Source organism: Coffea arabica, chromosome 5c (assembly GCF_036785885.1).
Source record: "Coffea arabica cultivar ET-39 chromosome 5c, Coffea Arabica ET-39 HiFi, whole genome shotgun sequence".
Classification (NCBI taxonomy): Eukaryota; Viridiplantae; Streptophyta; class Magnoliopsida; order Gentianales; family Rubiaceae; genus Coffea; species Coffea arabica.
This window is the reverse complement of record NC_092319.1, coordinates 44,933,054-45,190,025: the sequence shown is the minus strand read 5'-3', so window position 1 is coordinate 45,190,025 and position 256,972 is coordinate 44,933,054. Positions and strand designations below refer to the sequence as shown.

Below are 256,972 nucleotides of genomic sequence, written 5' to 3'. Positions count from 1 at the left end.
TTTTTTTCATATACACTGTTATAGTAAAATTTTTCAAAAACACTTCAAAAAATAGCTAATATGAAACATTCGAAATGATTCCTTGAACCACAGCTATTCCAATTGCAATAGAAGTAATGTCATCGATTGACTAGATTCAACCACTTGTTTGTTGGCTCCACCACAAATTGATTGATTTTTCGTGTTAAAAGATTTTATTATGCCAGTTGCCAGCTGAATACATTTACAAGTTTTACAGCATTGCTTTAAGTTATCCTCGTGACCCTTGTAATAAACAGGGAAACAAAATAACTGAAAATGGATCTTGCAAATAAATTCACATTTATCATCTAGATGTATTCCCATCAAGAGGGAGAAGAAAGATGCGTCCTATGGAAGACCCAAAAACCTGATAGTAAGAGTTAAAGCAGAAAAACTTTTACATCTTTCATAAACATATTTTCTAATTATTTTTCTACGTCGTATACATTAAATTGTTATGACATATCTTTTTGTCTTTTTTGCGAGAACTCCTAAAAGAGGAATTCAAATGGACTCGTGGCTTCTTTTTTTTTTTTTTTGTCGACACAGGGATGTCCGGGTCAATCCTTACGGGCCCGACTAATCCCCTATGACTCGGGCCAGGCGTTGGAACCCGACCCAAACGCGATAAGTGCGCGAAGGAACCCAAGTCTCCGAACTTGAAACCTTAAGAGTCACCGATAAGAAGCGCTACTGTTGGATCATTCACGCGGGGCCAAACTGTTGGACCATTCACGCGGGGCCAAACGGACTCGTGGCTTGTGACAGCTAAATAGTGAATACTTTGTTGGAAAATGTATACCCCAAAGTAATGCGGGACGTAAGGTCTAGGCTTTGTTAAACTTTTCTAGGCCTGAGACATGGTCTAGTCTAATCTATTTCCCCAACCAGCAAAGTGATTGTTACCACAACAATTTTGAAGCCCAAAGCAAAGATTGGGTCAATGCAATCCAATCACTTCTCCACCAATCCGCTAGCCTCGAAAATCATTGGGGATCAGAGAATTTGATCAGGTAGTGGATAAATGAACCAACCACGTATTTCTTGGATTACTGAATCTCATCATGCTGAATTTTGTTGACTTGGTTTACGCGTGCGTAGCTAATGCCAAACCAAATCATAAATTTTTTTTTTTCGAAGGAAGCCTACTTGATGGTGCCTCAACGATTTTGTTGGACTCACCGTCGACGTAATACCAATTATCGTGTCATTTTTTGGTGATAGGAAACAATTCGAACACTATTATTATTTTCGGTGATTTATTCACATGAATGGATATGACATTTTCTTGACAAACTACAGCAATTACTTGAGCAGATGATTACAGCTTTTATTCCGTAAAGGCCTTCTATTACAGTATCTTCTACTTTGTCTTGTAAATGGAAAGCTAGCCTCTTGGGCTAACTTGACAGGCCTGAGAAAGATTGTCAGGCTTGAAGTCATGGAATGGAGCTTGGATATTTGTGCACATATTGGGCCTTACAACACGGACGACACAAAGTCTGAGATGGGAATAATAAGGAGCCACCCCATTTACCTTTCCTTTGCAAGCAATGCCGCCTTAAAGTTGCCACCCTATTTTTCTAGTGAAGTGTACCACTCACCTGTGATAAAGTTGCCTTTTTGATTTGATCACATGACAGCTGATATTTTGTTCCAACTTTTAATAGTCATGCATGCAACCTCATGTAGAAATGCGATGACAATGAATTATTCTTTGAAGATAGGAAGAGCAACTGAGTATGATTTCTTGAGCAAGGTGTTCAAAAGGAAGAGTGGATCGCTACTATATTTTAAGATGGTTTTCATCATAAAATCCCCTTAAAAATATATGCAATGTTGTTTTCTTGAGAAGTTTTTCTCTCGTGTCCTACTTCAATGAATCCTCACTCGCTGTGATAGCACATCAATATGATTTTGCTGTGAGAAAGAAACTAGCTATAATTTTTTTGAGCTAGTGGGGTGGATAGTCTATACACCTACCGATTTAACCTCAATGCAATATTTCTTTGTTGTCCTTTAGGCCAATATCATCATCGTCATCTTAAGTAAAGTGTCAATTTGGCGTTTCAAGAAGGCACATTCGTAAGCGTTACTCCCTCCGTCAGCATTGTTTGGATTGGAGTTTTTCGAGAAAAGTTTTTACGTTTTTCGTATTTATATTTTTCAATCATCTTTTCACTTTACATGTATCGAATTGTTATAATATATTTTTTCATAGAAATTTTTTTTAAAAAAAAAAAGCAGTCCAAATGGAACCACATGATTAAAATGCATCTCCTTTGAAATCTGGTGCCTAGGAATTTGTGCATGTCCGTCATTAAAAATCAAGTGCAAATTTCCTCCAAAAAAAAAAAAAGAGAAAAGAAAAGAAAGAATAGAGAAGGTGCATGATTAAGGGGCTTGATCCAAATGGAATGGAATTCAAGCTTTTGCTTTTCGGCTTAATTTTCAACACGAAAAAGCAAAAGATCCAATCAAATGCGGTCGGCTTTGAATCAATCTGAATCTACTAACCATACGAAAAGAAAGATTTCGTTCGACCGTTAGCTTTAGGCGGGTGTCGGTTAACTGGGCTCCCAGAAACGCGGCGAAGGACACGTGTCGGTCGTCTGGACGGTGATGGTCAATTTACCACGTTTTAATCAAGTGGACGACAAGGGCACCCCTTTATGGAAAGTAGATTCTACCTGTAAACGTGGCCCGAATTGAAGGGCTGATTTCAATAAGGCAGTTTTTAGCCGTTGAACAGTTTATTTTGATTTGACGTATTGGGGGCATTAGCCTTAGCTATTAAATTCATTTTCCGTCGTTCTTTTGTATGATTCCTTGGTTAGTCGATTCCTCGTGTCTCCCTCAAGTATTTGGACAGCCCTTTATATTTATAGGATGAGATTGACGAGTCAAATAAGTGTCTCCCTTGCTTTTGTAGTACCCACTTTTTTAATTAAAGACCTGCATGATTGGATGGCTTGTTTTCTTTCAGTCGGATGAGGATTGAATCCAAAGTTGAACAAAATCTTCTTTCTTTAAATTGTTTTTTTTTTTTTGGGCGGTTATGTTTATTTTAATGTGACATCGGAATATATCTTTGAATCCTTTATCTTTGATTGAATTAACTCCATTAAAGCAAGAAAGGGATTGAACCGCCAACTTATTGCTTTTACTCCCTCGAACAGCAAAGCGATTGGATAACGAGCAATATCCCTGTATCACATACTGCTTGAGTGGTAAATATATTATTAAGTTATAAAGTAGTAATTCCAAGGAGTCACGACTTAATGTTTAGTTATGTTAGAAGTCAATAATAGGGTTATGGAAGTAGTAATAGGAATTATATATATATATATATATCTATATATATGGGATAATTGCAGAAACTTCCTCTGAGGTTTCTAGTAATTTCAAACAGTTCCCCTCACGTTTTGAAAATTACACATACCTCCCCTAAAATATAGGTTTGGATTTCACTTTGATAATGCAAGACCAAAAAAGTATATGAATGCCCAAAATTGCCCTCATCTAAATTTCCTTAATATGCATGACCAGTAAATTTTTTTAAAAATCAAGAATACACTTGTATGCTACCAAAATTATGAGTTTTATTGTTTAGCCAATGTTCGGATATTTTTCATCCCCATGATTTTTTGCATCTACCCAAACTTTTAAAAACTCTTTTCATTTCTTTTTCTTTCCGACAAACTCTTTATCTTAGGTGCCAAAATCTATCGTTGTAATTCTTACCTTCACAATCTTTACCTCTCTATAGATTTCTTCCATATATTGCCTATCAAACCATTTGTTATAAAACTCACAATTCTTACCTTTTCCCCACTCAAATGGCCAAACCCTCAGTTACCAAAATTCTTCTGACCTTTGCTCTCAACATTTGGGTTGGTTATCCTATATCAGCTTATATTTTTTTCTCTGAATTGACACAATTTTATTGAGAACAAGTTTGATGTCTATTCAGAAGAATCAGACAAAACATCAACAAAGTGTAAGTTTGGGGTAGTAGTTTTAGTACAATCTATCAAATTATACTTTCTTATTATCAAGTAGTTTTTTTGTGTTCAATGATATAAATAATTGGGTTGTTGGTAATGATGATTGCTTCCATCATAATCAATATCAGTAGCATATCTGAGTGATAGAAGGAAGGAGATGTCTCCATTGATTAGCATATTTGATTGAAGGTTACAATTTAATGGTCATAACTGAAATAGTTTGGCCACAATATATGGCTTGGTCAAGAAAAATTGTTTTTTTTTTCTGTTATCTTTTCCCTTTTTTTTTTTTTTATCAATGGCTAATCTTTTAAAAAATTATGAAGGTTATTATAGTTATTATCTATCATCAAGGGAGGTAAATGCAATATTGAAAATCTCAAGGAAGTTTAGTGAAATTGTCAGAATCTCAGGGGAGATTTCTGAAATTATCCCTATATATATAATTTTACCGCGCTTGTGTGTGTGTGTGTGTATATATATAACCTACCTTTTGATTTGAGAGAAACTCTAAAATTTAGAACTGAATAAGAGAAAAGAAAATGGTATAACAATTCAATTAAGGTCTTAAGAGTCATGACTTCTCTAGCTAATATGGTTCTTTAGAAAAAGATAATTACTTGATTAAGAAAATATAATGTTCCTGTTTTTACGAATTAAGATCTCATGATTTTCCCAGCTATGTTGAGTTTTGGGAATAAAAAATTTATTAGTTAAGAAAACCTACCAGTCATGTTTTCATGTCTAAGTGCCTTTGCCTTCAGGGCACTGCAGCATTATCCCATACACTATAACAGTTGACTATCTTTAAATTCTCTTGCTCAAAAAAAAAAAAAATCTAAATGATTTGAATGAATGAATGTATGAATATATCAGTGATCTTTTCTTCCCTAACAAAAAAAAAAAAAAAAGAAAAAAAAAAAGGTTTCTTGGGGGAACCTTTTGGGTCTGACACACATGGGGTTTGGTCAAAAAGGGTTATATCATACTTGAGTTTTAGTGGAACACGGTTTGTGTTGATTTGTAAGAGCAAGTGTACCCACGTTAATTTTTCCAATTTATAATAAATAAAAGAGTTCTTTTTTTTTTTGACAAATATAATTATATAGTTAATATAAGCTGTTTGGAGAGCTAATTATGTTTCAAAAAAAAAAACGTAATAAATATAACAGCTATCAACTGAAAGCGAAGCGAGTTAACTCGCAGTTTACGGTACTTACAGTGACAAAAATTGCCAGAATTATCCCTACAACTTTGTTCCTTTTTTGAAAAGATGAATGTGCAACTTTATATATATATTAACCGTGTTTGTAACTAGGAATTTACGTGAAAACCAACTAAATTTCTAGGCACAGTTGGACACGATGAATACTAAAATTGGAGGGGGTGTAATCAGGAAAAACATCTACTAATTTTGGAGAATCTGAAAAGAAAGAGGCAAATGGGATTCATTTTCTTAATTTTGGGCAGATTGAAAGACAACTAACTAAGTAGCGTATAAGAAAAGAAGTATTGATTCGCCAAATGGAAAGAATCATATATTTCCTGTTATATATATAAATATATATATATATCTTCCAATTCAATGAAAGTTGCCAGTCTCAGGAGATCGAGGAAGAGATAACTTAAAAGCTAGAAACACTTTCTAGTATACAATTGGGTCAAATCATTTTAGGCTGAGGTGCATTAAGTTCCAAAAGATGGCAAGATTAATAGAATTCCAGACAATTTCGTGTGGGATTAGATATTACAAATCGAAGGAAAAGTTTTGGATTGCTTCACTTTGTTGGACAAGACGTGACTTATTTAATTATGGACAAAAGGGTCATCACATCGCCACAATATTCCTGGGCTCATCAAGAAAATCTCGACCTATTACTGGTTCTCAACTGTGACAGAATTGAAACTGTGTAAGGTCTAATTCATTAACCTTTTTTGCTTATTCTTTGGTAGCTTAGCTTGCTCCTAATTATTTTGTCTGATGAAGGATCTGATATGTATAACTCACTGACTTACGATCTTGATTTTCCTTGTTTTACATCTCACTCACTGTCTTCCTGATCCCCTTAATTAATTTCCCCTTCCCGCTTTAAGTTTTCTTCCTAGCTGCAACTCCACTTCATTTTTTCTTTTCTTTTTTTTTTTTTGGGTTTTCTAATAAAGAATAACCATCTCATGGCTATTAATAAGAACCGTTAATTAACTAAAATGAGAGCAATATTGATGCACAAGAAACAAGTAAAATGATGCCATGTGTCAATAATCAATTGCTTTTGTTGCTACTTTTGACAAATCTAATAAAAGGTTTGATGTTTTTATCGATATATATATATATATCATTGGCAGCAGGATTGTGAAATCCAGATACCTGTCAAAACTCAAAAGAACCTTTCTTGCATGCCTGGGAATTCTTCTCCCGTAGCTTCATCAGCTAACTAAATTGACTAACTTGCTCAAGTCACTTCACAAACATACATGAGAACTAATCAAACCTAGTCCTGAAAATGAAATGTCCTACACGGATACTACTAGAAGTTATAGTTCAAGCCACCTTTTCAAACAACTCCACTGGATTTGTCCAAGCCATCGAGGCCAAAGAAAGAAGATCAGAGAGAATGCATGCGGACGATAACTTAGTGGAACCAAATACCTGGCTTCGTGAATTCCTTAGTGGCAATCACACGTTAACTTAAAAGACAATGTAAGTAAGTTCCAACCACATTCTCTTTAGTTCCTATCACCATCAATAGTGTAAGCAAATCACTAAACCTAAAGCCTGATAACATAATCCCGTATCATATGGTCTGTGCATGATTAAGAATGAGTACTAGCTAGTTAGTTCATAGGTTGGAGTGCATTAAATTATCTTGACTAATTAAGGAAAAACCTATGCTGAACATGACTCATATTGCTGCTGTACGATGCTGAGGTCTTTAAGTTTGTATTAAAAATTTAGCTAGCTACTTTTTATCTGGTTCTACAGAGTTGGAATTAAGGGTCTATAATCTATATGTTATTTAACTTATGCCGCAACATAGATCCTCATAAGACTTCCAACTACGTATATATTTATATGTTCTAGGCTAGTATTCTGAGTTATTCTTGAATTTAAGCGAGCCTGTACAAGCGATGGTTTATGCAGTTAGGGAAAAGATGATTTGATTAGTCCTTTCATACGTGTTTAACTTATTCATTGTCATTGACTAGAATTTTATCACCGAAGACCAACCAAAAAAAAAAAATAAATAAACAAGAAAAGAACCGACTTGAATTTAGTACATTGAAGAATTCGCTGAATAATGCCGTGTGTTGGCGAAAAGTTTTTGAGCAAAGCAAGGTGGTAGAAAAAGGAGTGTAATCTACCACTAATCTGACTTCAATTAGTCATTACTTAACGTAAAGTGCATAAATATTAGTAGTAGATTAAAAATTAGGTCAAGTGATGTTCATATCCATTTGAAGAATAGTTTGACGACGGGATTATATATGCATATGACCTAAGGCGTTAGGTAAGCATGTGCGATGCCTCAAGTTTCCAATGTTAGGTGCATAAAGTTTTGTCTGATGATATTTTGACAAATCCAATGAACCATGCAATATTCTTGTTAGAAAGAAGTATTGGTAAGCAAAATAAAGTGCTCCATCAACTTTAGATGATTTCCAATCGGCACAAAAATCTGATGGAATCGTCTCTGTGCACATACCTGCATGCTGACCTTATCTATTTGTTTCATGAATGTCGAGACAGAGGTGGTGAAGCTTATCTTCGAAATCTTCTCTACTTCTTTGAAATCAGAATTTGGAATGATCTTTCTTTTCTTTTTTTTTTGAAGGTCAATTTGTGCGAGGCAGCCTAACATCATGCACAATAAATAAATTTTTTGTTCTTAGATTCATGAAACAATAATTGAATGTGTTTGGTTAATAAATTATTTGTACAAATTTATCTGATTACATTATAAACGCACATTTTCAATTGTCTCTTTATCTTACAGAGAGATAGATATCGTATAAAAAAAAAGTGTTACGGTATTATTTGCTCCACAACTAGCTATATATCCCATTGGAACTGGTCTTTTTGTTTCTTTCTTTTTTTCCTTCGCATTTGGGTTAAAAAGTACTGGCATGGTAGTCAGATTTCTTATCCAATGTTTTGCAGTTAGCTTGTTGTACATAGTCCATTTCGTACAAAAAGGAGAAGTGATCGATCGTTCACATAAAGGCTCTGGTTCATTGGAAGTAAAGCACATCCGAACAAATGTTACAAGCAGCAGCGACCAAGTGTCCTATTTTGTACTCATCCCCATTGGAATGGCATCCAAAGGATATTCTCTACAACCCCCCAATTATTACAGCTTCTCAAGCAGAGCTCAATGGATTGTGCAGAATTACCATAATTCCTTCGAGAACAGCGCCAACTTCGCAGCAATGATTGTACATACGTGCATCTGTTACATGTTGCGATAGCAACACAGAGTTTAAAAAATCACAACCCACAAAATCAAGTCTCTATGAGAGTCTCCTAAACTTTTTAGGTACACAAACATTGCTAAGTCACAGCCCAAAAAATCAAGTTTCCTAAGCATACGCATGATGGGAGCGGACGGGATATCTTAATAAGTCAACACCTAAATTTGGCAAGTAAACGGGTGGAAAACATGGTAAAAAGATGGAAAACATGAGTTGGATTAGGAACTTGTCCGAGTCTTGTCAACCCTACCTTTTTTTTTTTTTTTTAATTTTGAAAGAGAAAAAAAAAGTTTAAATGAGTTCAATAATTAAGATATATTGCCGAGATAAAATCGTTTACAAAGGTTCTTACAGATTGCTCAGTATCATCATCCTCATCATGTCAATTCGAATACACAAACTTTTACTGAAAAATTGGTCGGACCTTACCAATTGAATTAAGCCAACTTACCTCGGCTTTGTTTGTTCACCTCAATATTTAATTTGATTTTGTCGCATGAAAGAAAAAAGATTCCGACTTCGAAATTGGGTATTCATTCACACTTCATTCAGGAAAGTACAAGCATTCGGTGGTTTTTGCTTTCACTTGTACACTTTGTTATTAAATAAATAAATAAGATAAAGGGAACTTTGGTGCTGCATTATTTGCATGCTTTTTTTTTTTTTTTTATCAAATGATAATAATTAATCTAACCTTCTCCTGCTCTTACTCCTAATCCTATCCTCTAAATGTGACTCTTATCAGACGGCATGCTTTTCATTTTCAGAGCTAAAAACAATGGCGGTCAATAAATAGCTCTGTATACTGAGGTAGTGTGTAAGTTGCAAGTGGGAAAGACTGCTAGTCAGCTTTGTCTTATCAAATGTCAGCTCCACCCAACAAATGTGGGTCAAACAAAAGTGAGTGGGCCCCCAGACAGATAACCGACAAAGCAGCAGACTGTCTTCTATGCCCAATTATCCTCAAGAAACTATTGCCTTCAGTCTTTCTCTTACTTCCCTTTCCTTTTTTTTTTTTTTTTCCTTTTTACTTCCCTTTCCTATTTTACAGTTTCCACCCCCCAATTATATGGACTCTCCAATCCAATAGGAAAATTTTCTCTGTTTTTTGTTTTCTCTTGCACATTACTTTTGTACATTATGATGGGAATTATCTTTTCACTGTATTTCTTTTTTTTTTTTGTTCCTGGCTTTGGGTACAATTATTATAGTTTTGTCAGAAGTGACCTTTTGTCACTTCTTCTTCCCGATGCAAGTGTGCGTTTGCATGCATATCAAGTTCTACAATGGATATCAAAACAACAATTGGTAAGATGTTACAGGGAAAGCTTCTCAATTTGCATTGAAAATGTCTAGCTCAATTGGTATGAGGGTTTTGTGCTTACTTGTGGCGCTTTAAATGTTCAACATGCTTGACAACTACTTATGTAAGACTGAATTGAAAGAGTGTGACTAGTCATCAAGTAATTATTCGACAACAACTGTTTTTCATGCAAGTAGATGAAAAATAATCTCCAGATGAGACTACTATTTGAGCAAAAGGGATGCAATTTGACAAAGACTCATTTTCTTTTAAATATTTCTCACAAGGGAAACTACAGCCGTTGTTATTCGAGAGTGTGCATTGAATAAATCTCGCTCCATACAATAGTCCGTCAATCACACGGAGGTATAAACGCACTAGACAATTTGACAAAGTCTTGTTAAGAGGAACATATTATTGATTTCACCCTGCTCACTTGTCACAGGGTAATTTTCATTGTTTGGTTAGAAAAATTGAACAAATCTAGAGTAAAATTATATGTTACCATGCACCTATATTTTAAGTTAAGGTATGGAATCGACCTTTGTAGAAATAATTATTCAGCTTTTTAAGACAATAATGTTAGCACTGTAAAAAAAAAAAAAAAACCCTTTTTTGCTTTACAAAAGAAGATGGAGTGCGCTGAACTTTTCTGGGAATGCTAATTAGGGTCATTTTTTTTTTTTTTTTTAAATGGATGCCCTCACTTAACTTTTAGATATTAGAAAGACATGAGGATAGCATACAACTCATATCCAAGTTTAAACTTGCAAATAATGCCAATAATGTACATTTGAATCCCATTTCCTTATATCGTTATCTCAAACCAACCAAACAACGTGTACATATTACATACTATCCACCATCTAGACGTCTGGATTGCTGAATGGGAATGATAATGGATGAATTGTTTGCATGATTATTATTGAAGGGAAGTAGGGACGTTCTCTCCAATATGTGCTTTCAAATGGTACGATTAGTTTGGGTGGCAATTTAATTGGAGCTCCAAGTGGCTCCTAGTGGGCTTTTTGACCTCGTCTTCTCTTCTCCTTTCTGTCTAGTCACAAGTCAGGACTCCCCGTTATATGGGTTTCCACGTAGTTTTGAGCTTTGCCATGACCTGGCTGGGCCAAATGATAGCTAGCTATTGGCTGCGTTGCCGACTTTCCGGTGGCTTCTACTCAAAATTTGTCAAATCTCATGCAGGAGCTGTAAGTTGCCTTGAATGGGATTCGTTCTTTCAATCGCAGTAATCATTCTGCATTTGCATAATGACTTTCATCCGGTCCTCCGAACCATTTTCTTTCTACACGTCGCATCCAGCTATGTACAAGAAAATGGAACCCATTATTTGCCATTTGTCCTTGGATTGTACACACAAATTTCGATTCTAAAGCACATCAATTTTTTCTTTTTTTTTTCTTTTCCCCTCAATTAATGGAACCGCGTAGAGTTAAGAACCTTCATTTTAGATGCTACGTATGCCATTGGCTAAGGATTGCTAGGAGGATAGACAATAATATTGAAGATTATGGGGGCTATATAGCTCTTAAGTATAAAATTTGCGCTAAAAAGTGTGATTAAAACTTGACTCCATATCACACACACACATATATATGAACAATTTTCATGTTGTATATATATACATTAAAAAATATATGTAGAAATATATATATATATATATATATTGTTGCCCGAAATTATAATGGAAAACCCCACCGTCTTGCTCAAGTGTGTATCCACCTGCCTCACATTGGCTCTTGTTGCTGTTGCTAATGCATCCATGTGACACCCCCTGATCATTCCCTTACAAATGGGACCATGGAGCTCTCAAAAGATTGAAGGCTCTCGACAGAGATAAAAAGTTTGAAAGGAATTGTCAATTTGTCATCCTTGAATTGTGCACATTGAGTTGGTATCGGAATCATGTTAAACAACAAATTTTCATCTTTGTTCCTCGACAATGCATGAACATATCATCTGGGATAGTCCGAGATTTATGGGCACCCATTGTTTTCTTTCTTGAACCTTGTAGCCAGCCAGCCAGCCAGCCAGCCACCCAACCAACCTTTTACTCATTAAATCGACTTCCAACGGTAACGGACGGTTACTAATTTAATGCTATGTCTCAGAGAGAGGGGGGGGGGGCTCTTGCTGTCTTTTGCAGTTGGTAGGTTTTTCAGGTAAAGTCAGTTGATGATGATGGATGGATTCTGAGGCTATATACATAGTATTCGACATGCATATTTATCATTAAAATACTACTGATTTGCTCAGATGACCGCAGCGGAGACATGGGAAAGGGAAACCCGGCCCATATGCATAGAAGAAGAAAAAGCTTAATCGCACTTGCTCCTTGTTTAACAACAATTGCGCTGTTACTAATTAATATCATGCATCGACCCAAGTTTAATTACAGCTTAGCACGTATGATAGATTAATTACTACCCTACGCCTACATTAATTCTGTTCAATATGCATGCATTAAAGTGTTAATCACATCGAAAACTTCGCATGATTTTCGAGTCTTCCCAGAAGCATTCTACTTAGAATGCCTGATCCACCCACTGGATAATCCGAAGAAAATAAATGCAGCATGAAGAAGAAGAGTACGTTAATGGAATACATCCTACTAGCTACTGATTAAATAAATTCGTCCTGAGAAGGGAAGGGAAGGCAAGGCAAGAAGAACTAATACTACTCAATTAATAATACAAGGTAAGGGTCCAATCAAATCAGCATATCCTTGATTGTTTCAATAAATGGTCGTAGATATATAGTTCATCAGACCTCATTAAAGGGGCCCCAAACACGCCGCTTCTTGGGTATCAAATTTTTCTACGATGTTCTTTAATTTCTTTTTTTCTGAAGTCTCCTGCTACCAGCCGTAGATGGAACATGAATCAGACGGACAAAGAATTAAACAGGGGTTTAATTTGTGTAATTTGCATGTGCTAACATGTGTTTGTAACATGCACAGCTTGCACGGAAGATCTCAAAGCAGCAACTGGGTCGATCTTGTCATAATTGCCAATGATCATCAGCCAAGAACACTTTTTTTTTTTTTTTAAGGAAAGAAAGAAAAAAAAAAGCATCTTGATTTTGTTTGCTTAGTATTTGTGCTCCAATCGTACATTGGTCTGAATACCGGAAAGGGTTTTACGGCAGCCAACTTGCATCAGATATTCTTGCGAACATGCCATTATTCAAAATCACATCCTTGACTAGCTACTCCTTAATATTTGTAGATCTTCTCGTTGAAAATGTCCTTTGTTTGTATATGCCGAACAATATCTCACTAACCATGATTCTTTTCTTTTTCTATTCTTGTTGTTTAGTTCTTAGCAGTCTTAACACAGGCATTTAACAAAGTTTTTTTTTTTTCCTCCGTTGCCAATACCCTGAAACTCATATACTACAACTTTTATTTATTTATTTCATGATATGATCAGTGACCAACTTCTCTTGCCGCTAGTCTAATTGCAAATTGGGTTTTTAATGGTTGAATTTTTACTCGCACTCTCATACTATTCGATATTAATTAAGCTCCAGTACTACGTTATGTAAGGTAGATAGGATCGGAAGGGTTGCATTGAGTGATAAGACGGGAGAAATGAAGATTCAAAATCTCCCACTTTTTTTTTTTAAAAAAAAAAAAAGAAGAAGAAGAAAGATGGTAGACTGAATGAACAACAATTATAAAGTGAAACATTGCATTAGCTTATCTCATTATCCTCTATTCTGCCACTAAATCACAGTCCAATTAGTCTATCTAACAGTAAAAGTATGGGCACACACATATGTGAACGTATTGAAGTTTCTTTAGATTTAGAGAAATATTAAATTGCTTTTTTTTTTTTTTCTTCTTCGTTGATATGACCAAATCACGCGTTCCAATCACCATCCCCATGATCGAGGCCTAATTAGACCTATAAACAAGGTTGTTCAAAGAAGAAAGCAATCAAGGTCATAATTAATGAGGTATGGCATGGTTGTTATTTGTCCCCATAATACAAAGCTGTATGAGTGGTCCAATTGTATTGCTCGCAGTCGAATGAAAACTTGTCACTAACAAGTGGTGGTTTCGATCCACAGAAATATATATATATATAGTAATAACATTTCTCTTTTTGGGTTTTCAAGCGAATTAACAATTAAGCTGATCTAATCCAATGTTTTATTGGGAACTTAATGGCCTAGCAAAAGTTTATGATATAATCTAAAAGTTACATTACAAACAACATGCCAATGAGAGTTTAATTTAAGTATATTTTACACGACGGTTAATCCCTCTTTTTCTACTATTAGACTAATTAAGGTCTCATTCAAAAGTTGTCCAACTTTCGAATATGATACAAAGTACAAGACTAGGAGAGGAAAGCAGAAACGCTTGGTTTTTCCCATTTTTTTTTTGGTTTTTGTAGGGCCTGCCGACTTCCATTCAACAAAATTTGTATAGGAAAATAATAATGCTAGGGATCAAGGAGGTATGTATAATTTAAATATATATTGATCAGATGGTTACGCTGTTTCCATAAAGAGCATACTTTAATTAGAGACATAGTTTAACAAAATCCTAAGGATTAGTACATGAAGATGAAAGAATTATTAAAAAATAAGGATTAATTAGTACATGAAGATGCAATAATTATTATTAAAAAAATAAAGTGCAATGGCTGGTCCAACTTGAACTTGATGTAACGTAAATTGAGGAAATGCTATGAAAAACTTAATGGAGATCTGATCGCTAAGCGCATTGTATTGCTGTCACGAATGAACACGTAGAAAGCTTTAGAATGTTAAATCATATTTTATATGACATCTGACGGCAGATGACAAAAAGGATCATCTCTATCAAATCAAATGATTTACTAATTTTCTCCCTTTTATTTTGTGTTATTAATTGGGTATAAAATAAGAACCCTTTTTCTGTGGGTTGGAGTCATCCATGACATTAGGGGGGACTAATTAAGTCCTGCTGTTGGACAATTTAGTATTATAAAAAAGTCTGCCAGGCAATGGTTGTTGGCTTATTATTGGAAGTTAAAAACTCCTTTTGGTGATAAAAACTGTTGGCTTTTTTTTTTTTTTTTTTTTTGCTCTTTCCTCTTCTTTACTTCCACGGCATAAATTGAGCATTTTACAGAGGAGGATCGGAGCACCGCCGCTAGCTAGTCACAACACATAACAGTACATGTACACAAATCAATCAACTCGATCTTTTTGCTTAATTAACTAACGATGTAGCAGTTCATGAACTTAACAGTTTTTTAGTGCGAAAATTTTTCGATTTTGAGAAGTTAATTTCTTTTGGTTAATTAGTACATGCATGGTCGTTGTATCTATATAGGTGGAAAGGGAAGCGTATTTTAAATGGATTCAGGACTAATGAGAAGAACTTAACTGGCACATCAGAAACTTTTTTAACCTAGGACTGCATTTGTTAATTTAGTCCATACACTGACTAATTTACCCGCTGGTTTGGACTGTCTGGGGTGAATGGTTATTAAAAAAAAAAAAGGGAAAAAACCCTTAATGGAAAACATCGTAACTGAGTATCCAATGTCAGAAACCAGCAGCATAATCATCCGACCACCACTTATACACTTGCTACAGATAAAATATGGAAGAAAGGGATATATACAAAAGCACATTTGGAGAAGTCAACCCTTTGATGAAACAGCAGATGATGATGCATAATAGTAGTATATGTTAAAAAGGGAGATATCAGATATGTGCCATTAACAGTTGACGCCCTCCCTCCATACATACACGAGCAATGCTATGAAATAGGAAGCTCCATTAATCAGGATATAGTCAGCCAATTTTATAAAGGGATTTTTGCAAGGTTCACTGGAGATATTGATATCTTACTCAGGAGTAGCCACTGAAATTAATGATTAATCTTGCTTTCTATGGAAGATTGCACCAGTCTTTTCTTTTCTTTTCTTTTTCAATCATGTTCTAGCTAGTTAGCCACCCAAACTTATCGGTAGGGCCGAAAAGTCCAATTTCTTGAATTATTTGCCCACTGCCAACTTCTAGATCGGCTTGCGAGATGAAATTGTAGTTAGAAAAGTTCCTTGCCCTCAAGTTGGAAACCCACTATCTTTGCATGTCAACACTCAACACAACCTTTAAACTTTTGAGCCCCTGTTTGTTTGGGATTGCATCTTTAAAGTTTTACCCTTTTGATTCGTGAATTCCACCAAATTTTTGTCGCAGAAAAAGTCGGAAAATGGGAAGGCAAAACTTAGGTCGTGCTGAACAAAGAATGCCATCCGATTCTGTAGCTACGTACATAATCTTTGACACAGCACATTTCCCTGAGTGAGGAGTACATGAATATTGCCAACATTTCATCTCAGAAAACCGTATGATGGATGAGTTTTTTCTTTTTGCCCACCCCCCCCCCTCTTTTTTTGGCTACTCACAAAATATTGCCACACTTATTTAAGTAACATCAATAATTGGCACTATGAAAATTCAAAAGCGACGTGGTTTTTAGACGTTAAGCACTTGGAATAGCCTCTGCAATTTTTTAACTTCATAATGGCCTATCCAATACTCCTCCTATAAGTTCATCACCTCAAAATCCCACCACAAAAATCTTGTGTGTGTGTTTTGGGGGGGGAGGGGGGGAAGGGAAGGGAAGGAAATTATACATACATAAAGCAGTGTGAACATTTTAATATATAGAGAGAAACAAAACAAGATTGAAATTGACTTTCCCTTGTTAGTATTTGTGCAGTGTCATTCTCTACAAGAAGAAAAGACTTTGAAGTCCCACATGTTCATGGTTTTTAGTCACATATCCATAGTGAGTCATAGGGCAGCATGGATTGATTTCCGAAGAAAACAACTTTAAGTTTAGGATCAAAATTAAAGGGGAAATTGGACAATTGCTATTGGGGCTGCTTGTCTGGGGGCAAGCGTGTGGGACATTGTGATGTGACCAATATTTAGGTTCGCCAAACCAAATTAACGCCACGTGTACGGGGGAATAGACCCTAATAGACCCTTAACTTTTTTTTTTTTTTTGGTTTTTTTTGGTGAAAGGAATAGACCCTTATAACTTGAAGAGGGTTGAACGCGGGGTTTTAACTTTTATACGACGAGTACAATGCACCAATAATCTCCCACCAACAAACAAGCCTTAGGATTTTCTTATATGGTTGTCCCCAAAAAAAAAAAAAACCAAGAAGACTTGGGGAAAAGAAATGATAAAGAGCAGCTTTTTACTGTAGCACTTTTTGTGATGTGATGTATGTGAGATAAAAAGGTAATTGGGAAGATAAAAAGGTGTGTTAGAAATTGCAATGATGATGTAAGCAAATATATTTTGACAAATAAACAGCAATCCAAACAAACCTATATATAGGCGGTGAGACTAAGACTAAAGGATTTGAAACTTTAGAAATTCATACATTAATATCTATTCTGTAGCTTGAACATCAATTTAGGGGCTAATTTTGTATTAGTTCATTGAATATGATGATCTAATTATATATATATATATATGGAAACATAAAAAAAAAAAAGAAAGAAAGAGAAATATTCGTGCATCCAAGAGAGGGTGGTGGCTTTTGATATGTTTAAAGTAATAGATGAGATAATTAGAAAGTACAGAGGAATAATTCTTCATCTGGTCTACAAGTACAAGTTTTTGGATAACTGTCTTATCTATTATATCTTGGCATGTATGCCTATGCTCGTCCCTAATACTTTGTGGTATTAGTATTAGTTAGGGGGGGGGGGGGTTCAAATATTAAATACACATCACAATGTGGACCATTGACAAAAGGCTCACTTGCGTGCCTAAAGTAAAATTAAGAAAATTAAGCCAAAGGGCGATCCTAGTTAACTTAACTACCTTAGTAGCCTCACTTTTTCATCCATAACATATTTTTTTTTTTTTTTTTTATAATTCCTCCCTTGCACGATACTCAACTCAACTCAACCCAACTCAACATTTTGCTGAGTTTTAATTAAGTATTTGAAAGAACAAAGGCAAAAAATTCATCGGAAATAATTTTGGTCAGGTGTGTGTGTGATTGTTGAGTAGAATGAATCCCGCGTCCAATTGGCTGATGGGGTTTGGGCATTATATTATTATTATTATTATTATCTAAAGCACGCTATATTATAGGCTGGGGAAAGAGAGAGAGGTCGTTGGAGGATGATTCGTGTCAAAGGTTGAAGAAACCATGTCCCCCGCCCCCTACCCCCACAAGGTCAATGCTAATTGGCAAATCCTCCCTTCGAGCTTCTCTCTTCCTCTTCCCCCAAATTTTCCATTTATCAAACACGTGGGCTTCACCTACACGTTAGAGGTGGCCTCCATCCCCACACTTCCCTCTATATATACTCTCTCTCTCACTCCCTTCTTTCCCCCCCTCAAGGCACACACACACTCAAATCCTCTACTACTCTTATAACCCTCTCTCTCTCAAATCTCTCTCTCTCTCAAAAACTAAAACAATTCAAAAAAAAAAAAAAAAAAAAAAACTCCCTACTACTGCCACTGGACGACGACGACTTCTACTACACTGGTAGTCCATATTGGAAAATCAATCAATCGCACCAACGCGATAAAGATAGCGAAAAACTCCCCCCCCCAAAAAAAAAAAAAAAAAAGCCAGTATGATCTCTGCTTCCACTCCTACAAATTCATATTCATGGGTTAATCCAAAATCCCCCATGCCCATGACCATGATTTTGCCTCCTTCGTCAAGAGAGATGATGGGCTTGGGTTTGGGTTGCTCTCCGAGCTCAAAAACGCTAGCATTCAGACATCCCAATACACTGCCTAACTACATTAACTGCTCCTTGCAGACAACACCGTCCATACTCCATTTCCCAAAGCAATCATCAGCAACTACCTCTTCTCCTCCTTCTTCTTCTTCTGCCAAAACTGCATATCCAGCTCTTTTTCTTCCTGGTAGCAGTGCTGCTATTGCCACCCCATCTAAAACTCCCACTGGTACTGCTACCGTGCCAACTCCGTCTCCATCAATATCGGCGTCGCCATCACCATCGCGGTCGCCATCAACCACCCCACAATGGAACGTACTACAAAGGGCAGCCGCAATGGCCTTAGATGCGGTGGAGACTGCCTTGACTGCGCGGGAATTGGAGCAGCCCCTGCCAAAAACTGCAGACCCCAGAATCCAAATTTCTGGAAACTTTGCTCCGGTACCGGAACAGCCCGTCCGGCATGCACTTCCGGTCACTGGAAAAATTCCCAATTCCATTCAGGGCGTCTACGTCCGAAACGGTGCTAATCCACTCTTTGAACCTGCCGCCGGCCACCACTTCTTCGACGGCGACGGCATGATCCACGCCCTCCAATTCCAGAACGGCTCAGCCAGCTATGCCTGCAGGTTTACGGAGACTCAGAGGCTTGCCCAGGAAAGGTCTTTAGGCCGTCCTGTTTTCCCCAAAGCCATTGGCGAGCTCCATGGCCACTCCGGCATAGCCAGGCTCATGCTTTTCTATGCTCGTGGAGTGTTTGGGCTTCTTGATCATAGCCAAGGAACGGGGGTGGCCAACGCCGGCTTGGTTTATTTCAACAACCGATTGCTCGCCATGTCTGAAGATGACTTGCCGTATCATGTTCGAATCACCCCTTCGGGGGACTTGAAAACTGTTGAGAGATACAGTTTCAATGGACAGCTCAAGTCCACCATGATAGCTCATCCAAAGCTGGACCCTGTTACTGGGGAGCTCTTTGCTCTGAGCTACGATGTAATTCAGAAGCCTTATCTGAAATACTTCAGGTTTTCGAAAGCAGGGGAGAAGTCGAAAGACATTGAAATCCCAGTTCCTGAACCAACCATGATGCACGATTTCGCCATCACTGACAACTTTGTGGTGATCCCTGATCAACAAGTCGTCTTCAAGATGTCTGAAATGATTCGTGGGGGCTCCCCGGTGGTGTATGACAAGGAGAAGGTGTCAAGATTCGGTGTACTGGATAAGTATGCTGAGGATAGTTCAGCGATCAAGTGGGTAGAAGTCCCTGACTGCTTCTGCTTTCATCTGTGGAATGCCTGGGAAGAGCCTGAAACTGATGAAATTGTGGTGATTGGATCATGTATGACTCCTCCTGACTCGATTTTCAATGAATGTGACGAGGGGTTGAAGAGTGTTTTATCTGAAATTCGGCTAAATTTGAAGACGGGCAAGTCTACCAGGAGGGCAATCATATCCAATCCTGAGGATCAAGTTAATCTGGAGGCAGGAATGGTGAACAGAAACAAGCTTGGGAGGAAGACAAGGTATGCATATCTGGCTATAGCTGAGCCATGGCCTAAAGTTTCTGGTTTTGCAAAGGTGGACCTTTTCACCGGTGAAGTGAGAAAGTTCATTTACGGAGATGAAAAATATGGTGGTGAGCCTCTGTTCCTCCCAAGAGATCCCAATTGTGAAGCTGAAGATGATGGTTACATTCTGGCATTTGTTCATGACGAGAAGGAATGGAAATCGGAGCTTAGAATTGTCAACGCCATGACATTGGAATTAGAGGCATCAGTGCAGCTGCCATCAAGAGTTCCATATGGTTTCCATGGCACTTTTATCAGTGCCAAGGACTTGGCAAGCCAGGCCTAGTTTTGGTGCAGATAGCCTGGAACTGAAAGAAACTTGTGACCTGTGTTTCCAAGTTTTAGTTCATGTAGTACGTCAAATACGAGGGAGATTTACCAGAGGGATGGCTGCAGATACGTCCCCGGAGTCTCCCTTGAGGAATCCCTTCCAGGGGGTTGTCTAATTTTGTTCTTTTATTTTTCATTTCTTTTCTTTCTTTCTCTTTCCCCTTTTCGGGGAGAGATTTAAGTTCTTGTGAGAGGTTTTGGAGGACCAGCTTGTAGCTTTTGATGTAGTTAGGGATCGAGCTCAGCTGGTTTCTGCTTTTTCTTCCACATAAAATTAGCATATGAGGGAGTATATAGTATTGTACATGCCTCATCATATATATCTATATATATCCTTCTCTGTTTACACTCTGTTTTCTTGGCTGATGTAATTAATGGACTACAGTCACTACACTATTTCCATTTTCCACCATATCTTCACCGTTAATGTTCCGCTGACATTTAAAAAAAAAAAAAAAAAAGGAATTGTGAAGTTCATCATTGCTTGTCTGAAATGTGCAAGTTTTACTTCCCAGGATCAATTCCAGGCAAATCAAATCTAGGATGTACATTGAATGAGCCAATCAGTTTTGTGCACACGAAATCAAAGAAAAGTGTATTTTGTAGGCTGCAATGATGTGCTAGTTTAAACCTTTATTCAGCAAAATAAATAAATAAATAAAAGGAAAAAAAAATGAAAGAAAGATATGGATACACGACAATTGGTCCGTTTTCCTTTCAAGATATCCCGACAAGAGGTCAACTTTCAATAGCTCTTGCAAAGTTGGAATGAAAGGAAAATTTGTTGGTTGAAACACTCACATAACGCTTCTATAAATTGATGAAAGCACCATTACCTCAAAGTGATTGAAAGTTAATCTAGTGATGCAAACGTTTGTCTTTTTTAGACTAATTGTTGTATTTTTCTTTTCTTTTCTTTTCCCTCTTTTTTTTTTTGGTGCAGATCATCTAATTTGCTTTGTGGCAACTGATGATTTGCAAATCGGCTAACCATTGGTGTGTTTAGTTAGCCAGATAACTAAAGAAGACCAACATATACCTTGCACCAATTGTTGGTTGCATTAACCATGTGTCTGCATAGAGGAAAATTGTAAGGGTGGTGTACTGTTTCGTAGATGCTCAATTTCCATATTTGAGAACTGTCATCTATCAATCTAGGGATTTGGGGCTAAAGAGAGAGGAAGCAACCGTTTGGGAGAGAGTTTTTTTTTTTGAAGGATAGTAATTGGCTGTCTATCCAATTTCTCTAATGATGTAACTTCTTTTTCTCCATGAGCTCTATTATTCATTTTTTTTTTGCCGACACCATAGCTTTCCTATTTTAGGAATATTCCTACTCTATGCTAAGGAAGAGGGGTGGGCTCAAATGGGTCAAGAAAGAATTCGGGGGGACCGAACTACCATCGGACCAAATGGAAGTTTTTGCACTCGCTGATAAAACTGAAGGAAACTGAACCACTGCAAGGCCAAACTGATGCATTTATACCCGCTAGCAAAACTTTAAAAAAATTCTGAAGAAGAATGCAGGTCAAGGGATTCAATCCCTTAGCAGGCTATCTCTAGTGGCCAACTACTCTAAAAGTAGTTGGTTATGAGCTCTATTATTCGTTTGATGGATTTGTTGGTGATGTATTGTTGGTCTGTTGAATTACTAGTGTTAACTTTTGGACAAAGGAGGACCTCGATGGTTGAATCAATCTACATCTATTGACATTAGTGACGAGTTAGTTAATACACATCTTCTCAAGATACATGACACATTTTCGAAGACCATCTCAGAACAAAATTAGACAAATGCAATTTACTTTATATATATATATATATATCAAAACATCCAGAATTCCTCTTTTTTCGGACTTCCCAACATCATTTGGAATCTACAGCCTATTTTATCTTGCTACATTGGTCTCGAGAAGACTTTCAAATATAGAAGCAATTATGCAAGAATTGCAGTGCGTGAAGTCTTGTCATTGGCTTAAGGACATTTTTTTCAATTTCGTGGTATGAACTTTAGGCAATAAGTTGCATATGCGAAATCGGAAGCAGTCAATTATACAGGCAGTCATGTGCATCAACAACAATTAGACCGTGATATTAATGTCCACTATTTAAAATATGTGCCTGAAACAATTGTCTTACGTCCGAGTCAATGCTTCACATTCATTTTTAAAGTGTACTTTTGGCCAGCAAAACATCAATCTATCCTATTTTAATCCTCCCTTCAAGAAAAGCTCCTAAAAATGTATGTGGTGAATTGGTCAGTAGCTCTCATAGATACTCGAAAAATCGAAATATGGGGGTGCTTATCTGTCTAGAATTGAGATCCTTATGGATCTTTTATTAGGTTGCTGTTTCCTTTGACGAATAGCCAATCCATTTTAAGACCATATAAGACCATATAGCAGCGGCGGAGCCAAAAAAATTATCAGTGGGGATAAAAGGGACTCTAAAAATTTTTATCCACTCTTTTTCTAGCTCTTTAAACAAAAAAATATTCATCAAAAAGTACAAATGATGCATATATTCCATGAAAAACATAAAAAGACAAACTCAAAATTATTAATGTAACAATAATTTTATCTCAAAAAGCAAACTAAATCATTTACAATTACTCACGACGAGATTTCATATTTGAATAACGGTTTACAACCTTCTCATTTTGAACTTCATGTAGTATATTTTTCTCAATGTAAGTAACTAAACATTCATTTATCCAACTGTCTTCCATTCTATTTTGTAACTGATTCTTCACTATATTCACAACTGAAAAAAAATCCTTTCTATGGTAGTTGTAGCAATAGGCAAAATAAAAACCAACTTTAGGAGCATATAAACCAATGTATACACAAAACTTCAAGGAGCACACTTGAAATTATATTAAAATTCTATGAGTACTATAGAAATTTAAGGGAGCAATGGTAGCCCGTGCCCCCAACGTAGATCCGCCCCTGCATTGCAGTTCTACAAGTTTTGTTACATGCCTTGGATATAATCACATTGGGTTTATGCATGAATTGACAAGTTTATGTTACTACTAGATTTGAAACCACTATTTTATGCATCCCTGTCTAAACGTCTTTATTGAATCTCTTGTGATGCCATAAAGGATGGAGATTGGCTCCTATAATTCTTCTCAATCATGCAAATTCTATGGTTGGGAGGCTCATGTTACATGATTAAGAATTGAAACAGGTATTGTTAGGTAAGAGTTGGAGGATTCTGGGGCCAAACTTTCTTGACTTGTATTCGCCTTTTGAAAATGAGAGACATTGGATTCTTTTAGTTTTATGGAATTTTTTTACTTGGACGAAAGCAAAGACAATTAGCAAATACTAGCCCATATTTGCAACCAATATGTATATATATGAATGAAAGTTGTCCTTCCTTTTCTTTCTTTTGATAGAAAAAAGTTTTGAGAGAATTCGATTTCAATTACCATCACGGATCAGAATATACTTTTGAGACCGTCAATCACTTATGGAGATTCTTACAAATTATCTATTAATACAATCCTCACATCAGTAATGAAATTTGAAAACGTGACCTTTTCTGAGGAAATAATAGCCGTTTTTTCATCAAATTAACCTCTTTTCCTTTTCTGGAAAGAGGGAGGATATAAAATAATGAGTTTGGAGTTTGGACTCCCAAATTTTTTCTTTGTGATTTTCAAATTGTTGGCTATTATCAGTTTCAAATTCTTTTGCCAGTTCGAACCCTTTGTTAGGCTGTCTTTTTTTTTTTTTTTTCTGAAACGATATAAATATATTGATCAAAATCATAACTATACAGTTGTAGAGCAACGGCTCCGAGAAACTTTACAAAGGTGTTAGACACCTTGAAGATTGTTCCATTCCTCATCAACACAAATGCCTACAACATAAGTACTCACAGATTTACTTATAACACCTCATCAAAGGTGTTAGGCTGTCATTTATCTATTTATTAATTATCTTATTGACATTTCATGCTCAAAATGCAAACGATCGAGGCTCAATCCCCCCCCTCCCCCACCTTGTGCTACTACTCTTTTCACGTCCTGAAATAGCGGAATAAAAAAAATGACGTTTATAGGTTAATGCTAACTTCTTCATAATTTTGTTTTTAATTGTGGAGAAGTGCCATGAATTACTAATTTTTTTTTTATATTTATACTCCAAAAACAAAATTTTGTTTTGCTATTTTAATTAGTGCCCTGACCTAAAAGGTGGGCGGCACAAATTGTAAAGTGGTTTCAATATGTTTTTCGGAAAGTGAAAAGTTTGTTGACATGAAATTCAGGAGGGACTGCAAGGACAACAAATTGAGAGACGGCCATGGGAAAGAAACAAAGCGATAGCTGCCTTTTGACAACATCATGTGCCCTAGTTTTCTTCTGGTCATCCTCGCTCCTATAAAAATGTTGGCTGATACTTTTATGTCTCATTGTCTCATTGTAGACTGTGTTCTAAAAACGTTTACTAACGTGAAACAGATAAAAGGGTATCCTAATTTTTCATCTCAAATAAAATGAAGTGGTTGTAAATACACTGATGATCCTCCATTTCTAATTTTGTTTAATTTACAACACATTGGCGGAGCCAAGAATATAATTCATGAAAGGGGAGCGACTCGTAAATGTCGAACATAAATATTTTTAAGTTTCAAAGAGAGTAGATATTGAATTTTTGTGCAAGGCAAAAGTGAAAGGAGGACAATATATAATACTAGTAGATCAAGATTTTCAAAGGATGAGAAAACCAAGAACAATTCCCCAAATTGGTTTTTCGTGTTCACACACACACACATATATATATATATATATATATATATATATATATATTTATATATATTTAATTTGCTCAAGAAATTAACAAGATGCCTTTTTTTCAACTTTATAGTTTTGTTGTGTTTGAGAAAATCCAGTATGAACAAAATTTGGCTTAGAAATTCGTGGTTCGCGTTTTGCACCGACCATCTGGAAAACTCTGCATCGCTTTCTATTCTTGCTATGGACAGTATCAGTTGCGATTATTGACACTGAATCTTTGCTTTTGAATACTATGATCAAGGCCTTCACTTCTAAGATGCGAAACAGACAAAGCCCTTTTGATTATCACTTATGTGTCACAAGTCTCATTGGTCATATGAACCACTTTAGCCGTCAAATGTTGGAAATTTCATGGAAACTATGAAATTTCCAGCCACTTTATGTTGTCCAATGCCATACCAAATACTTGTCAAGGAAGCTTCATTGGTGGCTACTTTGTTTGCACATTAAATCAAGACTCAAAATTGGAAATTTTCATATTATTATTTAATAGTATTTTAGTCAAATTAGAATTTTGTAATTTTATTAGAGTTAATTTATGATAAATTATTATTTAAGAATTAGTATCTTATCAGGAAAATTTTCTTATAGTTGTAAGACTTGTTTATCAAGTTATTTAGTCTAGAAATAGGGAGTCATATTATTATATTTAGTTGAGAAATTATTGTGTTTAGTTGAGAAGAGTAAAAGAATTGAGAGTTTTGTGATTAATGATATATTGTTGGTATTATTCCTCTTCTCCTATACATATTTTTATGTGTATAAATTTCATCCCTTTATACATTGTTTCTATGAAATATATCTCCTATAACCAGGGGCGGAGCCAGAAAAAAATTTTAGTGGGAGCAAAAATAACACTAAAATTTTTTATTTATTATTTTTCTAATTTTTTAAGCAAAAAAAAAAAAAAAGTCTCATGCATAAAATCACCATTTCACAAGTTAAAATATTTATCAAATAACCCATTTATTAGTTATTACATTAACTAATCAATTTTTAAATTTCTTTAAAACAGTAATAGTCTCGTGCTCTAGAAATATATTTGCAAACAAATTTAAAATAATAATAATAAGAAGTAATTGTTTAGAACCTGATTTTGATGGTCTCCTAAAGTTGGTGAAAAGAGCTGCAAAATGTGACGGATCCAAGTCCTAGAAAATCAATTGATTCTGGTGCAATCTCTAAATAGGATGAAGTGATCAAAAGAAAGAGTAACAAGCTTTGGTTGTGGAAAAAAAATGGCTCTCCTATATATGTTGGGAGTGGGGACAACCGAGAGCCAAATGAAAAAAGGGAAATTGGAGAGTGAGGACAAAGGAAGTAAATGATAATTGGATGAAGTGATAAAAATAAAAAGTAGTTGGCTTGGGTGTGGAAGAAGAAGAGCCGGTTATGAAAAGAAATGGGGGACCACAGGAGTAAAGGGAACTTGGGGAGTGAGAACCAAAAGGAATGATTGATATAATTGGTACTTGGCCCTATTGATGGGAAAATGGGAACTAAAGGAGGAAAGTGAATGATATAAATTTTGTGACCCATTCTTTCATATTTTTTCTAAAACAAATTTTGAGGGCACTTTTAAAATTATGTCAAAATTATAGATATATTATAGGAATTTGAGGGAGGCAGTGGGGGCCCGTGCCCCCACTTTAAATCCGCCCCTGCCTATAACTTATATATGTTTTGGTGAATTTTTGGGGTTCTACATCTGGTATCAGAGTCCTAGATTTAAAAAATTAATCTTGATATCAAATCCCTATATTCAAGAAATTAATCCTGGAGTGCCTGTAAACATTAAAGGATTGACCTGATTACGAGGGTTAATTGTGGATATTTTCTGCTATTGGAATTAGAGCATAAAAATTGTTGTAAAAAAATTAGTTGATCGAGTTACACTACAAGATTGGTCGTGGAGTGTCTAATTTATGAGTATTGGACCATAAGATTAGTTCGAAAATTGTCAGATTGATTGTGGATGTTACGACAGAAATCGGTGAAGAATCATTGAATTGTGATTATGAAAACTACAAAGTGAATTGCCAATAAATTGACATCAAATTGGGCAACAAAAAACAGTCTATGCAAGATAAATCTGTCCAGGTGCATGGAATATTGTAGTAGCAAAAATTAAGGGAGTCTGATCCAAGAGAGAATTTGATGTAAAGGAGCAATGTTGACATATTAAATCAAGATTCAAAATTAGAAATTTTCATATTATTATTTAGTAGTGTTTTAGTCAAGTTAGGGTTTTAATAAGTTTATTAGAGTCTAAATTATGGTAATTTTATCGTTTAGAAATTAGTATCTTATCAAGAAATTTCTTGTGGTTGTAGGACTTGTTTAAGGAATCATCTAGCTAGTTTGTAAGTAGGGAGTAATATTATTGTGTTTAACTGAGAAGAGTGAAAGATTGAGAGTCCTGTGATTACGCGTGATTAATGATATATTATTGGTATTATTTCTTTCTCCACACATATTTTTATGTGTGCAAATTGCTTCCCTATATAGTTTTATGGGGTTTGTTTGGATAGTAAATTATCCTAAATAATATTTCACTTGCATCATAAACACATTTTTCAACAAATTTTTTTTATATTTTCAACCACCTTTTTATCTCACATACATCACGTCACAAAAAGTGTTATAGTAATTATTCCAAATAATACTCTATCCAAACAAAATTGTTTCTATAAATATATCTCCTATACCTTATATATTTTTTGGTGAATTTTTGGGTTCTACATACTTTGAAGTATATCGACTGATAAACTTTTTTTTTTTTGGTTGCACCTACAACCTAAAACTAGGTCAAAGCTTGTCCAAAAGTGTTAGAATTGCAGATAGTAATTATTTTTTTTAAAAAAAAAAAGCAGTATTGAGAAATATTTGCTTTTAGGAGAGAAATAGGACGGCTCATAACCTTTAATTCCTACGAATATCAATTACCACTGCAAATATTAAAGAGTAGTATATGCACTGAAATAAATAAGGACAGACTCACTAAAGGGAGGAAAAGCGCAGAGCAAAATTGGAAATTGGGTTTTGCATTAATCATTTCTAGGCTTTATCGGGCGCTTGCCGCAATTTGACCAAAGACTGTGGTCAGGGTCAGCCAGGTCCCAAATTCCATTTTTTTTTAATCCATTTTTTTAATTCTTTCAATTTTTGTTTGAACAGGATCATATCCAATCACAATCATTCCCAGACAAAACTTGTCATGGCCTACAAGTCACTCCACCGACCATTTGTACCGCAATAGACCTACCGAAGCTTCACTCACGCAACGTTGTGGTACGAGTTAGGAAATTTCTGACTATTGCTCTTCTTTTTCCCTTTTCCTTTTTTTTTTATTTGAATTTTACTTATGAATAATACATCTATTTCATTTGCCCCTCGTTTCCTCTCCATCATTGATGAAGCATTCAAGAAACCGATTACCCTATGTGCTAAGGCCTTCAATTTGCAAACACGAGTAGAAAACACACTACTAAATAGGGAAAATATATAATTAAAGTGTGTCTGGATAGAAGCTTGTTTGGGATAAATTTTTTTTTATATAAAAAAATATTATAATATTTTTTCGATTTGATATATTTATGAAACAGACAGGTACATAATTTGACATCCTAACACGCTCTCTGTTAGTTATTTAGTTAGTTAGATGCTAGGATTGAGCTGAAAACTCTAATTAATTATCATCAATAATTTGTTTTCCATTCTTTTGATAAATATGCATTAAAGAATGGACGGCAATTGACGGCAATTGACACTAGAAAAAGAAAAACTTCACAGAATTAGTGATGTGACTGTGATCAATGATGATTTTGATTTGATTCTGTGTAGAGAAAAGTCCCTCCCTCCATCTTTTTTTTTTTTTGTTAATTTAAAAGGTTGATGTTTGTGCCATTGCAGACAGGCAACCCCTCTTGGGCTGCCACATGTATTGCAGCATCTGGTCAAAGCCTTAAATGCAAGCGTAGGCGGCCGCATGCCTTTATCCCCACAAGAACGATGATGTTAGAAGGAAAAGAAATTGAATAGTTCCGCGAGATTAACCGCCTGCCTAAGGGTTTTTTTTTTTTTTAAGTATTGACTCCTCAAAACAGTAGTGAGATTGGATGTATAAATGTCTGCAAAATCCAAGGAAAACTAAATAGGTGAAAGTTGAGGCCATCATATTCATATCTGTGGAGAACGAGAGAGGCACTGGAAGAAGAAGAAAAAGTAATTTATAGTACATCACTAATTAAAATAGAAAGCCTGGGAAGGAAAGGAAAGATGGCGTCCTTTTGGCATCAGTAGAAGATTAATAGTACTATATGGCAACCCTATTCAGGCAGGACCATGACACACAACCGTTTCCCCATATGGTAAATCCATTTTTTCTTCTTGAAAAGTAGAGTGTTAGGTTAGATACTTGGATCGCTACTCGAACGAAGTCTGCTACGGCAATGCAGTAGGACTTATTTTATGTTTGAATCTTGATATCCGATCAACTTGCCGACATCACAAGCCAATTCCTACATTAGCTTCTTCTTCTTCTAAGAGCTTCCAATCAAAAGTGTCGAATGATTGATCGACAATATGGAAGATTAAGAGCTGGCCAACTTATAATTCTTGTGGTTTCTGTGGAGTCAAAGCACACGCAGCTGACTAGAAAAATTGCATGGATCCTGTCAGGACTCAAACATTACCTCATCAAGTTTCAACTTTTCAAAAAGTTCTTTCTTTTCAAGTTTCCCTGGCCTTCCTTGGCAATCACCAATTGGATTTGGAATATCTATCTACTCACAATCTTGTGTTGATTGGTCCTAATCAACGAACGCGTCTTTCATTCATTCATTCTTTTTTTTTTTTTTTTTTTTTTTGGCCTTCTCCACTTAAAAGATACTGTAGTACATAAGCTATAATTAATAAGCTCTTCTAAGGATGCCCTCCAAGGTTAATACATCTAATGGCATTATAACAGTTGAAGATTGAATAATGCATATATATTATATAGTTAGAGGGAAAAAATATATATATTATAACCCCCATTCTATTTACTATATGTGGATGGTACTGCAGAGGCAGGTGTCAATAGATCCCTGCTAGATGCCCAAATGCCTGGAGACTTCATCGTATGATTGCTTTAAAGGCCACGCGTCATTGCTCCTATATATATATACATATATTTGATGGTGTACATTAAACAAATAAAATACAAAAAAAAAAAAAGAGGAATAGAATATTCCATCCCACATTATCACCTGGCTTCTAGAACCTATGGAGAATGACGAATAACATGATGCATACTTTCCATATATGAAAAAGAAATAGACATGCATTTAGCTTAACATGATCTAGGGAAACTAACCCCATAATTCTTAAGTCTTAGTTCATAACTACACGTACGATCTGCAGATTTCTTCCTTCCTTCAATAAACCAAACACACATGGGATCACTTGTGACTGCCGATCCTGTGAGGTTACTGAGGACTATAAATTAGTAGTAGTTCTTTGTTGGTGATGTGGTGATGATATATATCTAGTACCAAACTAGCTAGCTTGTTCAGTCCTCAAAGAAATGCTGTTGTTATGATGTTTAGTACCAAACGTGTCGAGTTTTTTTTTTTTTTTTTTCAGTTGAATTTTGTGTGGCTAATGAATTGGCCACAACTCATTGCCTTTTTCGAGGTTTTTAGCTTCATTAATTAAGTGGATTCCTTGTAGGTGTGCATTAATTGGGGGAAGCTAGTGAAACCATTAGCAACCTGCTTGACAGTCGAATCAAACATTGGTCAGAAGGGTTCAATCATGGTTAATTATTTAATTATAAGCTCGTCAAAAGATAATTAAACATATCAGGACAGCACTCAACTGCAGTTGATTTTAGCTAGCTAGTTGCATCCCAAACTTCAGCAGGGTCTTTGTATAATCTTAGTCTTAGTTGTTCATGTGTATATAACTAGCTAATATGTTAATCTATCTGAGCTCTCTCTCTCTCTCTCTCTGTTTTTTTTTTTAAAGTTCTTTACAGGGATTAATCCCTATTGGTCCAATGATTAGCAGAGAACAAGGATTAAATTAGAGCAGGAAATAAACACTTGGTCTAGCTCGAGCCACCTTATTGAAAGTTGTAACCAGCAACTCCATACACAGGCAAAAAGAAAAAATAAAATAAAAGGTTGCAATCAATGAGCCCCTTTCGATCGATGTCTCAAAAAGTCATGAATCAAACATTAACCGCATATATGCAAGGCAGAAATGTGTGCTGCTGCTCCATACTAGTCAACTGATGAGGTTCAAATTTCAGGGATTTTGTCACAGAAATATCTGCCTCTAGAATCCGTGGAATAGCATAAATCATGCGAAACCAGGAGAACATGGCCATAGCAAAACATACAGATATAATATATAGAATGATGTGATGTGAGCATTTAGGAACAATAGCAATTTTGAGAAACATCTCCATGTTCCTACTCTTCTTAGCTGTTAACCAATAAACAAGAGAAATGGTGACAGTAACATAATTAAGCTAGGGTACGTACAGGAAACGTGTGTCTATATTGGTGATAGCGCATGGAAAACCCTCCTGTGCTGAAACACGGAAAGTTTCTTTCCATGGAATTTCGGACCATATATATATATGTATATTACTAATTATTAAGATCATTCTCATCGTTCTTTGTCAAAGTCCCTCGAGAGTTCTCTGTTGGAAACTAGCAGGGTAGGGGTCAAGAAGAAAATCTCGAGTACATCGTCTTTGGCTTTTAAATCTCGAGTACAAGGGCTGGCTATTGCTAGTAGCATGGACATTCGCATAGATGATAGAAACATCTACTGCGTGAACAAACCTCATATGGCTGTCTATTTTCTCTTGCACTTTATTGTTTGTTAAGAAGATAAGAGTGCTGCTAATGTGTGTGGGGTTGTGATGTCTATTTTCTCTCGATCACATTCTCATTATTTAGGGGAAAAAGATGTTCTTGACAGATATTTATAAGCCCTTAATTATTGAATTCTTCAAGCAGAATCCATGGAGGGTACCCTCCACTTTAAGAAGAAGAAGAAGAGGAGAAAAAGAAACACTAGTGTTGATTGGGCGATGCCGAGGATGGACGGGTGGAAAGTGTAATGTTGATGCTCTAACTAAAAAATCCACAATTATAGAATCTAAAATGGACCACAATCCAGCTTTTGTTTTCGGTGAAAAGCACTGAGAAATCGAATAGTTTAAAGGGGGTTAGAAAAAAAAAAAAAAAAAAAAACCACCCAATATTGTAAAATGGACCAGCTACGTTGTTGATCCATCCAATTTCATCTTCAGCCGAAACAATTGAGAGAACTTTATTTTGTCGACGCAGAAGAAAGAAAGAAAGAAAGAAAGAAAACGTGGCCATGGGATAGGAACCGGTCCCCATGAAACAAATGGTGACGTGGAATTTCAACCAGAAGTTTCCATCACATCTGCTCGTCTTTTTTCTTTGCAATCATTATTATTCAGCTTCACCAATCACAAACAGATCAATTTCGCCAACAAATGTTACATTTAGGCCATTTGATCTCTCAATTATCTTTTTTGTACATTCAGGCCACGTTTAGATTCCCATATAAATTCAACAGAGAATAGATGGTGGTGAAATTGCTGGCAAAGAAATGTCATTATTTGTTCTTTTCATGTCATTTTTTCCCTGTAAATTTTTGGGGAGATGGAGACGAATCTAGTCCAAAGCATGAACCATGATAGGGAAATTATTATTATGTGAAATTTGTTCCTCATAGACTCTGTTGACATCAGTGTATGCCTCACCCACATGATCTTGCCCACATTACATTAGATTTGACCACCAACATTCAAGTCATTCACAGCCCCCAAAGGACCAAAACCCCACCCCCCCCCCCCCCCCCCCCAAAAAATCATCTACCTTAACTAACATAAAATAAATAGGGAGCACTGGTTGCAGAATGAATCAATCTCAACGACAATATCAAAATTATGGGAGGGATGGTGTTTGGCATGCAAAATTATTGCTTGCTGTAACGTGGCATCTCACAGGGCCAGAAATATGGATGTGTCTGGTAATATATCGTACCAGTGATGAATAGCTGCAAAAAAAAAAAAAAGAATTGGTAGGATACAACAAGACTGAATGAAGATTAGCCACAAAAAAAAAAAAAAAGAGAGAGAAGAGGACAATTCTACCTTGCTTCTTATTAGTTGTTGTACCTAAAAGTTCAATCTTAGATTCTAGCACAACAGTCCACGTCTCAAGCATATATTTCCAGCCTAGCAAAATCAGTCAATAGAGACATTTTTGTACGTTCCACATGGGAAGATATGAGGCCAACTTGACCAGGGAAAGGTAAATGTTTGAGAACCTTTTTGCTGTCTAAAACGTCTGATTAGCCAAATCGACAGTGCGTATGTAACAAGCTCTTGCTGAATGTAATCACAATGATTAATGGAGGGGCACCGATTGTGAGGATCAGATTTTCAAGCTGATCTCTTGATGGCAACCATATACTGAAAAAGAAAGTGACATTTTATCAAACAGTACCCTTCGGTTGTTCAAAGGTCATATGTAGTGAGTACCATCTCATTGAAATTATTCTGGTGAGGGGAATTTTCAGCTTGCTTTCTTTCAACTTGCTGACAAATGATGAAGATTTTTCACTTTTCTCCTTCGAATTGAGATGCCGGAGAAGGGAAATTAAGGAAAGAAATTTTGTGATTTCAATTGCAGACAAGTATGTACAGAAAACACTAATGTCTGACATTACATATGTTCCTTACATGTATTTCCATACATAATCGGAAGAAGAGAATAACATTTTCAGCAAGAAACTTGCAGCAGAACATTATTGAATTGGATAACTCATCTCAAGCATGAAAATTATCACAACGAATTCTGCACTAGATTTTAATCAGAGCTACTACAAATCACAAAATTCAACAAACTGTTCTTTTAAAAAGTAAGGATTTTTTTTTTTTTTGGAAAAAAAAGGTGGTGGAAAAGGCCAACCTGAAATAAGAGTAACCACCACAGGGCCTGGGTCCATTCTTGTGCATATCCTGGCTTCCTCATTGTTTCGAGTGACATCGTGTGTGGCTAAGGTTTATTTTACAAACGAAAGCAGGAGGTGAGGCTAACACTAACTAGAAACATTATTGTGTCAAAGAACAGTGCAACAATCTTCCAGAAATTGCTTGACATCAAAGAAAAGGCACAATCATCATGCAATGACAACTTATCTACAGTCATTAACTTCAGACGAATAAAGCCAGGCATCAAATTTCAACTACTAGAAATGGTAAACTTTGCAAAAAATCTAAAGCTCTTATTATCTGATGACCAAGTGCCAATTTTCTGTTCAACAATTTGTTATAGAAACAGAAATCCTATATAACTACGGTTACATTTCTTTAAGTGACCAGGACAGAAGGAGAAAATTATGAGCGAGAGGGTGCCATTAGGCTGATGATTTCGGGCCACTAAATGTACAACCTTCCTATATTATCACAATCAAATTCAAGCTCCGTCATAAATGGTGTTATGAACTGAGCTCTGTTTCTTAAGAACGAACGTTAAACCAACAACAAGCACTCACCAAGCGTTCAAGAGCATAAAGCATAAAACTCAATCAGAACATATGCAGGTTACTTTCTGGTTGAACATGCTTGAGTGAAAAATTTGTCTGAGAACAGATGTCATCACAATACTCACTTTCTTTGCAATTTTGATACCCAACAAAAAGCCACTAGCCCAAAACTGGAACTGACTAAAACAGTAAAAAGAAAATAATATTCAGTTACAAAGTAAATAAAGAAATCAATGCCATCAAGGACTGGATATTTTGTATGAAGGAAGACCTTAGTTGCAACTAATCCCGCCATTGCTGTGGCAGATGCTACTGGCAGAGCTGCTCAACAGCAGCCACAATCTGTGGCGGTTGAACCACGGTCCATTCCTCCAATGTACCGGCATAAGGAGTTGGAACATCCTGGGAGGACAGGCAAATAATTTGTGCATCCAAATAATCATGGAAATTCTCATTTATTGCAGCTGTCAAGCTGGCTCCAATACCACCTGTCCGCATGCATTCCTCAACTATAAGCACGCGATGAGTTTTCTTCACAGAGTTTCCAATGGTGTAAAGATCAAATGGTTTCAAGGATCTAATATCAATGACCTCAGGATCATATCCTTTGTTGACCAGTGTTTTAACAGCTTGCATTACATGGTACCTCATCCGCGAATAGGTTAGTATTGTTACATGCTCACCAGGCCTTACCATCTCTGCCTCTTCCAGATTGAGTACATATTCTTCATCAGGAATTCTTTCCTTGAGGTTGTAGAGAAGCACATGCTCGAACAGAACCACCGGATTCTCACTACGAATGGCAGCCTTCATAAGCCCCTTTGCATTGTAAGGGGTTGAGCAAGCAACCAGCTGGATTCCAGGAATTGACTGAAAGTAAGACTCAAGCCTTTGAGAGTGCTCTGCCCCAAGTTGGCGCCCTACGCCTCCGGGCCCCCGTATCACAGCTGGAATGGTGAATTGACCACCAGATGTGTAGTGAAGCATGCCACAATTGTCAGATATCTGGTTGAAAGCCAACAGTAGAAATCCCATATTCATGCCCTCTATGACTGGTCTTAGGCCAGTCATTGCAGCCCCAATACCCATGCCTGTGAAAGAGTTTTCAGCTATGGGTGTGTCAAGCACCCTTAAATCTCCAAATTTAGGTGCAAGACCTTTAGTGACCTTGTATGAGCCACCATAGTGACCTACATCTTCACCAATGACACAAACTCGAGGATCTCTTTCCATTTCTTCCTCCAGTCCTTCTCTAAGGGCTTCAAATAGCAGCAATTCATGCCTAATATTATTTGTGGAAGGGGGAGTTTATTATCACATATGACAAAAAGAATAGCTTAAAGAAACTAATTTAACATTAGATACAATGGTAAAGGAACTACTTTAACATCACTTCACTTATAACAAAGTAGATGCAATGTTAGATCTCGCCAAACAATTCATCTGATGGTGCACAAATGAATTGCTTGATCTCAAGTCCTTGCAATACAAGTCACTATAAAAAAGTGACTCCCTCAAAGAAGCCTCCCAAAAACAAAGTTAATTTGACCTGTTCTGACACATGAAATCAGTAAAAGTTTTACTTTCTTCAATTTCTATGGTGTACGATTGTATAAATAGTAAAACACGATGGTCTCAGCTCAAGAATGCATGTCTAATAGATTGACTGCATTAGACATATTTGAAATAGAAAGGAAATTTAACTGCATTCACTATTGCCATTTTCCAGTGAACACATCTACAACACATCTCTTATTTTGGTATAGGTTCATCCTCAATTTGTGACTTGTACATGTAAAACACCTCCTTTCTGAAATTCCACAATTTTTAGTACACTTCACCCTCTTCTACGTAAAACGATAAACAACAAAGAAACAATCTAATCCTAATCTCCCTGATATTCAAGATTATAAGGCTTAACAATTTCATACACAAGCTATCCTTGTAATTGTCCTTTTAATAAAAGTCATGTGCTTTAGCTTGTGAGTTCGTTACGTTTTCAGACTAATTTCATAACATAAAAACACAAAGACTCCAAAGGCAGAAACCTAGGGATAAAGGACCACTGGTCGGCTTTAAACTTGGGAGATACTTTATTCTACACAAGTGATGAAATAAATGTTACAATTTAAATTGGTACAAAAAAAAAATCATATCACAGTTTGCTGAAAAGGGAAAAGAAAGGTGAACATCCGCACACCCTCCCCCTGCACAAATGCACCCACACATACTAGCGAAATCCATGTCAAACAAATATCAACACTCTTGAAAGTTCGTCAAAAGAACAGAAAGCTTTCCTATAAGTTGTATGTTATTGTAAATTCAAAAGCATGCACCTCTTTACTGTCCCTCGAATAATAAGTTGAAAATGTATATTTCCGGAATTTATGAATGTAGCTGCAGCTGCAGCAGTAAGAAAAGATATTACGTATATTCTCGTTTGGAGGCAGGTGAGATTTTAAGGTCCATCACTGACAGTTACCAGAAAGGAATGCTGTGATAAAAGTCCCCCAAGGTCCCAAATACAGCTATATTTGTAAGAAACCGAGATATTTTATGCCATAAGTGGGATTTTCTTTTAAACAAAAAAAAAAGGAACAAAAGAATTCCGAATTCAAGGCAAACTTTATAAGGAAACGTAGATAACTCAATTGATGGATTAACCAGTAGAAATAGGCTACAGAGATAGAGCAAGAGTCAACCACAACAACAATTGCAACACTCAATTTCTGTAGAATAGAAGTTCAGAACCATGTCAAAACGAACTAAACAAGTGGGAAAACAACAAATATAATGGTTGAACTAGAAAATATGAACATTCAATGAATAAACATAAAAAAGAAAAAAGAAAATACCCAGGTTTCGAAGCACCCGAAGCAGCAGCATTCTCACCCTTTGTCTGATCACATAGCAATAAAAGATAAATATGTATGTCTAGTATTAAAATTAACAGGAATAAGCAGTTGATATTCTACAAGGTAATGGTGCACTCACTGCAACTGCTTTAGCAATTAATTTTCCTGCTCTGTAGCTTTCATGTAATGAGCTCAAATTCGACCTGGCCTCAGATCTAATCACTGCAGAACAGCGCAAAATTAATAAAAAACAAAGAGGAAACAGCTCAACAATTAATGCTCGTTCGAAACCCGTTTTCACATTGATAAAAAATGCAACCTTGAAACAATGGATCATGGACTCAACTCATGACCTAAACTGAAAAGGCTAAAATTTGCGACATTGGCCTAATTAGGTTACCAACCCATTACTCAAAATCCAATCTTGTTAACATTTTTCCAATTCCCTTCTCATTTCATCATTTTTCTGAAGAAAAGAGACTAAAGAAAAAAAAAAACTAATAAAGAACAAAGAATAAAAGGAAAGAAACAAACTTGGGAGTGAATGCAGCGAGGAAACAGCAAATTTATTAGATTGATGGTCAGGGAAGACCCCTCCTGAAGCTACTGGTGATGCAACTCCAATTGTGTGCAACATGGCCGCCATTGTCCACTTTTATTCGTCTCTGTCTGCAGAGATTTTAATCAATTGGAAAGGAAATGCCAATAACGATGGGTGGGCAGATAGAAAAAACGGTGGGGAGTAGATGAGAAAATTTATACAAGTAAAAATAAAAAATGAGGCAGAGAGCCGGGGCGGAGATACTGAGAAAAGGGCGGCGATCCAATTGAGGTGAATTAAAGAGAATGAAAAGAAAAGGTGGCAATATGGGGGCGATGAAAACAAGGAATGTAGCTGTCTCTGACTGCGCCTCCAGTTAAACTTTGGTTCTATTTGTATGAAAACGTGATGCATCGACTTTCCTCTATTTGTATGAAAGCGTGATCTATCTGTTTGGACAGGGGACTTTCTGCATTGCCATGCCAACCAACTCTACCCAAATTAATGGCCAAGGGAGTTTTCTTCAAAATCTCCAATATGGAAATTGCATTTTCCCTTTTTTTTTTTTCTACTTTTTTCTTGATCTTTAGTTATTTTGTGGTTGAGGGCCCTGAGGCTTGGAGTCCATCCAAGGGAGTTTAGAAGGTTTAAATGCTCCTTTGGTCTTTGTTAGGCAAGGAAATTGAAGGTTTTCGCAACATGTTTTTGTTGGTATAGGTTCTTCAATTTTGTTACTCTCTACATAGCTTTTGGCGAAAAAGTATTGCATTTTAGGGAAAGGTTGTAATTTTTTATTTTTTATGTATACTCCATGTCCATTTTGATGTTTAAACTTCTGCTAAGACACTAGAACATGGAAAAACTCTTATGTTATTTATTGGTGTTGAGTGAATTAATCTATTTTAATTAAAAAAAATTGATCCATTGTGAGTGAAGTATATTACTTTTCCATGCAGCATGTTTGTTTCTACAGAAAATGGTTAGAGATTATTACAAGAAGTTATCCAAATTGTATCTCCAAATAGCCCTACATTTTCAATTGGGCTTCTCATTTAGAGACCATATTTTCTCCTTTCTCATTCTGGCATGCAGTTTAACGTCCAGCCAGTTAGAGCAACACAATTCTTCCCCTCCCTATTAGGATACCATCTAACAATAGCCCATGGCAGATTATATTCATTCCACCGAGTACAAGAAATGATCTTTACCAAAACATAATGATATTTTTGCCCACGACTATCAATTAGGTCCAAGAAGCAAAATACAAGTTTTAATATCTCTACCAGACTAAAATATACCATAACATTCGATGCACTTGGCAAGCTCTCCTACAAGAACAACACCCTTTGTCTGTGTCTTGAAGAGTAAAATCTGACTGGATAATTTTTAATTACAAGCCTCTTCCCCCTCCGAATCCCAAAACTGGAACCACCTGCATTATGAGGTTAGAAACTTCAAATCAGTTGCTAGTAATGAATATCAAGCATGAGAAGATTCCAATAAGACATAATTGTAAACAGAAGGGATACCTGGTAATCCAAAAATTAGTCGCCGTAGAAATAATTAATCTTCTTCCATGGGAACTTCAGGAATATCAAACCTATCTTCTTCAATTGCTTTATTTATAACAGAAACTGGGGCTGGTATTGGGAAGTCAAGGAAATAAAGCTCAATCCGAACTGAAGATCACAATCATTTTAAAAGAAAATACTCCAAATACTTGTCAACTGAAGTAAGCAAAACACACATCTATTAATAATTAAACCCAAAAAGAAACAAAATAAGCAAGAATGTAGTCCAGCAGAAATCAGTATTCCACAACAAGACATTTAAAAAATTTCTTAAAGTACCGGTTATTATCAACTATTAGTGAAATTACCTGCAAAGCCATAGTTACACACTGTAAGTTCAAGTCTATACTAGAGAAACAGTGATACAAAATTAACAAAAAGCAGAAAAGCAGAACGTAAATATTGAAACTGCCAATAAATGCATGCCTAAAGCCATTCCAATCACCTGACGCAATCATGGCAAAAATAAATGAACAGAACGCATACCAACATTCTGAGGCAGAAGCTCCATATATATTTAACTTCCATCCCTGTACACTGTAAATTTTTTTTTCTAGGAGTAAGCGATCATACATGTCATTGATATGGTAAGCTCATTCTTAGAGTAAACAAGGACCTAAAATCTCAAGACATCCTGAAGAGAAAAGGATATAGATAGACATAAGATCATCCTCCTTCTCCCCACGGTTACGGCTATTATTCAACTCTCTCAATATTTCAGGTGTAACCTGCATTTAAGAAGATGAATTAGATTAAAAAAACATTGTGTCCAACAGGAAAAGCGATTGCAATTATTAGGTTAATTAGCATACCAAATAATGTCTCTGCTTTTCAACAAGTGTACTGAGATTAGCTTTATCCTCCTTCGTCAACTCATTTTTGTACCTATGCATTTCCACACAATTGTTATACATGAGAAATTTACAAAGGAGAAAAAAAAAGGAGAGTTCATGTGCATACATCGATAATTGCAAATCAGAGAAGACACCTAGATGACTACTATGGAGCTCTGGAACTGGATCAAAAAAAAAAAAAAATAGAGCATCCAAATTAATGCACATTAACGCTGCCTCTATTAGCTAAAGGAATTGTTCAACTAGGTCCGGCAACAAATTAATGTTTACTTCAAATCTAAAGACCAGGATGCCAAACATTTCCACCTAAAGTAGTCAAAGAAACTTTAAATCCCACAAACCCAAAAATCAATACCACCACCACCACCACAAAAACAGTTAAAAAGGAGAAGAATCAGACAAGTATTAAAGGCAAATTAGTTGTCAGATAACCATCAGCGATTAAGCTACAAACCTCTGCACAAAAGCAAGAAGTGACTGATGCCAGATCACAGGCATTGTCCTTGAATCTTCACAGAATTTCATAAAATGAGCAACCATTGCATCAAGCACTCGATATGGCAAAGCATATTTCTTCTCGATTAGTAACTTTATAAAGTAACTGCAAGAAAACATTCACTAACAGCTATCAGATGAACTGAAGACATAATTGAAAGAAGAGTGTGGAATGTTGTTAAGATCAGGAACGTAAATTGGGCTGATACCTTGTCGTTCCACAATACTCCATCTCTGCCAGCTTCAATAATGCTACACTGCAAAGCCCATATTAAAACTGTTTATGCCCTTGCGGAAAAATTAAGAAAAACAGAGGGAACTAAGCAATGATTACATGAAAACTGAATTCAATAAAGCACACATGCAAAAGCCCCCTCTTGGCATGGGAGTCCAACAATACTCAAAGAAAAGGATGCCATTTGAAAGATGCAATTTTATCTAAAGATTGTGTGCGCGCGTGAAAGAGAGAGAGAGAGAGAGAGGGAGGAAGGGAGGGAGGGATTCAGAAACTCTTTGCCTCTAGTCATGTTCTCCTTATGCCATCTTTCTTCATTTTATGGCAAATTAGTCAATTAAACCCTTTATACTTTGTCCTTTTATTCCAACCCAAACCCCAAGGAAAATGAAACAACTTCTTGTGCCTCAAATTGAGAAACCACACGATTTTGTCGGCACTAAAAGTAACAGTACCTAGAATGAAGAGGCGGAATGGAGACCTTCTGAAGAACACTTCCGATTATAACAGCTTCCCTGAGATTACATGTCCTTGACTGGAAAAAGGAAATAAAATATTTGCTTAAGCAAGAACATTGGGAGTTGGAAATCTAGCAAGCACAAAATTATAAAGCAAATGTACCTCACAAAGTGGAAACAATATTCCCTTATTGAAGGCAGCTGGTTTATACAGGCACTTCTTCAGAGATTGATACAAGGCAAAATGCAGTCTTTTGTTCTTCCTGATATCTTCTCTAACACGTGGCAGTAAAACAAGTTTATAAAAGCGTTCTGCCTTCTTCACACCCAAATTGGAAGCAAAAATTCTTGTCGCTTGATACATGGCATTCGGTGACCACTTCTCAGGTTCAGTCAAATACAAGACTTCCTCCCAAAATTGAATTGAAGGTATGTGTTTGAAGGCCTTTGGCATTTTTCCTGAGGTATATTTGCCAAGTAGCTTTCCAACCCTGCATAGCATTAACCACTGACATCAATAACTCATAAAGTTTGTAAGATCACATACAATAGGGATGTGGTGTCAGAAAATTTAAGTACCCCTTATATAATTCTATGATGGAATCATCCAATTTTGGCATCGGTCGTGCTTCTGCAGAGACAAACATGAAATTAGTTTAGGGAAAAAAAATATCAAAACCTCATCTTATTTAATATACTCTAATGCATCAGATGTTTAAATCAGTTAAACAACTGGTAAAAATCCTATAATTTCAGAAAAGATACTCCCAAAGCACATAAAATAGAGAACTCAGTTTTCAAATCAAATCATCATACGGAAAGAAGAGCAGCAACAACTTGATTTATGAATGAAGGAGGGGAAAAAGGTTCCGCTGTCTCATTTCAGGTGACTACAACTTTCAACTTTCTTTGTATCAAGTCAAAAGGCATTAAACAGTGAGCGAAATAAAAAGAATAATAAGAAGAAGACCTGAAGAAACTTGAGCATCTTTTTCTTTGATCCTCTCAACAATAATATCAGCCAATGTGCGCTGAGGACGACTATCAACCGACAGAAAGGCTTCCAGTAGCTTTTCGTCATCCTCATCAATTTGATCCTGCTGCATTACTATAATAAATAATAGGGCAAGGACACAACTCCAAAAGACGAAAAAAACTCCATGCCACTCCCCCGCCCCTCCCAAGTTGCCAACTGAATATATAAAAGTAATTCCAACTATATTCTGCTGAGATCCTAGCTAAAATTTTCAGAATCGCATATACAGCTTAGTTATATATAGAAATTAAATCCTATTTCTATCATCACATGAAGCTGATATTTGCCGTTAAGTTAAAAATAGCTACTTCAGAGAAGTATCAATCCCCAATGTCACTACTGCATTTCCCATTCCCAGCCATAATATTCAGTTAAAAAAAAAACGATTTTTAAGGAAGTTTAGAATGAAAGGGGAAAAAGGAGCAGACCTCCTCCCAGCCACCAAATTGGCTCCGAGTTTCAGAAAATCCCCCGAAATCATCAATATCCTCCTCTTCATCATCCTCTGCAACCTTTTTCTGCTCCTCCACGAAAACCAAGTTAGGATTTTGCTCTTGCGCCTCCTCTTCCTCAATTTCCTTTTGCTGAATTAACGCCTCCTTCAGTATCTTCGAACTAATTCCCGACGATATCACCTAAATCCATTAAACACGAAATAAATACATGATTCCATACATGAAGAAGAGGGGTGGGTTGGGGAAAGGAGACGGCGGCGTACTTGTTGCTGTTGCTGGTGGAGCTTGGGAGGCTTTGGGCGTTTCGTGGAAGTGGAGGTAGTGGACTTGGACTCGTCATTATCGGCAGAGAGGAACGGCTCTGGGTTTGTAATTCGATTTCGCTTCTTCGCCATTGATTACTGGTGGAGGGTGGTGGCTGGAAGCACTATATTTGCAGCTGATAAACCCTAGTTGTATAAACCTCAGTTGGATTAAAAATGTTTTGGGGATGTTTTGATAAATTTTACTGTAAGAGTTTTTAAAGTATATTTGGATATATTTTTAAATATTAAAAAAATTTAGACTATTTTTTTAAAGTAATTTTTATAATATTTAAAAAATTAATTTTTAAAAAACTGATGAATCCAAACAAAGCAAAAGAGATTTATACATTTGGGATCTTTGTGTAGTGCTTTTGGTATATAAAATCAAGTACTCAGGTAAACACGCCGTCCACTCACTCAACCTGGATAGTGTTCTCCATTTTGTCAAAAAAAAAAAAAAAAAAAATTCTTTTTGTGAAAAATTGGGGACATATACAAAGAGCAAATAGCAAAATTTGCTTTTGACCTCTTAGTTACATGCCCCAATTGTAACAGTAGTACGTAAAAGGTAAATAGAAATAATATACTAGTTATGATTTATACATTTGAAAGCGTGATCTCTGTGTAACGCTTTTTGTATACAAAGTCAATTATTTAAGTAAGCACGCCTTCCACTCAATCTGGACAGTGTTATCCATTTTTGTCACCAAAAAAAAAAAAAAAATCTTTTTGCAAAAAAAAAAAAAATGGACATATACAAAGAGCAAATAGCAAAATTGTCAATATACTATTTAAAAGCATGTATGTATATGGTCAAAAAGATCATTCCAGTAATCAAAACATACATCTTTGCGTGGAGTACATCAAGTTACCTTTACCATGGTCTAATGAATTAATGGAGGTTCTAAATAAGTTCTACTCACCATTAATGTACTTATTAAGCAGTTCACTTCGCTTCCATTTCTGTTGTTCTATTCTGGAGCCATACGTTGGCCTTGGAATGGTTGGTTTCTAAGTAGTGGAGCTTGGGAGGCTTAGGCCTTTGGGCGTTTCCTGGAAGTTACTCTTTAAAGCTGGCGAACAGTCGAATTGAAGACAAATTCGAAAACGTTCAGCCACTATTGCCATTGGCAGTCCTTAATGCTTCATACCAATGCGCAGTTTAAGAACCATACATGTTATTTTCTGTAGTATTGGTGCACACACCATCCATTATTGCTCAAACAACAACATTATAATATGTTGGTACAATTTCAAATTAACGATGGAAGAATTTTTGCTAAACAAAAGTTGCACAAAGAGGGAACGAGCACTTCAGATGAAACGTAATTTACATGGCTCACAACTGACCATCTGTTGATGCATATTTTCAAGATCACGAGGGGCTCAATGTTGCCCAGATACTTCCACAATGCAAAGTACGCCACTCAGATCAAGATGGAGATGCAACCTCTTCGCAAACATAGTTGACTCAAAACATTTGGTGCTACAGTCTACCGGAGTCAGCTGAAGTTCTGAGAAATAACCTGCACCAAGAATGCAAAACAATTATATTCCAGTTCCAAATGAAACAATGCTGCGTAGACATTCTGATTTGGATAAATTTCACTTGATTTCTAGTCCAAGAATGTTCATAAAATACAACTTACGATGGACTAGTACCGCAAAAAAAAAAAAAAAAAAAACCCACAAAATTGTGGTCACAACAGTAAACCTGCACCTGCACTTTGACTCCTAGTAGTATTAAGATATATACAATTGCAGAGAATATCTTGTCGCATGACAAAGCATTTCACTTAGTCGGTGTTTCAAGAGAGAGATTCTCAAATACCAAGCAAATTTCATAAATTGATGTAAAAAAATCCTGTTAGTAAAAAGACAGTCTTTTCATTGAAAATGTTAACAGAGGAGAGATATTTTCACCCAAAAAATCTTTCCAGAAGATGAGGTCCTTGAGCTGACAAAAGATTTACTTGCCTCAGATAGTAAGGGCTTGGCATTCTCATCCCATCCTGTTACCCACTTTGCAGAAGATGCCTTTGCTAATACCCCTTCCCTCAATGAACTCAATGCATCACATTCATGTGGAAACCCTTTGAACAGCATCTGCAGAGTATGATCTGTGTCATAACAAATAGAAGAACAAAAGCCAAGTTCCAAATTCTGCTTTCCTATCGCATATGTCAATTGTCAGGCACGTTCCTAATGCGCTTACAACTCATTGGGCCCCCTCCCATATCTGACCTAAATTGGTTATTTGATGCAATAGCATATTGTTCCATGTTCTACATATATATTATGTCCAGCCACTGCAATTCTCTAACTTGTAAATCATGCCATAATATGGCATCTAAAATGATTTCTTATCCGTAGTAGTTAAGGAATACCAACTCATCAGGCCAAAATGAAAGAACAAACTCTGAAGAATTCAAATTGTTATTAACTCCTTATTAAGCCCATCATAGCACATTGCAAGCCATTAGAATGGAGCTTACCATGAGTTGATCAGCAAGTTCGGAAGAAGATGAAAAGAGCAGACCAGTTCTATTAATTTCAACAAGCTCCTCAATGCTGGAAAAAATCAATAGTAGTCAATAGATGCTATAAACATAAATACAAACAACAGGTTGAAAGAAATATCTTACCAAGAATATGAAACAGCACAAACTGGTAATCCACAGCCAAACATATCCACAACCTAAAAGACCCATGCTTCAAAGGATGAGATTGAGAAACTCTGCCAATAACTCTTTAGCATAGAAAGACAATGAATCTGGCACATATACCTTCATTGGGAGATCTAACCCAGACGAGGAAGTATGTAGACAAACACCAAGATCTGCAGAACCTGTAATCAAGAGACCAATGGACAGTCAGATACTCCACTTTAGAATAGATCAGGAGTGAAAAACTTCTAACAGCTTACCAAGAAGCAATGGATAATCCTCTGCCGTCAACCACATTGTACGAAATGCCACTCGCTTAAGTTTCAATTTCCTTATCTTCTGTTCATATTTGTCTTTCTCAGGTCCCTTTCCTTCAGCATGGAGAAGGGGAGAAAAATAAAAAAAAAGTAGAGTGACGCTTGTGACCAACAAAAACTTCTATCAACAGTAAATCAACAAATATGAAATCATGAATTAACTGTCATTACCAGTAATTATGAACAGCAACCTTGGGTACAAAAATTGCTTCCCATTACAGATTTCATTCCATAAAATTTCCTCATCACTCACATCATCCTCATTTAATAGTCCTGCAACTCGTCTATCATACATAAGTGCTGCCTCCAAAAGAATGCTAAAGTCTTCATCTGGAGTCCTGAAAATTACTTATATGGAATCAGAGATGCTATGCAGAATAACAACATTATAACAATTTGGCTATTCCTTAAGACAACAGCCGCCATCCATATTTGCTATGAACTCACATCATTTAGTTATGGCCCATTAACCACATAATTCTGCACTTGGGACAATGGTGAAAACAAGACTTCAGAATTACCATTTTGCACTGCATTTCATGCCAAAGAATTGAAGAATGCATGAAAAAGCTATTCAGATTATCATTGTTATCCTTCTTTCTGGTTTTGAAGCTCGCAAACACAGTAGTGGCACTAATTTCTGTTGTTGAGAGATCACTAAACTAATCAATGTTTCTGTGTTGTGAACAGTTTGATCTCAAATCAATAACACTCCTAAAATGGTTATCTGTCTCCGAAGAACTAAAGCCATTACTTTACCTTAAAAAGTTTCATAACCTCCCAAGATACTGTGGAGTGGGATAGTCATCTACAATTTAGTAATTAGGTGCTTAGTTGATCTACTTAATGAAGACACATCAACAGCTTACCAACTTGTGCTGCTTACAATGATGGCAGGTCTGTTCTGCTTCATTATTATATTTGTGCCAGTATGAATAGTAAATAAGGTAGAATTGGGATCACTTTCACCCGTTCCAGTCATTCCTGCAATTTTAAGAGAAAACCATGATTGGCATCAACTAATTCAACATCAAATAAAGATCAACTGCATAACAAATTGTGTTACTACTACCATAGCTTATGCAGTCTTGAATTCCAAAGGGTTGACTGAGACTTTCGCTGATCCTACAAAACAACTACAATCCACAGTCAATTTTTAAAATTCTCCAAGTCAATACATGTTGCTGAACAATCCGATTGGAAAAAAAAAAAAAAAGTACCTCATGCTTCTCCTCAATGGAAGCAGGTCGGAAAAATTCAGGAGGTTGATCATAAAGAACAGTTGCTCTGAGATATAAAAACACAAAAATGATAAGGAATACTTGCTGGAGCTAAACCATAAGATGACCAATCAGAGCCAAATGTGAAGAAGAGAATTCATACTCTTACTTAATCCCCCAGTTCTGATCCAATTCATGTTGCATTGCCTTTGTCACACAAAAGGCACCACTTGCCATCCTCCCATAATGCTTCTCAATCCTAGATATATTTTGACTTTATGAATCATTAATTAAGAAAAGGTCCAATTCTACACTTAAATGGAAAAGGTTTGTCTTATACCAACGATATATTGTCACAAAACTGCTGCCCCTCCCAAGAGTCAGTGAAAGTAGTGTGTAACCAAAATTATGCCAGTCTACTACAAAAGCAGAATGTCTCAGGCAGCTGGCCCATTTAACAGCTACTAAAGTAGGAACTGATGGAGGATTCTGCAATAATACAAACCATAATGATGAATTGTGAATGGAGGTAGACAGCAAAATTTGTGAAAAGGATGAATACTTCAGAGAGTAGCATCTTAATAAGAAAGCTAGAGCTCATATTTTTAGAATAAACTTTGTTCCAATCTGATGCATATGAAAGGCATTGCTTGCTGAGGCTATACACGTTTAGAAGTAAAGACATCTGATCCATTAAAAGCAAAATCTTCTGCTCCACTATTTGGTAATACACCACCATACAAGAGATAATCTCTTAACTATTTTTTCTCATAGGAAAATTTGCCAATTTGGTGCCTCACATTTTCATAAAGAACTTTTTTAGCCCCTCACAATTAAAATTATCCAAAATAGCCCTTCAGATATAAAAAAATTTTGCATGTTTGCTCCCAAAGCTCATTTTCGCTCATTTCTCCAGTCAAAAATGGACGCCTTCCTCACTTGCTCATAATTTCAAGCACAAGCCATCCTCACTGAGCTGAACACATGAGGCAGGAATGTGGTTTTTGGCTGAAGAAGTGAACGAAAATGAGCTTAGGGACCAAATAGGCAGACTTTTTTTTTTCAATATCTGATGGACTATTTTGGCTGATTTTGGATGTGAAGGACTAAAAAAGTTTTTTTCTGAACTGGAGACCAAATTGGCAAATTTCCCTTTCTCATATCTTCCATACTACAGCAGGCAAGTGTTCTTTCAACACACAGCCATGATATATCTACAAAACTAAGGTAGGCAAGCTGCATACACGTATTTCATAAGGGTAAATCCCAGGTTTTTAGGCACTTAGGATGTCATCAAGTCAATGACATTATCAAGTGTCACTTCTTGGAACTCATTTCCATATCCTTACACCAGAAACCATTTCAAGATTCTAATTTAAGCTCTTCCCTAAAACCTTCCAGTGCCAGAATACAAAGAGGAATATTGCAGGGGCAGATCTGCATTCCTTGAGGCTAATACACTGCAAGTTGAACAAGGGTCTTTTTTTCTTTCAGAAAAAAACAACCAACAAGTAGACCAAGATTACAATTGCTAAGCAAAAAAATCAATCTTTCCTTTAGAAAACAGAATTCTTGTTGCATCAAAATATAAAAGAGTACATAGTTTTCTGGTATACCAATCAAAGGCTCAAAGCAAAGACTTAATCCACATCCTCAACATGTACAAACAACTTACTAGCCAAATAAGAGAAATAAAACCACTCATACTAGAAAAAGAGACCTCAGTGGCAATTTAAGTGAAAAAATCAAACTCACCTGCACCAAGAAAACATCAGGCGCGGGTATTTTAAAACAAAGGTAGTAAAGAAGCACAAGAAACTGAACTAATGGCTTGAGCATAAGCATGAAGGGCCGAAGTATCTTAGGTAAACTTTGAGGTACAGATGGCCACTGTGTCTGCAGATTAAAAGCACATAATAAACGTAAATTACCATACACCATCTAAAAAACTATAAATACACAGCTCAAAATGTTTTGAAATATCTATCTCATAGTAGTACCATTCTGTGAAGATGTATGGATTGGTGCTGTAACAAGGCAGCGTGGGGCTCTGAACCTAAACAGAATCAAAGCATAGAATAAAGCAACAAGCAAGAATCTTTGTAAATGCTAAAATTGCTGGCAACTTGAAAATATAACAACCCAATTGATAATTGATTACTTGATGAAAGAAACATATATTTACCTCCATAGGCAACAATATCTACTTCTAAGCCAGCCTGAACCGAAGAATGGGAATTGATATAACAAGAGTCAGAAGAAAAAGGCTAAAATGCAGTTTGCAAGTGATACTAAACATCATCAAATACTGAACGAAAATAAAAAATATATATTTCATATAGTTTAAATGAAGTGTGCAACTGTTTGTGTGTAGAATTATAGATAGACCTGGCAAGCTAGGGAGAGGGCGTGATACTGCATGCGAGGACTGCGGCCGATGTCGCCGAGGACAACCACAGCTGCTCGGCCTCTCCTTCCGATCTTCATTTCGTTTTTATCTAGTAGTGAAAGTTGATCAGATCGTAAAACTAATAGGAATCACCAGTAATGAAATAACAATACAAACCTGACATTTCTTATACTTGCTTTACAGCACAAAGGTGCGATTTTCGATTTTCCAATTGCTTCCGGCGGTTCGGTAAGGGAGGAGGTGGCAGCGGACGGGCGGGTAGAGGTCGGAGACTTGATCGTGAATAACCGGGAAAATGAAAATTAACGTCGGCGTTTTGACCCTTTGTTTAGTACGGTATGGTTGTGTAATTCGATTAGAAATAAAAAAATAAAAAGTAATTCGACTTTTTGAAAAAAAAAAAAAGGTAATTCCATTAAATAAATATCTTTTTGGATAATTCGTATACATAATTTTAATTTTGTTTAGTATGCAAAATACATAATTTTAATTTTGTTTAGTATGCAAAAATCCATATATATATATATATATATATATATATATGTAATTACTTCGGAATCTTTAAAAAAGTTTATAGCAAGTTGTATGTTAATGGGTTTGAGTGCTGCCGTCACACTCTTTAAAACAGTTTTAAGTGTTAGTAATTTTTTTTCTCTAAAAGTAAAATTAATTTGGAAAAGGCATCTAATACAAGAGTAATAAATTTAAGTGTGTATTCATTTGGTAATTTTGGTAAAATTTGCGTGTTTTGATGAGTGCCCCTCGTTAGAAAAATTCTTATACTACTTCATCTATCTCACTTTAGTAATTTTTTTTCATAAATTTTAAGAAAAATTAGTTAACTTTATTATCAAAAGTGGATAGAAGGAATACAAAATTGTTGTTACCAATTTTTTTATATTAGAAATTCGGAACCAACGATTCTCAGAAGGCCTCATTAATTGATCGAACTGATTGAAACAGTTCTTTTTTTTTTTTTTGTGATTTCAATACGGTGTTGTTTTACAAATGTCATAGAAAGAAAGTCAAGACTTGAATTGTGGAACTGATTATGAATTAATTACTCTTGAAAATATGATTAGACTCTTAATCTAATCAACAAGGATGAAAGCAGAAAAATGAAGAAGTAATGAGCGACAAAGAGTAGGACTTATTTCAGAAATAGTGAACCTAACAAAGAATCAATCTCAGAAAAATTGTATGGTCCCTCCTTACATTACTTTCAAGTTTGTTTTCTCAATATGATTCCCTGATTCTTTAATTTGAAGTTGGTTTCTCCCATCGAGAAAGCTCAAGAAATTATACGATGAATGTTTTACTTGCATGTTTTCATCAGTGATTCAATCAATGGGTTTCAACTTCCTGAGCTGGGAAAGAACATCTTCCTGAGCTCCTGATCTGTCATTTTCACAGTATACCCCTACCATTTATCAACCAGTGTGGAAACACAAACATTTATCTGATCAAGTAGAACTGCAGAAGATCAAAAACAGAAATTCTGCTCAGGGAACAATGGTAATAGTGTCAGAGAAAGAATGTACAAGACAGGCTCTTGTGGCCATTTAGGGAAGTGTGCCGTTCCATCATTACTCAAAAGCTTTGACATTATCATAATGTAGATTGTAGACTCATTTAAACACAAGTGAGTTTTCATGAAAAGGGATTCTCTTGAAAGCACAAATGCCATGGTTCAAATTGTAATGAAGCAGTTGCCTCTAATTTAGGCAGCTGCATTCAAAGCCTTGCTGGAGGAAGAAGGCGTGGAACATCCCAGTCGGTGACAATGTGGTTGCGAGTAATCTCCGAGAGTGACCGGCAGCCGCTCAACGCCATGGTTAGCTCAAATTCCTCACGCAGCATCTGAAGTACTTTTCTAACCCCAGCTTCTCCTTCTGCAGCCAAGGAGAAAACCACAGGCCTTCCAATCTGTCCATTCAGAACATGACCACATGATCACTTGTTTTGCAGAAACATGTGCAAATTACATTAGACCAATTCGTCCATATTCATGAACAGAATGAGGTCATACCAACATCATGGAAGATTCTACCATAAATTTCGTTCATATGTTCAACTTACGAATATGCCAGAAGCTCCAAGGGCTAAGGCCTTGAAGACATCAGTGCCACGACGGACCCCTCCATCCAAGAACACTGGCACACGACCCTGTGCAGCTTTCACAACCTAAAGTTTTTCACATCAGAGAATATGGTTACCAAATAATGATAAAAAGTTTCCAATTGGCTTAATTTTGGTATATTCATCGGAGGTTTAAATGTAAAGCAGATGATAAGCCAGGCAAAAGTTGGGCACCTCTTCCAAAGCCATAATAGTTGCAGGAACATAATCAAGTTGACGGGCACCATGATTGGATACAATGATGCCAGCTGCTCCACTCTGGACAGCTATTCTTGCTGCAACAGTCATTTCCTCATTACATTAGTACATATCATCAAAAGCCTGACCACTAAAGAGGTGATTGTGAGGGCCTCCATTGTTCTGAGTTCTTACCATCTTCAGCAGTAAGGACACCCTTCACAAGGATGGGCATTGAAGTGATGGTCTGGAGCCACTTGACATCCTGTCAGTTTTGAGAAAGACATATAGTTAATATTGATTTCTTTAAGAACAAGGTAAACTCCTAGCTATGCTCTTTCAGTTTTTCTAAAAGTCCTTTTTTTTTTGGTAATGTCACCTTAATCCTACTCAAATAATGAGAATATAAAGAAATTGGAAACTCACAACGAATGGTATGCCATTTCTACTAGGTTCAGGATACTGACTCAAGTTTGATGAACATCGCGTTGGTTTAGAAAAAGATACCAGAAAACATGAAAATTGTTTTTAGGTTTTTATACTTTCAGAAACTAGTTCCACACAAATAGCTCCAACGGGAATGCCAAGATGCAAGCAGCCAAACTAGGGTGAGCATAGTGTTGAGTAATATCCATGACTTAGCAAACGATCCATTCAGTTATGACAATGCAGCTACTGTACCTTCCAACTTAGAGTGCGATCAATTTGACCAGCAACATATGAAGCTAATCCAGAGTCATCTGCCTGCAAATAGGACAACAATTAAAACTTGTATAAGACCTCAAAAATTCAGACCAGTTACATAGATGGACCAGTTATTGTTGCAACTTACTTTGTCCATCTTGCCAAGGTCTAATCCCTCGAAGTTCTTCAATGTCAAAAATGGTGGCAAAGTAAATCTGTATCAGATTCAGTCAAATGCACTCTTCAGAGATAGTTCATTAACCTCTAGTACTTTAAGGTTAAAGTCTAACCCCTCAAATTGTGATGTAGCACAATCTAATTCAATAAGTCTAAGATCTATGATAATGCTGGAATTGAAACACACCGATTCTTGATATCTGCTTCTCTGCGTCCCAGTCTAGGTGTGTCAACAGTAAGGGCTATAGCCTTAAAACCTGCCCTTTCAGCTCTTCGCACAAGCTGAGCAACAACATTCCTGTCCCTGTAGACCTGCATAGCAGAGGTATGAAATTTGTCTATAGGTAACTGATGATGACAAGTCAAGAGCTCGAACAGCAACAGCAGTAACACAAAAAGATTGCAACGATTGCAAATTCATGCTTACATAAAGTTGAAAAAACCGGATGCCTGGTCCTGTTGATGCAACCTCTTCAACACTGGAAGTAGCCCATGATGACAACGTCTGAAATCACCAACAGATCATACATTAATAATTCAGTGTATATTACAAGTCTTTGTAGTTTAATCTCCAGGTTCCATTATTTTCCAGTGTGCTATATATAAAGCCACACAATGTAAAAATCTTGCTACATTGTCATGTCAACTTTGATAGTTCTTGACTTCTTGGAGAGTAGATGGTAGATACTGCCAAATAATGTGACTCTATGAATTTAAACATGATCTAAATCTTCTTTCAAAAGATTCGATATAAATTTGACAAGGATATATATTTAACCATAATTGTTCCTGCAGCTGATGCGGCTCTTGCAGTTGCATATTCACCTGCATAAAATTAGTCCATATCAGCTTCAAGAACTTCAAAAGCATGTTTGGTACAAAGAAGTGAGCTGCTTGACATCATGCAGAGACTAATAGATTAATCACATTTCCTTCATGGATTATCCTACTCATCTTTTCTTTTTCAATCACTTTAAAAATGTTCCCATTGCAATAAATAATCTTTCTTTTGTTTTGTCATAGAGAAATATAGAGGATCTTCCTGCTTCTTTAGTTGTTATTCTTGATATAGAACAAGTCAAAAAGTCTCCTTTTCCGTTTTCCCCTTTTTCTTTCCAAGGAGCTATGATATCAGCAAAATGTACTGCAACTGTATTTATCCAAAAGTAGAATACTTTGAGGAGTAAACTGTAAATGTATCCTACATCAAATAAAAGGACATTGAGCTAGGTACTTGGTAGTTAAGATCAGCCAAGTATTGCTTGCTAACAGAAAGTGAAGTTTGAAGACGTCACCCGCAAGCTCAACTTCAAGTTAAGCAAGTCGAAACAAATTGATAACAGTACAGCTTTATGCATAACAATCCTTGTTAAACAATTTGGTAACATCAATATTCCCAAATGGATATTTCCAGGAGACGTTACTATATCTTCCAGAAGGTCCTCTAATTCTGAACAGTATTAACACGAATATGAGCTAATCAATCATCAATCTTTGAAGACTGTCATTTCCTATGGTACTTATAGGGTATCAGCTGCTAAGAAAGAAAGTTGTTTTGTTAAAAGCTAGGAATCTGTTACCTTCAGGATGAGCCATTTTCTGCATGGCAGTTGGGGCAATCATGATGGGCATTGAAATCTTAAATCCCAAGATGGTGGTGGTCATGTCAATCCTGCTCACATCAATTAGAATCCGTGGCCTAAATCTGTGTTGGTTTCAATTAAGCAGCATAGTTAGATGAAATCAGCAATCAATCTTAACAAATTGCTGAAGAGTTACTGAATCATTGTTTATTCTAGGCCTTGAAAATAGGCATCAACTTACAAAATTCTTGAGAAAGCATTTCTATTCTCCGCCAGAGTCCATTCATCCTCTGCACCTGATGCATAGTAATCATATACCATCTTTGGCAACTTCTGCTTGGCAATTGCCTGATATTCCGTGACGTTGGTAATCTCCCCCATCTCTGCGGCAAACTCTCTAAGCTTCCCCTCCTAAAGATCCTACCTTGTCAGGAGAGACACAAAACTCAGATTACAGATTAAATACACGATCCTTTTTCAAAGCCATATTTTCTTTATTATCCCCAAAACAAAAATATTCTCTAATTGTCCATATAAGGCAACGGTTAAGACACAAAAATCCCTTTTTCCGAAGCATCCAAAATCTGTTACGTAAGGGGCATATGCATCACGGCATATGTATCAATACTCTGTAAAGACTCGAAGAAAGAAATCATTAAGGAAAGAGCAATAACCCCTGAATAAGAGCCTAAAAAATTAAGCAAGAACCCAACAAAATTGGAAGTACAGAAGCCCAAATAGTTATGCAATATAAGAATCATAGAATTGGAAGTTGCAACTGGATTGGTTGATCATGTGAGGCTGGCAAAGCAAAATAAGGTCAGTAGAAGCAAAGAGCAAAGTGAAAAGCAGGGGACAAACCTTAACTCTGCAAGACTAGTGAGAAGAGTGCATGCAGAGGGAAACCACAAGTAGAGAAGCGAGGATAAACTTAAAAGGAGAAAAAGGACAATGAACCAGGAAAAATAATGACAAGTAATGGAACAAAAAAAGGTGATAAAATAATAGCTGAGATGAAGACAAATGGGGTGATGGCCGATGGGTCATGAAGAGAGAGGCACAAATTTGAGGATGAGAGTTTGGAGGTGAGCATTTTAAAACACATCCGATTAGAGGGGCAAATGGTTGGCTCTATACCACATACATCTTGTGTGTTTCAGAGTGTTTTCTTCATTATCATCCCACACCAAAATTTCTGAAAATTTTTCCTCCTACTGAAATAGTTCTTTAAATGCATGCTGAGTGCATATATACTCATGGTTTTATGTATTATTTTGATATAATGATGTGCCTTTATCTGGTCTAGTAGTAACTATTAATACATCACTATCTTCCTCTCCTAGTCTGTATATGGTGAAAATTTCTTGAGTCAGAGAATGGATAACATACTAATGAAGAAGAGAATGGTGGTGAGGGTCCTCTTAGTCCTTGTCTCCTAAGGAACTATTCTTGGTACTTCAACTAGGTACTAATGCTTCTAGTTTCTACATTTGGGATTTCATTTTTCAGCCCATTCCCTTGAATATTACATGTGTTTGAACATAAACAATTGAAGCTTTAATCTAATGATCTAAGTTATTCATATATGTAACCACTTGGATTGAAAGCAGAATTAATGGAATTTTTTATCAATTCTTGAATCCAAAATGATAAATTGACGCAGACATGCATAAAATTATCCTATGGTTAGTCTACACTGTTTTTTTTTTTTTTTTTTTTTTGGGGTGGGAGGGGGGGGGGGGGTGTAGAAAATTCATAGGACATGTCATGTTTTGACAAAGCTTACATTGATATGATTGAAGGTCTTCACGTGATTGTTAGAACTAATCTGTTTCTTGAAAATAATTGGTGCTACTAACTTGTTTCCTAGTATCTATTTATGTACATTATCTACCATAATATTTGTGGTGGTGGCGACAACTTGTCAAAACCAAAAGAGTTTTTGTTTCACACGAACTAGTAGACCATGGAAGTCAAGACTTGAAGATGTAACCTATCTTGAATATAATAATAATGATAATAATAAATTTTCATTTTGTGAATCGCGGATACAAAGATTGTCAGGTTAGTCGTATTAAAATACAATTACTGGTTAAGAATGATTAAAATAATTTTATGAGTTACACTACTGTCTAGAATTACTAGTGCCCGGAGCCGGAGGCACCCATTCATTAGTCGAATCCTTTAACATTTTCTTTTTAATAAAACGAAGCAGAGTACTCAATGGGACGAACAAAAATTATAAATCTCTTCACTGTGTTTTTGTGATAGCATATGTATCTCAACCCTGCCAATTTGATGAAAGTTGAAAGCATGATGCTGGGCGAATTATGATTCTCTCCACATTAAACATCGGTTATTTGAATATAATAGAAACCATACAAGTTATCACAAATTGAATCTTCATAACTTTATATCTTGAAGTAACATTTATTCTTCTTAATCCTGCAAGCCTGCAAATTTTTTGTTTTTTTCGTGTATGAAGATGGAAAAGAGATGCGCAGAGAAAATCACAAAGCTTCTGGTCACTCAACTACAAGCTTCTTCCTTATCTCCAACATGAAGTCATAAGTCTCATACTGATTATGCAGAGTTGTGGACACACTCTCCCTCTGCAAGCACCTTTCACCCCATGCAACAAGTTTTGGGCACTCCTCATTCATGCTCAAGTTTCCAAACTTCTCCAAGGTATAAAACCGGCTGTAGATGGGTATAAGGGCAATATCTGTGATGCCAAAAGTCTTTCCCCCAAAGTAAGGTTTGTCTCCAAGCTCTGCATCCAATATTTTGAGGCTGCTTATTAGTTCTTTCATGGCTGCTGCCTGGGTTTCACCCTTGGTTGTCAACACTGGTCTTGCAGAAGTATAGATCTGTATTACACAACCCATATACTCCGGGATAGTTAGATTATGCTCACAATAATCAGATCAGAAAATTCAAAAGCCATCATACTCTCTGTAAATTTTCATAAAATCCTATGTGGAAGCACTAACGTAGGGCTGTTCAAGAAATTAAGCTGGCACTAACATAATTCGTTCTGATTTTACATATAAGGGACCACGCTTTATTTAGTTAACCATATGAACAGTAGTGATATATGGACACGCTAAAAATTGAGATGATGATTTGGACAGTTGCGCTCACCTTTTTGTCTATATAATCAGCCCAGAACTTTGAGTGAGCTCGCTCATGAGGATCAGTTGGCAGCAAAGGAGATTTGTCATTCCAGACTTCGTCGATGTATTCAACAATGATGAGGGATTCACAAATCGGCTTCCCATTGTGAATTAGGACAGGGATCTGTTTATGCACCGGGTTCATTTCTAAGAGCAATGAACTCTTGTTATTCGGCAAATCTTCTTGTTTGGACACGAAGGCTACGCCCTTCTCTTTCAATGCAATTATTACCCTGTTAGCAGGAGGACTATATTCATGGTCCAACACAATCACTTCATCAGCCATTCTTGCGGGCTTTGCAAAACCTGAATCTTTTCTAGAAAAACGAAAGGAAAGAAAAAGGGTTGGAGACTTGGAGTGGTTCGGTAAAAGAGCAATTTTCGGGTGTTGTTTGATAGAAGGGAGACGCTGCAGAGTTGTATTTATAGGAAATTTGTCATGGTTTTCCTAACATTTAAAGTTTCTTGGCGGGCACTTCAAGGACTTCCGACTGTTTGCCCTCAGAAATTTCAACAGAATTAGCTAAGCGATGAGCTAATTGAGTATGATTTCTATTGTAAAACAAAATAAACTATTATAGTATGAATGGAGATATTAGAGGAAAAGTAGAGCAATGGAGAATGATATTCTTGTATTCCAACAAAATATAAAAGTCTTCCCAAAGGGTGTCAATGTACCTCTATGTACAGGTGCTACAAGATTAAAGGTACATCAATTCTATTAAACACCCACTACTACAAGAATATGAAGAAACCTATGAAACGGTTTCTCCACTACATGAATAGATTTATGGATTGTAACTTCTATACATAATGTAATCATAAATCAAGAATTAATCATCTTGGAAATATAAAGGGACATCCATACTTTTAATTATTTCATAACACTCCCCCTTGGATGTCCATTACACAAAGAATATGCCTCGTTAAAACCTTACCAGAGAAAAACCCATCGGGACAAAAATCCTAGTGAAGGAAAAAAGAGTACACTATTCTTGTGTATTAATTTCTCCCCCTGATGTAAACATCATTTGAGATCTTTTAATCGTCGCATTCCAATATTCTTCGCCAATTGCACTGAGTTATGGTACTTCAAAATCAAGTATCTCTTCGTCTTCTTCTCGTGATCTAAAGGATCCTTATTAGGATCTAATGGTCTGACGACCATTGGAATACTTAATATATGTGCCCTATCCATATAAAACCGCTTTAATACCTTCCAAGTATTTGCAGTTTGGTGGATAAAAATTTCACTTTTCAAATGCTTAATTTGTAAATCAATGCAAAATTTTGTCTTTCCAAAGTCTTTGATCTCAAATTCTTTTCTCAAATATTCAACACTATTTTCAATCTCTTCAGGAGTTCCAATTAAATTTAGATCATCAACATATACCTCAATTATCACAAAATTTGATCCATTTTTCTTGATAAAAACACATGGACATATTGGATCATTGGTATAACTTTCTTTAGTTAGACATTCATTGAGGCAGTTATACCACATACGTCCAGATTGTTTGAGTCCATACAAAGACTTTTGTAATTTAATAGAATAAATATCTTTAAGAATTGATTTGCATGCTTCAAGCATGTTGAATCTTTCGGAAATTCTCATATAAATATCATTTTCAAAATTTCTATATAAATATGCAGTAACAACGTCCATTAGATGCATATCTAATTTTTCATATATTGCAAAACTCATAAGATATCTAAATCTGATATCATCCACTACAAGTGAATACGTTTCATTATAATCAATCCAGGTCTTTGTGAAAATTCTTAGGTTACAAGTCTTGCTTTATATCTCACAATTTCATTTTTCTCACAAATACTAATTTATATCCTACTGGCTTTACACCTTCAGGTGTTTGAACTACAGGTTCAAAAACTTTTCTTTTAGTCAGTGAGTCCAATTCAGATTGGATCGTATCTTTCCATTTTGACCAATCATTTCTACGTCGACATTCATCAATCGATTTAGATTCATAATCCTCATCAACTTTTATAATATCAAGTGCTATATTTTATTTGGCTCCAATTAAATTTTCTATGATTTCGTTCTCTTCAGGAGTTGGCTCTTCAGGATCAACCTCTTCAAAAGGTTGAATTTTGTCATGATATTTAATCTCCGGAAATATTTCAAATCAATTTATACCTTATTTAGGTAGGCCAGCCTTAAATTTATTTGTAACACTTGTGTATGTCTTTCAAGGACATCAATTTTAACCAGAGTATTTTCTGTAAGAATAGTTAATTTAATAACTCTTTTGGAGTCGATAAATATAACTGATAATTGGTTTGTAACTTTCTGCAAATGAATAATCTCTTGAACTTCCAGTTCATGTTATTTTGTATGAGAATCGAGGAAATCCAATTTTTTAAATGATTTCTTTTCGGTTAATCTTTTCCTCCTCTTAATGTCGGGAATCGTAGTTCATCAGAATAAATAAATCATTCAATAGATCACCCATCAATATTTTATGATATTTAATCGTGAAAGGTGATTCATACCGAACATAAATTTTAAATTTTTTTTGGAGCTATATATAATATAAAGGGGGTATGTATAAATACTTGTTGATTCTTAAATATTTTCACTTTCGCCAAATTATATATCCATTGGGATCAGTAAACTTCTGATTTACTGCAAGTGATAATTATAAATCAAATAAGAATGAAGACAACTACATCGATAACCATTTCTCTCTCGAATGGTTATTATGATATAATTAATCTTTATTTCACTTGATTTCTAAACATGATCTCTATTATTGTTTCATTTAGTGTCTCAATTTGACATCCATTTCAATAGATATTCAAATTCAATAAATTTTGAGAGAGAGAGAGAGAGACATCATTGTGCTGACATTTTGGCTAAGAAAGGAGCTCTTTGGTATGCTCGTCAGAAACATACAAGAGTGTCAGTCAGGTTGTTAATCTGTATGCTAGAGAGTTTAGAACATTGCCGGAGAGGTCTTGCAAAGGGTGAAAGCACCAAAGTTTGGGATTAATTCCATTTGCAACCTTTAACTGTACTTCAATTCTTATTTTGATCTCTAAATTATGAATTGAGACACTTTAGTTTCTAAACTATCAAAATGATCATATTTAAGTACAATCATTAACGAAATCCCCAAAAACAACGGAATACTGGTCAATAGTCATTTGAGTAGTATGATTACATGTTGTAAGGGCGTAGAAAGAAAATCAAATTAAACAATGACCCAAAAAATTCTAAAGTTAGAAGGAAGAGAGTATTTTGGGAGTCCAAATTGAAAATCAAGGTATATTTTAGGGATTAAAGAGTTTCAATTTAAAGTTTAAGAATCAAACCAAAAATTAGGAAAGAAGGATAGGTTGGATGGGACGCGAGGAGGGGGTCGAAATAAGAGGTCACATGTTCGAAACTTTCCATTTACACTAAAAACTGTTTTTCAAAAAATGAAAAAAAAAATAAGCCAAAGTAGAAATCAAGGTATAGTTTAGGGATTAAAATGTCCTAATTTAGAGTTTAAGGACCAAAATCATAATTAAACTCTAGTTAAAGGGTGCAAAATAGAATTAACCCTAATAGCACGGGAGGATCACACACTTAAGAATTGAATAATTTCAAGAGGATATATAAGTTATTCTTTTTTTGGGAATTGAATAAGAGAAAAGTAGTTTAGTTGTACAAAAACATGATTGATATTTAAGAATTGCTGTAACATTTAAAATCACAGTAGTGTTTATATTTTTGCAATTTTTGCTTCATCAAAACAGGAGGAGCAACACAATGAGACAAATAAAACATCCGAGCAAACACCATTAAAATGAAATTGGAAATAAAATTTTTATTGATTTATAATTATTTTCAAACAATCTTTTTATGATAACACATGTATCTCAGCTCTGCCGATTTGAACATTGAATAAGCGATATTTGAACAAAATAGTAACCATAGAAAATATCACTAATTGAACCATCAAAACTAGCTAGGGTGAGAATCACTCTTGTTACCTAAAGCAACTTTTATTCTTCTTAATTCTGCAAGCCCGCATTGTTTATATCACAAATGCAGATGGAAAAAGAGATTTCGAAATAAAATACGAGAGTTTAAAGATACTCAATTCCTATCATTCACTCAACTCCAAGCTTCTTTCTTATCTCCAACAGGAAGTCACAAGTCTCGTACAGATTATGCAGAGTTGTGGACACACTCTCCCTCTGCATGCACCTTTCACCCCATGCAACAAGTTTTGGGCACTCCTCATTCATCTTCAGGTTTCCAAACTTCTCCAGTGCATAAAACCAGCTGTAGTAGGGTATAAGGGCAATATCTGTGATGCCAAAAGTCTTTCCCCCAAAGTAAGGTTTGTCTCCAAGCTCTGCATCCAATATTTTGAGGCTGCTTATTAGTTCTTTCATGGCTGCTGCCTGGGTTTCACCCTTGGTTGTCAACACTGGTCTTGCAGAAGTATAGATCTGTATTCCACAACCCATATACTCCGGGATAGTTAGATTATGCTCACAATAATCAGATCAGAAAATTCAAAAGCCATCATACTCTCTGTAAATTTTCATAAAATCCTATGTGGAAGCACTAACGTAGGGCTGTTCAAGAAATTAAGCTGGCACTAACATAATTCGTTCTGATTTTACTAATAGGAGAACAGAATGGTTCATTCAGTCGAAATTACCTTTTTGTCTATATAATCAGCCCAGAACTTTGAGTGAGCTCGGTCATGAGGATCAGTTGGCAGCAAAGGAGATTTGTCATTCCAGACTTCGTCAATGTATTCAACAATGATGAGGGATTCACAAATCGGCTTCCCATTGTGAATTAGGACAGGGATCTGTTTATGCACCGGGTTCATTTCTAAGAGCAATGAACTCTTCTTATTCGGCAAATCTTCTTGTTTGGACACGAAGGCTACGCCCTTTTCTTTCAATGCAATTCTGACCCTGTTAGCAGGAGGACTGTATTCGTGGTCCAACACAATCACTTCATCAGCCATTCTTACGGACTTTGCAAAACCTGAATCTTTTCTAGAAAAACGAAAGGAAAGAAAAAGGGTTGGAGACTTGGAGTGGTTCGGTAAAAGAGCAATTTTCGGGTGTTGTTTGATAGAAGGGAGACACTGCAGAGTTGTATTTATAGGAAATTTGTCATTAGTTTTCCTAACATTTAAAGTTTCTTGCCGGGCATTTCAAGGACTTCCGACTGTTTGCCCTCAGAATTTCAACAGGATTAGCTAAGCGATGAGCTAATTAAGTTTGATTTCTTTATTGTTTCTACCGTAGATTATATAAGCTGCCTGGCTTTTTCTGCATTAGCTTGCGATAAGCTAAGAGCGCTAAATTAAGTTGTGTTTGGATTGGGGGATTTAACGATGGATTTGATGAAATCCTCTCAAATCCCTCTAATTGTTTAGATCATTTAGGAGTTATTTGGATTTGTGAATTACCAATTAATTTAATATATAATTGATGAATTACAAACCGAAATATCTCTTATAATTTTTAAACAACTAAATTTTTCGTCAAATTCCTCAATCCCAAAGCAGCCTTAGGTTTCTCCACGGTTTGTACTGTAGCTTTCTTCTAATATGGCATCTCGACTTCTCGACTTCTAATACATGTTAAGAAAATTCTCCACTTTCATCTGAAAATTCATTCATACACAGTAAAAGTTTATTTGGATGATTTATTTAAAATAATTACTGTAACACTTTTTGTTATGCGATATATATGAGATAAAAAGGTGATTGGAAAGATAAAAAGGTGATTGAGATTTGTGAGGCAAATTATTTTTTTTTCAAATTATCTCTGTCCAAACACACAGTATTATTGGAGTTTTTGACTCATTTCTTCTTGACGGCAGGAGTGAACAAAAAGTTCGCATACCAAATAAGACCTTCAGGCACAGAAATGAGAAGGATCGATTAAGGTGTTGGAAAATGATGAATAAGTAATAGCACCATACCACCATTAGTTGAGTGATGACGGATAGTAAGTGCTTCATTTGAGTCCACTTCTCATTTTCAGTGAAGTTTCGCTCTACAATTCCCTTTTCCAATAAAAGATCGAAAGCTTTTCCTTTCTCATTGAGAGATCAATGACCAAAATAGCTACAAGAGCTGTTTTATTAACCTTGTGGCAAGATATTATTTAGATCATTTTGGGTGAAAGTTTTCAGTAAAAGATCGAAAACTTTTCCTTTCCCATTAAGAGATCAATAACCTCCAAGGTTTTCAAAATCGAGATCCTACCTAGGATCGTTTTTTAGTTTACAGGATCGGATCGTTGAATCGGTAGATCCTACAAAAAATGTAATAAATTATCATATTTGTAATTTTTAAGTTTACAATTCATAAATATAGTAACAAATAATGTAATTCATGTGCAATCAATATAATTATATTGTTAATTAAGGTTAATTCATTTCTAAAGGCTCTAAACCATATTAATTTATTATAATAAAGACACAAAACACTAGCTCCATGTGATAACCTATAACAAAGATCATTTATTCACTTTAGTGAATTATATGAGTCAAATTTAAAGATTCATCAAATTTTCTAGGTTTGAAATTGGGCTTAATTATTTACATGGATTTAAAGCACTCTGAATATAGTTTACAACGCAACAAACGACACTCAATTTCAAGTTTTCTACACAAAGATATAGTCAAAATACTAAAATTGTTATTTAATTTATTAAAAATAATAAAATCGTATCAGGATCGTAAATTGAATCGTTAGTCATAATCCGGATCGCAATCCTAGCAACTATGATAACCTCCACACTTCGATTCTTGCTTTCAAAAGAGCTATAAGAGCTACTCCCTCCCTTTTTTTATAACTGGCGTTTAAGAAATTGCAGGCCAAGTACTTTTATCTGTCGTTTTACTATCCCCATGCAGCATTTATTATTTTTTTACAATTTTACCCTTTTATCTCTCTTACAGGATTCTTAATTACTACTCCTAGTAATTATTGCTTCTCTCTGCCCTTCCATATTCTTTCTTCTTTTCTCACAGAATGTTGAACCCCTTTGTTCTTCTCCATCATCGCCTCCCTCCGCATCAAGAATTTGAATGGACCAAGAATTTGAAGATGAGTTAATTAAACAAGTGGTTGAAGATTCTTTTGAAGAAACAAGAGAGGATGAAGATGCAGAAGTTGAAGTCGAATGTGCCAAAATAAATAAAGCTCCATTATGTATTGATTTGAATGAACCTGCAAAGTTTGATTTTGACTTGAACAAAATCCCTGATGAAATAGGAGAAGAAGTCGCAGAAAAAGAATTTGAAGAAGTGGTCAAGATCATGTTAAAAATTTATCTTCCCAATTTCTACTAGCTTGTGATCGGAAGGGTGGCTCTGATCAACTATGGCAAGGAATACGGAAAGCTCATCGTCATCGTCGACGTCATCGATATGGGTTAAGCTCCTTTGCATCCTTTTCAACTTCCAAGAATGATCCAAGTCTTTTTGATGAGTTGATACCCTCATGGCTCATACGGCTGAAACATTATTCAGATAATTGAGAACTTCTTGAACCACATGGAGATCACATTTCAATTGATCGGGAAGCTGACCTTGCCTTTCTAAAAATAATGTATTTCTCTTGAGACTAATTTATATAGTGAAATCCTTATAGCCTCTCAAAATATTTGGTGGGAGTTAAAAATGTTTAAAATTTCAGATAAAAAATTTAGGTGAAAATTTTTGGTGGGAAAGTTTTTCATTTTAGAAACATTTAGTTTCATTTTAGAAACATTTAGTTTGGTGAGAGTTAGTTTGCATTGCAAATAGCACCATTTAATACAGTGAGAGAAAACATGAGTGAATAGAATAATTAATGAGGGTATAAAAGAAAAGTGGTGTATAGATTTAAGCAATGAAAACTTTTCTTAATTGGCGTGCAATTCCTTAAACGCCAGTTATAAAAAAAGGGAGGGAGTATTATATTAACCTTATGGCAAGATTTTATTTAGCAACATAGGCTATAAAATAAATGTTGATTATTATGTAAGACACCACATGAAGAATTCAATTCTCATGAAAAATCTTACGGTACACGGTAGCGCGATTCTACATAAGCATCTTCAGCTTCTCTAAATTTTATAGTATTCACCCACTTCCAAGTAGTCAAAGGACTTTCGGACTGAGGGAGCCCAAATTAGCTTTCCCTCCGTGGTTAACACAGAGACTTGCGTATAAAGGGGAAAATTTTTTTTGTTATACAAATTTGCTCACTAAATAACTCACCCTCCTCCAGAAGGGGTGGACCAGAAATAGACTAGAATCACACTTAATCATTACAAAAACGAAAAAAGCAGGAAAACAAAAACACACACACACACACTTCGCCAAAGGTATATTGGCAGGAAGGTCCACAACAACTACAACATATACAGTACAACAACACTTCAAAACGGTAAAAGCAAGATCAGTGCACATGTTAGAAAAAGTAGTAGTAATAATACTCAATTGCTGATCCAATCGTACACTCCGGCCACATTTTGATGGGAAAATTGTGATACATCCATAAAATGGGATTCTATGCTACACATACGATCAAAAAGGATATCATACAATATGAGCAACATTTGTGTCATTCTCTATCAAACACCTATTGCACCGCCTGCAAGAAGGAAATTTAAGGTGACATCCAGGCTCGACTTTTGTATGCCTTGTCTTTTACAGGACGATCATCTACAATTGGTTCAATTGACCAGTTACCGAGTTCCAAAAACATTAGAGATGTGATAAGCGTATCTTCTGCCACTGATGAAATAGAATATACTCGTAATTAAATTCAGACTTCAGGATGCCATAGTAAATTAACTCCCATCATTTTCAGCATCACAGTATGAGGAGCCACCCTCATCATCTACAATTGCTAGAGGCTGCAAGCGGCCGAAACATATGTTCAAGTACAGTCCATACAAGGAAAAGAGATTAACGGCAGAGCGACCAGGTAAAATCTCATTTCTTCTAATGAGGAGCATGGTAAATCTTGAGAACATAATTGTCTTTCTTGAATGCTTACCTTGCAAGATTGCTCACGCAATAGAAGGTTGTTTCTCTTTGCTGAATAATACTAGATGTTCAATAAGCCTCCCCTTCAACGACTCGGGAATTTTTGAAATAAAAGCTGATTTGGCATCTTTTATCAACAGCCTCCTGTATGACATAAATGCAGACGAGATTCCATATGAGCTGCAAGTTACAAATAAGTACAAAGAAGAGAAGATACAAAATATCAAATGCATGTAAAGGTTGCATAATTAAATTCCACAGGCACAAAAATATTTTATTGATAAGTGGATAATCATGTAAAAAAGGAGTAATGACATCATAAATCACAACATCCAGGTAAACAAACTGATTCCACGGTTAACTTGTCTCACCTCCCATTTCAGTTAACAACCTCTAAAGCAATAATATGGCAATCAGATTTGTGGCTTAAAAGGTTCCACAGTCCATGAGAGCTCTCCAATAGAATACAAGGACAATTGAAATCAGTATGCTGAATCCATTTGTTTGGACACAATAAATTCAGGAACACTAAACACTATTGACACATTCAGATCCTCATATTCTAGCAATTTTAATCAGTGTCTGAAAATTTTGATCATCTATAAAGCATCAAATGTTCCACATTCAGGTTAACTAAAGAGAAGGAAGCATTAATTAAAGAATGAAATACATGAAAGCCAGAGGAAAAAACCTGAATTTCAACAACTCAAGAAACTTACTTCAATTGGTTGACATTTGATGCATCATATTCTGCTCGTCCCACACACAGCTTTTTCCGAGAACGCATAAAAGTGTAAACTTCTTCTGACCAACCACATGATGCCAGCACTGATGAAGTCTCTTTCTCAATGCTGAGAGAGAGAGAGAGAGAGAGAGAGAATCTTTAGATCAATGATCAATAGGAAAGATAGCAAGTGTTTGAGACTTTATAGAAAGGTTGTTTGCGAAAGTAATGCATGGCCATGAATGCACTTTGCCAAAAAAGAAACTACAATTTTTAGCATATGACATAAGTGCCTTTACCAAGAAATATCAATTATTAAAAGTGCTTTGCATTCAAGCAATATCTTCAAAGGCACTTCTTGACTTAAATACTTCTTGACTAAAAGCACCATCTCTCCAAACCCTTACCTATAATCAGGAAAAGCAATGAATATGGGATTTTCCTCTAGATATACCAGCAAAAGCAACAACTAGATCATCATAATGGTCACCACATCATTCAAAAATAAAACCTTGCTGAGCCAGTAAAACGAACAAAGACAACATAAATGCACATACATTGAGATAAATGTGCAAGGCACAACTAAAAGTGCGCAAGAGGCAACCAATTTAGACCGTTGCGTAAGCAATTTGAGATCATATCAAAAATCAAAATCAGGCCCCAGACAGAAGCAAGCTCATATAAAGTCACTCCTTGAGATGATTATACTCGTGAAAAAAGCAGCATAAAACTCTGTTAGAGCAATCATACCCTAAAATAGTTGGTATATGCACTTTTATTTAGCACATGGAAAACAGTTGGGCATTTAGTTAGCAGAACTTCCCCACACAATAATTTGCATAAAAAAAATAAATTTAAAGAGCGGAAACAAAAAAAGATAACTGCATAAGCATATTAATTGTAGAAACATACACTTTCTTGAACTCCTCCACCTTGGCACAAGATTGAGCATCTGTTGCGAGCAAAATACAAGGATCTTTGTCCTGTGACTTTCTTTTCAACCTTGAGCCATCAGAATGGCATTTTACATCTGGATTAGACTCCTCTTTTTGGTTATGAGTTCTTCCTACTGCCATGATATCCCTCCTAACATGGTTTTCTTTATGACCTTTCTCTACGGAATCACCATTTATATTTTGAATCTTACAGTGACCATTTGCCACCGTAGAAGATCCGCTATTGGCAGTATATAAGGCTTCATCTCGTCTAACTTTGCCAACACCATTTCCATCGGTCACAGTTTGTGCATTGTTTTTATTGTTCTCTGTATCAGTAGAAGCGGTAGACTTGGAAGTTGTTGCAGCGAAATCCTTTTTATGAACAATTATTTTGATACCACCATTGACAGGGCATTTTCTTGTATCAGAATTTTCAGAGACACTCAACTTCCTTGAAAGTCCAGCAGGCACCTTATTGACCTTTGATGAGGTCAGATTATTAGTCTCCAAGTGCTGATCAAAAACATGTTTTGTCTTCGTCACTTTTTCTGATAGGCATGAGTTCAAGATTTTGGATGCATCATTGCCATTAGATTGGTGTCTCCGCGACTCACTGGCATCACTGCCATTAGATTGATGCCTCTTTGACTCATTGGCATCACTGCCATTTGATTGATGAAACTTTGACCCATTGGAATCACTGCCACTCAACTGATGGGACTTTGCCCTATTGGCATCGTTGCCATTTGACTGATGGCACTTTGACCCATTAGCATCAATGCCATTCGACTGATTGTACTTTGATAAGATGGCATCAATGCCATTCGACTCATGAGACTTCAATCCATTGGCCAGCAAACCAGTCTTGACAAGTGGCTGCCTTTGCTTAGAACGGGTGAAGAAAAGAATATAAGCCTTCTCCGACAGAACCTCCTGCAAGCTCGAAGGGGTAACATACGCATCGTTGCAGCAATACCAGCGGGACATAGCATCCTGTTTATACAATTCCATAAAATTCACTATCAAAATTGCCATGCCCGACATGATCAGAACTTCAAATTCAAGAAAACTGTTTTTCACTCATATACAGAGCTGTTCTTTAACTATTCTATCAGGAAACATGGAATACCTTTATATATGCATAATAATGTCCAGAATCTGGAGAGAAGCCCGCATGCACAATGGTACCACAAAGTCTATACTCTGGATGAAGATCCTGTAACAAGGAAAAGAAATAAAATATTGGTCAGCAGAATTTTTTTTTTTTTTAAAAGAACAAAAAGTGAATGACATAGGTTAATATGTAACCTTTCAGGTATTCAAGATACATATTGTACTTAAATAGTTATCACATTCTCAAACTGGACAACTGGTCAAAGAACAGTTGCATTGTTCCAGGATAGACAAATCACAGAGACATGACTTAATACCAGAACGCAAACATCATTGATCATGCAATGAGCAACTCTATGAGCTGCAAACTAAATGCAAACTGTTCAAAGATTAAGCCAGGAAAGCTAATATAATACCACTTGTATTTAAACTAGTAAACGTAACTGTTTCTGCATCATAGAATACTACACAGACCCACACTGCATGAGAACCCCAATAAAGAAACTCAACAAAAGCATCAACCCACCACGACTTAAAGCAGCAAGGCAATGGGTTTTGAGGTCCCTTGACTCCAATTCAACATTGCAAAAACAATTCTCATCCATCAAAAGAATGGGCTAAATTGATTTTTTGGACCATGTGTTCTCTTCCCTACTGAGAGGAACTTAGAACAAAACTGTTTGAAATTATAAATAAGCTGCTTGTTCTTTGTTAGAGAAGATCAACCATGGCTACATTTCCAACCTCACTAGCCTCATCCACTTGTTCTAGGCTTTCTGGCAAGAAGATCATCAAACAGAACTCCAGACTAATCTGAGGTAATGATCCTAGGACCAGAATATGCCAGTGAAATTTGTCCACCTTGTGGCATGGAAGGACAAGGCTGGGTGTCCACCTTGGGAGCATAATCTAAAGACGACGGACTTTATTCTACTTAGGGGTGCAAAGTCACCCGCTCGACTCGACTCAGTGTTGATTGAGTTAGAGTTGAGTTCGAGCATTATAATGCTATGTTCTAGTACTCGATGAGCTTAATCAAGTAGCATATCTAATTACTATATCAGAATGGAATTACACATATAAAGAAAAGAATTATTCAAAAATTAATAAAATGTCATTCTTTAAAACAATAATTCTGGGGGCAGACTAATAAATATAGTAAAAAATTAAAAACCCTACCTAAATAGTCAAACAATCCTATCTATCCGTTTTTTCCATTTCTTCATCTCTCTGCATTCTCCATCTCTGTCTGTCTTTGCCGCTCTCTCTCGGCCAAACATTCATCGCTCTACCTCTCCCTCTCCCTCTCGCTCTCCCTTTCTACTGCTCTCCTCAGGGCCTAAACAACAGAAAATTAAAAGACCACCGTCCCACTCTCTAGCCTTCTCTTTCTCTTCATCGTCTCTCTCTGCCAATTGTTGCTTCACTCATGGAAGTTCAAACTAATTTTGGGATTTCAAGTTGGGCTCAGACAAGGAAGATTGGGCAATCAAGGGTTCAAATAAGTACTCTCCATGGCAAATGCCATGTTTTTCTATTCTTGGCATTTTTTCGTGTTTCACTTTGTGATGTTAAGATTAAAAAGCTGCATTTTATTCAAGTAATTTTTTCTTGTTTCATTTGGTGCTTTTAAGATTATGAAACACCAGATTGTTGATTTGTACTTGGTTGAATCTTTTTTTTTTTGTGGAAAATATAAACTGATGTTGAAATTTGTTGGAATTTTGGAAATTGGTTTTTGATTATGCTACTGTAATTTGGATTTTGAGTTTTCAAGCTTGAATAAGCTCGAATTATTTATGAGTCCAAACAAGTTGAGTTCGAGTTGGTAACAAATATGAGCAAGTCGAGCTTGAGCTTGGTTAGTATGCTCATTCAAGCTCAAGCTCAAGCTCGAGCTGGAGTAGTACTAAATTACATCGAATTCGAGTTAGACTCGACGCAAATACACCCCTAATTTTTACTGTTGTCTCTCTTTGATTGCTTTTTTATTGGGAGGGGGGGAGGCTCATTAGTGAGTTGCATGCTGGTAAATCAATATTGCCAACGTGGAGGTTTATCATTTCATCCTATGACTTTTGTCAGCCTAATTAACGCGTAATGGCACATGATTGTGAAACACTCAGCTTATGTTTTTCCCCAATGCGCCACGTTGCCAGACTCCACCGACATTATTAAGATCCTTTAAATCATCAATGAAGAGAAAACACACCTGGCTTCCTTTGTACATGTAGCTGGAAAGCACTAAAACCTCCTCAAAAGCTATTGGCTTGTCGACCTTCCCACCAAAAATACCCTCAAACCTCTGTGCCATTTTAAGAAAAGTATCATTAGCCACAAAAAAGCACACATCTATTACTGAAATGCCCAAAAGACAAGAGACAAGATAATATCCTACCTTTAGCTGGATTACAAGAACATTTGGCGCTTGAAGTATAGACATTTGCTTCCGTGCTGCCACCAATTTCTTACAACTACACAAAAACAAGCCCTCAACCCACAATCTAGTAAATGAAAACATAAAGTTGTGCATTGTGCATGCACAAACATCCACAACTGATGACGCGAAAATGAAAGTACTTACCTATCACACTTGTACTTGTTGCCACCATCCAAAATCTCAGGCTGGAAAAACCTCTGCAAAGCATCTTTGAGAGACCCACTATGTAAGATATCAAGGCTGATATCCATGATATCGTCCACCTTATTTGACTCTGCCCCACAGGACAAACACTTTACTTGGCTCTGCAGAGCACCTCCAAATATCTCTTTCACTATGGTATTTCCATTACCACTCTCCCCACAACTCCCACCTTTCCTTCGCTGCAACTGCAGTTTTTTCAATCTCAAACATGTATTATGACAAGCATCAATCACATATCGCAAAAATTCATGTGCATCCTCTTGCCTTCCATGTTTAAAATGCTCAGCAAAAAGTCTCAAACAGTTATTTATTTTCAATGGTGAATCTAAAGTTGAATCTATACTCAGGGACCTTACAATCCTTTTCTCTAATATACAAAATGGACACTCTCTCTTTTTGTCCGATGCTACCCCAGCTGCATCACCTACATATTCCCCAAAAAAAACACACCCAAGTCAAATTGAGCCGCGCAAATCATACATAAACATGAATCCTGAAATTGCTAACAAAACGCACAAAAAAAAATCAACTCAACGCTGTCAAACATGAAGAATTATAGACATAATCATAAAAATCTACCTAGATGTACTTTCTTAAGTTTTCAACAAATAACACATTATTAGCAATATGCTACAAAGCACAAGAAGTCAAGTTAAATGATACAGGACTCATGTTCAAAAGAAATATAACATAATTAACACAGAATCATAAATAGACATAAATTCAATAACTTTCTGATATCACACATAACTACACAAAAAACTAACCACGGAACCACAAGAATACAACTAAGCACAATTCCAGCTCGAATTCAAAAATATGTACACATAAGTGACACATTTAATCTCATACATAACAGAAAATTCTTAAATTTGTAACATATCACACAAATTCAAGTCAATACAATTGGCAGGTCAAACTCGTACAGACATGCACAAGATTCAAAATTCCTAAAACTGCAACAAAATTACACGCAATCATACAAATACTGGTAAGAAAACACAACAACTCACTTCGACCTAGCTTCCTGGTCGATGTTGACGAAAATACACAAAGGAATAAGTACATGGATGCGTGGAGTCACTCACAAGAAGAGGAGTGCTGGTACTTCAGGCAAAAATTGGCGAGGGGAGGGGTGTAGGTGAGGCACTGAAGAACGGAGTTAAGATAGCAAGTGTTGCCGAGGTTTTTAAGCCCTAGAGGTGGACCAGACTTGCGTTTTTGATTGAGGGAGCTCGGCTGCCACGTCATTTGCAGTACGGCCATTAACGACCTGATTCCTCCAGTTTTTCCACTCCCGCCGCCGCCACATCGGTTTGCGCCACCTCGCCCCACCGCGATCGCATAGCCTGCTGCCTTCTTATTAACTCGAAACTCAAAAATCTCTCTATCTGAAAATTGGAGACAAAAAATTATACAAGAGATTATAAGAGTAGTGAAGAAGTTGGGGAAATTAGGGTTTTATTGTGATTTATCAGAGATATGGAGGATTGTATACGAAAAATTGGCGGAATTTTTCGTTTTTTTTTTTTGGGGGAGAAGGGAAAGTATCGGGAGGAGAGGAGGAAACTGGAACAGTCCCCACAAAACTAAAGCCTCCCTTTTGGGGAAATTTTATGAAGTTTTTTTGGAAAATTTTTGGGTCACTTAAAAATATGGTCCATTACTAAAACTACAAAAAAAGAAAGGCGGCCAATATAAACAATTTAGGGGTAGGGGGCACAAAAATATCTCATTTCTTTTTAGTATTTATTATTATTTATAATGGACTTGGTTAAATTTTTTTCTCTTCACATCCTTGACCCCAAAATAGAAAAAGCACTAAGCTGGATATAAATCATCAAATTGCTTTTACTTACAAAGAAAAAAAATTAAGATTTTGAATTCTCATCTGAAAATGATACAGTAAAATTTTAAATTATCAAAACAGAAAAGATTTTGATTGCCGTAGTATTGAAATAAATTTGCACGGTAACTTTTTCTTTTTTTTTTTTTTTTGTATCTTGTTGGATGCTTCTCCTTGTGATAATTTCGTAGTGATTTGCCTAATTTGAGTTTTTAAAAAAAAAAACTCAAAATCACAATCATTTAAACCTCAATTGAAGAACTACTGAGTAAAGAAAAAAATGCTTAGAACAAAACAAGTACGTAAATCTGTATTGACTAAGCAAATAGATCGAGTAGGCTAAAATTGGCGAGTAATCAATCAAAGAATTCTAACAAATCATAAAGGTTTCATGTCGCACAACTAACAATTGGATTTTTCTAACGAATGCTCGCCTAATCCACTATGTAAGTATATATACTAACAATTATTACCTTTTCTTGCATTTATATATCTTCACTAGTTAATTTTACCTTACCCTCTCTTATACTCATTTACTTTCTTTAATTAATTTTATATATTCTTAAATATATGATACCTAAAATACTATATTTTATTTTAATGAGTGCCTTATAAGTTATAACGGCCGTGAGACAGACCCTTAACAATTATAAGCAGCATAATTGCCGTACTGTTCTTACGCACAGAAAACTACAAAGGATATTCTACTGAATTTCATTCAATCATGTGCCGGCAACAAGACGTCAAAAAGCCAAGAAGCACTTGTACAACGAATAAGTATGCCACAACATCAGTCTTATCTCTTATCTGACTAGGACATCTGAATTTTTCCTTTTCTCTTTGTTTGCTAGTCTGGTTGAATGACGTTTGTGGAAGGCCGACTTTACTCGGTAGATGGCACAGACATTTGCAAGCGCCTAATCAAAGTCAATAATGTCTCCACTGCGATTCGAAGGCCACAGAATACATCTAAATCCATACAAGAAAAGAAGAGGAATCATGCATGTCTTTTACAACAGCCTGTTCTTGTAGTACAAATTAGATGACATTTGAACTTCTAATGTATCAAATGTCGGAAGGAAAAAGACCGAGAAAAATGTCTACTAGTGTTTAAGCAGAGAAACATATTGTCCGTGTATGTCCAACCTTCTCGCGTAAAAAACTAAGGTTGGATGTGTCCAACTTTACACTACTATAACTCACAACCAACTTCCTCTGGTCCTTCTTGTCCTGACTGCCAAGAAAATCGGCGACCCCTAACCAGCTGCAAAATTCGGAATAGATCAGTCTTTATTTCGCCAGTAGCACAAAAAAGCACGGTACCTTCTCCCGGGAAAAAATTCGTGTGATCTCATTGGCCCAGATGGAAGAACAAACCACACTGCACCTGTCACAGTAAGTTGCATGCTGCTCTTGATATCCATTCAGTCATTGGAAGACGCAGATGGAAGCAATTGAGGTGGTTGAGACTCATTTGAGCTGACTTGAGTAGCTTCCTTTTTTAACTTGTGATTGTTGTAGGCAGCTACACCTGCAATAGCTGCAAGGAGTCCCATACAGCCAATAGGTTAATAATGGATATCTTTCGCTCATCTAAGTTAGCACATGGAGGAGTATGTTGGAACAGCAGAGCAAAATGGCCAACGAGTCCTTAGACAAGTGGCATAAAAGCCTGCCTTCCTACACATTTTGCAGGTTTGACGAGGATAAAAATCAGGTCCAGACCCATACCAATGTCCTCAAAGTAAACCTCAATGGTTATGATATGATATCGTCACCGACATTGTTAAATATATGTAGAAGCAATGACAAGAATTGCACGACTTCAGCATATACAGATAACCTTATGGATAAAGCATATCTGGCACAGTCATCTGAAGCTAAATCTTCTTAGAAATTGTGAAAACTAGATTTCAGAAAATTACCGATAGCATAACCAAACAGGTTGATGAGCGTTAGCTTTGTATCTGCAAAAAGAATTGCAGATAGTAGGACAACCACCCAATCTTTGACAACACCAGCCACACGGATAGTAAGAGCACTCGTATGCGAGATGACGAGAAACACTGAGAGATTGAGAGCAAAGGTACAGAGAGAATTAAGAGTCAATATAAGAGGTGGGAAGTTCCATGTCCCCTGATCGTCCATCTTTGGCTTCTCTAAAAATATCCAGGGAATCAAGAGACAGAGAGCACTGCACAGGAAACCGAGTTCTTTGTTAAATTGGCAGCATATTAGTCTAGGGCCGAACAGTTAAACAATCATGGTTCATAGATCCTTTGGTTACAAATACATGCCTGCATGGGCTGACATAGTACATAACTGATATAGGATTTAGTTTGATACCCTTCCTTTTCACCAGAATCTCCATGAATATAAGCCTCAAAGCCTCTCCAACAACACCTCCCATTTGATAAACAACACCAACCCAGTTGATATCTATTTCACCATAAGAAGCGACCAATACACCAAAACTGATTACTGACATAATCAGAAGCATACGACAACTCATCATTTCCAGTCCTGCTGCCACTCCGAGAATGAAAACAGCAACCGGCACTGCAGATATAAGAACAGTTGTGTATAACAATATCATTACCAAAAAGTAGGGGAGTAATTTATGACCGCATGATTCGGGTTATAAGACTGCTCAATCTCTGGCAACAAAGAATGATATCAGGCATGAATACTTGGCAAGGGTTTAAACGCCCGAACCATATGAATTGGTTACTATAAGATATATCTCAAAGCCTATATATAAAACCACTAAGAGTATGTGATACTTACTGATTGCTTTCAACATCTGAGCAAATGCAACAGATATATAAAGGTAAGCAGTGTTTCCCAGCCAAAGTGTCATAGCGAACATTGCACCAATAGGTACGACGGATGTAAGATATCTGCAGAGCCCAAAGTGGACAAGAAATTGTCATAACCAGATTAGCAAAGAAGTAAACTAAATGGTCAACTAATTGCTGGGAAAAGATGATGTGGTCAAGATCCATACAAATACGAAATTATCACAAAGACATGATCATATATCTCGAGGTTGGAGAGGGAAGGAGATCAAAAAGGACATTTTATGTACACAATGTCCTTTGTTAGGATTCATTGTCCAGAAGGACTTGGGTCTTACAGGTAAGGGGGGCGAAGCAGCCCATTTATTTCAAATATTGAATAAGAAAATACTCACATTTCAAGAGTCATCCCTTCCTCAACTCTCATAATCTACAAGAACATATAGCATTCAAGTCACAATATGTAGAAGGATAGGAACTGATGTAAAGCATCCAGATGATAAAGCCCACACTTTTGTTTTTATTGACTTACATACCTTGAGAACTTTTGTAAGCACGAAGCATAAGATAGAGGAGAAGACCATGTGAAGCAGAGTCAATCCAAGGGGATATGGGAAGTTTATTTCCTTTGAGGATAAAACCCACTGCATTGCACAAAATTTTTGTTGGATGATCAATACAAATGAAACGAAACTGTCAGACTACTTAAAAATGCAGCAAAGCAACACTGCTAATATAATCTCCTAGAAATATAGAACCTAAGAAAACAACAACAATTCGTCCAATAAGTCTTCTGAAAGCCACATTTTCATAGTGTCCAGCTGCAACACCACTCACGCATGTAGATATTGTACACGATCTGCTGCAAGAAACTTCTATGCTCATTCATAACAATGCTTAGATGCATCCTTAGGTCAGTCGTCAATGAAGTAACCATGTCACCCTATTAGGCTATATTTCCACAAGAATGCCTATATGGCACGAAAGCAGAGATTATTTATATATCATCACTAGCTTCCGGAAAGCAATTCACTTCACCTAGCCCAATAGTCTGACACATGACAAACTTTAAAGCTATCCCACGAGCACCCGAAAGGTCAGAAAGCATAAAATTCATTAGCATTGCTAAATTGTTTCTAACAACACCAATTCCTGAATATTCCCGGGCCAAAAAAAAAAATCCAGGATAATATTCTCCTCCCAAGGTCTTCTAATAACACTGATATAGTCCCACTTAACAACATGTTAATAAACTGATGCCACATTTTCTTCATCTGAACAAGTTAATTGTCGAAATTAACGACAACCTTTTTCACTTTCAATCAGATATTTAAATTCCCAGAAACCCATTTCCCCATTAAGCTTTCTAAAGTTCTCCGACGCAATCCATAAGCACACATACCCCCCCCCCCACCAAAAAAAATAAAAAGAAAAAAGAAAAGTAATGCAGGAACATATAATCAGTCAATTAAAGTGTTTATATATAAGAATCAAGAAGAAGGTCGGACCTTATTGAAGAAGATCTGGCCGCTGGAAAGTGCAATATAAAGAAGAATGTAAGCGTAGGTTACCACCCCGCTGCTGAGTGCTTTCTTGGGTGGATCTGCCATATCTTGATGGAGAGAGGGAGAGGGGGTCACTGAAAAACGAGAATCACAACAAGAAACTAACAGTCCCAACTCCCAAGTGAAGTAATAAGGGAGGGAAAAAGGCCAATGGGCTTTTTCTTTTTTATATTTGCTCAGAGGAACGAGTAACGACTACCAAAAAGACCACCAATCGGAGAGTGTTGCCTGTGGGAAGGACACTTTGCTTTGGTTTGGTTCGAATGGTAGATTTTTTGCTGCTTGTATTGGCTTCTGAATTAGCCAATTGGACCTTGTTGCGTTCTTTGAAGCTCCTTTTGTAGTTTTCTGACAGTAAAGAATGCAACAAACGAGCTGGTGCTGCTTCAAAAGGGAAAAAAAAAAATTGGATCTTTTTTGAGTTAGGTGCCAGGGAGGAGGAGGAAGAAGTGCAGGTGAGAAATTTTAAATTCGATGCATTTCACTTAAATTGAAAAAAAAAAGGAATTTTTTACTTGATTTTTAACACGAGAATTTTCAGATCAAAATTGGAAAAGTAAGGTTTTATATCAAATTGTAATGTGCAATACTGATCAAGTGGGATGTAGAAGAGGTTAGCATCAACTTTAAAAAAAAAGGCAAAAATTGTATAAAATCGTAGAGAAAGGAGAGAAAGGGTGAAGGATTATGTTTCATTTTTCTTTGAACATGATTTTGCAGCTCACTATTTTAAGGCTTCAAATTCTCTGTCCCCAAATTATCTCATTTGTCCCTTATTTATACAATTGTCACGTGTTTCTAATCTTTTGTTAACCCAAACTCAAATAAATTTTAGATTAAATAACTATTTCTTGCAAACAAGTGAATTTTGGAATAACTAAAATTTAATTATAAACAAGAAAATATTACCTGTGACAATTGCGTTGAGCACAACATACGTTGGCTATTTGGTTCCCATATATTTAAACCATCTCTACTACCAGTAGAACTTTCATGCACATGCTTAAAAATAAAAAATATAAATGAATAATTATATCATCAAGACTCAAAAAAAATTATATCAGCATAATATCTAATTAAAAGCTTGCTTTTCATGCAAACAAACCCATTGTTTATTTGAGTTTGGGTTAACAAAAGATTAGAGACACGTGACACTTGTATAAATAAGGGACAGGGGTTACTTTGGAGACAGAGGATTTGAAGCCCTATTTTAATTGTATTATTAAATGGAAACAGTTTCTTGTACCACCAAATTTCCCTATCGAAATCTAGAGATGAAAATATTTTCTTTTTTTTTTTTTTGGCTTCGTTAGGTGCAGCCCTTTTAACATAGCAACATAAATCTGATAGCCTCATAATAATAGTATTTCACTCTCTTTATACATATATACATACATATATACATATATATATATAAACAAAAAAGGAAAAAGAGAGAGAAATAAAAAGGTTGAATGTGATTACTTAAGGAGTGACGTCAAATTTCTTAAGAACGTGCGTAAGCACATAGCAAAATGTTGGAACCAAATTGGTGCCTTTCTAGAAATTAAAAAAAAAACTATAGAGTCAACCAAAAAAAAAAAACTAATTTTTTTCATAACACGTGGAAAAGAAACCACTGCATTTTGACTAAATTGCTGCAGGGTGGAGGCCCCAAATGTTCCCAGAATCTACTGCTTGCGTAGCATCAATCCTACTCTCAGTCTCTCACCAACCTCGGATTTGTTTATTTACTTGAAATACCATTTGCCCATCATTCTGCTTTCTTTTCTCGACACCTATAGCAAAAATCCTTTCTCTTTTAGTTTTGTCGAATATCATCTGAAAAGATGGCCGGTGACAAGGTGGTTCTGTTGGATACACATGTGAGCGCGTTTGGCATGAGGGTCCGAATAGCCCTGGCCGAGAAGGGCATCGAGCATGAATACAAAGAAGAAAACTTGGCTGACAAGAGCCCACTTCTTCTTGAGATGAACCGTGTTCACAAGAAAATCCCAGTTCTGATTCATAACGGAAAGCCTGTTTGCGAGTCCCTTATCATTGTTCAGTACATAGATGAAGTGTGGCATGACAAGAATCCCTTGCTCCCGTCTGATCCTTACCAGAGAGCTCAAGCCAGGTTCTGGGCTGACTTCGTTGACAAGAAGGTGGTAACAATTTTTTTTTCTTATGGAAACTCTAATTTTGTCAACTGCTATTCAATCAGTTATTCGGGCAAGTATTTCCACTGTCTTTACCGAGATCGTCTAGTCATGGAACTAAGCATTCCTTAACCTTTTTTCCACCAGATTAGTTTAGGCAAACAACATAACTAAGCATGACAAATTAAATATGGGGATGAAAGTATTATGTTAATGAGAGATTTTATTTTTTTTGGGTTCAATTTTTTGAGATAATTATTAATTAAGGTGAAATGCAGCTTTATGATGCTGGATGGAGGCTTTGGGCCACAAAGGGAGAGGAACAGGAGGCAGCCAAAAAGGAACTCATAGGGACTGTGAAGACACTGGAAGCAGAACTTGGAGATAAGACTTACTTTGGAGGGGAAGACTTCGGATATGTGGATGTGGCCTTAATTCCTTTCTACAATTGGTTTTATACCTACGAGACATGCGGGAATTTCAAGATTGAGTGTCCAAAGCTGGTGGAATGGGCCAAAAGATGCATGCAGAGGGAGACTGTGTCCAAGTCTCTTGCTGATCCTCACAAGATTTATGAATTTGTCGTGTCCTTGAAGAAGAAGTTTGGGATCGAATAGAGTCTCTTTCAACTTGTTGGCTGAATGGGGATCGAATAAAGTCTTCGCATGAATATGTATTTGGGATTGCTTTGCTTTTTTGTTCGGCTTTGTCTGTCTTAGAATCCTTGGTTTTCTTTTGTTGTGGCTTGGGAGAATGATGGGATTTAGCTTTCTCTTCTTGATATCGTGGCCTAGTATCAAATGATGTTTAATGTATAATTTATTTGGGAAAATTAGTGGGAAATTTTCTTCTTCTTTTTTTTTTTTTCCAACTTGGCAATGCTCATACAATGTCCACATTGTGTTAATTTGAAAACTTCTTTCCACGATTGTCCATATTATCTCCTTGGATAAATTTTTTTTTTCTCTCCCTTCCTTTGATTCCTTAGTTTTGACTTGTGATATATGCGAATTTAAGGTTTTAACCCTGAATGTAGCTGCATAGGGACTCAATAAGCATTTTTTTTCTTAGGGTAGCTTGATTTTTCTTACTAAAATGAGGAATCGGATATGAACTACTTGGGGTGGAGCTCGAAATTTCCAAGTAACTATCTACACCTGCGACGGGAGAAGGTTTTACATTTTATTGACAAAAGATATGTGGACGTACCTTCTTTCTTATGTTACATCTCTCTCTTTTATATCTCGGCCTTCAAGTGTTAGCCGTTAGTACCATATGTCACTGTTTGGTCGGACATTTTTACCGTTCGAAACTAGTAAGACAAGTGTTAGTGATGGATGATAACAAAGGAAATCTGTCCTCTCTCTATCTTTTCTCGTTCTCCCGCTGCGATTAATTTATTCGTCCAAATCTGCAATTATAAATCCTTCCGTTTACCTGTAAATGTTCACCGGGGCTCAGCATTCTTCATTTAGTTCGTTCAAGAAAGTGAACGAAAGTCAATATGGAGACCAATCGGGCACCTTTTTTTAACATAGATTAGAGACCAACTCTGAATTGCTTGTGGAGGAAATTTTCTACGTGATTGAATGGCAACATTTCTCGTATGATCGTAAAAGAAGGTTGAACATGCTTTACACTCAACTCCAAAGTCTTGCACAAGTTATAACTAGCCCAAAATAAAAATAAATTCATCCAATGACATGAGATTAGGCAAAACGGTTCAATGCACATACCATCTATAACACACTTTGATTATTGTGTAATATGAAAGGCCTCATAAGGAATGTAAGTATAAGAAGAAAACCAGTTTGGATGGGAGTTTTTGAGTGAAATTGTGAAAAAAATATTGCCTGTAATGACGCGAGTACGTGCCGTAAAAAGATATTAGAAAGGCGTGTCAAACAAATTTTTCTAAAAAATTCGCAATTCAAATGAGACAGGCATATTCCAAATGGGTTTGACAAACAACTGCAATCATTTGGCATCGTAGGCACAAAGAAAGCAAAGATTAATAAGCTACATAGGAATTTCACAATGAACTGTGTCCACAGCCAACAATTGCAATTATTTGTGCACGTAGATCGTGGACCCTACTGGGCATTTCAAGTTCTTTTAGAGTCCTAAAAGGCAAAAACCAAGACACTTGGGATTTTTTTTTTTTTTAAACTGAATAAGTTCAGTTGTATAATCTGATCTATTTTCAAGGTTTTGTTCATGACAAAATATATTTGTTGTGAACGGTTGTCCTGAATGTTTATGTTTAGACAAATCTAGAATGAGTCAATTGTATTTAGAAACCAATATCGCTACCTGCATTTGAGTCATACGTGAAAAGGTCCATAGTGCAGATTCTGCTAAAAACAATTGATTTGGTTCAGTTTATTAGAGGGAGACAAACCACTACAAAGAGGAGAAAATAACCATTGGATTTCCCCTCCAGGCTTCAAGAACCGTTCTAACTCTCTTGAAATATTTCAAGAATGGATGGATGCAAATTGCAATGTGCAATACTGATCAAGTGGGATGTGGAAGAGGTTAGCATCAACTTAAAAAAAAAAAAAAAGGCAAAAATTCTATAAAATCGTAGAGAAAGAAAAAGAAAGGGTGAAGGATTGTGTTTCATATATTATTTCTTTTGAACATCATTTTGAAGGTCACTATGTCAATTGGATTACTAAATGGGAAACAGTCTTTGCACCGCCATATTTCCGCATCGAAATCCAGAGAAGAAAATATACTACTATTTTCTTTTTTGACTTTGATAGGTGTGACCTTTTAATATAGCCACGTAGATACGATGGTCTCATGATGGTGCCATTTCAGTCTCTTACAGGAAAAAACAAGTGGATCGAGCGGGATACTTCATCCTCGTAGAACGAGCGACATCCCTTTCAACCGTTTGATACGTTAGCATAGTTCTGGCCCTTATAATCGAGTGACTTTCGTCCCGTCGTTGTACAAGGGGTAGAGCAATGATGGCTTTTGAGCACATATAGAATTAATTTTTTACATGTTGACAGTGTAAATTTAATTTCAGATTTATATTACGTGATATGATCAAGATCTTATTAGTATAAAAATAAGGACAAATATACTTTATCCCTCTATAATTAGTAATTTTTTTACACAATTCTCTTATTATTTTGAAAGTTATATATAACTCCCCATAGTTTGAATTAAAATATTAAAATGACAGAAATAATAATTTGTAACGGAACCCATCAAAATATCAAAATTACCCTTATTTAGAAACTAAAATGATTGAAATGATCAAAATATATAAATATAATATACATGACACTCTAATCTTATATGATTTATGTTTTACCGTACATCTCTCTTATAATTTAATGTTTTACCATATAACCCTCTTATGATTTTTAAAAAAATATATATATATAACTCAACCTTTTGATACGTTAACATAATTCTGACCCTGACGATCGAGTTACTTTCATCCATGTAAAAAGGGTAGAGCAAGAGCTTGATGATGGCTTTTGAGCATATATAGAATTAAATTTTTACGTGCTAACACTGTAAATTTAAATTTATATTTATATTATGTAACATGATGTAAATTTGTTGGTGTAAAAATAATTATACGTTAATAATATATAAAAAATTAATTCTAGGGTCCATTGTACGGACCAGTGTAGACATAACATGTGGTGGGGGTGGGGTACTCTTTTCTTGTTTTCGTGGTTTAGTTGAATTGTCCATTTTCGTGTTTTTCTCATATTGAACTTAAATAATGTGCAAATCAGGAAGGAAGAAAAAGGAGAGAGAGTGAGGGAGGGAAAGATAAAAGCTTGAATGTGATTGATTACTTAAGGAGTGACGTCAAATTCCTCAAGACTATGCGTAAGCACTTAGCTAAAAACTTGGGAACCCAATAATTAGGGACCAGCAGCAGCTGCTGCTGCTACGTAGACAATCAAGAAAAAGAGTCCATACTTCCTCAATTTCTTAGTTAGTCTTTTAATATTTAGCAGCTTAATTTCCACCAGGCCGCTGATTTGGTTTGAAAAAACTGGTAATGGGAATAATTTTACTCACAGAATCTTCTGATTCATTAATGGAGAAGATAATTGTCGCGTAATTTTGGGTGATTAGGAGGAAAAAAAGAAAGCAAGACAGGCATCCTAGAACAAGTTCTAGACAACCTTTGATTTGACTGGGGACGGCAGTGGGTTTTCCTAGCTCTTTAATCAATTCTTTTTTGAACTTTGACTGCGAAAGCTGTGACTCTGCATTCAAATGGCATTATTGTATTTATCTCCAAATATTTATTCAAATTTAGAGAAATTTTAAAAAAAATTACAAGTGGAACGGGTTTTAATATTTAGTCGTAGAGACAATGTTGTGATTTTTTCTTTGGTCATACATCGATTATGGAAGAAGGGGTATAGATGCAACTGAATCCTATAAATATAAAATAACAAAAAACTGAACAATCATCAAATTACACGAATGCGATAAGCACTTGCTGGATTTAGACGTAGCAATTGGTCAAAATTGTGAGCAAACAGCAATTACTCACAACATTATTATTCATCTCGCGAACTTTCTATCAATGTCCAGTGCGTAGTTGAAAAAAGAAAGCTAAATTTGTATTCAAAATATTATAAAGTAACTTAAGTTATATGCTAAAAATTTGAGCATAAATATCAAAACAAAAACGTGCTAGTATAGTTTGTAAATTTCTACAGGGGCTTTCAAGAATCTTAAAAAATAAAAATAAAAATTAAACAGTCAAAAAAGATCTAATTTTAACAACACATGAAAAAGAGATCCTTCATTTTCTGAAGATTTAGAAATTCCAGTTCTAATCCCCATGCCCTCACCTTTGAATCCTAGCCCTACTGCTTGAAACAAAAATCAACCACAGAACCACTTGGAATTCTCGATGACATGTTTTCTATGCTAATTCAATGTCACTTATAGTATTGCGTCAAGTGTCATGTTATTATTTATACTTGTGTTAAATCAAACCAAGTTGAATTATTAGAAAATTAAAGTGTAAATAATAACAAGATACTTAATACAATACTATAAGTGACATTGAGTTGGCATAGAAAACATGTCACCGAGAATCTAAAGTGACACGGAACCACTTACCAACCACTCCTTCGTGCTGCCATCACCAGCCTCTCATTTATAAAATGCAGGACCCCGGTTCTTATACCTGCTAGTTGCTCACAAATTGCTACCATTGCCCATTATTCTGCTTTCTTTTCATCACCTCTAGCGAAAAATCCTTCCTTCCTTTGTTTGTTTTTTTTGTTTTGGTCGAATATCATCTGAAAATATGGCTGGTGACAAGGTGGTTGTGTTGGGTACATATGTGAGCATGTTTAGCATGAGAGTCCAGGTTGCTCTGGGAGAGAAAGGCATCGAGTATGAATACAAAGAAGAAGACTTGGGTAACAAGAGCCCCCTTCTTCTTCAGCTGAACCCTGTTCACAAGAAAATCCCAGTTATGATTCATAACGGAAAGCCTGTTTGCGAGTCCCTTATCATTGTTCAGTACATAGATGAAGTGTGGCATGACAAGAATCCCTTGCTCCCATCTGATCCTTACCAGAGAGCTCAAGCCAGGTTCTGGGCTGACTTCGTTGACAAGAAGGTGGTAACAATTTTTTTTTCTTATGGAAACTCTAATTTTGTCAACTGATATTCAATCAGTTGTTCGGGCATGTATTTCCACTGTCTTTACCAAGATCGTCTAGTCGTGGAACTAAGCATTTCTTAACCTATTTTCACTAGATTATTTTAGGCAAACAACATAAGCAAGCATGACAAGTTAGATATGGGATAAAAATATTATGTTAAGGAGGGATTTTTCTGTTCAATTTTTTTCTGAGATAATTAAGGTGAAATGCAGGTTTATGATTCTACAAGGAGGATCTGGACCACAAAGGGAGAAGAAAAGGAGGCAGCCAAGAAGGAATTCATAGAGATTCTGAAAACATTGGAAGGAGAACTTGGAAATAAGCCTTACTTTGGAGGGGAAAACTTTGGATATGTGGATGTGGCTTTGATTCCTTTCTACTGTTGGTTCTATGCCTATGAGACCTTCGGGAATTTCAAGATTGAGTGTCCAAAGCTGGTGGAATGGGCCAAAAGATGCATGCAGAGGGAGAGCGTTTCCAAGTCCCTTGCTGATCCTCACAAGGTTTACGAATTTGTTGTGTCCTTGAAGAAGAAGCTTGGGATCGAATAAAGTCTCTTTCAACTTTTTGGCTAAATGGGGGATCGAATAAAAGTCTACGCATGAATATGTATTTGGGATTGCTTTGCCTTTTTTGGGCTTCGTAGATCTGTCTTAGAATCCTTTAGTTTTGTTTGCTTGGCTTGTGAGAATAAAAGAGATATAGCGTCGTCTTCCTGATATCCTGGACTGGTAGTAAATGATGTTTACTGCTACTACTAGGATTTCATGGATATGCTGCTGTTTATCTGCATATTATTTCTTCCACAAATTTAGAGGACAATTGTCTTTGTCCTCAGTTAAGCAGAGTGTTCGTACAATGTCCAAATTATGTTAATGCGATACTCCTTTCTTTTATTGACTTGTGAAATATGTGCACTTCATTTACAAAAAATGTTTTGCTTGGATGAAGTTGGCGAAAATCTCTACACCCAAGTCATATTAACTCTTGCGTACTGCAAAAATGGCTCACTGACCTGGGGGGCGTGGAGCTCGAAAGTTCCAGGAACGATCCGGTACCATTTCATAGTACTAGTTCAACTTAAAAATAATAAAATCATGACGACCAAATTTACTACTATTAAAAAAACAGGAATCTGTACACTCTTCTTTTCTGGGTCAACCATCAATTTTCTTTAAAAAAAACTAGCACACCAGAGAAAACTCCTCCTCCTGCTTCATACCATCCTCTGGGAAAATGGCTGGTGAAGAAGTGATTTTGTTGAGTGTCTATCCGAGCATGTTCAGTATGAGGGTCAGAATAGCACTAGCTGAGAAGGGTATCAAGTATGAACTCAAGGAAGAAGACTTGACCAACGAGCCTACTCCTTCTTGAGATGAATCCTATTCACAAGAAAGTTCCAGTTTTGATTCATAATGGAAAACCAATAGTTGAGTCCCTTATAATTGTCCAGTACATAGATGAGGTATGGCATGACATGAATCCATTGATACCATCTGATCCTTATGAGAGGGCTCAAGCATAGGTTCTGGGCTGACTTTGTTGACAAAAAGGTACCCTGCAAGATTTCTGTGTGAATTTTATATTATTCATTTTTTTTTCCGGGAGAAAGTCTTCTTTATGGAGTTAGATTTTGCATGAATTAAAAGAAAATTTTTTTGACTAACTAATAATGTTAGGTGTGAAACGGAAAATAACTAAAAGTTACACTATGCAAGAAGAAACAAATTTGACTAACTAATGGAGAAAATGCAGGTTTTTGATCCAGCAAGAGGGATCTGGGCAACAAAGGGTGAAGAGCAGGAGGCAGCCAAGAAGGAATTCATAGGGATTCGGAAAATTTTGGAAGGAGAACTTGGGGAAAAACCTTAATTTTGGAGGTGAAACTTTTGGGCTCGTGGATGTGGCTCTTATGTCTTTGAGACCTGCGGAAACTTCAAGATTGAGAGCCAATGTCCAAAGCGTGTGGCTTGGGCCAAGTTTTGGATGCAGAGGGAGAGTGTGTCTAAGTCCCTTTCTGAGCCTCACACTGTTTATGATACTGTCCTTTTTCTGAAGAAGATGTTTGGGATCGAATAGATTACCGCAAAATGTTCCATTTTCTTCCTGTAGATTATTCACGAAAATAATTTGGGAGACCAAAGAGGTTCTGGTTTTGTTGTCGAGATGCACTTGTACTGAACTTTCAATTGGGCTTTCTTGATGTAGCTTTCTTTTATCTTCTATATGATTCACAACTCGGTCCAAGGTAAAGTTCAGAACACAAAATGGTGGGAAGAGGAAGGGGCAGGAAGAGCAGGGAGGAGGAGGGATTCAAGTATAGTTTCCTGGACTCAATCGTTTATCAGCTGTTTGAAGAGTTTAAGGAAGATAATTGAAATGCATCACCCATACCATGACCAAGTGTTAGTGTTGTACAGCTCTAACTCTCGTACTGTATTCCATAGTATATGGACAAGGAGGAGTTCCAACTTCAAACCATAGAGATAGAGAATTGCCTAATCAAAATCTTGCAGAGTAGTTGAAATATTTGTTCACCTAATAGTTTCAAGTACTGAGATGCCATTATTCTGTCTCGCTTTTTATTTTACTTAAATTACACTAGATAACAACCCTTTCAAATTTCAACGGATTAAAAAAATTAATCCATCAAGTAACCTATAAAATTGACATATGAGTACTAAAAATTATACAGTTGACAAATTATACAAGTGTTCATACCAAATCAATCCTGTAACTACTCTTACTTTGATGCAAATCATCTCAAAAAATGGCTGGTGGAGTTGTTTTACTGGATGACTATCCCAATATGTTTGGCATGAGGGTCAGAATAGCACTAGATGAGAAGGGTGTGCAGTATGAATACAGGGGAGAAGACTTCAACAACAGAAGCCCTATTTCTCCAGATGAATCCTGTTCACAAGAAAATCCCAGTTCTGATCCATGATGGAAAGCCCAGTTTTTATACTGTAGGGACAAACACTTGAGTTTTCTTTTTCTACGGCAAAAACTTGAGCTTATTACTAGTGTTATTCTTAGATTCATATTTGCCCTGGTTTGTAATGTAGGAAGAAAAACTTGGGCTACAAAGGGAGAGGAGCAGGAGGCAGCCAAGAAGGAATTCATATAGAGATCTCCAAAATTTTGGAAGGAAAACTTGGAGATAAGCCTTACGTTGGAGGTGAAAATTTTGGGTACTTAGACGTGGCTCAAATAAATACCTTTCTATATTTGGCTTCATGCCTACAGACTTTTGGAAATTTCAAGATAGAGACTCAGAGTTCCCCAAGATTGTGGCATGGGCTAAAAGGTGCATGAAAAGGGATAATGTGTCAAAAATCCCTCGCTGATCCTTGCAAGGTTTATCAGAAGTATGGGATTGATTAAGAAACAAAAGTACCAATTCTTGTTGCCTTTTGTTACTCTTGACAAAAGTGTAAAATATGTTGCAAACAAGTCCAGAAGCAAATACTCTGTTTACTACTGGCAAACTTGAATCATTTGGATATGTTTCAACTGGGGAATGAAAGTTGCCGGGGATTTGCCTTGCTGTGGGAGTGTAACTGCATAAAATTATAATTATGAAACTAGTGACAATTGTTGAAAACAAAGTCTAAACAGTAAACTATTCAGTTTCAGAACAATTCAATTAGAAGAAGAAAATTATATCCATTAAAAAACTGTGCATATTATTTCATGGCTTACGAAATCACAAACTGGACCTACCAACCATATGTTTTAGCTCCAACAGGTACAACTCAGGCAATCTATTATATATACGAGTCAGTAAATGTGACACTACCCCCAATCAATTCCATTGCTTCTATCACTATCTCGTGTCCAAAGTCTCTTGTCATTTTTGCTGAAAAAATGGATGGCGGAGTGATTCTGTTGGATGCATACGTTAGTATGTTTGGCATGAGGCTAAGAATAGCATTAGCTGAGAAGGGTGTCAAGTATGAGTACAGGGAAGAGAACTTGCCCAAAAAGAGCCCATTTCTTTTCCAAATGAATCCCATTCACAAGAAAGTCCCTGTGTTAATTCTCAATGGTAAACCAATTTGTGAGTCTCTCATAGCCCTTCAATATATTGATGAGGTTTGGCATGATAAGAACCCATTGTTGCCATCTGACCCTTACAAGAGAGCTCAAGCTAGACTCTGGGCTGACTTTGTTGACGAAAAGGTACTAGGATTAGCATATGGACTGTCTCTCTGTGTTTTTTTTTTGTGTGGCTGCACATTAAAAATGAGATGAATTTGTTAAGAATTTGTTAAGAATTGGAGAATAAAAATTGCATGCTATGGTCAATTATGTTTCCATACGTATTTATTGACATCTGCAGTTGTGCAATGCAGGTCCATACTTTAGGAAGAAAAACCTGGGCTGCTAAAGGGGAAGAACAGGAGGCAGCCAAGAAGGAATTCATAGAGGCACTCAAGGTACTAGAAGGGGAACTTGGAGAGAAGCCTTACTTTGGAGGTGAAGAGTTTGGATATGTAGATGTGGCTTTGATTCCTTTCTACAGTTGGTTCCATGCCTATGAGACTTGTGGAAACTTCAAAATTGGTACTCAATGCCCAAAGTTTGTGGCATGGGCTAAAAGGTGCATGCAGAGGGAGAGCGTGTCCAAGTCCCTTGCTGATCCTGAAAAGGTTTATGACTTTGTTCTGATACTGAAGAAGCACTTTGGGGTTGAATAAAGAAACACATATAGAGCGCTTACTGCATTGCAAATCTTTTTTATTATTTACCTGTTTGATTTCTATTGCCTAAATTCCCCTTGATTGCATCAGATCACAGGTTAGGTTACTTCTTAACTTTGTCATCAGGATCAGTAGTAAACAAGCTGTCTGCTACTAGGCCATTTGCATTCAAGAAGAGCTATGAAGAAATAATTGAATCTTTCGTTATGCCTGTTTTGTGCATCACTTGACCCCTGTTAGCCATCTGAGCTTTTCTTTGAGATCTAGAATTTTGATTTTCTAAATTTGAAGCTAGTACGAACATCAAAGTTTGTCTGATCTACGAGCGAGCTACAATGGAATTAAGAAGTACTTGGAACGCGAAAGCATTGATTATTGTGACAAAAGGGTTATTACACCCTAATAATCCACTTGTAATGCAAACTGTAAATACACAAAATTCTCCAAATAATCACTCACGCTTAATATTTCAAATGGATCATGAAATATAGTCCGAGATAAATTCCCATAACAACGTAATTAAGCTAGCTTCTCCATGTTACTCCTGTCCACGAAGCTTTTGCCACAGCAACACAGATTCATAGACCTTTATGGGGTCAGCAAGAGACTTGGAAACGCTGTCCCTTTCCATACACCTCTTTCCCCAAGCCATCAGCTTGGGGCAATCAGCTTCTATACTGAATTTACCAAATTTCTCGTAGGTATAGAACCAGCTATAGTGTCCAAGAAGAGCCACATCAAGAAACCCAAAATTGTCACCTCCAAAATAAGGCTCGTCTCCTAATGCTCCTTCCTCCAGCGTCTTCAGGCAATTTATGAAGCCAATCTTTGCTGCCTGCTGCTCTTCTCCTTTTGTCGACCATATTTTACGAGCAAAACCCTCTAGCTGCAATAGGTAACATGACGCTCATGAAATCATAAAGTTAAATATACGTATTCCTGCAAACAGAAGATGATAATTTGTTACCTTTTTGTCAATGAAATCAGCCCAGAACCTAGCTTGAGCTCTGTCACAAGGATGAGAGGGCAAGAGGGAAGCTTTGCCCTTCCATACCTCATCAACATACTCAACTATAATTAGGGACTCACAAACAGGTCTTCCATTGTGGATCAAAACTGGAATTTTCTTGTAGATGGGATTCATCTTTAACAACAACGGACTTTTCTTTAAATTCATTAGATCTTCTTCCTTGGATTCATACTTGACTTCTTTCTCGGCTAGAGCAATTCTGACTCTGGTAGCGAAAATGCTAGTCAAGAAGTCCAAGAGAACCACCTCCTCACCCATTCTATCACTATGATGGCAAAAGCAAGTGACATGATCAAGATATAGTAGTTACCCTCCGCATATTTATTTTTGTTTTAAGAAAAATGCAGTTTTGGTACCTAAATTTTGATATATGAGTGTTTTTAATCCCCAAACTTTGGACAAAAGCAAATCTGATATCCAATTTTTCAACTTTTGAGCACATTGATCCAAAAAAAAAAAATTTCGAGCACATTTAGTATCTTTGATGATTTTTATCCAAATTGCTACTGAAAGCGTCACGTAATAATCACATGTCCAGCAACTATTATATTAAAAATGCCAAAAACAAAACGTTAAATATGAGACACTAATTTCAAAGACTAAATTTTACAGTTTTTGGCATTTTAGTATACAATAGTTGGTGGACACATGAGTATCACGTGATTCTTTCTGATAGGAATTTGAAAAAAATTGACTAAAGGTATTAAATGTAAAATGTGTTCGGAAGTAAAAAAAATTGGGTACCATATTTGCTTTTATCTAAAGTTCAGGGGCAAAAACAATTTATGTGTCAAAATTTGAGTACAAAAACTGTATTTTTCTTTTTTCTGGTTTGATAAAATTACTTTACACTTTGAAAAATTTTCATACATCTTGAATAAATTTTTTTTTTTTTGTTATAAGGATAGAATTTTTATAATTTAATCTAATCTAATCTGGAGAGGGAGCGACACTCGATGTGAATATAAATTCGTTGAATAATCTACTAAGTACTTTTTTGTCCATGGACGTAAGTGTCAGAAGTCGCCATCAAAATAGGTCATTGCTCCCGTCATATGAATCTCACCAAAACTAATTTTTAATACATTTTTAGAATTACCTTTTCTCACTAAAACTAATATTTTTCTGTATTAAGCTATGTGGTCAGAAACTAAGATAATGTTTGGTTTTACACTACACTTTTAATTACAATTTTGCTTTTTATTTTTCAAGCCTTTGCAATTTTACTTCGTGTTCCTCTGCCTTTTTTTTTTATTGAATCTCATTTTAATTTATTGATGATAAACGGGGATAAATTAATGTAAATACTGGAATCAAGTGTAACGCTAAAAGTATGATAGAAATTAAATCTCTCAACCTCTTCAACTTTAAAAATTCTTCTTTCTCCATGATTGTTATACTCATTTTAATCATTCCATTGAATGGATTTAGGATGTTTATCCTATATAACCTTTTTAAAATTAAAACAAAATGTATTTACATTGTGTTTCTCTGTCAAGTTTTGCATATCTGATTCCTCTATTTTTAGATGCACGTATTAATTAGTTCAAATAAACGATCTTTCACCAAATTATTTGTTCCATATATTCTTTTTGTTGTCATGTACATTGAATCCTTTGCCAATACCTTAAAATAAATAGAAATTGCTTGCTGCTTTTCACCATAAGTAATAAAACATCTAATAAATCACACAGGATTGATTTACTGGCTCCATAGATGCATCAAATTAAGAGAAAAACGTAATTTGGATTACAAACACGAGCAAAATTTGATCCTTCCCAAGTCCAAATGCAATGGAGAGATTTGTCACTTTAACAAAATTTACCGTTAAAATAAAATTTGAACTGTGACAAAATCATTTGCCATATTATTGTTACAGAACAAAGGACCATGCAACAACCCTTAATTCTTCTTCGCATTATTCGAGTCCAAAAGACATCTTCAATTCCATAATGCCTTTGTAGAGCTTGTCGGGTTCAGGAAGAGACTTGGAGACACTATCCCTCTCCATGCACCTCTTAGCCCAGGCCATCAGCTTCGGACACTCGATCTCTGCACTAAACTTGCCAACGATCTCATAGGTATACATCCAACTGCAGAGACCAATAACGGCAACGTCAAGATACCCAAACTTTTCACCCCCAAAGTAAAGTTTGTCTCCGAGGGCTTCCTCCTCCAGAGTCTTGATGGAGCTTATCAAGCCAATCTTTGCAGCTTCTTGCTCTTCTCCTTTTCTTGACCACGTGACTTGGCGGCCATATGTATACACCTGCAATTCAATTAGAGTACGTTATTTTCAAGAATCTTTCTTACACTGATAGTACATACGTACTCGTTAGTGTATCTGAATGAATACATAAGTAATATGTATTTAGATCCGTTATTGATGCATGCAGAAAAAATTAATTGAATCCTAAGCCTCTATACTGATGACATGATGGGAATAATGTGTGGGGAACTGTTTACAATAGCCGAAACCTATAGAGATTTGCTGAGGACAGGATGCCTGTTTACCTTTCTGTCAACAAAATCAGCCCAGAACCTGGCTTGAGCTCTCTCGTAAGGATCAGAAGGCAAGAGTGATGTTGTTTTACCTTTCCACGCCTCATCAATGTATTCAACTATAATGAGGGATTCGCAAACAGGTTTTCCATTGTGAATCAGAACCGGAATCATCTTGTGAATTGGGTTCATCTTCAAGAGCAACTCGCTCTTGTTGCCAGTATCTAGATCCTCACGTTTGTGCTCGTACTTAATCTCTTTTTCTTCCAGTGCAACTCTTGCCCTCATGCCATACATGCTAGTCCAGAAGTGTAACAGAATTACCTCCTCACTTGCCTCACTCATTCTTGCAAAATTTACCACAAATTCTAGCGGGTAGAATAGGTGCTGGTACGCATTTACATTGGAAATGTATACTTGAGTATTTAAACTCGAACTTGATACTCCACTTAAGATTAAATTATTCACTTGCCATTTGATCTGGTAAAATGCCGTCCTCAGTCCTCAGCCTCGATCTTGCCACCTTGTATATTCTAGTGTTGATCGCTTATCGACGGAGAATCCAATATTAGTTCCATCAAAGCCTCGTGAAGTTGTCCTCTCAGATTATGACATTAACTTGGAAAATTTAAAACCCCTGTTTGGATCGTACTTTTAAAAACTTTTTTTTTTTTAGAAAAATATATTGTAACGATTTGATACATGTGAGATAAAAAAATAATTGAGAAATGTGTTTATAAAAAAACGTAAAAATTTTGCTTGTGCAAATTAAAGTAGTCGGGCTCTTTTAATTTATTTGCTTCAAATGACCCTGCAGGTTTAAAGGGTGTCTTGAGTAATCAGCCTTTTTGCTAAGCTTTAGTTAATTCTGAGCCAATAATGCAAAAAAGGAATTTACAGAATTTATCTTTCTCAAAAGAGTACTTTCAAAAATGCATCTTTTTTTTTTTTTAGTAGCATTGATTGAACTAATAGCACTCACTCGAAATATGTCAAAAATCTTCTCAACATTTTTCTTTTGCATGAAGTGCTTAATCACCAGGGACAAACAAATTCTCCTAAATCAGTTTTTTTTTTTTTTTGAAGATTTCATATGGCGTCGAACATCACGTCAAAAATATACTAAACTCAATTTTGCAAGTTAGAACGAGTAAAATCATTCCGAACTCCAAAAAAGTGAAATGCATGAATACTTTAAGATCAAGTTTGATTCTTACGTAGCCGAATTTGCCTTTGATTTGACTAGGTTCTAAACTTTCACTGCTGTCGGGACTCGAAAGCTCTCCTTCTCCCTCAGCTCTTTCCAGAATGGACAGACACCGAAGAAGAAAGAAGAATGAACCGCCATGCCAATGTTTGGTTGATGTCACCGGCTTCCATTTCCCAACATAAAATGGCTCAACGTACAAGATCAAAACTTACGGCTCTGAGTCGTTTGGTTGATGCTAATTGGATGAGATTACTTTTTAAGTTCTTTTTTTTTTTTTCCCTTATTTTCTGTTCTTTTTAAAGAAAAAAAATTTGTTGTACCATAATTTTTGTCATTACGGGCAGGGGTTTTAGCAATCGTTCCACGCAATGAACCATGGACTATAGATATATATATATATATATATATATATAGTGGGTTGTGGATCATAAATTTATTTTCTACAACCACTAAATGTGAATCAAGAACTCTTTTTGCCAACACATTTGGCAATGACTTGGCTGCTGTAACCCTGTAACTATCTGGAATTCGGGACAGGAACTGATGCAGTACTTGGTTAAGCAATTCGCTTATGCAAAAGACATTCATCGTTTTGAAGAAGCACAACAGATATTAGCAACTTGTATGATCAATGAATGCATCATCTATTAATAGTTAGTATCATCAGCAGCGATTTGCAACTACTAAGCTAAAGTAATCATCCTCGTTGTGCTGCTAAAACTCAGGCTCAGGAGAAAAGGAAGCTTCTCTTGTAGTATCTGCATTTCTGGATTATGAAATATGATGTGTAGCCCAAAAGTAAAACTTCAAACATCCATGGTAATGCATATTGAGGTAGAAATACAGCAGCACAAATTCTAATTCTGTAATATCATGCAAAATCAACCATGCTTCAAAAGTTGATCTCGCTTAATCAAAAAATTTCCCTTTTTCTGCCTAACATTGTGGCTCAAGAAGGCCAAAAAAATAGAAAAGGACAAGTTTAACTGATGCAGTTAAACCATTGTAAGGAAATAAGAGAAGACCTTTCCTAGCTATTGTAAACCATTGTAGTTAAACCAAACTATCAATTTCTACTGTACCCTTTCCTAACTACATTCCTGGCTCCTCATGATCTTTCAGATATGAAAGAAAAGCAAGAAACAGAAGAAGAAAGAATCCACCATATAAATACCAATATCCTCCTCCACCATTTCCACCACTGCCTCCTCCGCCACCTCTTCCAGGACCTCCACCACCTCCTGGAGGAACTCTAGGGCCATTGTCACTGAGCTTCGGTGCCATTATATCACCTGATGCATAGCCACGTAAATATAGTACATATCTAGAAGCAAATGCAAAACTTCCTATGCCTAATTAAAATGTTGTAATTGGGTGAAACAGAGCTGGCAGCGAGCATATGCATAAAAGATTAAGCAACAAAAATCCACAAGATGAAATACAATTATGAATATTACCTTTAATTCGAGGCATCGTAAGTGTTGGATGTCTTTCTACACTGGCTAGAGCTTGTATGGCAACACATCTTGCAGCCTGCAAAAGAAATTCATGGCAGAACTAAGAAAAATAAACTGGCGGGATTACTATTATGTGATTATTAACATGCGACAGAAAAATTGGAAAACTGAAAGCAATGCAGCATGGCAACATTTAATTAAGCTCTAGTACCATCCGGTAAGGATAAACAAGACGAATTTGTTACAGCAAACTTACCAAAGATGATTGAAAGATCATTGAGGCCGACTTTCTCTGATTTTTATGTCTCATGGATCTTGCTTCACCAAACGGTTCGCGTGCTGCGGCGCACATCTGCAATGTTTTACAGTCCAATGTCTTGATAAACTTTAACTGATTTTTCTTCTTGGACTGACGCTTGATTTTCGCTACAAGAAAGCATCAAAGATTATTCGACAAAATCAGTCGCAGTTGTTTCCCTAACCATACCCCATTAAAGATTCAACCATTGCATAAATATCACATTTTAGTACAACTGAACTTTAGCATACCAAAACACAACAATTTGGGTTGATGTTAACAGAAACTTTGTAATGATAACAAGAAGAAGAATTGACACCAACTGGTTAAATTTGCGACATAGATTACCTGAGAAAATAGCATGACTTGGTGGTATTTCTGGTGCAGGGATGGTGATCCTACTTCCACTCCCAGTTATCATCGACATGCTGGTAAACCAAAGGAATTACCTGGAACGAAAGTTCATCTTTTACCACAACACCAACTAGAATGTACTTTTGATCATAAATTTCTTGATCCTGGTCTCATAACCCTGTTCCAATTTCCACTAAGAAAATAGCAAGAGCAAACGGCCAAAACATCCCACAAGGCAACAAAAGCTTCTCTTTTCTATCCAAAATCCACAAAAATCTTTTCTTTGGTATCAGACTACAGAGAACATCACAACTTCTGATTACAATCCAACAGTAAAATAGATAACCGCAATCTAAAACTGCGGTTACTGACCATGTTTAAGCCGTAACAAAAGGCCCGTTCTTCCCACAACCAGAATATTAATCTATAAAGCATCCAACCCTGCTTGAGAAAAGGAAGTATTTATTCCACTTTGACCCCTTAAGTTTTTTACACCAAGTTTTCATTTTGGACACTTTAAAGGTTCAAAAGCATCCTAATTCATCCAAAATTGTTCAGAGTATCAACAAAAAACTTTCATACAAGTTCATGCACATGATCATCGCGTCATATACAACACGCATGGACATTCATCAATATCATCGAACAGGTGGTAATCACGAGCGGAACCATACCACAGCGGACAAGGTCTTACCGTTTTTAAAAAGAAATAGCAAGTTTGACCGGGTTCATAAAAAATTGACAGGAATTTCCTTAAAAGATCTGCACCAAACAAACACAAAGAAAAAGGGCCAATTTTATTCAAGTACAGAATGGTAGACGATCGTGAAAGGGAGAAATAGTAGGGAAGTGAAGGTCGGGAAACATACAGGGGCCCCGGCCGCCGAGGGGGGGGATGTGGTGGTGGAAAGTTGGAAACAGAGGAGGAGCGAGGCAAGGGGAGGAAGAAGAGACAGTGAAGAAGACTATTGGACCAGGCCAACTTGCTTGTTTCGTAAGCAAAAACTTTTAAAAACCTAAATTTCATTGGAAATAGGCCAAGAGCGGAGAGCCCAATCAAGCCCAAAGGGAGCATTTCTTTGGCAATTGGCCCAGATCTCAATGACGGCCGAGGGAACGTCTAGTTGCGGATCGTGTGATCAAAGAAAGTTTGCATTTTACTAATCCTTTGATTTGATTGCTGTTATCGTTATTGTAGTTTACTAGGGGGGAGCGCGGGTGTTTGGTACCTGTAGGGAACAAGATTTTTTTGTTAAATAAATAATAGTACATTGTGAGAAGAAATAAAATTTAATACGAAAAGATAAACAATATAATCAATCAATTCACACAGAGTTACAATAAAACTGTGTCAAATTGAAGGTCGTTGAAAATGCAGAAAGGCAAAGCAACACATAAAGCTAACTTTATTCCAAAATCCCCACCTAGAGTTCTTTCTTGCTGTTGTTTCAAACCTATAAGATTATAACCAACCCAGACCAATTGGGGTTAGGCGATGAGAAAAATGCTATCTTGTAGCTAGGCAACGCGATAAGAGTCGCTAATTGTAGGTACTAAGAACACATCGACAAAATTAAGGAAGGAACTGAAAAATTGAGAGGGTGAAATCTAACCTCATACTGAACCACCAGGAGTAGCTGGGGATTGAAGAGCTTTTTGAGTTGATTAGTATGAAGTCAGGTAGAATTATCCCAATCCTAGAATGCAAACAAGGAGAAACTGATAATCAACCGTTTAGACATTAACATACCAACGGTTCAACAATTGAATTGGGTGTAATTAATGACAAAATAATAGGTAATTTTAGAGTTGAGCTCGAGTGGAAGAGAAAACGATGAGGCAAATCATTGTAGACAAAGGCAAAAAAGGAAAACTTAACTCCTGAAACTGAAAAGGGATAAACTAACCAACGTTTGTTGCTCATAAATGTAAATTATAAATGATAGAGAAATGGGTTCCTACCATTGATAGAGAAAGCGTTGGCACATTTCCTAAATCCGATTGTCATTCAAACGTTTCAGACAAAGCAACATCTCAAACGGTTATCTATGGCTGAAAAGGGGAATTATTAGTAGTTAAGGGATATTCCGGTAATTACACTAACACACAAACCTATATGGGTTGTACAAAATGCAAAAACGGTTGCACACTAATTACATATTCCATCAATACCCAGATGGTTCATCAATGACAACTTTAAATGTATTAAATGGGGTCATTTCAGTAAACATACCCAAATACATGCTTCCTTAACTTGTACCTAAACCTTTTAAACTAATACACAATATGTACATTCCCAGAAAGCCCCCACCTATGCGGTTGAAATTCAACATATTTTTTGACCAAAACTCAATCTTATATAGTATAAGGATATATTTTCCCTGATTTTTTAAAGAACTTTTGAAATATTTTAATAGTTGAGAAGTGCCTATGGCGTGACATTATAGAAAATTATAATAGGAAATAGTATTTTAATGGATATGTCTAGAATTTAGAAATAAAAAAAAAAGAGAAGAAAATTGGGTTTGGGAGGCTAAAATATCGGACCGTTTGGAACCTAAATTTTTTGAAAATTTATTTAAAACTTTACTGTAGATCACTGTAGAAGTTATAGAACAACTTTTGTAAGATTAAAAAACTTTGTTTCCTTTTCATTTTTTTTCTTTCTTTTTCTTTTTTCTTTTCTTTCCTCACTTCCCGCTTCTTCTCCCTTCCCCTTCCCTCTCCCCCTCACCTCCCCTGTTCCTCTCCTGAAACTGCCGCACAAACAGTCTGCAATAGAATTTTTTTTTTTTTTTTTTGCATTTTCTCTCCCCACCTCCTACCCGCCACCCCTTGCCTGAAATTCCTTCACCTGCCAGCGATGGAGGAGCAACAAAAACTGCTTCATCTGCTTCTAATTTTCCTTCCCGTGTTCCTCCCATCTTCTCTCCTCCTCTTGCTGCACAGATCAGGTAGTCAAAAAAATTTTTTTTTTTTTGCAATTTTCCCTCTCCCCTTCTCCTCCCCCTCCCCCGCCACCCTCACCCTAAGTTTCAAAAAAAAAAAAAAAAAAAAGAAGCCGCTGCCGAAGTTTATATCAGTACAACTTAGCCTTCCGTTGGGCAATCTGGTGCGATCTGGTCTTGCTACCAGATCGCCCAGGGGGGAAGGGGAAGAGTAGTGGGGGAAAGGGAGAGGGAGAAAAAAAAAGGGGAAGGATCAAATCGGAGGATGGCGGGGGAAGAAGAGGGGGAGAGGGAGAAAGGAAAAAATAAAAAAAGGAAGATCGGCACCGAAAGAGGTGATCGGCACCGGAGGTGGTGGTGGGTTCGGGTGGGGGAGGAAGAAAAAGAAAAAGGGAAGAGAAAAAAAAAATTTTTTTGTGTGTTTTGGGTATTTTGAAGTATGTAGGTAAAAAACGTTGAAAAGTTTTTTGGAGTTCCTATAGCAAAAATTGTTAAAAAACTAGTAGCATACAAACTTGCAAAAAAACTAAGGTTCCAAACAAGCCCGATCATTTTACTATCTCCCAATTGCTTTAATCATTATGATTAATTTTGGTTGCAATGAACTTGTTCCAAATTCTATTCAAATTTCTTGGTTACATGCATCAGGACTCATGTGTTTTCACAAAAACTAGTAATTACAATTCCAAAAAAAAAAAAAAAGCACCAGTCTGCTTTTTTAATCAACAGCGAACATGTAATTTTTTTTAAAATAAAAAGCAAATTTTATTAACGGGTGACAGTGGACATCTAATTGATGAAAATATGACTGCACTTATTATTTGACCAATTATAAAAATGCCCTATAGTACTTTTCAAAAATGATTTTTTTTCTATAATAAAGCATTCAATTTTGATTGCTAAAACTCAATACGTCTCTACTTAAAGCAGGCCCTGCACGAGTTGGGAAATGGAAGGGATTCATCCAATCCATCAATCCCAATAGTTTCTTTTTCTATACAGCGGTCAGAAATTTGCACACCAACGTGGATCCATGACCACAAAACAGTCAATTGGGTGGGTAGGCTGCTAATCCATGTCATGATAATCGTAACTACCAATTCAATCTTTTTGCTCTGTGATTATACCATTTCAACCTTGGTGAACTTCTATATTTTACTCCTCCCACGGCATCTCCGGTTGAACTTTTTTGGTAATTCATTCTTTCCTCCTCCTCCTCCTCCTCCTCCTCCTCTCTACTCTCTCTTCTCATTTGTTGCTAATTTATCCGCTATTCCTGTTCTTCCTTCTTGCTTATAAGAAGAGGGCTTGTTTAATTTTGAAAAAAATATTTCAATCTTTTGAAATAACTTTTTAGAACAGTGCTATTTAACACGACTCAAGTTTGATCCAATTACATCCCCATTCTTGTTAGCATTGTTTGGGTTTTTTTCAACACATTTTGCATTCTGCCAAAAAAAAAAAAGTATCTGATTAAAGATTGCAAAACTACTGCAAACAAAAGAAATGACTGACCAAAGCTGCCATACAAATTGAAGAGGCAGCATTTCTTCCCACTTTTAAGGCCTATGGGTGTTGAACCACCAAATGGTTGACTAAATTTGCTTATTCAACAAACAGGGAACGCAGAATCGAATACCCAGATTTTTGTACCAACACCCAAGAGGAACATATACCCATTCATCCTTTTTGCATGAATCAGATGAGCATGCAAAAAGGAAAAAAACTAATACTACATTATAAAGATAGCTAGGCAACTAGTGATAGAGCAAGTCTAAACGATTAAAAGAAGCTCAGGGAATTATGGATCTTGAACAAGTTTATGATGTCATCGCTCAATCACAAAACCATGAAAATTTACTCTTGAAAAAACATGAGCATTTGAATAAATTCAAAAGGCAAAACCAAAGAAGTAAAAAAAAAAAAAAAAAAAAAACTCAACGAATTCTTTCTTTTATACAAGGAGGATTTCTTGAAAGTCCTGGAGTTTTGTTGAGAGCGGCTTTGCATTGCATGGGAATAAAAAGGCAAAAGGGCTAACGGTGAATTTTACGGTCTATTTCAATTGTCGTGCATTGTCGTCTTGGCGTGGCTAAGGCCTGGCCCAATTCAACGTTCTGTTCTTTTGAAACAAGTACTGGCCCAATTATAAATATTAATTTGTTGGCTCCGAGTGGGTTAACGCATACTAAAAAACGGCCCATCCTTGCAGCGTTGTGCCATTTGTAAAAGTCGCTCGTCTTCGTCTTTACTAAGGTTCTTACATAAAAATGTGTGAACTTTCTTTTCTAAAGCCTAATGGTGTCATACTATGCTAGGTAAAGAGAACGTATTCACTTGTAACTTCTTGAAGAATTAATAACGGCTCAAATTCTTATAGTTTGGTAAAAAATTTAGGTGATTCAAATTCTGATTTGGGATTATTATTATTATTTTTGGTTTATGGGTGTAACTTTGATTCATTCATTTAACTCTCGACGGCTCATGAATTTGAATTACTGTTTTATGTATTGACAGTGTACATATTATTAGGGTAGAATGCATGTCATATATAAAAAAAAAAGATTAGATTTTAAATTCAAATTGTAATTAATTATCAGACACCTAAATTGGACGGTGTATACATTGTTAGTATATAAAAAAATTAATCTTACAATATATGTTCACATCAAATAGGAACCTAAAAACAGTGCCTCTAAGGGAAAAGTCCATTTAATTGCTTCAACCATTTTTTTAAGTTCTTTTTTTTTTTTCATTTTCAAATTAGAGTGAAATTTATGTTCTCTGTACATCTAAATATAAAAAGAAAAAGAATGCTAGTCCAATTTTATTGTCCACGGCCGACAGAGAGTTAGTGGAAGCATGAATGGATTGGTGTCCATGGTTTTGCCGATAAGGCAACAGGAAGATGAGTAAACAACTAAACATGAACACCAATCTTTAGTGATTCAGTCAAATATAGGCACCTTAAATGAAAACAGTCCGCAACCAAACACAAAAAAAAAAAAAAAAATAAATCAACTTTTGGTAGCCAACAGTCCTCAAAGATTAGATGGTTGATGTCATTTCATTTTGGTCATCTGCCAAAAAAATTCTGTGCTCTAGAAGGAGATTGCATATAGTTTTCCAAGGTTTGCCAAACCCATTGATATAAAAGTAGGCAGGTGCTAGAGATTCCAATTCATCCCTCCACTATGGACTCATCTCCTCTTTGAAGTCTATCTTCAAATCATGACATTCCACACTAGTAGTTATTTGTTACAGGTAAAAGAAACGAGACAAGACCCAAAAAAAAAAAGGGGGTGGTGAAAAGAGAGGATACCGAATATACCAGAATCCTAATTGGCAATTGAAAATTTTCCCATATTGTTAGGCCAAGAAGCAATGTGGCCTGAGATCATGATCCGAGAATTCCCATGACAAATCTCAATCTTTGTCCCGAGTTAGTACACATACATGGTACAAAGTCCAATCCAGTTTCCACCCCACTAAAGCATCAAAATTTTCAAACCTTACACAAGAAAAAAAATGATGATCATGAGTGCAAGAAGAAGAAGAAGAAGAGGAGACTAGAAGCAAGTGGCTGTGCAATTTCTGCAGCAAACCACCAACAGCACTCACTCGCATGCACATTCATGTACTCACAACTGTAAAGTTTCCGTTGACTCTTTTATCTGTCTCTCGTTTGGATCGTGACCTTCACGGTCCATCTCTTGCTTCTTGCCTTATCAATCAGTCACGGAAAGAAAAGAAATGCATTATTTTCCCCCACCCTCTAGTCTCTAGGCCATGCTCTTTCTCTCCTACGCCTTATCCTTTTCTTTCTATTGCTCATCAGTATCATCATTGCTATTCACGCTTGAACTAAAATCAAATTCCCATTAGAACAGGGCCCTTCTTCTATTTTTGTTAGTTCTTGCCGCGTATGCTGGTCCTTCGCGCTCCATTGGTTGGACTAATATTGAAATTGAAGGGTCATGGCTAAGGCACATTTGAACATTTTGGTCTATGGTCCTCTGTATCCTGTTGCAGAGTCCTTCATAAAAGCTTTCTTTATGCAATCAGGCTTTTGTCTTTAGGCCTCTGTAGCACTTCGACTGTTACTCGACTGTCTGTCTTCATTCAGATTGTCTAGCTTTGCTTATCTGCTACTTATCATCCTCAACAACCCAAGTAGTCTGTCTAATTTACTAGACTTATCTTAAATTAGAGATTGAAGTGAACAATAATTCCCTTACTCAGGATTCTTTTAGATTCTTTCGATTAATATCAGTGAGTGTATCTTTCTTCCATACATTTCTTGTTAGTCCCTTGTGAATAGACAATGCTGCAGGATCATCGGGCAAGTGCAATTTGATCTTTCTGCAGGCCTTCTAATTTTTCATTTTCGCTTTCCATCACGTGACCTTTCTTGCTTTTTTCCACCGAAAATGGAAAACAGTTTGATTTTTGAAATTCAAAAGCATTTGTTACTATTCTTGATCTGTAGCTGCATGGTCATCTCTGTTCAATCTGTGAATGAAGAGGGATCAATTCTCTTGGACTTCAAAAGTTTCCTTTCAGACCCCAGTGGCAATCTGCAAAGCTGGGATGGTTTGGATTCTAATCCTTGTAACTGGACTGGTATAGGCTGTACTGATGAATATAAGGTGACTTCCATAAATCTCAGTCGCCTGAACTTGTCCGGTGCTCTATCTTCAATCATTTGTAAGCTTCCTTACTTAACTGAGTTCAATGTATCGACAAACTTCATTTCCGGTCCCATTCCTGCTGATTTTGCAATCTGTCGTAGTCTTGAGATTTTAGACCTTTGTACAAATAGGCTCCACAGCAAAATTCCAGCCCAACTTTACAACATTACATCCCTCAGGGAGCTTTATCTGTGTGAGAATTACATTTTTGGAGAAGTCCAAGAGGAAATTGGAAATATGGCTTCAATTGAAGAGCTTGTAGTTTACAGTAACAATCTTACTGGAATAATTCCATCATCCATTGGCAGATTGAAAAGGCTTAGGATCATAAGGGCAGGTCGAAATTATCTGTCGGGTCCAATTCCAGCAGAAATTAGTGAATGTGAGAGCTTGGAAGTCCTTGGACTGGCTGAAAACCAGCTGGAAGGTTCTTTTCCAGTTGAGCTTCAAAAGCTTGTCAATCTTACCAGCTTGATTCTCTGGAAGAATCTTTTTTATGGTGAGATTCCTCCTGAAGTTGGAAATTTTTGTAGGTTAGAATTACTTGCTTTGCATGAAAATGCATTCATTGGCTCCCTCCCTAAAGAGCTGGGGAAGTTATCTCACCTGAAAAGATTATACGTGTACACAAACCAAATAAATGGAACAATCCCAAGAGAATTGGGGAATTGTTCAAGTGCATCTGAGATTGATCTTTCTGAAAATGACTTGACTGGCTTCATCCCAAAGGAGTTGGGACAAATTCCGAATCTTTGGTTGCTTCATCTTTTCGAAAATCTCTTACAAGGAGATATTCCGAGGGAGCTAGGACAGTTGAAGCAGCTCAGTAAATTAGATTTGTCAATAAATAATTTGACTGGAACTATCCCTGTAGAGCTTCAAAACCTGCAGAGCTTGGAGAATTTACAGCTTTTCGACAATCATCTTGAAGGGATCATTCCTCCGTCACTTGGACTAAATAGCAGGCTTCAAGTTGTTGACATGTCCATGAACAATCTTGTAGGCAGCATACCAGCACAGCTTTGCAGGTACCACACAATGATGTTTCTTAGCCTTGGGTCAAATAATTTGTCTGGAAACATTCCACATGGCCTAAAAACTTGCAAATCTCTGGAGACACTCATGTTGGGAGACAATCTGCTCACTGGAAGCCTTTCGATTGAATTGTCCAAACTTCAGAATCTTTCGGCTCTTGAGCTCTTTCATAACAGGTTTTCAGGATTCATACCCCCAGAAGTAGGCAATCTAACGAATTTAGAAAGGTTGCTCTTGTCAGGCAACTATTTCTTTGGAAATATCCCTTCTGAGATTGGTAAACTTGTGAAGCTTGTTGCATTCAACGTCTCTTCTAATCGACTTTCTGGGGGCGTTCCTCATGAATTGGGAAATTGTGTCAAACTTCAGAGGCTTGACCTTAGCGGGAACTTATTCACAGGATATCTTCCAGAAAAACTTGGAATGCTGACAAATTTGGAACGACTCAAGCTGTCAGATAATAAACTTAATGGATTAATCCCAAGTAGTTTAGGAGGCCTAATACGACTTACTGAACTAGAAATTGGGGGCAACTTCTTTTCCGGGAATATTCCTGTTGAGCTTGGGAAGCTTACTGCTCTTCAGATATCCCTCAACCTTAGTCATAATATGCTCAATGGCACCATTCCTGTCAACCTGGGGAGCTTGCAGATGCTTGAATCTCTCTATCTCAATGACAATCAGCTTTCTGGTGAAATTCCCAGTGCAATTGGAGGCTTAATGAGTCTCACTGTCTGCAACCTCTCCAACAACAACCTGGTTGGGATAATACCAAACACCCCTGCTTTCCAGAAGATGGACCCAAGCAATTTTGCTGGAAATGCAGGTTTATGCGGACTGGGTTCATATCATTGTCATCCATCCACTAATACCTCATCAGCCCCAAAATTGAGCTGGTTGAAGCAAGGTTCTTCCAAGGAAAAATTGGTTAGCATTGTCTGCGCTATTGTTGGATTGATCTCTTTGACTTTCATTCTCTCTCTTTGTTGGGTTATAAAGCACCAAAAACCTTCTTTTATCTCACTTGAAGATCAAGTAAGACCTGAAGTCTTAGAAAACTATTACTTTCCAAAAGAAGGTTTCACATATCAGGACATTGTGGAAGCTACTGGCAACTTCTCAGACGGTGCAGTGATAGGAAGTGGAGCCTGTGGCACAGTCTACAAGGCCGTAATGGCTGATGGTGAGGTCATTGCTGTTAAAAAGCTGAAAGGCCGTGGAGAGGCACCTAGCTCGGACAATAGCTTTCATGCTGAAGTATCAACTCTTGGCAAGATTAGGCACAGGAACATTGTAAAGCTTTATGGCTTCTGTTATCATCAGGATTCCAATCTTCTCTTGTACGAGTACATGGAAAATGGAAGTCTAGGAGAACTTTTGCGTGGCAGCAGAAGTTGTTTGCTGGACTGGAACGCGCGCTACAAAATTGGTCTTGGAGCAGCTGAAGGTTTATGCTATCTTCATTACGATTGTAAGCCCCAGATCATTCACAGAGATATAAAATCAAACAACATTCTCCTTGACGAGTTGTTCCAGGCACATGTTGGAGATTTTGGCTTGGCAAAGTTGATTGACTTATCCTACTCAAAGTCCATGTCTGCTGTTGCTGGCTCATATGGCTATATTGCCCCTGGTAAGAATATTACAAGTGATTCTGATGCTTTCTTCCTCGTGATTCAATTATAGCTTAATGTAGTGCTGATACTTCCTCTATTCTAGTAATGGTCTTGGACAAGCATCAGTATTTCACCCTGGGCATTTTCTGAAAAAAATGAACATCTGTAATAAACATCGTGTCTGATAAAAAAGATGTTGTGTCGAGCATAACATTAAGCTGTAAGAAGTTCTATCGTTGCTAATTTTTCTTTTGGACACTGAGGAATATCTGTGGCTTTTCTCTTCATTGCAGAATATGCTTACACACTGAAAGTTACAGAGAAATCTGATATCTATAGCTTTGGAGTTGTTTTATTGGAACTAATCACTGGGAAGTCTCCTGTTCAACCTCTTGATCAAGGAGGCGATTTGGTCACTTGGGTAAAACGATCAATTCATAAAGTTGTACAAATTTCAGAAGTGTACGACAAACGGCTAGACCTCAGCGTAAGGAGGACAAGTGAAGAGATAGCTCTTGTTCTTAAGATCGCATTGTTCTGTACCAGTACCTCTCCTCTCAGCAGACCAACAATGCGAGAAGTCGTAGCCATGCTGATTGATGCTAGGGAGAATGCGAGCAATTCACCATCATCTCCAACATCGGAAACTCCCTTGAACGAGGATGGCTCTTATAAAGGTAGCTAAATCCTCTCATCTCATATGTTTGTGCATTATGCCCATTAGTCCTCAACTTGGCTTGCCTACTTTGTATCAGTGCCAATGGTGATAAATGTGTTATCAGGAGGTTGGAATAACATTGAGTATCTACTGTACATTTTGCAGGTTTTAATGAGCCATGAGTTCTGCTTCATCCTAGGAGAATAGCAGATGCAGATTTTGTACTCCTGGGTTTTTATTTGTTTATTTTTATTAGGCATCAGTATGTGGAGGCAAGTTAATATGTATCAATCATTTGAATGCCATATGATTCCTAACATGTAAAAAAAAGATGTTCACATTCAATGACAAAAATCTCATGTTTCTCAATCTCATGTCCTATTCAAGAAAAGAAAAAAGGACGAACAAAATGCAAATATGTATATCGATTTGCCCCTGTGAATTTAAAGAGATGCATCTTTCGTGCAAGTAACAGTTTATGCTGCTTTCCCGGATCCAAGATCACTTCAAATTATTACCATTAATGTAATGATTAGAACGAATAACCATTAACTCATCTTCAGTTACACTCAGAAACCTTTTCAAGACCTCTGTCTAATTGAATTACGTCTTCATAGGATGATCATATATATGCAGATGTAATGATTCGTCTTCCTTTCATTCAATGGTAACATCAGTTTGTGTTAAACTTCTGACTTCCTATCTTCTCCTGCGTAAATTCCCTGTCGCTTCCTCACCTCCATTCAGTACTGCCATATAAATCCTCACCTCCTCGTCCAATAATGTACTGTTTTCTCTGCTTCTTTCTTCCCCATTTCTAACCCAAGGGGCCAAAAAAAAAAAAACACGATGGCATACACTTCCAGACTCCTGTTACTAGCTTTCCTAGTCTTTTCTTTTTCATCGTTCACAGTCATTTCCAGGGAACTTAAGCCCAAATCGTCAACCCTGTGGGAGAGGCTAAAACTAGACGAAGACGGCACATCTACTTGCTGGGACTCATTGTTTGAGCTTCAATCCTGCACCGGTGAAGTTGTTCTCTTCTTCCTCAATGGGGAAACATACCTTGGTCCAAGCTGCTGCAATGCAATAAGAACCATTGAACACCATTGTTGGCCATCCATGCTTGGCTCTGTTGGCATCAATTCTGAAGAAAGTGACATTCTTCTTGGCTACTGTGATGCAAATGAAGGCTCAAATCCCACTTCCCCTCCACGAGCTCTCTCAATCCCACGTCCCGCGACATGAATCCTTAGACATTATCAAAATCTAAGCTACCTGTGAATGAATAAAAGCTCTTCTATTAGAGCCTACAACAGCCTTGTTGTCGCATGCAATGCATCAATTTCCTCCGTGCGAATGCATATTATAGGCAGCATGATTAGTAGTAGTAGTGGTTTACATATTATGACAAATGCGCTTCTTATAATCTCATCGTACTTGAATCTTCTGACCAGGCTACCAGATGAAATTTCTATTTGTTCCTTATTACTACCATTGTTTCATCTCTTTCTTCTTGGGAAATAACTAATTACTTTCATAAATTTAAAAAAATATATATATCTGACACCAAAATTGGCATTAGAATGTCTACTCGTGCAATTTAGTCCAATTCTAATGATGGGCCAGTCCAGGATGAGCCCATATTGTACCATCCAAGAATATGTCCACCAATCCCATCATCTGGCTCTCTGAATGAAACAAGTAGTTTTGACCCAAATCCACAAAATTTGTACTATCAATTAAATAATAAGTGTAATTGGCCTTAACCCTCAAGCCGGAGTAATTTTTCTGGAGAAGCTGCAGGTATGACAATATTTTTATTCCCTATGAAACTTATGGTCATGTTCTTTTTTCAGTGTTGAGCTGTCTCGGAAGGAATTCCAGCTAAACTTGTTTAGTACTGAGAAGTAAAAAAACCTGGATATTGTTACGAATCTACAACCTAGCTTGATCATATTCTTGACTATTGGTTTATTGAAAGTCAAACCCTCCTCTCTTTCCTGCTAGTTGCTTCAGTGAAGATGAGAATTCTTTTTTTTTTTTTTTTTTTTCATTTGTTTTGGGTAAGTTGATGATCCATCATGTTTCTTCCACATGCCCTGTAATATGGTTCATTTAAATCTAGTACAGAATTGGGCATTCCACATGAATTACAGCATTACATCTCCAACGTCTTTCAAACATATGGTTCCGCTAAAATCCGCATGAATGTGTAAACTTGCACATAAAGAAAAAATACACACACAAAAAAAAAAAAAAGGCATGAAGTTGATAACAAGCAGCAAAAGACTGTAAATTGGTTGATGGCCCAAGGATATTAATGAGGGGTAATTTCATAAACCTCCCCTCATTAGGCATCTAACAATTGCAGCCTAGGCCACCTCCCTTGAGGTTTGAAAAATTACACTTACCTCTCTTGATGTTATGAACTGACTATAATAGTTTTGACAACTCTCCAAATCCTACGTAAAAGTGAGTAAAGAGAAAAATTTCTTTATCCAAAAACTCATTTCACTTAATACATTATATTCAATTCTTAGATCATTTGAATGGACTTCTTTCTTAGTTTTATAAATAGTCGACTAGCGGGGATGCATTTGTTAAAAATAGTTTCTTCACGGCTTACTTAGAAAAACAAAACAAAAGAAAAAGAAATCCAAACATTAAAAAATAATGCCTTAAAACATGGCCTAAATTTTACTATAAAGAACTATCTTAAAATTTTTTACTTAACAAGTAATGCTAATACTTGATTTCTTTTATCATTCAATTTGTTTTGTAAATCAAATAGGGGCAAAATAGGATATTCATTAGACTTTTTGTATTTGTGACCAAAACATACTTTCTAGCGGCCGGAGGTTTACGTGGTTTCTCAAACCTCAAGAGTTAAAAATCTCAGGGAGGTTTCTGAAATTATCCCTATTGATTAGGTAATGGAGATCTTTAAAATGAATTTGTAAGAGGGCAAGTATGCCCTGGTAATGATATCAACCTGCTTGTGGAATTGAGATCTACCAAGTGCATAAGAGTAATTAGATCTAATATCAATTGTCTCGCACGATCAACTCAAACATAAGAGTGCTAAACTTTGCAAAACCAATTTATAAAAAGAAAGTAACTATGAAATTACCTTCTTTTTTTTTCCAGAAGAAAAGAATAAAGGCAAGAAGTGCTAGATGTAGATGATGAGCATCGAACGTTTATTCATTAGTGTACACTTTCATTTACAAAAAATTAATCTGTGAACTAACTCAAGAAATCTCATCTCCAACAAAACTGGTCTATTCTCTCACCCCCGTACTTTGACAAAACTACAAGTTCAAAGTATATCTAAAAAATCCTAAAAAACAGACGAGAATAAAAAAAAAAGTTGTAAGATTTGAAGCAACAAAAGAGTACTAATGATCCATCATCTCAAACACATTTCCTAACCTTATTATTCACATAACAGTAATAGTTCTGATTAGACTTTAAACTGTACTTAGACCCCTTAATCCTCATATAATTAAACAGCCTCTTCCACCAGCAACGCCGCCTTCTAGGGGAGGATGACGGTCCGCTCACGTGACTCGCGTGCGGTTTACTCTTACTCCTCGTCACCGCCAGCCCACGTAGCTCCGGCGGCCGGCATGCCCGGATCAACGGCCACTTAACTCCGTGAAAAAACGGGTGCCGTTTAATATCCGTCGCACCCCTGGCGCACCCTAGCCTCTTCCGCGGATCCTTCACCAACAACCTCTCTATCAAGTCCCTTGCCTCAGCCATTCCTGCCTCCTCCCTCTCTCTCTCGTCCACGTAAAACCTCACCCCTTTTGTCGACGCTATATTGCGCAGGGTTGACTCTTTACTGCCACCTTTGAACGGTGTCGTGCCGCTCAGAAGCTCGTATATCAACACCCCAAACGCCCACCAGTCCACTCCGTTACCGTGGCCGTTTCCACTAACCAGCTCTGGAGCCAAATATTCATGCGTCCCAACGCAGGATCTCGAAAAGGCCGTCGTTGGCTCCGCGACGAATTCCATAACCGTTTCTTGCCGTTGATGTCGTCCATCGAAACAATTGCATGTTCTTCTTCTATGGCGTTTCCTGGTGGTTCCCGGATTAACGTGGGTCCTACTTTCCAATTTTGGTGAAATATCAGATTTAAAACATAAATCAAAATCGGATAACATGATATGGCCATTTTCGCGGATTAGAATGTTTTCTGGCTTCAAATCACGATAAACAATCCCGAGTGCGTGCAAGTATTCAAGGGCTACTAATACTTCAGCTGCGTAGAACCTGACCGCATCAACGGGTAGCCGGTTATTCGGTTGCTTGCGGAGCAAGGAATGTAGATCACCGTTAGGACAGTAATCAATCAGGAGGCAAGTGTAGTGGGAGACTTCCAAATGGGCATAGAGCGTAGGGAGAAAAGGGTGGTCGAGGGAGGAGAGGATTTCGGCCTCGGTCTGGACATGGGAGAGTTTTTTAGACGTGAGGGAGTCTCGATCGACGACCTTAAGGGCGAAGTTAGCGTGATCGTAGTCACGGAGACGGCAGAGGAAGACGCGGCCGAGGTTTCCGGACCCGACTAGGCGGAGGAGCTTGAGGTGGCCGAGGCGGAGTGCTCCATCGGAGGAGAGCGTGGTGGCAGCTTTGATGGCAGCCCAGTTGGGATCATGTCGGCGGTGGGCACGACGGTGGAGGTTGGGGATGGAGGTGGATGAAGAAGTGGGATTTGAAGTGGACGAAAGACGGGACTCGTTGAAGCTGAGAGTGAGGCTGCTTCTTGCAAGACTGCTCCGGGCACTGAAAGTCCGGTCGGTGGTGGTGGTGGTACAGCTGGTGAAACTGAGGTCGAGGTCGGGGTCTGCTGGATAATGGGTTTCTTCTTCCATTATGAGTTTTGCCAAAAATATGATGTATGAGGTCTTGAGGGTTCAGCTGAGGCCTGCTTATAAAGGATGGTGTCGTAGAAAACCAATGGGCTGCTGGGGAGGGGGACAAAAAATTAACACAATGACGTGTTTGGTTGACCCAACTGTTGAGAAATATGAAAGAGAGAGAGCGGGAGGCCAATACAGTGAGAATAGTTAGGTGTTTTGAGAGGTTGACCCAGTTAAGGAGCTGATAATAATAAAGATATAGAATAAAAGAGTATTAATTAATTTAATGGCCATCCATAAACCCTTGAATTTGTTGATAGCAATGGGTTTGAGCCCCACATTTTTTCTTGTGAATAGAAAAAGGAGAATATTAGCGGATGCAAGTAGAAATCAAATGTAGCCTAATGGTCAATATTTTCTTTCCTCATAATTTTACAACCAAATGATTATCGTAAATATTCAAATAGATTTGATTCACAAGTTTACTTGTAGATGATGTCGCGCGCGCGTGCACACACATATATATATATATACACACACAAATAGTCCAATTAGTTACTATCACTTAGGGTGGTACATTTGACAAAATTGCAATTTGAAAACTGAAGTTTAAAATTTGAAATATGAAGTTTGAATCCATTAAATTATTGAATTGTTAAGTATTAAATCTAATACGTACGTTTGACTGCATATCACATTCAGTGATAAGTGAATAGATTATCACTTAATTTTGAGAGCAAGTTTTATCTAGAAAATTCAATATCACTAAATCAACTCAGATGTTCAATTTTCTATTATAAAACGATCTGAATATATTAAAATCTGATTCCATTAAATTTAAATGCTGAATTGAGTTTGCTGTTACATGTACCATCACATGTAACTATAGAATAGATGTACAAGTAAAATTTTTAACTAGACTTACCTAAGTATTGTCCATTATTGTTTGGATCGCAAATTATTCACTCCCTATCTCTTTCTAGGGAGCAGTACTGATTAGGAAAACGAAACGGGGCATTAATGCGAGTTTGAGGAATTTGGAGGCAAGCTCTGAAACAGCTGCCGGTGAGTGTCGAGCAAGTGATTAAAGCCGCGTTGATGTTTACATTGGGAGCAGTAAGATGCTAAAAAATTAATAATGTTGGTTGGTGTCGTTGGAAGCTGATAATAGTAGTAATATTAATTGTATGACACATGAGAAATCGAGGGCTGAGGAGGCAATAATCAACGGCTGGTCGGTGAGATTTGCAGCTGCCTTACGCCAACCTTCCTTCGTCTTGCTTTCTCAATGCAATATGCTACACTAAATTAATAGTGAGTGCCATTATTAGAATATCAATTATCTTAGCAGACTTATTATTTGTTTAGTTTATAGTAGTGGCAGCATTATGAGTGCTAAAGCTGGCTCTTTCCATGTCATTGTGTGATTGGGTTGGAGTAGAAAGTTGTGACGCACAAAGTAATGCCATTACTGAATTCAAGACTAATAATTTAGGTAGCAGCTGTGGGAACAGATGAGCTCCATGAGATCATGGTGGCAGTTGAAGAGGGTAGTATGTGGACTATGTGTGTTTTGCTGCAGTAAAATGTTTTTCTTCTCCACATGGTTAATTTTCTAGTTGCATACTCCCTCCTTCAATGGGACATGAAACTGAATGCACTCGGTTATCCCACTTTGACGGTTTTGATTTTTTTTTTTCACATGATTTTTTTTAAAAAATAATTATTTTTATTGAAAAAGTAAATTTAGTCTAACATTTTTCTAAAATATTCTTACATTAATATTAAGAACATCACTAATCACTATACCTTCACATTAATTATAACGTCAATAAAGATAGTATGTCGTACCATTCAGGACATATAACCAAGTGAAAAATTTGACTGTATTAAATAAGATAGGTTATATAATAGTATACCTTATTTGATAATTGTTTTGAATCATGCTTTCCATAGTGCAACTTTCCACTAATATTGGGAGTGTTTGGATACACACATTATTCCAAATAATATTTCGCTTGCATCATAAACACATTTTCCAACCCACCTTTTTATATTCCCAATCAACTTTTTATCTCACATACATCACATCACAAAAAGTGCTACAGTAATTATTCCAAATAATATTTCAAATAATACCCTATCCAAACAAACTCAATTGTTATCGTAACTAATGTAAAGATATATGATTAGTCATATACCTAATATTAATGTAAGGATATTTTGAAAAAAAATAGTAATTTAAATTTACTTTTCTAACAAAATTAACAGGTAACTTTTTTTTAAATTATATGAAAAAAATCAAAACTATCAAATTGAGACGGAGGAAATATTATTTTATTGCATGCACCAAACACCAATGGTTTTGTTTGTTTGCATTGCGAGAGTTGTTTTATTGAGCTGAATTGCCTCTCAAATATTTGCATTGTGTTAGTTGCATTGATGGCTCTACAAAGCATAAACTTCTTAATGGCACCTACTAGGTTTCTTGGTAATTGTCTTTTTTTTTTTTTTAAAAAAAAAAACAATTTAATTGCTTGCTCATCTTCTCGGGGTAAGCAATCGAATCGAACATAAAATAAACAACATTTCACTATTTACATCCTCAATTAAATTAAACTACTCGTGAAACTTTGGTCCTTCACTACTTCTTCCTCCTCATCCTTATCAGCATCGACAACAATTTCACCGTTCCACATTGGAAGACGGTTCAGGCCGAAAGTCACCGGAGCCGCCGCTGCCGGGCATAGGCTACGTGTACCGAACTAATTGCCCTAAACACACTATTTAACTTAAATATATTATAACTAAATAACTAAATGGGGTATCAATGGCTCTCAAATGAGGGTTCTTAAAATTCTTTTTTGCTTATTTTTTTTACCGCCGAGTTCAAGATGCGAATTAATTTTGTATCTACTAATTGAAATCGAAAAAATATCGAAGTGGTGAATGGATAAAAAAAAAAAGAATATAAAACGAAATTTAATTGGATGGTATGGGCTTGGCATTGAGGATATAGAAAACTAGGAAGGTAAATGGACCCATGTGATGGGCCATGTAACGTTCCCCGCATTTATTCTGGGACCCAGGTGTAACGTTAGACGATGCTGTCCGCCACGTGGTCAACACCGGGCCTACAATGTCGCTTCTTCCTTTCAGCCCAGATACATTTCTCAGCTCAAAGTGAAATTAATTCTCTGAAAACTTAAAGTATACAAGATATGTTAGGATATTATAGTGGTAAAATACAAAAATAGGAAATTGTTTCTGGTACATGAGTTAATGCTTCATAATTCAGGGAAAAAAATATGCACAAATAATTGATCCTGCCATTGGCACGTGATCATTGGCTGACGATGCCCAAATTTGTTTTCTTGTATATATATATATATATATATTTTTTTTTTTTTGGGAAGCCATCATTTTCAGCACGTGATTGTGGGGTTTAGCTCAAAGTTGCGGTAATTCTGCTCTTGGGCTCCTATCTCAACACTGCATTCGGTGGCAATTGGTTCCTGGAAATCAAGATTTGTTCTGGTTGTTGAGAAACTAGCATGTCAAGATTCATACGTATGCATGGGTCAAAATTAATGCAATAAGTGCATCTTTCAGTAAATATATTCGTAAGATAAAAGGGTGATTGAAAAAAATGAAATTCGTATGATATATAAATAATCTGAACTCAGTAGTTACGTGACACTGATTAAGTGACGCAACACTCCCTCCAATGTAATTTATATCATTTGAGATTTTAAATCATCAGAATTAGAGAGCGGAAATACTTAAAAAATAGGGACAAAGAGGTAGGATAATGATAAATTTAAAAAATTAGTAGTTGAGAGCAGTCTGTAACTCAAAAGAGTCTGTCATCAAAATTTTCATTCTACAGTTATGTTTAATCATTGAATTATTTATTATTATTTTTTTCCAAAAATAAATATCTAAAAGAGACATGTCCATCCAAACACATTTTCTATTTGGAGTCAAAATAGTGTGTTTGCAAATTCAAAATGTTGCGCTAAAATAGTTTTACTAGTCTTTCTTTTTTTGGTCTTTCAGAGCCAAAATATTTCGTTGCACATGCGCTGCCTGAAGTTCATGTTAATTCTGTTTTGATGATTTTCATAAGGTTACTTGTGTTGATTGGTCTCCATTGGATCGTTTTTTTACTTGATTGATCAGAAACAAATTCAAGTGGGATTTGGAAGGAAAATGCATCGCCCAAAATGTATCTGCATTAAAACCCGAACATGGCACAAATGCATGTCCCGCGAATTATGCGACTGGGACATACGATGTGCTATGTCCATATGGGCTCCATGAGAAAGGGTCACTCAGTAAAACCTGAGACTAATGAGATTAGAGAGCCTTGGTTCAATTAGTAACAACAGGTCACTGTTTTTTAAAAAAGTCTGAGTATTTGAATTTTGCTGTCGATGTTAGAACTATGCTAGTAGGCGATGGATAAGGATTTTTGCAAGCGACTTATACTCTCGAAGGCACATGCTGACTCGTGATGATAATTAAAGTCGAATCCACTCAAACTTTTAATTACAGAAAAAAAAAAAGATTAGAGCAATCCAGACAATATGGCTATTATTGATTGAATTTGTTCCAATTTGGGTGCAATTAGCCACCAAAGTTGATTTCTTAGAAGAAGAGAAATTGAAGGCAAGTGCAAAGGTTTTTTTTTTTTTTTTTAAAGACATTTCATACAAGGAGGAGGTTTAAAAGTTGAATAAGAACTTTGGTGTTACACGGTTAATTTCACTCTTTGGACAGATGTTTGAATTCGACTTCCATTCATTCCTTTCGTTTGTCTACAACGTGCATCACAAAAGTCCTAGCCGTGGAATTGTTCTATGTTCAATCAATTATGGAGGCACTTTGATTTCACAACTAAGCAAGCTATGAACAATGATTTGGGACTTGGGAATGGGAATACTTTTGATACTTAAGCGAGGAGATCAAACTTTAAAGCACACATGCATGCATAAGAACAATGGCAGATTAGCAAGTCAAGGTAGACAATTTAACTTTTTTGGCAAGTGCAATGTATCAGTCCAATCAATTAATTGTGCTTAATTGTCAAATAGATTAATTAGTACATGGCAATTAATTAAAAAAAAAAAAAAAGGGTACATCGAAACTCATTATTGTTTCCTGCTAAAACATGGAATTGTCTAGTCCTTTCAGATCCCTCCCCACTTCTCCACATTATCACATGGATCAACCTTCTTTACTACTATTATTAGTTCAGTTCCAGTCATATGAGCTCCCTAATCATTACTTAGATCCCACAGGCATATAAAGAATACAAAGAATGGAGTAGGAAGAGCTAAGAAAATCAACTACCACAACAACAGAGTCAACTAAAAAAGATGCTGTACTAATCTTCTCTTAAATTAAGAAAGAGCAGGACAAGGGATGGTCTCATACTACAGTTGGCTTAGGCTTCCATTTGTCTCCTGACCCACCAAATTGGATGCATGAAATGTCAACAAATTAACAAGCCATGATTGGCAAAAGAAGCCAAACATCGATCAAAAATATGCCGAACAATGAGAGACTTTAGAAAAGGACCGATGACAAATTCCATGACCCTTTAAATTTTGAACCCTCAACTTGCTTAAACCCTGAATGCACTGCTTAAGATGCTCAAGAAAAAAGCTTAGCAGATATGAAAATGAAAGAATATTGAGAAGGGAACCTACCTGGTGCATATGTCCTTGTATGTGTGTGTTTGAATGCGATGCCTGCAACATTTTGTCTGCAGCAGTTTTCAATTCACATAAACCAGGATTGAGAATTGATCAGAAATGACGGCTGGTGGTTGAAATGAGAGTGAAAGCCACATGGAGCAAAATACTGGATTTTGTGGTGATTAGATTTCTGGGATGCCAATAGGGGGAGAAATTGAGGGGCCACAAGTATAGAATACACTGTCAAAGCTGTCTTATGCGTTCCTGATATACATGTGCTTCATCAGTACTTCAACAAGAAATAAATCTCTTAATTAAGGATCCCCTGCCAAAACTACCATGAATCTATCTTATCCTACCTATGAACCAAAATTGAAGGGGTTGGTCAAAAACGTTGCCTACTTTGCAATTTCAAAAATATAATTAAGGCAGGAATGGTCCAAGTTTGATCAATTCGATGTGTTTTCCGAGATTGTACAAAAGCAGACAATACAAGTCTAGTTTTCTGAATGGCTCAGAAAAAATTAACAAGCTGCATAATAGAGAGAAGATCCTCCCGTAGCAAACTATCCGAAACAGTGTGATATCTTTCTTCCTCCTCAACCAAGTTTGTCCCTGATGTCCTGAAGTAATACTTATTTGTTTTCATGTAGTTCAAGAATAAGACTTGAAATCTCCAATGGGAATTTTCAATGGAATAATTTGTGCTGGTGGTTGCCTGATTGAGTGTGCTTATTGTGCAAGAGACATGATTTCGACCAAAGTGCCTAATTTAATCGTGGAAGGGCCATAGAGTCAGTATCATACATCATTTTCAGGTTCAAGGTCATGGAAATCAAGCAAGCTGTTGTAGGTCATGATTGGAGATTTCGGAAAGCCAGCAACACCAGCAATCCACATGGAATTAAAGAGCATTATCTAAAGAGACTGAACTGTCATATACCCCATTCTCCATTCCACATGCATCGACTTGATGATTAGCAGAATGATTTTGATAGCCAACAAAGATCAGACAGACTCGCTGAGTATTTGGCTGTAATGAAATCTGACAATATATCTTGCAACAGCTCAATCAACCAGGATATTGAATATGTGGAGAGCATGTAAGTGGTTACTAACCTCCTCTTGGTTCTTCCAATCCCTTGACAAAGAACATAAATGAAGGATCCTGGTTGAATCCAAAGCTGCAGGATTTTCCCAGACAAACTTCAGCAAGATATAAAACACTGAGGCGCTGGCGGCAGCATCAAGTAATTTTCAAGCAAATGAATAACTGTCAACGCCCCTGCATAGAAATAGGTGTTAAACGAAAAGTATTCGACTTCTGCAAAAGAACAACTGGATTCCTACATCCAGAAGATTATTTGAACAGTACAAAGAGACTGTAGTCCTGGGGCCTTCTGACTGATTGAAATTAATGAGCATGCATAATACGTATGATAGTGAATATATTTATGTTCACGTTTAGGCTAATTAATGTAATCTGCTTGGAGACAAACTTGGAAATAAGAAAACGAAGTCAATAATCTCAGAACATCACTTGGTGCATCAACCCTCAAAGGTACATAGACTTTCTTGCAGAAAATTTGCGTTCTAATACTTGAGAAATTCAAACTGATTTATGGAATAATATAATTCATCAATTTGAGTAGAACGTTGATAGTGATTAATGATCAGGTTTTCAGAGTCAATTTCAGAAAACTGAATTTCTCAATGTTCAGTCCTCTTGCCTTCTGAAATTTGATCCATCCTCAGCTCATTCAGATCTTCATGAAATTTTTTCTCAAGACGAACAGTCCAATATGGCCAGATTAATATTCTGAACTACAGAAGGCGTTGGAACAAGAGCCATCAGGACATGCGACTGTTAGCCTTGGGAACTAAAGATGAGCAGAACATCAGATCATAATTTGTCATTACTACTTGCACATAAAAGGATTTGAGCATCCATCCGGTCGCAGGAAATGTCAAGCGCCTGAACTTCATACTCAACCACAGTGCTAATCCAGGCATCAGGTTTATATAAGATGCGCACAAAGAATGGGAAACTGAATATACTGAAGCATCAGATCAATTTTCTTTTATGTACAAAACAACATAAGATCATCAAATCCAAGGTTGCTCACATGCACAAATGTTTTCTGCTTGTCCATACTTTGCATTGTTCTGCACAACCTTTTGGCAGACGCATTCACACTCTAGTTACTGTTCCATTTCTTCGAACATTGGAATTTGCGTGATCAGCGTACTTTATTCCAGCCTCTCCTGAGAGAAGACAGAAAAAAATTGGTATCCATCAAAGTGGCAAATACTCAAAACTGGTTCCTTGTCCTGAAGCAAAATGTTGAATCTTGATTCTCCAAGAAATAGTGGTATGAACTCTGGTTCTTACTCGCCACTTTCAAGGTTCACAGGTTTAGCAGAAAAATTAGAGACTTGAACACCAGAAGATTTTCACCAATCAACTCGAAAGTAGAACATGAGTTTACTCTTACACCTGCCACGCTATAACAACAGAACATCTGTGTCAATATGCAAAAGATCCTTCAACATTGATTAATTGTCAATTGTAAGGTATTGATGTTTCAGAGTTCCAGAATTTTGTTGCTTATGAAAGTGCAGCGGGCCTGTTTCGATGGGAGATTATTTAGAAAAAAAAAAAAAAAAAGATCTGAAATTTGAAAATTGTGTTTATAATGTGCGCAAAACAAAATCTGAAGTTTTTTTTAACCTCCATCAAAATTCTCAACAACTTGAAGTAAAGATACAGACTTTATTTTCTTACGTTTCGCCTTAATCACGATCAAAACAAAACAACAACATATACATTCTCCTAGGTGTGAAATTATGCCAGCAAGGTCAATTTGATCTTATTCATCCCCGTACAACTGTTTTAAGTCTACACAATTCGCAATTCACAAACGTATAAACAATAAATAAACGAGTAGTTTTTACGTCGTCCAAAAACAAAATTCCAACAACAAATAAAAACAGAGGCTTATTCCAACAACAAATAATAACCAGGCATATTCTGTCAATGTCTATACAAATTTTTCTCATGACCCCTTTTTAGTATCAGATTAAAATTAAACCCAGAAATATATATTCACAAAAAATTAAGGAAAGACGGAACTTTGGCAGAAAATACATGCATTAAGCCTTAGGTTGATGATTAAACTTGTGGGCTTGTCCGGGTTTAAGAGGGGTTTTAGTTCTCTGCCTGGATTCAAGAGGGAATGATTGGATGGACCAGGTCCACAACGCCAGCATGGCTCGCCTATTCAGTCCTACGTGGCTGAAAGAAAGCCTTCCTATTGGACAATCTTCGTCATTTGCCGTAAACTAAGTCACTTCAATGAATTCTTTAATGGGAATTATCTGATATCCCACGCCCTTTCCACTCGCTACCAATGAAGGTACACTCCACATGCCATCCATAACAGCCACGTGGATCAGTTAGAGAGAGTGTACGCACGGGCATCTTAACGAGAGTATTATTCTCCTTTCTTCCACGGTTCCACCCGCCCAACCAAAACTACTGTTTCTTTGTCAAAATTCTTTCTCTAATCTGTGTGCGATTACGCGTTGAAATTTCTGACTTGACCCAAACTGATTTACATGCAAAATCTGGAAAAACCCGCCAAGGAAATGTTCAGGGTTTTTCATATTTTATAAAGATTCAATCTTTTTGTCCTAGAGAAGAAAAAAGATTCAGTTTTGGTTCTTTTAACGTTATATGTGTGAATTACTGGAATGGTCGAAGCTGAGGTTATAATGAAGAAGAAGAATGAGGAGGAGAGGGGTGGAAAGAGGAGATGGGGTTGGGCTGCAATTGGGGCAGTTCTGATGGTTTTAGTTGCAATCTCGGTCACATCAAAGTATACCAAGAATCCCAATTCTTGCCAGTGTGCACAGGTTTGAATTAGCACTTTTCTGTTTCTTCAATTTGTATAACTAGTTCTGTTTAGCGGAAATAATTTCGGTCTTGATTTTGTATTTTTGTGTACTTGTAGGCCCATTTAGTATAATGTTTTAACATTTTTGGAACATTCTTGCTGGAAATGTTGAAGGGTAAAGTTGTGGTTGGAAAAAGGAATAACCTTTTAACTTGTATTGTGGAGCTGGATTGTGCTTTGTATTGCATTTTTCTGTGAAAATCAGCTGCTATTAATTCCTTGTACTTGGGTACTGGACCCATTGCCAACTAATTTTGGCTTTTAGATGTAGAAGTCATACCTACCTAGAAAATGCAATAAGTTTTTAGTTCTGTAATTGTAATGCTCGTTGTTCTTTTCTTGATCAAAGTGTATTACATGTTCTGCACATTTTAAATCTACAAGAATGACTGCTTGATACTTGAAGGTATTAAATTTGTTAACTAAAGTTGTTATGACTCGATGACTCCTGTTCTGGTGCTGCAGGACTCTAGAAAATATACAGGCATAGTTGAAGACTGCTGTTGTGATTATGAGACGGTAGACAGTATTAATGGTGCAGTGTTGCACCCTTTACTCCAAGAACTTGTCACGACTCCATTCTTCAGATACTTTAAGGTGCAATGCAGTTTTGTGTTATCCTCAAGCAGTAGCTGTCTGTATAATCATCTAGAAGTGTTATGGCTACAATGTTTGCTTATATTCTGGTTTGAGTGTAAGTGTCCTAGAAGAGGAAGGATTTGAACTGCTGTTATAGCAAATCTTATACTGTGAAATTTTCTGTTTTTTATCATTTTGGAAAGAGAGGGGGCTACAAGGTAACTTGTTATAAGGCTGCTAGACAGAATATCTGATGGGGCTGTATGCACTTATTTAAGTTTGATGATCTGTTAATACCTTGATCAAGACTTTTTCCTCATAGATAAATATCTGGGCTTTTTTTTTTTTGAAAAAAAAGCTTTTGTAATTCCTTGCAAAACTGTTGCAGATTTAGGAGAATTTAAGGCATTTTAACCGAATAGACGGGACTATGACACATGAGAAGTCAAATTCCACTTCACTAGTTTCCTCAAAATTGAAATGGCTCATGATACCTGGAGAGAGAGACTGACATTTCTGGGACATTTAAATGGATGCTTATATGGATAAATTTGACTTTTTAGGTATCCGCAAACTATTTTTTGTTTTCTCTAAAGAAGAACGCCAGTTTGACGGAGAAGTTGTAAAAATTCAAGTGTTGTTAAATCAAAGTGATGACTTGTAGGATGCCAGTATAAGTTAATGGTATTTCTTGGTATTGAAAAGTATTGGTTCTTTGTTTACACGTTTCTATGCAATGGAGGATAAATACATGAATCATGTCTTCACTGCATAATATGTTATGATCAGCTATCATTAATGGTTCATAGGTATAAATGCAAAGGGTTCATGGACCATTGATGTTCTTTGCTGTATCTCCAGATCTAGGCAAAAGAACATACTTAGGTTGCAAATAATTATTATTAGAAGCCTCATTTTGGAACCAATCCCTGAATATCTCTTGTAGTATGTAATATTTCATAGATTCCAACAAAGGGAAGTGGATCTGCTCTACTGGTTTGGATTATCTTTTGTTCATGCTTAAACAAAGATCTGAAAGTTTCAAGGCAATTCAAATGTTAAAAGAAATATCATTGTAACTCTTTCAGACGAAAACTTTGCCACAGGTTAAGCTGTGGTGTGACTGCCCTTTTTGGCCCGATGATGGTATGTGCAAGTTGCGGGATTGTAGTGTATGCGAGTGTCCAGAAACTGAATTTCCTGAACTGTTTAAGAAGCCATCACAATATGCCCTGCCATCTGATGATTTGAAGTGTCAAGAAGGAAAACCAGAGGCTGCTGTAGATCGCACCCTGGATTCTAAAGCTTTTCGGGGCTGGATGGAAGTTGACAACCCATGGACAAATGATGACGAGACTGACAATAGTAAATTACATCTCGTTTTTCTTCGTTATTTATTTCATGAAACACAAATAATGTCATATTCAATGTGGATTCACCTTACCAAATCCTCACTTGACTGTATCCTTGCATATTTTCTTTGGCGCTTAATTTGTATTTTTCTTTTTCTCTTTCTTCTTAAATCCTATTTCATGATTGGACATTTGATAACTTACGGAAAGGGATTGGTAATGTCATTATGTCAACATAAGCATAATATGTCATGATGGAAAAGTGGTTTGTTGAGTTGCAATTTAATCATCTGTTTGTATTCCTTTTTAGGTGAGATGACGTACGTAAATCTTCTACTGAACCCTGAACGTTACACCGGATACACTGGACCATCGGCCAGAAGAATCTGGGATGCAGTATATTCTGAAAATTGTCCACAATGTAAGTTGGTTGTCCTTCTGAACAATTTTGAGTCTTTGTTATTATTAATTAGTTTAGATGGGTGTCATGATAGAGATAATTCCAACTAAAACCTCCAATCTCATCACTAGCTACTCCAATCTGGGGCTTTGTGCTGTAATATCTGTTATCTTCTGGCTCATTGAATATTCTGCTTGGTCCGATGAAATGTTCAAAATTCATCCTTGCTGATTGACTTCCTTGCTCCATGCAATCATGTTTAGATGCCAGTTTAACTTATTGGAACTTGGATGTCCTGTAATGAAAGATATATTGTTTTCTATTTTCTTTCCTTTATTGATCGAATTAGTCTCCTTGATGGCAAATATTCCCCTAATCTGTAGACTAGTCTAGAAGAACAAAATGATAACCTATACCAATGTTTGTTGTCCTGCAATAGGTTTTTACTGACTTATTCTGTCTTGAATTTCACCACTTTTTTTTGTTCTTCGAGAACATGATTTTTCTTGGGTCTTCTCATCAGAGTTATTTATGCTTGGTGCAGATGCTTCTGGAGAGAGTTGCCAGGAGAAGAAAGTTTTGTACAAGTTAATATCAGGACTCCACTCCTCGATTTCAATTCATATAGCGTCTGACTACCTGCTTGATGAAGCAAAGAGCCTGGTTTGTTCGTCCTCAGTTATCTTCTTATGCCAGATTTTTTTTCCATTTTTTTTGCTTGTTATGTGGATCAATCTAACCCTGCTTAAAGCAACTGTAACTCAGGGTCTCACTGTTGAATCACTTGCATTGATAGATTAGATATTTAGGCCATATTTTTGTAAGTGTTTGTGCTGGAGGTTAGATATTTGTGTTGAATCACTTGCATTTGATAGATTAGATGTTTGTGTGACTGGCCAAATTAGCAGCTCAGACTGGGCTACTCAGAAATGAATTCCTGTTGCCTGATTAATTTACTTGTCATTTTTCAGTGGGGTAAAAATCTTGATTTGATGTACGACCGTGTTTTAAGGTATCCTGACCGTGTCAGAAATTTGTACTTTACGTATCTTTTTGTTCTGCGAGCTGTGACAAAGGTGAGAATTGCTGCTCCATGTCTTACTTTTGTAGAATCTGTCCATAATGCTTCTTGATTGAAATTACTTATATCCTCATTTGTCAATCTTTTTGGTATTTTACAGGCAAAAAATTACCTGGAGCAGGCTGAATATGAGACTGGCAACCATGATGAGGACCTAAAAGCACAGTCTCTTATTCGTCAGCTACTTTACAATCCAAAACTGCAGGCTGCCTGTCCACTTCCATTCGATGAAGCAAAGTTGTGGCAAGGCCAAAGTGGACCTGAACTAAAGCAGCAGATTCAGAAGCAATTCAGGAACATAAGGTCTCTGTTCTCTCTATCATTTGTCTTACTTATCTTCAATACGAAGAGCTGCCTCACTAATGCGAGCAGGCAGGGTTTAGCAGTACCTATGTTTATGCCTGTTGATACCCTTCTATTTCTTGATCAGATTATTTTATTGATGCTATGAGAGTTATTTTTCTCTCCAGCCTTCCTTTGCAATTACTATAGGCATGCACAGTTATTTTTCTTTCTATCTTTCATTTGTTTCCAGTTATACTAAATTAATCCATAATGGAAATCCTCTTTAATTTTTCTAGGCTCACATGAGGAACAGGTTTTACTTAAAACTATTCTTGTCAATCCTTGGAGTTGTGCAACATTTTTCCTTTTATTTTCTTCATCACTAAAAATATATACTGTATCATTTCATATTTTTGGTGTAAAAGTTTATTCTTAATCGCAGTGCCCTGATGGATTGTGTTGGATGTGAAAAATGTCGTCTCTGGGGAAAGCTTCAAGTACTTGGTCTGGGAACTGCACTGAAGATTTTATTTTCTGTTGATGGTCATAGCCAATCAAACCAGCCTGTGCGTATCTGATGTGCTTCACTTTGCATCGCAAATAGCTTTTTCTTCCATAAAAACAGCTGTACACAAAACATATCTAAATATATTTATCTCTGTTTTATTTTCTGTCTTTATTTTGACAGCTCCAATTACAAAGAAATGAAGTGATTGCTTTGGTAAACCTTTTGAATCGACTATCAGAGTCTATCAAATTTGTCCAGGAAGTGAGTCCTTCAATTGAAAAGAAAATGGACGGCCTGCTTTCGGAACCTATTGCAGAGGAATTTAGCTCATGGAGAAGGATATGGGAAGCTGTTGGAGGGTTCTGGTACGTCGTTAGTTTTGCTTCATCGATTTAACTCTCCTCGCTTGTCTTGGCAACTGAGTTGCTGATAGCTTTGTTAAAAATGTATTTTTCTTTTTCTTTCTCTTCTGATCTCTAGGTTGAAGAAACTTCAACTATAACCGGCCCTCTTCAATTGTTTCAGCATCAATTTTTGGAGGCAATGTGATGTTCGGGAATTAGTTTAGGAGACAATGTAAAAGCTCAATACAACTGAGTCAGTTGAACTTCAAGGGCTGGACTAGCAGTTTGCCAGTGTTTTGGAGTATAATATCAGTTATACGCTGATAGAGGCATATTTTTGGGAATGTAAAATGTAAAAACTGTATATTTTGAATGTCAGAAATAAATATAATGAAGAGTTCTACCTACCATATGTGGTTTTTTGCTCGTCAAATTTCTGTTGGGAATGCTGTTTTCTCTTCTTCAATTTTACAAGTTTCATTGCTTCTCATTAGGCAATGGTAACTTGTAATTACAGATTATGATTCATAACCTGCACCAATTGGTTTTTCCGTTCCCGATTCAGACAATTGATCCAAAATTAGTCACCATAACATTGATTTTGGAATTACTGAGAAATATATGGAATCCATAATCAAGGCAAATTCTAGTCTGCGCTTTTCTGATCGGAAAATTATAACTTTTGCTGCAGAATACTCTGTAGATCAAGGCAAGTTAGTCACCATCATGCCCCCATACAATTTAAACTTTGGCAAATTGAGCAGCCCCTAACCCCAAAAGAATAAAAAACAGATCTGAGGTTCAAATTCTTCAAGGCAGTAGAACTTTGTTCTTTCTCCTCCTGTAATTCTCCCGACAAAATGGTGTCGCTCCATCAACACTGGTCAATCAACATTTTGTTTATAGAGGAAAAAAAACCATTCTTTTTTAAGTGCATAAGATACATAAACAAGTTTTGCCTTTTCCTGAGTTGAATTCCGCAATCAAAGCCTATTCATTGAATAATCTTAGCATATCACGTGTGTCATAACATATCGTGTTAGTCTAGATACAAGAAGGTGAAAGGAAGAAGAAATCGTGCCTCATAAAATAGCTCTTGCTGCTGTTCCAACATTCCACCCTCTCTCCTTCTCTCTCCTACTTTGCAGTTGTTGCGTGTCCTTAGCTACTCTTCTAGCATTACTTAGCACTCTATGAGCCATTCTCCCTCGGCTTCCAATAGAGACTCTCACCTTCTCCATTCCCACATTCACACCAGCTCTTCTGATGTGCTGCTGCTGCTTTGGCGACTTCATCTGCATTTTCTTTTGGATGCTTTTTCTCAGTAAACTACTCAGCTTCTTAGTTCCAATTTTATTTTCTTTAGGACTGTCCCATGGAGTCGGTTCAAGCGGGGAATCATATTCAACCCCATGAGCATCTTCTATCTTGTCAGCCTGTATGGGTTTCAATGCTAAAAGTGAAGAAGGCATCTTGGCTGTTGATGGCACACTTGGCAAAGGAATTAGAGAGTTGCGTCGTGGAAGTTGTGCAGGTGGAATCCTTTGTGCACCTGGACAAATAGAAGCTCTGCCTGTCCGCTTTGGCAATGGGAATTGCTCAGTCATCTCAGGGTTATTTTCTTTCTCTATCTCATTGTGTTTGGTCAGGCCATCAAAGGTAGGGAAGGAAGGAACTTTGCAGTTGTTCTCGTTATTCTGACGAGTTATATTTGACTGTTGATCTTTATTCTCACCAAGCATTCGAAAAGAGTCAAGTGTTCTGGATGCAAGTGGTGGCCTTGTAAGTGCAGAATTTTGCTCTTCTTGCTGTTGTCTCGCGTGTTGTTGCTCTTCTGCTATTTTAGTATCCACGTGCTGCCTTGCTAGCTTTCTCTCTACCAGTAGCTGCGACTCCAATTCTTTAATCTACAAAAAGAACAGACAATGTGTATTTTTCAGTGACATGCAGAAAAGAATCTAGAATATCCTTCGAACCTTTTCATGAAATGCAACACTAGTTTGATCTCTAAATATCTAGGAAGGCTTTTTCCATCTGCCAAAAAACTAGAAAAACATATTCCAATAACGGTACCTTGTCTTGAAGGTTCTTGTTTTTCATATCTTTCTCTTTGATCTTGATATCTAGGCCCTGAACGGTATCCTCCAGCTTCTTAATTTGGAAGTCTTTGCTCTTCATTTCTTGCTTTATCTTTTCAACCTAATAAAAGGAGATAGTTCTTTTTCAGTTTGTAAAATATTTACACAACGTATCCTAAGTGTGAAGAAATAATCTAGAAGGATAGTTTCTGTCAACACCATTTGTTTGCATCTCAAGAGCTCATTGTTTTCTACTTGCTTCTTTGCAGGTCCCAACTCTATCCCTCTGACCCTACTCGCAAAATTTAGTGAGCAGAGAGTCTCACTCAAATCATTCTCATTGGGACTAATCTGTACAAACATCAACGTCTTTGAATCTCCACCTGTAGATGGAAGGAAATATACGCATAAGTTAGTTGACAGCATTTTGATTCTTATAATAAATTAGAGTCTGGATGATTTGTTTAAACATTGTAATAACAAGTAAAACTATCATAATTATATTGCACTCTTTTCATAGTTAGGATAATGCAAATGAAATACCTAAAGAGTCTTGAAGCAAGTGAGTAAGCTTGGAGTTCCTGAAACAGAAACAACAGAAGATACTTAGAAGTATGTATCTTAGCCTCGATCTTTTTGAACATTTTCCTCGGTTAATACCTGAAAGGTATGTGCGGACTTTTAGTTGCAAGAGCAGATATCACATCCCCAAGCGCAGACAGAGATTTGTTGATGTTTTGGGTCTCCTTTAATCTTTCACCTTGAACTTCTGTCTTGGCAATCCTTTCACTTCCAGCTAGGTCAATTAGCCATAGCTTACTTCTTGTGCATTCTCCGTTCAACAAGTTCTCTCCTTTCACCATCACACAATGTATGCTGATAACAAACAAGATACCAAGTTTTAGCCCCCAAAGCTACTCTTTGGTACATGATACAACACTATTAAGGAACTGACCAATGTGACCGGCTACTATGCTCATTTGCGCTGGTTGATCCAACGGCCCTTCCATTGCTACCGGTTCGAAGGACTTCCCAGACCTCTTTCATGTTGTTGACCTGAGCTTCAACCAATCCTGGAACAGGATGCATTCCTTCACCTACTTGCTTTACTTCCAGTCTAAAAGCAACCATCAAAAAATATCATTATGAGATTCTAAAGATTGTTTTGTCAGCCTATAATATTTATTTTCAAATAGGAATTTTCTTAAAAATAGAGATCCTGAGAAACAAAAGGTGCTTAAATGACATTATATGCTGCCTACTGTCTTGGTTTAGCTGTAAAAGAGAATGACCACTTGTTGCTTATCATTCAGAAGCTACTTGATATTTATTCAGAACATTTCATGGTAAGAGAGATATACTGGTTAGTCAAAATTGTGAATTACTTTGTCTTCAGGAGACAAACAACTGAATTCTTATCATAATTTGCAGAAGCAATTGCCCCTATTTTGTCTGGATTAATAAGAAATGTTGTAAAAACGTGTTCCAATAGTAAATGTAATCTGGATACCGTACTATGCATATAATGTGCAACGTTTGTGATATTCCAAGACTGAAAAAGCCGAGACAGAATAGGAATCTGAATCTTAAATTACCTCTTTGTGCTGAGTCCTGAATCACACGCTAGTAAATCTCGAATCTGCTCGTTGTAAACTTCCAACACACTCACAGATATCTCATACCAGAAAGTGCTTTGTCGCTCATCAATTATGTGAAATAAAGCCTCAAGTGTTCTATAATTTACACCACGCGCCTCTTCTGTACCTTCCATGGTAAAAGTTTTTCCAGTTCCAGTTTGACCATAAGCAAATATGCACACATTATATCCATCCAGAACAGATGTGGCAAATGGGGCTGTATCCTCAAAGACATCAACTGTTATAAGAAACGACATAAAATATGAGGATATATCAGTCATGGAAAAGTAAAATGGACAAGTAAAAAAAAGATAAGTTGACTTTAAATTGACTTCTACACAAGGAAACCAAATAAAACTGTCAATATTTTTAGAACAAAAATATCAACATAATCGTGAATAATCCCTGCAAAAGAACTTGCAAAATGTACTAATCCTAATGGCTACCTTGTCCTGCCTGGGGGCTAAAGACAGCATCAAACTTAAATATTTTCTTCGCAAGCCCATTTGATTTTACAGTCAGCTCTCCATCCTTGGCAGCTTCAAAATCTATTGCCATTGAAGCTCCTGAAGCAACCTCTTCACCATTCAGGGGTCTACACCGACAAAAGACCCGAATATTTCCTGGAAAGCAAGAAATTGCAAACCATTAGATTTTTTATCCCAAGACATGATGATGCTTGAACTCGTATAATATCTAGGATCAACCTTTCAACTCCAGAACTTTGTTATATAACTCTTTTTTTTCCTTCGAGCTTTTGATAAATCTGACCTTAAGGTCCTCATGAATCTGTACATGTTCTTCCACTGTAAACAGAATTACACAAATCAAGATCTTATGCATATAGGTTGTCAGTCCAAAACCATCTGCTGAACAAAAGAATTTACTTTTGGATTGAATTGCAGAATTTATGTGATTCAACTCTGCCAAGCATCCCTTATATGTTAAAGCCTCTTCGGCAAGTTTGATCTGGTCCATTTTAAGAATCTGCAGAAAGAAAAGTTCTACACCAAATAAGAAAATAATAATGGCAGCAAAAGAGGACATATTAAACACACATATGCACATAAAAAAAAAGCACAATTTTTTTTACAACCTTCAGCTTTCTTGTCAGGTCTCTCAATGATGAAAACCATCTACTCTTTTCTTTCACTTGTCCTTCAATGGCAAAAGCTGCAAGGGAATAATAACCATCATCAGATTTGTAAAAGTTCCAAACAAATGGTATAAAAATTCTACTTCCAACAGAATTTGTTTTTTAAATCCCAGTAAAGTAAATAATTGATCCATTGGTGCTAATGTGAACAACGTAAAACACATTTATAACACATAAAATGCATGAATTAGGACAAATCCATTATAAAATATCTGTACCCAATGATCCAACATGCATTGACTTGCGCATGAGCTCATTTTGAAGGTCCTTCAAAGATCTCCAGGCTTCTTGACACTCTCTCTGCTTCAGTTCATTCTCTTTTTGAAGCTGAACAAGTGCCTGCTTTGTTTCCATTAGCTCTTTCTGTTGGCATTCATACTTGAGGTACAATCTTTGGAATTCTTTATCTGCAGTGTCATTACCAGTATCCTAGCCAATGATCATCATGAGAATCAAGACAAATTAAATGAATCACCTCAGCAATATATTCCAATAATCAATTAAGTTTTGACAAGTACTTTCAGAGATTTGCATTGTGGAATGTAGGGTATGCCCATAGCAGCCAGTGAATTGACATCTCTACAGCCTGATAATTAAGTGTGGAATACATAGTCAGCGCTTGAGAAAGCTTATTAGCATGGAATGACAAAAATATTCAAAAATATAAAATACGTGCAAAGGAAAAATCAAGTTCTAACAGCAAAATCCTTACTTATTGAAATCCCACAAAGTATTGGATTTCCAACAACTCCTTCCAATCTGATCGATAATCCTTCCTCACCCTCAACACGAGCTTCAATATCCAATAGAACAAGGGGTCTGTTTCCACCAACCCGTGCATAAATGTCTAAGCTGGAAACAACCTAAGCAAAAGAACTCAATCAGCGGCGAGTCGGTGTTCAATTCATAGGACAATATTTAATTGGTTTTGAACCTCAAGACTATTCTTCTTGAGATTATAAGATTTCTTACCTTCTGCTCTTGAATGAAAACATCGAACACCCTCATTCCTGATGGACCATCAATGAACACAATCTCAGCAAAATGCAAATCCACTCTGTAGAACCCTGGCCCCATAGTTTTTAAACTATATGTAATGTTTCCAAGTCGTGCACTTTGGTAAAGATTAAAATCTTCACCATCCCCAACTGCAATCCTAGTGTTTGTAGTATCACCTCCACTGAAATACTGGTCCTCTGAGAACTTCACCCCTTGAGGAGAGACAATGACATCCGTTGAACCAACATTAATGCTCATCAAAGGCATTGAGGTCTCTGGTGACTCCTTTTCAGTCATCGGAGGAGTAGGAAGCTCAAATTCAGCTTCTTGAGGCACATTTCCATCAGTGGATGATTGCCACAACATTGATGATTTTGTAACATCCGGGTTCTCAGGGGAACCATTTTCACCATTGATTCCATTTTCCAGAGAAACCACAGTTGAGGCACCCTTAAAAAACTGAGGTGAATCTCCAAAATTTTGTCCAGGAATATCGGGTGACCCAGTGCAGATAACCAAATCAGGCGAGGTTAATGAAAACCCCAACATTGCCCGCCCTAGAGTTCAATGAAAATCTTTAATCAATCCAACAGCTCAACAAGCCTAAACAATCTCAATTATCTCAATAATCCATACCATCAAGAGCCCTTTTAACTGCAGAGTTACTAGAATTCTCTCCATACATGTCATCTAAGCTTCGTTTTCTCCAAGAAACGCCTACTACAAAAAATGAGATCCTTAGTTCAACTTCCTAAAAGGATCAAAGAGAGGGGAAAAGAACAATTTTGATAACATTCTTGGTCGTAATTCCATGCATATTGCCAGATTACTTTGTAACGTTACCATTTTATCAAATAGTTGGCGTCCATAAAGCAAAAATAGTAGTACAGATTACCTTGAATTGAATTGGGACTGCAATCATCAGGATCAGCCATGACAGAAGTTGTTGAGCTGCACAATTGATTTAAAGGGTCTGCAAGTACCAAATAAAAAAACTCAATAAACTTCAAGTTTAAAGTGTACAGCAAAACAAGATCAATTTTTTGCTAACCCACCTGCAGAGTTGAATTGTTGTTCTTTTTCTTGAGTACAAACGTCAGTTATAAGAAGTGGGTCTCGCCATTGATTGTCTTCCATGGATTTGAGATGTTATAAGGAGGAATAAAGGAACAGTTTGAATTGAAAAAGAGTAAGTGGTAATCAAATGCAAGAAGAAAGAGAAAAAGGGATTCAATTGCTTTTCAACAGAGAGAAATGAGAGACGGAGGTTCGAAAGAAAGAAAGAAAGTTCCCTTTGAGAGGCCGTTGATTTCGTTTCCGACTCGATTCCGTTACGATGTAATCGACCGTTGATCTTTTTAAATTTGAAATTTCTAAGCCGGGAGTGCCATGAAGGAAAAATTGTTAGAATGGTCCCTCATAATCTCAAGGCTGTGTATATTAGTCCCAAACATTTCCAAAAAAAAAAGATGATTTTTTTTTTTTCAAAAAAAGTGTCTGACCTATTATAAATAAATTATGAGAGTAGGCATTTTTTAAGCACAGAAATGAGTTATTGGGAAAGTTTACAATTAAGCAAAACAAAAGATGGGTTATATTCTATCCTCATTTTATTGTGTATCAGCACATTTATTATCTTTTTTTCACGTATAATTAAAATTTCTTTGTTATATGGGATAGTAAAAGTACAAGGCAATAACTAATGTCTAACATGCTTGAACATCATTTGATTTAGAATTTCTCTATTTCAACTCAATATTCAGTTTATCATGTTTCCAAACATAAAAGTATAATCAACTGAGGTTTCAAAAGTTTTTCAACATTCATGGTATGTATCTCCAGTCATACAAATGTTGCATCAAGTGTTAGATAAGCTATGTAGTTGCTATGGCACTTGTTTTGTTTGCTAATAGCTTAAAGTGGCTGTAGTTTGTTATAGTGTCACTTGAGACTATATTGGATGTATTACTTTGCTGCTTGAGACCTTTTTCTTTGCTTATCATTAATGAGCTATATTTTGCCTAAAAATGGTTAGATAAACTAGCAAGAAAATTGCAAAAAAAAAAAAAAAAAAAAAAAGCAATATATGATATCTAATTCACTAATCTACCCTCTTACAAAGGCTGTTCCCTGCCAATTCTTCTAGATGGAAACTGGCAAAAAGAGCCATGTTTAAAGTCTCTTATTCCCCACATGTGCAAATGCACACATTAATAAAGTCCACTGACGGAGTAAGAAAAATTTTTTAGTGGGGACAAAAGTAATTTTAAAATTTTTTACCTACTTTTTTTTTTAGTTTTTTAAAGAAAAAAAAATTCATCAACAAGTACAAATGATGCATATATTTCATGAAAAACATCAAAAGACAAACTCAAAATTATTAATGTAATAATAATTTTATTTCAAAAGCAAACTAAACCATTTACAATTGCTCATGACGAGTTTTTATATTTTGATAACAATTTACAACCTTTTCATTTTGAAATTCACGAAATATATTTTTCTCAATATAAGTAATTAAATAATTATTTATCCAAGTGTCTTCCATTGTATTTTGTGACCGATTCTTTATCATATTCATCATTGAAAAAACCCTTTTTACGGTAGATGTAACAATAGGTAAAATCAAAGACAACTTTAAAAGTATATAAACCAATAAATATACAAAACTCCAGAAGGCACGCTTGAAATTACCATCAAATTTTTATAAGTATTATAGAAATTTAAGGAGAATAGTGGGGGCCTATAAATCAATAAATACACAAAACTCCAGGGGCATAGCTAAAATTACATCAAATTTTTATAGATATTGTAGAATTTAAGGGCCAGTGCCCCTAGTGTAAATCCGCCACTGATAAAGTCTGGAACCCACTGCCAGCATGCATACAATCTCATTAATGCACAATGACAGTGGTATGCTCGGGTGTGCTTTCCGGGAGCTTCAGGCTGCAGAACTGAACAACAATTCTGGGTCCAAGAATCTGATCTTCATCTACCAAATGTGCGGTTTTTAGCAGCGTTAATGCCGACCAGAGTCTATGATAACTCCATGTCAGTTGTCCTGTCTTGAAGCAATTTTGCAAGAAATATTTTAAAGCACGTTGAATTATCTTGCTACCATTATCTGTGTAATGACAGGCAAGAGTTAATTACTGAAGAAAATCTGCAGGTTTGATTCTTTAGAGCTCGGTCGACACATTACGTAGTTAATAACGTCTGGAATGCATTTCTACCATCCATACACAAAATCCCATCGACGCACAACGACAGTGATATGTTTGTGTGCGCTTTCTGGGAGCTTCAGGCTGCTGAACTGAATAACAATTTTGGGTCCAGGAGTCTGATCTTCATCTACCATTTATTAACACATGTGGGGTTTTCATCAGCGTTAAGGCGGACAAGAGCCTATGACAACTCCAAATTAGTTGTCTTGTCTTGAAGCAATTTTGCAAGAGATATTTTGAGCTTGTTGAACATGTTATTACCATTATCTGTGTAACCACAGGCAAGAGTTACTTATTGAAGAAAATCTGGTTTGATTCTTTAGAGCTTGATTAACACATTACATAGTTAATCCGTTACTCATTAATTATCACTGAGTTAACTTGGCATATACGGTTGATATTCCAAGAATTACAAGTTATGAGTTCAAATTCTTCTTCTCCCTTTGCGTTTCTTAAATCATACTCGTCCCCTGTCCCAAAAAAAAAATTTTTTTTTTTTAAAATATCACTGAGTTAACTTGAGCTTTCTAAATAGTACCGTAATGGTTATGAAGAAGCACAAGGAATCGGCTATAATTGGCCTTTCTTACTAGTATCAGACCGCCAATTTTCTTGCACGTTTTCAAAGAGAAGACCAATCAACAGCAATTCTGCAATTCCGTATCTTTGCTTTTGACAAAAGTGCAAAAAGGTGTCATAGCAATTTCGTTCTATCAATTCTTCAACTTGAAGTTCAAGATGAAGACCATGCTTAACCTCTGACAGAGGTAACAACTTTTTGCATTAATTCAGTTTTACATAAAGAAGGGTACTTTTACTGCGGAAAGTAGCAACTGAAAATGATTTCTCTTTTGGTCTTCAATGCAAATGGCTAAGGCGGTTGCAGTAGGAGTATGGATTTGTTGGTGATTGCTGACCACACGAATGCTTAGCTGCAAAATGCTTACTGTTCCATAGGATAAGCTCAGAGCCATTCTGATGTCATTCTGTCCTCAAATTTGATGCAATTATGTCTCATTCTGCTTAGGATGCAACACATTGGCATGCAACCGAAAGATTTTTATCATCTGAAAGATTGTACATGCCCGTTAAACTTGAATGAAGATTCAATTCTATGTACTGAAAGTCATGTTACTCAATTTTCAGTAATGGAGATAGAGGTTGTACAAGTGCCTTCTAAACATTCATCAGAACTGAAAAATAATGCATCAGGTATGAAGATATTAGGTAATGTTCATCCACTATTTTTTTTTCCAAACAAGGGAAGGGTGAGATTTAAGAAACAGAGAGGGGTCGAAAGATTTGAAAGCATGATCTCTAAATTTTGAAATCTCAACCTTAACCACTAGATCAAGACTTCTTTAGCAGTAATGTTCGTGTATTTGAACATGCACACGGGTTGAGGCAAGTCAACAATAAAACTTGCTCGCAAGGACAGACTAAAAGATCGCAACTTCCTTAACGATTGAATGTGTACATTAGCCAAACGAGAAAATAATAATTGTTGCAGATAACATGGTTCATTGTGACTGTAAATTGTGTGGAAATTGTTTGTCCTAACCGTCAATTGCGCCAGGGTTGCCTTCAGAGAATTTCAAAACGACATAACACACTTTACATAGAAAGTTACAAGTAAGTAGTTGCATTGTCCCTCTCATCTCCCATTTTGATCACTCTTGAGGTTGTGAGAAAAAGGGAACTCTGGCCACATCTTTGATGGTCCAGCAGCCCCGTTGAAAGAAATTTCTCGTCACCATTGCCCCTCAGCATCAAATAATGCTGAGTTCTCTACGTATTAATTTCAGTACAACAATGGACAACAAGAGGACCTTAATTTGCTTGAACAACTCAACAACCCTAGTTGCTTAAAGATGGTAAGATCAGCTGATAAGTTGTTCACAATCATATAAAATTCTTGGAATCGAGAAAAAATGGGCATATATATATATATATATATATAAAGTATATATGGAAAAAAATAAAAGAAAGTGGCAGGAAATTTACTTTAATCCAAAAGCTAATGGCTAGGATAATCTAACTTAATATTTGAACGGTTGAGCTTGAATTTAGAGTTAAAACGGATTAGAGTCTACAATGGTGTGTATACATTATCCCAAATGGTTGTCTGCATCTTTTCTGATAACAGTAGTATTAAACAGGCAAGACCACGAATCAACTATTCTTTTGGCTAAGAAGTGATGAAGGATAATGATTAAACTTTTTTTATTCCACAGAAGATTCAAGTATTTATGATGCTTCATGAAGACCATGAAAGATTAGAATGAACTTAAAAGCAAATCTTATCATGATTATTGGTCCCCTCCAATATTGAACACCATGCAAGAGTACTCCTGTGTCGTGATCCTTATGGTCTAGTCAATTTCTTGTAGTACTATCAAAGATAAACCCCCCATGCAATTAATGCGAAAAGTAGAAGGCGGCAGTACAGTTCAACAGTAGCTTTTCAGGCGACTACGTGTGGACCACGTTACAAATACTTCAAGCACTATAAATTAATCATCAATTTTGGTGTTCTCCTCAGCAACCCATTTCTCATAAATTCTTCTTACTTCTTTCTCTCTTTATCTCAATCTTCACTTCAGCTAAGATTTATGGTCTTCTTGGCCTACACTTGAAAGGAAAAAATGGCCAAATTTCAGAAACTAAGGTTTGTGACGGAAGTTGCTCCTCCAAAGCTCATCTCTCTGATCAAGCGTCCATTGATTAAAATTTTGGACACTATTAATGAAGAAGAAGATCACGTCTCCGGTCTTTCTTCCTCCTCCGATAGACCGAGAGATTGAGCATGATGATATGACGGTTCCTAGAGATGAATCATGTTGGAAGAGGTTTCCTCATATGTACGAGCTTGTAACTTCTTTGCTTTTCTTTTCTGAGGGCTGAATTTTCACTGCAGTTTTTTGGCGGTGGAAGATTTTAGTGCCCAAGATATTTGACTTCCGTTCAACCCTCTTCACCACCATGTTTTTAGCCGGTGCGAAAGAGTAGTGTGTACTTGTGTTCGGTTTCTAGTTTTCGAGGGAACCTTTTGTTTTATGTAGTAGAAGCACCTGATGTTTAAGCAGTGAAATAAGATGCGTATGTGGTCTTAGAACTTGCACCAGACTTTGCAATTTCAATTTACTCTTTGATTTGATTCAGTTGATAATACTAAGCTAGGAAAAATGAGTATTACTGAATAATGGTGCATGTCATCTCTGATGATAAAACCTGAAACATATTTGGAATTGTCAAGATCTCAAGCTTCAACTTAATAACACGAAAATTTCCTTAAACTCAGAATCTAAACCGTGTTTGGTATTGTCAAGATCTGAAGCTTCAGCTTCATAACATGAAAATTTCCTTGAACTCGCTTTCAAGCTTTTGTGCTTAAGAACTAGGGTAATTACTCCTCCCACCCAAAAAAAAAAACCCCCCAACAAAGACATACCAATATGTTCATAGTATCCGACAATCCAGGCTTAACAGTAGGAACATATCCAAGATTATTTGCATCCTTCAGATGAGCCAAGAGTTTAATCCATCCAACTAAATGGGAGTTTGTTCAGCAACTAGAGATTCTCAAGTCCTAGTACGCTGATCCATCGAGTGTACCGTGTAAACACTATTTTGGAACACAAACAAAGGCTCCGTTTGAATTAGAGTTATTTTTTAGAATATTTTTTGAAAACTTTACAGTAGTTATATAAATGAAAAATTTTTACTGGAGATGTTTTTAAAAGTATTTTTAAGGGATTTTTAAAATCCATTTTGGGATATTTTACAATTTATCACTTTTTTTAAAAAATTTTTACAGCACCCACCACCACCCCCCCCCCTCCCTCCTCCCCACTTTTTTCTCCCTTTCTCCTCTCCCTCCTTTCCCCCTGCCCCCAAACCCCTCTCCCATTTGTAGGTAGTGCCACTGTAGCTGTGACCTTCTTGATCGTGGTTAGTGGAGGGGAGAAGGGATTGGGGGGAAGAAAAGGAAGGGAGAACGGAGGAAGGAAGGAAAGAGAGAGAGAGAGAGGGTCATGAGTGTGAGGATGGTGGTAGTGGTGGTGGACAGTAAAAAAAGAAAGTGAGAAAATTTTTTTTATTTTTTTAAAGTATTTGAAATGTGTTGTATTTTTTGAATTGTTTTTGAAATTTTTTTCAGAGTTTATTACTATAGATGTGAAACACAAAAGCAATTTTTCAAAAAAATGTTAAATCCAAACGGAGCACAAGCAAAGGCTTTGTGCCATATTTTGTCTCACAAAAAATCGAAAGTTTTCGACTGAAAAAGGATAGTAAGGATCCATTTAGCTTAGGACATCTGCGTTACTATGGAGATTTCCACAAGAAAACAACATATTATAGTGTCATAACAATATCATGGCCGAGGCAAAAGCAATTCTGAGTCGGTTAAAATTCTGGCGTACAAAAGAGCAAGTACAGAAAATTCCTCCTTTTCCTCAGTCAGGTCGAATGGTTAAGTTAGTAGCTGAGCCTAGATGCTGTAGTCGATAGCTGAGACACAAGGAACACAAATAAATACTTGAATTCTGGTCATATTGTATTTTCATCTCAGCATTCCAGTAAGAGTAGCTGTGGTACAACCTGAAGGAAATTACACCCAGAAGAGGGGAGTCTATTGCTCAGTTGAACAAGCTGTGGCAGCAAAAAGGCTGCATCGTATTCGTTTTTTCCTTTTGGATCTTTACTCTTTTCATGACTTGGTGTGTTACACTTAGTATAGTATCTTCATTGAATCTGAGCAGTTCAAAACAATGGTGGATATCATGCTCGGTTGCTCTCTACAAAATGGAGCTCAAATCTAATATATACCACTATTTACAAACAATGCAACAACAACCCATGATGGCCAAATCCCAAGCTCATGTCCAAGGCATCTGAGTATACTTGTCAGTTAGTGAAGACAGACCCAACTCCCAGGCCGAGTGCAGTTGAAACCGTGGTAAATTCACCTCTGAAATAGGGGAGAAACTATGTCTTGACAAAATCAAGATTGCAGGTCAGCTAAAACCAACAATTGATGCCTTCTCTACAGCTTTATTCCAACTTCTTCAAGAGCAGCTGCCATTGAGGCTGATGCCTCCTCAAGTGTTCTTTTCTTTTGCAGGGAGTTGAAGGCTTCAACAACATCCCCTTCCGCCCAGCCATCAAAGTCGTCTACTCCTATTCCACACTCTAGTCCCGCATTTACCTGTCCATGCAGGCGAAAGATGTATGTTACAACTTGGCCAAAGAAATGGTATAGCTATAATTTTATGTCCTATTCTGTGATTGAAACAGCACATCTATTATTTTTAATCCCATTCCTATTCCCAATTTGTTATTTCACATAGCTTTTTATCCCAGAGATCTTTTCCATCTCATGTTTTAACTTTCCCATTTTATGCAGAATTCCTCCTCGTCCAGAAAATATGATTTTTAGAGGAAAGACAATATACCTCTTTCACAAGTTCCTTAACCCGTCGTAGTGAATCAAGTTTGCCAACATAGACTTCTTTTCCTTTTCTCACAACCTGAATCCCACAGTCTTTCACAACTTTTCCTTCCATTACCATGCATCCAGCGGCATGCCCACTCCCACTCTTGAACACAGCTCGTACTTCAGCTGTACCAATTGGCTCTTGTTCCTGCAAATAGCAGAAGCTTTTGCCTAAAGGTTACTGAATACCAATATCAGCATAGAAAAGCCAATAGAACCCATCCATTAATTTCCCGATTTAGAGTACAAAAACTAAAAAAATCAAATTTAATGGGCAATTCCTCTAGGACAAATCAATTCTTACTTTGCGAGTAATTATACTTAACACATAGCCCCGACTTACAAGAAAAAATGATATTGGGGATTTTTTGGGTCTCAGCCTCCATTTCATAAGACTTGGGAGTTCCCCCAAGGCATACAACCAAGACCGAAATGACTGCTTAATTCTTTAAAAAAAAAGTACAGAAGGCATATTGTGTACCATATTGAATGTTGACTTGCTCACCGAAAATTGGGGAGAAAAGGTAAAATCATATCCTCGTATAGACTAAACAAGTTTGTTTTACCTCAACAGGCTCCAGTAGTCCCTCCATAGCGTTCCGCACATCATCAATAAGTTCATATATAACTCTGTACAGCCGAATCTCAATACCCCTGTTCTCTGCATAGCTCTTGACAGAACCAGGGACTTTCACATTGAACCCGAATATAATGGCATTACTAGCGACAGCAAGGTCAACATCACTGGTGCTCACATCCCCAGTTGCTTGTAGTAGGAACTTCAAAGTCACATTATCTTGCGGAAGGACCTGAAGGGCCCGTCTAACAGCTTCTATGGATCCCTATTCATAATTAACAATGTTCATCTACGTTAATAAACTAATCCTCGGTATATGAGCAAAACCTATATAGCAGATGAAATGCGGTTAAATGAGAAGTGAAGGATTTTCCACTAAAGTTGGCACACTAATGTGCTTGCAAGCACATTTGTGGACATAACCACGCAAGTACATTTAGGCCAACAGATATAAGCACTAAGCTCTAAGAGAGACTGTAATGACTATAGGACAGCCCTAGCAGGAAGAACTTTTAAGCATCAAAAAAATTCATAAAGAATTCACATAAAACATCACCATATTTATAATATGCAGCCTACCAGAAAGATACAGACTTTAATACTAGTTTGCAGAGTGCTGGACAAAAAAATAGGATGAGACATTGTTGCTATCACTTCGTAATACAAAATTCCGGAATATAATATCTTTTAATGTATCAGAATAACATCGATGTACAAGAACTACCATTGCTTTGGTAGTTTGAAATGAATATGCATACCTGAAGATCAACCTTTAGAATTAGATTCAGCTGGTGCAAGTCCAATCCAGCCTGCTTTCCTGCTGAAACAGCAGAAGCCAGGGAATAAAGCGTAATTTTTCCATCTCCAGCTTTTGCCGACAGACGTTCATTCCTCAATGATTCAGCCCATAACTCAGCTTTTTCACGAGCAAGGTCAAGAGACTCAACAACTTCAAACTCATCACCAGCAGAAGGAACAGTATTCAATCCAATGACCTGATGACAGATGCAGGATGGTGTAACAACCATTGAAGAAAGACATCAAAAAATTCAGACAGAATTAACAGAATGACAAGTTAAGGCAGATTACAATTTTTTGCCTTTTTAAGCACTAAATTGGCTTTTTGAAAGCAAATTTGAAACCTCATATAGAATCTGTTTCAATGAAAAACTAAAGCTTTTTTAACTAAAATCAAGCATGCATATATAAGCAGGGAAGCAAAATTTTATAGCATAGACATATTACCTATGGTTAAAAAGTACAAAATACATGCCATCCCGACATATTAGAACTTAAAATCATACATTTAAGAGGAGGCACTTGAAACCAGTGAGAACTTACACACTCATCACTGTAGTCTAAGAGCTATTTCAAGAAATAATGAAATGTGCATCTTACATTTGAATTGATTGTGAATCTCACACAGTGCATGGAAATTAATGATAACTATCAAACAGATGACATCCAACAAAATTGGTGAATATGCATACCTGAACAGGTATAGAAGGCCCAGCTTCATCAACTCGCTTCCCACCATCATCAAATAAAGCCCTTACCTGCCACAGCACAGAATTGGAACTTTTTTGAGATAGAGGTAGACAATTAGATGTATCTGTCTAAATCTCTGGAAAGCAAAACATTACAACAAGAAAAGAAAAAGTAAATCTTATTTAATCAATGGCACAAACTTTCCGTCTAATGCCCACCAACCTTTCCAAAAGCTTCCCCACAAACTACTACATCTCCTCTTCTTAACGTGCCATTCTGCACAATGAATGTGGCAACAGATCCTTTAGATTTTTCAAGGCCAGCCTCTATAACTGTGCCCTTTGCATTTCTCTGAGGATTAGCCTTCAGCTCTTGCAACTGTGGAAGAAATGGCAGAAAATCAGAAACAGGGTATATGACTATATGGCACCACATATGCTGAAGAGGCAACTACATTTTCAGACTGGCAGGCAAGAAGAGTGCAGAGTACAAGGGCAAGTTCAGGATAATTGAGTAGCAAAGCCATCAGCTAAGTATCCTAACAACTAATTATCAGGGTTTCTTTAAACATATTAAACTCTACAATCTCTCAAAACAAACTCATAAGGAGCATATAGGTAGTTAATAAGAAGGAGACCCTTAATCAGTCTAATGTACTTTCAACACTCACAAGACCATATTGCCAGTTAATCAGATGGAGATCCTTAATCAGTCTAATGTACTTCCAAACAAAATAGTGTGGATAGAGTTCTAGGTAAACATGATAATACTGAAAAGAGTACCAAAGTGAACAAACTGCAAAGAAATAAGTCTAGGAGGCTACCTCAGCGACAAGCATGATAGTTTCTAACAAATCATCAATGTTATCGCCTTTAAGAGCACTGATCTGTTAAAGAGGAAGAAATAAATGAGCACTGACTCAATTACCAAAGGATTATTTAGAAATATCAGGACAAATTTCAGGTTGCAGCTTGGGCACCTTAACCATTGGGGTCTGACCACCCCAGTCTTCTGGCATCAAACCAATTGAAGAAAGTTCTTGCATGACTCTATCTGGATTAGCTCCATCCTTATCAATCTGGAAACGTGGACGGAAAATTTTCGTTATTGTAAGTTGGAAACACCAATTGAGACTAAATGATATACAAGCCAACACACAGCGGAAAATCTCAGAATAAATGCATGCGCACTTTGTTTATAGCAATAACAATTGGCACTCCAGCTGCTTTGGCATGAGCAATGGCCTCTTCTGTTTGAGGTCGAATTCCATCATCAGCAGCAACTACAATAACAGCAATGTCTGTTACTCTGGCTCCACGAGCTCTCATTGCTCCAAATGCCTATCCAACCATTCGTACAGTTATGTTAGATAATTCATCTTGACAAAGGCCTTTTAAGATATGTCTGCAAAATCTCCAAGAAGAGCATTTGACATAAAAATTTTAAAAAAGAAAAAAAAAAAACTTGCATGAATAAGCAGTTAAAAGTTAGAATCAGTGCTACATCATTAATTACCTCATGTCCAGGGGTGTCAAGGAAAACACAAGTCTGTGGCTTGCCATCAAAAGGTACTTGTACCTTGTATGCCCCTATGCCTTGAGTAATTCCACCTGCTTCAGATGCTGCCACCTACAGTAGGTTGTCTAAGGTTCAGTTCCCAACTATTCAAGTATCATACCACAAGAAAGAATAAGGTACTTCTTCTAAAGTCATCAAATCATAATGGCATTACAAAAAATGTACCTCAACATGAACATCAATAAAAATAATCAATTCATACCTTGCTTTTCCTGATGTAATCCAAAAGTGTGGTCTGCCAACCCAAAAGAAAACCGGTAATATATTAGCTAAAGATTGTTATGGGACGATAAATCTAGAATGACTCTCCTAAAGATCAATTAACTGGAAGCACACAAAATGTTCATAGGCAACAAACAAAGAAAGGTAAAATTATTTCATGGGATGAGATCATAATGACTTCAAAAAAGATCCATTAACTGGCAACACACATAATGCTTCTTGAAACCAACTACAAGAAAAAATTTTGTTGCTTACTTTCCCATGGTCCACGTGTCCCATGATGGTCAGAACAGGAGGCCTGTCTTCCAACTTGTCGACATCATCTTCATCAAAAATTTCTTTTTTTTTTGCCATTTCCTCCACTTTCACAGGGTCAGCATCAATAACTTCAACATCATACTCCTGACAGATCATCTTCACCATGTCTTTGCTGAGAGTTTGCACACCATCAGGTTTGATTCCCTTTGAGTATAAAGATCTAAAAATCTCACCTTCACTGATGACCAAGTTGTGCGCCAACTCCTCTGTTAGCATACCTTCTTCGCCAACTTCCAAGATCTCAACCCTAACAGGCGCAGCATCTTTAGCTGCCTGGAGTCGTGCAGCTTTACGACTTGCCTTTGTCCATTTTCTTCCTTTCCTTGCTGTGGCAGCACCAGGAATTGAAACATCAAGCTCTGGAATCTCCTCATCAGAAATATCATCAGCATCAACTATACGCTTACGTAGGCCTCCAGATGGACCACCCCTTTTACGAAATTCATCCTTGGACTTTTCATCCTTCAACTTTCCATCCTTCAATTTTCCAGGTGCACGACCCTTTCCTGGTTTAGGTGGGGCTAAAACAGCTTGCGCAATCAAAGGATCGACCACTGGTTTCTTAGAAGCAAACTTGTCAATCAATATTGGCTTTCTTTCTTTGGTCTGAGAGGAAGAGTCAGTTACATTCGCAGATGACGGCTTTGGAGCAGCTCCAACATCCTTCAGAATGACAGGTTTTCTAGCCACAGGGGGAGGAGCAACAGAAGGCTTTGCTTGTAACCTTGGTCGAACATTTTGTGATGGCTTAGGGGTTCCTAGAGGAGAAACAGTTTGAGATTCAATCTTCCCTGCAACATCATTTTTTGGCCGTTGCTTTGCAGGTTCCACAACTTTTTGTACACTGCCAACTGGGTTCCCCTTTCGCCACACGCTCTTCAATGTCTTAGACTTCTTATTGGAACTGGATCCCGAATTTACTAAATTACCATCACTTTTGTTAGCACCACCATTAGCTGGTGATTTACTAACTGAAACACTAACCTTCTTACTTGTTTCCAGTTTCTCAGCCTTCTCCAATGCCTCACCAAGTGACTCAATCACTTTATTTCTCTCTTCTTCATCATTGTTCACCTTTTCATCTTCAGAATCAGAGCTAAGTTTGGATCCATCCCAATCAAGAGAATCTATTCCTAAAAGGTTTTCAGCTCTAGAATCAGATTTCAACTGAGGCTTTGGAGCTGGCTTAAGTACAAGATCAGCATCATCACTATTACTTCCTCTAAATGTGGAATCAAGGGATATTGACGTACCCTGATCAGCAATATAGTCGGTGGTCACTGAGAATCTACAGACCGACACATATCTCCATCTCTTACCAACACAAATTCTTGGAGAAGCCCTATAATTCCTAGAGTAAGAAACCCGCTTAATCAATGAAAATGAACCTTCAAATTTCCCAGAAGAACAAGTGCAAGTGCAACCACTTCCCAAGTTCACTAGGGAAGCAACAGCAGCCATTGTTCTTTAACCTTATCTTAATCCTATCATGGACCTTCACTTTACAACCTCTATAATAACACCCCTCCAATGCAGCAATCCACACAAACCCCTTAACAGTTATCTTCTGAAAAAAAAGATAACCTGTTTGAATTCACAAAATTCACCCCAAAATTGCAGGGCCAAAAAAAACAACAACAACAAAACCAAAAAAAAAAAAAGTCCAACAATTTCTTCACCTCAAAAGGGTAATTTCCTGTAATTGTTTTGAAAGAAGTTGGGAGGTGGGGAAAGGGCTGGTGAATAGAAGTGAAGAACTGAAACCAAACTTGTTATCATGAAGACAAATATCGAAGAACCCAAATACCAAAAGGTGCACTGTTTTCAGGGGATGAGGAAAGTTCTCACCTTGGTTCACAAAATTGTAACTTTGTCTGTCCAGAAGAGTTGAATTGGGACTGGCCTTGAGTTTATTTTTGCTACTTTAAGCTATAATGTGTGTTTTTTTGAGAGCGAGTGGGAGAGAGATGAGAATGATGAAAAGGAAATTCAGAGAAGGGTGTGGCTGAAGGGGGAAAGAACTCAAGAAGTGTGAACCGAGAGGGGTGGACAGAAGTGGGAAATCTAGGCTAGGGACACTGGCTTGTGTGGCTGTCTCTCTGCCTGTCATATTATTCACTGTGTGATAGGCTTCTGGCTAAGGTTTATTCCCACTCTATTTTCATATGCTTTTATACATATCCCTACAAATATTTTCTATTTTTGTCTATTTTCTATTTGTAATTGTGGTAGACTGATGTATTTTATTTCCAAATAAATAGAAGCGCTTTTTACACCAATTAACTAACCTTTCTCTTTTGCCAAAAAAAAAAAAAAACCTTTCTTGATCTAAAAAGGAATAATTCATGAAATTTAACTACATAAAAACTTCTAACTGATTAAAAATACCCACTAATCATAAACTAATAACCCTTTTACAATAGAGAAGATTTAACTCACAGTTTCAGAACATCCACTCAAGCGAAAAAAGCTAGAGCTGAGCGACAATTTCACCGCAGAAGCATTCATATGTCACTATAAGGATCGAAAATCTTCCACATTTTCCATGTTCTCATGCAATGATTTTGTGGCCAACAATTTCATCATATTGTTTTCTGGTTTCATCAACCACTGGCGACCTTTGAGCAGTACGCTATTCCTTAGACACTAGTGCTCTAGAAGACTAGTAGTAGTTGACTGGTAAACTAGAAATTATCTTGGCTAATTTGCCGGGCATTTCATGCTGAAAGGCCCAAATTTTGTCTCTCTTGCACGGTTGCACCTCCCCATTCTCTCCCCTCCTTTCCCCTTCAAATTCTTGTTCCGCAGCCGGAGACCCCGACAACCCGTTGTTCCTTTATTTCCCAGGACGCCCCACCAAGCAACCAAGTGGACATACAGATTTTTGACCCCATTAGAAGAACTCTCTGTCAAAGAAAAGAAAGCCCTTTTGCTCCCAGGTGTGTGATCCTCCACTATCCATCCCCTCCCAAGAAAATAAGGCCATGGTAGCTACAAGAAGGCAGACTAAAATTTGCCCTTTTGTTCTTTTTCTCAAGCTTAATGCAATGTTTTCAACTTTTCATATACTTAGGATGAGGGCTAGTAGAATTTTTGCAATTTCAGGGTTCCTGCCTTTGCTATTACAAGTCTTGTTTGAAGCTCTAAGCAAAAGATGTTCTTCTTATGTAGTGACTTTGATTACTGATAATAGTCTGTTGATGTAATACTAGTATGGCAACGTTGTGATGCATCAAGATGATGAATTGATGTAAGTACTTGAGGAAAGTCATCAAGAAACAATCTTTGTTACATCAAAAGATAGTATGTGAACAATATTAGAGGATGTTGATTTTTGTCCTCGCATAAAATGGTAATAACAATAATGGCAGAGTCAGGATTTCAATTAATCTTAGAAGAAATGACACACAGCACCATTGACATGAATTATATCCCCACTTGTACTTTATTCTAGCAAGTTAACTTGTTAGAAAAGAACAAGGGAAAATCTCTGAGATGGTTTTACAATCTCTCAAGAATATCAGTTTGATGGTTGAAAGTTAACATAAAGCACTAATCATGAACTTTTATGCATGTATTAAGCTTGTATAGTATGATATGAAGCCTTGACCTCCAGGACAAACACTTACAAGGTATTTGTTTGACTTGATCCAAAGGCATAGAAGTGAATCACTCCATCAATATTTTGAGGAATAACTCCTCGTGTCTTACATGAATGACCGTGACTTGGCGGTTTAGAAGGTACAAGTGGTTGGCTGCTTGTACTATTGCTCTTAAGTGCATAAATATTCCAAGGAATGTAGATTAGAGAAGAAGTGGTGCATGAAGATGTCATGCTCTTTGAATACCTGTTGCAAGATAGTTTATTCTGAATTGAAACACTAGGAGTCTGGGAAGCCCAAGCTTATTTATAGCTGTAGTATCTATATCATGGAAAATGTGGTAGATCTATCAGACTTTAATGATTTTCATGATTCATTGCACCTTTTGATTTACTGACACGAAGATACACATTTTGTGGTATTTATGAACTTTTAGGGGCTCCAATAGAAGGAATTTGTAAAACTGTAATCCAATTACAACCTTGAGCCATTGGGTGCCCGCTGGCAGGGAATTTTGCAGACCCTGAAGTTTACTTTACTTCACTAATGGCAGAGAGCAGATGCATTGTTGAATACACTTTGTGTCAATGACAATTAAAAAAAAATTAAAGTAGAAGAAAAGAAAAATAACGGGGCAAACGAAGAAGAAAGCAGGTTTTTAAACTTTGAGCCTGGAGGAAATTTATGTTGAGTGCGTACAATATATTCTTTTTCTTAATTTGCGCTTGGTTCAAATGGCTTTACTTAAGTTGTTTGTGGATAGATAGACATTCCAATTTTTTGTAGTTTGTGCTCTGAAAACACACACCCATCCAAATGAATCATTCTGCTGGTCTCTCTTTGGCTTCTTGCCCTGAAGCAAGACTTGCAACAGAGTGTGTTTTTGTGCTGCTTGTAATAGTGTAACAAAGTTCAGTCATGGGGCCACAGCTGAGTGGAGCCCCTTGTAGAAGTTTCTTACTTTGGATTGATATTGCTGGTGTCACGTAAACTTTATGTATATAGCAGTGTGTGGGTTTTGGAGTTGCACAATACCTTGAATTTTAACGTCTCAGCAGCAATCTCAGTGTACTTTACTTGTTTAATTTTTATGGTTGGCTTTCCATTTTCTTGATGTTTGATTTTGGAAATAATCCATTTTGGCATAGTTTTTGAGTGCGTGAAGAGTTGCAATATCAAAACAAACAGAAACATTGTTTTTTTTTTTAATCAAGTATGGAATTTTTTGCTTTTGCGATGCCATCAGCGTGATGCATTTTTAATTAGTATTTCCTATAAGAATTTTTACCTGTTTATACCATATTATCTTAGTTTTTCTTTGCAATTTTTGTTTTTAGATTTCCACTGTTGGTTACTGTAGGATCTTTGTGAGAGAGAGAGAGACAGATTGATGATGAAAAATTGAAAAATTAAACTACCTCAAAGAGGCAGCAAAAGGTGCAGTAATCCACTAACAAAGAAGCACCAGCACCGTTATCAGCTGAACTTACAGGCAGCAACCCCAAGCTTTTGACCATCACACTAGCAGGAAATCCTACTAAACCTTTGCAGAGGTTCAAAATTTTCTCAAAACAATGGTTCTATCTCATCTCAGACTCCAAATTCCCCATCCTTCTTTCTTTTAATTCGACCTTTCTCTCTGGTGTCTTTATTCGCTGAATATGTAGCCTTTTCTAAATGCTGCTTCATGTCACTTTACCTTATCTCACAGTTATTCTTCTGCTGTGAAGTGCCATCTAAAATCTTTTTCTGAACTTGACTATATGTTATAAATTAGCATTCTTGTGATAGATAATTACTGTATGGAACTCCTGTCATGATGTGCTTGCATATTTTTGTTATAAGTAGAGAGCTGACAATTCTAGCCATCAGTATAATGAGGCATTGGATTTTGCTCAGTCCTTTCCTTTTCTCGACTTGAAAATGATGTTGCATTATGTAATTTAGCCACTAGAGACTACCGTTATGTTGCATTATGCAACATAATGCATACCATAAGTATTACTACTAGAGACTACCAAGATGTTGCATTATGTTGTAAATTTGTTGTCTGAGGAAATCAGACCCATTGCATATCATAAGTGTGTGCATCGCTACAATGGCCCTTTAAATACTTCCCGTTATTTCATATTATTTGTACACTAATGATTAGGACTGGAGTAGCTCTTGCAAATTTGACTATTAACTTAGTAATTCTCTTCAAGAAACAAAAAATTTTCTGCTTTATGTAGCTTGCTTTTGTTTTTCTTTTTCAAAATTGCAGCCACGTGAGTACATGTGCATCATAGTTGTATACCATATTCATCAACTACTTTAGAAGAGTGTAGTTCATATAATTAGGCAAGTCGAATGAAGAAATATATATTAACAAATTCATCTTTATGCGTTTTTTAGAGCTGGAACAATTTCTTTGTCTTTTCAAACAATGGCATTGTTCGACTGAAGTTTCCTCAAATCATACTTCTTTTAAATATTCCATCCAAAATTTTCTTAATTATTCATTTCTTGTTATTGCTCACAATCTCTGGTACTGCATCTTTAACTTCACATTGATATCGTGGTTTCCTTATGTTATTATATGCAAATGTGGCCTTTAATCATTGTCATAATACTCAAAATGGAAATTAAACAATACTATTGTTATAGACCCATTATAAACCATGTTTGAGGAAAGTTAATTATACGAGATGTACTCATGTTGTAAATCTCTCATTGGGTTGCCTTTACTTTTTGCACGTGTTAATATCCTGGATGCCTCATAGTTCCTTTTAGAGAATGAGATTGTAAACTAAACTTGTAATAAGATTGTAAACTAAACTTGTAATAAGATTGTAATTACTCATGATAAAGGTGTTGGCATGTTAATTACTCATTGACTTGCTTTTGCTTGATAAAGGTGTTGCATTGAACCTTCTTTTCCTACAGGAACATAGTGTCTAAGAAGGGGAAGTAATTGGGGCTTCAGATATCCCCCATCATTGCAGTTATTGTAAAAACCTGACAAAAAGGCAAATAGAAGCAATTTCTAATGAGCTCCGTAAAGAAAGCTGACTCCTCCATTTGCATGACATTTGCAAGTAAGATGGTTTCTATTATCTCTATTCTTCATATTAGTGAGGAAATGCATGCATAAGTATTTCCGTTTGTTTTGAAAAGATTTTGATGGTGTCCTAAATATATAAAGGTGGGACTTACACCTAGCTACAGTACCCAATCATTCCCTATGCATTTAGGGGAATTTTTTTTATTGTTGGGGGGCATAGGTGTCTTTTTGGCAATAAATCAGCGTGAAGACAATGTGCATTTCTTTTTGTTGCTGCAGTGGTGAAGATTGCGCTTTGGCCATATTTTTCTCGACTACTATGCTCCAAAATCCGCATAATTCTCTCTCTATCTGAATGTGCCTACCCCATACCCACAACCACCACTACCGCTGCCTTCTCCTTTCTTTACTCTCACCTGACAGAGAAAAGGACCATGTGACGCTGCTTTGATTTTTGCTGAGAATGCTCGTGAATCAGCCAACTCTTGTTTGCAGAGACCCTCCATCCTCTTTCCCTTTCCTTTGTTGGGCTCCTTCAACCACCATTCTTCTACCCAAAGTAAGTTTTTTTCTTTTTTTTTTCCCTCTCTTTCCTCTTTACTGTTTTTTGTGGTATTTAATTGGATTGATTAATTTATTTTCTTTGTCTGTTAATTTGCTTCCGTATTCTGGTTTCCTTTCGAGGTTGTTTGCTTCAATCAATTTACAGTCTTGTTCCTGCTTTATTGACTAACTAATTAATTTGCGAGAGTTAGGTGGCAATGCAGGTTATGGATATTCTACAAAATTCAGACTATATTTCTATCATACATTCAAGACTGAGGCACAGGGGAGTGGGGGATTGACTTTTCCCAATGCAAATCAGTCTAGACCTTGTGCTTTGCCTTTATTTATCCATAGCAAAAATCTTATGTGCATATATTTGGTAAAGATTTTTTTTTTTTTTTTGAAAAAAATCAGTGTAGAACATGGCTTTTGATGATGATAAAAATGACTCTAGCATGGGTGATGGCATTGTTGGTGTGGACTTCTCTAGATCATCTTACTTTTCACTTTCAACTCTTGTACACCAATATAGGATTTCCTTTCCTTGGTGGTATTATGATGGTCATGGTTTTATTAGGAACGCTAATGTCAAAACATAGTACATTGATGATGAACCAATATTTTTGATAATGCATATGTGGATGTCATATCTGGCAAAAAGAGCTCGAGTACTGAATTACTATTAATGAATCTATAGATTTTAACTTTTACGACTGTTTCTCCAATTAAAAATGACGTCTTGGCTTTTTAATTCAAGTCTTTATGATTCTTATTTTTATCTTCCAAAAGCGAAACTGGATGTGTGAATGCCGTGATTAAATAGTTAAACTACTGAAAAGCATTAAATAGTCAAACTACTGAATAGTTACAACACTATTCAGCTTAATGGAAGATTGGTTCAGGCGTTGATTGAGAATGTTTTTATCTTTGTCAAAAAAACACATGCCATATGTTTTGGTACTGAGGGAGTGCAGATTGTTGCTGGTGTGGCCAGGGTTTTGAGGGCGATACTGTTTCTATTGGAGTTTCGAGGGGCCAAAGGCCGTGTCATCTCTTGATCATGTAAATCCTCTGCTATGAGCGCCACTTGAATTAGGCATGTATTGAATTCTAACTAGCTATAATGGGAGGTGTTGCACTTTGCACGAGATATTTTAGTAGTGCAAAAGATTCAATTTGTTCAAAAGTGAATCCTAGGTATCTTCATATGCTTGCTTCAAAGAAGAAAAAAGAACCACTTTTTGTTAAAGGAATTTTTATTGTTAATTCTGTTTTGTGTTTTGACATTTTAATCATGACATAAAGAAATTTCAGTCATTTTGTTTTCCCCTCTTACTGTTTTTGTATAATGCGGTTTCTACATGGTGATATGATCCACTAAGCTTTACTTCTGTGGTCTGTTCTTGCAGTGTTGTGTCGGTGTTCTGCTGTAGTAAGTTCAACTTTTTGCATGACTGTTAGCAAAGACAAAATGGAAGTTTCAACAAGCTATCTTTGAAGCTTTTGTCTTTTGTAAGGGAAAAAAAACATTTGGTAATTCAATTTCCCTGATTTTGCTTTTCTTTTGCTTTTTCTCAATAGCTGGTAGTTATAAAACAATGATTGCAGTGATTAGCCTTGGCAATTGGGATGTATAAGTTTATAATTAGGTGATTGAACTTATAGGATGAATGATAGATAGTTTTCTTGGATGCTGCTAATTGGTAGATTACTTTGTTGGTCTTAGTAAGTTATTGGGTTCTGGCTTCTTGGTGCTTTCGATTGGCTGTGGAATTGCAATAAGGCCAAGCTGTTATTCTTTTATGCATGGGGATTAATTTGATTGCTCCTCATGTGTTTGGCTTGCTTGTGTAAGAGCTGATTTTAGGCTGTTTTCTGTATATCTTGTTGTTTTGTGCAGGTTGCAATTGAATCACCATGAATCATGTGTAGCCTTACTAACTTGGATAATTAGTTTCCCTACGTTAAAATCAATGCATGTATGTGCTTTTGCAAACAGCTATCTTTTTTTTTTGGTAAAAAGAATTAGGCCTTCATTATACTATGATAAGTATAAAAATGTCTAGGGTGATTCCCCAATAAATTAGATCTAGAGTGATTCCTCACCCATCCTGTCAAGGGCCCAGTTGAACGCTTGAGTATAGGTTCCCTATGCTCATGTGAACGGCCGGGCCATAGTTCTAAAAGGATGCACTCATGGGCCTGACCGGATATGGTTTCTTCACAAACAAAACAAAATGTAGGTTTTTAGTAGTAATGTAGTATGTTCCAGTGTGCATTATGCCAACAGGTCTGAAACCCAACTCTAGTTGAGAAGTGGAGTCACCCTTCTTTTTCTTTTTTTTGGCTCTTCTGCCTTTCTCTGTCTATCACCAGAAAATCGATTGTATAACATGATTATTCCTGCCTCTGGCAGATGCTAATTTTGCGATTTTCAAATGAAAGGGATTTAAAATTCTGAAATGTGGGTGTAATATATCTTTCATTTATCAATTATGTTACCAAGGATTGATTGATAAATTTTTTTTGTCAATTTACGATCTAGACAAAGGAAAGGTTGTTTAGGAACCAAATATTGGTGGCGGTGCAAGTTCAAAAGTTGGCACCTGCAGATGGAGGAGTTTGATGGAAGACTTGAAAGCCAGAAATGTACAACTGTATATATCTAGGTGCGTTAATATCTTATTTCAACTGGTGTTTTATTTTCTAAGAGACGCCTGGCAGTGAGTGCCCTTTAGCCTGTTGCTCATCCTGTGACACCATATAATCTTGATAATGTTGAATTTAACTCTTCTATGCTTAATTTGATACTGATTCAGTGTCTAGTTACCATTGATTGTGAAAATCATTTGATGCTGATTCAGGTTCTGTTACCATTGATTGGGAATATCATTAGAGTCACATATTGGTTGCTTAATATTTATTCTGTCAGTTTACTGCATTTAAGCATCTTAGCCTTTATAGATGATATCTTTAAAATATTATCAGTGCACGAGGCCGATAAGATAGTAAAATATAAAATTATAGCTTACTATTTGTGCAATTAGCAGTAAGGGGTCTTACTATCATAATAGGCATTTTCAATTGATTCTGAATACAGTTAGGGCATTAGCTTACTATAAATGGTTGTTGATTTAGTCCCTCAGTTTTGGACTTACGAGATATTCTTCATAAATTTCTGTTTCTTTAATTTTTTTTAGCTGCTAAACATTTGGGATTCTAAAGATATTGCAATTACTACATTTTGGCAGTCCTTAAAATCATCTTGTATCCCTCATTGCCTGATTTTCTTTCATTGCAGATGCAGCCACCATTCTCATTTTTGCCACATTTTTCTTTCATTGCAAATGCAGCCATCAATCCTAGAGGTGGCAAATCAACCCACTTAACTAGATTTACCCATACCCGCCCATGAATAGATGGGTATGGGTATCGTAAATTTTTGTATATGGGTATAAATGGGTTACCCAATAATACCCATTTATTAAATGGGTATTATTGGGTAACCCATCAAACCCAATTAACCCATTTTAAATTCTCTTCCCCCCAAGTCTCTTCTTTTCCCCTACTTTTTTTTTTTTCAAATTTTTCATTTTGTCATGATGTTAACATTATTATTATTTGTTGGTTTTATCTTATTATTTTATTTTTTTTCTTAGTTTGTTAACTTGCTCATTTTTTAGCATTACCAATTTATGATAAGTTTTAGCCTATTTTCTTATCTTTATAAAATGAAATTTTAAATTTATATATGAAAAAAATGTTAGGGGTTCAAAATTTTTGGATTAAGTTTTTATATTAATTTTTATAGTACTTAATTCAAATTTTTATATTCGTATTATTCAATTATTAAATAATAGGTAATTTTGTGACATAGAGTATAAATGAAAAAAATTGGTAATTAAGTTTATTGAACATTATAAGTAAATATTTAAAACTAATGATGAGTACAAAGAATGGTATAAATTGATAACTTAGTTTGCAAAAATGAATTTAAATGAGTTTGCAAAAAGTTAAAATAAATGAGTTATAAATGGGTAATTGGGTTACCCAATTCATTTTTTGACTTACCCATTTATACCCATCTAATTAAATGGGTATAAATGAGTTGACTCACTTTTACCCATTATCCATTTTACCCAACCCAAACCCGTCCAAATCACCCATTTTGACACCTCTACCTACACCATAACATCAGCAATCAGTATGAGGTACACTGTTTTAAATCCCTGTGCGCTTTTAGTACTGATAAAGTTTAATGCTCTAGTGCTTAAAGCACTTCTTTTGTGCACAATACCAAAATATCCATGATGATGCCTGTCTCTAGCTTTTCTCATCTCAATCTTGACACTGTCTTGCTGCTCATCTGTTTCTGAAACTTGATATTACCCCTGCTCCATATGTTATAGAAATTCCTTCTTTGTCATATGCTAGAATCTTCTTCTTTTCTTTTCTGTTTTCCTTTTCTTTTTTCAGAAAGGAGATTTTAGGTTCAACTCATGTAAGTTTTGATCTTATAGGGCAATCCAGAGATCTAACTGTTTCCACAACAAAGGCCACGATGCTCCTTGTGAATTTGGAGATAACTTGTATATTCTGCTATTTGGAGTAATTCAGATTCCGTTCTCTCAAATACCCAACTTTCACGAGATGGAGTGGCTCTCAATATTTGCCGCAATAATGTCTTTTGCATACACCTTCATTGGGACAGCACTCGGTTTGGCAAAAGTAATAGGTATGTGTCAACAGGTATCTTGGGAGGAAAACATCTAGTCACACTATTATGAGTGACCAACTAGTATTTATAGGAGTACAAACCTAACAGACTATTTACAAGAATACCCTTACTAATTTATTATCTATAAGAATACTAATATTCTCCTAACACTCCCCCTCAAGTTGGAGCATATATATCATAAGCACCCAACTTGTTACAAATATATTTCACCCTAGAGCCCCCTAAACTCTTAGTAAATACATCAGCCAATTGATCTACAGACGGTACATGAGATGTCTTGATGACCCCGTCAAGCAATTTCTCTCGAATGAAATGACAATCAACTTCAATATGTTTTGTCCTTTCATGAAACACTGGATTAGACGCAATATGAACAGCCGCCTGATTATCACACACTAAATTCATAGGCTGTTTATGTTCAAACCCAAGTTCCAGTAACATGCTCTTCACCCAAACCAACTCACACACAGTGTGAGCCATAGCGCGGTATTCAGATTCTGCACTTGATCTGGATACAACTGTTTGCTTCTTACTCTTCCACGACACTAAATTACCACCAACAAACACACAATATCCTGTAGTCGATCTTCGATCTGAGGCAGAACCAGCCCAATCTGCATCACTATATCCTTCAATATCATTGTGTCCATGATTTTGATACAGCAACCCTTTTCCAGGAGCATTTTTAAGATACCTGAGAATCCGTATAACAACATCCCAATGACTAGTACGAGGGGTATCAAGAAATTGACTCACAACACTCACTGCAAACGAAATGTCAGGTCTCGTTACAGTGAGATAATTTAATTTACCCACAAGTCTTCGATATTGCTTAGGATCATCAAGTAATGCACCTTGATCTCCTGCTAATTTCACATTGGGATCCATAGGAGTATCCACAGGTCGGCAACCTAACATCCCAACTTCACTCAACATATCGAGTACATATTTTCTTTGACATAAATAAATCCCATATTTAGACCGAGCTACCTCAATACCCAGAAAATACTGTAGATGACCTAAATCCTTTGTCTGAAAGTTTGCCTGCAGATTGGATTTAAGTTTCTGAATCCCCACAACATCATCACCTGTAATCACAATGTCATCCACATAAACAACTAATAAAATTTTACCAGCATTAGAATGCCGATAAAATACAGAGTGATCTACTCCACATCTTGTCAGACCGAACTCCATGACAACACTACTAAACCGGCCAAACCAAGCCCTCGGGGACTGTTTCAATCCATATAAGGATTTTTTCAAACGACAAACCAACCGCGGATTCTCCCCCTGAACAACAAATCCAGGAGGTTGTTCCATATATACCTCTTCTTCCAAATCTCCATGCAGAAATGCATTTTTCACATCCAACTGATGCAATGGCCAATTATAAGTTGCTGCCAAAGAGATAAGAAGACGGACAGAGGTAATCTTTGCAACAGGAGAAAATGTTTCTAAATAGTCTACTCCATACACCTGAGTAAATCCTCTAGCTACCAACCGAGCCTTCAATCTATCAATAGAACCATTAGGCTGCACTTTTATAGTGTACACCCATTTACAACCAACAACAGGCTTACCTGAAGGACGAGGGACAAGATCCCAAGTACCATTTTGTTCCAAAGCAGACATCTCTTCTTGCATAGCTAATCTCCAACCAGGATGATTAAGAGCATAGGTAATAGACTTAGGAATAGAGATAGAATCAAGAGAAGCAACAAAAGAAGAATATGACATAGAGAGACGAGAATAAGAAACAAAATTAGAAATAGGATGGGAAGTACAATGTCTCTTACCTTTGCGTAAAGCAATAGGAAGATCTAACTCAGAGGAGGGCGTCATACCTGGATTTGAAGATTGAGAGTTAATTGGTGAAGTGCGTGGCATATCAGGAACTTTCTCAACCATGGAACGACGAGAGTAAACTTGAAGATGAGGACGAGATAATCGAGCTATGGAATCTGGTGGACTAGACAACTCAGGTAATAAAGGGGAAGGGACTGGTAAAACAGGAGAGGAAAAAGAGGGACACTGGTCTAATTCACAAGACATACTTTGCTTGATAAAATACGGAGTGGATTCAAAGAAAGTAACATCAGCACAAGTAAAAAATCGATTTAAAACTGGACTGTAACATCTATACCCTTTTTGCGCTCGTGTATATCCTAAGAAAATACACTTAATAGCACGAGAATCTAATTTATCCACCCCGGGAGCAAGCTGATGAACAAAGCACACACATCCAAAAATACGAGGAGGCAATTTAAACACAGATTCATGAGGAAAAAGAATGGAGTGAGGTAATTGACCTCCAAGAATATTAGATGGCATGCGATTAATTAAATAACATGCAGTTAGAATTGCATCACTCCAAAATTGTTTGGGCACATTCATGTGCAACAATAGTGTTCGAGCAATTTCGATTAAATGCCCAATTTTTCTTTCAGCAACTCCATTCTGTTGTGGAGTGTGAGGACAAGAGGACTGATGAATAATACCAGACTTAGTCATAAAGGTATTAAAAGGAGTGGAAAAATATTCTTTCGCATTATCACTGCGAAGTATACGTACAGGCACACCAAATTGATTCTTTATTTCTGTAACAAATGCACAAAAAATGGAATATAATTCTGAACGATCTTTCATTAAATAAAGCCATGTAACTCTGGAAAAATCATCAACAAAGACTACAAAATATTTAAAACCTAACTTTGAAGTGACTCGACTAGGACCCCAAACATCAGAATGAACTAACAAAAAAGGTTCAGAAACCCGTTTATTGACTCTAGGAGCAAAAGAAACACGATGATGCTTTCCTAACTGACAAGACTCACATTCTAACGAAGATAATTGATTCAAAGTAGGAACCAACTTTTTCAAATTTTGTAAAGACGGATGACCTAAACGACAGTGAATTTCAAGAGGAGAAACAGTAGCAGGACATGCTATCGGACCATTGAAGTTGAGAAAATAAAGACCATTATGCTCATGCCCTCCACCAATCATCCTCTTTGTCTTCAAATCCTGAATGACAACAGAATCAGGAGAAAAAGTAACTGTACACTGTAGAAATTTAGTGAGCTTACTAACAGACATTAGATTAAATGGCAAATTGGGTACGTAAAGAACAGAAGATAGCGGAAGTGATGGATTAATTTCTACAGTGCCTAGTCCTTTAACTTTAGTAGTAGATCCATCAGCTAAAGTAACATGAGGAAAGGGAGTTGACTCTTGAAAATTAGAAAAAATTTTAGAGGTACCTGACATATGATCAGTAGCCCCGGAATCAATAATCCATGGGTCATTACCTTTTTGTGCTAAAGAAGCAGAGGGAAGAGATGCGTGATTTGTAGCTTGGTACTGTAGGAATTTAACATAATCTTCCTCAGATATAGTAACAGTTTTCTGGGACCCATGTGTTGAAGAACTTGATTCAACTTGGTCAGTGATAACCGTATTAACAAACCTTTCAACCATAGCGAATAGCACGTCAAACGAAAGAACGGGTCAAAACTTGAGACAAACGCGTGAACAGTAACGGCATGAACAGTAACTACGTGAACAGTATCGGCGTGAACAGTGCCGTGAACAGTATACGTGAACAGTGCCGCTATGAACAGTGCGGCGTGAACAGTGATTTGCTAGATGTTTTACCCTAACCCTAGGACTTTTGCTCTGATACCATGTCAACAGGTATCTTGGGAGGAAAACATCTAGTCACACTATTATGAGTGACCAACTAGTATTTATAGGAGTACAAACCTAACAGACTATTTACAAGAATACCCTTACTAATTTATTATCTATAAGAATACTAATATTCTCCTAACAGTATGTTCAAATTTTGCATGCATGTTTTGCTCAGGTCTCACGGAACAATTTGGAATTTTATTAGGAAGAGCACGACCTTCTGCATCTTTGTCTTCAAATAGTTTAAGAAGATTAATTAATGGAAGGAAACTAATCCCCTGTGTTAGCAAAACCACATAACAGCTCCTCTCTAACTTGAACGCCACTATCATCGCTCATCTGCCTCCACCCTGAACCCCTGAGATAATAGTGGTTATATTAATTGGAAGAGGGGCTACAGAAGAAATTGAGATAAAGTGGATTTTGTTAAGATTGAAAAGTAAAACTTTAACTCTTTAGAGTTGCCAATGAATTTTCCTACCTGAGTGAAGTATTTAGTTCAGGAAATCAAACAAGAGGTCCTGTATTGGGTTGTACTGGCAGCCAGTTTTCATCTAAGGTAAGAAGTGAATCTGTATGCTGCCCATTGGATAAAATAGATTCTATAGGCATGACCAAAGTAACATGTTGACTTGTAGGATTAACAGGAAAATTGTTTTGACCACCGCATCTTTGCAAAGAATATATGAGAAAAGTTTAAAATGATGCTGTACAAATAATGTTGGATTACCTTTTATCATAGACAGAATTTGATCAGTTATGAGCATGTGTTGCTTTTACTTATTCCTATGAGTGTTCTGAAACTGAAATTGTAGGAGATGGAAGAATCAGAGGAGACATTACTGGTGTTTCTACAACCAGTGTAGCAGAAAAAGTGTGGTTGACCTCGCAAGCAGTTGGGGACATTGCTTTTGCTTACACATACAACATAATCCTATTGGAAATAGAGGTGCAAGACTGATGCTTTATATCTAGATAACATGCTTCTGATGAATGCCCTGACAATTTCATGTTTAATACTTCAAAATTTTCTATCTAAATTTGCGAACATGAAATTTGTGCTTTAAGGATACTCTGAAGGATCCGCCACCACAAAACATTAAAACATCCGGATGTTCTGAATTGGAATGAAAATATTAAAACCAGAGTTGTGCACATTATTGAATTTAAAAGCAGCCCACACAGAAGACAAGATGCAGTATTGAAAACTGCTCACTAGAAATCTGGTCAACTTCTGCCTCATCAAGCCAGCAATATGTCTTGTTAATTGCTTCTTGAAGAACATGTACTTAAAAAAGGTACCTTCCCAAGACTGATCCAAGAAGCACGTAATGGGAATCTCTTGCCTTCTAATGTTCAATAGCTGAGACTTCTAATGGTGAATTACGTGCATGCATCAGATCCCAAGTACACCACATAAGACTAGTACACATAAACAGCCACATCATTTAAGTTAGCAAATCATCTTTGATCAATTTGCTAAAGCAGTTGTTGAAGGCAGACAAAGTAACAAGAATACAAAAGTATCTATGATCACCTGCTTCTTAGCATAAGTGGGACTAAGTTATAATGATGCTAGAAGGAAGACGAAGCAAATGACTGAAGCACTAGTTTTCATGGTATCTCCTTTTGGTATTTGCTCCTTTTCTTGGAAAAAGGAACTCCTTGCTTCCCTCCCCTTCTTCTGAGTTCTCTCACACCCAAAAAAAAATAATAATAGAATGATTTTTAGAAAAAATATAGGATTCTCCCATGCAGACTTAACATTTTAATTAATGGTAACTTTGTTTCGCAAGAATATGAAGGGGGAACGATCACTTATAACTGTCCACAGTATCTATCTTTATCCTTCAAAGTTAAAATGAAGGAGTTGAGCAATGGTATTCGTCCTCCTGATTGAACTTTTAGGACTTTACATATGTGTAGAAGTAGAACACGCCCTTTATGTCGCAATTTTGTCCTAGAGGACTCCCCAGTCCAAGATGTAACCAGGATTTCCTCACAGGCGAACAAACTAATGAATATGGACAGTAACATATTGTTAAGGGCAAATTCCACTTTACCCCCCTGTGGTTTAGCATTTTTTCACATAACCCCCCTATGGTTTCAAAAGCTATACATAACCCCCTTATGGTTTGGATTAAAGTGTCAAAGTAACGGAAATAGTCACTCGTAACGGCGTCACCTAAAATGTCAAAAATACCCTTATGTAAGGTTGAAATTTATGTATTAACCAAGGGGGGTTATGTGTATATTTTGAAAATCATAAGGGGGTTATATGGTAAAGTATTAAACCATAAGGGGGTTATATGGTAAAATATAAAAATCATAGGGGGTTAATGTGTCATGTATTTATAAGGGTAATTTCGACATTTTAAGAAGTTCCGTTACGAGTGACTATTTCCGTTACTTTGACACTTTAATCCAAACCATGAGGGGGTTATGTATAGCTTTTGAAACCATAGGGGGGTTATGTAAAAAAAGGGTAAACCACAGGGGGGTAAAATGTAATTTACCCTATTGTTAATGTCGGTTTGAAGTGGTCTAGATTTTCCTTGAAAAAGGAACCTGATTACTCTAAAGAATCTTGCTGGAAATGGCCGAGCTAGAATCTTTTTGAACATATTGTCTAAACATTCAGGTCTTAGTATCTGTTACATGTCTAAGAGGAATATGATCCAATTAGTGCTAATTGGTATTAGAATGTAGTAATTAAAGAAAATGTAAATTATCTTTTAGCTCAATCATGCTTTAGCATTTTTTCACTCAATTCTCTTGTACATTCAATAAAAACGGCACTAAAAATTTAAAAATAGCGCCCCCTTCTTTGGACTAAAGTTGCACTGTTATTTTTTTGATAAAATTAACAATAAAAGGTAGATTTGGTATTTGATTTTTTTCCCCTTTTTTGACTTTTAAAATTTGTTTTGAACATGTTTTCTCAAGTCAAATTGCTAGATTTTTACAAAAAAAAAAAAAAATGGATGGGTCAGTTAGATTCTTCAAAAGTTACCGGGTCAAGGTGATACCTTTCAACAACTTCCGTCTCACCCAAGCTCCCCTCATTCTGTCTCTTCACCTTCCTCATCTATTTTTCTCTGAATTCTTCACTTGCTTTTCACCCTCTCTCCTACCTTATCAAGAATAATTGATGGTCAGATACCAATACTGGTAAGGATAGAGTGAAATTACTCTGAAAAGAATATAATGTGTGGGATTGAGGGAAAGGATGGAAAACAAAGGATTTGATGAGGAGAAAGAGTTCATAGATATATCAATTGTCTGGGAATTTTTCAAGGAAAGAAAGGAAGGCAAATGGGAAAATCTTAAATACAACATTTGTCCCTTAAACATATTTCGAAAAGATAAAAAAAAAGAAAAAAAGAAAAAAGGAAAGGACACATAAAGTCCAACATCAATGACATTTTCTATCCGCAAAACACTTGAGAAAACTTGGAGAGAAACCCTCCTCTTCCCTCCTATCCTTATCATTTACAAAGGAATGTATAGTAACGATGATATTCCATAATCTAGGCATCATTACCTCATTCCTGTAAAATAATGATTTCTGATAGTCTCAACTCTTAATCATTGTTCTTGTAATGGGATTCTTTTTCCTTGCTGGACTTGTGATGAATCTGCAAAAGTTTTTGTTGAATTCAACAGCATAGAAGCTTAATTAGGGTACACGTTGGAGGTCTTTCCTCATCCTGGACATTTGCCCAAATTCATATCACAAGCGGGATCATAGATTATCTTGTGTTCGGTTGTCCATGTTTCGAACTTCTAAACGTTGAAGTAGATTTACAAGTCTCTTTGTAAAAGAGCCCCGCCTATTCGTGTTACGACCTCCAAAACGGTTCATGGTTTTACGTAAGAAAAAGACTTGCCCAGGGTCGATGCATGAAACACCTTAACTTGCTAGCTAGCACCTCCCAATTCCCAAAAGGCCCAACTTTCATATCAAGAATTAAACAAGCTCATCGTTAACGATGGGAGATCGGTCACCTTAAGCGAGACCTCCTAAAACACCAAAAGTAATGCTACAGAACAAACTCTTTTTTTTTTTTTTTTTTGTTCACACAGAAAAGAATATTTGAGCATTCCCATTAAAGACTGAGCTTTCACTGAGGACTATGCTCCGAATTTAATGTTGCTGTTTAATTTCGAAGCTTGACAAATTTACGCTTCTATTATTGGTGGCCTTAGAGACTACTATTGTCCACCTGTTTTACTATCATTGGTTCTTCCTGAAGTGGTTTAAGATTTGTGGAGCAGATATTGTTGCAATGAAAGAAGATGCAATTTCTTAGAAAATGTAGCTACCCTTTTCAGAAGAATATTCAAACCGGCCAAGAGAAGCAACTGTGTAGTTTATCCATTATTACAATATCATAAACCAAAAGATTACGTCCATGCTTACAATATCATAAACCAAAAGATTACGTTTCTTAGAAGTAAGGTTGACTCTTCATAACTGACAGTGAAAACAAAGGCTCACTTTGACATCGTATATAAGGATGCATATTTTAGTTGTTTCACGGGATAAACAAAGAAACATAAAAAAATTGAAAATGGCTAGACACTTGTTTATGACTAGTATTGGCAGTGCAGCTAGTCAAGTTGCTCTGATGCAGCATGAGGGTTCAGGGCTCATGGTCATGCTCGGCATGATTGTTATGTCTGTTTCAATTATGTCTCTGATCATCTTTGGTTGCACAGATTGCGCAGACGGTAAGAGTGGAGGTAGAGGACGATATTATGGTGGCGCTGGAGGTGGTTCTGCTTGTGGAGGTGGTTCTGCTTGTGGTGGTGGTGGCGGTTGTGGTGGCGGGGGAGGAGGCGGCGGTTGTTAAATGATCATTTACTAGCTTGGATTCGGAGTACTTGTTTGGAGTGTGAAGGCGTATTTTGCTTCATTAATCAGTAAGAGTTGTAAAACCATCTATGTTGTTTATTAATCTTAGTTTATTGTCTAGTAATAAAGGCATTACGCAATACTAATATATAGTGTAATTCCTGTGTACAAACTGCTTGTTCTATATTCCCAGAAATACGCATCTACATGGTTTCATCATTATGTGCCTTACTTTCAAGAACATCCAACCATCTAAACGTGCAATCAAGCACGTCAACAAAGCAGTGATGCGATAAAGATCGTCTAAATAAGGAGTCAACTTTTTCCATAAGCTCATATATAAGTAACTTAAATGAAGAGTTTGACAATTTATACACCAGCTGCAGTGTCCTTTCAAAATGAAAAAAATAGTCTGGTATATACTAGTTTAAAATTTGTCACCCTTTGAACCCAAAAGAAAAGGAATAAAAAAAATAATAATGTGCTGCACAAAGACAGTTGCTGTTCCGGATATGAACACGATAATTTTCCTATAAGTCCTTGCCTACACTATTTAGTTGCCCTTTTGCAACAACTACAAGGAAAAGTTAGGTACAGGATGGGTCTCAAGACTCAGGGCCAAGGAGATAATATAGAAAGAATGTCAGATGAGTTGAACTGTGGGGATGTTCAATTGCAGGCTTGACAGTATTACACTTCTAATTTTGGCCGTAGACATTACTGTTCCACCAGTTTAGCCAGTTCTTCATTATTGATTATTCCTTCCAATGGAACCTTATCTCCAAACCCCGGAAAAATTCATTGCTTAGATGCAGGGTATCATACTACTAGACAACAATGACAACCTCCAGCTAAGTCTAAAATTTGAACTAGTAGAAATAGTAAAACAAACGATGCATTTCCGTGCTACTTGTCAAAAGCTGTGCCTTCGAAGAATTGACCAAGAAGAGCAACTACATTTTATCATCACAAACTAGAGTGGTAATAGTTCTTTACAAGCAATGGTTAGCCAACTTAGCCAAGTCCGATACGACTCGATCAAGTCATAATTGAAATGAAAGATACTGATATCCAAATCATGAATAATTTTATATTAACGGTAATTTATTCTGACTCAGTTAATATTGGCTTATTTGAATCTACCAAAATATCTGAATTAATTCGAAATCGACTCGAATATTTTTTCTTCTATTTTTAGTAATTTTTTTAGATTTTTTTGAAAATTTTTATGTGCAGTATGCATATCACTCGATATCTAACCGATATGCCAGTGGAACAACCATGATGGCAAATAAGACTGTCATAACTGAGATACATGAACCGAGGTTTTTACAAATTAATTATATAAGGATGCATTTGCATGGCAAACTAGTGGAACAGAGAGATTGCAAAATGGGTAGATATTTAGTTATGAAAGGTGTTGGCAGTGCAATAAGTGAAGCAGATATTATGCAGCAGCATAAATGTTCAGGGCCAATTTTCATGCTTGGCATGATTGTTATATCTGTCTCAATCATTTCTCTGATCATGTTTGGTTGTGCAGACGGGGCAGGTAAGCCTCGCAAGGTTGACAAGCCACAAAATGATACTTACTTTTCCGGAGTCGTAGTATTGTAGAGAATCTGCTAACGTTATTGCAGGAAAGAGATTGCGGCTAGCTTCATCGAAAAGCCAAAATTCAAAAAATCTGCTTAAAGCGCCTGTAACAATGTCTGCTGAGATTGTGGGAGGCAATGAAGATCTTTTGATAATCATACTGTTAAAATTGCCAGCAAGACAACTGCTACAATTCAAAGTTGTCTCAAGACAATGGCATGCTCTCATCTCGAGTTCCAGACTTGCTCTTCTGCACTTCAATCCCAGTGCCATCTCTGGTTTCTTTTTCACCACAACAGCAGGAGGTCAGCTCATTCCTCTCCATGGTAATTCTGTATCAGTTAAACCCCCTCTAGCAAAGCTTCCTCACATTAGCCCAGATATGAAAATTTTGCACTCTTGCAATGGCTTATTGCTTTGTGGTGATACTTGGTTGAGCAATTGGAATGTCGTCCTCAGTCTCTACCTATATAATCCTACTCTTGGTTGGTATATTCAGATCCCGAGTTCTGAAGGCATGAGGAGAGACTTACTTTATGATATTTTAAATGAACATTATTGGAATTTGGCTTTTGATCCTCTTGAATCATCCTCCTATAAGATCATTGACTTTTCTAGGCCTAAATTTGAGTCTAGTTGCTATCGTTACAGCATTGAAATCTATTCATCAGAGACAGGATTGTGAAAGTTAGTCAACAATGATATACTTTCAGGGGATGATTTGAAATTGTCCATTAACTTTTACAGAGGGGTGCTCCTGAATGGGATAATTATTGGCCTTCTTTTGGTCGTCGAACTACCTTGTGCTTTGATGTAGCTAAAGAATCAATAAAGTCTATACCCATGCCTCCAAATGGAATTTGGCCGTACTGCAATTCATTTTTTGTGGAGTCTGGTGGTCATTTATATCATGTTGTGCATTAAGATTCACAATGTTTTGTCCATGAGATGGAGGATAGTTGTTCGGGGTGGCTTCTCAAATATTCTGTTGATGTGGATGCAGTTTTGGGTGCATGTCCCTCAATGGTTAGGGAGAGGGCTGGTTCTGATAAATGCCCATATCTTGTGTTGTCCTTCATCCCTGGAGTGGATCAAAAAGATGAATTGGTGTTCTACATTGCTGGTTGTGCTATGTATTATGACATCAACCAAGTGAGTTGCAGGGAAATTTGCGATCTGAGTGACTGTTGCTTCGATTGTTATATCACCAGAAGATATACAGGGATTGATGTTCATAAACACATTGAGAGCCTGATAACCCTTCCTGGATGTCGCGTCCAGTCTTGCTTGAGGTTTCTGCCTTTTGGGTGATATATCTCTGTCCCCCTTTACACGTCAGACATATCAATATTTGGAATCATAGAGAGTATTAGTTGCTTACTTTCTGTGCATATATTTCTGAAATTTTGCTCGTCCTTGCATCAAAATTGGGTGTTCAGTTTACTCTCATACCTTTAGTCGTAAAAACTGGGGATAGCGGTGTCATAATCTATCTGTAAAGGCCATTTCAGTGGTAACATTATGCTGCTCGCAAAATATGGATGAAATTATCGGAGTTCAAGAAGGGATTGACCTCTCAAGCGGTATGCTGGACGCAAGGAAACAATAATGTAACATGTTCAGTTCACTGTTGGTGCCGGAAGAAATTTGTCCCATCAATCGTCGACTTCGAGAAGGGTGCTGATAGGCAGACTGACGTACAGATCATAGTGTTTAGCCGGGGCAACAATCTCAATGGATCAGCATAGTTTTCTTTCCAGTTCCTTCCCCTCCTTTAGATGCTCTTCCTTGAGATTTCTTGAAGAACCTGCTGTAGTAATGTATGCTGGTTGAAGGCTGAACGTGTACATATTATTATTTCTGCCTTTGGATTTGTACCTTCTATTTCTGTGTCTTATTTTATCTACCAAACTGGTCTTTTGTTCTGATCAATTGCTACATTCCTTCTCTTAGAGCATCTCCAATGGGGGTGTAATGGGGAGCCATTACACCCCCATTACACCCCTCCAACCCCTCATGCGGATTACACGCATCATACATATGATGCGTGTAATCCGTTGAATTTTCTTCCCTTGGCAACGGTAATATAACATTCCAACGGCACAATTTCCTACATAATTATTTTGTTTAATTTCCTACATAATTATTTTTTAAAAAATAACAATATATTATTTTTGAAACATAGAAAAAGATATATTATTCAAACTTAAAATTAATAATATCATTTTTAGAAAATAAAAAAATTCAAAATGTACAAAATTTAACGAAAGTTAGTACTTTATTTTTTAAAAATAACAAAATTAGTTTTAAAAATTACTTTATTTATTTATGGGATATGAGTTATGCATTATTAAAATAAATATTTGATTAATTGTGGACCCATGCTATTACATCTTGTGGAGTGTAATCCATTGTGAGTGAAAGTGTAATAAAAGAGGAGAAAGTGGAATGCTGACGTGGCATGTGGATTACACTCCACAAAGTGTAATAGCACTGTGGATGCCCTCAGCATCATTTCGTTCTGTCAGTTTTCTTAGATGACTATAGCTTTTGTCAGGTGTTACTTTTTGTGTACTGCATTACTCTCATTTATTTCTGCTGGTGATTGATTTAACTTTTCTTTTAAAGCATGATAACATGTTTTTCTATATTAGAAAAGGCGTCAAACTATTGTATCACGCTTTCTCAACAGCTACTCCGCTGTATCCTGTGTCACCAAAGGCGTACAGGTTATATGATCTCCCATCAGCCCCTTGAATTAGTTTCTCTATTGCCAAAAGCGTGATACAGTATACTCTTCAACATTCAGCCCTCCGCAAATTACAAGAAAAGCGTGATGAATCTGTCTCTGTCATGTCCCTCTTGGTATTTAAATCAATGTTTTTTCAGCTTAATTGAGATGGTTATATGGTCCCTCTGTAAAGTCACTATGGATGAATTTATGTAAAATATATTTATACATATATATATATATATATATATATATATTCTATAGTTATGGCATATGAATTAGGATTAATGTTGCATAACAATCTCAAAAATTACACTACTATTTAATGTTCCATTTTACAAATTTACTTTGGCCACTCATGTATTTATCCACTAAATTATTAAAAATATAAATTTTGAGCTATTTCGTCTGCTTTTGCCATTATATCTCGTGACTAGTGCGACTCCTTAGATCTGATAGATAGACTTGATCGTGGGAATAGACAGAATAGTCCAATATCTATACTTTCTATAATTTAGTGGGTAAAAATATATTCATAAAAGTTGAGCGATCAAAACTCTATTATTTAAAAGGTTTAGTGGGTAGCTAGGGCAATTTGCTTGCTCTTTCTTGAAAGGACAAGTTCTAAGGCACATTGTACAACAGCTTTTGCACAGAATATACTATTTTTTTTTTGCCGAAGCGAAATAAACACACACACCCAAATAATGAACAGACACGCAGAGATAACACCGAACACACCGGCCCAAACGAGCAATATAAGGTGTGACCCATGAAAAACATCCATCCAGCCAATTGATTTTTCCACGTAATATACCGTTACTAGAAAATTTCTTTTTTTTTTTTTTGAGAAATAGAAAATTCCTTTTTTTTGTCAAAAAAAAAAATTCCTTATATTTAGCTCCTCATTATTATATTCTCCTTCTTACAGTAATCTGCAAGCGTCCTCCTTCCCGGGAAAAATCAGTCATTCCATTCTTCTGCCGGGAACCTAGGTGCCCCAATTTCCCATACTCCCCCGGCCGATCAGTTTAATTAAAATCAGCAAACGAAACCCTAGAAGAAGATGGCAGAGAAATTGGCTCCTGAGAAGCGCCATAGCTTCACCCACAACGGTATTGTGTTTTTGATGATTCTTCAATTCCTAACTGGTTATTTGTGTCGAAATTGCTGATTTTTATTGGGTGATTAAATTTTTGCAGGGCAAAAGGTGTTTGAGTGGGATCAAACGCTTGAAGAAGTTAACATTTACATCCCACTCCCAGCAAATGTTCCTAAGAAGCTATTTTACAGCAAGATTGAATCTAAACATTTGGAAGTTGGGATTAAAGGCAACCCTCCTTATCTTAATGTCAGCCCTCTCTTTTTTTTCTTTTTAGCCTTACCATTTTTTTGTTATTTGAGGAATTTGATTATTTATTAGGATTTTGCTTGTTCTAGCCCCAAAAAAAGAAACTTAAGTTAGAATATGGCTGTAAAGTGATTGCAAAGTTGATTTCTTTTTCTTTTTTCTTTTTCAGCATGATCTTACTAACCCAGTGAAGACTGATTGTTCATTTTGGACTCTAGGTAATTTCTTCATATATTTCTAGTGCATAAGGAGATTCTGTTTTATAATATGCTACTGAATTCGTGCTTTTGGTTCTAGTGCCCATTTGTCATACGTGTGATTTCTTGAATTGTGTTGAGTTTAGTTTGATACAGAGGGTACTTGCTCAGATGTCTCGCTAGAGTTTTAATTGTCCGATATTTGATCTGAATGGCTTGAAAAGACGTTGAGTTTGATTCATGCACTTGCCTTTTAGCTTGAGCCAATATATCCAAATGCTCTGTAGATGTGTGCTAATGTTCTGGAATCTAATTGTTTGGTTTTACTATTGCTGGTATTTTATAAATTAAAAGATTATATATGTGTGGTGACTGATGAATTGGCTTGTGACAGAGGATGACACAATGCACATAACTCTGCAGAAAAGGGATATAGGTCAGACATGGCCTTCTCCAATAATGGGACAAGGCCAGTTGGATCCTTACGCCACAGACATGGAACAGAAACGCCTTATGCTTCAGAGATTTCAAGAGGAGGTATGCACTCTCTAATCTTACACAAGTGCTAATTCTTAAATTTTCGCTTTTTTTCTGGTTTTATCTGATGAACTTAGCATATTCATACTAACTCACTGTTTAGATTTTTCATGCATCTAGAACACATGTATGTTTCAGTGCATGCATGTTGGTGATTTGCCTAGCTTGATGTTTATTAAGCTGATTATTGGACCAAATTTCTATCTGTCATTTCCTATGGTAGCTTTAGCCCAATAATTTTACTATCTTGTAGTTCGATTCTGGTTCAGGTTTGTGGAGGTATTAAAGGAAACAATTAAACTATAAAATTTGAATACTGGAGTAGTTGGTTCTTTGCTTCTATTTCTAAAGAAGCCTCCATGTTATACTTTGTCATGGAACATCTGGTCTTTCAAGTGTTGGGCAGAGAGTTTTACAAGAACAACTACAAATTCACTTAATTTCTGTTATTAGATTTAAGAATTTACAAGTATTTCAAGACTTAAAAGACATGGTATGCATTTGGAGCAAATAACAGCTTTAACCCGGAATCAGATGGTGCGAGAATGACCTATCCAAATTCCCAAGATTTCAATTAAACTATATCTATTTGCACTGTGCAGGATTTCTCTAGGCGACTGGTTGAGTTTCTCTCTTCAGAACTTCCTCACATTCTTTTTTTTCTTCCCCGGTTACTGTTACTCTGGCCAAGTTAGCTTTTGCACCTGTTATAATAGTATATTAGAGTGATAAATTAAAAAGTACATCTACCTTCACCACTCTCAGCTTTCTTGCAGCTAGACTAACTGTTGATAATATGCGTTGGGAGTAATGCTGCCTTCTGATTCTCGTTGGGAACTGCTCATAGCTAGTAAACTGAGTGACATATCACTATATCAGTCCGTGCATTACATTCATCTATATAAACTGACATCCTTAAGAATTGCTACCTTGAACACCTAACATATATCCTACTGTATCGCATCGAACGCCTAAGAGAATGGAAAGATTACACATATATCACTGGTTTTTCCCTTGTCTTGTATAGTTGTATTAAAGCAAACCTCTTATCTTATTTCAATAGGGGCAACATTATCTCTGATTTTGGCTACTTGTTATTTCACAGAAATCTTAACTAACAAATCCTTTATGCAGAACCCTGGCTTTGACTTCTCACAAGCTCAGTTCAGTGGGAGTTGTCCGGACCCAAGAACCTTCATGGGTGGAATACGCTCAAGTTGACGATGCTTGGCTCTGTCAATATTTAGTATTGGTATTGACGTAGTATGAAACCGATATCTCCTACAGATTGTAAACTAATATGTATCCGTACTTTATGTCCCTGGTCGGGATTTCTATTCTCTATTGTCGCAGGCTGCTCATACTTTCTTCTGTATCGCCCCATCCCACCAACACTACCATGTCTCCCATCTTAATTCCGTATATGTCAGTATTCATTCGATCAACTACACCATTGCAGTAGGAATCTATTGTATCGATAAAAAAAAAAAAAAAATACACCATTGCCATGAGAAAACCACCGGTCCAAAGATTGGTGGCCACCACCAATGCATTAAAGTTTGGTGAGGTGGGAATCCTTGTCTCTCACCAATTTGTTATATTAAAAAGTAACTCTGCTTCAAAAATTCAGGCGGGTGCATTACGCATTCATTTGGTCCGGTAGTGATTTAGTTTCCTTCGTGTCTCTTGGATTTCTTCAGGTTCTTGCTCTCCTTCTAGTATAGAAATTTATCGTATTGACCGAAAAAAAAAAAGCTACACCATTGCCGTGGGAATTTGGTTGATTTCAGCTCTTGGTTCAGCCCCCAGACAGTTGTAGTTGATTACCTACTCTAATGACTCTAAGAGACTTGCACCGAGTTATTGACTGAAACGTAGAGCCTGGCAAAGCCATAGACCCTTGTCTCAGGATAAAACCTTGGATTTGGACAAGAATTTTCTAATGCTGTCAAATGATCCCATTGTTGTGATCTGCACTCAATCTGCACATCGATGTGTCCCACGAGTCATTTGACTTGATTTGCGCTCAGTTTTGTACTATTTTATTGCATACAATTTTACGTTTGGTGTACTTGCATTTAGACACTTTCAACAAAATCGCCACAAACTTGAATAGCAACCTTCTTTTGAATTTACAATGAAATATGAAAACTTTGAAACAAGAATATGGAGTGTCAACATTCATAATCTGACCCTGGCTTTATTGTTATCTCTTCTGCTATCTCCTTGATTAGCATGATCACGCAAATCTGAATGATTGGGTAATGATTTTCTTCTGTTGACAATTCGGCAGGTTATTCTATTGGGCTAGCAGGATTATAATATACCAGGAAGAAAAAGACTGCAACCATTATTGTTTTCCCAAAAAAAAGGGGGGGGGGGGGGGGCTTCATCAAATACATAAATTTGTACATATATTTGTACAGGAGACTTAATCAAATATATGGATCTTGTATTGCTAGGGATTTGTCTGACAAGTGCTAGCTAGGTATTTCCAGTGTTAGTTCTTTAAATAATGAAATTAAGTCATTTATTTGTGGCCGATATGTGTTAATATACAAAGCAATGGACTTATCCGATCTATTAACCTGCAAATACTTACATGGTTAAAATGAAACTGTCATTAATTAAACATGACTTAAGAAATGGGAAAATCGTTCAAAATGTCCCTCACATTTTACAAGATGACTTTTTTCGTCCCTCACTTTTAAAAGTGTAATTTTACGTCATTTACAAATTCACATTGACCAATTTTAGTCCCTACCTAAGTTTTCGACTAGTTTTTTGTCGGAATCCACCAGGTGACTTGCATGTGATCACTTTTTAAGGGTAAAATTGTCAAATCAAATTTTTACACAATCTGATTCATAGTCCCTCACATTTCATAAAATGAATTTTTTCGTCCCTAACATTTTACAAAATGAATTTTTTTGTTCCTCACATTTCAAAAAATAAATTTTTCCATCCCTCATATTTTTCAAAATGAATTTTTTCATCCCTCATTGATCATGTGTATGAATAGCTTTTTTTTCTATAAACCCACGTATGTGTTTATTTGATTTTATCTGAACAGAACAAATATCATGTAATTTATCTCTATTGGATTTCATCTAAACATGCTAATCGTAGTTATACACATGCTATTCAATAAATATATATAGGGCTTTAAAACTAATAATTTTGTTTAAAACCCATGTATATATTTATATGATTTCACCATTTGAACCTATTCAATATTTGTGACCTTTCTCTTTTGGTTATAATTTATTTATTGAGTTGTATAATAAGGTCATCTAATTAATGGGTCCTAATTCAATTTCTATAATTGTGTTAATAAATTTTAGTTTAAATATGAAATTTCTACTCGATACTTTTAAGACTAATAGTTGAAATAATTGCCTTGTAATTGTCTTAAAATTTGAAAGTGCCAATCATTTATTTCTTTTTGTCATACTTTTCTTTTGTTTATTTTTTCTATCCAAATTTAATTTGATATAAACACTCGATAATATTTAGGATTCAATGTCTTCTTTATTTTCAAATTTCGAGTAACAGAAAATAAATATAAGTGAAAAGTTAACAATTTTTTTAAACCCATGTACATATTTATTTGATTTCACTTGAGCAGTACGAATAGTATGTAATATATCTCTATTTGATTTCACATGCTATTCGTACTGTTCAGGTGAAATCAAATAGGTATATACATGGATTTAAAAAAATTATTCACACACATGATCAATAAAAGATGAAAAAATTCATTTTGAAAAATGTGAATGATGAAAAAATTCATTTTGTGAAATGTAAGGGACGAAAAAATTTATTTTATGAAATGTGAGGGATTATGAATTGAATTATATAAAATATGAATTGACAATTTTGCCCTTAAAATATGATTACGTGCAAGGCACGTGGTGAATTTCGACAAAAAACTAGTCAAAAACCTGAATAAGGACCAAATTTGATCAATGTGAATTTGTAAGGGATGGAAAATTGCATTTTTAAAAGTGAGGGATGAAAAAAGTTATTTTACAAAATTTGAGAGACGTTTTGAACATTTTCCCTTAAGAAATTGAAGGATTTGAACTATATCAGTAGATTATACTACTATAATTAATCGAAGCATTGATAATGTAGATGAGTCAATTTATGCTATTTATTATTTAGTCATTCTTAAAAGGATTCTTCTATTATGTGCTTTAAGGACGCATGATGAGAAGTAGATCCAAGGTGTGGGTTGTATAGAAAAATTAAAAAAACAATTTCTCAAAAAACTCACGTTTCCAAACGGGGCCTAGATGTTCAGTTTAATTAGGTTGGCTCACAACCCACACCGTAGAGTACAAGAACCAATACAACGGCAAACGAAAAACAAAATGGAAATTCGAAACAGCCAAAACGGCTGTTTGACCAGCAGAAACGAAACAGTGCCTCCAGTTACCATATCGGGCACTGAAAACTGAACCCCTCCACTTGGGGGGAAAAAAATTCCCATTTACCCGAAAAGCTGAAATCCCCAAAATCTACGAAGAATACTCGTACCGACACCTGCTGAAAGAGAAAGAAAGAGTGAAAGATCATGAAAGACGAAGCTGTGAGCTCATCTCGGGACCCTATTATACCCCGTAAATCTTCTTCTCCTCCCCCTACTCCTACACCTGCTGCCAGGTAAACTCCCGCTTCCCACAAAACCCTACTTCCCAATTTTATTTCTGCTTGTAATTGCATTCCAATTAACCATGAATGTATTTTCTTGTTAATTGGTTGCGTTTTCCTACGTGGGTTTTCTGAATTGATGTCAATTGGTTTTTAGGACTGTGGTTTAAGTGTTAGGTATTTTGGGAAAAAGGTGGAAAGGAGAATTTTGTCTGTTTTTTGATCTAGGTTTTGAGGTTTTCAATCATTTTTGTAAATTTAGGTTTTCTATTTTTAGTTCATTTTCCAAGGTCATTCCTTTTTCTGTATGTTCGTTGGGGTTCCTTTCCCTTTAGTTTATGTTATGTTGTTTAGCTGGGAGAAACGTAAATGATTTCTGCTTTGATAGGAATTTTTTGCTAGCTTTCGATTTTATAACATGGGATTTGAATTTTGATGTTTGGTTTTATTTTAGAGAATTTCAGTCAATTTTGTTTTCTTTATAGTAGTAAGTAATTTATGTATTATTGGAATTTATATATGTTTATGTAACTTTGTGGTTGGATATACACAAGATAGTACTGCAAGGATTGGCGTATAGGAGCAAACGCTTGAAATGTGCAGATTGAGGTTGACATTATCTTTTTCTTAGGATTTTTGTCTGTGGATTTGTTTTAGCTGCTCTAGCAAAGGGGCTTTTGAGAGTAATGTCTGTAGTTTAGGTCATTGTGGTATTTTGTTCTTAATTAACGAATTTTTCATGATAATTGGAATCAAAAGTATTGCTGCCTCCCTTTTAGTTGGTTCCTCTTTGATTTGCACGGGAGTTAGTCAATCGATCTATTCTTCTGTCAGTTCTGCAGGGGCATCTTCTCCTGCACTTCCAGCCAATGCTGGGAGCACAGATTGGTTGGGTCAAGGACAGGGATCTAAAGGGGGTTCTCTGTCCCGCATTGGGTCACAGCCCATGTGGACTTCACTGAGCACCAGTGCTGGTGGTTCTGCACTAGGAACATCACAACCTTCATGCAGGCCCTGGGAAAGGGGTGATTTACTTAGGCGTCTCTCTACATTTAAACCTGAAAATTGGTTCGGAAAGCCCAAGGTTTTGTACTGACTTCCTTGATGCAAATCTTGTTTTTCATATTTTATTTATCTTCTTGCTCTTCTTCTCCTTTATTCATGTTTTATTATTGGAGTGTTGGTCACAATCGCTGTCAGTTAACTGGTAGAAGAACATGTAAAAGATGCTACAGACTTCATTGTTATCAGAGTTATGAATGTCTTGGATAATGTTCCTTCCGTCTTTATAAAATTTATTTGTTACATTACTGCTAGACTTGGACATGAAGCATAACATCTTTCAATTTCTAAATTCCTAGCATCAATGCTGATGCAGGCTGCAAGTTCACTAGCTTGTGCCAGAAGAGGCTGGGTAAACACAAATCTTGATACAATTGAATGCGAGTCTTGTGGTGGTAATCTGAACTTTATTTCTCCAGCAACCTGGACTCCTTCTGAAGGTAATTTTTTTTTTTATTTTTTGGGTTAACTATGCTCTGAGGTTTCTTTATAGATGCTGTCAGACATCAGAGAGTTTTACTCCCATCATATTTTGTGTATTCTAACAAATTTGCATTTCATATTTGAGTTGGATGTTGTGATATTTAATCTCTACTTGCACTTGCCAATAATATCTTTTGAGTTTTTTTGGTCCTTTCGAAAAGTTATAGGAAATTAATCATTGTTAAATCTATGGATGACGCATAAAAAACAATTAAATGAGATGTCAAGTACTAGCATTAGTTAGAGTTTGCTCAATGAATTTTTAAACAGTTCATAAGATTTATAAATACACCATTCAGTGGGAGAAACAATAGATGAAGGTCCTGTTGTTTTTCCCTTGAGTTTCTTGCAGCTGGTTAAGAAAGTGGTTCCTGAAAAGGTGATGAGATAGATGAGGTGGTAGTTTAGTCAGAAAGGTCGACAGGCAAATGTTGTATTGCAAAAAGTTGGCCAGGATGATAACACTTTTGTTTCCTGCTTCTTTCAGCCCTTGCCTTAAGAGGGAGTGAGGCATTTGTATCCCAGCAAAATAGGTTAGTGTTTTAATTGTTAAAGTAGCCAGTGCAATGATTGTTAAAAAGTTGTGGCATATATATAAATCATGATAATAGTATAAATCATTATAAAAGTTGCGGCATATATATAAATCATTTTTATCCTGAATTTGCTCCAAGTTGGATACTATAAATTTCTGTCCTTTATTTATAATGTCTAGCGGGAGAGGGACATGGAGAATAGAAAGGAGTAGAAAGTCCTAATCTAGCATTTATTTGGGTTTTAGGACTTTAATTATTGTGCATGGAGAAATCCAGCCATATGATATTCATTGCAGTTTATTTTCTTTTGTGTACTGTAAGATAAATTTAGACTTTTTCTAGTTACCTTCTGGGATCAATGATAATGTACTAGACACTTGCTCATTGCAACAAGTCTATAATGATCTTGTAGCTGACTGTGCTGGGGAAGATTTTTCAAAGAAACTTGATGAAGAGCACAAAGTCACTTGTCCATGGAGGGGAAACTGCTGCGCAGAAAGTTTGGTGCAGTTCCCTCCTACTCCTCCTTCAGCTCTGATTGGTGGGTTTAAGGATCGATGTGATGGACTGCTCCAGTTCCCCTCCCTTCCTGTTGTGGCTGCATCTGCAGTTGAGCAGATAAGGATATCTCGGGGCTCAGAAGTTGACCGCCTTTTAGCTCAGCCGCAGATATTTGTTGGTGGTGAATCTGGCTTTAGGTCTGACTTTACATCCGGAAATGAGAATACTAGAGATGATATCTTCTTTCCATACTCTCGCGTAAGACTGAAATTGTAGTTTATGTTCAACCTATTCATTTATGCTCTGACTTTCTAAGAAATTCATGTTTTATTTCTCTTGGGTGCAATATAGGCCCAAAAGTTGATAAGTCTGTGTGGATGGGAGCCAAGGTGGCTTCCAAATGTTCAAGACTGTGAAGAACATTCTGCTCAGTCTGCTAGGAATGGGCACTCTGTTGGTCCAGCAAAATGTTATGGTCCTCCGCGAGATACTAGCCGTGGCAAGAAGGCAATGTCTACTTCGACAAGAAAAAAGTTTGTTAAAAATGATGTTCTTGGCCCTAATTCCAAAGGTGAATCTAGATCACCTTTGTTGGATTGTAGCTTATGTGGAGCCACAGTGAGAATTTGGGAATTCCTCACTGTTGCGCGTCCATCTGGCTTTGCTCCCAATAGCATTGATGTTCCTGAAACCAGCAAGAAGATGCAATTGACACGTGGAGTAAGTGCGGCAAGTGGAATCAGCGGATGGGTTGCAACTGATGTTTTGGAAAAGGAGCAGACAGAGGACCGTGATGAAGCTGCCACAACAGATGAGGGGAAATCGTTGTCGAACATGGGCGTGGATCTCAACCTTTCAATGGCTGGTGGTTTACCGTCTTCACAGTTAGGCATGAATGTGACATCTGAAAATTACCAAGATGTGCATAGAGGAAGAGATATCATAATTGGGCAACCTTCTAGTAGCGAGGTTGGTGATCGTGCAGCTTCATATGAATCTCGAGGTCCTAGTTCTCGCAAGCGGAACTTAGATGAAGGTGGAAGCACAGTTGACAGGCCACAGCTAGTGATGCAACAGGCGGATAGTGTTGAAGGAACTGTTATTGATCGTGATGGTGATGAAGTCGATGATGGTAAAGAGTACTCAGCTGGTCCTTCAAAACGTGCCCGTGGTTTAGATATTTTTGATACTCATTATTCATCATATCAAATGGACTCATCTGGTGCTGGTCCTAGCCAGCAATTTGGATTTGAGATAGGATCAGATGCTCCAAGAGATGATCTTTTCAACCAAGGGCATGAGCTAATGCTTGGCATTCAATCTACTAGAGATTCGACACATGTTTCCTCAGTTATTGCAATGGATACAGTCTGCCACAGTCCCGATAATGATTCGATGGAAAGTGTTGAAAACTATCCTGTAGATGTGGATGATGTCAATTTCCCTTCTACATCATATTTAAGATTCACTGATCTGAATGAAACATCAGAACTGAACTACAGCAACCAAGCACAGCAGAGTACCTGTCCGGGTGTAATGAGGAATGTTGGTGAAATGGGTGTGAGTAGCACTAATGATGAAGAAGTGGTGAATGCAGATACTGCCACTGCTCACGGAAGAGATGGCCCCAGTTTTGGGATTAGTGGAGGGAGTGTAGGGATGGGTGCCAGTCATGAAGCTGAAATTCATGGAACAGATGCTTCTGTGCACCGAGCAGATAGTGTTGTGGGTGATGTGGAACCAATAGCTGAAATCACTGAAAATCAGGGTATGACTGGTGAATTTGCACCAGATCCAGGGCTTATGGGTGATTTTGTCCCTGAAGAAATGGACCGAGAAGATGCTCATGGTGATAGTCAAGATCTGATGTCTGGCTCAGTAGGAAGAGCAGATAGTGGCTCAAAAATTATTGGTTCAGCCAAGGCAGAGTCCTTTGAAAGTGGTGAGAAGACAAGTAACGTGCACTTAAACCCCCAGGAAAACAGGATTCATCCTTCTCTTTCTTGCAATGCCATTTTATGTTCTGGTTTTGATGCATCAAAAGAAGAAGTTACTCAGGCTGGGAAAACAGCGCCTTCTGAAGAATATGGATTTTTTGAATCAGGATATTTGGTTGTGAATGGGACAGGTAACCATTATTCTCTTGCTTCGTGCCCCCTCCCCCTCTCTCTATATCTCTCTCCAGACACAAAACATGTCTGTCTTTTGGTATAGACATGTGCTCTGTATATAAAGCATATCTCTATGTTTCTTTGGCTCGGCAGGTGTCTATGCGTCTCTGTATATGTGTATGTGTGTGTACAAATGTATGTGAATAGATGTGCATGCTTACATGCCATTGTTCTATAAAGCGTAAAGCTTACGTACTACATTCATTAGGCAAGAGGGTGCTGCTAACTTCTGAGTGTTGCTGAATTAACCCTGAGATCCTTATTCAGTAAGCTTCCAGCTCTCTGAAGGGACAAGTTAGCCAAAATCATACCCAAAAAAAAAAAGTGAAAAGAAGACTGACAGATGTCTAAATTAGGTTTCTCGTTCTTCTCTAGTCTCAAACATTTGAAATCTTTTAGTTCATTATTTTAATTTTCAGAGGGTAAAGTATCCGATCATTATAGCGATCTCTTCCATGGATAATCATCTTCTCTCACCATGCAAAAGATTTACTTTGATCATGGTAACTCAGCTGTTTAAGGAAAGTGCAAAGATATGGTTAGATTTTACTATAGATTCAACGCATATCCATGCTGCCTTCATTTTCTGCTCTATTAATGCTACAGTGATATAACACGAGTACAAATCTTAAATAATGTCCCCAAAATTTCACTGGAAAGTTTATCTGTAAGTTCCAGTGGTGCTAGGCACTTTTAAGTGTCATCATCTCTGTTGCACTTACAAGGATGAGGTTTTGTTGCACTTAATTCAACCGGAAGTTCATCTCACGTTAGATGGTATAGATAGGAAATGGGGTAAAGTTTCTCCACCATTTATGGGAATGACAAGTTTTGGATGATTTGAAAAGGAATGCATGACTGTATAAATGGGATGAAGGGAGAACCTCTCCAGTGCTACTGGTGTTATGATTTCATCTGTGGAGTCCAAATTGACTGATTTTCTATTATTATCACTTGGTGATTTACTGATAATGAAATGTTGTTCAGGCCCTCCCAACGGAGAAAGCAACTATGAAGAGACGATTGAGTTTGATCCAATTAAGCATCACAATCACTTCTGTCCATGGGTTAATGGAAATGTTGCTGCAGCAGGCTGCAGTAGTAGTAGTGGTTCTGGCTCCAGTGCTGGTGCTCTGGCTGTCTGTGGTTGGCAGCTGACTTTAGATGCTTTGGATGCTTTTCAGTCACTTGGAAATGTTCCCATTCAAACTGTGGAATCTGAATCAGCGGCTTCCCTGTACAAGGTTCATTAGTTCTAATTTATGGTTTTCTATCTGCCTCCTTTTCGTAGTATCTTGTATTTACCTTCATTTTCATCTTATCTTGCTTTGCCAGAGCTCTTGCCTTTCTTAGGTTTCAGTAAATTTTGATATAGAATATGGACATGTGGTATTGCAGTGGTCATGGGGATCTGTGAATTTTGTATTTGCAGTAGCTTTTCAATTAATAGAGGTGGTGGTTGTGTGCAAAATACTTGTGGAAACTGCAATATTAGTGATGATAAGGGTAACAGTAGGACTTTTGTGGTTCATGCATGAATCAGAATCTTTATGTTCTCAAGATGAACTATCTGAAAATTATGGTAAGTAGTCAAAATTTTAGATATATCTAGTGACATTAAGCTACCTTTACTTGTAATGAATAGTGCAGTCTTTTTTTTTTTTTTTTGGTCCCCCGTTTAATTTGGCCGCGCAATGGCTTATTTTTGGCTATTATGAGCGTTTTCAAGTACAAAATGTCTTTATTCCCGTGTGGTGTTACAGGACCTCAATGGCTTAGGACGTCCTGCTTCATTTTCTTTTGAGTTCACTCATTAAAGGACTATCTCTATTTACGAGTGGTCATCCCTTTTCTGGGCTCTGATTGGAATTAATAAGGCATCATCACTTGCTTTCCTCATGAAAGATGAAAGCGATTTTGTGGATGGTAACTATAGGTAGTCTGGTTCAGTATTACGAAGTATTAAATGTACAAGGAAATTAGAGGTAATGCTTTTATAAAACTATTCTAGACAGTATCTTATATGCCTGTTGTCAAGTCTCGTGTGGGTTTTCTCTCTCTCTTTCACTTGGATATGTAAATATGTGCAGTTGCTAACGAAACGAGCTTTTACAGGGTGATCATCTTGCACCTGGTCGAAAACTCTTGGCACATCACTCATTTAGCAAAAGTCATGGACAAAGCTGAATTAGATCTTGAAGTCTAATACAAACCGGTAAGTTACTAACCATTTGAGGTATAGACCCTAATCCAAGGATGTTAACCACCCTAAATAATCTTATTCTACACTCTTGAACTGATAGTCGCATCCAAGCAGGCTACAGCCCCCTACTTCACCCACCAAATCCACTGCTACTGCCACAAGATAAAAGATGTAAAGATAAGGCCTTGCACCATTCTATGAGCATCTTGTGCTTATAAGCATTTGCTTATTTGCTCATCTGATTATACGTGTTCAAAATGAAGTAAAGCTATTGTCTTACGACCCAATTGTGTGGAGCCACCAATAGCATTTTTGTTTTCTTGATTTATGATTCTGTTGTATTTTTGTTGCTCGTGGCATATGTGATTGGCAACCAGTTGCGGTTAATAAATCTCCAGGCCCTGTGATCATCTGCAGAACTACTGTGACGTTTGGTTTCGCTTCCCTCTTGGTGGAGATCCAAGTCTACAACAGTTGGAAAAGAGCTTAGTTAAAGTCTTCAGCAATGTCGATAACACTTGTTCACAGTTGAATGAGCCGGTTTAGTCATCAGTGTAGCTTATAGATTGTTGGGCTACTCAACAGCATTTCTTCGTTCCATGTAATTTTGCTACTGCTAAAGTGGTTGTTATTGGTGAGATTTGAAGACGACGTGAATTTTTTTTTTTTTTTCATGTCTGTCAGAACTTTTCGGATATAACTCAATTATGTTGTGCAGTCAACTTGAAATGAACTTACTATTTCATGTTATTAATTTTTTCTGCGGGATGTTGGGGTCGTTCGTTTGGATTGTAAGTTATTTGCCAAATATATTTGCTTACATCACCATTACAATTTTCAATATACCTTTTTATCTTCCTAATTACCTTTTTATCTCACATACTCCCTCCCTTTTTTTATAACTGACGTTTAAGAAATTTGCTCTAGTGTACTTTTATCTGTCGTTTTATTATCCCTATACAGTATTAATTATTTTTTCATAATTTTACCCTTTTATCTCTCTTTTCCAATACAAGGTTCTTAATTACTACTCTAGTTTGGTGGGAGTTAGTTTGCATTGCTTTTAGCCTAGTAAAACAGCACCATTTAGTACTCTAGTGAGAGAAAATATGGGTGAATTAGACAATTAATGAGGGTACAAAAAGAAAGTAGTGTATAGATTTAAACAATGAAAAATTTTTCTTAATTAGTGTGCAAAATCTTAAACGTCAGTTATAAAAAAAGAGAGGGAGTACATCATATCACAAAAAAGTGCTACAGTAAAAATATCTCAAATAACTTACAATCCAAACACACTCAATTAACTTCTTTGCACCTTGGGCTTTCTAAACGATGTTTATGTTTAGAAATTTTGAGCAAGTACTAACATAAAATTCAGCTTAACGACAAAGTGCTAGTTGGGTCGGAAAAGAAAAAAAAAAAAAAATACGAGCTAGTTGGAATTGAATAAACAAAGAAGGCAAAAATGAGAAGAAGGCACCAAACACAAAATGCAATGCAGTGGGATAAGAGAGAGAACTCCATGTAACATGCCCCTTCGTGGGCAGATGAATCATTGGCAGCAGCAGTATTCTGCTGATTGCATTTTAATAATTGACAGGTTCCTCTTTCACTGTGTATGTATGTTGCTATAGGCTATAGCCTATAAGACGTGCGTGTTCGAGCCTAGGGGTGCGCCAACTAATGACAAAAATCATATATTACACATACACAAATACAAGACATTTGAAGAATAGATACTACACAAATACAATAGATAGGAAGAGCGGATGCTAAACATCTAAAATATTGATAAGAGTGTACTTAAAACATATCACTTATGGTCCTAGCATCCATGTGTGCTTCAATTGCTTTGATTTGTTTCAAGTTCCATTATTAAGGGTAAGATCTGCTGGTGGATCTGCCAATTAATTGTTTCAAACATCAATAATATTATTCGTGAAATTTCTTGACCCACGAATCGATAGAATAGAAGAAAGCTCTCACAAAAAAACTTAAAAAATTTTTACTAGAAAATTCTAAAAAGATGAAACGCTTGCCAAAAAATGTAAGTCAAGCCAAAAATCCATTAGATATTGTATTTCTATTTCTACTAAGAAATCCTAAGAGATAACTATAACTTTCACGAAAATTCAAGCCATGACCGCTAACTAAAGCCGTATTCTTGAATTTTGACATTTATTTTTTTATTTGTATTATATTTGTTTTGTAACTTCCATATCTCTATAATAGTAGTGTTTTTTTTTTTGTCCGAAACGATAGGATCTCCGTCATAGTAGTTGTTTTACTTCTACCTGTTTCAACATTTACTTTATTTTTTTTTTTTCGTAAAGTCTGTTACACCACTATGGTGGTATTTTTTCCCCCCTTTAGCATAATAATTTGCCTTGTTGCCAAAGAATGCTCTTTCATTGTGTTTTCTATTTTAGTTTTTCAAATCTTTTCAAGTAGGCCTTTTGGTCATTTCACAACATTTTTTTTAAAACGATATTTCTACTAACGGGTTAATCGCAATTTTGTCAAACCACGTGATTAGTTTTGTAATATGGACAAATCTCAAGGACCGTAAAGTAATTAATCGTTAGTATCAACATAGGACGTGACAGATATTAGTATACAAACCAAACCCTGAAGGCTTAAACCCGTCCCTCCCAGACCCGGTCGTCTCCGTCCCTTGGCTTAAAACTCTGCCATTTCCCAGCGACTTTGAAGCTTCCAGAGCTTGGTAGTTTTTGGTTTCTTGATCTAAGAAATTTGTTACACGTTAGTATTTGCTATTCTTGTCTATATTTTCTGAATTTTTTTGTTTTTTTGTAGAAATTACCGAATTTCGGGTATAATGGATCCTCAACCTGAGCCAGTCAGCTATATCTGTGGAGGTATACCATACTTAATTTTTAAATCTTTATCTTTTTTGTTCGCAGACAAAGTCAGGTGCTTTTGTTTTTGAAGTGATTAATGTATTCGAGCTTTTTTTTTTTTTTTTTTGAACATTAAGATTGTGGACAAGAGAACACGTTGAAGCCAGGGGACGTGATTCAGTGTAGAGAATGCGGCTATCGTATTCTTTACAAGAAGCGTACCCGTAGAAGTACGTTTTTTTTTGGACCTTTTGTTTTCCAAGTTTTAATTTTTTTTTGTTCTGTTTATGGGTTCATGCTGGAATATCCTACTCACAATCATCACTGCGCATTTCTTGAAATTCCCGGAAATTTTCTGCTTTTTTCTATAGATATTTGCATAAAGATCTCGTTTTGCAACTTATTTTCTACTTTTGTATATAATGCTTAGGTGTTTTTGCATTCGCCTATGCTAGATGTTTCTTAGCTCTAATGGGATTTCCGCTAATTTTCAATTGATAAAGTTCGTTGTTCAAACGTAATTTGAGTACGTGAGTGGAGTATAATGGCATGTGAGATTGTGAAAGAGTAGAGGCCTTTATAATCTTGATGTTGATCTTAAGATGGATAGACATCTTCTGCTGAATTGTTAATGTCTCTTAAATCCTGAAAGCTAACTGTTGTTCCTTAGTTTTGCAATTGGAAACCTTGTCCCTGAACTGAAATACATGTTTCTTAGCTCTAACGGGATTTCCACTAATTTTCGATTGATAAAGTTTGTTGTTCAAATGTAATTTGAATATTTGAGTGGAGTATAGTGGCTTGTGAGATTGTGAAAGAGTAGAGGCCTTTGTGATCTTGATGTTGATCTTAAGATGGACAGATGGATAGACGTCTTCTGATGACTTGTTAATGTCTCTTAAATCCTGAAATCTAACTGTTGTTCCTTAGTTTTGCAATTGGAATCCTTGTCCCTGAACCGAAATACATGTTTCTTAGCTCTAATGGGATTTCCACTAATTTTCGATCGATAAAGTTTGTTGTTTGCTGTTCAAACGTAATTTGAGTACGTGAGTGGAGTATAATGGCTTGTGAGATTGTGAAAGAGTAGAGGCCTTTATGATCTTGATGTTGATCTTAAGATGGATAGACATGTTCTGCTGAATTGTTAATGTCTCTTAAATCCTGAAAGCTAACTGTTGTTCCTTAGTTTTGCAATTGGAAACCTTGTCCCTGAACAGAAATACATGTTTCTTAGCTCTAACGGGATTTCCACTAATTTTCGATCGATAAAGTTTGTTGTTCAAACGTAATTTGAATAGTGAGTGGAGTATAGTGGCTTGTGAGATTGTGAAAGAGTAGAGGCCTTTTATGATCTTGATGTTGATCTTAAGATGGACAGATGGATAGACATCTTCTGCTGACTTGTTAATGTCTCTTAAATCCTGAAATCTAACTGTTGTTCCTTAGTTTTGCAATTGGAATCCTTGTCCCTGAGGCCTGAACTGAAAGTTGAGCCCATGTCGTGCTTATGATCACAGATCTAGTGTTGTGATTTGACAAGTATTACCGAGTATTGACTTCGCTGTTTGTAGAAAGATACCGTTTACTCTGAGTTCTGTTCGGAATGATACTAAACATGGGGTGTATGTTCAGATAGAGCTTGATCTTTATTTTTTTAATGCAAGAATTAGATTTTACTAAAGTGATGTGGATTGGTGGGGGTGGGATTTTCTGTCTCATCATATAATGACTCGTTTTTGGTTTATTAATGCATGAATTTGCCTGTTAAATATCGAATATGCTATCTTGAAGGAATTCTATAGATAAAATACTGAAGGGTATTTCTTGTTTGATGCAGTTGTTCAGTATGAAGCTCGCTGAGCTGATCTCAACTGTGCATCATCACTATCTCAAGTATTTTGAGTTGTTCTGCTGCTGCTGCTGCTGCATATTTTTTATGCCTGATGTGATATATGTTGGTAGTTTTATTCGATGGATTGTAGTTAATGTTTTCTACTTGTTGATGGAGTCTGCTCTTGATGTATCAGTTGTATTGTAGACTTGCTCCTATGCTGTAGACACAATGACTAAAGTTTCCAGGGAAGTCCCATCCATGCTGTAGGCTCTTGCATCTTGAGCATTTCACTTTCTATTGTTATCTTTTGACCGTCCTTTGTGTGTTTGCGTATTCTTCGCTCGTTCCTTTTTTGCCGAGGGCAAATTAATACAAGGAAACACAAAAAGCAAATGGAAGCAACAGATATGAGATACTGAACTAAAGGGCGCTTCCTAGGACTAGAATGTTTTGCCTAGTCAGAAACGATGGTCTGGGGGTTTGGTTGGTTGCAATGTATCTGACGGCAATAGTTTTTTACTCAATTATTTGTTGGTATTCTTGTTTGCCGACAATTATTTGTAATCTTAGTTGCACCATGCCCTTTTCTCGACTAATTTAGTGATGCTACCTGGTGCCAATTTGTGAGTCGTTATCAAGACTGAACTCCGGAAGATGCAATGTACCATGTCGGCGAACTCAAAAGATCAGACAGGGAATTCTCGAGGTATGGAGTAGTACTTCTAGTGCACGATCATCGCTATTACACCTTGTGAAAGTGAAAATGGTACCATACATGACATTTGTTACACGTTTGAGAAAGTGAAAATGGTGCAACACATGACATTTGTTAGCTGGATGATCATAGCATTCTAGTCAAACTGCCTGGCTGATTCAATCTTTTGAGCAAAAAAGTTTTTGCTGGTTATGCAGCATACGCATCTTATTAAACTAGGCTGTTTACAAGGCTAGCTAGTAAGATCTAATGGCTTGGAAGATTGTAGCTTTATTGCATATAAACTGTGGTCAGGCCCGGAAAGCAGCAATCTCTATCCCCTTGTTATTGTAGCCAACCGGTGCATCATATTTGCTGAAGAGTCTGTAAGAGGAAATCAGTGAAAGCCCTGCATAACACAGCATTACGACAAATGTTATGGCTACGGAAGCTGTGGCTTTTCGACAAAACCCATTGAAAGATCCACAAGCTTGACTCCATGTAACAGCTTGATCTCCTTTATAAGCCAGGTACACCACCTCTGTGGACACAGCACCTGCCCCTAGAATTGCATATGCGAGCACCTGCATGTACAGGGCAGCAGCAGCAGCGGCTAAGTCCAATTTGAAATCCTGCAATCATATATCCCCCATATAAAGAAGATGAAGGGTGGAACATGGTTTAGGTGCAAACCTGGTCAAGGAGGAAGAAAATCCATGCTCGAGCCAAGGTTGATGGGCGAGGTACAGCCACTAAAATGGCTGACAAGAGGGAGTAACCAGCGCAGATACCATTGGCATGTACCAAATACCTGCAGGAGTTTCAATTAACTAGCGGCATTAGATTTTACGAAATAGTCTAAGAAGAACATTTGCAAAGCCCTATTAAAAGTAAATGAGATCACGGGGCTCAAACCATAACCACCGCCCTTTTCCTTCCCATTTACCAAGAAAAGACGGTAGAAACATCTATTTTCTTCAACATCCATGAATCCTTTTACAATCTTGAACGTTCTACAAATTGCCGAAGCAGCTAACTTCACTGGGGAAACCAGAGTTCAATTGATGGAGGGCAAGCAAGCGAATTAACCACTAGTATCTCTTTTTCCTATCATTTTCTTCTATTGAGCAGATTAAAAGCAAGAGCAGCGGAAGGTATCAGGATTGTTTACTTGGTCTAGAACAGATAACTCTATCATATCAAGCAAAGAAGTGAAAATGGGGGAAAAAAAAAACTACAAGTTTGTTCTGGAATTATTCAGAAACTCAAGCTTATCAGAAACCCAAAATAATGAAATCAACTTAAAAAGTAAAAAACATTCAAGATGTTGTAAATTAAACTGTATAGAGCTTGAGCAATGATTTGTTTACCTGAAGGCTCCTAAATCAGAATAGGAGACAGAGCCAAAATCATCATTAGCTTGGGAGTCTTTGAGCATAACCACAAGTGCCACAACTGAGAGGGTCACAGGCAACAGTCTGAGCAAGGTCTCAGCAGTGCGCATTCCGGGGCTTCCATTATCAGCATCTTGTGGCGATCCCATTCCCCTCTCCATTGGAGACTGATGACCAACTATTATATTGTTGCCCTTCTCCCTCTTATCCTCCATCTTAATAAATCTTCTTTTTATTCCCCTTTTTGTTCTTTCTCGTGTTCTTTTGACTACAACCAAGATGTTCTTGGCGAAGGGAAAAGAATGAGCATGCGGGAGGTGGTTGTGTGGCTTTTCTCGGTACTACTTATTAATGAATCCTTGGCAAGGCCGTATGGGTAGATGGTGCTGCATTGAATGCTCATCAAAACTAACCACACTTTCCCATGCAATTGTGCAATCTCTCTTTCCCTCACACATGGATAAATAATCCCCAACCCAAGGCTCATCCCATCTAATCTCTTTGGCATTCGGGAATTGTTTGTATACCGTAACAATTCAGCAGAAGTAGTAATGGGGCCATTCTGATTCCTCAGGACGTGGACATTTAGGTGACCAAAAAAGCAATTGGATTTGTACTTAATAGTTGAGATCGTGTAAATTGTGTGATAAACCCTCTAGACTAGTGGCCGTACTACTTCCATTGGGCAGTGATCAATGTATTTGAGTCCTCTTGTTCGGGAATTACTCATGATTGTAGTCTTGAAATTAACGCAGAGTATAATCTAATTTGATAGAGTCCTAACTTAATAATTACAACAATCTGATGATGCATGTCATCTTGCATGTTACATGTTCCTTCGTAATGAGTCTTCAATTTGTTCAAGTCTTCCTCTTTGGAGGTTGATTAATTGTCTTATGATTTCATTTAGGTGCTGACCAAGCCGTTAACAGGTAAGACTTGCAAAGTTTTCACAATCAACCATTTTGTCTCCTTGCATGTGCAATTATACAGGACTCTTGCATAATCTATAAGAGTGTATTTTGCTCTAATAGTCCTATGAAAAGTTACTACTAGATTACCATTCAAGAAATGTCCACCAGCATTGACTTCAAGACTAACATGTGAGAATAGTTGACTCTTACTTTGTTTCTGCAATTGGATTCATTTACTCTCTTTTTTCAAAGTTGGTTGCTTGTGGAAAATTGATGCACTTATGAATGTGGGTCATAAATATTATTATTTTTCCTATTTAGAGGTTAATTAGGAGATATTCTGGAGCATATTGTTGATGGGTCTGCATGTCCACTGCAAAAGCCTAGTTGCTTCAACCTGATTGTGAATAAATTTTGAGGTGTGGACTAAATTTATGTAGCAGATTGATCAGGAAATGTGGCACACAATTTTTTTTATTTTTGAGAAGAAAAGCATTATAATTGTCTTGGTGTAGTTGTGACATGGTACCTACCCTTTTAGTTGAGCATTCAAATCTTCAAGTACTTGGGGAGATAATCATACAATAGTTGGCCTGAAGAGACAAACAAGGAAAAACAGCCTTTTCTACTTAAAGAATTCCAATGATTAGATTCTTGATGGGGAAAATGGTTGGATTAGGAGTTGCTCCATCTCTAGGGTCTTCTCTTTGGTTCTGCAACACCCCATCATCAGCATCATGTTATTACCCAAGAAATAATACATAGGGACCGAAATGCAGAATCCCTATAACAAAATATTAGTTCCAAGTGAAAGAGATTAGTAAAATGGAGGAAAACACTCATAAAAACACTACAATTGGGCCAAATTTACATCAGGGTATTACTACAGGGGCTTCATTGAAATTACAGGCAGCTCTTATCTTTTTTTTTTTTTTTTAACATTTTGGTTTCGTTTAAATTAGTTATTTTTCGGAGGTATTTTTGAAATATATTACTGTAGCAACGTAAGTGAAAAACTTTTACTGTAAATGAGGTTATTTTTTGAGACTGTTTTGATGATTTTGATATTGTTTTTATTTGTATATTACTATAATATTGTACATAAAAAACTTATTTTGTCTTTTGTGAGAAAAAAAAAAAAAAAAAAAAGGAGCTGCCAACTTTCAAGAAAATCAGTTGGACCGACCGGTTCAATCCGAATTGAACACCATTGCCATCAACCACACACATATTCCAATCATCAACTACAGGAAGCCGGATATCAGCCATAACAGTTCCGACTCTTCTCCACAAAAGAAAACAAGAACGATGAACTTTCATGTTCATACTCATCATCACCAACTTTCAGTCCCACAAATTCTACATCACCCCTTCAAAAATTTCAGAGCAGTCTCTGCATTAAAGCTCAAAGAAAGTCCAAATGTGGGGTTAAAAAGCCGGAGGAGGAGGACACTGCCATTATTTTTCGACAGTTCAAAGTACAATTCAGTTTCAGCATCACTGTCGCCATTGGATTTGACTGAGGATAATATCAAGCAAGTCTTGGCTGATGCAAGAGTCGAGGCATTGTTCCTACTTATTCTGCTATTTGTTTTGCTACTATCGTGCTTCTTAGTTTCTTCTACTCAGTTAATTGAGACTGTGTGTGTTTATGCAGTTGGGACAACTATTTGACGATTCTGTTGGAATGACAGGTAATTTTGTTAATGCATTTCTTCCCGATGAAATATTGAGTCTGTAGTAATACTCTGATACCAAGTCGATGTATATGCAGGACAAGCAGAATTAGCAGACCTGGATGGACCATACGTGAAGATTAGTCTTAGGGGCAGATTTTGGCACAAACGTTCCACCGTTTTAGCTAGACTGGGGAATTACTTGAAACAGAGGATTCCTGTAAGTCAATATTTCCTCATTCTTTCTGGGATTATCTCACTTCCATTGGGTATACTGAATCAGTAATATATGCTACTCATTGCCCATAAGTTTAACTGAGTCTGAATTTATAAAAAATGTTTGCTCTCAGGAAATTTTGGAGGTAGATATAGAAGATGAGAAGCAGTTGGATGATAGCCCTGAAAATTTCTAACAAGGCCGTTGCCGCTATTTGAATGTCTTTAGTTCTCGGTCTTGTACATCTGCAAAATCTTGGACATGTATTCTCTCACTAATACAAAGTGAATGATTGTTTGATTTGCAATAGCTTCACAGGGTTCAAATGCTTTTTTCAAGGTACTACTTTCTAACTTGTTCAAGTTTCACAAAGGACTGCCAAGCCAACAGGGTTCCTGAGCTCCATTTCAATGACACAAGCCAACAAATCAATTTTTAGTTTCAGATTTGTACCGGACCTTGGCAAAAATACACAATTTCCCAAGAAAATATAGCGTATTCCCATAAAACAAAAATTAGAAATTATCATTACACTCGAATATACCATAAACCATGAGAAATCTATAACTTATGAGGTTAGAAAGCATGGCCCGGATACAAGAAACTTTTTTGGAACTCTAACATCGACTGAACCCCAGCAAACATGGTATGTCATGAGACAGAATATTGCATTTGTCTTTCTACACCAGATCTTTCTCTTCAAAAGAAACAAAGCTCAACTCAGAATCACCTCCTTGTAATCTCCAGCACAGAGTAACATGTTGTTAATGTTCATATGTTCATGTTGCAAAACAGCAGGCTCAAGAAGATCGCTTCAACCGGCAAACCCTCCTGTCTCCTGCACGCTGACAGGTCTAAGCCACCTTAATGTGAAACTTTCCAAATGCACCCCTGCAAACATTTGTGTGTGTAATTGTGTATGTTAATGGATGGATCTTGTTTAAGTGATGGGTTTGCAGACTTAACGCTACATGAAAGTTGATTTGTTAACTCTTGCCAAGGGAAAAAAAAATCACTGGACAATCAAAAAGATCTTGTTAGTAGCAAATAACTTCTGACTTTTGAAATGGGAATGAGGAAATTCCACAATTTATCAGGGGAAGATCTAGTACAATAAGAGCACTAGCAAGAATCAGTTGAAATCATTCTCAACACACCTCATTCCCCAATGAGAACAAGACTATGATCAAAACCTGCAACAGCTTCCATAACTTCAGAACCTTCCAGATCTTCAACTACCATAGGTTCTGGTTCATCAGCCGAGCTGCCCAAGCCAAGTCTACCATTTCTACCACAGCCCCAAGTCCAAAGTTCTTTCCTAGCTGTGATAGCCACTGAATGAGCCCGTCCCCCTGATACTGTAATAGGTGTCTCACTAGAAAGTGCTTCAACCACCAGCGGGATATTTGCTGGACCATTTCTCCCAAGTTGAGAATTGTGGTTCCATCCCCATGAAACAATGATTGGTGAATCTTCAGTAAAGTCTGATGCGTGATTCTGACAGATTGCAAAAGAATGCCCCATACCCGATGCTATAGAAAGAGGACGGAACTTTATGTCAACTGGATGCATCCCTGAATCTTGGTTTACTCTACCCAACTGGCCATACACATTGCTCCCACTACTTAAAAGAGTTCCATCCCCTGCAAAAGCATGTTACATGATCAATATATATCAGCATCAGATATTCTTATTATTATTATTATTATTTTGTAGGTAGCATCAAATATTCACCAATGTACAAATAATTTGTATGACTTACCACAAAGAACCAGGGAATGGTCAAGCCCACATGACACATCTACAACTTCAACATCACGTAGTTCTTCAATTAAACTGGGTTCCCAAATGATTGGCATGTCCTTTTCTTTCTCAATACCTTCCAAGACCAGCTTCTCAGCAGCTTCAAGCATTGGATTTGAAATTTCTTTCGAAGGTCGAAATTTACCAGTAACTGAATCCAATGGAGAGGACTCAAATGACTTCCCAATTCTCCCTAATCTTCCATCAGCATAGTAACCCCATCCAAACAACTTTCCATGTTGAGTAAGTGCAAGTGCATGTCCCCAACCTAGTGAGACCTGCAAATAGAATATGACAGTCAATAAGTAACTTTTCCCATAAGCAAATAATTAGAATGAAATCTGCAGAAGACAAATCAAGCTACTTCGTTCAACCTGGAGAGTCATGAGATTACAACCGGTCTAGAATATTATTTGAGTGTTAAGAATCACTATCCTTCTACCTTAAGCACAATGATGAGACCACCTTAACAACATCTTCTCCAGCAAGTGCTTCAACTCTAGTAGGTAAAACAGCATCAATAACTCCTCCTCCTAAGCCAAGCTGCCCGCGCTTGGACTTCCCCCAGACCCATAGTGAACCATCTTCTCCAATAGCTGCAGAAATGACTCCAGACGCAAATGTGGCTTCAATCCTAACTTGATCCAACCCTTCTACTTTCTTAGGTTCGTTCCACGTCTCTCTACAAAATTTTCAACATATTATACGAGGAAGGGGCAAGAAAAAGCTCACTATTGAGCAGACAGAAGATGCACAAGGATCTCAAGTTAAACTCAAGCTTTTTATATATTCATGCATAAAATCTATGCATGGTTATGATAAGAGTATGAGCTCTATATTAATGTATCGTTGAGTACGAGTATTAAAGGAACATATAAGTCCAGTTAAAAGGCAAAAAAAAAAAAAAAAAAAAAAGAAAGAATTCTTTGAATAACTCATCATACCCCCAAAAAAAAAAAAAAAATTTCTAAATACTCAATTTTAAAGAGTTATTAAACTACGCAGTCATAGTCTAACGCAATAAATAAGCACCATTCTAGAGAAAATCTTAGTAAATTTTTACCATTTAAGTTTAATAGAATGCCCATTTTTTGATTCCTATTTCCCAAATGGATTAATACATAGTATGAATGCCAAAGAAAAGAACAAAATATTTGAAAAATTAAAAAAAGACAAGTATTCTGATGATACAAGAAATGATGATGCAGAAAAATACTAAGTAGCATAAAAAAGATCGAATCTTGTTACAGGAATAGTAAAGAGGATGGAGTTGGGGGGCAGGGGGTATTTGGAGAACCTGGAAGAAAGAGGGCTGCGGCCGAGTTGGGATTCATGGTTACGGCCCCAAGACCAGACATGGCCGTCGGAGGTGACGGCGAGGGAATGGTAATGGCTGGCGGCGATGCTTGAGATATTATCCGGAAGGCCTTGAATTGGAGTGGGTTCGTAGGCGTCGGAGCCCAGGCCCATAACGGACGAGGGCAGGCCCAACGCGCCGTGGCTTCCGTCTCCAAAGCACATTACAGTCGTTTTGGTTCCACCGCTGGTGGTGGTGGTCAGCCATCGGCGGGTCAGCCCGCTTGAAAGACCCGCTTTAGACTTTATCAGCCTTTGCATTTTTTAGTAGTTTTTTTTTTTTTGTGGGCAAACTGTATAAAATACAAATATTTATAGTTTTGGACGAAGAATTGAAGATCTCTGTTGAATTTTGCAATAAACTTCGACGGATAGGAAAAATACCGGTTTTCGTCCCCAAACTTTGGACACAAGACACATTTCGTCCCTCATCTTTCGGTCATGACACATCTGGTGTCTGAATTAAGAATTTTAGACCAAATGTTATCCTCAAACGGCAATTTATCCACCATTTAACGAAACCGGTCACGTGAGATTCACGTACCGTTAAAGCTTCTGTCCGAAAGAACCCAGGTGGAAAAGGACGTTGTCTCCACTTTCCTTGTCCAAAACCGAATCTGAGCTCACTCTCTCTCTACAAGCTCACTTTCCCCTTTCCCTTGCCTTTCACTTTCCCTTTTCCTTTCACTTCAACGACTTCCTCTGCAAATTTCCAAGCCTAAGCTCAAGCTCCATCTGAAAATTCTGCCGAGAGCAAATCCCCTCTTCCAAATCAAATTCTGCCAAGAAATAAAGTAGAAACTTGCATAAAGCAACACCCAGCATTGTGGCTGTATTTCCCTAAAATGAGATCTAGAAATCTTGAGTCGTCATCATCATCGTCATTAAACAGCATTGTTAAGGTTTTATAAATGACTGTTTTAGTTCTTGGATTACACCTTACCTCCAAAATTTGGGAATTTACCCAAATTTTCCATTTTCTAATATTCCTACAAATATGCAAAATTATGCATATCCCTCAAAATTCCGCCTGCATAATAACGTTGAAACCCGCAAGCAAGATTCTGTGTTTTTTCTATTTCAAGGTTAGCTCGCATGCGGGTTAATGTTATATTTGAGCGCGAGAAGAAAAAATTGGTAATTTGGCTCTTTGGGCATTATAAGTAAATATTTAAATTAATGGCAGTTTTATTACACCAATATTATTGTATTATCATTATTATGATTATTGTATTATTTCTTAGGCAAATATAACATTTAATTATTTAAATTTGATTTTATTTTTACAATTTATAAAATTTTTATCACTTATATAATATTTTTAAAACCCTAATACATCTAAATTTGATTTTATTTTTCAAATTTATAAGATTTTTATTTAAAAAAATGGGATACGGATAAGATATCCGGTTGATTCGATTTGCATAGGTGCATATGAGAATATCCGAATACTCTTTAAACCCGCATGCGGGTTTAAGGAGATTATGGCAACTCTCTGACACACTAGTTACCCGTCCAACTTGTGTGTATTAAAATATATTTAAATATTATATTTCATATTTTTGTTATTTAGAGTTTAACAAAACATTAATATTGGGTAGATTTGAGGGATATGCATAATTTTGCATATTTGTAGGAATATTAGAAAATGAAAAATTTGGGTAAATTCCCAAATTTTGGAGGTAAGGTGTAATCCAAGAACTAAAATAGTCATTTATAAAACCTTAACAATGCTGTTTAATGACGATGACGATGACGACTCAAGATTTCTAGATCGCATTTTAGGGAAATACAGCCACAATGCTGGGTGTTGCTTTATGCAAGTTTCTACTTTATTTCTTGGCAGAATTTGATTTGGAAGAGGGGATTTGCTCTCGGCAGAATTTTCAGATGGAGCTTGAGCTTAGGCTTGGAAATTTGCAGAGGAAGTCGTTGAAGTGAAAGGAAAAGGGAAAGTGAAAGGCAAGGGAAAGGGAAAAATACCGGTTTTCGTCCCTAAACTTTGGACACAAGACACATTTCGTCCCTCATCTTTCGGGCATGACACATTTGGTGTCTGAATTAAGAATTTTAGACCAAATGTTATCCTCAAACGGCAATTTATCCACCATTTAACGAAACCGGTCACGTGAGATTCACGTACCGTTAAAGCTTCTGTCCGAAAGAACCCAGGTGGAAAAGGACGTTGTCTCCACTTTCCTTGTCCAAAACCGAATCTGAGCTCACTCTCTCTCTACAAGCTCACTTTTCCCTTTCCCTTGCCTTTCACTTTCCCTTTTCCTTTCACTTCAACGACTTTCTCTGCAAATTTCCAAGCCTAAGCTCAAGCTCCATCTGAAAATTCTGCCGAGAGCAAATCCCCTCTTCCAAATCAAATTCTGCCAAGAAATAAAGTAGAAACTTGCATAAAGCAACACCCAGCATTGTGACTGTATTTCCCTAAAATGAGATCTAGAAATCTTGAGTCGTCATCGTCATCGTCATTAAACAGCATTGTTAAGGTTTTATAAATGACTGTTTTAGTTCTTGGATTACACCTTACCTCCAAAATTTGGGAATTTACCCAAATTTTCCATTTTCTAATATTCCTACAAATATGCAAAATTATGCATATCCCTCAAATCTACCCAATATTAATGTTTTGTTAAACTCTAAATAACAAAAATATGAAATATAATATTTAAATATATTTTAATACACACAAGTTGGACGGGTAACTAGTGTGTCAGAGAGTTGCCATAATCTCCTTAAACCCGCATGCGGGTTTAAAGAGTATTCGGATATTCTCATATGCACCTATGCAAATCGAACCAACCGGATATCTTATCCGTATCCCATTTTTTTAAATAAAAATCTTATAAATTTGAAAAATAAAATCAAATTTAGATGTATTAGGGTTTTAAAAACATTATATAAGTGATAAAAATTTTATAAATTGTAAAAATAAAATCAAATTTAAATAATTAAATGTTATATTTGCCTAAGAAATAATACAATAATCATAATAATGATAATACAATAATATTGGTGTAATAAAACTGCCATTAATTTAAATATTTACTTATAATGCCCAAAGAGCCAAATTACCAATTTTTTCTTCTCGCGCTCAAATATAACATTAACCCGCATGCGAGCTAACCTTGAAATAGAAAAAACACAGAATCTTGCTTGCGGGTTTCAACGTTATTATGCAGGCGGAATTTTGAGGGATATGCATAATTTTGCATATTTGTAGGAATATTAGAAAATGGAAAATTTGGGTAAATTCCCAAATTTTGGAGGTAAGGTGTCATCCAAGAACTAAAACAGTCATTTATAAAACCTTAACAATGCTGTTTAATGACGATGATGATGACGACTCAAGATTTCTAGATCTCATTTTAGGGAAATACAGCCACAATGCTGGGTGTTGCTTTATGCAAGTTTCTACTTTATTTCTTGGCAGAATTTGATTTGGAAGAGGGGATTTGCTCTCGGCAGAATTTTCAGATGGAGCTTGAGCTTAGGCTTGGAAATTTGCAGAGGAAGTCGTTGAAGTGAAAGGAAAAGGGAAAGTGAAAGGCAAGGGAAAGGGGAAAGTGAGCTTGTAGAGAGAGAGTGAGCTCAGATTCGGTTTTGGACAAGGAAAGTGGAGACAACGTCCTTTTCCACCTGGGTTCTTTCGGACAGAAGCTTTAACGGTACGTGAATCTCACGTGACCGGTTTCGTTAAATGGTGGATAAATTGCCGTTTGAGGATAACATTTGGTCTAAAATTCTTAATTCAGACACCAGATGTGTCATGACCGAAAGATGAGGGACGAAATGTGTCTTGTGTCCAAAGTTTGGGGACGAAAACCGGTATTTTTCTCGACGGATATGAGCAGACCCGGATGGTTAATTCGGGTTGCACTGTGTTTGGTGGACACTTATTTTATTAAAAATAAAAAAATAGGTCAAAAGAAAAGGAGAGGAAATGGAAAACAACTTCTTTATTGATTTAAATACTACTTACTATTTTCTACTGTGTTTTACTTACCATGCTCTTCATCTCAACAGGAAAATTACCAGATTTAAAAATTGCCATCATTAACACTAAATTTTTTTTTAAAAAAACAAAACAAATATATATATATATATACACTTTTTGGGCATCAGATCAAGTTCCACTGTTCTGTTGTTATTGGCCTCGTGGCATCAAATGTTGGAGGCAGTTTCCAGATGGCAATGGTGCATCTTAGATTTTACTTCCCCCGAGCCAATAGCATCTCTTATCCAAGTAACCAAGCCACTTGTGCCATTTTTATTTGGTATGAAGATACGAATTCTATCAGGAAACTCAGCATTCTTCATCTCCACCACAAATTCGATGCATTTCACAAGGCCCACAAGGAGCTCAGTGGTCTAGCTTGCACCTTACTTCCCAGGGCTTCTGTTTATTCATACTCAGGTCTGATTTTGGAGGCTATTCTTATTCAGAGTAGCCAAGCTGCAGACCATCACCATTTCCACCATCAAAATGGCAACACAAGCTTTGGTCTCCTCTTCATCTATTACTGCTTCAGCAGAGGCTGCTAGGCAGATTCTAGGAGGAAGGTCGCTCCACTCATCTCCAAGGAAGGTGTCCTTTGCTGTAAGGGCTGAAGCTACTCCCCCTGCTAAGGTACGTATCTCTCTTCCAACACCCCTCCAACACAAAAACCCCTTATTCTCTGCAGCTGTATGTCATCCTCAGCAGTCTATAATTCAACCTGACAAAGAACGTTAGTCATAATAAGGACATATTATACGAGTACACATTCATTTTCTATATATACCATTATGAGGAGTTCAATTTCTTAGTCCTCCATGTACGCTTACTGAATTTATGTTATCTTTCAGCAAGGAGCAGACAGACAGCTGTGGTTTGCCTCCAAACAGAGCCTTTCTTACTTGGATGGCAGGTAAAGAATCAAAGGATTGTAGCAGTATTGAATACTAAAGCTTCAGAGCAATCTGATACACATAGTTCACCACTAGCAGATTATGGGGTTCAATAATGTTCTCGATCCCAATATCTCCTTTTTAAGGCGCTTGCCTGCGCAGTTTCTACACACACGCACAAAACTAGATACAAAGAAGTGGACGTAATAGCTGATGGATTCTTGACTTTTTGCAGTCTTCCTGGAGACTACGGATTTGATCCGCTGGGACTCTCAGATCCCGAGGGTCCTGGAGGCTTCATTGAGCCAGGATGGCTCGCATATGGAGAAGTCATTAACGGACGATATGCCATGTTGGGAGCAGTGGGAGCAATTGCACCTGAGATCCTCGGAAAAGCTGGTCTCATTCCACCTGAAACAGCTCTTCCTTGGTTCAAGACTGGAGTGATTCCTCCTGCTGGTACATATGACTACTGGGCAGATCCCTACACCTTATTTGTCTTTGAGCTGGCACTCATGGGATTCGCTGAGCACAGGAGATTCCAGGACTGGTGTAAGCCAGGGTGTTTGGGCAAGCAGTACTTCTTAGGTTTCGAGAAATACTTGGGAGGCTCCGGTGATCCTCCATACCCTGGTGGCCCCCTCTTCAACCCTCTTGGGCTCGGCAAAGATGAGAAATCCTTGAGGGACTTAAAGCTGAAGGAGATTAAGAACGGAAGATTGGCCATGTTGGCAATAGTGGGTTACTTCGTTCAAGGTCTCGTCACAGGAGTAGGACCATACCAAAACCTTCTTGATCATTTGTCTGACCCCGTGAACAACAATGTACTGACCAATCTCAAATTCCACTAGTCTCATCTGCTCCCATTTCTCCTCTATTCTCTCCCCTCCCCCCCCCCCCCCCCCCCCCCACAAAACCCCAAAAAACCTTTTCTACTATATTATCAGAGTTGTAACTTCATGTGCAGAAACTACTTAGCATATCATCTGTAATCTGTACCGAGTACATGTTGAAAGCCTGGAAACCAAACCATTGAGCTCAGAGAAACTTCAATTGGTTCGAAAGCCTGTTTTAGAGTAGCTAAATGCATGTGCAGGCCATCACACGATAAACCTCATACAAGTCCTTAAAAAAGAGGAATTTTCATTCATTCGCTACAGGCATCACAGGGCATGGGAATTGGGAAGGTTGATATCTTCTCTCTTTCCTGGAGTCCGAAGCAAACAATATATAATCCTTTACATATTTTTTTTCCAGAAATTTTTAGCATAGCAATACTGCTGCAAAATGATAACCAAATGTTTTATTTACATGGCGAGTTCTGATTTATTAAACAAATAAATAAGACCGTATCTGCAAATCCAAGCTAATAGTAGCTTAAAATAAAAAATATAAAAAATAAAAGAAGAGCCATTTTAAAAGAACAAAAAAAAGAAGAGGTAATCCAGCTTTCAATAGGATAGAATAACCAGTATTGAGGATCCTAATTTGTATGTAGAGTTGTTACTTTTATATCCCATATTCTGACTGACTGCAGAGAATATGACAACACAGCATACAGTTGGACATCAAGAAGTTCATGCTGATTATTTTGAAGCTACAATGCCTCTTTTCCTTGCTGAAGTATATGCAATGAAAATTAGTTTCCATTCCTAATAAGGGAATTTTACAAAATTCCACATTGAAAGACATAAAGGAACAGACAATTGATCATCTAGCCGGTGAAAAGCAAAAACTCAATTCAATATATACTCGTTGTGTTAATGGTGGCTCCCTAAGATTGCGCAACATTGCCCAATTAAGCACCCTGAGCCAAAAATTCAGTAGCACTGGATAATTCAAGCCTGCAAAGCAACTTGCCAAACTAAGCAGCCTGAGCCAACGGTTCACCAGTGTTGGATGATTCAAGCCTGCAAGCAACGAGAAATTAGAAAATACAAGTATTAACATGAAGTACTCACTACAAATAATAAAGCAAGCAATAGTGTTGTGCAGGTACCAGCACAACATCGATTAATTTTGGACAAACAAGGGGAAATCAAAAGCACTGACAAAAAAGAGATGAGAAAAAATAAAGTACAAGCACATTCACGGCAATACACCAAATTCAACAAAGATATTGAAATGGGAAACCGTCAAGAAACTCAATTCACATGCCCCTCCCCATAAATGTTCGCTCTTCTTTGGACCTGTCTTTTAAGATTCGCACTCTAATGAAGTATTGAGTATCAGGAATTTCATGATTTCACTCCTTTGTTCACGAATAGTATCACTGATCCTTCATATCAGAACACATAGGAACAACAATCTTGCATTAGGGCTATGAGACACATTAATTAGATAATTACTTGAGTGCTGTTGGAAACTTGCATTGACTTCAAAACTATTAACACAACTTTTTTTCTTGTTGAAGGTCATAATAACATCGAACAAGCCAAAATAATCTCCGCAGCACGCTTGGTTAACTGTGCATGCAATGCTTTCTCCAGTAGACTAGCTTTGGTTTCCCCTAGTTGTTATTTAGCTCCTTTGGTGGTAGGAGATGGGACGAACAAGCAACATATCCAAAGTTTTGAAATATTAATGCAACTCCCATAGCCTCAGGGAAGAAATAATTACTTATGAGCAAGATAATATTAACTTAAGTGATCCAAACACTCACTATTAATGTTTTAACCTTTCACCCGCTGTTCTGAATTTCAAAAAGACTATAATTTATTCTTACAGTACCTCATTCTGAGAAATAACTGATATTTGATAAATTTCCACACAACAAAAAATCCTATAAATGATCAAACAGGTATCATCCTGATTCTGAACCCACAAACAATCTAGCCACAGCAACAAGGATATCAATTACCTTGCCATGTGGGAAACTAGAAAGTCTGTTTATCCAACAAGCAACCCAAAACAAGGAAGAGGAATGTCATTCTTTACTAAAACAGCTTGTAGTGTTTAACAACGTTTCTCAGTGCTCTAAAATCCATTAAACCATTACAAAAGGGGTCTCTCAAGTACTAGTACAAGAACGTGGCTCATAGAAGAGTCCACACAAATTATTACTTAAAGCAAAAGTATCAGCAGATAGAATAACTATAACATAGGTTGGTAAATATCTTCATAGCGTTTACCTTTGAAGGCCTTCTCCAACTTCCACTCTTAAAAAGCTTCCAACCTTCACAGGTGAGCCCACTTCCTTTGACAGGTTATTCAATAAAGTCTGCATGAGCATGTATAAAATGGTAGAAGTTATTTCAGGAGCTGCTTCATTTCAGTGAAATAAAGCTGAAATATATACCACCACATCCAAGTATTAACTACACATCTAAATTACAACTGTGGGCTGAGGAAGTGCTATAGCTTCTACATGCAAAAGTTATTGCAGAGTCTCCATGTCTATTTTAAAGCCATAGCAAAAACTGATGAACCTAAACCACTTAACATTAGCAGAATTTACGCAACTACATAGGTTCAGGTGGTTGAAATTTTGTTGCACAACATATTGTCGCTTATCATGAGAAAACACCAAGCACATAATCCTACCCATGACTATTCTCGGATACACTGAATGTTGCACAACCTTGAGCGCCACCAAGATGAGAAGTTTAATCCCTAGCCCCATAGGTATATGCTTGATTACAATTCTATTGTCTAGAAACCATCAAGATTACTGGAAAAGATAACTTTAAGTTCTCTGATGGATACGAGCACAATAAAGGGCTTGTGGTGTTTTGCAGAACCTCTCACAAACTTTAGTAACTAACATTTTCAAATTCAGAAGACAATTACGAGATGAAAAGTAGAAGATGATGATCATAGAATGAAGATGCGGAGAAATGACAATAAATATTGGCAGGAGCATGGACTACCCTGTGACAAGAAAGTAGCCTGACAGGTATAAGAAGATAGAAATATAATCTTATAACAAACAACTCGAGGACCACCTAAGACAGTAGATTGATTATAAGTTGAGAGAAAAGAGTAAGAAAATTCGGAGCCTAAAAGGAAAGACACTCTTATACCTTTACGTTTAGAGTATCATTGACAACGAACTTTTGTTCCATTAGAACTACTTCCTCGAAATACTTGCGTAGGCGTCCTTCAACCATCTTCTCTACAGCCATCTGAGGCTTCCCTGTACTTTCTGCCTAAAGAAGACAATGGATAACTAGATCAATAAATTAATCTGGAGTTATGAAAGCTATATTTCAAATTAGCACATAGAAGATCTACCATTTGACAAACATAACCACAGATTATATCCCTATTCTCAACCATCATTTGGGCTCTCTCTGGTACAGTGGAAAAATATGATCTAAATCATATAATCTACCATTTGTTAAGGACGTGATAAGGATCGACAAATTAAAAGGAAGTTCACACAAATAAATTAAAAAGTGACTTATGCAGCCGGGCTGCCTTTATAGCTTTATCTGGATCTCTTTCAGTAGCGAAAGGGGGTGTTTTAATGGCATTAAAGAGTACCTGAGATTTGAGAATCTCACGTTCACTCTCCATTGCTTCGGTAGATACATCATCCTTTGTTAAGAACAAAGGCTTTGCTGCCACCACATGCATTGCTAGTTCTGATCCAACATGCTGAAGAGCATCCACTGAAGCATTCTGATCCTCCACTTCAAGGGACAAAAGCCCAGCAATCCGGCCCACACCTGCTTAATGGTTAACATCAAGATATAGCTCTAGGCGCTATTTTCTTTGCCAGACAAATGCCAGCCCAAGAAAATAACAGAACATCTCTCAGAAACTTGCTACTATTTTAAAGATAAACATACATGATAAGCAAAGATGCAATTATCATGCACAACCATTACCCTTCTCTCTCCAATACACTAAAGTCGTGAACGTGAAACTAACTCTACCTGGTTGTGGGCTTGTATGTAGATAGGTAGACAGGATGCCATATGAAGGTGCAGACATTGCAAAACCCCTTCTAAGCTTGACATTCTCTCCCATCATTGCAGCAACCTCTGTAATTGCATTTTGAACAGTTCTCTCTCCACTTAATTTGGGATGGTGAAAGTTTATCTTCAACTCCTGTGAAGAAATTGCAAAATAAATAAGGTAGTTGGCATAATCTGAATTCTTAGTGGAGCAACATGTGTACATAAATCGATTACAAGCTCCACAAACAAGTTCTATTTAGACAGACAACTTCTATTTAGACAGACAAACAAGTTCCACACACAGGATTTAGAAGGAAATAGATTTCAAGATGCATGACAGCATAAATGAACTAGTTCATCGCTGCTACAAAGATTTTACAGCATGCAGCCACAACAAAATTGAACCATCACTATCACCTTTCCCCAGTCCAAGTGGAGTTTCAGCATGTACTTCAGCATCAATATTGGGATTTCAAACCAAGGAGTAGTTCAATTAGTGATAGGATCACGAGACATAACATCAGCTTCTCAAAGAAAGATCAACTAACAAATAAAGAATCTATACTACAATTGTACAGAAAAAGTAATATAAGTAGTTAACTTCTAGTAACTGGGGGAAAATATTACTGTCAATGAGGCTATCATGCTGCATAACATTATCAAATTTGTAAAGATAAATCAGTAATATAGAACTACCCATAGTGTTACACCTTAAAATTATGAAACATATAAACCTGAATGATAATCTCAAATGATTAACTTGGTTGGGGAACCAAGAGCAGTTGAAAAGTTCAAAATAGCAAAAGTTAAATTTAGTTCTCTGCATAATACAAACTGAAAAGACTAAGCACCTCAAAAAGTTCAGGTTCAACATGAAGAGCACCAGAAGGCTGCCGTGTACCATCGACCAACAAAGCTACCTTTGCCAAAGATACGGCCTGCAGAAAACCACAAGTTAGGGATGTAGATAATGACTAGCAAGAGCAGGGCAAGATGGTAGGAGCTTAAAAAAGAGGTTCCAAAATCGTCAGAACTTGAAAACATCTATTTCACTCGGGGAACAATCACAAATCTGTTTCACAACTGGAATATCTGCAACTTAGATTTTAAAAAGCTTTTCAAAAATGTACATAAAATAATGAAAAAAAGGCACCTAAATTAATAAAAGGAAATATAGTAGACTTATCAGACTGACCAAGTATTGAAAAATTTCATTCCTGGCAACAAAATCTGTCTCACAATTAAGTTCAATCACAGCAGCCTTCCTGTCATTCTGTGCCAGTGCCAGCAAACCCTCAGCAGCAGTTCGAGAAGCCTTTTTGGATGCAAGAACAATCCCTCTTTTCCTCAGTTCCTTTTGGGCAGACTCTGCATATTTCCACCATCTTTTGTCAATGAACATGGAGAATTCTAGCTAAACCAAACAAGAGGAAAATCGAAAAGAAGAGTTCCGTGATAAACTTGCCAATATCCCAGTTGGAATCAACCAAAGCTGACTTGACTTCTTTAATGGGAGCACTTGTTCTTTCTCTCAACTGCTTTATAAGATTCATTTGTTCTGAAGGAGATACTTCAGTAGAGTATCTTCTAGCAGAAATGCAGTGACTGCAAAATGCGTTGGCACAATTACAACCAAATGGGCATTTATTCTCTCTAAAATCAGCAAAGTAAGCCCCTTTACATGCCATAGCAGAGTAGCCAAGTCCAGAATGAACAGGGGTATTCATCCTCTTACAGAAGATCTCAATGGGACGTTTCAAACCACGAACAAAAGCCATTACAATAGAAAATGCGCTTTACCACTACCTGAAACTTGTAGCAATACAACAAACTGCTTAGTGCGTATTTGGTTTTCAAATAGAAAAAATAAACAAGGATAAATAAAATGGGCATATGATTTCCTCCTCATTTCTTTTCCTTGATAAATAAAAAAAAATGAGACTTACAAATCTACTAAATGGAGAACTAAATTAAGATAACCAAAACTACACCTTCCCCCGCGCCCCCCCCCCCCCCCCTTCCATTTCATCCCTCAATCCACAAGTCCATTTTTTTCTTTAAGACAACAAAACAAAGAAAAAGTAAATATTTGCCTTCAGTATTTCTAATTGAGCCATTATACTAACAGAACACAGCTTCTTAATTCCCTAAAACAAAAAAGCTGTAAACTTCATGGAGCTAGTTTCAGCAAATGCAAATCCAAAGCCAGAATATTCATGAGCAAATCATATTGTAGACATATATACATTTAATGGAGGGTAAGAGAAACAGAATTACAAATACACGTATACAGAATCATTTAAATGGAAGAATAAAAGGAAATACAGACATAAACACATATCAGAAAAGTTGATGCTTGCCTTATAAATTATTTAGGGTCAACACAGCCTGAGTGGACTAGTTATTCTGTTTTTTATGAGCCTGGCGTGCTTGAGTGAGCGGATGTTGCGTGCGAGAGAGAGAGAGAGAGAGACGAGAAAGGAGAGAGTAAGAAACCTGACTTTAGCAGAAAGAGAAATGGGAGAGAATGAGAAAACTGTAGCAGAAAGACTAAAATACTCGGGGAGAGAAGCGATGGTGCGAGTGTGAAGAGCTAAAACCCCAAATAAGCCCCAAATGCCAGAAAGTCCCCCAAGGCCTTGTTTGGATTATGGTTTTCGGCAGAAAATTTTTCACGTTGTTTGTGATCGCATTCCTTAAATGTAAAGTACCTTTTTACCCTACTTGAACAATACGCGATGTATTCTTAAAATTTGCAGAGGTGAATATAGAAAAAAAATCAGAATCAATTAAAACTACTCTTGAGTAAGTTCTAGAATTTAGTTTTTTTTTTTTTGAATATCTAAAAACTTTCATATCTACATGCAAAAAGGCAAATGAGAACATTATAAAAAAAAGGATTATTTGACATCACAATTTAAATCTAACATCAGTTTATTTGTAATTTAATGAGTCAAAGTTGAATTGAATCTCGAATTTAAAGATGACTTAATTATATTTTTAATAAATAATATATTAAAATATAAATAATATATTATTTAGAATAGGTGTAATTCTATTTTCTTGGTTTTAAAAAAATAAATAATACTAATTTATGTCTAATTACATTTTTTAGTAAAATATAATATATATTTCGTAATAGTAAACGTATTTATATTTATGTTCATTTATTTTTATAATTATAAATATGTTCACTATCTATTCGACTAGTTCTCAAATATGTTAATGCTCAACTCTGTTATTATTAAATGAGTCTAATATTGTAATCATACTTATTCGTTTTTAAATGATTGATCTTTTTTTCAAACTCAAATGAACATATTCCCGAATTGCTCGGTTTATTAATAGCTCTAACCGCCACCATTTTTCTTTTTCTAGTTTGCAGCACAAGGGTGCAATTCTTTTTTTAAAAAAAAAAAAAAAAGAGCCTAAAAGGATTTCCCGATTGAGATCTAAATCTAAAGAAGACTAAACCCACCACCAGCTTTTCATCGACTCGACGCAACATATAGATATACGCCTACGCCCATCCCAATGTACCGACTCAACTCCTCTCTTCTTTTGCTCCAATTTAGTTACCAGTCCATTTCCCTTGGCTAACCCTAACTCCCGATCCAACTCGCCACTCGTTCCGGCTCAACTCGCTCAAAATTCCTCGTCTCATTTCCAGATCCGCCACTGGTATGCATGTAAATTTGAGTATCAGATCTGTGTTAATTCCTGATTGATTTATGACAAGGTTTTTTTGCTCAGTCGTTCGTTAGTACCATTTATTTTGTCTCCTTTAAAAATTAATGTTGTTTCAATGGATAATTTTAACAGTTGTTCGTTTTAGGAAGATGTGGCTTGACCTTCGGTAGATAAAACTATTTGTGTTTTTGTTAGCTTGGAAGTTATTGTTTTGGTTGAATGGATAGATCTATGTCAAGTTTACATTTTAGAACGTTTGTTTAGTTTGTTTCCGATTTATCAGAGTATGTGAAGTTTGACTGATTCAGTCTATCGATCTTGTGATCATGTTTATTCGATTATGACTGATTTTTGTCTGCCCTGCATAGTGTTAGTTAGCTATAGCTGTGTGTAAAATTTAACTTGTTGAAAAAAATTGAAATCTGGATTAATGCGGCTGGCGACGTGGTTAATTTTACTTTTCTACTATTTCAATGGAAAAGCTTTAGTTGGTTGTAGCTGTATGTGGATGGATGATCAATAGGCAGGGTAGCAATTAGGAGGTACATTTATTTGCATGTCTGCGTAGTGTTGTTGCAGATAAGAGATAGATCTGAAGTTGTTGAGCTGCAAAGCAAATGTGGATTTGTATTGATGGTAGCAGGCGAGTTCCTAGCTACGTATATTGGACAAGAAGAGGTTAATTGAGAAAAACGGAATTATTGATTTTTTTTTTAACTGTGTGAAACTTTAGCATCTTCTTTTATTGCTTCATTAGGCAGACTTAGTTTGTTGATTGGTCTTTGAGCTGGAAGAATTTGAATTGATGAACCTGATTGTGCTTGCCTCTTCATCGAAGAATCTGGCCAAACTGGTTGCCTTGCAAGTCAGTCAGATGAATCCTGAAGTTGGAAGATATGGCAGCAAAAGCTAACTCAAATAAGTTTTTGTGCATGTAGGGGTTGATGCTTTCTAATCCATTTATTGTGGATTAGAACAGGTGCAACTTGAAGGATTCCACTTCCTTTTCCTTTTATTGAACAATGGCATTGCCATCGATCTTTAAAAGGAAGTATTGGGCTGCTTTCGTTTACTTGGTTCTGGTATCAAATATCTGTAATGGGTTTTATCTGCCGGGTACCTACATGCATACATATACTACTGGAGAAGTATTATATGTCAAGGTTAATTCATTGACTTCAATTGAGACTGAGCTTCCTTTCAGCTATTATAGTCTTCCTTATTGCCATCCTCAAGGTGGAATTAAGAAAAGTGCCGAGAATCTTGGTGAACTACTCCTGGGTGACCAGATTGATAATTCTCCCTACCGTTTCAAGATGAACGTTAATGAATCTCTTTACCTCTGCACTACGCCCCCGCTGAGCGAGCATGAGGTCAAGCTTTTGAAACAGAGAACTCGTGATCTATATCAAGTGAATGTTATTCTGGACAATTTACCTGCTCTGAGATATGCCACCCAAAATGGAGTTAGAATCCAGTGGACAGGATTTCCAGTTGGCTACACGCCACTAGGTAGTGAAAATGATTACATCATCAATCATCTCAAGTTTAAGGTTTTCATTCATGAATATGAAGGAGCTGGTGTGCAGATAATTGGTACTGGGGAAGAAGGTATGGGCGTCATTTCTGAGGCAGATAAAAAGAAGGCCTCTGGGTATGAGATTGTTGGTTTTGAGGTTATTCCCTGCAGTATTAAGTATGATCCTGATAAGATGGAAAAGCATCATATGTATGACAGTATAGAACCTACAAGTTGTCCATCAGAGCTTGACAAGGCTCAAATAATAAGGCAGCAAGAAAGGGTTTCATTTACTTATGAGGTTGAATTTGAGAAAAGCAATACTAGATGGCCTTCTCGATGGGATGCTTATTTGAAGATGGAAGGAGCCCGTGTTCACTGGTTTTCAATCCTTAACTCATTGATGGTCATCTTCTTCTTGGCTGGTATTGTTTTTGTTATCTTCTTGAGGACTGTTAGGAGGGATCTGACCAGGTATGAGGAATTGGATAAAGAAACTCAGGCTCAAATGAATGAAGAGCTTTCTGGATGGAAACTTGTGGTGGGTGATGTGTTCAGGGAACCAAATCACTCCAAACTACTCTCTGTGATGGTTGGAGATGGGGTTCAGATTCTAGGAATGTCAGTTGTTACTATTGTCTTTGCAGCCTTTGGGTTTATGTCACCAGCTTCACGAGGTATGCTGCTGACAGGAATGATACTTCTGTATCTTTTCCTGGGAATTGCTGCTGGGTATGCTGGTGTACGTCTCTGGAGAACTATTAAGGGTACCTCAGAAGGGTGGAGGTCGGTTTCTTGGTCAATTGCTTCCTTCTTCCCTGGGATTGTTTTTGTTATTCTCACTGCTCTGAATTTCATCCTCTGGGGAAGTAATAGTACTGGTGCTATTCCAATTTCCTTGTATTTTGTTCTTTTGTCACTCTGGTTCTGCATTTCAGTCCCCCTCACCCTTTTGGGAGGTTTCCTGGGTACTAGAGCTGAGCCCATCCAATACCCAGTGCGAACTAACCAGATTCCTAGGGAAATCCCTGCTCGCAAATACCCATCTTGGCTTCTGGTTCTTGGTGCTGGAACTCTTCCATTTGGAACTCTCTTTATTGAACTTTTCTTCATTCTCTCTAGCATCTGGCTTGGACGGTTCTATTACGTCTTTGGTTTTCTCCTAATTGTTCTACTGCTGCTAGTAGTTGTTTGTGCTGAAGTTTCAGTGGTACTCACTTATATGCATCTCTGTGTCGAGGACTGGATGTGGTGGTGGAAAGCATTCTATGCCTCAGGTTCTGTTGCCCTGTATGTGTTCTTGTACTCCATCAATTACTTGGTCTTTGACCTGAAGAGTTTAAGTGGACCAGTATCAGCAATACTTTATCTTGGTTATTCCCTTATCATGGCAATTGCAGTCATGCTGGCTACTGGTACAATTGGTTTCCTCACATCATTTTATTTTGTCCATTATCTCTTCTCATCAGTGAAGATTGATTGAAGAGGTACCTTGGAGCGATCATCATTTGCTAGCAGCTGGAGAACAGTGGCCTGTAGTAGTACTGTAGCTGGAGGAAGTTCGACTTTTTTCATTGTATTTCTTTCTACAAAATCTTTCTGCACCATACTGTATACCAGGAGGCTCTCATGTTGTCATTATAGTGCCTTGAAGGCGTATAACTTTTTCACGTGCTCGTTGAGGCTAGGGTTTCGAAAGTATCAAATTTGTGATTTAGATTTTTCATTCTCTTATGTACCGCCATTGTCTGTTAATTGCCCTACTTATTCCCCACCCCTTGTAGTCCTTTTTGGATCTTCCCATTTTGATCGTATATTGATGTCCTCTCATTTGTGCTGTAAAAGTAACCGAAGTCGTTTGAATCTATCTGCAACTGTTGAAAGGGATGAAGCAATCTTCAAAGCATTCATGACTTCCTGTAAATGGCACCTTTTTGTTAAACTGGCAGTTCAATTGTGCGCGGGCACGAAGGTGTTGATAAATTATGGCATTTAATTTTGTATTCACTTAATTGTTTTTTGAGGAAAATTTTGCATGGATGAAATTGTATGCCTCCAATGGCGTGACTAGAATCGACTAGAGGAACCGAGACGAGACCGTCCAGGATATTATCTCGAGATGCGTACCATTTTTTGAGAAGGTCATATCAGATCCTGTGTCTTTGGGCAAAATGCAAGGTATGCAAGCTTATTGCCGACCAACCTAATTAATGGTGGCATGCATCTCATAAATGGTTTCAAATCAACTCTTGCAGGTCCTTGGAAAAAAAAAATTTTTATCTACTTTTGCAAGAGCACCTTTGTTCAATATTGTTGTTGTTTGACCTCTAGCCGTTTTAACTTGTTTTTCTTGAGAATTGGAGATTTTTTTTTTTTTTTATAAGAGCAGAAAAGGTGCTTTTTATCATTTTGAACGTCCAATTTTTTGGGGATGGTTGTAGCTTTCCCACTAAGGAATAAGAGAAATACAAAATCATCCTATAGTACAATTTTTTTTTTTTTTTTTAAGTGGAAGGTATTGAATTAGAACGTTCTACTTACCACTCCTCCCACTTCATCATCCAATCCAATCCTCCTCTAACCTATGGTACAACTCTCTGTTTAGTCTTTCCTGCTCTTTCAAAAGAAAATTTTTTGTAGCTAGGTTAATCACATTTTGTGTCGTGATTTCTTGGACCGTCACATTTTATCACTATAAACTTTTAAAAGTATGCTCTTTATTTCTTCGAATACTACTTCACATTAAAAATGTAAGTATAAGAAAATGACAACTTATTTGAAGGTCAAATGCTCAATTGCAATTGTTGAAAGAAAGATCACAAATATTCCATATTGGCTTCACAATGTTTAGCCTATACAATTAATCTCCACGTGCAACTAGCGGGTTTTTTTTTTCAAAAAAAAAAAATTAACTTGTAATACAAATTAATTCTATGGCCAATGCTTGAATAATCGGGATTAAAAGATGGGAGGGCACAAGAAAATAATTTATAAGGGAAGTACCACAAAGGTTGACGTAGCAATCAACCATGAAAGATGCCCTTCATGCTATCTCGTTGTACGTATGACCTAAGGGCGTCAAGGAATGAGCTATTCGACTTCTTTCAGCAAACTGAAATGGCTTTCCCCTCTGTTTGATGTTGAGATATTGGTCATACCTGCTGTATCTAGTTTTTTTTTTTTTTTTCAAAACTAAAAATAATGCTAAAAAAATTTGGAAGAATTTCTATCCTACGTCTAAGAGAAGTGCCACAAGCAAATTAATGAAAAATCAGTGAAATAATTTGGTTAGAGAATTTCTTTAGTGAATTCTGGGTTCTACGCGTAAGACAACTGGTGCCAAAAAAAAAAAAAAGAGCAAATTTTCTAAATGAGGAAATAATTCCAACACATACATTAGTGTATGATAGCTTTTCCTGGCAAAGATATGTTGCAAAAGTTTTTGTGCAAAGATTTAGATAAAACAAAGACTTTGTATGAAGATTTGGATGAAATTTTTATTTTTTTTACTACTAGATATAAAATCATTTCATTTTTCTATACATGGATGGGATTAAAAGCAACAAAAAAAAAAAAACATGAAAAGAAGAAGAAATAAACTTAGGGTTAATTACATTTACCTCCCCTGAGGTTTGACCAAATAACGAATCGATCCCTGAGATTTGACCAAATAACAAAAAGGTCCCTCAACCGTTAGTCTTTGCCGTTGACTGTTAGGGTTAATTACATTTACCCCCCTGAGATTTGATCAAATAATGAATCGATCCCTAAAATTTGTCAAAATAACAGATTCCTCCCCCACACTAACTTCTATCACTTATATGTAACGGAAATAGCCAAAAGTCTGAATAACCCTTATTGATTTCCATCAAATTTTTGACCTATCGATTTTTGTGTTTTCAGAAAAAAATTTTGGTTAACAGATAAAATTTTGAATCCAACAAATTATTAATTTATTTAACAGATAAAATCAGAGTAAATTTTGATAGACCTTGTAATGCAAAATTTGCCATACACGTATTTTGTAATTTGGTGAAATAGTGTGACAAATTTTGGATTACATAGGGTAATACCCATTATCCCATAAAATACCAGTGCTTTACGACTTTTCCCAATTATATGAACAAAGTACCTATTTTTTCAAAAAATAATTTATTTAAAAGATAAAGTAAAATTAAAATTTCTAGCAAATAAGAGGGTTGAAAATGTAGTATGCATTTTTTCTTTCCATAATGTACCAACTCCTTATACTTTTCCTATATTATATAAATGAAGTGACAGAAGTTAGTGTGGGGGAGGAATCTGTTATTTGGTCAAATTTTAGGGATCGATTCGTTATTTGGTCAAATCTCAAGGGGGTAAATGTAATTAACCCTAACAGTCAACGGCAAAGACTAACGGTTGAGGGACCTTTTTGTTATTTGGTCAAATCTCAGGGATCGATTCGTTATTTGGTCAAACCTCAGGGGAGGTAAATGTAATTAACCCATAAACTTATTAGGAGAAAGCTGAGAGGAGGGAAGCATAGAGACGGTACAAAATCAGGGGGAAGAGGAGAATTTAAGAGGAAGAGGAGATTGGGAGTGCTCTTTACGTGTAGGTGCAACACTCGTATTTATCATCTGATCTTTTCAATTTTGATCAATTAAAAACATATATAGCTTCTTGTTCTTTCTTTTTTTTTTTTCTTGGGGTTGAAGGAAAAACAAGAAAATAACATTAGATGAAGCTTATTAGCCTTTAAATACAACAAATTAAAGATAAGAGGAAGACTGATAATATTTACATCCATAATTCAAATTCATCAAAAGTGCATTTTTTTTTTTAATTTTAACAAACAAACTATCAGCTGCTTGATGGTAATATCTGGGAAAGAATTCCAATCCAAAGCTTTTGACAATCTTGCATCAGGGAATCCATGTTCAGCTGCCTTGCTTTCTAATTCCAGACAAGCCTCGTCAAATGAGCTACTATAAGCAAGATCATCAAGCATTCAGTAAGATTGGGTGAAAACTGCCTATATATGGTGGAAATGCATTATTAGCTCTGAACCTAGAGAAAGCTGACCTTGTTCTGCTATATATGTTGGTTCTAGGCTTGGCACTTTGGAATGATGCTTAGTCCTTAAAGTTAAATGGGTACATATGGAACCAAAAAAGTCTTTCAGTACCAAAATTTGGAGTTTCATAGTAGTTATCAAACATGTTAATCTTGATGATGATGTTGAAGTGAAGGTAATCCAGGGTCTAATCTTGATGGTCTGCTTAATTATGTAAATTTCGTTTTCTTCTCACTAATAAGTTGCCAAGATTTTATGCATGCAAAATATATATATATATATATATATATATATATATATATATATATATATATATATATATGAAATATGAAGCATGCAAGAAGTGATGAAAATGAAACCTTGTGAGATGGAATTCCCTGGATTAAAAATCTTGAGGAACTAATTATATCTCATTGTTGTTTGGAACTTAATTTAGCTCATGGTTATTTGGATGGGATGGATGGTCCTCAAATTCTCCATGTTGAGCAACCTATTCCGAGACACAAAATTTATGAATGGCTTATTAATTAACTTCAAAAACTTTTTTATTTTTGCATAGTCAAAAAATTATGTCGTTTCTTGTAAATTTTGATATCTTTACCCATCTAAGCAGTTTCTTGAGGTAGAAATAGCTTTTTGGCAAGGGATTTTGGTACATTCGTCGCTTTGTAGTTGCCCTCAATTCACATACAAAGGCAATAATTATGCTAAAGTTTTAAACACAAACATGGCACGAAAGGAACACTTTAAAAATGAAAGAGTCAAAACTTAAAAAAAAAAAAAAAGAGAAAAAAGAAGAAGAAGAAGAAGATAATAATAATGAAAAGATCCAGATAGGTTCTTCTCAAAATATTTCATAGCTTTAATCCACGAAAGTTAATACTTGGTAATGTCAAATGATTAGAAGCTCAACTTATATGTTTTTAAAAACATACAGAGAGTTTTAATATAGTGGAATTAGATTTGACACCCTGTTTAACGTTTTATTAGCTAAAATAATCGCACCCAAAAAAAAAATTAGCTAAAGATATTTTACTTTATGCTGTGTTTTGGATTGAGAAATTTGACCAAAAATTTCAAATCTCTCTAAATTGTGTAGATAATTTGGAAGATATATGTTTGGATTTGTACTCCTCCAATTATTTTAGGTTTTGAATGTATCAAATAGTTAATGGATTACAAACCAAAATATCTCCCGAGTAATTCAAACAAACCTCTTGATCCAAACACAGCTAGGGATGGCAATGGGGGCAGGTGCCCGCGGGCGCCCGCCCTGCGGGGGGCTCTCGGGACGGGGGTTGGGGCAGGGGAGGGGGGGAATTTTTTCCCCCCGCTTAGAAACGGGGGCGGGGGGCGGGGGAGTATACCCTCGCCCCGCCACCCGCAAAACAAAAAATATATATATATGAATATATATATATAATATGTAAGTTAATTAGTTATAAACTTATGATAATGATATTATTAATTAGATGTATTATATAATGTATATTAGTTTATGTAATATAATTGATACATGTCTACTAATATTATGAATAATTATACATGTCTACTAATAGAATTTATTAATTAGTTATACTAAATTTACTAATACATTTATACTAAATTTCTAATTACACTTAATAGAATAACATTTTGTTCTCAAAACAAAGCACAAACACAATAATGAATTAGTAATTGCATTTGTACTAAAAGTGAAAACTTGACTATTTTAGTTATATTTATTTCATCATATTGGATTGTATTCAAATAACTTCTGTTTGATTGTTTTTATGAGTTTCAATTGTAAAATTACAATGAATAATAATTTGGTGATGTGTTGATATTTTAGTACTTGATTATTTATTAAAATTTAATTATAATAAAATTATATAATAAAATTATATTAACCCCGCGGGTGCCCCCGTGGGGCAAGGCGGGGCGGGGGCGGGGGGAGCGGGAGGCGGGGGACGGGGGGAACTAATAGGCAACGGGGCGGGCTCCCCCGCCCCAACCCCGCCCCATTGTCATCCCTAAACACAGCTAGACAAATTTTAAATATTTGAATGCCTAAAACTCTCCCGAAATGCATTTGTAGAAAATTAGTGGGGCGTGAATAATATATAATGATAAATGTAGGCAAAAGTTAGTAATTCAAGTTTAGAAATCTTAGCTCAATGGCTCACCTTGTAGTACTAGCAACAAAATGTTAAAGAAATATCAAATTATAATTTATTTTTTATATACTATTATCAGCGTACAATTTTCATTTTCTTTACAACTAACAGATTTAAATCACCCCACGTAACATGATGAATAATATATGCCGATTTTATTTTATTTATTTATTTTTACTATCAAAGATCAACTTGGGTTTGGATTACGGTTCGGGCATTCTAGACAACCCGTATTACGTTTGGATTTCGGACCTTTTCTCAAATCATGCCTTCCTACATTTCGTCAAAACTAGCCGTTATGAAAGTGCTGCTGGCCTCGTCCAACTGGAAACAGCGCTCCTTCCTCCGTGTCTGCATTTCTCAGCTACCAAAAGCTTATAAACTATCAGTATATCATTTATCGTTCGCTTAATTTCACCATTTTCCAGAATCCCATTTCGTCAACCTTTCTTTTCATCAGCTTCAGTGCGTCTGTGTGCATTTCAGTTGAAATGATGTTTACTGAAGGGTTGGATGAATCTGCAATCAACTGGATCAAGCAGGTAAAATGCCCCCAGCTAAACAGAATCCAGATTTTTCTTTTTTTTTTTTTTCAATTTCTTGAATTAGCCACTGACAGAATCAAATTTGCTGATTATCATGTGAGAAAGTAAACTATTTTATGCGTTGTCAGAATAGTGTAAAGTTTGGTGCTTTTCTCTTTTCTTTTGCCAATTCACCGCTAACTAGAGTTCATTTTTTCCTCAAGTTCTTAACTTAATTAGCACGAAGTTGAACTTTGCCTTTTTTTTTTCTGAACTATGCAAATTTTAAACGGAATAGTTGCAGAAAGGTTGCTGCTTTTCTTCATTTTGGATTTGATACACACGAGAAATTTCGTTCCTTTTTTGTTGCTTCTGTCTTTATCTTTCCTATAAATATTATCCTGTACTGTCCATTTTCCAATATTTTATAATTCTTCTTTTCCCAACACGAGGTGGTGTATACTTGCGTATTGGTTTCAACTGCAATTCAAGATTAAGAACTGTGTCTGCAGGGATCAGATACTGAAAAATCTCAGATGAGATCACCATTAACTGAAAAGTATGACAAAACATACCCAATTCCCAGATCTCCATTGGGATACAGTTCTGGTAGTTCTCACGCACTGCCCCCTTTGAAGTTCCATTCTGGCCTTCTGGGGCCCCACAAGCCTGTGGCACTAAGTTTGGATAGTAGTGAAGATGAATATGGTGATGATGATGGTGGTGATGTTGACAGCGAAAGTGTGGCATCTGTGCCTGACGAGCTTGATGGAATTTGTTCTGATGAAGAAGAATTTGATAAGCCAATTCCACTGCAGTGTAATGAAGAAATGTTCACTGTGCAAAGAAGTACAACTTCGGATCATATTAGAGGAACACAAACAGGGGTCCGATATAGGGCTATGTTGAACAGAGGGTCGAAACAAAGTCTTCGGATTGAAGTGCCAGAAAATACTAGAAGATATACTGATACTGAGTTGGGTTTTGATGGATGTGGCCGAAGAAATGCAGCTTCCAGTGGAAGTTGTCATTTGCGAAAAGTAGTAGTTCAACCTCACAGCACATATGTAAGACTGGATAATCCTTTGAACTAAACTAATTGTTAGACTTGGAAGATTCTCTTTGTTGTTGATTGTTTGATAATGATTCTATTGCTAATAGCGATTGTTGTTTATTTGAGGATGCAGGCTACACCAGTTGGCAAGTTAAGTAATGTGGTTGACTTAGGAACTCCTAGTGCTCCACCTATTATGGAGATTAGAAGAGATGGGCAGAGCTCTGAGGTTGTAAGTGAATGTAGTGAAAGCTCAGGTGCTGTGCGAGAATTTGATCAGACAAATGAGGATTCAAATGTGTCTACACAATCAGCAAAGCAGCATGCTGGTATTAAAGATGTCTTTCCAGATCAAAATGAAGAATCTTTTGAACATGAAGTTGGGGAAAGGTAACGTACTTTGGTCAGTAACCGCCAATTTTCTGATGAAAGAGCAGCTTGAAATTGTTGCCTCTATGATACTTCAAGTAAACCTAATATTTGTCTTAGCTGCAGGGACAAGAATGGGATGACACCAGCGGAAATGGAAGCATTGAAGGGTACTTGGGAAACAAAGCCAAGGAATTGCTCTCCATATTATGATGCAAGGTAATAGTCAATTAATATCACCTCAACCAATTGTACTAGTTCAATATTTTACTACTGTGTAATAGATGAGGCTAGTAAATGATACTAATAACTTTCGTACCTGATTCCTACAAGTGAAATTTATATGTTTCCTTTTCTTTTTTTTTTTGTTGTTGGATGTTTGCATCAGTAGCAACTTCTAAGTATGCAAATAGATGTCGAGAAATTTTATGATCAGTACAGTTATTGTAAATGGCCAACCTGATGCAGCTTGAACAAATTTGTAGATAGAGGACAATTTTGTATCACTAGCACATATCACATCTTTTGGCAATGAAGTGCACTTAAGCTGTTGATTCACTACTGATTATCTAATTATTATGCATATAGCAGTAGGCTGCATGTTTTGCACATTCTTATAAGTTCTGAATACTGGGGGCTTTGCTTAATAAGCTCACTAACCAATTAAATATCTAATAAAAATCAAACCTTTGGCTACAGTGATCAAAATGCCTGGCAAATTCTGATAGCTTATGATGCATGCATTCGCTTATGCTTAAATGCATGGGCAAGAGGTTGTGCAGAAGCACCAGAATTTCTAAAAGATGAGTGTCTGCTTCTACGCAATGCGTTTGGGTATGTATGCATTCCGTCAATCCCACATTCACCATATTATGTCACTAGAATAAAGAAAATCCTTGTCACTTGTTGTTTCTAAATGATGAGTTTCTGCTTTTTTCTTATTCCTAGTCTGCACAAGTTCCTTTTGCAACCCCAAGGCACACAATCAGTAGAAAGTACAAGAAAGAAAATAGAACAAGCTTTGCCGTTGAAACCAAAAAAGATTGCCGGAAAGATTCGTGTGGAAGGTATGGCATCTATACTTTTTATAAGGTTTATCCATTAGCTTGATAGATTGAGGCTCAATTTGTTCTCTTTTAGCTGAGATAATGATGGACGACAGAGTCAGGTTTGCTATTGTAGACTTGGTCTGTATCTGGTGCACACTGACTAAAAGAATTTTGGTTGATTTGATTTTATTAGTATTATAATTTCATGGATAATGAGATAGGTACCTCTGACCTCTTCTAATTAATGAGCAGAACAATGATTTTTTCAGCTAATTATTTGCAAAGCAGATGCATCTCACTTTGAAGAACCTCAAACCGTGTGTTGGTTTTCAGAACAGATTTGATTTGCAATATTTCATCATTCTAAGTTAAACTGCTAGTTTCTTCAGTAATTTTTATACTCAGATTGTTGCAACAAAGTCTTGCTTTATGTGCTTTCTGGGAGCGATCCCTATTGGTAGGTGATTGAAGTTAGCATTGAGCAAGGAAAGAAGAAAACCTTGCTTCTTTTGTTGGACAGGCTCCTTTCACCAACTCCTTACAGAAATTAATCATCAAACAAATTTAATAATAGGATATACTCATGTTTACTTGCTCTAAATCAATTGTTTCATAATAAGTACATGTCATGCTACTTCTGAATAATCAGTTAAATATCTCTGGATCTTTTGGTAAATTTTATTCTCAATATTTGGTGATATGGGCCAACTAATTCTACTGAAAGATGAAAATTACCTTGTCATGCAGCGTAATATCTAGGGACAATGTTATTTATTTTGTCTGAGAACTCACTGATGAAAATTCTCTTGTGATATGAGTAATTGTTTTCTGGCAGTAAAAAAACTCCGAATAATACCAAGGAGGAGGCTTAAAAGCACAAACTCATTGAGAGGTGCAATGTACATGCAAGTGGGAGCTGAGTATGTCCGGCATGTTTCATCACTAGTAAAGAGTGGCATGAATTCTTTGAGACTTGCTTCATTTTCTTTGCCAACTGAAGGTTTGTCATGAAATCAAGTCTTTCTACTAGTTTTGGAAGACAATTAATTCCAAAGCTAATACTAGAAAAAAAAAAAAACTAACATCAGCTCTCCATGAAAAGTTTGGAATCAATTGTAAAGCCTTATGCAGCTTTTATCATTTGCAATATATGTGACAACATCTATTTGCTTTCCTTAAACTAATATTTTCTCTGAGGTACTTAGTTTAACTGATTGCTTCACTGTTTGCAGAATCACTATCATGCTTACTTAAGTTGAAAAGTTCTCTGGAAGAAAATCAAGATGAAACAGGTTCCACCACTTCATTGCAGCCCGGAACTGGTGATTACCATGATTTGTAAGTTGCTGATGTGTATATTCAGCTTATCTGGGGATTCTGTTTATGGCATTTACAACTTCAATATGTTTGTAGAGTATATATCTTTCAGAAGCATATGTAGCTAGCTTAAAGTGGGTACCAATGGCTCTCTATGATGAAAAGAGAAGGCCTAATACCTAATGACTATTGTCTGTCTTAGTAGAAAGAATCAAAGGTCTTTGTAGTTGTGTTTATTATTACTCTAAGTTCTAGAAAGAGAGTATGTTTTGTGGCAGATTTACTAAGACAAATGAGAAAACTTTCCTCTCTTTCCACAAAGAAAACTAAGATTGTACATATGACATTTTCTAACTTTCTTCCCATTTATCATTTTATATATAAAAGTTGTGGTTTCTCTGTACAAAAAATAATTGCTAGACCTCCTGTGCTATGTAAAATAGCTGAATTGTGTTGAATCTGTCTTATGTTTTATTGACTGTTGATGCTCTGTTGACCTATAGTGGTCTGCCGTACTGGGAAATAATAATGACCTTTATGGGGATCTTACATCTTTCCCATTTAATGTTGATGTGTTCATGTAAACCTCTGTTTCAGTTTTCCAGAACACCAAGGAGATTCTATTCTACTTGAAGTCCATGATTTGAAAAAAAACATTCAAGGTCAAGCTACAATTCCAGTTTCATCAATGGCAGACAATCCAGTATGTACCTTTATCTTATAGGAGAGACACCTATACATCATTTGGTTTTCAATCAATACATCCTTTAATCTTTCTTGAAACATGCAGACTGACAAAATTCGATGGTGGCCTATTTACCATGATGATCACGAGTGCATTGGGAAGGTTCAGCTTTCTATTACGTGTGCCTTTACGTACGATGAAACAACTCAGTTAAAGGTATGTGATTATCAACTACCGTATTGGGGCAGTATAGAATCTCATGGTGAAATCTTGTTTGTTGCTTGTAAATTAAGAAATTCAGATTCAACAAATGGGATCAGTATATGCTGAAATCAAAAGCTTGTTGCCTGCTGAATACATATTGCAAATCAATATGTAAGAGCAACTTCTTAAAAAAGAATCTTTAAATGAAATCAATTGCTTATTGATTTGAAATATTGTTTAAGTACTGTTGCATATTCCTTTCATTTAAAAAGATATTTTTTAAAAGTTGAAATCACCTTAAGTTCACCTTTGTGCAACAGAATGGACCTATTGTGGAAACCCTTGCATATGATCTACTGATGGAGGCTGCCATGCGTGCACAAAAATTTCATGCTCGTAATTTACATCTAGATGGACCCTGGAAATGGCTACTCATTGAGTTTTCTGAGTATTATGGAGTTTCAAATTCATATACCAAACTCAGGTGCTTAAATTTAAACCTCCAATGGACTTCCTTGTCAGTTGTGATTACTTTCCCCAAGACTTACTATCAAATATTTACAGGTATCTTTCATGCGTGATGAATGTTGCAACTCCAACCAAAGATTGTATAGAGCTTGTATATGAGTTGCTTTCGCCTGTTATCAAGGCTCGAAATGAGAAAAGTTTGACTAGACAGGAGGTAATCACCAAAAACTGTTTTTGCATATCAGGGTTTGCATGTGCCATCCTCCAAGATAGCAGTAGTTAGGAGTCTTAAAAAGTTTATAAGAGTTGATCTACACCACCTTTCTAGAGCTTTATTCAGAGTTAAATGTTCAAGCTTTTTAGATTTCTCCAGTTTGATATCTTTTCTGTGGGTCAGTGAAGGAGACTGTTTCTAAAATAATCACAACTAGGTTGGCTTAACCTTAAATTTGTAAAGTTTAACAAAATGTGAAGCATAATGTTCATGTTTACATCAAGTTTGAGGACTCATTGATATGCATTTGCTAAAGTGCATTACTGAAGTACAAGGAGGTGTAACCATACATGCATACTAATGTGAATTCCGATGTTACTTTTCTGTTGACGGTAATAATTTCTTCTGCTGCAGAAAAGTATGTTGCTCAACTGTGAGACCCAAGTTGAGGGTCTCCTAGCAGATGTGTTCCAGAACTACAAGTCATTAGATGAAAAATCTCCAACGGGTATAGCAGACATGTCAGCTCCAATATTAGAATCTGCAGCCCCATCTCTAGCTCCTGCGGTGCAAGTATACAAACTTCTTCATGATATACTGGCTGAAGATTCTCAGACAATCTTAAGAAACTATTTACAAGTGAGTCTTATGTACCTCTAAAATCAATCAGTATTTTATATATTACCATTTAGACTGAGATAGGTTTATTATGCTCAATGAATCATAAGTTGAATAATGCACCACCCACATCTGTTTATACAATGAATTCCCCTGGTATGACACCTATGGATAGTAAATGGACAGTAGGTTGTCTTGCTTCAGTTCATTTGATTATTAAGACTGAACAATAGATTGAATGTCACCTTCTAACAGACAGCAGCAATGAAAAGGTGCCGAAAACACATGTTGGAGACAGATGAATTTCTGTCAAGTAACTCTGAGGGTTTTGTCATAGATTCCATGACTATGACCACAGCATATTTGAAGATAAAAAATCTCTGCTTCAAAATAAGCAGTGAGATTCAGGCTGATCTTAAGATCCACAATCAGCACATACTCCCAAGGTACAAGATCCTCTACTTTTCATCAAGTTTGTCAATGGTTTACAAGTTCAGGATTATGTATCAGATATTATAAATTCTTAGACTGATTATGCCTATGGAATGGCAATAGCTTCAAGAAATTCTTGCAACTAGGTCGTTATTCAGTAACAACTACCTGTTACCTTCCTAACTTATATTATTTTCTCATGGATATTTGATAAACACTGGTAGAATTTTCTTTTTCTGATCTGTGGGCATTTAGCAGCTCTAACAAGCACATATCTGATATCTTTTCCTTTTTATTAGTTCAATTGACCTGGCAAATATCACTGCCACAGTTTACAGTACCGAGCTGTGTTCAAGGCTTAGAGCTTTTCTTTCTGCATGGCCTCCTTCAAGTCCCATGCCATATGTTAATGGACTTTTGATTGCAACTGCTGATTTTGAGAGAAATCTTGAGTCATGGAACATCAGGTACATATATTCCACATTCCTTGATATTATTTAAGTACATAATGCCTTTTGGATTCAAGTTGCCAGCTGAGTTGGTAGGTGTACTTAGTTTTCATTGGTAAAAGATGCAATTTCATCCTGAAGTTGTGTGTTTTGATTTTGACAGTGCAGTTCGGGGTGGTGTGGACTCAAGAGATCTGTACCATAACTATATAATGGTCTGGATACAAGAAATGCAACTTAGCCTCCTTGATCAATGCAAAGCAGAAAAGGTAATTTTCCTAAGTGCTGTTTAACTTTCATGTGGTGCAGTTGAGTTATTGAGGGTAAATAATGCTACTGCAAGCAATGATTCTTTTTGGATTGTAAAAATGTGATTTCAATAACTTGACATCTATTTGGCAGGTGCCTTGGTCTGGCGTAATTACAAATTATTCTACTTCTCCCTTTGCTGAGGAAATGTTTGAGAAACTCAAAGTTATGTTACATGAGTATGAAGTAGTCATCAACAGATGGCCTGAGTACACAATGGTTTTGGAGAGCGTAAGTTATACTTATTGTTTTGTTTCTGGAATCAAACAATTGCTAATATCACAACTGCATGCATCTGTTTGTGTTGTAACCAAATGATCCGCTATTTAATGCATTTATATCACTAAGTCTAAACTGTGAACTGTTAAAAAGTAATAACAAATTGACTTACTAGCTTCCTAGTATTTGCTAACATTCATTTTTCATACTTCCACAGGCCGTTGCCAATATCGAAAGAGCAATTATAAAAGCACTGGAAAAGCAGTACAATGATATCTTGACTCCTTTGAAGGATAGTGTTCCCAAAAAGCTTGGGATGCAAGTTCAGAAATTAGCAAGAAGGCAATCCACTGCACTTTATTCTGCCCCACTGCAAGTTAGTGCACACTGATGCCTAGTCTTCTAATAACATAGTCATTTTGCAATATTTTTCATACTTGGCTAACTAAAATGCAGCTAGAGGTTCCAAAAGTTCCTAAACTTTTAAATGAAGTATATTAGTAATCATAGCATCTCTACTAAGGTTAATACCAGATGCTGAAACTAGGCTGGTTTGTTTTAGCTGCTATAAATTAGAACCATCACTCACGACTAGTTATCACGGTTTAGTTTGAATTGATATCTTTGCAACAACTAACAAAATTTTGGTCATGGACAAGACTTGTATTTAAAATAACATCTCTCTCTTTCTCTCTCTTGGTAGTTGGGTACCTTTCTAAACACGCTTAAGAGAGTTTTAGATGTCCTACACCCTAGCACTGAAGATATCCTCAAGGCATGGGCGTCCTATCTTCCTGTCAACGGCGAGAAGAAGTCAAGTTTTGGAGAACAAATGAATGGTGTTACTGTGTTGCTCAGAACTAAATACAAGAATTACATGCAAGCAATTGTGGTGAAGCTCGCAAGCAATGTAAGCACAATATGCCTACTTTTCTCTTCAACAGAGATCGTGGTGAATACTTCTTTTTGAACAACGTGAATGATAGTCATCCACTTAACCATAAACATAAGAAATGAATGAGAGTAGAAAGCAAAATCACAAAGAACAACTCAACATGAAATGCATGATACTTTATTACTAGGCTTGCAGTTTACTTCTTCAAGAGTTAGCTATTATGTCCTATATTGTGGAACTGAAACCCCGTCATCAAATTGTAACTGGGAAGAAGGGAAAGAGTTTTTGTCTTCAAATGTGCCTGCAGCTGGCAGTATAGGTTCACCTTGAAGTTTTTTAAGTCTATGGTGGATATCTAACATACAAGGACAACAAAAAACAATCAGGGAACTTTTCCAGAATGGATAAATAAGATTCTCTTTCTGGTCTTCTTTGGTTGGGGGAGGATCAGTAATGGGTTGATTGGCATAATTTTGTTCTGGTGCCCTACACAGTACTTCAGAATTTGGTGATCATACTAAAATTTCGTAGAATCACAGAGGTTGTTTGTTATAGTTTTAGACTTGAAAAACATATGCAAATGTTGAAACTATGCAAATCAATGATTATTTCAGATGCAATCTAGTCGGAACACAAGGCTGCAAAGGATCTTAGAGGAAACAAAAGTAACAGATGGAGAAGCCGAAATTCGTGAAAGAATGCAAGTGTTGAGCTCACAACTCTCAGAGTCCATATCCAACTTGCACGAGGTGTTCACTAGTCGAATATTTGTTGCAATTTGTCGTGGATTTTGGGATAAAATGGGACAGGTGAATTCAACAATCCTCTGACTTTCTACCCTTTAAGAATCTTCTCGCTTCTAGTTACTTATTGGAACTTTCTGTTTCTTTAGATTGTAGTGAAATTTTTGGAGGGGAGGAAAGAAAATCGAGTCTGGTACAGTGGATCCTATCATGCTCTTGGGGTAAGCAGAAATTCTTCATGAGACAACAATTCCCTTTCCCAAACTCAAAAATTTTAGGTCTTCAAATCTACAATGTCAATTCATCTTCCTTCAGGCCTTTAGAATGGTTTGATTGGACGACTGTCTTGTTGTCCAATGATTGGAATAATCAGAAGAGTGATCCATTTTTCTTTTGCATTTATCTTTTAGGTTCTTGATGATATATTTGCTTCCCAAATGCAAAGATTGCAAGGAAATGCTTTGCAAGAGAAAGATCTTGATCCCCCTCGCTCCATAACTGAAGCTCGATCAATTCTTTCACGAGACACAGCAAATGGGATGGACTCGTCCACATATTTGTACTTCTAGATGTACATTTTCACTTTATGCCTCTTTACAGACTTCAAGCTATACCGACCGTAATTGGTAACCTGGAGTTTTTGTAGCATACCACTACCTGAATACGAGTCAAAAGACAATTCTGTTATTGTTAACAATTTTTTGTAGGTAAACTATTGATTCTTTTGTAAAGCTATGTTGAACAACGAAAAAATCAGCAAAAAGTTTTCTTTTGTCTACATTCTACAATATGACCCTCTCTTTTTGCCGTCTATAGTGGTAACAAAAGTGTAGTAAAAATCTCTCTCTCTCTCTCACTCTTTTATTATATCTCCTTTGGAGGAGGATAAGGGTTCCCAGATCCTTTTCCATCAAATTTTGGCAAAACAAATCTTAAGTGGCTAAATTTAAACTACAAGTCAAGAAACCCTTTCCTTTTTTCATCTACATTACTTAAACAACGAATTTAATCACCATAAATTTATCCTTGCTCCATTCTGAGGAAAATGCCTGGTTGCAGTTTATGTGACAGTTCTCTATCTTGGAATCACAAACTAAAATTCTGTTCTTTTTGACACAGAGCTAGCACAACTTCTACCTTGTACCTTACTTTAAGAATAATGCATTCTGGTCCAGTATATTCAAACATAATGCAGTTTACGTTTGTAGTACTGTGTACCTGTCTTAACGAAGCTTCACCGAATTTCAAGAAGCATTTCAGTAAAAGCTACGTAACTTCGACAGTATTTGTTAGATCTCCACATTTGTCCGATAAATAATAGGTGGACAAGAAAATAAGTAAAGAAAATCACATTCCTTGGGCCAGCCCCTAACATGGCAACTGCACCTGTGAACAAGAACCAATAAAGAAAATCACATTCCTTGGGTCAGCCCCTAGCAAGGCAACTGCACCTGTAAACAAGAACCACACTTGGCACATACACAGAAAGGCTAAACCAGAATATGACCTGAAAATGTCAAAACTCGTAATATCAACATAGCCTTTAAATCTGGCTGGTTCGATTTCTATAGGTTAATTCAAGCTGAAATACTTTCACTATATACTTCCAGTTGATATATATCATTCAACACTTTCCCTAATACAGATGCTACTTTGTCAGGTCCCCTTGCCCTGTTGAATTTGCTGTAGAAGAGCAGCTGCCAACTGCAAAGTTGCCTGCAAGCGTTTCTCTGTGTCACCTTCCCCCTGTCCAGCATTCTGTTGTTGTTGATTCACCATAGAACCAGGCTGAAGCTCTCTTTGAGGCATTGCAGGCAAATTTGGAATCTGCTGCTGCAGTTGCTGTATTTGTCCATATTGTGACAATGAAGTCTCAGGACCAACTTGATAATTTGGTAGTGCATTGTTTTGCTGTGCCCAGTCTGAGCCTGTAGATACAGCCCCAGAGTGCCTCTGCTGTCCAAGAATAGTAGTAGCCAACTGCACAAGTTGCTCAGGCTGGAGAGCGGTGGGAGGCATTGATGAAAGAGCGGGAAAGTTTTCTTGAAGGGCTTGGTTGCCAATTCTGCTCACAGGTTGTGGGTTATACCCCTCAGTGATGGAATTAACCATGCTATTTGTCTGTGATCGAATATTCCGGATGTTTGAACTTAAATTTTGCATGTCATGAGGAGACCATTTTGGACCTACCATAGTTTTGTGCTGTGGAAATGCATTAACATGCCTGGTGTCACCAATGGAGTCTGACAAGTTGCCAGATGTATTTCTTACATCAGATCTTGAAAATGATGCAGGTAGAGGTCCTGAAGAGAAATTCTCAGTAAAAGATGTATTTCTTACTGGAGGTCTATCAATGTCTGGTAAAGTTGGCATACTAGGATACAACCCTGAGGGTGATATTGGCTTCACAACGGATGTGCTACCATGTAAAGATGTAAAGTTCGCCTCTTTCTTCTCTTGCTGATGGATAGATCCATAACTGGGACCAGGATGCTCTAATCTCAGAACAACACCAGAGATGCTCAATTTACCTGGTACTTTCAGTACTTTCTCTGAGAAGTCTGAAGGAGGAACAAGAAACAACGTGTTCTTATCATCTAATTTGGCAACAGCTGCTCTCTGCTTCTCCCCCAAGTAATTCATGAATTCATTATACAAAGCTATGTCAGGATCACTTGCAGGAACAAAGAAAACCACCCAAGCACCAGCAGCTTGGTAGTAATGCTTTGCAAGCATATCCAAGCTAGTCCTTGCTGTGCAGTCTAAGATTTCAGGCCTGAGACAAGGATATCAGATAAGAAATGTTATACTGCGAGTCGAATATGTGGTAAAGAAGGAAATATCTGCACAATTGTCACAGAGCTCAACATTCATTATGCCTTGCACAATTACCATTATCCAGAAAAAGCAACTGACGTGTTTATATACAAAATCCAGAGACAATGATATCAGATGAGAATGTTATACGAATCCAGCATGTGGAAAAGAAGGAAACACATGCACAATTCTTACAGAACCAACATTCAATTATGCCTTGCACAATTGCCATTATCCAGACTGTTAAACTTCTAGAATTTGATGGAAAAAGCAACTAAAATGAACTGATATGCACAAGTAGAAATATTACAGGTGTGCACCATTCCTTGAAAGTGTCCTCTTCTTACACTGATCAAGTTGTCAGTTTCAACAATAATCAGTTCTTTTTAACTTCAAAATCACTAATTTCATTTTTCTGAAATTTCATTTGATCTTCAAGATGAAAATACATCACTGATTTCATTTCCTGAATTTAACAATCAAATCTTCAATGCCAGAAAAACAAGCAGCAATTGTTTGATGCAGACAAACTATAGCAGGTAAAACACACCCCAGCAAGTGCAGGAGCATTGATATGGGACGCAATATAAGTTGAAGACCAGGCTGGAAGATATAATTCAATGAGCTCTGAATCTGAAGGTCTATTGACAACAATAAAGCCACAAAAATATGGAAAGACGAGTTTAATACTTACAGCACCATATCCATAAGTTTACCCACAGGAAAGCAGCGAGCACGACACACAGGAGTTCCACCTTTAGCTATTGTCCCTTCCCATTTCCACTCTTTATTAACATATAACTGCTGAGATTCAGGTGCCAATCTTGTCCGTTCGGGGTATGAAGGTAATGGAGCAGAGACCATTTGAAAACCATCATAAGGTGCACTCCAATGATCATTTCTAACATCATAATTTTGAGTTGACTTTACAGGGTGATCTTGAATCTGCTTATAACCAAAAGGTTCAGAATCACTGCTTTTTTCATAAGCATCAGGCTGGAAATCCATATAGACTCCAGAAGGAACACGTTTTGCTTTTGCTGAATCAGAAAAAGGATACTCTGGCAACTCATTTTCTGGAGCAAAGGAGCTGGTTTTCAGTTTTTTAGCTCCAGGAAAAAGCAAGGAATCTTCAGGCAAATCAAAAGGATCATCATCATATGGACCTTGTCTAGGAAATTCCAGAGGAGAAAACTCACGAAAGTGTGGACCCCTGCTCCCTGGAGGACTACTACGGTGCTCATAGGCATTTCCTGGTATTCCTTGCTCAGAGCTCAAGTCGTAGAACCTCTGCTCAAAAGCACCATTCCCACCGGCCCATGCATCGTTCTTACTGCCAAAACTCATTATATCTGGGTCACCGGGCTCAAAATTTGACATAAACCTAGGAGATCTGACATTGAGATCTCCCGTTAAGCCACCAAAATCCCTGTCCTTACGGCTGCTGTCAGAGGCATGTCCATGAGACCTGAATTGTGGAGACTGGGGAGCATTAATTGAGTTCCTTTCTCTATTTGATGTTCCAGATTCGCTTTTGGCAAAACATAAATGTACACGGGGATTGCCAAATAATTTCCCATGAAGAGTATCTTTTGCCCGACAGGCGGCCTTAACACTTCTGAAACGAACAAAAGCATAAGTACGGCCAGGAAATGCTGTAATCTTCTCTATCTCTCCAAATGGAGCAAATGCTTTCCTCAAAATGAACTCATCAACTTTCAGTTGAGCGGGAAAGCCAATCCATAACACCTCACTGGGTTCCACGTTCTTATCATGCACTTTAGATTTGTCTGGATAAGGAAAATCAGGACTAGAATGACGTACTCTTGAGTCCCTCTGTGAAAAAGGGGAACCTCTCACTGCTGTACGCTGCTCATCCCTACGTTGTGAGTAGTTGTCATCACGCTGTGGGGTTGATTTTTCCTGTAAAGAAGAACCAATTTAAAACAAATCCATCTACACTTCTTGAATAAACTGAAAAGGCTGCTGAAGGAATTCATATGTCAAATAGGCTGATAATAAATGACTAGGTGCACTACCAACCACTAGAAAAATGAGATAAAACTGCAGAAGCATGATTTGTTGAGGACAAATGCAAGTCACGTAAAAGAATCCAGACAATACAAAAAAATTTTACAGTTATAAGTCCAATAATATTGAACACACAGAATACTCTTCATGCAACCAAATGAACGTTAGATATGAACATCATGATGATCTTCAAGCTACCGAACAAATGTTAAGCATTAGTGTTGATAAAGCCCAAAATGTTGCCACCAATATTAAAATGTGGCTACCATCTTAAAAAAATAGATATACGAGATTTAGCAGGCAGGATACACCCCTATGCGAGTTCAATCTTTTTCTCCACCCCACCAACAAGACCTCATAATTTGCAATGCTTTGGTGTTCTCCTTTTCAATATGACTACTTAGAGACAACATTGAGAATCATCTAGTGGGCATTTTCTCTTCATCAAACAAAGTGATCTGCTTTGCCATCCAAAACGTAATACTGGTCATATTTGGATACAAGGACTGCAGCGCAGATGTAAAATGGAATATAAACACATGGCATCAATCTGCCATTAGCATTTGGATTGCTAAAAGGGCATCCTAGGATTAAGGAGTCATTCAACATTAGATTCTAAAACCATCATAAACAGAACCAAAGATTAAGGAGTTACTCCAAATACTAGGACATACAAACTTTAGCAGGAACGCTCCACCACTCTGCAAGTTCAAACTTTTTCTCCACCCCACCAACAACACCTCATTATTTGCAATGCTTTGGTTTCTCCTTTTTGAATATGACTACTTAGAAACAAGATTGAGAATCATCTACTGAGCATTTTCTCCTCGCCAAACAAAGTGATCTGCTTTGCCATCCTAAACATAATATTTGTCATATTTGGATCTAAGGAGCAGAGAACAGATGTAAACTGGAACATAAACACATGAATCAATCTGCCACTAGCAATTGGATTGCTAGACAGGCATCCTAGGATTAAGGAGTCATTCTAGATTAAATTCTCAAACCATCATAAACAGAGTCTGGGATTAAAGGATTACTCCAAATAGATTACAAAACCATTTTACATTGGTGAAATTTAACATTTATTCGAATCTTACACACTTTGAAGATAGGAATGTAATGGATTTTTTTTTTCAAAGGTTAAATTCTCTTTTTAGTTGCCTATCATCAGGTTAGAGAGAAATATTTTGCCATCTCATGACAATTTAAAAAAATGAAGAAAGGTTTATTGAGAAACATGTTCTGTTGACAAATAGAAACAAGTTGGTAAAGTATTTCCAAAGTGCATTAGAACATGTCATTAAAGACCATCCCATGGTTCCATTTTCTGACGTCACATCTGGGAAGAAGTTTCAAGAATGCACTCCTCCTAATCAATGGGCAAAGATTGATTTCATTTTTGGACTTAAATGTTGGGTCATACAACATTTCTTTATTTCTCAAGCATCCATATGACCGGACAATATATGCAACACACTACTATTGCCCAAAGAACTTTCAAATAGTGGCTAACCAATAAAGCACATGTAAATTTAGTGTTTCTCTTCGTAGTTGGTTAACCTTAAATAAGATATAAATGTCACCAATATTCTCTACTAAGAGCAGAAACTGTCCTTGACATGATTGCACCTTCGAACATCCTCACAATAATCATCCTTTCCGTAATATTCAAGATGAATCTGGCAGAAGCACAATAGTCATTGCAAACTCAGATTTTTGGCTACCAGAGTAGCAGTTATAGAAGGCACCAATATTCTCTACAAGGAGCAGAAACTGTCCTTGACATGATTGCACCTTCGAACATCCTCACAATAATCATCCTTTCCATAATATTCAAGATGAATCTGGCAGAAGCACAATAGTCATTGCAAACTCAGATTTTTGGCTACCAGAATAGCAGTTATAGAAGGGGTATTTGGATAACCAAAGGGCTATTGCTAACCTCTGACTATAGCCACAGAGTGGATTCTTTTTTGCTCTTGATGAACGTTAAGGACAACAGGGACTTCATAAAACATACTAGCTCAATTTTAAGTCACGATCTGGAGCAAAAAGTTTCAACCATATGATAGAGAGCTCAAACCTCCCTTCTTTTCACCATCTTTGTTGCATCTCCTTGGACAAGGGTCTCTTTTCCTTCAAAATCTTTTATCAGTCACCACAATCTACATATTCTAAGTTTTATTTCATTCTAGGTGAAAGCATAACTACCCCACAGTCAGTTCTGAAATAGCTATACGCCTTAGACCTTATCTTCTAAAGGTTAGGGCAAACTCCAGATAGTCTGATGCACCTTACAACTTGATGGTTCAATAACTGAAGCTGACTGGTAGATATGGAAGACAACCAATATAGAACATAGAAACAATTAACCATAAGATCCATCTCCATGCAGAACTAGTTCACAAATCCAAGGATAAGCAAAAAATACTAAACTACCTACCCAACCAAAAATTAGGTAAAGATCGTTCAAGAGCCAAGTAGTTACTCGACAAGCAATTCAACTCAAGAAAAACTTCTTATTGTCCTACCTACAGTCCATAAGAACCCTTTTCCTGGATGTTGCTTAACCAGAGAGGATACATGTAGTATAAATCCGACATATTCTTATCTCACTTCTAAGCAACTACCACAATGTAACCTGAATGATCCAATGCTTCATAAATTACATGATGCTGATAGTAGGAAGTACAAAGTGCCAATAAGGTTGATCCATCACATACTTATGCTTTAAACCATCAATTAAGAAGCTATTATTTCTGAAGGTAAGTAACTCATAAGCAACATCAACCTACAGTACCTGAATTATATAGCTCAACAAAACACCAATACAAAAAACAAACATATGCTTACTTCACATGGTAGGATAACTTATAAAAGAAAGCATGTACAATCTCAATTGTAGGCGTGGAGATTAGAATTTCCAGATTTTCCACAGTCAAAAGCAAGCTTCAGATAAAGATATGAAGTTGAACACAAAATGGCTATCCTGCTTTTAGAACGTTAAGATCATTACTAAAGCTACACCATCTGCCTTTACAATGTCACTATCAATCTATAGAACAGAATCTCTAAATCTCCTTCCCCTTGCATGGATGTCTAACTCCCAAAATGTGGGAAAAAGGCCAAGCACACTCCAGAAAGAATAATACTGGAAAATGATAAAGCATTGGTCGAAATCTTATACAAGCATTTTGTTTCAACATAAGCATCAAATAAGCTACTAGACAATCCAAGAATATCTGTGCCTATCTGTTTGCAACACCTGCCCACCAGTTGCCTACAGTCCTCCACCCCACGAGAGAGAGAGAGAGAGAGAGAGAACTGTTGATCTTTTCTACTTTCAAACTGCGTGTTCTATGCAGCACAGAGTATCTCTCCTTTTCCAAGAAAGAAATGATGCTGATATCTGGATTAAAGTTTGGTAGTAACCAATTTATGCTTTCATTAGCCACAGTCTACCCCACTGTTAGGGTTTGCTATCTAATAACCAGAAAATAGAACAATGCAACTGCCGAATTTACTACCCAAGCCTCAATATTATGCAAAGAACAAGGTAGAAGTATTCTACCTTGCATTCAAAATATCTGAACAGGTTGATACATTGTACCATTTAATTGATATTAGTACGCCTACTCTAGAAGCAACTAGAAGGTTCCCATTTCAAAGCAGCATTATAGCAACAAACTTTGCCACTGTTGATTTGGATGGTTTGACTTATAAAGCCAATCATTCTCTAACCACAATTTAGCGAGAACTGACTGAGATTTCCCACTGAGAAGGCACCAGTCATCATGAAAGGATGTCTTGTTATGTTACAAACAGGGATGTGGTAATTGGTTGATTGTGATACCCTGCATGGCAATTGAGCCATGTACCCCACGGTCTTGGGTTCATATATTCACAACTACGCCAAAGGCCAATGGTCAGAGACTTGAAATTGCGTAGTTGTCACGGAAGCAAGTCTCTTACCAGCTGAGCCCTCTGGGAAGAAAACAAAGTCACCCATACATTAAGCAACAAAAATGTGATGTGTAAGGCAGCTAACTTCCACTAAATCATGATAAACGAGCAATTGTCCAAATTGTTGAATCGTGAAGGACATCAGAAATATCCAAGGACAAAGGAAGTACAGACACCGAAGTCCACCATCCTGTATAGCCTACCTATATTTGGATCTAGATCTTCAGAGGTCATTACAGCTCCTTTTAATTTCCTTGAAAATATATCAGCAGCAGATACGTGTAACAGGGCATCAACTTTTAACTAAGACAACCAACTTGCAAGTTCATGCATGCCTCATCATTTCAAATTCAAATGATATTTCCCACTGAGTGTACATCTTGGTTATTCAAAATGTGGAAGTTCTGAAGCTTGTAAGGACTATATTTGGAAATGGAACAGCAGACTTGCTTAAATCACTCAAACTACCCACAGTTCTCTACTCTCTTCTTCCTCTTCATCGACCAAGGTGGTTTCCGTCTAATGTATCATGTCTTACAAATTCTTTGCATCACTTATAGGACTGAAGCTGTTTGCAATTTTCATTTTGGACTATAAGCTTATAGATCGATGAATAATATCTGTGAAGCGACCGCTGTACTTGGGGCTATTTCACATAACAAGAAGAGCAACAAAATTTCATTCACATGAAACTGCATACGCCTGGTTGTCGTTGTCCTCCATTTAAGGAGATAATCTGTCAAAATAATGAAACAGCTCCTTTTGTTGCACATATAATGGTATTTGGGCCTCCCAAAGTACATTATTTGCATACTCTGGTAAATTAAAATGTTTTGGCTGCTTTTCAGTAGAAGTGAATCTCATTTTAAACTTAATCATCACAAAGACAGTTTTCTGAGACTGCTATTGATATTGTGCCTTCGAGATCAAAGACTTAAAAGTAGAACCTGTACAAATATCTAATATAGTCACTCTTAACTGGATTAAAGTCAGATGTACTTCCCGAAATATCACTTGAATGAATAGCAAAATGACGTGGAACATATAAGCAAATACAAGCTTTTGATATCATCCCTCTGCACTTAACAGCACTAAACCCATCAAATCGCATTTGCAGGCAATGGCACCCAATACACCAGAACAAGGGAACTAGAATCGACTAAAATACTATGAAATCCTGCAGTAAAGAAATACAGCTCATATTGTTGGTTACTTCTAATGTTTGTCAGACACTCAGAAATGATGCAATTGCTACTCTCATAACAAAAATGGAAGAATCTGTTGGTCGATATTTACATTTGTTCAAGAAATTAGTCAACAAGCAGAAGGACAAGTTACACCCAAAACAGATCACAAGCTCCATACTGGCAGAGTTGTCAAAAAAAACCTGACACATGTGAAAGTGTAAAAAGTAGAGACTTACTACATACATCAGGGTTCTGGGTGAAAACTGAGAAAAACACCTTGAATAAGGGCTGATTTTAAATCAGATATCCAGTTTTATGAGAATTTATGGAAGAAACCATTTTTGTTAGCTGTTGGAAAGTAAATGGCACTAGACTGGTGAACAAAAATTCTAAACCTAAGCGAGAATTCTAAATCTTATTTAAGTTATTCTTCTCCAAGAAACTAACTAAAAGTGATTCAGTGAACCGAAAAACGTCGGGAACCTTAACCAACTTGCATGCGAAATAGAGATTAATCTGAGACCAAATAAAACTAAACCTACAATGAGAGTGGAACATTGAAAGCAAAAAGCTTGATATTAAACTTAGACTGGTGCTCAATTACAATTCAAAATTCCATTGCACAGCACAAATCTTATATCACTGAGGATTACATTAATTTATTATGCTATAGAAAGACAGTTGAGATTCAGTGCTGAAGAGCAAACCAATGAACTGGTATATGTTGCAAAGGATATACAGACATAGCAATGCCTCCACCGGCAAAGACCAAATGAAACAAACAAACTAAACCTGTAAACCATCAGCTGCAAAGACCAAATGGATCACGAGGCATAACAATGAGACTAATGTTGACAATCATGCCGCTGATGTTGAATTGGGAGGTGTTGGTGAGTGCAATTCTTTACAAAGAGCAGTGCAAGTAAAATTTTTCACTTGCTCTTTTTACCTTTCCACTTGTTACTAACTGGGACTTAATTTCATGTTGAAGATGGTCACCATTTCAGATGATCCAAAGAGAAATTACGTGTCAATGATGCTTCAAGCGTGATAAAGCTCCACATTCAAATTTTTAACAATTAATAACACAATTACAAAAATTCACAAAAATAATCAGATAACAAGTAGTTGTTTCTGATACAGTTGAGTGAAACATTTGATGGAAAATGAAGGAATTTTGCTTTTGATTCCAGATGTTCTTCCTTCAAATTATCTTAGTTCTTTGGTAGCGATAAAGTATCGGTGCAACTTGTCACTCATGATTGGAGAACTCCTACTAGCGTTGACAATGATAGTATAGGATCCTTTGCTTGGAAATGGAATGTATGTTTAAAGTAGAACGTAGTTAATATGGATGATAGAAGGTGTGCAACATTTAAACCATCATAACTTTATTTCCTTTTCTGAGTTTTCTGTTCCTCAAGATAGCCACACTTGAAGAAACTAATCAAATGAATTCTGGAAACATTTTAGTTTCTTTTCTTTCTTTTCCTTTAAGTCTTGGAGTCCTTTCATGATATTAACCCAAATTACTGTTTGACCAAAGTATGCAGCTCCTGCTTATGGAGTGGAAGCAGATTGCAAACGAAATGTAAGGGAAGATAATTCATAAGATTGAAATATATGATGCTATATCTGCACATGCTTAAGGTACAGTCCTGCATCATCTAGGTAATTTTCCTGAATTTGTTATAGACTGAATATGGCCAATTCATATGAATTTTGGAAAGCAGGGAAACTCTCAAATTTTGGAGGGAATCTGTTAAAATCTGATATTATATACGAACATGTCTTACTGTGGACTTTATACAGGAGCACCATAAAGGAAATCAGACAAAGGTTGACAAAACTAACCGCCTTTGTAAACTCAATTCTAAGTGGATTGCCAGCAACACTAAAACCTTGGAGTTCTCTCATGGCAGCAAAGGCATCTTCCTCATTTTTAAAATTAATGAAGGCATAGCTTCGACCAGGTTGAAATGCAACATTTTCAAGCTCACCAAACTGTAAGAAGTGATGGGTCAAAGAACTCTCGTCCAGGTTGTGCGAAAGATTTCCAACCCAAAGATGTCTTGATGGAGGATTACTGCGACCATGATGGCTTTTCTCTTCAGATCTCAAAGGATGTTCCCTACGAAATCTGTCCCTCCCTCCTCTGCCACTCTGCAAAAGAAACATCCGCATCTCACATAATTAAAATGCATAACAATTTAAAAGATCACACAAAAGCACCCCCCAAACTTTTAAGGCGCTCTATCCGTGTTCCGTGACCCCTTTCCCAGTCCCCAAGAAGTAGAAGACTTTCACCCATTGGTTAAACACATATGTATACACATCATGGATGTCAGCGCATTAACTTGGCAAAATAAAAGTTTTCGTGAACCTTAGAAAGAAAACACTGAAAGGAAACAGTATTTTCAATCTTTTCAGCAAATATATCAGCTTTTCCACTACACGCTCTATCGCTCTCTATCCTGGATTCCTTTTTTGATTACCATATTTGGAGATAAAGATGAGCTTAGGTTTTTATCTTCATATACACTTGAAAAGCTTAGAAAGTACAAATTTTACTTGAAGTCACCTGCGTGCGTACCAAATTAGAATTCTGAACTCAATTAATACTTGACTGCAACTCTTTCCAATTGTAAATACAAAGCCAACCAAAACACCTCAGTTACAGTCTTCTAATTCCAAATAGTAAGTTCCTAAGCAGCTATTGTTCTTTCAGCACAATCGACGAGAAAATTTTTGAAAAACACATAAACTGTAAAAAAAATTGCCCAATTCAACAGCCCAGAAAAATTTTTCAGAGTGATAAAAAAAAAGGCCTTTTTTCCCAAGAAACACAATAAAAGATAATAAATTTTCAAACAAGAAAAGAAATACAACAATTTGGACAGAAAAAATGGTAAATTTACAAAACAAGAGATTTAAAATTGGACTAAGACGAGAACTAACCATTGTCAGATGACTGAAACCCCACTTCAAATCGCAGCAAAATTTCAAGTTTTGAGATATTAATGCACCAAAAGCGCCGCGTTTTGAGTACTACTACATATGTTCACTTCAACCTATATATGTACACACATGAAGCAGAGGCGAAAATTGGTTAAATTAAAACTAAAAGTCATTGCGAGAAGTTAAGGAGAGAGCGAAAATTGGATAAAATTTGAGATTGGAAAGGGGCACATAAGTTATTAGGGTTTTGGAATTGGGAATTGGGGATTGGTAATAGGGCTTGGCTTTGCTGAAGTGAAGCACGGAAGCAGAGAATCCGAAGCGGTGACTGTCAGCCTATTAGTACTTGGTTGATGTGCCACGTGGCAACTGATGAGTTGGCATTGGCTTTAAAAACCAGCGCCCTATTTGGCTGAGAAGTTTTCCGCACTGGTGACCAAGATAGAAATTTATTTAGAAACTAGTCTTGTACCCGTTCAACGAACGGGAATCATCAAACAATAATAAATTATTTAGTTAATTTTATAAAAATATCGATTTAAAATAAAAATTTAATGTATAATCTATTATAACTTATCTTAAGTATATTACTATATACACATTGTAATACAAAATTAATATAAATTTGAACATCTAATTCAATGAATAATAATTCCAAAAAAGAAAAAATATCATTCAATAATACCATAACATTAAAAAATTTGAAAATAAATAAAAAGTGCAGTAAATAGTGTCAAATAATATTCTATTCTTCATAAACTTGTTTTTGTTTTTCTTCTATTTGAACATTCTCCTCGATCTGTCCGTGCAAATCAGCATTTATGATTTTTCATTATCGTTGCATGATAGCAAAGTAGGATAACTAAGTACTGGAAAAAAATGATTTATCGCATTCAAAGTTGTGTATAACAATACGTAAAGATTATAATTTAAGAAAGTAAAATAATATATTAAATCTATCTTCTCATGCAAATATTTTTATGCGGATTCCCTTCCTCTGTGATTTTTATTGAACCCCCTGATGAATGATTCATATGAAGTGTATTGAAATGTTGTTGATTAGAATCATCTATTATACTAATTGGGATCTGGGAAGAAAATACTTCAGGTTGGTATTAGTTGTCGGTTCCACCAATCTGATAATGATTTATCAAAATTAAAGACAAAAATATTATGTGAGATATAATATGTGAAATATAAGATAAATTTATTGCACATTACCTATGAAAGCATGAAATGCGTTTCTCTCTCGAAATTACAGTGGAACCATCTAATCACTGTAAATCTATTACTACCTTGTTCCAGATTCAATTTGGAACACAAAAGGTTTCCACGTGATCTTATTTATAATTGATGGCATGATTTCACTGTTAAATCCTTTCTGAAAATGAAATGCATAATAATTTTTTTTTTGTTAGAATAGTCAACGGCTAAGATAAGTGTCGGATTGTTTACTATTATTAAAAGAGTAAATCTTTCCTACACTGACAGTGTATACACTTTTATCGTTGGATTCATGACATGTATGCAAAAATTGAATTTTAAATTCAAATTTTGCATAGTTGTCATTCATCCAATGCTAATAGTATATACACTGTCAGTGTAGGAAAAATTAATTCTTATTAAAAATATTTTTAAAAATTAGATATAAGTTTACCTTGTTAAATTCGTCAAGAACAAAAGAAAGTTTGTGTTCTATTATTCTTTCTGCCACTTGATCAAATATAACAAACCAAGCACTACCGGTTGCATCACTTGCTAAAACTTTTAACATATACCTGTATAAATACACATATTCTAAAAGTTATGTTTATCTAGATATTGTAACAATTAAATTGATAAAAAAGGTTAACATTTTCTTTATGGATTTTTCCAGAAATTTTCAATAAGATGAAATGTCATTTCTCTTTGTACATCAATTATGCATGGGGACTGTGAGTCTTGTAAAAACTTTCTTGGGTTAACTTTCTTTAATTTTCATGTCTAAATTGTTTGTACGTTGTTCTATATACGGGTAGATTATCTTAAAATAAAAAGGATGTATGATGAAGCTATAAAAAAATTAAAAAAATGACACTATAAAAAATATATATTATGATTTATTTCTATATATCTAATAGAAGAGATTTATGTCTCTTTTATTTATATCGAATTACTTTTTAGTTCCTTTTTGGGATAGGAAATAAGAATCATATAATATTAAGAATTCTTATAAGAAATAAGAATTGATATACATCCAAATAAAAAAGTAGCAAGCCACGTAGGAAATTACTTGCCGTCTCATTAAACCACGTAGGAAAGAGAAAACGCGAAAGGATAAGTATGAAGATACAACTTTATTATATATATATATATGATAATAAAAATATCTTAAAATAATAAAAAATGATTGGAAATTTTATTTATAAAAAATAGAAAATTATTTAAAAAATGATTGGAAAAATATCTATGTTGTAAAAACCCGTAAATTTTCTTATTTTTCAGGCTTTATGTTATTTAATTGCACTCCTTTTATACATTTTCTTTCTTAAGAAAATTTTCTAGATAATTTTTATGAGCAAATAGGGTTTTTAAAATCATTTTTCTAGAATAAGTTAGTTCATGAGAATTTAGGAATGTATACCGGGCGTGGGACCCGTTAGTGCGGTAAATTTAATAAAATTCGGCCAATTAAGTTAAGTTTTGTATATCGGAGGTAATTTATCAGGTGTTAAGGATAATTAGAGGTTACCTAGATGGATTATCATTGGAGAGACAAAAGGATAACTCTAAGCCAAAAAGATGACAACTGTCACTTTCCTACTCAATCTTGACTTTGACTACTATTCATTAACTTTACTAAATATCTAATTTGGATCCAAAATCATCTTCATTCATCATCATCTTGGCCGACTCTCTCAAGGGAGAAAAGAAAAGAAAAACCTCCAACTTCCTTCATCTTAAGCTTGCTCAATCTTCAAATCTAACCAATAAAACTTCAAATCACTCCATAAAAACCCTTAGTCAGGTGGTATTGAAGTAGTTGGTGAAGTGGGTTGAAAGAAAGTGGTACTAAGTAACTTTTTTTCTTGAGGCTGCAAGGTGAGTAGCTAAGGAATTCCATCTTTGGTCTTGATAATGTTAAATTAATGACTTGTGTTGGTTAAAGATGTGATTTTGTGGAAAATTTCTTGACTTTTGGTAGAGATTGGTGAAATTTTTATTTTTATTCATGATTTTTCTGTTTTATATGTTTAATATTGGTTGGCCATGAATGATGGTTTAGAATGGTTTAGAATGAAGTTTTGATGCGTAAATTGTAGCTATTTGCGAAAAATTTTCGCTTTGTACGGAAAATTTCAGATTAGGATTTCAGCTAACCCTGTTCTGCCCGGTACTGTTTGGATAGGATGAAAACCGAATTAGCCTTAGATTAAAACATAAAAATTGTAGGAAATAATGTTTTATAGTTGCCTGTAAAATTTCAACCCAATCCGAGCTCGGTAGCCTATGAAAAGACGGAAATACCCAGACTGCCATAGGTAAGAATTCGGTGGACAGTGGTGACAGTTCACCCGAACTGACCGCGACCGTTTGCCCTGATGCGTACTGAGTTAGATTTTGGCCAAAACATAAAAGTTGTAGTGCTGTATCTTAGCTTTCTAACGGCTCTAGAAACGCCCCAATTGGATTTCGGTAGCCTGAGTTATGGTCATTTAACCATAATGCGGTTAGCTAACCTGTTTGTGCGATTTTGGTTTGGTACATTGAAATTTTGACCTAGCTACACTACAAACTGGACTGAGTGGTCTTCATCAAAATTGTAGCCCTTTATCTTAGCTTCGAAACGGTGTAAATTGCACCTCAATTCGATAAGTGTAACTTCAATGGTGTTCGTTCCGCTAAACAACGTCAATTTTATTTTTTGTTTTCCAACCTAAACTCCATTTCCGCACATGTCCTACCTTGATTTTACACTTATACGTTCTATTTGGTCTTACTCTAGTAGTATGTGGATTCGGTTTATGACTCGTATTCGAGTCTCATTGTGTTATATTGAACGTTTTAGGACGTGCCAGTGACGCGGAGCGCTCGTTGGACAGAAATTTGTGATTTCACTCTGTGTTTGCTTGGTGAGTGTACTACTCACGTGATTGTTGCTTCATGGCTTGGTTATACTTGAAATTTATGACTTGAATGCTTATGTATATAGATGAGATTGTTTGAAACGATGGTGTACTTTATCACTCTCGCGTTCTATGGCTTATGTGACTGTTTACTGCATCAATTGAATTCTACTTGAACATACTTAAACTGGGGTCGTTTGGACGAGTATCCAACGACCATTACTATTATCACTGAGCTCAACCCTATTGGTGGTCAATTGAATCGAGTCGGCAAGGGATTGGTTGAGAAAATTGACAAGTCATGGGGACTGTTTATGTGAAATCCTTGAGTATGAGACTCTTGATTCCGGTATACTCGAGTATTACTATTTCTGAACTGATTGGAGTTTGGGCCCGATAGGAGTATGTGAGGTGGAAGGAATCGATGAAAGTGGAGTCTACGGTATTGGTTACTCCTCAAGCGTTGACGGAGGGTTAACGGGGCGAGATCAAGTACGGCAAGCAGGGATAAGGGCTCTTGAGAGTCGATTGTATCCTTTTAAATATCTTTATTGAAATGTGATGTTAATTGACTCACTTATTGGATGTGTTTGGATTGAATAGCTTTGTGCTTATGTGAACTTTGTTACTTGGGTGATGGTACCTCATTGGGCGAAAACTCACTTCATTAAATTTTGTTTTCCTTACAGGGAACCACTTTTGGGGACTATGATGTTTTGAAGCACGAGTTGAACTAGTTTTAATATATTCTTTTGTAAAGCTCCTTGATAGTTGGAAAAACCCTAAATGTACTTTGATCCAAAAATCTTCTTTTGTTTTGTAAATTACAAACGTATGTGTATAACATTGTTTAACCCTGTTCATGTATCCTATTTGGTTTGGAAATGTTTTCCCGAGTTATATGGCGATATCTATATTCGATTGGATTCTGGTTGGATGGTGACGTGGCAACCACTATTCATTTGCGGTTTCGATTTTCGTTTTGCCATTTTGCAATTTTGAATAGATTGAGCGCGCTATTACCTTTTGGAACGTTTTAGATTGTATTTAACTACCTCGTTAGTTCTGGCGAGAGTTGGACAGGCAGTCTGCTAATCCCTTTGGTACGCCTTAGGGGAAAGTGGGGCTGTCACATATGTTTGGATAGAATATTATTTAAAAAAATATCTTAAAATAATAAAAAATGATTGGCAAAAAGAAATGACTAAAAAACATGTTTCTAATCAAACAAAATTTATTTTTTAAATGATGGGATGTTGTTTAAATGAACCCTTATTATAGCAAAATCAAATTATGATGGTGTATATTTAGCCCAAAAAAAAAATACAGGCTGCATTAGTGAATGATTTATTTAGTGTTTGTATTGTAGGTCAAATTAAGACACTTAGATCAAAAAAAAAAAAAATCATATCTCACAATATCATTCCTACAGCTCGTTAATCAAATATTCTAAATACTTTTTTCTTCCTAACTAAGTATTTGTGTGAAAAACATTCAATTTAGGTAAACAATTAATGTTCTTCTAATTATTGCAACGTAAAAATCCAATGTTAATATCCATAAGATCCAGTCTAATATTCTTCTAATTGTGATATCTCTAATTTGATTCTCAAACTTTTCTTTTTCTCTCCTTCCTCTTATAAGGCTCGAAGAAGGGAAAAGGGTAAAAGGACTCAGTAGAATACTGGAATATTATCCACGTTCAAATTCAATGTGCAATGTACTGGCAAACTTTGTAACTTGTGAGGCAAAATTGTAACTTGTTATGCAATATTGGAACAATAATGTTAGCGTTCATATTTGTAGTGTGCATAGTTTAGAAAAAGATTCAAAGAGACATTTACATAAAAATGGTATTAAAGAGCTTTATGATACGTTTAATCGAATGGAAAGTAGACTAATCTCTATTCTGTTTCTTACTACTTTTATTCTGGATAAGATTCACATCTAGTTACCTGTAACAAGTATAAAGACGAAAATTTTAACTATTTACCCACAAATGGTGGAATGAAAACTAACACAACATTGCATTGTAGAGTTTGACCTTATATACCTAATTTTTGAAGTGTTAATCTTGGTTATTTTATCCCTAAACCAACTCCTGTTGATTGTTTTATAATCTTATCATCCAATTCTCCCACACTAATGGATGATAAATAAAATGTGTATAACTAATTGGATTTCAAAATTTTAAGAACGTCAAAATGTCAATGCTTAACCTCATTTGGATTACTATTTTTTAGAAAAATATACTATAACGATTTGATGTAAGATATTTGGATTGCTAATGTGAGGTAAAAAAAAAATTAAAAAATACATTCACAGAAAAAGTAAAATTTTCCTGAAAAAAAAAATTACAATCCAAACAAGGGCGCTGGAACTTTCTGTCTCCGTCTCATAGTTGTACCTACAACATTTTCTCTTCGGTCACAAATTTTTGCCCTCTTTGTGATGTAACCTTAATATTTATCAGTGGAAGAATTTTAGATCATTAATTAATGCTAAATATACATAAACCTCTGTGTCCTGAACACCAAATTATTTTATGCTGCGAATACATCAAAATCCTTCTATGACACAAAATTTACGTCAATGGAAGATGGAGTAATTATTTACTGCATGAAAATCTGTGCGAAGGTAGATTTGCTACCATTAACCTTTCACAGAATAGCACAATGCCTTCAGCCTTTGAAGGTATTAAGGAAGGATGCTCCTGAGTTTCAGATATTTGAAACTTCACACTTCCAAAGAAACTCTTTTACTTGAATTTTTTAGTCTTCTACAAATGTTTTGTTCAAAGAATGCAGTGAAATCAACATTCTCTAGGTTAGTTTGCTGTTTATGAGCCCTTCAAGCGATCCAATAAAGGCGAAAATGGTGCAAACCAAGCAAAGTACTCTGAAAGTCTGAAGAACCACCCAGAGTCTTGTCCAAGCTCTTATATTATTCTGCACCAGATACATCTCCACAGGAAAATATATTGCCAGAGGCCAAAAGTTCAAAGCACCAAGCACACCTAAAACTTGATTGAAATAAGGAAAGAGCATGGCAAGTGCTGTTGTAGATGCAACATAAGCAGTTCTAAAGCACAGCCGTAGGACATTCAACCGTAGTTCAGGTAGCACTGGGAGCTTCAAGGCGTAGTTCTTCTTGATCACTTCACTGTTGGGGAGTTTCTTAGATATCCACCTTTCAGCAGCAGCAAATAATGGCTGACTGAAAATCTACAAAATAGTTGCATACAGTGTTAGCGGACAGCATGACAACCATGAAGAAGTTTACGAACTTATAATAAAGTTTCAGAATATTCAGCCAGTTTATTGAGAGAATACATCTACCTGATATCCTCCAACAAGATGGAGAACTATGCAGACATTAGCAAAGTCAATAAGCCAGTATGGTTCATAAAACCCAAAGCCAGTGAGAATATTTCCAGGAGCCTGGTTACCAAAAGCAGCATATCCAAAACATCCGCAGCAAAGAAAGAAGAAAGTGATCAGAAGGACGGCTGCTGTTGATGCTTTCTTCATTGTCCTGTTTTGTGGTGGCGGATCCTTCAGAGTATCCTTAAAGCACAAATTTCATGTTCGCAAATTTAGATAGAAAATTTTGAAGTATTAAACATGAAATTGTCAGGGCATTCATCAGAAGCATGTTATCTAGATATAAAGCATCAGTCTTGCACCTCTATTTCCAATAGGATTATGTTGTATGTGTAAGCAAAAGCAATGTCCCCAACTGCTTGCGAGGTCAACCACACTTTTTCTGCTACATTGGTTGTAGAAACACCAGTAATGTCTCCTCTGATTCTTCCATCTCCTACAATTTCAGTTTCAGAACACTCATAGGAATAAGTAAAAGCAAGACATGCTCATAACTGATCAAATTTTGTCTATGATAAAAGGTAATCCAACATTATTTGTACAGCATCATTTTAAACTTTTCTCATATATTCTTTGCAAAGATGCGGTGGTCAAAACAATTTTCCTGTTAATCCTACAAGTCAACATGTTACTTTGGTCATGCCTATAGAATCTATTTTATCCAATGGGCAGCATACAGATTCACTTCTTACCTTAGATGAAAACTGGCTGCCAGTACAACCCAATACAGGACCTCTTGTTTGATTTCCTGAACTAAATACTTCACTCAGGTAGGAAAATTCATTGGCAACTCTAAAGAGTTAAAGTTTTACTTTTCAATCTTAACAAAATCCACTTTATCTCAATTTCTTCTGTAGCCCCTCTTCCAATTAATATAACCACTATTATCTCAGGGGTTCAGGGTGGAGGCAGATGAGCGATGATAGTGGTGTACAAGTTAGAGAGGAGCTGTTATGTGGTTTTGCTAACACAGGGGATTAGTTTCCTTCCATTAATTAATCTTCTTAAACTATTTGAAGACAAAGATGCAGAAGGTCGTGCTCTTCCTAATAAAATTCCAAATTGTTCCGTGAGACCTGAGCAAAACATGCATGCAAAATTTGAACATACCTATTACTTTTGCCAAACCAAGTGCTGTCCCAATGAAGGTGTATGCAAAAGACATTATTGCGGCAAATATTGAGAGCCACTCCATCTCGTGAAAGTTGGGTATTTGAGAGAACGGAATCTGAATTACTCCAAATAGCAGAATATACAAGTTATCTCCAAATTCACAAGGAGCATCGTGGCCTTTGTTGTGGAAACAGTTAGATCTCTGGATTGCCCTATAAGATCAAAACTTACATGAGTTGAACCTAAAATCCCCTTTCTGAAAAAAGAAAAGGAAAACAGAAAAGAAAAGAAGAAGATTCTAGCATATGACAAAGAAGGAATTTCTATAACATATGGAGCAGGGGTAATATCAAGTTTCAGAAACAGATGAGCAGCAAGACGGTGTCAAGATTGAGATGAGAAGAGCTAGAGACAGCCATCATCATGGATATTTTGGTATTGTGCACAAAAGAAGTGCTTTAAGCACTAGAGCATTAAACTTTATCAGTACTAAAAGCGCACAGGGATTTAAAACAGTGTACCTCATACTGATTGCTGATGTTATGGTGTAGGCAATCCCATATCCATAGTAGCTTTCCTGAACAAAAATTTCACACACATACATACTCTTCTTTCCTGCAACATTCATTTAACAAACTGGCACTGAAGCTCAAATATGATATGCTCTTTGCTATGATCATAGTCGTCCAATTCATGTATTATGCCTTAGAAGTTAGAAGACCTAAATTGAAGCCAAAAGAATGCCTTTCTAACCTGTATTAAACTTTCTTATATAACCATTTAATGTACTAAATTCCAATAGAAAAATTTTTAAAAGATAAGTATTTTGAAATTCATTACTGTAAACTAGATGAATCCTTGTAGCAGATCGGACGCATATAGGAATATTATCATCCCATCCCCGAGACTTTCGTGGAAACCAAATGACACTATCAATATCCTGTAAAACCTCAGAATAAAAATATCAATACTACTCTGAATAACCCTCAATCAAACGGCACATTGCTCACCTAGGTAGGACCTAACAGCTTGAGAATATGACCTATTTCTGATGTGGCCAACTTCAGGATTAGGATATCTGTAGCAATCACAGAGAAGCAAAGAAGAAATAATGGAGATGACTCCAAACACCAGAATGCCTAGAGGACCTGCAATCCATCCCAGCTGAGCCATACTCCATGCCAGGGACAGCACTCCAGACCCAATAACTCCAGTTATTATATGGGCTATTGCTGTCCATACAGTCCCTTTGAGGGGAAAAAAAAAAGAGGACACCAAAATTTTAGAGTTACAAGGAAAAGCAAGAAAACTAAAACAAGGACAATGCTCCAAAGTACAAGTAATGTTCTGTAGTGCAACATCAACCACATATTAGGCAGCATAAACTCAACTTAAAATAGAAACTGTCTGTTAATTCCAAGGCCTTCTTGATTGAAAAGAACAAAATCAATTTGACGAGTCTGGTACTTCATAGTAGCAGGAAAAAAGACAAGAAAAACTGATATGCATAGTATGGAAAATTCAGTAAAGGTGAATGACTCTTCAACTAACCAGTTCTCTTAAAGGATCTATGGGATTTTCGAGATGATGATGATGGAACATCTGCTAGCAAAGGAGAGGCTAGTTCTTCAGTTTCTTCAACTTCAACCATGGCTAATGGCTTCTTTCTTCCTTGGGGCCCCAATTGAAGTCCTTCTTCACTGTTCAACTCCAAATGTGCGTGCTTGCCTTTGATTCTTACACAAATAGTCAAACTAGAAAATGTTCACAAACACAAACTCTTTTATGAAAATTGACTGCCAATATTGGGTTTCCGTATGGGTTTCCATATTAAGTGTCACCTTCGTTCCTTTTCGTGGAACTCTTTTTTTTTTTTTTTTGAAAAATTTGCGAGCTTTATATAATAAAATAAAAATTTATATTTTAATTATTAACTTTTTCGTCTTATCTTTCTTTATAATTCTAAAAAGATTAAGAGAAAAATTTAATCCAAAAATAATTTTATCCATTTTATTGAGATAATTAATCATAAAATTAACAGTTCAATTATTGACGATATATAAAATATATAGTCATCTTCTTAAAGTATAAGATTAAATCCTTTATATCAGAATATGTAGAGGCCACGTCTACGGTGGAAATGTACCTTTTCTGCCCACGGTGGGCAGCAGCAATGCAAGGAGGGCCAACTGGTGTTATGTGGGGACGCACAGAGACAAACAGCAAAAGGATGTACCGGGCACTGGCCCGTCGTATGGGGTGAAATAATGCAATACATTTTGAAATCACATAAAAGCTCTTTTAAAAATTTGTTCATCATTTAATGCCTAATATTTATATTTGATAAATTAAAATAGTTAATTAAATATTCTATTATAATATGATAACTATATGTAATTGAATTGGTTGACTAATTTTTTGGCATTTCAACTAGTTGTCAAACAAGTTTCAATTGAAAGAAAGATTTTATAATTGTCAACAAAATTATCAATTTCAAATGAACGTAAATATAAATAAATTAAATTGTATTATTAAAATATTTGATTTAATATGAAGGAAAGAAAATAAGAAATAGCAATAAATGTTTTAAAAATTCATATGAGTCCTTCACATTGGTAATCACATTTACTTGTTAATGTAATCATAATTCCTAACCATACAACAGTTTGTGTTATACTGTTTAGAATTAAAGTTACTATATACTCAAATAAAAATTTTCTTTTTTCCACTAATTTTTTTTATATGTGATTCATGTGTTGTCATTTGTTTGTAATTAATTTAACGAAGAGATGCTCTTGAGTCTAAATGATAGTGTTTTGATAACGTGGAGTACTTTTAAGGATTTTTATGAGATTTGAGAACACATTTTTAATGCATTTAATCTAATTCACATTTTATTTCATTTGAAATATAATTATTTAAAATATAAGGGACCACATTGATTAAATTTTCAAATATTAGGGACCAAAAAATATAATTATAATTTGATTTTAACTATTAGATATTGTAGTTTTCTATTAGTTGTCCTAAATTTGGCTAAAATAAAAATTGGGACCATATTTATTTGAGTCGAAATATCAGGGACTAATTTAACTCATAGACCAAACATTGGGGGATCAAAATTGCACATATCCCTTTATTTTAATCATGTTTGAGTTTCCAACTCTTCCTTTTATATTTACACTTCAATTATTTCAAATATCAAACTCAATTGAAAAAGAAAAACTACCACAACATTTGCTTTTACACGTAGAAAACTCATTAACTAATGTTAAAATTTTCACCAATTTTCCATTACAATAATCTTGTCCACATTTCCGTGTCTTTTGTTTCATGTTTCTTTGACATTCACTTTTTTGTTCTTCTCCTTTCATTGGAACCCGCATTTTCGGCTAGAGTGTTCACAAAATATTTACTAAGCATTGAGCATTAGATTAGATGATGAATAAGAGGATTTTTATTATAATTTTAAAATATATTACATTATTTCATCCACTCAAAACCGGCTTTCTCCGGTGCCCGGTGCATTTTTTGGCTGTTTGTCCTTGTGCTCCCCCATAAAACCGCGTTGGCCTCCTTGCATTGCTTCTGCTTACCATGGGCAGAAAAGTGAACTTTACACCGTAGACGTAACCAGCTAGCTACTTTGTAAACAGCCATTTTGTTTTTTGTGCTGACTGGGCGCGCTTGAATTAAGAAATGAATGTGCGGATTCGAGCCAAGTTGGAGGGGATTTTTTGTTTTTCCTTGCCTGTTGGATCATGGGTTGAACGATAAATTATGAAAAGCAAAAAGGGCAAAAAAAAAAAAAAAAGAGTTCTGTCTCATTTTTTCAAGGTGAAATGAATTTGAAAAATAACAATCTCCTTAATCAAATTAAGATGCTATAGCATCATTATTGTCTGATTCAAATCAAGTACAAATACCAATTTATTTGCAAAGGTCATCCAAAGTAGGGTAAATTACATATAACCATGTCGTTTCGTCTATTGCTAACGTTTTAAAATGTCCACTTCATCTTTTATAGTTTTATATAAAATGAAAATTTGATGAAAAATAGTCTAAGTGCTGTTAATTGAAATATCAATAGTATCTTTACTTAAATACTATTTTGAGAATTGTGTGGCTATTTTGAAACTTTAGAAAGATCATCTACCATTATATAAAATCACACGAGATTATAAGTAATTTACCCTCCAAACTATCGAGACCAATCATTAGTTTGGAGATGGAAACAAGGATGTAAAAACCATGCGAGGTTATAAGTAACTTACCCTTAGGGATGGCAACGGGGCGGGGTTGGGGCGGGGGTCCCCTCCCCCGTCCCCCGCCCCGTTGCCTATTAGTTCCCCCCGTCCCCCGCCCCGTCCCCCGCCTCCTGCTCCCCCGCCCCGCCCCGCCCCCGCCCCGTTTCCCTCGCGGGGTTAATACAATTTTATTATATAATTTTATTATAATTAAATTTTAATAAATAATCAAGTACTAAAATATCAATACATCACCAAATTATTATTCATTGTAATTTTACAATTGAAACTCATAAAAACAATCAAACAGAAGTTATTTGAATACAATCCAATATGATGAAATAAATATAACTAAAATAGTCAAGTTTTCACTTTTAGTACAAATGCAATCACTAATTCATTATTGTGTTTGTGCTTTTTTTTGAGAAAAAAGTGTTATTCTATTAAGTGTAATTAGAAATTTAGTATAAATATATTAGTAAATTTAGTATAACTAATTAATAAATTCTATTAGTAAACATGTAGAATTATTCATATAATTGATAATATCAATTATATTACATAAACTAATATACATTATATAATATATCTAACTAATAATATCATTATCATAAGTTTATAACTAATTAACTTACATGTTATATATAATTATATATTTTTTTATATTTTTTTTTGTTTTGCGGGGGGCGGGGCGGGGGATGGGGCGGGGGTATACTTCCCCGCCCCCCGCCCCGTTTCTAAGCGGGGGGAAAAAATTCCCCCCCGCCCCCGCCCCAACCCCCGCCCCGAGAGCCCCCCGCGGGGCGGGTGCTCGCGGGCACCCGCCCCCATTGCCATCCCTACTTACCCTCCAAACTATCAGGGGCCAATCATTAGTTTGGAGATGCAAACAATGAATTCCCATATCTGTTGATTGTAATTCATAACAAGAAGATGATTTTCCAATAAATTTCTATACGCATTTGGGTTGGGCACGGATTGGATACCCGCCTCATGCACCATTTGGCTCAACCATTTTTAGACCTTTATTCGCCTCATATATCAGCAGGTATTTGATAATCTAGTATCTATTGAGATAGGGTCGAATAAACAACGTA

At 36.5% G+C, this 256,972-nt stretch overlaps 33 protein-coding genes and 1 pseudogene across 68 annotated transcripts; 15 read left to right on the top strand and 19 right to left on the bottom strand.

The window, feature by feature from the left end:
• The first annotated feature begins 18,194 nt into the window (after positions 1-18,194).
• LOC113689681 (9-cis-epoxycarotenoid dioxygenase NCED1, chloroplastic) lies at positions 18,195-20,802 on the top strand. Its single transcript, XM_027207417.2, has one exon. The coding sequence runs from the start codon at positions 18,445-18,447 to the stop codon at positions 20,410-20,412; it is 1,968 nt and encodes a 655-aa protein (XP_027063218.2). The 5' UTR covers positions 18,195-18,444; the 3' UTR covers positions 20,413-20,802.
• Positions 20,803-34,954: 14,152 nt separating this feature from the next.
• LOC140007814 (pyruvate dehydrogenase E1 component subunit beta-3, chloroplastic-like) lies at positions 34,955-38,601 on the bottom strand. Its single transcript, XM_072051187.1, has 4 exons — positions 38,235-38,601; positions 37,840-37,922; positions 37,701-37,744; positions 34,955-36,127 (listed from the first exon to the last, which is right to left on the bottom strand). The coding sequence occupies exons 1-4, from the start codon at positions 38,344-38,346 to the stop codon at positions 35,155-35,157; spliced, it is 1,212 nt and encodes a 403-aa protein (XP_071907288.1). The 5' UTR covers positions 38,347-38,601; the 3' UTR covers positions 34,955-35,154.
• Positions 38,602-39,391: 790 nt separating this feature from the next.
• On the bottom strand, positions 39,392-43,850 carry LOC113690898 (bystin). Of its 3 annotated transcripts, none has more exons than XM_027209017.2 (12): positions 43,609-43,850; positions 43,319-43,525; positions 42,825-42,954; positions 42,434-42,485; positions 42,018-42,345; positions 41,852-41,931; positions 41,371-41,418; positions 41,121-41,267; positions 40,625-40,697; positions 40,465-40,540; positions 39,771-39,884; positions 39,392-39,673 (listed from the first exon to the last, which is right to left on the bottom strand). In XM_027209017.2, the coding sequence occupies exons 1-11, from the start codon at positions 43,738-43,740 to the stop codon at positions 39,805-39,807; spliced, it is 1,353 nt and encodes a 450-aa protein (XP_027064818.2). In that variant the 5' UTR covers positions 43,741-43,850; the 3' UTR covers positions 39,392-39,673; positions 39,771-39,804. The 3 variants fall into 3 exon arrangements, with proteins under 3 accessions (XP_027064818.2, XP_027064819.2, XP_071907287.1); XM_027209018.2 differs by having other exon boundaries at positions 42,825-42,951; XM_072051186.1 differs by having other exon boundaries at positions 39,534-39,693.
• A 961-nt stretch (positions 43,851-44,811) lies between these two features.
• On the bottom strand, positions 44,812-50,592 carry LOC140004038 (UDP-glycosyltransferase TURAN-like). Of its 3 annotated transcripts, none has more exons than XM_072051183.1 (17): positions 50,420-50,592; positions 50,242-50,351; positions 50,039-50,072; positions 49,854-49,909; positions 49,609-49,749; positions 48,194-48,342; positions 48,023-48,112; positions 47,854-47,920; positions 47,706-47,769; positions 47,503-47,617; positions 46,805-46,971; positions 46,577-46,687; positions 46,437-46,498; positions 46,296-46,348; positions 46,146-46,221; positions 45,628-45,756; positions 44,812-45,176 (listed from the first exon to the last, which is right to left on the bottom strand). In XM_072051183.1, exons 1-17 carry the CDS (start codon positions 50,424-50,426, stop codon positions 45,153-45,155), a joined length of 1,455 nt encoding a protein of 484 aa, XP_071907284.1. In that variant the 5' UTR covers positions 50,427-50,592; the 3' UTR covers positions 44,812-45,152. The 3 variants fall into 3 exon arrangements, with proteins under 3 accessions (XP_071907284.1, XP_071907285.1, XP_071907286.1); XM_072051184.1 differs by having other exon boundaries at positions 50,436-50,581; XM_072051185.1 differs by lacking the exon at positions 49,609-49,749.
• Positions 50,593-51,705: 1,113 nt separating this feature from the next.
• Positions 51,706-56,023, bottom strand: LOC140007811 (glycolate oxidase). 2 transcript variants are annotated; one of them, XM_072051179.1, is made up of 12 exons: positions 55,885-56,023; positions 55,265-55,443; positions 55,021-55,145; positions 54,219-54,265; positions 53,868-53,945; positions 53,628-53,752; positions 53,412-53,478; positions 53,261-53,323; positions 52,775-52,844; positions 52,577-52,677; positions 52,343-52,447; positions 51,706-52,189 (listed from the first exon to the last, which is right to left on the bottom strand). In XM_072051179.1, exons 2-12 carry the CDS (start codon positions 55,402-55,404, stop codon positions 51,998-52,000), a joined length of 1,113 nt encoding a protein of 370 aa, XP_071907280.1. In that variant the 5' UTR covers positions 55,405-55,443; positions 55,885-56,023; the 3' UTR covers positions 51,706-51,997. The 2 variants fall into 2 exon arrangements, with proteins under 2 accessions (XP_071907280.1, XP_071907281.1); XM_072051180.1 differs by having other exon boundaries at positions 55,265-55,447; positions 55,885-56,021.
• Positions 56,024-57,343: 1,320 nt separating this feature from the next.
• Positions 57,344-58,605, bottom strand: LOC140007813 (glutathione S-transferase U25-like). The gene is made up of 2 exons (XM_072051182.1): positions 58,168-58,605; positions 57,344-57,893 (listed from the first exon to the last, which is right to left on the bottom strand). The coding sequence occupies exons 1-2, from the start codon at positions 58,483-58,485 to the stop codon at positions 57,549-57,551; spliced, it is 663 nt and encodes a 220-aa protein (XP_071907283.1). The 5' UTR covers positions 58,486-58,605; the 3' UTR covers positions 57,344-57,548.
• A 3,410-nt stretch (positions 58,606-62,015) lies between these two features.
• LOC140007812 (probable glutathione S-transferase) lies at positions 62,016-63,320 on the bottom strand. The gene is made up of 2 exons (XM_072051181.1): positions 62,882-63,320; positions 62,016-62,666 (listed from the first exon to the last, which is right to left on the bottom strand). Exons 1-2 carry the CDS (start codon positions 63,197-63,199, stop codon positions 62,322-62,324), a joined length of 663 nt encoding a protein of 220 aa, XP_071907282.1. The 5' UTR covers positions 63,200-63,320; the 3' UTR covers positions 62,016-62,321.
• A 3,327-nt stretch (positions 63,321-66,647) lies between these two features.
• On the bottom strand, positions 66,648-74,325 carry LOC140004518 (ubiquitin carboxyl-terminal hydrolase 25-like). Of its 3 annotated transcripts, none has more exons than XM_072051177.1 (9): positions 73,738-74,324; positions 72,590-73,073; positions 72,404-72,479; positions 72,218-72,310; positions 70,022-70,108; positions 68,867-69,885; positions 67,950-68,081; positions 67,241-67,374; positions 66,648-67,097 (listed from the first exon to the last, which is right to left on the bottom strand). In XM_072051177.1, the coding sequence occupies exons 1-8, from the start codon at positions 73,913-73,915 to the stop codon at positions 67,254-67,256; spliced, it is 2,190 nt and encodes a 729-aa protein (XP_071907278.1). In that variant the 5' UTR covers positions 73,916-74,324; the 3' UTR covers positions 66,648-67,097; positions 67,241-67,253. The 3 variants fall into 3 exon arrangements, with proteins under 3 accessions (XP_071907278.1, XP_071907279.1, XP_071907277.1); XM_072051178.1 differs by having other exon boundaries at positions 73,663-73,788; XM_072051176.1 differs by having other exon boundaries at positions 72,218-72,479; positions 73,738-74,325.
• Positions 74,326-75,418: 1,093 nt separating this feature from the next.
• On the bottom strand, positions 75,419-79,249 carry LOC140004037 (probable sugar phosphate/phosphate translocator At3g14410). The gene is made up of 8 exons (XM_027208893.2): positions 78,802-79,249; positions 77,830-77,937; positions 77,689-77,723; positions 77,283-77,395; positions 76,793-77,054; positions 76,421-76,689; positions 75,883-76,035; positions 75,419-75,759 (listed from the first exon to the last, which is right to left on the bottom strand). The coding sequence occupies exons 1-7, from the start codon at positions 78,901-78,903 to the stop codon at positions 75,920-75,922; spliced, it is 1,005 nt and encodes a 334-aa protein (XP_027064694.2). The 5' UTR covers positions 78,904-79,249; the 3' UTR covers positions 75,419-75,759; positions 75,883-75,919.
• Positions 79,250-80,569: 1,320 nt separating this feature from the next.
• Positions 80,570-81,870, top strand: LOC113690824 (probable glutathione S-transferase parA). The gene is made up of 2 exons (XM_027208900.2): positions 80,570-81,005; positions 81,278-81,870. The coding sequence occupies exons 1-2, from the start codon at positions 80,688-80,690 to the stop codon at positions 81,614-81,616; spliced, it is 657 nt and encodes a 218-aa protein (XP_027064701.2). The 5' UTR covers positions 80,570-80,687; the 3' UTR covers positions 81,617-81,870.
• A 4,311-nt stretch (positions 81,871-86,181) lies between these two features.
• Positions 86,182-87,570, top strand: LOC140007810 (probable glutathione S-transferase). The gene is made up of 2 exons (XM_072051175.1): positions 86,182-86,628; positions 86,887-87,570. Exons 1-2 carry the CDS (start codon positions 86,311-86,313, stop codon positions 87,223-87,225), a joined length of 657 nt encoding a protein of 218 aa, XP_071907276.1. The 5' UTR covers positions 86,182-86,310; the 3' UTR covers positions 87,226-87,570.
• A 112-nt stretch (positions 87,571-87,682) lies between these two features.
• On the top strand, positions 87,683-89,077 carry LOC113690822 (probable glutathione S-transferase parC; annotated as a pseudogene).
• Positions 89,078-90,504: 1,427 nt separating this feature from the next.
• On the top strand, positions 90,505-91,587 carry LOC140007809 (probable glutathione S-transferase parC). Its single transcript, XM_072051174.1, has 2 exons — positions 90,505-90,859; positions 91,033-91,587. The coding sequence occupies exons 1-2, from the start codon at positions 90,545-90,547 to the stop codon at positions 91,375-91,377; spliced, it is 660 nt and encodes a 219-aa protein (XP_071907275.1). The 5' UTR covers positions 90,505-90,544; the 3' UTR covers positions 91,378-91,587.
• Positions 91,588-91,729: 142 nt separating this feature from the next.
• LOC113690819 (probable glutathione S-transferase) lies at positions 91,730-92,694 on the bottom strand. The gene is made up of 2 exons (XM_027208895.2): positions 92,348-92,694; positions 91,730-92,266 (listed from the first exon to the last, which is right to left on the bottom strand). The coding sequence occupies exons 1-2, from the start codon at positions 92,666-92,668 to the stop codon at positions 91,919-91,921; spliced, it is 669 nt and encodes a 222-aa protein (XP_027064696.2). The 5' UTR covers positions 92,669-92,694; the 3' UTR covers positions 91,730-91,918.
• Positions 92,695-94,136: 1,442 nt separating this feature from the next.
• On the bottom strand, positions 94,137-95,347 carry LOC113690075 (probable glutathione S-transferase parC). Its single transcript, XM_027207892.2, has 2 exons — positions 94,925-95,347; positions 94,137-94,679 (listed from the first exon to the last, which is right to left on the bottom strand). Exons 1-2 carry the CDS (start codon positions 95,255-95,257, stop codon positions 94,329-94,331), a joined length of 684 nt encoding a protein of 227 aa, XP_027063693.2. The 5' UTR covers positions 95,258-95,347; the 3' UTR covers positions 94,137-94,328.
• A 1,574-nt stretch (positions 95,348-96,921) lies between these two features.
• On the bottom strand, positions 96,922-99,234 carry LOC140007808 (uncharacterized). Of its 2 annotated transcripts, XM_072051172.1 has the most exons (6): positions 99,101-99,234; positions 98,926-98,993; positions 98,226-98,326; positions 97,836-98,005; positions 97,580-97,655; positions 96,922-97,414 (listed from the first exon to the last, which is right to left on the bottom strand). In XM_072051172.1, exons 3-6 carry the CDS (start codon positions 98,302-98,304, stop codon positions 97,215-97,217), a joined length of 525 nt encoding a protein of 174 aa, XP_071907273.1. In that variant the 5' UTR covers positions 98,305-98,326; positions 98,926-98,993; positions 99,101-99,234; the 3' UTR covers positions 96,922-97,214. The 2 variants fall into 2 exon arrangements, with proteins under 2 accessions (XP_071907273.1, XP_071907274.1); XM_072051173.1 differs by lacking the exon at positions 98,926-98,993 and having other exon boundaries at positions 99,101-99,228.
• A 5,718-nt stretch (positions 99,235-104,952) lies between these two features.
• LOC113689674 (uncharacterized) lies at positions 104,953-109,548 on the top strand. The gene is made up of 3 exons (XM_027207409.2): positions 104,953-108,538; positions 108,815-109,198; positions 109,345-109,548. The coding sequence occupies exons 1-3, from the start codon at positions 105,610-105,612 to the stop codon at positions 109,359-109,361; spliced, it is 3,330 nt and encodes a 1,109-aa protein (XP_027063210.2). The 5' UTR covers positions 104,953-105,609; the 3' UTR covers positions 109,362-109,548.
• A 2,807-nt stretch (positions 109,549-112,355) lies between these two features.
• Positions 112,356-114,095, bottom strand: LOC140007807 (serine/threonine-protein kinase WAG1-like). Its single transcript, XM_072051171.1, has one exon. It carries the CDS (start codon positions 114,061-114,063, stop codon positions 112,597-112,599), a length of 1,467 nt encoding a protein of 488 aa, XP_071907272.1. The 5' UTR covers positions 114,064-114,095; the 3' UTR covers positions 112,356-112,596.
• Positions 114,096-123,197: 9,102 nt separating this feature from the next.
• Positions 123,198-128,668, top strand: LOC140007806 (endoplasmic reticulum oxidoreductin-1-like). Of its 3 annotated transcripts, none has more exons than XM_072051168.1 (10): positions 123,198-123,668; positions 124,175-124,306; positions 125,377-125,653; positions 125,951-126,061; positions 126,585-126,703; positions 127,012-127,116; positions 127,222-127,424; positions 127,849-127,972; positions 128,095-128,279; positions 128,440-128,668. In XM_072051168.1, exons 1-10 carry the CDS (start codon positions 123,507-123,509, stop codon positions 128,480-128,482), a joined length of 1,461 nt encoding a protein of 486 aa, XP_071907269.1. In that variant the 5' UTR covers positions 123,198-123,506; the 3' UTR covers positions 128,483-128,668. The 3 variants fall into 3 exon arrangements, with proteins under 3 accessions (XP_071907269.1, XP_071907271.1, XP_071907270.1); XM_072051170.1 differs by having other exon boundaries at positions 123,203-123,668; positions 128,395-128,668; XM_072051169.1 differs by having other exon boundaries at positions 123,205-123,668; positions 125,395-125,653.
• A 471-nt stretch (positions 128,669-129,139) lies between these two features.
• On the bottom strand, positions 129,140-135,472 carry LOC140007805 (kinesin-like protein KIN-14Q). 2 transcript variants are annotated; one of them, XM_072051166.1, is made up of 18 exons: positions 135,184-135,472; positions 135,024-135,101; positions 134,765-134,848; positions 134,102-134,685; positions 133,842-133,992; positions 133,648-133,715; positions 133,348-133,558; positions 133,070-133,146; positions 132,861-132,960; positions 132,681-132,779; positions 132,420-132,596; positions 131,932-132,211; positions 131,292-131,453; positions 130,997-131,212; positions 130,880-130,917; positions 130,556-130,719; positions 130,332-130,457; positions 129,140-130,165 (listed from the first exon to the last, which is right to left on the bottom strand). In XM_072051166.1, the coding sequence occupies exons 1-18, from the start codon at positions 135,263-135,265 to the stop codon at positions 129,341-129,343; spliced, it is 3,522 nt and encodes a 1,173-aa protein (XP_071907267.1). In that variant the 5' UTR covers positions 135,266-135,472; the 3' UTR covers positions 129,140-129,340. The 2 variants fall into 2 exon arrangements, with proteins under 2 accessions (XP_071907267.1, XP_071907268.1); XM_072051167.1 differs by having other exon boundaries at positions 134,765-134,845.
• A 6,417-nt stretch (positions 135,473-141,889) lies between these two features.
• Positions 141,890-149,160, bottom strand: LOC140007804 (translation initiation factor IF-2, chloroplastic-like). The gene is made up of 13 exons (XM_072051165.1): positions 148,881-149,160; positions 146,970-148,599; positions 146,695-146,727; positions 146,430-146,543; positions 146,105-146,254; positions 145,894-145,992; positions 145,738-145,800; positions 145,137-145,292; positions 144,917-144,982; positions 144,185-144,421; positions 143,416-143,691; positions 142,809-142,997; positions 141,890-142,561 (listed from the first exon to the last, which is right to left on the bottom strand). Exons 2-13 carry the CDS (start codon positions 148,491-148,493, stop codon positions 142,400-142,402), a joined length of 3,069 nt encoding a protein of 1,022 aa, XP_071907266.1. The 5' UTR covers positions 148,494-148,599; positions 148,881-149,160; the 3' UTR covers positions 141,890-142,399.
• Positions 149,161-149,460: 300 nt separating this feature from the next.
• On the top strand, positions 149,461-167,731 carry LOC140007803 (probable amino acid permease 7). Of its 17 annotated transcripts, none has more exons than XR_011815263.1 (10): positions 149,461-149,971; positions 153,560-153,711; positions 153,957-154,236; positions 154,433-155,285; positions 155,633-155,756; positions 156,769-156,892; positions 157,525-157,591; positions 158,744-158,958; positions 163,470-163,603; positions 163,723-167,731. XR_011815263.1 is itself a non-coding variant. In XM_072051152.1 (10 exons), the coding sequence occupies exons 7-10, from the start codon at positions 156,849-156,851 to the stop codon at positions 167,512-167,514; spliced, it is 531 nt and encodes a 176-aa protein (XP_071907253.1). In that variant the 5' UTR covers positions 149,473-149,971; positions 151,995-152,187; positions 153,560-153,711; positions 153,957-154,236; positions 154,433-155,285; positions 155,633-155,756; positions 156,769-156,848; the 3' UTR covers positions 167,515-167,731. The 17 variants fall into 17 exon arrangements, 15 of the variants coding, with proteins under 15 accessions (XP_071907253.1, XP_071907255.1, XP_071907254.1 ...); XM_072051152.1 differs by lacking the exon at positions 157,525-157,591 and adding an exon at positions 151,995-152,187 and having other exon boundaries at positions 149,473-149,971; positions 167,377-167,731; XM_072051154.1 differs by lacking the exon at positions 157,525-157,591 and adding an exon at positions 151,995-152,211 and having other exon boundaries at positions 149,473-149,971; positions 167,377-167,731.
• A 5,040-nt stretch (positions 167,732-172,771) lies between these two features.
• LOC140007802 (uncharacterized) lies at positions 172,772-175,369 on the top strand. Its single transcript, XM_072051149.1, has 5 exons — positions 172,772-172,954; positions 173,042-173,190; positions 173,360-173,408; positions 173,782-173,924; positions 175,059-175,369. Exons 1-5 carry the CDS (start codon positions 172,906-172,908, stop codon positions 175,143-175,145), a joined length of 477 nt encoding a protein of 158 aa, XP_071907250.1. The 5' UTR covers positions 172,772-172,905; the 3' UTR covers positions 175,146-175,369.
• A 2,887-nt stretch (positions 175,370-178,256) lies between these two features.
• On the top strand, positions 178,257-186,286 carry LOC140007801 (uncharacterized). 5 transcript variants are annotated; one of them, XM_072051148.1, is made up of 9 exons: positions 178,257-178,592; positions 179,415-179,664; positions 179,959-180,082; positions 181,074-181,420; positions 181,514-183,290; positions 184,321-184,577; positions 185,097-185,318; positions 185,449-185,548; positions 185,935-186,286. In XM_072051148.1, exons 1-7 carry the CDS (start codon positions 178,504-178,506, stop codon positions 185,148-185,150), a joined length of 2,898 nt encoding a protein of 965 aa, XP_071907249.1. In that variant the 5' UTR covers positions 178,257-178,503; the 3' UTR covers positions 185,151-185,318; positions 185,449-185,548; positions 185,935-186,286. The 5 variants fall into 5 exon arrangements, with proteins under 5 accessions (XP_071907249.1, XP_071907248.1, XP_071907247.1 ...); XM_072051147.1 differs by having other exon boundaries at positions 185,914-186,286; XM_072051146.1 differs by lacking the exon at positions 185,097-185,318 and having other exon boundaries at positions 178,258-178,592; positions 185,954-186,286.
• A 1,853-nt stretch (positions 186,287-188,139) lies between these two features.
• On the top strand, positions 188,140-190,529 carry LOC140007800 (DNA-directed RNA polymerases II, IV and V subunit 12). The gene is made up of 4 exons (XM_072051143.1): positions 188,140-188,261; positions 188,354-188,415; positions 188,535-188,627; positions 190,238-190,529. Exons 2-4 carry the CDS (start codon positions 188,376-188,378, stop codon positions 190,258-190,260), a joined length of 156 nt encoding a protein of 51 aa, XP_071907244.1. The 5' UTR covers positions 188,140-188,261; positions 188,354-188,375; the 3' UTR covers positions 190,261-190,529.
• A 403-nt stretch (positions 190,530-190,932) lies between these two features.
• LOC140007799 (CASP-like protein 2A1) lies at positions 190,933-192,652 on the bottom strand. The gene is made up of 3 exons (XM_072051142.1): positions 192,299-192,652; positions 191,622-191,739; positions 190,933-191,512 (listed from the first exon to the last, which is right to left on the bottom strand). Exons 1-3 carry the CDS (start codon positions 192,535-192,537, stop codon positions 191,240-191,242), a joined length of 630 nt encoding a protein of 209 aa, XP_071907243.1. The 5' UTR covers positions 192,538-192,652; the 3' UTR covers positions 190,933-191,239.
• A 1,783-nt stretch (positions 192,653-194,435) lies between these two features.
• Positions 194,436-195,438, top strand: LOC113690679 (uncharacterized). The gene is made up of 4 exons (XM_027208674.2): positions 194,436-194,799; positions 194,894-194,930; positions 195,011-195,132; positions 195,263-195,438. The coding sequence occupies exons 1-4, from the start codon at positions 194,545-194,547 to the stop codon at positions 195,323-195,325; spliced, it is 477 nt and encodes a 158-aa protein (XP_027064475.1). The 5' UTR covers positions 194,436-194,544; the 3' UTR covers positions 195,326-195,438.
• Positions 195,439-195,605: 167 nt separating this feature from the next.
• On the bottom strand, positions 195,606-198,570 carry LOC113690678 (ultraviolet-B receptor UVR8). Of its 2 annotated transcripts, none has more exons than XM_027208673.2 (5): positions 198,230-198,570; positions 197,398-197,614; positions 196,892-197,210; positions 196,287-196,772; positions 195,606-195,967 (listed from the first exon to the last, which is right to left on the bottom strand). In XM_027208673.2, exons 1-4 carry the CDS (start codon positions 198,547-198,549, stop codon positions 196,288-196,290), a joined length of 1,341 nt encoding a protein of 446 aa, XP_027064474.1. In that variant the 5' UTR covers positions 198,550-198,570; the 3' UTR covers positions 195,606-195,967; position 196,287. The 2 variants fall into 2 exon arrangements, with proteins under 2 accessions (XP_027064474.1, XP_027064473.1); XM_027208672.2 differs by having other exon boundaries at positions 195,606-196,020; positions 198,230-198,569.
• A 4,077-nt stretch (positions 198,571-202,647) lies between these two features.
• On the top strand, positions 202,648-204,254 carry LOC113689880 (chlorophyll a-b binding protein 8, chloroplastic). The gene is made up of 3 exons (XM_027207677.2): positions 202,648-202,930; positions 203,149-203,210; positions 203,426-204,254. The coding sequence occupies exons 1-3, from the start codon at positions 202,787-202,789 to the stop codon at positions 204,039-204,041; spliced, it is 822 nt and encodes a 273-aa protein (XP_027063478.1). The 5' UTR covers positions 202,648-202,786; the 3' UTR covers positions 204,042-204,254.
• A 492-nt stretch (positions 204,255-204,746) lies between these two features.
• On the bottom strand, positions 204,747-210,670 carry LOC140004034 (elongation factor Ts, mitochondrial-like). 3 transcript variants are annotated; one of them, XM_072051139.1, is made up of 9 exons: positions 210,455-210,670; positions 209,560-209,900; positions 209,290-209,462; positions 208,946-209,032; positions 208,071-208,245; positions 207,676-207,860; positions 207,213-207,338; positions 206,322-206,410; positions 204,747-205,100 (listed from the first exon to the last, which is right to left on the bottom strand). In XM_072051139.1, the coding sequence occupies exons 2-9, from the start codon at positions 209,870-209,872 to the stop codon at positions 205,055-205,057; spliced, it is 1,194 nt and encodes a 397-aa protein (XP_071907240.1). In that variant the 5' UTR covers positions 209,873-209,900; positions 210,455-210,670; the 3' UTR covers positions 204,747-205,054. The 3 variants fall into 3 exon arrangements, with proteins under 3 accessions (XP_071907240.1, XP_071907242.1, XP_071907241.1); XM_072051141.1 differs by having other exon boundaries at positions 209,560-209,699; positions 210,455-210,593; XM_072051140.1 differs by lacking the exon at positions 210,455-210,670 and having other exon boundaries at positions 209,560-209,699; positions 209,776-209,904.
• A 795-nt stretch (positions 210,671-211,465) lies between these two features.
• Positions 211,466-215,190, top strand: LOC140004032 (transmembrane 9 superfamily member 12-like). Of its 2 annotated transcripts, none has more exons than XM_072051138.1 (2): positions 211,466-211,775; positions 212,623-215,190. In XM_072051138.1, the coding sequence occupies exon 2, from the start codon at positions 212,807-212,809 to the stop codon at positions 214,784-214,786; it is 1,980 nt and encodes a 659-aa protein (XP_071907239.1). In that variant the 5' UTR covers positions 211,466-211,775; positions 212,623-212,806; the 3' UTR covers positions 214,787-215,190. The 2 variants fall into 2 exon arrangements, with proteins under 2 accessions (XP_071907239.1, XP_071907238.1); XM_072051137.1 differs by having other exon boundaries at positions 211,467-211,775; positions 212,723-215,190.
• Positions 215,191-220,798: 5,608 nt separating this feature from the next.
• LOC140007798 (uncharacterized) lies at positions 220,799-230,855 on the top strand. The gene is made up of 22 exons (XM_072051136.1): positions 220,799-221,060; positions 221,555-222,109; positions 222,230-222,486; positions 222,592-222,684; positions 223,165-223,299; positions 223,414-223,532; positions 224,350-224,514; positions 224,747-224,852; positions 225,429-225,534; positions 225,622-225,732; positions 226,041-226,204; positions 226,285-226,402; positions 226,817-227,041; positions 227,276-227,466; positions 227,752-227,919; positions 228,065-228,170; positions 228,304-228,441; positions 228,647-228,805; positions 229,133-229,339; positions 229,939-230,133; positions 230,217-230,288; positions 230,478-230,855. Exons 1-22 carry the CDS (start codon positions 221,010-221,012, stop codon positions 230,634-230,636), a joined length of 3,600 nt encoding a protein of 1,199 aa, XP_071907237.1. The 5' UTR covers positions 220,799-221,009; the 3' UTR covers positions 230,637-230,855.
• A 536-nt stretch (positions 230,856-231,391) lies between these two features.
• LOC140007797 (flowering time control protein FPA-like) lies at positions 231,392-243,338 on the bottom strand. Its single transcript, XM_072051135.1, has 4 exons — positions 243,027-243,338; positions 241,923-242,231; positions 233,579-234,807; positions 231,392-232,843 (listed from the first exon to the last, which is right to left on the bottom strand). The coding sequence occupies exons 1-4, from the start codon at positions 243,027-243,029 to the stop codon at positions 231,724-231,726; spliced, it is 2,661 nt and encodes an 886-aa protein (XP_071907236.1). The 5' UTR covers positions 243,030-243,338; the 3' UTR covers positions 231,392-231,723.
• Positions 243,339-249,874: 6,536 nt separating this feature from the next.
• LOC140007796 (probable amino acid permease 7) lies at positions 249,875-253,416 on the bottom strand. The gene is made up of 7 exons (XM_072051134.1): positions 253,180-253,416; positions 252,639-252,875; positions 252,150-252,243; positions 251,626-251,840; positions 250,818-250,951; positions 250,471-250,698; positions 249,875-250,356 (listed from the first exon to the last, which is right to left on the bottom strand). Exons 1-7 carry the CDS (start codon positions 253,277-253,279, stop codon positions 249,955-249,957), a joined length of 1,410 nt encoding a protein of 469 aa, XP_071907235.1. The 5' UTR covers positions 253,280-253,416; the 3' UTR covers positions 249,875-249,954.
• Positions 253,417-256,972: the final 3,556 nt, after the last annotated feature.

Coding starts and splice junctions, on each gene's coding strand:
- LOC140007805 (XM_072051166.1), bottom strand. CDS start 135,265: ATGGAAGACAATCAATGGCGAGACCCACTTCTTATAACTGACGTTTGT. Junction 134,686..134,764: donor AGTTAAAAGGGCTCTTGATG/GTATGGATTATT, acceptor ATTGAACTCTAG/GGCGGGCAATGTTGGGGTTT. Junction 130,720..130,879: donor CTTGCTTCAAGACTCTTTAG/GTATTTCATTTG, acceptor TTCCATCTACAG/GTGGAGATTCAAAGACGTTG.
- LOC140007797 (XM_072051135.1), bottom strand. Junction 234,808..241,922: donor GAATTGAGTTTACAAAGGCG/GTTAGTTTTGTC, acceptor TCTTCTTTACAG/GAAAAATCAACCCCACAGCG. Junction 232,844..233,578: donor AAACTTATGGATATGGTGCT/GTAAGTATTAAA, acceptor TCCTTGTCTCAG/GCCTGAAATCTTAGACTGCA.
- LOC140007798 (XM_072051136.1), top strand. CDS start 221,010: ATGATGTTTACTGAAGGGTTGGATGAATCTGCAATCAACTGGATCAAG. Junction 222,110..222,229: donor TTCAACCTCACAGCACATAT/GTAAGACTGGAT, acceptor TTGAGGATGCAG/GCTACACCAGTTGGCAAGTT. Junction 230,289..230,477: donor GATCCTATCATGCTCTTGGG/GTAAGCAGAAAT, acceptor TTTATCTTTTAG/GTTCTTGATGATATATTTGC.
- LOC113690819 (XM_027208895.2), bottom strand. CDS start 92,668: ATGGGTGAGGAGGTGGTTCTCTTGGACTTCTTGACTAGCATTTTCGCT. Junction 92,267..92,347: donor CTGATTTCATTGACAAAAAG/GTAACAAATTAT, acceptor TACCTATTGCAG/CTAGAGGGTTTTGCTCGTAA.
- LOC140007810 (XM_072051175.1), top strand. CDS start 86,311: ATGGCTGGTGACAAGGTGGTTGTGTTGGGTACATATGTGAGCATGTTT. Junction 86,629..86,886: donor CTGACTTCGTTGACAAGAAG/GTGGTAACAATT, acceptor GGTGAAATGCAG/GTTTATGATTCTACAAGGAG.
- LOC140007807 (XM_072051171.1), bottom strand. CDS start 114,063: ATGGAAGAAGAAACCCATTATCCAGCAGACCCCGACCTCGACCTCAGT.
- LOC140004037 (XM_027208893.2), bottom strand. CDS start 78,903: ATGGCAGATCCACCCAAGAAAGCACTCAGCAGCGGGGTGGTAACCTAC. Junction 77,938..78,801: donor GCCAGATCTTCTTCAATAAG/GTCCGACCTTCT, acceptor TGTGCAATGCAG/TGGGTTTTATCCTCAAAGGA. Junction 76,036..76,420: donor CCTGTTTGGTTATGCTATCG/GTAATTTTCTGA, acceptor GACTCCTTGCAG/CTATTGCAGGTGTAGCTGCC.
- LOC140004518 (XM_072051176.1), bottom strand. CDS start 73,915: ATGGCCGTACTGCAAATGACGTGGCAGCCGAGCTCCCTCAATCAAAAA. Junction 68,082..68,866: donor GTGGAGGAGTTCAAGAAAGT/GTATGTTTCTAC, acceptor TCTCTCTCTCAG/CATTGAGAAAGAGACTTCAT. Junction 67,375..67,949: donor TCAAATGTCAACCAATTGAA/GTAAGTTTCTTG, acceptor TATGTCATACAG/GAGGCTGTTGATAAAAGATG.
- LOC140007811 (XM_072051179.1), bottom strand. CDS start 55,404: ATGGGGGAGATTACCAACGTCACGGAATATCAGGCAATTGCCAAGCAG. Junction 52,678..52,774: donor TGTCCTTACTGCTGAAGATG/GTAAGAACTCAG, acceptor TGACTGTTGCAG/CAAGAATAGCTGTCCAGAGT. Junction 52,190..52,342: donor TTGGAGCTTCTGGCATATTC/GTAAGTTGAACA, acceptor CTGAATGGACAG/ATTGGAAGGCCTGTGGTTTT.
- LOC140007808 (XM_072051172.1), bottom strand. CDS start 98,304: ATGTCGATGATAACTGGGAGTGGAAGTAGGATCACCATCCCTGCACCA. Junction 98,006..98,225: donor AAGTCATGCTATTTTCTCAG/GTAATCTATGTC, acceptor GCTTTCTTGTAG/CGAAAATCAAGCGTCAGTCC. Junction 97,415..97,579: donor TACGATGCCTCGAATTAAAG/GTAATATTCATA, acceptor GCTATGCATCAG/GTGATATAATGGCACCGAAG.
- LOC113689674 (XM_027207409.2), top strand. CDS start 105,610: ATGGAAAACAGTTTGATTTTTGAAATTCAAAAGCATTTGTTACTATTC. Junction 108,539..108,814: donor ATATGGCTATATTGCCCCTG/GTAAGAATATTA, acceptor TCTTCATTGCAG/AATATGCTTACACACTGAAA.
- LOC140007801 (XM_072051146.1), top strand. CDS start 178,504: ATGAAAGACGAAGCTGTGAGCTCATCTCGGGACCCTATTATACCCCGT. Junction 179,665..179,958: donor ATTGGTTCGGAAAGCCCAAG/GTTTTGTACTGA, acceptor ATGCTGATGCAG/GCTGCAAGTTCACTAGCTTG. Junction 180,083..181,073: donor AACCTGGACTCCTTCTGAAG/GTAATTTTTTTT, acceptor ATGATCTTGTAG/CTGACTGTGCTGGGGAAGAT.
- LOC113689681 (XM_027207417.2), top strand. CDS start 18,445: ATGATCTCTGCTTCCACTCCTACAAATTCATATTCATGGGTTAATCCA.
- LOC113690678 (XM_027208673.2), bottom strand. CDS start 198,549: ATGCAAAGGCTGATAAAGTCTAAAGCGGGTCTTTCAAGCGGGCTGACC. Junction 197,211..197,397: donor CTGGAGAAGATGTTGTTAAG/GTGGTCTCATCA, acceptor TTCTATTTGCAG/GTCTCACTAGGTTGGGGACA. Junction 196,773..196,891: donor CCATTCCCTGGTTCTTTGTG/GTAAGTCATACA, acceptor ATGCTTTTGCAG/GGGATGGAACTCTTTTAAGT.
- LOC140007809 (XM_072051174.1), top strand. CDS start 90,545: ATGGATGGCGGAGTGATTCTGTTGGATGCATACGTTAGTATGTTTGGC. Junction 90,860..91,032: donor CTGACTTTGTTGACGAAAAG/GTACTAGGATTA, acceptor TGTGCAATGCAG/GTCCATACTTTAGGAAGAAA.
- LOC140007799 (XM_072051142.1), bottom strand. CDS start 192,537: ATGGAGGATAAGAGGGAGAAGGGCAACAATATAATAGTTGGTCATCAG. Junction 191,740..192,298: donor TCTGATTTAGGAGCCTTCAG/GTAAACAAATCA, acceptor AAACTCCTGCAG/GTATTTGGTACATGCCAATG. Junction 191,513..191,621: donor TTTTCTTCCTCCTTGACCAG/GTTTGCACCTAA, acceptor CTGTACATGCAG/GTGCTCGCATATGCAATTCT.
- LOC140007812 (XM_072051181.1), bottom strand. CDS start 63,199: ATGGCTGATGAAGTGATTGTGTTGGACCACGAATACAGTCCTCCTGCT. Junction 62,667..62,881: donor CTGATTATATAGACAAAAAG/GTAATTTCGACT, acceptor TGTGGAATACAG/ATCTATACTTCTGCAAGACC.
- LOC140007800 (XM_072051143.1), top strand. CDS start 188,376: ATGGATCCTCAACCTGAGCCAGTCAGCTATATCTGTGGAG. Junction 188,416..188,534: donor AGTCAGCTATATCTGTGGAG/GTATACCATACT, acceptor TTGAACATTAAG/ATTGTGGACAAGAGAACACG. Junction 188,628..190,237: donor CAAGAAGCGTACCCGTAGAA/GTACGTTTTTTT, acceptor TGTTTGATGCAG/TTGTTCAGTATGAAGCTCGC.
- LOC140004034 (XM_072051139.1), bottom strand. CDS start 209,872: ATGGCTTTTGTTCGTGGTTTGAAACGTCCCATTGAGATCTTCTGTAAG. Junction 209,033..209,289: donor ATGAAATTTTTCAATACTTG/GTCAGTCTGATA, acceptor GGTTTTCTGCAG/GCCGTATCTTTGGCAAAGGT. Junction 206,411..207,212: donor ATGATACTCTAAACGTAAAG/GTATAAGAGTGT, acceptor ATGCTCATGCAG/ACTTTATTGAATAACCTGTC.
- LOC140007804 (XM_072051165.1), bottom strand. CDS start 148,493: ATGGCTGCTGTTGCTTCCCTAGTGAACTTGGGAAGTGGTTGCACTTGC. Junction 144,983..145,136: donor GTGGGGAAGCTTTTGGAAAG/GTTGGTGGGCAT, acceptor GTGCTGTGGCAG/GTAAGGGCTTTATTTGATGA. Junction 142,562..142,808: donor TTAAGGAACTTGTGAAAGAG/GTATATTGTCTT, acceptor CTGCATGGACAG/GTAAATGCGGGACTAGAGTG.
- LOC140007806 (XM_072051168.1), top strand. CDS start 123,507: ATGGTCGAAGCTGAGGTTATAATGAAGAAGAAGAATGAGGAGGAGAGG. Junction 126,062..126,584: donor TTCTGAAAATTGTCCACAAT/GTAAGTTGGTTG, acceptor TGCTTGGTGCAG/ATGCTTCTGGAGAGAGTTGC. Junction 128,280..128,439: donor GAAGCTGTTGGAGGGTTCTG/GTACGTCGTTAG, acceptor CAATTGTTTCAG/CATCAATTTTTGGAGGCAAT.
- LOC113690075 (XM_027207892.2), bottom strand. CDS start 95,257: ATGAGTGAGGCAAGTGAGGAGGTAATTCTGTTACACTTCTGGACTAGC. Junction 94,680..94,924: donor CTGATTTTGTTGACAGAAAG/GTAAACAGGCAT, acceptor ATTGAATTGCAG/GTGTATACATATGGCCGCCA.
- LOC113690898 (XM_027209017.2), bottom strand. CDS start 43,740: ATGGCGAAGAAGCGAAATCGAATTACAAACCCAGAGCCGTTCCTCTCT. Junction 42,486..42,824: donor AGATGCTCAAGTTTCTTCAG/GTCTTCTTCTTA, acceptor TTGTCTCTGCAG/AAGCACGACCGATGCCAAAA. Junction 41,932..42,017: donor TATTGTTTCCACTTTGTGAG/GTACATTTGCTT, acceptor TCCTTTTTCCAG/TCAAGGACATGTAATCTCAG.
- LOC140007813 (XM_072051182.1), bottom strand. CDS start 58,485: ATGGCTGATGAAGTGATTGTGTTGGACCATGAATATAGTCCTCCTGCT. Junction 57,894..58,167: donor CTGATTATATAGACAAAAAG/GTGAGCGCAACT, acceptor TGTGTAATACAG/ATCTATACTTCTGCAAGACC.
- LOC140007802 (XM_072051149.1), top strand. CDS start 172,906: ATGGCAGAGAAATTGGCTCCTGAGAAGCGCCATAGCTTCACCCACAAC. Junction 172,955..173,041: donor CCATAGCTTCACCCACAACG/GTATTGTGTTTT, acceptor AAATTTTTGCAG/GGCAAAAGGTGTTTGAGTGG. Junction 173,925..175,058: donor TTCAGAGATTTCAAGAGGAG/GTATGCACTCTC, acceptor TCCTTTATGCAG/AACCCTGGCTTTGACTTCTC.
- LOC140007814 (XM_072051187.1), bottom strand. CDS start 38,346: ATGGCGGCCATGTTGCACACAATTGGAGTTGCATCACCAGTAGCTTCA. Junction 37,923..38,234: donor CTCGCTGCATTCACTCCCAA/GTTTGTTTCTTT, acceptor GCTGTTCTGCAG/TGATTAGATCTGAGGCCAGG. Junction 36,128..37,700: donor TCGGGTGCTTCGAAACCTGG/GTATTTTCTTTT, acceptor AAATAATATTAG/GCATGAATTGCTGCTATTTG.
- LOC113690824 (XM_027208900.2), top strand. CDS start 80,688: ATGGCCGGTGACAAGGTGGTTCTGTTGGATACACATGTGAGCGCGTTT. Junction 81,006..81,277: donor CTGACTTCGTTGACAAGAAG/GTGGTAACAATT, acceptor GGTGAAATGCAG/CTTTATGATGCTGGATGGAG.
- LOC113689880 (XM_027207677.2), top strand. CDS start 202,787: ATGGCAACACAAGCTTTGGTCTCCTCTTCATCTATTACTGCTTCAGCA. Junction 202,931..203,148: donor AAGCTACTCCCCCTGCTAAG/GTACGTATCTCT, acceptor GTTATCTTTCAG/CAAGGAGCAGACAGACAGCT. Junction 203,211..203,425: donor CTTTCTTACTTGGATGGCAG/GTAAAGAATCAA, acceptor GACTTTTTGCAG/TCTTCCTGGAGACTACGGAT.
- LOC140004038 (XM_072051183.1), bottom strand. Junction 49,910..50,038: donor AGATATTGTTGCCTATGGAG/GTAAATATATGT, acceptor GATTCTGTTTAG/GTTCAGAGCCCCACGCTGCC. Junction 46,222..46,295: donor TGTGCTGTTTCATATTCTTG/GTAAGATATTTC, acceptor GATTTTTTCCAG/CATTGAGGAGCTTGTTGAAA.
- LOC113690679 (XM_027208674.2), top strand. CDS start 194,545: ATGAACTTTCATGTTCATACTCATCATCACCAACTTTCAGTCCCACAA. Junction 194,800..194,893: donor TGGCTGATGCAAGAGTCGAG/GCATTGTTCCTA, acceptor GTGTTTATGCAG/TTGGGACAACTATTTGACGA. Junction 195,133..195,262: donor ACTTGAAACAGAGGATTCCT/GTAAGTCAATAT, acceptor GTTTGCTCTCAG/GAAATTTTGGAGGTAGATAT.
- LOC140007796 (XM_072051134.1), bottom strand. CDS start 253,279: ATGGTTGAAGTTGAAGAAACTGAAGAACTAGCCTCTCCTTTGCTAGCA. Junction 250,699..250,817: donor TAATCCTATTGGAAATAGAG/GTGCAAGACTGA, acceptor TTGTGCTTTAAG/GATACTCTGAAGGATCCGCC. Junction 250,357..250,470: donor ATCTTGTTGGAGGATATCAG/GTAGATGTATTC, acceptor ACTATTTTGTAG/ATTTTCAGTCAGCCATTATT.
- LOC140007803 (XM_072051161.1), top strand. CDS start 156,849: ATGGAAGACTTGAAAGCCAGAAATGTACAACTGTATATATCTAG. Junction 158,959..163,469: donor CGGTTTGGCAAAAGTAATAG/GTATGTGTCAAC, acceptor CTGAAATTGTAG/GAGATGGAAGAATCAGAGGA. Junction 163,604..167,376: donor TAATCCTATTGGAAATAGAG/GTGCAAGACTGA, acceptor TTGGTTGCACAG/ATTGCGCAGACGGTAAGAGT.
- LOC140004032 (XM_072051138.1), top strand. CDS start 212,807: ATGGCATTGCCATCGATCTTTAAAAGGAAGTATTGGGCTGCTTTCGTT.